This window comes from Spermophilus citellus, assembly GCF_964194105.1.
Source record: "Spermophilus citellus genome assembly, contig: SCAFFOLD_114, whole genome shotgun sequence".
In the NCBI taxonomy this organism is placed as follows: domain Eukaryota; kingdom Metazoa; phylum Chordata; class Mammalia; order Rodentia; family Sciuridae; genus Spermophilus; species Spermophilus citellus.
In genome coordinates, this window is record NW_027672907.1 from 1,277 (window position 1) to 239,364 (window position 238,088).

The 238,088-nt window shown below is 44.9% G+C and overlaps 3 protein-coding genes across 3 annotated transcripts; 1 reads left to right on the forward strand and 2 right to left on the reverse strand.

Annotated features, from left to right (window-relative positions):
- Positions 1–81,351: 81,351 nt before the first annotated feature.
- Positions 81,352–161,378, forward strand: LOC308640375 (signal peptide, CUB and EGF-like domain-containing protein 1; the record flags this gene model as incomplete). The annotated part of the gene is given in 22 exon segments (XM_081312307.1): positions 81,352–81,393; positions 81,395–81,421; positions 81,425–81,599; positions 84,840–84,975; positions 98,156–98,232; positions 113,739–113,873; positions 129,084–129,200; positions 134,864–134,986; positions 137,187–137,303; positions 138,592–138,714; positions 145,869–145,988; positions 146,314–146,418; positions 147,357–147,473; positions 148,151–148,288; positions 149,604–149,807; positions 152,662–152,823; positions 153,993–154,157; positions 155,050–155,211; positions 156,807–157,004; positions 158,021–158,173; positions 158,543–158,622; positions 161,099–161,378. Coding segments are annotated over 22 exon segments (2,829 nt in total). The 3' UTR covers positions 161,252–161,378.
- Positions 161,379–175,004: 13,626 nt separating this feature from the next.
- LOC308640365 (transport and Golgi organization protein 1 homolog) lies at positions 175,005–211,687 on the reverse strand. The gene is made up of 22 exons (XM_081312299.1): positions 211,625–211,687; positions 193,995–194,126; positions 191,733–191,754; positions 190,720–190,808; positions 190,402–190,479; positions 190,203–190,313; positions 188,899–188,970; positions 188,616–188,720; positions 187,861–187,983; positions 187,657–187,762; positions 186,583–186,638; positions 186,404–186,494; positions 186,115–186,232; positions 181,294–181,395; positions 180,386–180,446; positions 180,234–180,269; positions 180,089–180,156; positions 179,867–179,967; positions 179,548–179,685; positions 178,496–178,572; positions 176,724–176,886; positions 175,005–175,705 (listed from the first exon to the last, which is right to left on the reverse strand). The coding sequence occupies exons 1-22, from the start codon at positions 211,625–211,627 to the stop codon at positions 175,425–175,427; spliced, it is 2,133 nt and encodes a 710-aa protein (XP_081168425.1). The 5' UTR covers positions 211,628–211,687; the 3' UTR covers positions 175,005–175,424.
- A 9-nt stretch (positions 211,688–211,696) lies between these two features.
- LOC308640376 (transport and Golgi organization protein 1 homolog) lies at positions 211,697–216,145 on the reverse strand (the record flags this gene model as incomplete). The annotated part of the gene is made up of 3 exons (XM_081312308.1): positions 215,754–216,145; positions 213,937–214,140; positions 211,697–211,767 (listed from the first exon to the last, which is right to left on the reverse strand). Coding segments are annotated over exons 1-3 (387 nt in total), but the record flags the coding sequence as incomplete, so codon positions are not given.
- Between the last annotated feature and the right edge of the window lie 21,943 nt (positions 216,146–238,088).

Sequence of the window (238,088 nt, forward strand, 5' to 3'; positions counted from 1 at the left end):
AAATATGTACAAATATCAAGAGGCCAAATCTAATATAAATTTTGTAAAAGCATGTGTTAACTATATTTTATAAATTAAATACTTGACTGATAAACCTTATATAATATTTTTGAAGACAATGAACTCTAGACTGAAGAGAAAGCATGCAAAGTAAATTAAAAAATGAAGTCCTGCTTTAAACCTGATGCATATATTATAGTTGCTTATCTCTTAAATGTAATTGAAGATAGGAAAACTTTAGAATCACTTTATAGAGAAATTTATTAAGATTTAGATTAAATTGAAGAGAGTAGGGGACACTGATAATAGTGCCATCATACAGCATTAATTCAGTAATATGTTAATGAAATGTTACCTTGCTTTTACCAAACACTGTGATTATATATGCTAAAGGACAAGTATTCTAAAAATGAATTATCTCTTCCAAATTTACTGAGAAAGAATAAATGGGTAGAATATTTTAGAATTGACTTTTATATTTTTTTCATAATTTATTTTCAGTTATTTGCTTTTCGTATAAGATGTATAAGTTAAGTTCAACATAAAATTATTTTCAACTCAAAATTGTACATATTTCATGGTGTTCCACATCAAAGGTATGATTTTCATGTACCTCACTTTCCAAACACATTTAAGTACAACAATGTGTGATTCTTTAATCATCAGAATTTTAAAATTGGTTAATTTCATGGAAATCCTGATAGCATGTTGGTGTTACTCCTCCATTCAATGCTTATTTTCCTAGAGCTTTGATGGGGAAAAGAATACATTTGATACATGCTAACTCTCAAAGTATATTCTATGTGTAGGTCTGTTCAAGCTTCTACTTATTCCATAGCTCAACTAATAAGACTCTGAATCTGATTCACAGTGGTACCAAAGAGAACAATGATCATTTCATTGCTGCAATTTCACCAAATTCTGCTGTCAGAGTCAAGCAAGGAAACATGACCATAGGATGGTATAGAACCAACAGTTTTCTTCAGGACCCATTTCAGCTTTTCAAATAAAGCCTCCCAGGAGGTGATAAAAAGGACAAATGTGTATAAGTCAATGAAATGTTATCAGATGGGGCTTTCTATATGGAGAGCGAGTTTTCAGGATTATTTTGAGTATAATGAGATGTTAAGTATAAATATTTTTAGGTAGAGATGTTTGTAGGATGTCAATGAAAATCCAAAAAAGTAAAATTAGTACTGATGTTTTCCATAAAATCTCAGTGGTTAAAGAGGATTGCTTTCCAAAAACTGCCTCCATGAAAGACAGTTTTTATTATTGATGTTATTTGTGAACATGGAATCCCTTTTTAATAGTTAGAATTATAGGTATATAAGACAGCAGCATGAATATTTTGAATTTGTATTAATTTTAAGTATTTGCCTTGATATCAGAGTGCCAGTATCTGGTTTCTACTGCTTTTTTTTTCTTTTTACCGTGTATTTCTTTTCTCTGACATCTTGACTTCTTTTAGCTGCTGAGTGGTTGTGAACAGAGTATGGCTGTTTCTTTGACCTACAGCCCTGGATTTCTGTAATCCACAGATTCTCAGGTATAATCACAACTGCTGTTCAGCCCTTGGACCGAAAACAAAAAGTGTGTGTGTGTGTGTGTGTGTGTGTGTGTGTGTGTGTGCGCGCGCGCGTGTGTGTGTAAACCTATAAGCAGGCTTTAGATGTCCCACCAATGTGTTAACAAAATTGGTGACAAAACCCAGTGTTCAGTTATACTACGATTTCAAGATCTTGGTCAAACCTTTCTCATTCTTTCACCTCATGCCTCTTTTTTTGCTCACTCTCTTTATCCTACTTATATAACTAGACTGGCCATTGTGCCCCTCCCACTGGTTTACTTTTTTATCATTCTCTTAATCTTTCTTTGTGCCAGGTCTGACACAGCTCTGTTCAGATCTTTTCCCTTTCTCTTTCAGGTTAAGATTTTTAAAATTGTTCCCAGCTCTATAAAATGCTTTACTTTTTCATATGATGTTTGTTACTCTGTCACAAAATTCATTCCATGCTTTGAGTGGCTGACTTCTGTGGACCACATCAACCAAGTCCTTTGCCCTCTGGTTTCTGTTTGGTTTCAACCAATTTGGGAGGCATTGACAAATGATCAGAAAACAGAGAGGAAGAAAGAGTTGGAATAATCCACTCTTCCTCCTGCCTGATTGTGGTTATAGCTTCATTCTACTAAGGCCCATAGCTTTTGCCAGACACCTCTGTCCCATGCCTAAAGACCTTGCAAAGTTCCAGAAACTCCTTCTTCCATTTGTGCCTTCAGGCTTATGGATAGTAATCGTTGGATGCTTTATCATTTCTTCCCTTGAAACCTGCCGATACCTTTGTAAATAGTCTCTTCATTATACTTTCTTCAGTTACTCTTTGAATATGTCATTAGTCTCCTGCCAGGACCCTAAGTAACACGCAAATAGACATTAAAAATTACTTTTAATGCTATTATCAGCCAAGTATTCCACTCCCGTGAAGTTTGAATATAATGTCTTCTAGTCATTCAACATGTATATATGCATTTTCTAATGTATGTGTACATGCAAAATCTAGTAAATACAATTACATAGCAATTGTTCAATAACTTTGTGGAATGAAGACCTCTGTCTTGTTTGACCAAAAATCTGGTGGGGTTTGCTTTATGTTCTTAAAACAATGAGAGAAAAAAATCACAATAGCATAGTATTGTGGTTATAGCTCCATTCTACAACTTCAATACCTAGTTGTCCCCAATATTTTTCCTACTCTTTAATGATAGAGCTGTTACTCTTTATTACATAGCTCCTTGAAATAATGTCTCTATTTCCCTCTCTGCTACTAGGTGCTACTGTGCTACTAGATCTGGCCATGAGATGTAAAAGTGGAAATAGTGTGTGCAACATTGAGGAAGTTCTTCAAAAGAAGATAATTCACCATTCTTTCCTTCTTCCTGCTGGTTGAAATTAGACTTGCTGGCTCAAGATCCTTACGGAAGGCAGAGTAACAAGACTGAAAGAGCTGAGTCCTTGACACTGGAATACCAAAATCACCCTTGAATTTCTACCTCCACCCACTTTCACATGGAGAGAAATAAACTTTTATTTAAGTTACAGTTATCCTAGGTTTTCTGACATATATAGCCAAAATTATCTTGTTCACTATTACTACAAGTTTAATGGATTAAAAAATGTATTGTAATTCTAGAAGTCAGAGTACAAAATGGGTCTCATGAGACTAAAATCAAGGTTTTGGCAAGATGAGTCTACTTCAGAAAACTCTAGGGAGAGTCTGTTACTTTGCGTTTTCCAGCTCCTAGAGGCTGCTCACATTCCTTGGCTCTTTAGCGTCTTCTTCAAAGCCAGCAACATCTGGCAGTCATTCTTATATTGCCAGCTCACTGGTTCTTTTTATACTGCCTCCCTCTTCCACATAAAAAGGACTTTGCTATTCAGTTGAACCCACCCAGATAATCAGGACATCTTCCTACTTTAAGATCAACTGATTAGCAAGCTTATTTCCATCTGCAGTTTTAATTCCCCTTTGTGATATAACCTAACATTCACAGGGTTGGGTGATTAGGACATGAACACCTTTCAGGGCCACTGTTCTGCCTACTATAGTGTACAAATTTTTAAGTTTTGTGATTTGAGAAATACGTTTTTACTTTATGATTTACCTTTAATACATTTGCAACTTATACTATGCTAATTGGTCATTACTCTTTATAGAACATTTAGCATTGTGCCCCATAATTTTTTATTTTATATATGTGAAGGACATGTAGTCTAAAAATGAATTATAATCTTTTCCAAATTCACAGGGAAAGTGTAAATAGGTAGGATTTTTTCAGTATTGAATTTTTTTCATATTTTTAATAATTTACTTGCAGTTATTTACTTCTCATACAAGATTCACATGTAAGTTAAGATAAAGTTCAACATAAAATTATTTTCAAGTGTAAATTGTACATATTTTCTGGTGTTCCTCACTTTCCAAACACATTTGAGTACAGCAGTTTATGATCCTCTAATCATCAAAAATTTAAAATTGGTTAATTTCATGGAAATCCAAATAGTATGTTGGTGTTACTCCTTCATTCAATGCCTATTTTCAATCCTAGAGCTTTAATGGGGTTAGGGTGAGAGAATTAAAAGAAGTCACAGTGTATGCAAATCTTAAGGATGAAACTATAGTGCTTTTGAGGTGAATATCAAATAGAATTAAGCCCCACATAGCTAATAATTCCCCACATACTTTAGTTTGTCCATGCCACTGATGTAGCATTATCCCTATATGTGGTTTTTGTTTTGTTTACATCAGGCCCCTCTCCTAATTATCTTTGTGTTTCTGATACTGAAAGCAGTGCCTGTCCAAAATATTTTTAATATTTATGGAAAAGAGGAAAAGTTTCTTGTCATTGGTAAATCATTGCAGCACAGAAATTTTGTGAAGAGCAAATAGAATAGGGTATGCAGACTATTCCATATGTTATCTGGCACTTGGTAAACAGTACATGAAAGACAACAAAAAATAAGTAAATTCTTAGGCAAAGATTAAAGTCAGATGTAAAGGACATAATCCACTAGAATTCTTACATAGTGTCTTACTCTTCAAGGCAAAAAGGTAATTTTTATCCCTGAAATTGTCATTTAAAGCACAGGTATAACTAAAGAGCAAAAGAAAGAGATGACGTTAACATGTTTTGCTCAGCATTTAGTTGGAATATTGTCTAAAAATGTTAGCTTACCTTAGCTATATTATTTAAGGAACTGTCTCTACAATAAGTACACTTCCTACCCTAGGAAAAATAACACTATTTGCAATGCAATTAGCTAACCTGTGGCACTTGCTACTCTTATACAGATCATTTTTAAAATGCAAGTTAAAAATTATGAAAGAAATATAAAAATTGCCTTAGTTTTGTTTCTTGATTTGCACACACCTATTTGAACTGTAGAATCAAAAGGTAGGAATTCATCATAAAGATATTAGTGATTGTTTTTTCATAGAATCCAAAAGTAAGAGTGAAGTCAGGTCTCCCAAGTGAAGAATCATGAATACCTCTAAATGTACAGGTGGTCCCTCTCCATTTTTTGGCTCTTTGTGTTTCTGTTTCATTTTGTTGAGGGCCCACTGTTGTGCATGAAGGTGGTGTGAGGAGACAGATAAATACCTGCCATAACCATTCCATAGTGCTTAGAGAGAAAAATCCTACTCCTAAAGTGTTATTTAATAAAGATTGTGTTTTTTTCACATGTATAGTTAATGTAGTTACAACTGTCAGTTTTTCCACATACATACAAGAACAACATAATCTAGTATTATGTTGTTTTTGTTTAACATATATCCATTTTCCTACATAGCTACATAACCTTTATATTTGTCCTTTTTTACATGGTTGTAACATTCAAGTTGATAAGTGTAATTTACTAAGCCAGGGAGGGTTCATATTGTTGAAAGTTTCATTATTTTTGCTTTATAAAGAATAAACACTATTATAATAAGGTTTTGTTTTTATTTGATTTTTTTTTATAATTTCCTCAGAGAATACTCTCAAAATTGGAAACACTTATTAGATGGAAATGACCATATTTGTCTTTTTAAATATATTGTCAGCTTACTTTTGAAAAGGATTACACAAACATGATGTCACTCAAGATTTATGAGTTTGACCATGATTTAAAATTTTCCAAAATTGCTAGTTTATTCAGACAGACTGAAAACATTTGAATTCCCTGATATTTTATAAGAAGTATATAGGAAAACACAAGTGCAACAAGAACATATATAAATATGTAATAAGTTCCATACTGGATTAAATCAATGATCACTCCAGCTCTGGATCTTAAGACCTAGTCAGGCTCTTTTATGTTAAATTCACCTTGATCTGGTTTTTAAAAACATTCCTTCCCCCCCCAAAGATTTTTTCAAAGAACTGGCTTTGGGTTTGTAATCAGTTTTGTCTCTGAAATTATCTACCTAGGCTTTATTCAAGTGCAATTGAATTTAATCACATTTTTCTTTTAAGAGTAATTTATAAGGTGTTCTTATAGATCATAAAAATGTCCACAAAGAGCCAAATTGTTTTATTTCCAGCTTTGAACTTTTTGTATTTTATTATAAAGTTTAGGGACTTGCATTGTTTCACTTCAGTAGCCATTTTTTAATTAAAGGTAAAGTCATTCCTAGTTAAAATAGTTCATAAAATGTATACATTTGCAATAAGCATTAGTCAACATATTTTGGTATTACAACTAACAATTTATATTAATGTTGTAAATATTTGTGGAATTGTGTTATTTTCACACCGAATTAATTGCTGTCATTGAATAAGTACCTTCTCTCTTTAGTAGCTCCATTTATTTCCTGAATCTACCCATTGGTACTGCGCTTTTAATTTATAAAATCACCAATAAATATGTGGCTTTTAAAAATGTCCATTTTCCATATAAAATATGGAAAGTCTCCCAGCAGATATTTTCATTTGCTAACTGGTGATATTTTTGGTAAATACCAAAAGGTAATTTATGAATATATAAAACATTAAATGTGTGACAACTATAGCAGAAAGGGTTAGTAGAATAAATTATTAATGTATTGTCTGCTAACAGAAAAAATTAAAAACACTGACATTATGAGAAAATAGAATTTTGAGCTGATCATGTAAATTTATTTCAGTTCTCTTATTTTCTATGTCCATGTAAGACCTAGTAAATTAAGAAAATGTATAGTTTGAATCCTATGTTTCTCTTTTTTTCTTTATTACCTAGTTTACTTATATTTTTGTCTTTTCCTTGAACTCACTCTCTCCAGACTTTGGGTATGTTATGGGCATAAATCAAACTACTAAAACCCACTTTTGAATGTTGATATTGGTTTCAAAGCATGTTCTTGTTCCATCTGCTCCCCTCTGATTGCTACAAAGCTGACCAAAAGGCTATCAACCAGACAAAAGCATTTGATGCAAAGAATTTGACAACCTATTAGCTAGAAAACTCTTCCCTGAATAATTTAAAATTGTTTGAAGCCTTTCTCCTATATATAAAATTGTTCTATAGTTCTATTCATTTTTGCATTCCTCCTTTTTTATAGCCTTGGAAAACACAGATCAGTGTTATGGCAGCAAAGGACATCATGATGCCAAATAGGAAACAAGGACTTGGAAGATGCTTTGGACCTCTTAATTCCAGGCCACTTGATAGCAGATACAGTTCATTACACAAGAAAATTGCTTGATCTTGGGAAAAGAGGGTGCTGTAGGTGAGGGAAAATGAGTTAGTCACCAATACAGTTCACCTTGCAATTCTGTCGTTTAGATCTAACTAGAGAATGATTGCTGCCATGTTCCACACAAAGAACGAAAGCTTCTTTCCACTATAAGATGGTGAACCACACCTCTCCTCTGTTTAGATTCTAGGGGGAAAAAAAGGATCCTTCCCCACTCCTTTCACCCCTCCCAATCTGCCCTATATTCTTCATCACAACAAATCCCATGTTTAAATTCTGTTGAACTTGATAAACAAAATCATACCCAGGAATCTTCGGTACAAGATTGTGAAGCATAAAAATATGTAAATTTTCAAAAAATACAATTGGAAGCATTTCAGTTAGTATTTTGTTTATATTCATATTTCTATAAATGTTCTCATAATATGCAAAAGTTTAAATGACATAAGAGTCTTTCTTTACTCACTCCTCTAGTTGGGCAGTTTTATGAACACACATAAAATTTCCCCCTGCTCTAATGATTCACTTTCTAAGGAGATCCTTCCCCATCTGCCATTTATTTATTCTTGATTGCCCAGGTCTCTCATCACCTACCCCAAGTTTTTAACATATTTATTTTATACTCAAGTGTTTCATGCCATTTGTCTCCTGCTATATTCTAAACACTTTTATGACTAAAAGTTTGGATAACTCCTGTTACAGTTATGAGCATATTTGAGTATAGCTAGACTGTGTATGTCAGATATAGGAAGAGGGTCCTGACTGGAATCTGATATAAAAAGAGATCACAGTTTGTCTCAGGGATTGATTAATAATCTGAACCTAACTTAATAGGAAGCACAAAAACTGAAAAACAGTAACCATTTTTAAGTGAACTACCTGCCACATGTGATTAACCATTACATTTTAGTAGCATTACATATATTATGAGTTCTGTGAACCAAGGAAGAAAAGATTAACTTTTGGAGCAAGAACCTTTAAAATGAATAGGCAAAATCAAAAGTCAAAAAGAAAGAAAAAAGAAAAGTGACAGAAGTTGATAATCTTCATTATCCAAAACAGCTTAAATTCTGAATTAGAATTTAGAAGCTCTAAAATAGAAAGATATCTAGATTATCATTGAACATGAGAACACATGACAATATGTCTTTGGAATTTTGACAAAGAAAACACCAAAAATATGTCTTCTAGAGTAAATGCTTCTAAGAAGGAAAACTAAGAACTGGGAGAAAATTCTAATATTGCATCACTGATAGCATAACAAACATAATAAGATTATTTTGAAACAAAAAAGTCTTATGTTAACATAGTATATGAAGCCAAGAACTAATAACTATTGTCATTCCTATTGGACTAAAGCAAAGTGCCAGCCAGCTACGTAATTAATAGAACTCTGAAAATACTGTTATCTTCAAAATACACAAATAGTTAAATAAAAGAGTTAAGACATGGTAGAAATAGAGATGAGGGAAGAAAAAGTTCTTTAAGATATCACAAGATGATGTTGTGGAAGGAAATCTGAAAAATACAGTAACCTTTCTCAGGAGATGTATCACAGGACTGTCTTTAGTAAAAAATTACTTCTGAGTTGGAAGAAATCTTAGAAGTCCATCAAAAGATAATGCAGGGAAAAAACAAAGAATTATCTTCTACCACCTAAAAAAGTTTTAGGAGACTAGAGAATCAAAACCCAGATTTAGAACCAAGATTGGTTTCTGCAAGAATATGATTTCATACACATATACACAAGATAACAGTGATTGATAATTTTATAAAATATAATGAAATAAATGTGTCCTAATTGAGTAAATGAGAAAATAATGATTATATTAAAACAGTAGGGACCTAGTCAATACTATTAAAGGGTGGGGGAGAACTGGAAAGAATGTATACATACATACAATTAATATTTTCTACAGAGAGAAATGACAACAGAAAAATAATATATTTTAAAAGTCATTCAAGGGGCTGGGGTTGTGGTTCAGTGGCAGAGCACTTACCTAGCATGTGTGAGGCACTAAGTTCTATCTTCATCACCACATACAAAATATAAGCAAATACAACAAAGGCACACTGTCCATCTACAACTATAAATAAACAAATAAATAAATAAATAAATAAATAAATGTCCTTCAAGCGCTGGGAAAATTGGATATCCACATGGAGAAGTATGAAATTAGATATTCATCTCAAACACTACACCAAAATCAACTCAAAATTGATTAAAGATTTGAACATAAATACTAAAACTATGCATGGCATAGCGCACACCTGTAATCCCAGTGTCTTGGGAGGCTGAGACAGGTGGATCACGAGTTGAAAGCCAGCCTCGACAAAATGTGATTCTGCAATCTGTATTTGGGGTAAAAATGCGAGTTCAAAATTTTATTGATTAAATCAGCAGATACAGGCAATCCCGTAGAATTTTGCCTGATATTTCCCAAGGTTAAAAAAAGAGCTGTTTTTAGGCTATTCCTAACCTGTAATAACTAAAGACTATGGACCTATGTTAATATTCTTTTCTTACAGATGCAGACTTTAACACAAATACACCATGCTAGTTAAACACAAATCAAACATATTGACTATAGCAAACAAATAGCTTTATCTAGAGTAAATTTTCAAGTATTCTAAATATTAACCCCTTATTCAATATGAAGATAATTTTTCCTGCCAGTGTTTTTTGCTGTGTGGAAGTGTCCAAGTCTGATGTGGTCCCACTTGTCTATCCTGCTTTGTTGCCTCTGTTTTTGGTGTCAGAAGTTCCTGCCAAATCCAATGTCATGAAGCTTTTCCTCTAGAAAGTTTATAGTTTGGGCCTTACATTTATGTTTTTAATACATTCAAATAATATTAAACTATAAAGAGAATTCTTTTATACATTCTCTGCACCTCCATAATATACTAACTTATCTCTATTCGTAGAGTGAAGTATTGTCAGATCCAATGTCTCATAATCTGTTTCTAAATATATTTTAGCCACTTCTAACCTTAAAGAATCCCTTAAGTTTCTGGCGTGTGGTAGCATACACCTGTAATCCCAGTGGCTCAGGAGGCTGAGGCAAGAGGATTGCATGTTCAAAGCCAGCCTTAGAAACTTAGTGAGGTCCTAAGCAACTTAGGCGACCCTGCCTCAAAATTAAAAATAAAAAAAGACTGGGGACGTGGGTCAGTGTTTGAATACACCTGGGTTCACTTCCCAATACTTTAAAAAAAAGTATCCCTTAGAGAGAAGTATATCTTGTTGTGTCTGTTTTGTATAATGTTTATATAAATTTATTAATTTCTGCATATGGTAAAGAGAATAACATATACTCAAGTTCTATGTTTTTTGAATACTAAATGCTACTTAGTACAGCAAGGTGCTTATTCTATGGGAAGGATCTGGAATTAGAACCATTTGAGGAAACAGATTCAAGTCCCTCACCTTAATTAACTTCTGAATATATATTCTTTATGTGTAGTGCCCAGTCCTCAATACTTAACTGTTATTTGTCAATATTCTATAACTTCACTATATTAATCTTCTAACTCTGAACACACTGCTTTAAATGAGAATAACAAGTGCATAAAAATTTTTTAAAAACTTCATAATGAAACTTTTAGTAAATTATTTGCATAATATTATTCTCTGATGCAAACAACATTCAGTTTTAGGTTGATCTAATCATGTGGTATTCAGTACTTTATGAATATTACATTAATAATGCTTTCCATAAAAATTTTTACTTTTATGCATCTATAGTGTATCAGTTACTCTGAGGATCAGTGAAATTTCTTCCTATATTATTTACTTATATTGTTTGAATACATCAAACCTAAATTCTAGGACTGACAATACGTAGCTAAGATAATAATATGTACTCTGCCATGATGATAATTCCTAATATGCTCATGAAGTTGGATGATCTACCCTAAAGTTAAAAAAAAGGGCAAAGCTAAGCCTCCTTTATTCTTTACATTTTCCATCATTAGTGATGAGTGTATTTTCAATCTCCCTACTTCTATAAAATAGAGGTCAAATATATTCTTCCTTTATCCAAGTCAAATAAAATGAAATGGTATCCAGGGAAATACTTAGATTAAAAATCAACTCTTACTTGTATAAAAAACATTTTTAAACAAAGAAAAAGAAATGAAAGGCACGCAACCAAAATGAGATTAACACCATTCCAGACAATCCTCACAGTGACAGGGCAGATTAGAAGAGATACAGACATTTGCTTACTCAATGAAGTAGATCATCCCCATGTCAGTGTAGGCCATCTCCCAGTTTTTGGGTAGTGGTTCCAGAGTCTCATCTCTCATCATATAATTTCTAAAGTCCACGGAGCTATTTGTTTGGTTATAACTTGTAACAGTCTTCATCCAGTCAGATGACTCAGAATGCCTCTCTCTGTTTTCTGTCATTGTTCAAAACAGAACAGCATGAAAAGTAGGCAAAGTTATACTCTTCTTTAAGTCCCTCTTCATTTCTAACAAAATGCCAAACATTTTTTATATATGTATATATATAAAATATATAAACCCCACGAGAGAGCATTGCCCCTTTGAATTTTCAGGCCTAATCAGCTCGTGCTGGTCCTCTAACAGACCTACTTAACCCAGTGAGGATGAGTGTGCAGCTGCTGTCCCCACTCTAGCGGGTGGGCAGCCATCTCCTTGCTTCCAATAAATCTCTTGGCTGAACCTCTATTTCGGTGTAATAGATCCACTTTCATTTCATATATATAAACACACATACACACACACATATTTGTGCAATTATATATTTCAAATTTATTTATTATGTCCACATTCTGCTATAAATTTTGTGATAACAAATAAACATACCCAATTCTTTTCATTTACTAATTCACATTAACCCCTAGAGTATATTTGATGCTAGTCTGGGAGAGTAGCAACAAAACAACTGTGGATTCAATTCAGTATAAATCATAACAGTAGCATCACCAGTATTTATACATAATTATGCATATGTCAAGCTTTATTCTAAGTGATTAACATTAACTCATAATCCTCACACCAACCCAGTATATATTATTACTAAACTCATTTTATAAATTGAGAAAACTAAAAGACAGAGAGGTTAAGTTAACTTAGTCAAGGTTTCATAGTCATTAAATAGCAAAGCTAGGATTTTTTTTATATACTTCATTTTTATTTATTTATTTTTATGTGGTGCTGAGGATTGAACCCAGTGCCTCACATGTTCTAGGCAAGCGCTCTATCACTGAGCCACAAACCAACCCCAAAGCTAAGATTTGAATCTAAGTGGCCTTTGCTCTTAACTGCTACACTAAGCTGCTCATACATTTAAAAACCACTTTTTTAGTTGTCAATGAACTTTTTATTTTTTAATTAATTTATTTATATGTGGTGCTGAGAATCGAACCCAGTGCCTCACACATGCTAGGCATGCACTCTTGCACTGAGCTACAACCTCAGAACCATGCTCATACACTTTTAAAACAGGTCTTTAAATAAAATTTGTCTTTAAAAATTATACTCAAGGGGCTGGGGTTGTGGCTCAGTGGTAGAGGTCCATTGACAGTTTAAAAAAAGAATTACACTCAAGGGCTGGGGATATAGCTCAGAGGTAGGGCACTTACCTACCAACTAAATAAATAAATAATAAAATTATACTCATTAGACTTCGTTGTTAAATATAATTTTGGGGTAATATTAAAATCCTTTTAGAGTCCCAGATTCTATAATGCAAGCAAGTACACTAAAATTTGGTTATTGTATAGGAAGTCAATAATTCATGCACTCACAATTTGTTTCTAGAATTTAAATGATGTTACACAATAATATCATTGTAAAAACTTCAAACTGCAGGCAATGACTAAGAATCAGAAAATCTGAGAAAGGCCTTAGATATCATTCCCTATAGTATTTCAACTCCAATATCCTTTATCCAACAAAATCATACAATTCATTAATCTTTCTACTTATTAACTTTCACTTTCTCCACCCTCTACCCATTTCCCTATTGCTTTTCTTATCCAACTTAAATTCCAAGATCAACCACTATAATCACTTCCAAGTACTCCTGATTCCTTTGCCTCAACCTGACTTCATCACACTTGCCTGGCTAAACCATAACTCTGCTCTTTCCACCTACTCAATGCTAGCACATGCAGTTGAACATAGACAATGCTAAGGAATTCAGCTTAAATTCATTATCACTAACCTCAGTGGATATTTAATGATACATGACAATCATAGTACATTTCTTTAATTGATTCACTCTGACACGCTCCTAGTTAAATATTTCATAACTTCCTTCTCCTTCAGTCATCTACAGTAGTCCTCCTTTTCTGAGGGTGATATGTCCCAAGACCACCTCCCCCAGTAGATGCCTGAAACTATGAGTAGGAATGAACCCTATATACAGAGTACTTTGTTCCCCCCCCATATACACATACCTATGATAGTTTAATTTATAAATATGTGCAGTAAGAGACTAGCAGTAATCACTGATAATAAAAGTAGAAAAATTGTAACAATATACTGTAATAAAAGTTTTATAAATGTAGTCTCTTTCAAAATATATTATTATACAGTAATATTTTCTTACTGCCGTCAGTGTGGGTAACTGAAACCACGGAAAGTGAAACTGAAGACAAGTGAGGGCTACTGTATGACTTTTCTCTTATCCTTAATTTCATTTGGCGACCCTGTTTCCCATTTCACCAAGAAAATGGAAGCAAGCAGAAGAGAACTCTGCAAATTCCCACCATTCCGTCTATACAGCAACTATACCCATTTACTTCACCATCTGTCACTTCCTGAGAATTGTCCATGTTCCTAGCTATAATCCCCATTTATAAATATAACCTGTCCCCTCTTGCCTACAGCCATTCTCTCATTCTCATTTTCTTCCCTATTTATTAGATCATATCCAGCCACATAAAAACATGTTATTGCCAAATTCCTTAAAAACAAAATAATTCTCCTTCTCTTCTGGCAACCATCTCATGTCAGTCTTTTCATACCAAACTACCTTGACAGAGTTTATAATTGCTACTCCCACTACCACTCTTTCAATTCTCTCAGACCTTCTCATCAAGGCTTTTTAACTTCCAATAAAAACAAACAAACAAACAAAAACCCTGTTACTATCAAGGTCTCCAATATTGTCCACATTGCTAAATCTAATGATCAATTCTCAGTTCACATCTTACTTGTGCTCTCAGCAACATCTGAATGGTGGATCACTTTCTTCCTTTTTTTTATTGTTGGTCGTTCAAAACATTACATAGTTCTTAATATACCATATTTCACAGATTGATTCAAGTGGGTTATGAACTCCCATTTTTACCCCGTATACAGATTGCTGTATCACATCAGTTACATTTCCATTGATTTACATATTGCCTTTCTAGTGACTGATGTATTCTGCTGTCTATCACTTTCTCCACTATCCCCCCTCCCCTCCCCTCCCCTCCCCTCCCCTTCTCTCTCTCCACCCCCTCTACTGTAAATCATTTCTTCCACTTGTATAATTTTTCCTTGTATACTTAGTGACCCACTAACTGGTATCCCTGTTTATACCCTGCCATCCTGTGTCTATTCTCAACACAGTATGCAGAATGAGCCTGTTAAATCTGTTGTGTACTCTTTTACTCAAAACCTTATCATAGTTTCTAATTTCAGTTACAGCCAAATTATTCTAAGTACCTACAAGACCTTGCGTAATATGCATTCCTCCCCACCCCTCATTATTTGACTGACCATACTGGTTTCTATCCTGCTCTTCTGTCTTCCATCTCTCTGCTCCAATCACACATAGTGCATTGTCTATGCTGCACTGAACCACACTGGTTTCCTTGCTGTTGTCTGAATATTGCAGGCATGCTTCCAACTCAGGACATTTCTCTGTCTGGAAAGCTCTTCTCTCAGATATTTAGAGTTTATTTATGTATTTAAAGTCTTTTCTGCCTATTTCCAATTGCAAACCCTGACCTATTTCTTTTCTTTTTCTTCTTTTTTTTTGGTATCAAGAATTGAACCCACTATGCCACATCTCCAGTCCTTTTTATTTTTGAGAGAGGGTATTGCTATGTTGTTTAGGGTGTCCCTAAATTGCTGAGGTTGGCCTCAAATCCATGATCCTCCTGCCTCAACCTCCTGAGTCTCTGGGATTACAGGTGTGTGCCACTATGCCTGGTTTGACTCCACTATTTCTCATCCATTCTCCTCTACTTTACTTTTCTCTTTTGTACCGGCTAACACACCACCTGATATTCATTTATGCAGACCACTTCTGACTCTCTTGACTTTCCCATTATCAGGTAAAGTCCATCAGGACAGGGGTTTCTGTCTGTTTTATTCACTGATTTATTCCCAGTATTTAGTACAAATGGCTAGCTAGCAGTTAGTAGTTTAGAAGGCACTCAACAAATATTTGTTGAGTAAATAAAAAATAAACAAAATGCATGATTTATTTTCTATGCACAAAAATAACAAAAAAAAGACACCTAAAATAGAAATCAATCTGGAAGGGAGTTACATTCTTGGGAAATAAGTATTATGATCTATAATACTTCTAATATAGTTCCAAGTGATTGAGTAAGGGAGTTTGTATAACATCCAATGACTTGGGAAGATGCTGTTTATGTTATACTTATTTTGGAAAAAAAATTTAGCATCACAACATAACATATGTCATCCTATGTGGGCATATTAGCAACCTTTGGGGTTAAATCTTTAGCAAGATATAAAATAAGTATTGATGTATACAAATAAGGCACTACCTACCTTTTCCCTACTTCTACTCCTTAACAATTTTCTGGTTTTTCATTTAAATACTTGGAATATTTTCTCTTACAAAGAAATATATAACCTAATGTAAATATCCTGTGGTACCTAAACACAATAGAGAGTGTACAAACTGACTCCCACACACTCTTGGATGTGCTCTCTTTAAATATTAATATCAGAGTCTGAAACATCTGGTTTAACAACTCTCTTACATGATAGCATAAACTACATGATAGCATAAACTATTGATTTATCTCTTAGGGAATCACAGTGATCACCATAAAGCTCTGCATTTGGATGTTAAAAATAAAAAAGAATCTTCTTTCCTCCTAAGTCAAGAATATATAATACCATATTGGGACAGATTCATGGTCTCTAATCCTAGTGTTCAGCATTTTAAAATATTAACAGAATTAATTTTGTGGGACTGCAAATTTGACATGAATATTAAAAGTCTATCATATCATATTATGATATGATAATTTCCCTTAGTAATCTCTAAAGAATTAGGTATAAATTTCCTTAAACCTTTCCAACCCCAATTTCAGTCTTTACACCCAAATATAATGTAATTCATTTAACATTAAACATGTTATGTGGCACAACTGTGTGAGAAGTTAGAATGATAAAATAGAACTCCCAATCTGGAGAGGGAAATAAACAATGAATATATTAAAACAATAAATATAATGTAAATGGCAATTTTTTTCACAAGTGAAAAATATTCTTTATTAATTTCTCTCATTTCATTACAAAATGTATGTTGGAAATAATTTGAATAACCTACTTGTGGTTTTTTGTTTGTTTCTTTTTGTTTTTAAACCCCTGGCTTCAAGGACTGAGAATCTCCCTATCTTTTACCAAGTATTGGGAAACATTGATTATTGTAGTCAGTACGTTATCATTCTGCTATTTATTTTCTCTTCTCAAGCTCTGAAAAAAATGTCCTCTGTATAAATTAAACAACACCACCAAAACAATATAGAATGCTTCACAAATTTATGTGTCATCCTTGTGCAGGGGCCATAATCTTCTCTGTATCGTTCCAATTTTAGTATATGTGCTGCCAAAAGTGAGCACTAAATGGAAAAATTTAATAACTGATGAAGAAAAGATCAAGGTCCTTTGGGAAAATGATATGGAGATGGGGACATGATATGCAAACTTGGGGACATGAACAATTTTTTTTTAGTTCCTACTTTGTGCCAGGCACTGTTTTTGGTACACTCCCAGTTACAAACTTAAGAATCACAAAATTATTTAGGGATACTGAATAGGATATTTCACCACTAAATTTCTGTTGGTTTTATATGTAATGAAAAAATAAGAGCGTCAAAGCAAAAAAAGAAAATTTTTTGAGTGAATTCAGAATTTAAATAGAAATATTAACAAACCTTTTGGATAATTTTTACTGGCATATATCTAAACTTCCAAGTACTTTTGTTTGAGCTAAAGGTACATTATAAAACATCTATATTTTGCTTTTATCCTATAAAATAGGACATAAGTCAATAAGATTTCCCTATTCCAGAGTCAAAGATGAACCTCAAATATTTTAAGGAATAGAGTAATGGCATATTATTTTATTACTGGTAGTTTTTCATACATTTATTAAAATTGGGACAACCCATTTTAGTTTATAGATGCTCTACAGAAATATACATTACTCTACACACAGCCTTCTCAAAACATTGGAAGCTTTCCATGCTTCAGCAAAAATTTTACTACTTCCAATTAAACGTCAGTACAGCCAACCCATAACATCCATTAGAAGTTGTTCATCTGTTTACTGACCTGTGCTTCCACTGCCATTAATAGCATCCTTGTCTTCATCTTCTTCCTTTTCAGGAAGAGAGCTGTCCATTCTTTCCATCTTGCTGACAGATGTTGTTCGTTTTCTTTGGGATTCTGTGTCAAACTCATTATCAAAGAGGACCTGATCAACTGGATCTGGCTGGAAAGGGCTGGGTTCTGCTGGAGGCTTGGGAGTTCCATAGAAGTTTCCTGAAGTGGACAAAATAATAGCAGCTGAAATCTTCATGCTGAATCGACTCAGAATAATATGGCCTACTGTATATCCCTACTGTTTCTTACACTGACGTTTTGGAATATCTACCATTGTCCAAAAGGTTGACCTAAGCACTCCTTGTGAGAGAAGGAGGTAGAAATAACAGAAAGAACTCATTTCTCAAGAGCCCTTTATCATATATCATCTAACATCTGAATACTACTAAGGCCAGGAAGTTGATTGATCCTTTCTTCCTTCCTCCCTTCCTCCCTCCCCCCCCCTTGATTATTGCTCCTACAAGACTTGCTTTACATGGGCTTTGAATTAGGACCTAACTTGTAAATTTAAAAGCATCAAAGCTGTCATGTAAGACGAACTAGTACAAAAGGTGGGAGGTAAAGACAATAAAAATAACTCAAATAATTTTGTTTTAATATACATAATGTATTACTTTAGTAAGATGAGGAAATATTTGGGCAAAGGATAAAGCTAAGAACTAAGCAGTTTGCAAAGAAATATGGATTGCTGATATAATTTTTACTTTAAAAATTTTTAAATTTTCTGAGCATTCTAATTATATTATCTGACAATCTATTGAACAAATAGTGACATTATTAGTCTAATTCAATATTGGCTTATTCTCATGAAAGCAAGAAATTAATTTTATCTTGAGGATCAGTGGTTTTTTCGGTAAAAATAAACATTCCAGAGTAGAAGGAAAACAACTGAATATCTTCTCAAATTGTCAAGTGGCTTCCTTCCTGGAGGCAGCCCAATACAATAGGAAAGCACAGTTACATTAACAGTGTGTAGCTTCCACTAGGTGTGACCTTATATTAGTTGTTATTCTAATTTTATAAAAAGTAAATATGATTAGAAAGTAAAATACTCATGATATTTTGTTTTAAAAATCCACAACTTTCAATCAAATTCTTTGAAGCTAGGGAGATAATTAAGATGCTCATATATATAAGGTCAATTTATGAGGTAGATGCATTTTTTTCCTGGGTAGAAAAAAATCATAGGTTGCTACCTGTAGCACTAAGACTCATTTATAAATGACACAGTTAACCTTAGGTTGGGAATGTTTGAGGGAGAAAGTGTCAAAATTAATTCCTGAAAGTTTAATTTTGAGTGGTGTCATTAAATAGTCAAGACAAAACAATAAACTCAAACTAAAAAACTTTTCAACTACATCTGCCTCTCTCACTCAACTACTCCCTTGTTTCCAAATCTATGTTTGAAATGGTTGCTTATTTCACAAAGATAGATGCAAAAATTTGTATTAACACACTCCAGACTTTGCAAATTTCCTGGGTCCTAAGTACAAAACCAATGGAAAAGCAGGTTAAGGCTGGGAAGCAGCTCAGTGGCAGAGCACTCTCCCGACTATGTGAGACCCTAGATTCCATACCAACTATAAAAAAAAAGAAAAGAAAAAGAAAAAAACCAACAACATGGGGCTGGGGTTGTGGCTCAGTTGTATAGAGTGTTTACCTGGCATGTGTGAGACACTGGGTTAGATCCTCAGCACCATATAAAAATAAATAAAAAATAAAGGTACTGTGTTCAGCTAAAAAAATTATACACACACACACACACACACACACACACAAGGAAAACCACTACCACCAACAAAAACACAAATACTGGTTACTACTTCTCTGGGCAGAGTACAGAAATAATCCAAATAGAGGGGTGGCCAGGGAATAAAATATTCTAGGATCTCATTTTTCCTTTATTGTGGCCAATAATCATACTCTGAAGGAATAAGGATATATCCTGTGACAGAAATAAAAAGTCTACTTTTCTAAGGATGATGGTAGTCATCCATAGTCACTAAAAATTTAATAATTATTATCTAACTCTAGAAAGTTTAACTTTTTCCTAAGGGGAAAATTGGAAAAATGCAAGATGTTAGAGCTGCTATCCATAATCACTGCAAAGATTTCAAAACTTCAGAATAAATTTTGGCAGTTTCCTTGTTTAGAAAGGTAATCATTGCATATACCTATAATTCCAGTGGCTTGGGAGGCTGAAGCAGGAGGATTGCAAATTCAAAGCCAGCCTTAGCAACTTGGCAAGATCCTAAGCAATTTAATGAGATCCTGTCTCAAAATAAAAAATCAAATCAAAAGGGCTGGGAATATGACTCAGTAGTTAAGCACCCCTGGGTTCAATCCATAGTACAAAAAAAATTAATCATTGGGCTTAGTAATCTTAAACCATTGATAAATATTAACATTCCAGATGGCAAGGTATAAAATTCCAAGGTTTGTAAACCCTGACTGTAATTACTAACAGAAAAAATTTAAAAAAAAATTTTTTTTGGAACTTTTATTTTTCTTCCAAAGGCTGTTGCACTTTTATAATAGAATTACCAACAATTAAATAATTCAAATATACATAAAATTATAGATAACAATATTGGAATCATATTAGAAATATATATTTTATTTATATGTTTACATATATAAATATTTATATATTTATACTTATTTACATACACATTATCCAGATAGTACCACTGCAAGATTTCTTTGAAATTTTCCTTCTTTCTTTCTGAGGATATACATACCTAATTGCAAATACAATTGAAGCCCTAATTTCCTGACCAATCCTTCCCACTGCCTCCCTGAGTTGTCCTGAAGTTGGTACATGTCATTCTTCCTAAATACTGTATACATATAGGGTATATATACATGCATTCATAACAAATAAATATTATTGTTTTCAGCAAAAGTCTGGGTGTTTTCATAATGTTTCATTATTTTCATAAAGAATGTATTGTACATATACTTTTGTAACTTTCTTTTTATTCAATTATATTTCAAGAACATATCCATGTTATACATATAAACATATTTTATTCAACTTCTGTGTAATAAATCCATAAATCATAAATCCATCTTTATGAACAAAAAATGCATTTTATTCATTCCCCATCTACAGAAGAGTTATTTCTATTTCTATTCTGTCACTATTTCAAACAGTGTTATAACGATATTTCTGGCTCCTGTGTACATAAATACATGGAAAACAGTTTCTCTAGGGTACATATCTAGAGAAGGAACTGCTAGGTCAGTTACTGAATTTACCAGTTATTGCCAAAATGTTCTCCAAAGCGACTGTACCATTTTATATTCTTGCCAACAATGTATGGAAAATTCAATTTCTTGCAATTATTAGACTTATTTTTTTTTTGCCAATCTGATAGGTGTGAAATGAGGTATGATTGTTGAGCCATGTGTTGTAGCACACACCTGCAATCCCAGTGACTCAGGAGGCTGAGGCCAGCCTGAGAAACTTAGGGAGACACTGTCTCAAAATAAAAAAGTAAAAAAGGGGCTGGGGATGTAGTACAGTGGGCAAAGCACCTCTGAGTTCAATCCCTAGTAGCCAAAAAATAAAATTAAATATATAATGTTTTAATTTACATTTCCTTTGAACTAAGCACATGGTAGACAATAACTGAAAATATGCAATATGTCACTTTATCATATACCAAGTTCTTATGCTTCATGGATGTAAACCTAAGAAAGTATTTTTGTACTTTTAAGGACAGAAGACTTTGTAAACAAAACTTCAAAAGCACAATTATAAAAAAAAAAAACAGTAATGAACTGATGTTTATTTTTTTAATTTATTTTTTAGTTATAGGTGGATGCAATATCTTTATTTTATTTTTATGTGGTGCTGAGGATTGAACCCAGTGCCTCACACACGGTAGGCGAGTGCTCTCCCTCTGAGCCACAACCCCAGGACCTGATTTTTAAATTTTAAAAATTCTGTTTAATGAAGAAATACAAGACAAGATTAACAGGTGACAGAATGGGAGAAAATATCTACATCTAGTAAAAGAGTAATATCTAAATATCTAAGGAAAAACCTATAAATCAGAATATGACTGAGATCTCAACTTGGGAAAAAATGAACAAAGAAAGTGAGTATAGTGCATAATTTGCAGAAGTTCAAAAGACTAATAGGCACATGGAAAAATGCTCAGACTCTCTTGACTACCAGAGAAACTAAAATTAGAATGAGATACCACTTCTATAACCATTAGATTGGCAAAATTATGTAACTGAATAATGCCAAGTACTGGGAGATGGTGCCATTATTACAGCTGCTACAGAAACCTTTGTGTACTTCTAGGGAGAAAAGAGACTGGAGAGGCACCAAAACTATTTCATCAGACAAGGATACATACAGTCTACAAGTCAATACCTCTGCTCTTGGGTATATATTCCACAGACATTCTCATACATTTGTAAAAAGACATGTGAGAACGTTCATCTTTACTTATAGTAACAGGGAGTTTGAAGGAAGGCCATCACTAGGAGAATAATTAAGTGCAATGGATTACACACAAATACAGTATATCAACATGGGTGTATCTAAAAACAAAGTAATAAATGAAATGATAAAAATCTGAATGATAAATATATATGACACAGTTCAGTTGTAAACAATATATATGCACACAAGACATAATATACATTGTGCAAGAAGACATACAAAAACATACATATTAAACACATCAGAATGATTAATTATAAGAGGGAGGCTATCTGTGTAAAAGTCAAAACAAACAAGCAGCTGTCCTTTCCTCTAAGCCTTCACTGGCAATCTTCTCTGAGGAAGATATTCCTATTCATTTCTTTAAATCCTTTGTTGTTGTTTTCTTCATAACAATTTATAGTTTTTTGTTTTTTTGACTATTTTCCCCCACTAAGAGATAGGATTAAGGCAGTGGCATTTCAGTCTTATTCACCCCAGTACTACTAGGCTCTCTTACAGTGTTTGGCACATAGTAGGTACTTAACAAATGATTGCTGAATGAATGAAATAGGACAAAATGAATGAGTGAATGAATGAATGAATGAGGGAGTCATGGTAGCTAAACCCAGAAAGGATAGTTAGATAAAACTTGTCAGGTAAAAAATGGCTGAAGATTTTAAGTAGGAGAGGGACATGATCAGAAGTGTGCTTAAGGAGGATCAGCATGGTAGCAATGGACAGGTTGGATTGGACAGAGGAAGAAATTGAACATAAGAGACCAACTGCAATAGGCCATACATGAGCTGATCCAGTAGGCTTCAATGAGATAGTGAAGGTGAAAAGAAGGGCATTGTGAAAGTGGGTACAAAGGAAGAAATGACTAGATGTGGTAACTGACTGAAGTGAAGTGCAAGAAAAGGGAGAAAGTAAATGATGACTCCACTGTTTTGAGCTTGGGGTACTGCTACAGAGAGAAATTATGAAGAATTAAAATGCAAATGTGGATACGTTGTATTTAGGGTTAGATGTTATTCATCATCATCTGAGGCCCTAAAGATAATATCAAGTAAGAAAGACATGATCACTACTATCAGAGTTTATGGAATAGGCAATTATAATAGCATGATAAAGCAAAGATGAAAAAGTAAAGGGTGCTATGGAGTGGATAAGCTTGCCAGGAAAAAAGCATGTTAGATAAGGAAAAATAAATAGGCCTAAGAGAATCATTTAAAAATTGAAACTGATCTCAACTGTACTTTCTGGAATCAAGTGGGTAGAGATATTAAAAGAAAACCAATTATTCTGTTTTTATTGCCCACCCCCCAGCAAGTTATATGTTCCCTTCTCCAAGATAGTCAAGGTACATACAGGTTTTTATAAGTATACAGATTTTTATTCCCAACCACAATAGAGAGCAATCAATAAATGCTTGTTGAGTTCTGATGATGACTGTAAATTACTATGAAATATGCATGCTAGTCAGTTTGATTTTTAGTATATTATTTACAATTAAATTTGTAATATGAAGAAATGTTTCTATTTTGGTTTAATCCCATCTTACTTAGCAAATTATAAAATCTCCTCATCAAAGGAAAATTTTCCTAAGAAATTTTTAGAAATAGTATTTTACTGATCAAGTTCCCTCTGAAATAATTCATTATTCAGATAGTTTTCTGAGTGTTGTTAATATTAGGGGACATACCATCATAAGTTCCACTTTCTAACAATGCTCCACTCTCTTCCAGTGCTTTAAACTGTTCAACATAAATGAAATTATAGTCCACCCCTGGAACTTCCCCATCCCTGGGGGGCCCTTGTAGTGCCTAAAGAAAAAAGAAAAAAGAAAAAAAATACGTTGCAAAGTACTTTTAAACTTACAAAATATTCAGAGTATCAGAAAATTCAGTTTATAGAGGCACAGACTATTGGATATATTGCATTTGCTAGAATGAGGATGAGAAAATTTCAGTCAACTTAACATTATTAGGTGAAAGTAGGATAATAAATGTAGAATGAGTAAATATACTTTAATAAAATCTAGAGATAGCCATGAAATTCAGAACAAAAAAAAACACTAAAATAATTTTAGTGCTAAAAAAGGCTTAATCTCTTAAAACACAACATTTTTTTAAAAAAATATTTATTTATTTATTAGTTATTGGCGGACACAACATCTTTGTTGGTATGTGGTGCTGGAGGATCGAACCCGGGCCGCACACATTCCAGGCGAGCGCGCTACCGCTTGAGCCACATCCCCAGCCCCAAAACACAACATTTAATCTCAATTATCATTACTTAACAATAAGTAGAAATAAATCCACCATTAAGAGACTTCATTTTCTCCCTCCAACTTTATTCAAGTAAAAGTTGACAAACAAAAATTGTGTCTACTTGTGTTGTACAATGTGATATTTTGCACATATTGTGTAAGACAGAATTAATTAAGTACTGGGGACTGAACCCAAGGGGCCTTTTACCACTAAGCTACATCCCAAGCCTTTTCTATATTTCATTTTGAGATAGGGTCTCCTTAAATTGATTAGGGCCTCATTAAATTGCTGAGGCTGGCCTTGAACTTGTGATCCTCCTGCTTCAGCCTACTGAGACACTGGGATTACAGGTTTGTATCACCACACCCTGGCAACACACTTCATTTTTAAGTAGTTGTCCTGTGTATGTATCTTATTTTTCTTTCCTAGCATAAATGTAAACTTACATTCTATTTACTAGAGTCATAAAGATAACAAAAAAGAGAAGCAATTTTTATAAGTCTTTTAATGTCCTTTATTTAAAAATTTGCATAAATATTATGAAGTTATTTTAGACTAACCAAAGGTTTAAGATAGGTATTCATATATTTCATCTTAACTGTTATTCTCTTTAAGCAATTTTTAAAAAAAATCACTGTTAAGTAAACTGATTTATAAACTGATTACAGCAACAGATCACTAAACTTCTCTATATTAAGGGATTTATAATAAGGTAAAATCTTTCTTCTGTATAAATTCAGGTTGTGGCAGTATTGCTATATCTGACAAATTTTGCTAAATGAGAATCAATCACTTTTATGAACTGATATTAGCAATGTCATGTTAAATACTACACAAAACAAAAAAAAGACCCAGGCTTTTCTCTGGATATGGTCTGACACAGCCTTCTCAAACCTGTTCCTCCACATAGGTTGAGAGTCATCTCAGGCTCCTCCTTCTACTCCAACATTCAGTCACCAAATGCTGTTGATTTCTCGTCCTAAATACCTCTAGACATTTCTCCTGGTTCCCACAGTCACCTAATTCATATTACTGTCTGCAGCCTGTGTGGTTGGATCCCCCAGATCAACTCTTGCCTATCCTTGGCTATAACTCCCACCAAATTACAGTCAGACTTTTCTTAAAAAAATTGAGCAAAAACAACAACAAAAGATCCTTTAAGCCCTTAAAAGGTTTCCCATCATTCCTGGCATATTTATAAGGTTCTAGCAATCTAAGCCTCCTCTCCAGTTTCTTTCCTGTTTCACTCCTTTCACACTCCAGGCTTTAGCCATAGTAATCCTCTCTCCCACAACACAATTCTTTCATTGACCCTTACACTCACTTACTTCCAAATAAGTGAATCCTTTGTTCCTTCCCTAGAGCAATTCCTATTTCTTTTCCCACTCTCACTTCTGCTAACTCAGTCATCATCCTTCAGGTCTTGGCTTACAAAATTTCTTTAGAGAATCTTCCCTGATTCTCACCTAAGGTATGGCAGCATGCAGAAATTATGTCTGTTTGGTTCGCAATACCCCAAGTCTTGACACAGTGCAAAGATCTTGAAGTGTTCAATGTACATAATTGTCAAATTAAGTGAAAATTCTAAACAAATAATGTAATGCCTAGCAATATGCTATTATTGTTATAGATTAATTAATAGGAAACTTAGTTGCTCTCATATTTTAGTTGCATTACATTTGATTATATTATGTAACATGAAAAAAAATCCACAAAGATAATAATACATTAATTGTAATGACTTGAGAAAATAATGCTTAAGCCAACATTCCATGCAACAAAGACTATATTGAATTCCCGTTCTCATTTTTTAACCCAACTTTTTCTAAAAATAAATATTTTTGTTTTATATAAAAGAGGATACAAGCACTGGAAAACATTTTTTAGCATAATATAATTTTTCATTTAAGTATTTTGTGTTTCTCATATGAGCCAAACTATATTATTAGATTCCCTATGTCAGTAATTTTAGCTTCATATTAAATAAAAATTAACTTTAAGAAGTAAATTCAGTGGGTTAAAATTATTATTTATAATGATCTGTAATAGATGGAACAAGCATAGCACCTCCTTCCCATTAAGAGGTGGGCCCTGTTGCTTCATCCCTTGAGACTCACCTGGATTCATGACTAGCTTTGATTAATTTAATGGAGAGCATGATGTTAAGCAAATTTAGGAGTCTAGACTTCCACCTCCACCCTTTTGGAATGTTCTTGACACCATGCAAGGAAGTTCAGGCTAGACCACTGAATAATTACAGAGTCCCAGCTGACAAACAGCACCAAGGCCTCAGACATGAGTGAGCCATCTTATTAGCCCCTCTATCCATAGTTGAGCTGCCAAAGACTGAAGCTGCGTGAGTGGTCCCAGCCAACTCACGGAATCACAAGAAGTAACACATGACAGTATTTTAAGCCACTGTGGGGCTGTTATGCAGCAAAGACTAATTGAGATATTATCCAAATAAATTCTACTATTAGATATAATGACTATATAAAATCCAATTTAACAGCAAACCAGGTTATGGATAATACTGCAAAAAGAGGACTGACCCAAGGGCCAGGAGGAACTGTTTTAGTCTGAGGTAATTAAAAATGGCACAATTGGAGTAAGACTTTAACCTCTCTGGAATTCATTCTCTTTCTGCAAAGTGGTATTAAACAAAATGATTCATGGTTCTTTCCTTTTATAGGTATGAATGATATATAGGATTACAACATATGTATATTTCTAAAAACGTAGTAGCTTTGATGTTAATTCTCTTTACAATATTATAAAATTTAACTTTCTTCACAAAAGCCCATATATATAAAAAGTTCTCTTCAATCCCCCATCCTTCTACTTTCCACATTACAGAAAATTTACCTTTATATTCTCCTGATACTTATATATTGCAAAGCTTTTCACATCCCCTCCTTCACTTACTACCACAGTTCTCCTTTTTACACTGATATTTTATTCATGTCTAAAATGTTCACTCGTGTCTCCAATCCCTCCCTCTCATTCTTTCCTGAGTGCATTCCAATCAGCTCGTTGTCCCAGCCATTCAGTGACACGGGTGCTCTGTTCAACCACAGTCTTCACTTGGCTGAACTCCATGGTTGAATTCAGTCATCATATTACCTGTCCTATGAACAAGTGCTATAACTGATCATTCTCCTTTTTAAAGTACTGAATTACACAGAAAAGCATATGAATTTTAAAGTTGAAAAACTAAAAGTAATTTCACCCATATGAAGAAATAGGACACTGACAAAACCCTAAGGCCTGCACATCTGATTTTAAACCTTTAAATTTCCATCCCCCAAAGGAGCCACCATCTTGCCATCTGGGATGATTTCCTTTCCCATGGCTGCACTGACTAAGGAATGTGTTTCTAAGCAACATATATTAAGTTTATAATTTCATGTGAGTGGAATTATACAATAACATTCCTCCAATGTCCACACAGGATACTTGTTACTAGGTTTCAAAAATTTTTCAGTGTTGAGTGTGTAAAGGCACCTCGTGGTGTAGTTAATGTGCAAGTGCATTATGAGATTAAACATTCTCTTTTATATATTTACTGGCTGCCATGATTTGAAAATGATTTGTCCCCACCTCAACTCATGTTGAAGGCTGGTCCCAAACTTATGATGTTGAGAAGTGGTAAATTCCTTAAGAGATAATTAGTTCATGGGGCTCCATTCTCATGAAGAGTTTAATGTAGTTCCTAAAGAGTGGGTTAGTTTTCAAGAGAGAGAGTTGTTAAAAAAAATGAGCCTAATTCTTCCATTTACTTTTTTGGCACATGTGCATCTCTTGTGCATGTGCCCACTCTGCCCCTTTGCCATGAGGCCATTATCAGAAGAAGCCAAGCAGATACTAGTGCCATGCTTAAAGACTTCCAGATCCGTGAATAAAAATAAACCTCTTTTCTTTATAAATTATCCAGTCTTGGATATTCTATTATGGCAACAGAAAATGGACTAAGATACTAGGAACATAAATTTCCTGTTAGGAAGTGAATATTCAAATCTTTTCTGCTCTATTGAGTCATCTTTTAAAAATTGATTTATATTTCTTTATACTGTACATACTATAATGCACTGTCAAATCTAACCAGCAGTTTCTGAAATGCAGTATTATTTTATCTCTAAGAGAGAAAAAACTTGCCAATTATGACTGAAAGAGTACATTTATTGTAAGATGTTTTCCAACTGAAGAGATGTTAAAATGTGAAATAATTGTTTTAGTATTGAGTATTGTGGTCTGCTGGCAGATAAGTATGTTGCATATGGAACATTCCTGTGAAATGTGATTTCTTGAAACAGTGCTTATTGCACAATCATACACCCAAAACAACAGAAATTACAGAGAAAATGGGTCAGGGTTTAATTTTCAAAACAACTTTGTAAACAGAACACTAACAAAATAAAATATAATCCTAACTAAAAATATAAATACAGTTTAAAAGACATGTTAAATTCACAATAAAAAATTGTAGAGCAAAAATATTTGTCGTTAAAAAATGAGAAAAAAAAGATAGCTACACAGAAAGGGGTAAAAGGATTGAAACTACTGACAAATGAATATTGTACAATCTACAATTTTAGACAGAGCACAAGGTCAAACAGAAAAGAGTCACACTGAGGGGAATGGCATCACAGATACTAGTATAGTCTTCCTCAGTTACCACATTCTGTTGTGTTCATTTAGTCTATGTTTACTTACTGCTACTTGATGATACAAAACTATAGTCTAAGGGAAATGGCACAAGAACTAATACAACCTCAGTAAAAGTGACATCATTCTCCCATTTACCAATCATATATGAATTTGCATTAGAGAATAAATGTTATAGCAAGACATTATCTTTCCCCCCACTCTGATTTTCTTTTCACCTTTTAAAAACAATTTTTTTTTATAACAGAAGTTCTTAATTTTAATATAGTCAAATATATCAACCCTTTCCCTTATAGCTGGTGGTTTTCATTTCACATGTTAAAATGTGAAATCCTTTCCATGGAGACATTCTACATTCTTGTAAAAAAGAATTACAGCTTTGCCTTTCACCTCTAGAATTTTAATTAACTAAAATAGATTTGGAGGGTGGGGTAGAGACTGAAGGGAAGTAGCTGTCTCACTTTCCTTTTTTCCAAATGACTACTCAACAAGATTTACTGAAAAGTCAGTTTTCCCCCTTCTAATCAGTCATAGCACTTCTGCCACAGAAATATCTGTAACAGTGGGAATATGTTATTAGGCTTGCTACATTATATTACATTATCATATTGTCATAATTATTCTGTATCATGATGAATCTTGAGATAGAGTATACCAAGTTTACCTTAGTTTTTTCCCACTATTCATAGCCTTTCCCTATAAATTCTACAATCAAATAAATAAAAGGCTGGAATTTTTATGGAATAAGATTGAATCTATCAATTTGAGAACTGATACTTTCACCATATTGAGTCTTTAATCCATAAATAAGAAATCTGTCAGTATATCTACATCTTTAGTATGCCTTAATTTACCCTGCAGACGTGTTATACTTATTTAAAGGTTAATTTCTAGTTATTTACCTGCTATTATAAATGTTCTCTTTTGATAAATGTTCATTTTCTCATTGTTGATTGTATAAAATAATTAGGAAGATCTGTTCACTCTTATTGGGGCATAATTTACCTACAAAGAAATTCACTAATTTTTTTATTAATAAATTTTAATTAGGTATGTGTGACAGCAGAATGCATTTTGATTCATTGTACACAACTGCAGCACAACTTTACATTTCTATGGTTGTACATGATGTAGTGTCACACCATATATGCAGTCACACATGTATGTAGGGTAATGGTTTAGCATGTTTATTCTCCAGCTCCACCCATTTACCTGAAAATGCCATAATTTTATTCTCTTTCAATGCTGAGTAATATCCCATTGTGTATATATACCACGGTTTCTTTATCCATTCATCCATTGAAGGGTACTAGGTTGGTTCCACAGTTTAGCTATTGTGAGTTAGCTATTGTGAGTTGAGCTGCTATAAAACATTCATGTGGCTGTGTTACTGTAGTATGCTGATTTTAAGTCCTTTAGGTATAGACCGAGAAGTGGGATAGCTGGGTCAAATGGTAGTTCCATTCCAAGTTTTCTAAGGAATCTCCATATTGCTTTCCATATTAGTTGCATCAATTTGCAGTCCGACCACCAATGTATGAGTGTGCCTTTTCCCCCACATCCTCATCAACACTTATTGTTGTCTATATTCTTAATACCTTTCATTCTGACTGGTGTGAAATGAAATCTTAGAGTAGTTTTGATTTGCAAGAAATGCACATAGTACAATTCTATGAGTTTTGGAAACCATCACCCCCAGAAGTTTCCTTAGGTCCCTCTGCAGTCCTGTCTTTCATAGCAGTCACTACCTACTTTCACTATACTTTTGCCTTTAATTAAATCGTATATAAAGGAAATAGTATATTAATTTGATTCTAGTAGTTCTTTCTGTATAGCATGATGCTTCTGAGAGTCACCCATGTTGTTCAATTTCTTTTTATATTTGAGATCACATCACTTGTGAAAAGAGATTATTCTGGGTGTGTTTATGTTTATAGGAATTTAGTTCTCCAGTTTACCCAATATGTTAGTATATAATTGTTCATAGTGTTGTCATACCTTTTCTTATTTTTGTGACATCTATAAAGTTTCTTCTTTTACTTCTAATTTTAGATATTTCTGTTTTCTCTGTTTATCTTATTCTAGGTAAAGGTTTGTAAATTTTGCTGATCTTTTCAAAAAACCAACTCTTGGTTTTATTGATTTTTTTTCTATTCTCTTTCAATGCTGAGTAATATCTTATTAGCAGCTGTTTCCATGTTATTACTTTGTGTGCATGGTCCTATCCGATAATATGGGTTTTTCTTACAAAAACAACATTAGTAAGATTACATGTGTACTATACTTTATATAAATCCTGTGAGTGGTATTTCAAGAAATAACAGGTTTTGGAAGCTAAATAAGCACTTAAATTGGCAGTTTCAACACATGACTCTGTAATGCTATAAGTTATCTCTGCTTAGTCTTTGTTATTTACTTCCTTTTGCTGACTTTATCTAGCTTATTCTTTTCCTAGTTCTTCAAGGTGTAAGGTTAGGTTATAGATGTAAGATCTCCCTCCCTCCCTCCCTCCCTTCCTTCCTCCCTCCCTCCCTTCCTTCCTTCCTTGGGGGGGGACGGGTGAGTTCTGGGGATTGAACTTAGGGGCACTCAACCACTGAGGCCACATCCCCAGCCCTTGTTTGTATTTTATTTAGAGTTTCACTGAGTTGTTTAGTGCCTTACTTTTGCTGAGGCTGAATTTAAACTCGTGATCATCCTGCCTCAGCCTCCTGAGCTTCTGGAATTATAAGTATGTGCCATTGTGTCCAGCAAGATTTTTCCTTTTTAATGTAAATGTTTCCTGTTATAAAATTCCCTCTTATTACAGTATTCACTATATCCCATAAGTTTTGGTATGTTGTGTGTTCATTTTTATTTGTCTAAAGGTATTTTTTAAATTCCCAGGGTTTCCCTTTTGCCTCACCACATATTTAAGAGTACACTGTCTAATTTCCAAATTTACAGATTTTCCTGATTTCTTTCTGTTATTTAGTTTCATTCCATTAGGTCTAAAAAGATACTTGACCTTTTTGTGTGTGGCCTAACATGTGCTCTTTCTTGGAGAATGTTCTACATATGCTTGGTAAGAATGTATATTCTGCTTGCTGTTCTTAGACAGAATGTCCTATTTATGTCTGTTAGGCCCTTGTGCTCTATACTGTCATTCAAGTCCTCTGTTTCCTCACTGATAATTTGTCTTGTACAATTAAATTTACTTTTATTAGTGAATGATAATACATTATATGGACATACCATTCATTATTGATGAGTATTTGGGCTATTTCCAAATTTTGGCTATTATAAATAAAGCTTCTATGAGCTTATGTCATATTTTAGACATATCTTTAAATTTATGTTGGGTTAATACCTAGGAATGGAATTGCTGGATCATATGATAAATGTGTATCAATTTTATATGAAAATGCCAAAATATTTTCCAAAGCAGATGTACCACTTTTCATTCTCCCTCACCCCCCAATAATACATAAGAGCTGCAGTTGATTTACATTAGTGTTTCCACATAAGAATTCCCTTCTGGAGTTTTCCATGGAAACTTACTTTTTCTAAATCTAAGAAAAACCAATTGTGGGGGAAAATGAGAAAACAGTATTATACTTACCTTGTGAGAATTAAATCTTAATAATTGGCATAGAAATATTATTGCTTTAAAAGAAATCAACTGACATCAATTGAAAGCAAGAGCAACATTGAAAAGTAGAATCAGCTGTTATGCTGACATTTCCAGGCACCAGGACAGAAGCAAAGGGGAGAGTAACAGTCACAATCTACTCAGTCAGTCTTATTAGCAGCTGTTTCCATGTTATTACTTTGTGTGCATGGTCCTATCCGATAATATGGGTTTTTCTTACAAAAACAACATTAGTAAGATTACATGTGTACTATACTTTATATAAATCCTGTGAGTGGTATTTCAAGAAATAACAGGTTTTGGAAGCTAAATAAGCACTTAAATTGGCAGTTTCAACACATGACTCTGTAATGCTATTAACCTTGCTGGGAGATTTGAACGTTGGGTTATTTGAGTACTATTCAATAATATCCTCTAGCATTTTCCATGTTTGAGTACTTGCTATGCACTTTGGTGCTCTGTAAATACTTTTTTAAATAATATTTTTTAGTTGTAGTTGGACACAATATCTTTATTTATTTAATGTGGTGCTGAGGATTGAACCCAGGGCTTCACTTGTGCAAGGCAAGCTTTCCACTACTGAGCTACAACCCCAGCCCTCTGTAAATACTATTTAAAAATTCAGAGAAGAAGTAAATGTTATACACTACAACATTAAATCAGAAACTGATCCAAAATTTGAAGTGAAAGCAATACAGATTTCAAGTCAAAATCAGAAGAAGCAGAACAAATGTTTTCATCATTAAAAATAAAACAAGATTACGCGGTACAACGTGTCCAACATGAAGATACTTTTGGACACAGCTTTAACAATTTGATGTCATTGCAAAATGAAAGAAATTTTTTCTATGTATGGAATATTTGCTACCAAAGATCAAGACCATCAGATAATGCAACTGATGCTTTGTGGGCTTTAGAAGGGAAAAGAATCAAATTTATATGTGTCATTATCTTTCAAAATTTTAAATGATTTTAACTTGGTAATTATTGAGTTAATTTCCCTTTTTTAAGGTTCTTCTATACCAAATGCCTGCACATGTAGAGATAATTTTAGATGTTATTAAAATCTTACTAGTTCATAACAACAATAAACTATCTGATTTAATCTTATCAAATACTCTCTGTAAGCACTTGGTATAATCAAGACATTTATTCCACATCAGTGTTTGCAGCCATCATCAATGCCCTAACAGCCAAGTGCAGCAGTCTTTTGGGCTCTCAGGGTAGTGGGTTCATTTGGCACTTCTTTATAATCAATCACAGGTAACACTCTTATTAAATTGTGTGCTACAGCGTAACATACTACTTATTGGAAGGAACCTGGCAGTGGGCTTAAGCCCAAGAATAACCAAAACTAATCTCAGCCCCGTTTTGAAGTGACTCCTGTGACCACTCTTGGTACCAAATCTGTGTAGGTCAGGATCTCAATTGGAGAGAGAAATCACATGGTGATCTGAACAAGGGCAGTTTGATTTAAAGAATTATTAACTATTTACAGGAAATTAACTATGAATAAAAGAGGACTCCCAAGAACTCCACCCCAGAGCTGAGGGAAAATATCCAAATAAGGAACAAACTTGGAAGTGAGGGACCCTTCCAAAGTCTGGGAGTTACTCATCATTGATGAGGGTATGGCAACACCCATGAATGATGATGAATCTTGCTGGGTTGCCTGGGTATGGGGCTGGTTTACAGTTGATGGATCAAGACTGGCAGGCAGGGAACTAACTAACCCAATGCAATTCACCAACAAGCTGCTTGTGGCTGTGGTAGGTAAAGAAGTGTTTGGTTTGGTTTGATTTGGTTTGGTTTGGTTTGGTTTGGTTTGGTTTGGTTTGGTTGTGGTGCTGTGGAGTGAACCCAGGCCCTCCTGCATGCCAGACAAGCACTCTACCGCTAAGCCACATCCTCAGCCCTAAAAGAATGTTTTGAACTTAACAGAAAACCAGATGGAATACTGGCTGGACTTGCCAGAAACCCACTGGAAAGCTATTTGCAAGAGCTATTTCTGAAATCTGAGGAGACAGCTGGGATCCACAGAATCCACCAGAAGACTGCTAAGGAATCAGCAGGTGAGCTGGTAGAACTCAGGAAGCCACACACAAAAGTATTGCTGACCTCCCTCCTGAGAGGACTCCCACCTTCAGCAAGTATGCATTGAATCTACCACTGGGAAGCAGTCTGCTCTAACTTGCTGAATATCTTCTTGCAGAGCAGGAGCAAAGAGAGGCTGGACCAGGAACACAATCCTCTTTATCCAATATCCTTCCTGCGCCCTCTACTGACAAAGCTTAACATTGTGCCAGAGGACAGTAGAGAAATGTTGCAGTTCTCCAAAGCAGGGAAAAAAGAACAGATTTGAAGCCAAGAAACAATAAGTAACAAATGGTGTATTAGTTTTCTGAAAAATTCTATCATGAATGGAAGTTGAATTTTGTCATATGATTTTTCGGCATCTATTGAGAAGATCATATGGCTCTTCTTCTACAGTCTGTCATAGTATTAATTTTCAAATGATACACCAACCTTACATTCCTGGGACAAACCCTGCTTGGTCAAAAAATGTTATCCCTTTATACAGTGTTACATATTGATTTGTTGAAATATTATTAAACATTTTTTAGTCTATGTTCATAAAAATTTTTGATCTAACATTATTTTAATTTTTTTCTTTGGTCTGGGTTTTGAACTAGAATAATACTCAGATGAAAAAAAAAGTTTTGGGAAATGTTCCCTGATCTATTTCTTAGAAGGGTTTGTGTAAAATAGATATTCTCTCTTTCTCAAATGTCTAGAACAATTTATTAGTACTTATTTGCACAAGGTTAATAAGTTTTATTTATGGGAAAGTACAAACTACAAATTCAATTTCTTTTTGAATAAAGAGTTGTTTGGGTCATCTATTTCTTCTTGAGTGAGCATCGGTAGGTTTTATCTTCCAAGGAATTTGTATATTTCATCTAAGTTGTTGAGTTTGTTAGTATAAACTTATTCAGAATACTCTTTATTACCCACTTAATACTAGGATTTTTAGCAATGCCACCTCTCTCATTCCTGATATTGTTGATTTCTATTTTCTCTTTTTCCTGAGCAGTCAGCTAGAAATTTATCAGTTTTATTGATCTCAAAGAATCAGTTTTGGATTTCATTGACTTACTCTATATTTCATCAATTTCTACTCTTTACTACAAATTTTCTTTCTGCTTAATTTTTCTTTATTTACTTTCCTCTTCTTATTTTAGATACTTAAGGTAGAAAATTATATCACTGATTTGAGAGCTTTATTATTTTCTAATATCATTATTAAATCTAAGTTTCCCTCTAAGAACTGTTCTAGCTATAGTCTAAAAATTGATATATTTGATACATTTTAATATATTGATACAATAATATTTTGTAAATTCCCTGGTAACTCTTTTGTTCTTTTTTTTGGTGCACAGGTTATTTAGAAGTGTTCTATTTAATTTCTAAATATTTGGGGATTTTTCAATTATCATTATGTTAATGATTACTAATTAAATTCTATCTAGCCAGATAGCATATTTTGTATAATTTAAATCGTCTTGTATTTACTGAGTCTTTTTTTGTGACCCAGAAATATTTCAAAAAATATTTGAAAGTGCTTCATTTGTACTAAAAAGGAATGTGTGTTTTCCTGTTGCTGGGTAACATTAAAATACATAGCAATTAGGTGCTGTTGGTGGAAAGTACTGTTCATAATGAGGTGTGGTGGTGTACACCTGTAATTCTAGCTACTTGGGAGGTTGAGGAAGAAAGTTATAAGTTCTAGGTTAGCTTGGGCAATTTAAGTAAGACCCTGTCTCAAAGTAAAAAGGGAGGTAGCTCAGTGGTAGAGGGCCCCTTGTTTCAATCTCCAGTAACCCCTGCTTCCCTTAAAAATGAAAGAAAGTACTACTCTGTTAGTCTTTCTGACTTTTTGTGTAATTTTTAAATTAACTGCTAAGAGAGAATATTGAAATATTCAAGGATGATTATAAAGTTACCCATCTTCCTTTCAGTTTTATTTCTCTGCTATTTGAAGAATGTCTTTTAATATTTCTTATAGTAATATTTCTGCTGCTGAAAATTTTCTTTTATTTGGTATGTGTGTGTGCAGCGGGGAGGAGGAAGGAAACACTGGTGATGGAATCCAGAACCTCACATATGCTAGGAAAGTATTTTAGCAAAGAATCAGTCCCAGCTCTCTCTCAACTTTGTTTTTCTGAAAAATTCTTCATTTCTCTTTTACTTTTGAAGGATATTTTTATTGTACATAGAAATATATGTTGGCTATTTTTCCCCTTTTAGCATATTAAAAATGTCCCCTGGTGGCTGATGGATTCTGGCTTGCACTGTTTTATTTGGTAGGCCTAACGTAGTCCTTTGCTCTCTTGCTAGTAATATATCTTCTCTTTTCTCCATCAGCCATTTACATTCTTTTGATCATTGTTTTTTAGCAATTAGATTATGATGTGCCTTGGTGTGGTTTGCTTTTTTTCCTTCTGCTTGCAGTCTGTTGAGCTTCTTAGATCTGCATATTTATAGTTTTCATAAACTTTGGAAAAATTTCAGCCACTATTTCTTCAAGTGTTTTTTCTGCTTCCCCCACTTTGGCTTAATATTGTGCCATAGGTCAATATGAACGGATCATAGTCCTGCTGTGGCTATATTTCACTATCTGAAAACAGATGCTACTCATATCTTGTTCGAGTGTTGTTTATGGTGAGGGTAAATCCATTGGCAGTCTGTCCTTGGAGGCAGAAATAGAAATCTCTCTTACTTGTTCTCTTGTTGTTTGGTTGCTTCAAAAATAAGTTCACTTTTTTGGTCTCTTTCCTTGGTTTCAGTTGGATTCATTTATACTGCTATGTGTTCACATTCACTGATTTTTTTTCCTCCCTGCAATTTCTAATCTGCTGTTAAACCCCTCCAGTGAAATTTTAAGTGCATTTATTCCATTTTTTATATTTAATTTTCACTTCATTGTTTTCATATTGTGCTTTAAATCCTTCAGCATATTTATAAGTGTAAAATTCCTGGTGTGGTGATGATATTTCATGTGTCATTTCTATTTTTTCTATCAGCTGACTTTAGAAACGTCATATGGAGAGAATCACAGGCTTTGGGAGAGGAGTCCCCATGTTTCTCCTTTGCTAAGAAAGCAATAAAACCTTCTTTTTCCTTTTTCTCAAACCATGTCCTCATTATTGGATCGGCATCGGGAATAAGGACTGAGCTTTCAGCAACAAATTTGGAGACCACGAAGGGACTTGAGAGCCTCCCACGCTCCAACTTTCCTGGACAGGCCTGGCATTCCAAGCAACCCCGCTTCAAAGCTGAGGATACAGGGGAGCTGGTGAGTCTATTGAGGGCCGACTGCTGGAGAAATTGGGAGATGGTGTGAGTTTGCCTTGGACTGAACCAGAGGAGCTATTCCTATGAGTAAAGAGAGGACTGCTTCCAGCAACTGCTGTTGCTCTTTTTGCTTCAGGGGACTTCCACCTTCTCTCCCTGAACTGCACAAGTTGTTCCAACAAATGCTTTACTTTGAAAAAAGGAAACTGAACTCAGGAAAGTCATGACAACTTTGACCATTCAGTAAAGCTCCTCCAGTGTGCACACTGAGACCCTTGCTTCTACACATCTGGTTCCCCTTTGTAGGAATGTTTGGTCCCTCTTCGTGGGGATATCTGTGGCACTGCTGGTGTAGAAGTGACAGTTAAGCAGGAGTTGGGAACTTAGGATTTCCCCCTATCTGGTCTGTTTCAAAGGTTCCCCTCTGTTGACCACGGTTTGGGAATTTCCTCTGGTTGCCTGTTTTGTGTTTATCTGCTATTGCCTCTTTTAAGACATGGCCAGTACTGCACTGATTCTATGGGTAGTGTTGGGAAAGATTGGGCTGGTCAATTTAAAGGTTCTGTTGGCCATGGTTTGGGGGCTCCTCTCAGGTTGTCTCTCTCTGTATTTCTTTTTTGTACAATCTTGCAATTGGAGTTGGCCTGTCAGAGGTAAAGTGAGTTGAACAAAGGACCACCTATAAGTCTGTCTACCATAATGTTTGACTGTAATGATCTGGCTTTTAAATAGATTTCTAGATTATTATATAATCTTGCATTTGGAGTTGGTCTTTCAAAGGTAAAATAAGTGGAAGAAATTTGTATGTGCAGGTCTGTCTGTTTTAAAGGTTCTTGTCTGTCAGCCCTAGTTTTGGTGATCCTCTCTCTCTCTCTCTCTCTCTTTTTCTTTTTTTTTTTTTGTGTGTGTGGGGGTCTGTTACTGTCCCTTTAAGACATGGGCCATGCTGCATTGATCTTACCAGTAGTATCTTGAGCAGAGAGATCTTAGCTGCATGGGTCACCTATGGGTAAAAGCTTGTCTAAGAGAACAAGGATTTACTGTAATACAATCTGGCCTTTAAATGTTTTTTTCTGGATTATTATACAATCTTGATGTTGAAGTTGGTCTGTCAGGGGTGAAGTATATGAAAGAGATTCTGTATGCACAGACATTGATGGAGTTGCATGCTAAGGGGTCTGAACCATCAGGAACCAAGATGAAGGTGCAAAAAGGCACTGCCTCTGGTGTGAAGGATAGCAGGACACCAGAAGAAAGGGTTAAAAAGATTTAAATCTTTTAACCCAGTACTGGCTCCCAGCACTGTTGCTCAGCCTGCAGCTGCATCTCATCTCACTATGGTCAAGGACACTACCCCTAAAATGGGGGACAGGGCAGGGAGATACAGAAAAGCTGCTGGGCTGTAGGACATGGCCAAAGGAAACCTGGCCTCTATGGATAGAGACTGCTGGCCACAAAGGATGTGGCAGTAGGTTCCAGCACTGTCAGTTTATGACTGGGAAATTGGAATAATCTCCCTTTTTAAGACCTGACAGGAGAACCAACTGGACAGGGGAAATTCATCACTGGGGCAAAGCAATTCTTGGTATATTAGTAGCCCATCAAACTAAATGCCCAGGGAGACTGGCAGAACACATAACTGCATCCAGAAAAGAAAAATACAGAAACTAAGGCCAACCTGTGTTTTGTAGGCAGCATCCACAAGGGGGTCTCAAGGAAAACTAAAGAAAAGGATGAAATGGGCCTCCTCCATGGCATATCAATATGCCTAGTATAAGAAAAAGGCCCCAAAGGAGCACCCCTGGTGACCCTTGTGACAGCCTTGTCTCATCAGTCCTTTGAATACAGTCATCTGCCTTTTCACTCTGGGGTTGCACCCTAAGACCCCTGTGATGCTGGAAACTGAGGATTGGACTGAACCCTATATGTGCCTATAGTTTTCTTTTTTTCCCTAACATATGTACCCATGGGAAAAGTTCAATTTAAAAAATATACACAGTAAAGAAATTAATGACAACCACTAATAATAAAACAGAATAATTATAAAAGTTATGTAAGTATGCTCTCAGTCTCAGAGTATCTTTAATTTTTTAATGGTACTGGGAATTGAACCCAGGGTCTTGCACACGCTAGGGAAGCACTCTAGCCCTGAGCTGCACCTCAGCCTTTTATAAAAATATTGAGACAGGGTCGTGCTCAGCTGCCCAGGCTGGCCTTGAACTTGGGATCCTCCTGCCTTAGCCTTGGAGTACCTGGGATTACAGGGGTGCACCCGGCCCAGAACACCTTATTGTACTGTCTTCATCCTTGTTATTACTATGCCTGTGATGAAGTGAATGACGTAGGTGCTGTGATGTAGTGTTAGGCTACTATGTGAAGGTTAGCTGGACACAAGCACTGAGAGACTGTTAATCTGATAACTGAGACCAGTATGTAGTTGGCTACTAATGTATGTAGTGGATGGTATATACAGTGTGGATACCCTGGACAAGATGATTCACATCCTGGACAGGGTGGGGCAGGATGGCACATGATTTCATGACCCTACCCAGAATAGGGTGCAGTTTAAAATTCATGAATTGTTTATTTCTGATATTTTCCATGTAATATTTTTGGACTAAGGTTGACCCTAATGTAACTGAAATCAGAGAAAGCAGAATTGCTAGCAAGGGAGGACTACTGTATATGGATTCAAGGAAATAAGGAAGGATTTTGAGTTTCCTGATTGGTAGCTACACTGGCCCAGATGTACACTGCTCTGCTTCCCTGCTGATTTCAGGTCAGTTCAAAAGACACTAAGTCCCTACTAAAATATTGTTTGCTCACATAGCCAGATTATCAGAATTTTCATCTAAAATTCTCTCAGAAGAATACTGTTAAAACTAGAATCCTTTCAAAGACTCCCACATAAAGGCCTGTTCTCATACTTACTTTATTTTTTATTTATTCAACAAATAACCCTGACTTTTTTTGTTTGTGTATTTGTTTTAACTATCTGGATATGAATTGGAGTACACCTTGCGGAGGAGACAGAAGAAGGGCAGAGGGGGAGGAAGGGACTGATTTAACACAGACTGAGTGAATTCCTAGTGCCATGTCATTTTTTTTCTGATGTTGGATATATTAGATGTTATTTTAAATAGCTCTTCTAAAGTGAACTTTAAAAAACAATGTAGTCGGGCTGGGGTTGTGGCTCAGTGGTAGAGCGCTTGCCTAGCATGTGCAAGGCCCTCGGTACAATCCTCAGCACCATATAAAAATAAATAAAATCAAGGTATTGCATCTAACTAAAAAATAAAATTTAAAAAAAGCTAAAAAAATACAGTGGAGATAACCCTTGAGATTATAAATAGCCACAGGATTTTTTTTAAACACAACTGTTCCAATGTTATGTGAATAGTCCTTATAACTGACAGTCACAGAAGAGGAGAATATGAGACAGAAGCAACATTTTAAGAGATAATGGTCAAGAATTTTCTAAAACTGATGAAAGACATGAGGCCACATATTCAAACCTAAGCAAAATAAAGACAAAACCACACATAGGCCCACCTTTAAAACTCCAGAAAAAAGAAAGACACATTCCTTCCAAAGACAGAAGACTTGGCAAACTCAAGGACAAAAGCCACCTATAACTAAACAGCATCATTAAAATGCTGAATGAGAATAACTGCCAACCTAGAATCTATACTCAGCAAAAACATCTTTTAACAAGGACAGTGAATAATGCATTTTCAGATGAATAAAAACTGAATTGATTCCTTGGCAGCAGATTCACAACTAAACAACTTTTACTGTGTCCTCTCTCTCTGGAAAAGAACGAACAGGAACAACAACAGAAAGAAGAGATGGAGAATTTCAACAGTCATACAAACCTGACCTAACTTGAAAACCCAACAACTTGACAAACAACTCCAAAATGCACACTATTTTCAAGTGCACGTCAAATAGTTCCTAGAACTGATCATATGGTGAACCATAAATGAGTCTCAACAAATTTCAGCAGATAAAAATCTTATAGTTCTCTGACCACAATGGACATGAGCTAAAAAATTGACAACAAAAATATGGCCGGAAAATCCCCCAAATGTGAATAAATTAAGACAGTTCTATATAGCCATAGGCCAAAAAGATGGAAATTAAAACAAGGTTTTTAACTGAATGCTCCAAATCAGACTATGACAATGCAGCCACAACAGTGCGTGGGGTAGGGAGTCGTTTATAGCTTTGAACACCTGACTTAGAAAAGAAAAAAGGCAGAAAGTCAGTGATTTCAATATTCATATCATAATGGCAGGAAGAGAAGAGCAGATTATGCCCAAAAGAAATAAGGAAGTAATAAAGAGCAAAAAAATCAATGAGAGGAAAATGAGTAGGAGATCTATTTGAAAATCTAGACAAACCATTAACAGGAAGGCAGGAAGCAATGTCACTGCAGATCCAGGGTGACCGACAGTCCTGGTTTTGGCACTAAAGACTATGTACTAGGAAACCCTTCATTTCCTGGCAAACAGAACAGTTGGTCACCCAGATCCACCAGACCTGGTGCTAAGAGGGTGCTGAAAACAGTGTTAGGCCAACATGCTTGACAACTGAGATGAAGCGGACAGATTCTCTGGAAAGCACAAGTTATCCAGGGAGACACAAGGAGACACAAACAGAACTTGAATCAATTTTTTGGCACTTCATACAAAGAAGACCCCAGGACCAAATGCCTTTGCCAGTCAAAATTTCTAAACATTTAAAGAAAACAAATTAACACAAATATTATAAAAACTGAGAGAACAAAAAAAAAAAAGAAAGAAAGCACTCCTCAGTGTGCCCTGTGCGGTGAGGATAACCTCAGTGCTAAAACTTGACAAGGACATTACAAAAAGGGAAAATGCTGGTCAGTCTGTCCCATGAGAAAACGTAGGACTCAAACCTCTTCTGTAAAAGGACCTGAGAGTAAAATTTTTGTCCTTGTAGGTCATTCGATCTCTGTGACAACTCAGCTCTGTCACTGTGATGCAGAAGCAGCTATAGGCACAACATGAATGTGTGAGCATGGCTGAGCGTCTAACAAGACTTTGGGACCAATAAACAGACAAATGGCCAAAACAATATTAGCTAATTTAATCCAGTGGTATATAAAATAGTTATTCTAGGAATTCAAAGTCATCTCAATGATAAAAAATTATCACATTAACAGAATGAAGAAGAAAAAACATTGGGTCATTTCAGCAAATGTAGAAAAATTGGTAAAATTCAAACAGTTTTTACAATTTTTTTTGGTACTAGGGATCAAACCCAAAGGCACTTTACCACTGAGCCACATCCAAGCCCTTTTTATTTTTTTATTTTGAGTCAGGGTCTCTCTATGTTGCTGAGGCTGGCCCTAAACTTGCAATACTCCTGCCTCAGGGTCCCAAGTAACTGATATTACAGGTGTGCACCACCATGCCCAGTTATAAATAAAAATTCTAAGTAAACTAAGACTGGAAGGGAACTTTCTGAATTTGATGAGAGATATCTATAAAAACATAAAAAAAACCTCCTATACCCCAAAGGAAACAACATATCATGTGGTGAAATATTTGAAGCAGCTGAGGAGAGAATGGTGTCTGCCCTATCACCTCTCACACTGTGCTGGAGATCTAGTGCAACGAGGCTTTCTAAAAATATAAAGATTATAAATTAAAAAATAAAAGTTATTATTTGCAGATGACAAGACTGGGTAAGTCTGAAAGTACAAAGCTTATTAATTAAAATTAATGAATTTATCAATCATGGGATATAAAATCAGCATACAAAATCAATCACATATCTATATGCTAGCAATGCCTAATTGGAATAGGAATTTTAAAAAATCAATACACTTCATGAACATAAAAACTAGGAGAGGGAGCCAGGTGCAGTGGCACACCTGTAATCCCAGTAGTTCGAGAAACTGAGGCAGGAGGATGGTGAGTTCAAAGCTAGTCTCAGCAGCTTATCAAGGCCTTATGCAACTCAGTGAGACCCTGTCTCTAATACTTAAAAACAGGTTGTGGATGTGGCTCAGTGACTAAGCACCCCTGGGTTCAATCCCTGGGACCAAAAAAAAAAAAAAAAAAAGAAAAGAAAAAAAAATCCACAAAACTGGAGAGTGAAAAGAATGGAAGAAAATGTTTGCAAATTATAGTTGATAAGGATTTAATATCCAGATTATATAAAGAACTCCTTCAACTTAGCAGAAGGACAAACAGCCTCATTTAAAAATGGATAAAAGACTTGAATAGACATTTAAATGACCAATAAGCAAATGAAAAGACAGATGTTCAACATCATTGGTCATTGCCGAATGCAAATCAAACCACACTGAAATACCACTTCATACTAACCAAAACCTCAAAGCCCAAACTGAAAGAAAGTAGAGAAATTGGAACCCTCATTGGTTGCTGGTGGGAATGTGAAGGGATACAGCTGCTGTAGAGAACTGTCTAGTGGGTCCTCAAAGGGGAACGTTTAGGATTACAGGACCCAGCGATTCCACTTAGTCATACAGAACTGCAAAGAGCTCTTACCCTCAGGGCTGCCACTCTCTCTCTAAGGCCAGGTTCCTGCCCCAGTGCTCTAGAGCTCTCTGTAACTAGCCAAGGCTAACCTGCCAGCTTCCTTTCCTGTGGAAACCACAAAAAAGGCTCCTTTCCACATCTCTCCTCACCCCTCTGCCTCCTGACTCGGGTGCTTCCCCAGGTGGCCTTGTGTAGCATGCTATGCCTCCTGTTTCTGGGGACATGCAAGTCTAAATCTCTCCCTTCATATCAGTCATCTCAAATTATTTTAAAATATAGAGAGAAATGTAGAGACGACCCAAGAAAATATTATTCCTATAATAGTAATTAAGACAATATGATATTGGACAATGACAGAAAATCTATAAACAGAATAAATACTTGCTATGAGGAAAACCCACAGATTTTTTATGCTTTTTTAAAATTTGGAAATAATTTCAAACTTTCCAAAAAATTTTTGAATATGATTTGTACACAACACCTGTATGCCCTTAAGGGCTGAATTGTGTCGTCCATCTCCCATTCATACGTTGGAGCCCTAACCCCGTGGTCTCAGCATGCAACCATATTCAGAGACAAAGCCCTAAGGAGGAAATTAACAAGCGGTCACTAGGGTCACCCTAATGCAGCACGACTGGTGTCAGGATAAGAGCAGGTCCTAACACAGGGGCCGTGGACAAGCCAACCAGAGAGGCCTAGGAAGAAACCAGCCCGAGCTGGCCAGCTGGGTGCCTTCAAGCTGGCTCCGTGCTTCGTGGCCACAGCGACCGCGGGAGGACAGCGAGGTTATCAAGAACGGTCCTGGTGGCCGTCCGAGCGTGTCCTAAGACCTCAAAGCGGGACAGCGCGGATGCAGCTGGGGCGCGCGGCCCACGTGGGGCCCCCGCCAGCCCGGAGGCGGGGACGAGGCGGTGGCCGCTGAGGACGCCACTAACAGAAGTGGGGCAGGGCGGGGACGCGGGCGGCTTCACTGTGCGGCGCAGGGGCCCCGGGTGACAGCGGGGTGCTGGAGGGCAACGGCGCTCGGCGGGGGACACGCGTGACCACGAGCAGGAACCGGGCGCTAGGAGCCTCGCCTCTGCCCCACGAGGCTGCGCTTCGGTTGTAGCAGACGAAGACTCCGCAGCTCAGAGACGGGAACTCGCTACCCCAGGCCACACGGCCCTACGCAGTTCGCTGTGACCGGGCCTCACCTGACGAGAAAGCCCACGTAACGGAAACCCGCTGCCAGGATGCCGGTCGCCCGGTTTCCACTTCCCCGGGATGGAACTTCCGGCGGAAGTTCTTTCGGAGGCGGATCCCCCACCCTAGCCCCGCCCCCTTATCCTCGCGCTGCCCTCCATTCGACCAATCGCGGCTCTGTTTCTTATCAGGGCGGAGGCCCACTGCCCAATCGGCGAGGGTGCTCGTCGCTTGGCAACCGCGTCGCGAAGACGCGGGGTGGGCCGGGCCTCTGTTACCAAGGGTCAGCGCACCGGTGTGGGCCCCGCGAGGCGGAGCCGGGAGCAGGGCCGGGGTAAGGCCGCGAGCCATGGCGCACGCTCCCCGCGTGCATTTGGGTGGCGACACGTGAGCCCTGGGGCCGAGGAGGAGCCGGGCGGGCGCCCGAGAGTCTCGGGGCCGAGACTGCCCAGCACCACTGCCCAGCGCCGCTGCCCACTGGGACGCAGGTTGTTGTTCGTGTGCCCAGCACATCTACGGAGCGGCTGCCTGTGCCTGGCACGTCGTAGGCTCTGGGCTGCTGCCCACAGGGCGGTCTCTGCTCCCCTAGAGCTCCGCGACTTTTAGGAAAGAGACAGTGAACAGCGTGGAAGGTGATGGCATCTTCCCGGGATCTCGAGGATCTGACCGGGATCGTGTGCGGAAATGCCTCAGATCGCTCCAGTTTTACAAAACGTTTCGTGCCCCGTGTTCATTCACGCCCCACAGCACGCTTGAATACCATTAACTCCAGCTTATAGATGAGGACTTGGAGTCTGTGGGGTTTGTCCAGATCACACAACTAGAAAACCTCAAAGCCAAAATACAAACGCGTTTCTGTACAGTGTCAAATCTCTGCTCTTTCCCACTCTTCCCCTTGGATCACACATAGCCACACATAGCAATCCCTGCCCAATCTCGCTCATTTTGTCTGGAAGCACTTTGTGAAATGTAGTGTGGTTCTGGTCTTAGTGAAGACAGTTGTCCATATCATCCCTCCCCTCCCTTTCTCTCCTTTCCTGAAAATCTTAGCTTTGAGGACATCTTGATGCATTAAGCAGGCTCCTATATCACTTTGGAGACATTCATAGTGTTTTAAAAATTGCATTAGTAATCCTTAAGGGGTAAGCTTACAGAAATGGCATAAATAGATTCTATTTGTACACTCTATGGTGCCTTTATCCTTATTTTATCCATTACCTTTAATTCAGCAAATGTTTATTCAGCGAAGGTCTGGGGATTGAAAAGTCAGCCAGGCACGAGTGGTCATCTGAATATATTTGCCTCCATCTGTGAATATATTTGCCTCCATCCCAACCTTGTCTTTGAGATCAAGGATTCTGTTTTAGTTATATAATGCTTTCCCTTTCCCCTCCACATTCAGTTTAATATTTGGTTTTTGATAGGTGTTTGTAGATAATATGTCAAGAAATATTTACTTGAGAACTTAAATTTTGTTCTCCAATTTTGTCTGCCTTTTTCCTGCCCCTTTCCAGCCATTCACTGCTTCCCTGTGGACAGCGATTTCTTCAGCACTCATGCTGTGACCTCTGCAGCTGACCAGCACCTAGAGACAGAGCCAGCTCTGTGAGAATGTTCAGTAGAATGGTTCCTGTCCAGCCCAGAACTGTGGTCAGATGCCAGTGGCCACTCACAAGGCCATCGCTTTAGTGAATCTTCTTTACAGGTGTGTATTGAGTGACTGTATGAAGTTGGTACATGCTAAGAGTCAAGAGGGTTTCCTGGATGTCTCCTTCCCCTTCCAGGATTGAAAACTAAGCTGCATAATGAATATGAGAAATGGTGAGAAAAGAAATCAACCATAATTTTCTTTCTTTATATGCTACAAATGGTCTTTTTGTGAAGTGTATCTATCAAAAAAATACTCCTTATCTAGGCTTGCACAATTTTGTTGATTATATTATTTAATATTCTATTTAAATATTAATTCACTTTGATGCCCTCACTATTTGGAAGAGGGGTGTATTTGAGGAAATTGTGGTTACAGAACATGAATATAATATATTTCTGGTACTAAAGGCCTTCTTCTTCCTTTTTTTTTTTGGTACGGAGGATTGAACTCAGGGGTGCTTAACCACTGAGTCATACTCCCAGCCCTTTTTTATATTTATAGATAGGGTCTCACTGAATTGCACTGGAGCTTCTAGGATTACAGGCATGCGCCACTGTGCCTGACACATCCCCACCCCTGTTTATGTTTTATTTTGAGATAGGGTCTCACTAAGTTATGCAGGGCCTCACTAAGTTGCTGAGGCTGGTTTTGAACTAGTGATCCTCCTGCCTCAGCCTTCAGGGATTACAGGTATGTGCCACGGTGCTGGGCAAAAGGCTTCACTTTTAACTTCTCTTTCTCTTGGTTTTGATCTCTGACTTTTATTTTATTTACTTGTTTCAGGTGCCATCTGTTATTTTTCTCTCCAACTATTTGTCTTTAGTTTGTATAATGTTGAGCACTTACAACGTTGTTGGCCTGGGTTGGGGTCCACATGCTTTTTTTTTGGCTTACCTTCATAACCTGCCTGCGTAAAAGGAGTTGCTTTTCCCATTTTCAGGGACACGGGTTAAAGGACTTTATAAATCTGATAAATGCTAGAACATGGCCTTTATTCCAGGCGGCCTGCTAATAGGACCTGTGTTCTTGACTAGTACTCTACCACTCTCCACTGTTTGTATACTCCCCGAATCCTGCCAAGACTTGGACTTGTAAGAATACCTGCAATGTGGTAAAATAGAAACATGGAAATCAGGATCATGAAAAAAGGCACACAGAGTGGGAAAATAACATCAAGAGAGAAGAGAATGCACAGATCGTCAGAGATAAGGAGTAGAGTTGGACTGCAAATTTATCTGCACATTTTGTCAACCCAAGGGAAAAAAAAGAAGGAAGTTGCATCGTTTTGTACAAATAAACAAGACTTTTTGTTTTTGTTTTGGTTTTGATTTTGGTACTGGGGATTGAACTCGGTCACTCGACCACTGAGCCACATCCCCAGCCCTATTTTGTACTTTATTTAGAGACAGGGTCTCATTGAGTTGCTTAGTGTCTTACTTAGTCTGGCTTTGAACTTTCGATCCTCCTAAACAAAATCTTTTAATTCCTCCTGGAAAATAACAGTTCTGTGTTACCTAGATCAAAGAGAACTTTCTCATGGGGCTCATCTCAGAGACTGGGAAGGGCCTGGGTTACAGGTGGGTGAGGTTAAGTGGAGGCTTAGCGTTCCATTATCAGGGAGTGTGTGGGCTACTTGTTGGAACTGAATATTGAAATTAAAGATTCCTGAATAATCGTTTCCAGTAACACCCTCTGATTGCCTCCACTGTCGGACTTTGTGAACAGTGTTATCCTGTCCCCTTGGTTGGTCCTTTACTTGTTCATTTCCTTAGCACTGATTCATTGAGCACTTGCCCACTGCCAGGCCCTGTCTAGGCACTGAGGTGCTGCAGCAGTGGTCACCTCCCTCTCTTGGCACTCGGGACGCCTCTGGCCTGTAGTACCTCTGCCTGTCAGCACCTCCTGCAGGGGTGTTCTGGACTGCTTTGTTTTCTGTGATCATCCTTTAATATCCTGAGATGACACTTAGCATCCTATTTTTTTTTTGTACCAGGGATTGAGCGTTAACCATGAGCCATATCCCCAGCCCTTTTTATTTTTTTTTATTTTGAGACAGGGGTTTGCTAAGTTGCTTAGGACTTCACTAAGTTGCTGGGGCAATATTCCTGCCTCAGCCTCCCAAACCACTGGAATTACAGGCGTGCGCCACTGCGCCGGGCAAAACGTAGTACCTACACAGCAACAGTCTGCCTGACATATGTCCTGTGCTCTGGTTTATCTTTCTGTACATTCCCAGGACCTGAAAAGAGGAATGGCAACCAAACAGTGAAAGCTTACTGTGTGCCAGGCACTTCAGGAATGTGAGCTGGAGTCCTTTCCTGGCTTTTAATAGACATAAACTTTTTTTTTGGGGGGGTCACTTGCTCTGAGTAAAGCAAAGATAGTTAAATCACATACAAGTGTGTATTCAATCTCAGAGTTTATAGATTTACAGATGGACACGTGTGGACATGTGGTCCCTAGATTCCAGGTTAAGAATACCTGTTTTAAGGAGAAATGTTATTTCCATTTTGCAAATGAGGAAACTGGTTCAGGAAGAGGTTATTTAACTTTCAAGTTTGCACAGTAGATAGCAGAGCCAGATTGACCCCAAGTCTGCTTGACTCCAAGTCCTTTGTTTTTCCCACTGTCCCAAAGCACAGACACTCAGTGAATGACCCAGGGATACATGGAAGCGAATAGAAGTCTTAGAGGGAGCTTCATAATATGTGTCCCCAGATATGACAGACCATCCATTTGACAGTGGAATAGATGAGGACAGGTTTTTCTCAAGTATTGGTTTTAACTGCCAAGATCTTTTGTGTTGCTTATAGTTTTTTTTCAATGTAGTCAAGTGCTAATCCCCAACCACCTCCCCCATGCTACCAGTTCCAATAATTTTTGCTTTTGGTGCCATCTCTGTTTGGCTGCACACATTTTTTACTCTTGTGTTGAATTGTGTTTTCTCTGGATGCCAAGGCAGATGGATGGCACTTTTGTTATGATTCTGATATAAATAGCATCTGTTAAAAGCTGGACATCAATACTTCTTTGGCAAATAAACAAATACATCAGGGGAAGAGTCTTCTAATTGTGTTTTGGCCTGTGGTGAAGAAGTGTATCTGAAAATCTGTGACTTTGTGCTTATTTGGAGGGTACTGCTTTGTTGTTGTTTTGTTTTGTTTAGTTTTTTTTTTTTGGTGGTGGTACTGGGGATTGAACCCAGGGGCACTTAACTAGTGAGCCACCCCAGCCCTTTTAATAAATAAATTAATTTTTTTTGGAAGGGTACCAGGGATTGAACCCAAGGGCACTCAGCCACTGAGCCACATCCCCAGCTCTACTTTGTATTTTATTTAGAGACAGGGTCTCATTGAGTTGCTTAGTGCCTCACTGTTACCAAGGCTGGCTTTGAATTCACAATCCTTCTGTCTCAACCTCCTGGGCTGCTGGGATTACAGATGTGTGCCACTTTTCCTGGCTAATAATTTATTTTTTATTTTGAGAAAGGGTCTTGCTAAATTCTTAGGCTTTTGCTAAGTTGCTGAGGCTGGCTTTGAACCTCCAATCCTCCTGTTTCAGCCTCCCAAACTGCTGGGATTATAGGCATGCACCTCTGTACCCAGACGGGTACTGATTTGCTAATCTCTGCCTCACCAGGCTCTGAAGTTATCGCATTCATTAATGTCTCAGAAATCTCCTTACTTAGAAGACCTAATTGGAGGCACTCATCAGTGTCTTGGTCAGACTCAGAACATTGTTCAGCTTTCCCAGTGGAGGGTAGAATTAGCCCAGACTTCCTGCCCTTGCAGCATGAGGAGTTAGTAACTGTGGTCCACCAGGAGAAATGAATGGACTGCCCACTGTCTTCCAGCCCGTGCCAGCTCTAGAAAGTTAGTAGAGCCCCTTCACCGGACGGGCTCCCTGATGAGCAGGGCCAACGGAAAAGCCTGACACAGAGAATCACAGTGAAAGTCCAGGTAGCGTGAGGCGACGGGTGGGGGTAGCAGTGCTTACGCTGCAAACCTTATGTCCAAGTGATGATCTGCAGCACCTTTGATGTTTTACCCCTTTATTAAATAAAACAGCAAACACACCTGGGGCCTTGGCTCTCTGCAGAGGCTTGATAGATTTTTTGAAGGCGGTTGGGGGGGCTTCATGGAGGAAGGGGCTATACCCTCAGTCTTGAAAGATGAATTGAAGTGTGCCATGTGGACAAGGCTGAAGAACATTCTAGCAAAAGCATGAACTGGAACTTTGGAGGGAATAACTTGATGGGCAGGTGGAGCACTGTGTGCAGGGAGTGGCTGGGGCAGTCACCCTGGTCAGGTTGTTAGTCATGTCAGTGGCCCACACACAGGTAAGTGTTGGAGTTTCGGCTTGTAGGCTCTGGAGAAGAATTGCGGTTAAAAAAAAAAAAAAAATATATATATATATATATATATATATATATATATATATATATATATATAACAATTTTAGTTTCATCTACAAGTTACAAAATTAGAGCAGGAGTTGCAGTGCACTCCCAGCTTGAACTCACGATCCCATCCTGCAGAATGACCATGGCCTGGTGATCAAAACGGATTTAACGAGAGTCAGTGCCAATTAAACTGAAGGCTTTGTTCAGATTTTACCAGGTTTTGTGCACAACCTTCTCCAGGTGCAGTCCTAGATGCTTTTGCGTGTGTATAATTTGCATCCTGTATTTTTAAGCAGGGGAATAATGTATTTGTGCATGAGGAAGATGAGCCCTGGTGAAGAGGCGGATGGGACAGAGGAAGAGGGGAGAGCTGGGAGGGATTGGAAAGGCTCTTTCTGTGGGGAAGATGGACAGTGGCATCAGGGACACAGAGGGCAGGGAGTGTTCTCCAGATCAGAGGGAGACTGCCCACTGGCTGACGGAAAAGAGAGCATTTCTGTCTCGGCCGCCAGGCTTCAGGAGGGGAAGCTTCACTGTGTCTCTTGGAACTCTGAATTTGTCACCAGCGTCAGATCTGGGAGGCAGTGATAGCATAGATCAGCTCAGCTCTAGAATTCTTGATGGAATTTCAAGTCCAGCAGGAGCCAGGCCTTGGTCAGTGACTCATCCACAGGTGCATCTTGCAAGCTGGACCAAGGATGTGAGGGGCAACAGTGTGCGCGCGAGAGGCTGGCCCTGGCGGCTGTCCAGGGAGGCTCCTCAAGGAAGTGGCACTGGAAACAGTGTCAGGACCATCTGCCGTGTGTCCCCAGGGAACGTGTCAGCCATACAGATTCTTAGGTGGCACCCCACCCCAGCCAGAAGTGGAGTATAGATGGGCAGCAGGCTGTTTCTACCCAGACCTCAGGTGCCTCTGAGGCCCCCACATAGGATGGGAGGAGTGTGGTGGGGAGGGAGGGGATGGGGGCCCCAGGAGGAGGTTACAATCCCTGGATACTTAAAAAGTCTGCATGGGAAGGAGAAGGAGCTCCTATAGGCCAGTGTGGCAGAGGCCTGGGGACTCCAGGCGGGAGGCAGCAGGAGGAATAGCTGGGCTCCGGCTGCATCTGACAACTGGAATGTTCTAAGCAACAAAGTAACATGAGGCGACCCACATTGGAAGTGATTTTTTTTTCTGGCTGTTTTTGAGGAAGAGAGTTGGCAGGAGCTTGTCGTGTTGAGTGAGTCGGGGTGCTGAGGCTTGGGAGGAGGAGCGTGCTCAGGTGGTGCTCACCTGGGGTCCCTCCAGGTGGGAGTCCTAGGTTGAGTGTGACTTTCTCGCAGAAGGTTCGCCTGAGGTCTCCAGGCGGGTCTCCAGTAGCCTCCAAACCCTGTGAGATCTGACAAACCCAGAGGCCCCATCCCGTGGCTTGATGAGCTAACCCAGGAAGTCCGTCCGTCTGCCAATCTGTGCTAACCCCATTGCTCTTTCATTTTCAGAACTCTCAAATTCAAAAATATTTTAACTTGAAGGAAATGAAAAGGAATGGCAACCATACCAAAGCCATCAAAGCCAATAGCACCCAATCGTGCAGCACCAAAGCCAGGTGAGCTGCTTCTGGTCCCCGCCACGTGCTGCCCAGGGGGCTCACGCAGAGCGCCACCGAAGGGAGAGGTGCCTTCCTGTTGGTAATGCCCTGTTTCCCCTTCCCTCTGGTCTGCCTCAGTCAACACCGTCGCTGAACGATGACTTTTGTGCCAAGACTGTCTGGAACCTTCCTGTCTGTCATCTGGGCTGGCACGAATGGCCTTACCTGGGTTCTCAGTGACCACCAGGATGAGATGACCACAGGAGTTAGAAAGCAGAGTCAGCCTGCCTCATGGGGGTGTGTGGGGGACCCAAGGGCGGCTGGCAGGGGGCTTTCTGTCTCCGAGTTCCCACTTCTCACTATAGGTGGCAGCAGCGGCAAAGGCTTCAGTTCCTCCGGCGGAAGCCTGGAAGCCCTGGAAACTTTCCTCTGCTGGATCTGAGACTCCTGGGGACTTGGCTGGACTATAAATAGGCGTGGGAACCTCCCTGTCTGCGGCAGGGCTGGGGTGCAGGTCTCACATTGCAGAGGACTGCCTGGGGTGCAGCGTTTGCAGCTGGGAGCCGCTGCTTGAGGCTGACCTGGGTCAGTGCCCATGACCACTGGGCTCCCCTCCCGTTGCCGTGTCTGTGTCTGTGGTCATTGTAAATGTGGGGAGACTGGAGGTAGGCATTCGGTGATAGTGGGCTTCTGAGACAGGTCCCCAAATTACATTTTTATGCCCACAGTGGAGGAAGAGTGTCACAAACCAGTCACCGTGAACTGCTTCCTCAGGCGCTGGAGCTGCCGCGGGGCTTCCGCACTAATGTGGCTCACACGGGGCACAACCGCTCCGCTGAGCCCCGGGCAGCACGCGCTGGTCTTTGCAGGACTGAGTCGGTGCCACACACATTCACAGTCCTGGTCCCTGCGCTCATGACATTGAAGGACTAACGGAAAGAGGGACACTGAACAATCGTAAGGTCACAGGTGTCAATTCAGGAGACTTCCGGACACTGGTCCCTGGTGCTCAGGAGAGGGGAGAATGTGAGGTTCGTGCCTGGGGTGGACCCTGCCGTCATGGTTGGGAAGAGAGGGGTGATCTTACGTGAGATCCAGGTGTGGGAGGATGTGAGTGTGCTCTGGGGAGGCTGGGAGCGTGTGCAGCATGTGTGGTGTGCTGAGGTGTGGGTGTGCTCGGTTAGTGTGTTAGGAGTGTGTGGTTTGTGGGGAGTGTTGTCTGTGTGCTGAGCATGGTGAGTGTGCGCGGGTGTGGGTGTGTGTTGGGAGGAAAGTGCTGGCCAAGTGACAGGGTTGTGAAGCCGCCAGTGCTTTGGGGCTCGGGCTTCTGCCGTGTGCCCTGGGGCTGGGGCAGAGCGGCTGTTTTGTGTCATGGAGCTCATAGTCTAGTTTACAGTGTCACTCCAGATGGTGGCAGGTACAGCACAGAGGAAGCCGGTGCAGGCCCATCCCCCCGAGGCCTGAGGGGAGTCCTTGGAGAGGAGTGGGGCAGTGGCACCCACAGGGCTGCGGGAAGCCTGAGGAGAGAGGTGGGCAGGAGCCAGGTTGTGAGACCGTCCCCACTGTCCCAGGGGAGCTGTTTTGCGGTTCCTTCTCCCCACTGTCCACTCGTGAAAGCGCGTTTCCATGATGGCATTCGCGGGAAGTCCCCACGGGGCTGCTTCTCTAGACACTCTGTTTCTCCGCACTCATTATAATGACCACTTCCATCCGGGAACGGCCTCAGCTTGGAGAGGTGTGTCAGGTGGTGAGTTTGCTCGCTGGGTCTGTGGTGTGCCTCGTAGTGTGTGGGTGGACTCAGAGCCTCCCTGCCAGAGGCCTCTGTGAGGATGAGGCTGGGGGAAGGGGGGAGGCTGCGCAGGGTCTGGGGAGACCCTGGTGGAGGACGCTGTGGCTCAGCCTGTGGGGCTGCCGGTGTGGAGGCAGGTCAGTTTGTAACCATGGATGTTTCTGCTAGATTGAATCCAGATGACTGGCTGAATTGTTTTTTATGATACCCTATCATTTGGAATCTATTTGCAAATCAACTTGCATTCTTGCAATTCCTATGTATGGAGCAGGAGACAGGGCTGGCCGGGGCAGCCTGCCTGAGAGGTTAGGCCGTGAGGGACTGGATGCGAGACCACCTTCAGCTGTTGGTGCCAAGAGCCCTGGAATCCTAATATTTGACAAGAAATTTATGTGGATGACTCGTTTTTAATTTTGTTGTATTCTTTTGAGTAAGTTGAAGAGTTATTAGACATTTTGCAACCTCAGGTTATTCTTCCTGTGGATGGATACAGGGATTGTCTTATTTCCCTTCAAATATATATAGACTTCATTGTTCTTATCTCTTCATATTAGGATGCACACAGATCGCTCAGACATGTGTATAAAAATGTGTGTGCATACATGCACAGGCACATGTGTACACACACACACACACACACACACACACACCCTGGTACAATCAGGCAGAAAGCCTAGGATTAAATTCAGGGGAGTGTGGGTCCTGGCCTCACTGTTCTGAGTAAATTGACTTTTCCTTGTTTAATTCCCTTGTTTAAGTTCCCCACCTCTACAAATGTGGATGATGGTATCTAACTCAGGAGACAGTCGCAGGTCAGTGATTAAATAGGATAATACCCGTGACCAGCAAAACACGTGCTCCATTGTGAGTTGAATCTAGCGCTGGCTTCCTGCTTTGCTTCACTGTACAGTGGGGACTGCACACCTGAGCGTCCTTACACAGAGTCCAGAGACACAGAGTCCGTCAGCCTCAGGTGCTTCTCACCCAGTAGCTACATCCACCCCAGAGGTTCGGATCTGATCGTCTGGGAGAGTACATTTCCAAAAGGGACCAGGGGAAGCTACAGAGCTAGCTCAGGGCCCCACTTGGAGAACCGCTGATCCATAACTGTGTGCCTGTGTCAACAGCCTTTTTAAAATTAATTTTAAGTGGAAAGTAACAGCATTTAAAAGACAATGATGTTGATGACAATACAAATTCCACCTGAGGAGTCCACCAATGGAACAGCTGTGTCTTCTCTTTAGACGAGCTGTGGAAAGCATCTCGAGGGGGCCTTTGACTCTTGAGACAGGACGAGGGAGGACACAGCACCACATTAGGGATGCTTTAGAGCAGCGCTGGAGTTCTGTTTAACCTTACAATGTAATTCTTACTTTAACAGACATGGGAATTGCCCGTGTTTACAGGGTACAGTGTGGCGTTTTACTTCCTGTGCGACATGTAAGGATCGGATCAGGGCAGTTGGCATGCATCTCTTTCCTTTGTGTCTGACACTCCAGGTTCTCATGTTAAACATGCAGGTAGTTGTGCCAGCCACGGTTGACCTGCTGTGCTGCGGGACGTTGGAAGTCACCACTCCTGTCCCACCGCTCCCTGTGCCTGCTCACCACCCTTTCCCGTGCGCCTTGCCAGCTCCGCCATCCCTGATTCCACTCTGCTCAGTGAGACCACCTTGTCAGCTCCCGCACAACAGTGGATTCCCTGATCCTCAGTCAGTGCAGTTTGACCAAGGATCAGGACCCAAACTCTCCTGGTTGCTGTGATGTTTTATACCTGAGCCAGCTGGTGAGCGGCTGCAGGGCTGGTGTGTGGCATTTCCCCCTCTGATCTTGGACCTGTCAACGTGTGGCCTGGGGTTTGCTGAAAACAGCGTTCATTGTGGAGAGAATTGTTGCTTGAAAGGTGCTTGGACCCAGACGGAGGGTTAGGGCCAGCCCTGGTGGGCTCCATTCCTACTGTCCAGATCGGCTCCTTAGAGTACCCGCACTGTGACTAAAGTCTCCCTGGCTTTTACCATCCTGCCACTGTGGGAATCGGCACTGGAAGACCCAACAGGTCACCGGGACCATTCTCCCGCTGGAAGAGGGTTACTTCCTGCTGTGCACTCCGTGGCATTAGGAGGAATTACTTTTCATATGATTATGATTTTTTTCACGCTGTCTTCAACTAAGTGTTTCTTGAATTGACTCTCTTTGTATTCAAGTAATAAAGCGCATGCCAGGCAGTGCTCTTCGGGGTGATTATCTCTCTCCTCAGGTGATACAGCAAGGCACAGGCCAGGGCCCTGGCATGCCTTGTGCTCTCAGGGAGGGGTTGATGGCTACAATAAGGAGCACGGTTCTATGCAGCGGCAGTAACCGCAGATTGCAGTCCTGGTAGGTTCACTGTGCATGCCGGGCAGGGGAGGCGAATGGCCAGCAGTAGTGGCCAGACACACAACCCTGGGCACCAGTGACTTCCTGCTGCCTCTCAGGAACTCAACTGGTTTTGTCAAAGGAGAGCCTCAGTTGTTGACGGCCACGGGAACTCCATGTCTGGGAAGGGACTTCTGCCCCACAGGAGAGAGGCCCAGTCCCCAGCTCTGGGCTCAGCACTGGTGTGGCCCAGGGCCAAGTGTCTGCCTCCCCAAGGGCAGTCCACTCGCCTCCCAAGTGGGAAGGGCAGTGACTGGGTGTGGAGGGCTGCAGGGCAGGTTCTAGAAACCCCAAGCTCATTTCCTGGCAGAGACAGACCCCAGCGAATGCTCATGTAAGTCACGTTTTATTTTTTCTTCTTAAAATCCCTCGTGGGGTTGAAGCTGATCTCCTAATTTCTTCAGCTTCGTCCCTTGCTTCAGTTACAGGGAGTTCCCGCTATTGCTGGTGTTCCTTGTGGGGGACCACACGCCCCTTGCTTGTCGAGACCCTGGCCCCGGGGAAACCCAGCTCCCTCCTCCCCATGTGGCCAAGTGTCCAGGCAAAGCCAAGCCCCAGATGGACTCAATGCTCCCTGCCAGTCACTGCTCCCCGCTGCCCCCTCTTCTGCTAGGGATCTTTCACTCCTTGGCCTGCACCTTGAAGTCCTGGTCCCCAGCCTCACTTGCCGCTGGTGACCTGACTTCCTGTTTCAACAAGAAAACAGAATGAGAAGGCAACTGCCACAGGCTCCTGGGTCCTGGGCCCACCTGCTGCAGCTTCTCTGTGGTGAGTGAATGGACCGGCCAGGGTCCTCGGGAGGGCTCATCCCTGATGAGATGGGGGCACGCGGTCCCCTCTTTCCCCTCTACACCTCAATCCCACGGGGACAGCAGTCCCCTCCTTTTCCTCCTGCACGCTGCTCTTGGCCACCGTCATGGTGTCCCAACACGCCACGGAGTGTCCTGTCTTAAGGAAACTTCTCGACCCTCTCCCTCGGCCCACTTCCACACCACCTCTGTTTCCCGTCCTCCCCATTAGAGCGCAGTCCTTCGGGCGGTCGAGTCTCGGTCTCGTCCTCTGAATTGTTTGGAGCCGCCGAGCCAGGCTTTTTCCCCTCGTTCCGGCTGCACTGTTGCCCACCCTGGCTGCCAAAGGTTCCCATGGGGGTCACGCACTGAGGGCCAGTTGGTGGTCCTTTCACGTGACTGTCACTGTAGATTTGGCACAGCTGCCCTCCCCCAGCGTCCTTGGAGTGTGATCTTCAGAACTCACGAGTCTCCGCTTTGCTGTGTCTCCTCTGCTTCCTGCTCATCTGCCCGGACTCCATCTTGCAGCCTGGAAAGGCCCACGCTCAGCTCTGGGACCTTGTTATTATTATTTTTTAAAATTAGTCCTGCATTTTGGTGATGTCCTGCTTTTTTATATATTATATTCTGACAATTCCCAAACTTCTTTCTCCAGCCCCAATCTGCCCCCTGAATTCAGGTGTGGATATCCACGTGCCTACTCAGCACCTCTACTTGGCTATCTGTGGGCATCACAAGGTTGACGTGTCCGGGATGGAATCGCATCCTCCACACTGTTCAGCCCAACGTCTTTCCCACGGCAGCTAATGGTCCAGCCTCTCTTGCCTGCCAAATCAAAGCTACGGGAGAACAGAGCTGGCCCTCCCTCTAGAATGTACTGGAATCAAGCACACTGGCCCAGTCCGCCATCTCTTGCCTGGATTTCTGCACAGACTTCTAATTGTCACCTGGTTTCTTTCTTGCACCTGTAGGACTTCCAGCAGATCATGGCCTCCTTGCACAGAACCCTTCAGGGGCTCCACATACCACTCACTTGTCACAACAGAGTCCCCTAGGTTCTGCTAGTGTGTCTTCATCCTCCTAGCTGTGCTGCCTGCTCCCTGTCTCCTTCAGACCTCGGCTCAGTGTCCCCGGGACCTCCCTGCTGCTTACTCACTGGTCTGTTTGCTTCTTTCCTTTCTTGTCCGTCTTCCATCACTACAGTGTTCCATCATGGAGTCCAGAAGTTTACCTATTTTATTCATTGATCCCCAGAAGGGGGTTTACTAAATGTGCACCGACTGGGTAGACACATACCAACCCCCATTCTTCAGTAGAATCCTGGAAATCAGCTGCACTGTGATCCCCTGGTTTGATTCAGCCCTAATGTGGAACTCTGTTGAGGTTCTGAGGCTCACAGGGTATAAGCCTTGTGCTGCACTTTGGATGTGGCTTAGGGAGTTTGGTTGCCAGCAGTCCCTGCTGCTAATTAGATTCGTGGTGCCCGTCCTTTGACCTTCACCTTGAGGGTGAGCATGTGATTCTGCAGGGCCTCCAGGGTGGGCGTCCTGCTGCTGGGGCTACCTGCATGAGAGCTGCCCGCCTGCCTCGGGGTTAGTGACTTCCCACCGCCATCACGGGGCTGGCTGTAGTTTGCGGAAAGGTGTCTCCTTGGCCCTGAGCTCTTTCTGGTCTGTCTCAGTGCCCTGGTGGCCCTGGCAGCTTCTGTGAACACCCCCCCCCCCCCGGGGTCTTTGCCGTGCGTTGGCCCTGGCTGCACACCTCCTCCCTGCTCAGCCTTCAGGTCCAGCTCCCAGGGCACCTCTGCAGAGCCACAGAGAGAAGGCTGCAGCTCTTCCTTGCCCTGGGGCAGCCCGGGGCCTGGGTCCAAATGGCCAGTTCTGCCTGGCACCAGGCCTGCTCTGGCCCTCTCGTCTTCTCACGGGACCATCTATGGGGAGACTCCCTTGGGGCCCCAAGGATCAATGTCCAAAGCTTGGTCCTGAGTGTGGCAGTGTTAAGAGGTGGTGGGATCTTTATGAGGGGGCTTGGTGCGAGGATCAGGTCACTGGAAGCAACACCTCTGAAAGGGACCCATGTCCTCATGGGACTCTGGTTAGTTCCCAAGAAAGCTGGTGGTTCTAAGAAAGTCAGATTGAACACTGAATTCCACTCTGGCTTCTGGTCTTGCTATGTGATCTTTTTCTCTTACATGTGCTCTTCCCATTATGCCATCTACTTACTATCTTGTGATGCCACCAAGGGGCCCCTCACCAGAGGCCAATAGATGGGGCTTCCTGGTCTTGGACTTTCAGACTTCAAAACTAAGAGCTAAATAAACCTCCGTATAAAGAGGCTTATTTTATTTATTTTCTGTGTAAAGTATCCAGCCTTGTGTGTTTTGTTATAGCAACAGAAAACAGACCTGTACACTATGTTGCACTGCTTACTCACAGGAACCTGCCAACAGAGTATAGCAGATAACAGTAGGTCTCCAGATCATCCAGTGCAAGGCAGTCAGTGCCTGCTAAAAGTCAGGTAAAGAAAGTACTAGCTGGGCTGGGGATGTGGCTTAAGAGGTAGCGCGCTCGCCTGGCATGTGTGCGGCCCGGGTTCTATCCTCAGCACCACATACAAACAAAGATGTCGTGTCTGCCGAAAACTAAAAAATAAATATTAAAAATCTCTCTCTCTCTCTCTCTCTCTCTCTCTCTCTCTCTCTCTCTCTCTCTCTCTTTTAAAAAAGAAAGTACTAGCTAATATGGGTTTCTTATGGATATTCTTATTATTTTGTTTAACCCTGTAAACTTTGGGGGTCTTCAAATTGATGGCTTCAGAGGTATTGTCTAGTCTGATTCTGTGTACTCACAGTGCCATGCATCTGTTCTGAATGCTCATTACGTATTTAACATGTTAAGCACAGTAGGGGAATCTTGTCTTTTGTTTGGTTTTGTTTGCTGAGTCGCTTAGCCAAGTCAGCATCAGACGTTATGCTGTACAACGTCCTTGATTCACTTGAACTAAGGGGGAGATTGCTTCTTAGTTGTGGTTGAGTCAGGCTAAATTTCTCCTGCTTTCTGAAACCCTGATGAGCCACCTTGCTGTTTGCCAGGCTGGCAGAGTCCGAGTCAAACATGGCAAGTGCACGTGATGGTGTGGTGACAGAGCACCGGGCCTGCGGTTGGTGAGGAAATAGCCGGATTAGCTCTGGGAGCCCAGGTGGAGCCCCAGGAAAGAGTTCCCTGTAACCCGGGGCAGCCTTCTCAGGGTGGTGCTTTTGCCTCCTATCTGCAAGGTCATTTAATCAGAGTCTGCAAAACCATCAGGTCAATATGTTACCTCAAAAATTATCAAAAGGACACTGTTGGCTCAATTCACAACAGCTAAAATGTGGAACCACCCTCGGTGCCTTCAACAGATGAGTGGATAGAGAAACTGGTGTAGGTACACCATGGAGTACTCGCCGCCTTAGAGAAGATTGAAATCATGGCATTTGCTGTAAATGGGTGGAACCAGAGAATATTATGCTAAGTGAAATAAGCCAACCCCAAAGAACCCAAGCCCGGATGCTTTCTCTCATATGTGGATGCCAATTCACAATAATGGAGGGGGAAGAGTAGAGGTATTTTGGACTGGAGAGAGGGGAGTGAATGGAGGGGACAGGGCAGGGGGGCTGGAATGGTAGTAGAATGAACAGGATATCATTACCCTGTGTGCACATATGATCACACGACCTGTGTAACTCTACATCATGAACAACCAGACAAGTGAGAAGTCATGCTTCACTCTGTAGGGTGTGTCAGAATGCATCCTACTGTCATGCATGGTAATCAGAACAAATAAAGACACACTTAAGACAGGGCATTGTGGCCTTAGGTGCCCGAGGGCAGCTTTTCCTTTGCCGGTGCTGCTGCTGCTCTTCCTCTCCCTCTCCTTTCCCCTCCTCTTCCTGGTTGCAGGGTGAATTATATACCATAAAATGCATTCTTTTCATGTGTGCAATCTAGTAGCTTTTAGTATTTCACATGGTCATATAACCATTACCACTATCAATTCACCCCAAAAGAAACCCCATTAGGACAACTGCAGAATCATCAACCCTGCTTCAGAAACACCCAAGACATCATCTACTGAAAGAGCAAATTCATCCTTTGAGGTGTCCTTTGAGATCCACTTCTGATGGACACGTAGAACATTTTTCCACATGGGATGAAGAGGGTGACCTCCGCGTACTAAATTACCCATGGGGCACTTGGCATGCTAATGCTGCCAAGAATGACTAACGTCTTCCATGTGTGACACAGTCAGTACAGATCTCCTGCCTAATGCAAGACATTCCTCCCTGTCTGGCCTCTGTTCCCTCAGCTGGGCAGAGGGGCAGTGGGGAGGAGGAGGAGGGGCTGGGTCCAGTGCTGCCGGTTCAGCCAATTACCATTCTCTGACAGGGTGCGTGGTTGTTTGGAACTGTGCTCAGCTGTTGACCCAGTCAGTGGTCCCCAGGACAGCAGCATTGACCGGACATGTTCCGTGCTCTTATTCATTCCCACTTCACATGTGAGGAACTGAAGTTTTGAGGAACTGTGTCACTTTCCCAAGATTCCCCTGCATCATAGGGTGGAGCTGGGCTTCCAGAGCCTCTTTTTGAGCAGCGTGGTCCAGGTCAGGAGCGCAAGGAGTGGTTGGCACAGGGGTTGCCTGAGGGAGGCTGCAGCCACGCATTCTCCTGGGCTTTACAGGGAGGCCAGAGCCTGAGAGGAGGCCTGCACGTCCGTGCCCAGCTGCAGTCTTCAAGGACAGGTGGTCAGCGCTTCCTGTGGTGGCATTTATGATTCTGCCTTCATCTCAATCAATCTTTGGGGAATATCTTAGATTTTGCTCCTGTTGGGTTTTAAAAAGTGATCATCTGTATTTGAGAAGTCACTTGTTTCACTTCTCGCCCGTGTGAAACTGGCCTTTGCTTGCTTTAAGAGTCAGCTGACGGGGCTTTGGTTCACAAAGTACATTCAGAACTTGAAACCCCTCTCCGCTGTGCCAGGCCTGGGTCTCTTTGCCGAAGAACCTGGTGTTTAGGTCTGTCCCTGCTCTGGTCCCTTCTCCAGGTGGCTGGCCTCATCCCTCATTCCCCAGCTGGAGCATCTTCCCAGATCATGGTTCCAAGGGTTGGAGAGGGTCAGATCCTGCAGGGCTTCCAGGGGCTGCGGTGAGGGCTCGGTGGGGAGGGTGGGGTCAGGTTATAGGGAGGATCAGGTGTGGCACAGCGGGGGAAGTGGGGCAAGATCGAGTGCAGTGGGAGACAGGCCAGGGAGCGCCCACTCCAGCCCAGCACTGGCAGGGTCCAGAGAGGGGACTGCTGGGGCGGGGCCAGGAGGGAAAGGCAGGCAGTAGGGAAACGCTGTGGCAGCTTCTTTAGGAAGCTGGCTGATTTCCTGGCTCTGCACATTTAATTCAATGTCACAACTGGTTATCATTGAGGGTTCTCTTTAGATCCTCAGTGCTCTTCCTTGTGTTTGTGCACAGAATCTCCCCGGAAATGTCCCCACCCACTCAGACACCTGTGGGAGGGGGGACGACATGGGCCAGCGAACCTGCTCTAAAGGGCCAGGAGCCAACTGCCTGGTCTCTGCTGCGAGGGTCTGTTCAGCCCCCCACTCTGCCCTGGAAGGGGAAAGCGCCCAGGCAATATGTAAATGAGGGGGTGTGGCTGCATGCCAATAAAATCTATTTACAGATACTGAAATCTGAAATTCCCATAACTTTCACATGTCATGAAATGCTATTCTTTTGTTTTCTTCCAGCCAGTTAAAAATGTCAGACCCATTCTTAGCTTGCAGGTGTACAAAATCAGGTGTGGGCAGTGGTCTATCGCACCTGGATAGGATGGCCAGGTCACCACAGGTGCTGATGCCAGGTGACGGCGTCAGCTCTCTCAGGCTGCCCTCTGGGCAGTCACAGAGTGAGACCCGTTTTCTTCTCTGAGACACACATTGGACTTGGAAGAAACAAGAAACAGTGGCCCTCTGTCAACTGTGCACCAGCCCCTGTGCTGGTTTGGATGTGAGGTGTCCCGAGAGCCCTGTTAATGCAGGAGTGTTCAGAGGTGAAGTGATGGGGTTGTGAGAGCTGCAGCCTAATCATCATCCCTCCTAGTTGGAATGGGCTGACTGGGTGGTCGCTGTGGGCAGGTGGATGTGACTGAAGAAGGGGGGCAGGTGGTGTATATATCAAAAGCATCTTACATATACCCAAGATACAGCAGCTCGAAGTAAACACTCCATCCCCAAAGGGAGGAATGGGGCATAGGAAGAAGGGAGGACCAAAACGAGACTGAGACCCAGCAGGCACACAGGTCCCATAGTCTCTGTGCCGCTTCTAGGACACAGGGCTGCCTGCAAGAGCTCTCCACACAGCTGGGGAGGCCTGCCCCTTGGGCCTTGCTGCTGCTGCTGCGCACAATCCCGTGGCCTCTGTCTTGGGCTGGCTGTCTCCACGGCCAGCAGCTTGCCTGGGTAGACCCTCCATGTTACTGGCATCTTTTGATTTCCAGGTCTCACAGTTTGATGCATCACCATCTCGGGATTTCCGAGAGGGGTCGTGGTCCCTGCAGCCCCTTCCTCCCTTTATCTCTCTGCTTCGAGCACCCATGAGCTGAGCGGTGCTCTTGCCACACCCTTCCCCATGATGTTCTGCCTCACCTTGGACCCAGAGGGGGATGAGCCTCTGAAATTATGAACCCCAAATGAACTTTTCCTCGCTAAAATTTCTGGTCAGGCGTTTGGGTCACAGCAATGAAAAACTAACACGGGCCTCTCTGCCGGTGGATTTGGCCTGTGAACACTCTTCCCCAAAGGTGGCAGACTGAAGGTGGAGACGGGGAAGACAGGAGGGGCAGAGACAGGCAGGGAGGGCGCTGGTCACCAAGGTCAGGACCCAGTAAACCAAGATGTCAAGGTCAAGCAGGGAAGGTAATCAGGGAAGCCAGGAGAGAGGGTACCAAGTCCTGCCCCAGGGTGGCCAGTGGCAGCACCAGGGAAGGGCGGTCCAGGCAGCAGGTAGAGCATGTCCAGCCCCCAGATGTCCCTCTCTCTAGGCAGCTCTAGGCCTGAGGGAGAGCAGCGGACAGGCCCAAGGTCCTGTCTCAATAGCTGAGAAACGTGTGAAAGGTCCAGGTGCAGGTTAGTGCAGGAAGAAAAATGCAGCACCTGGCCCCAAAGTGGTGAAGGAGTGCTTGGCCCCTGTGAGCAGGTGGCCTGTGACGGAGACCTGGTGTGGCAGTAGGACGCTGTGCAGGGAGAAGATCAGAAGTGCCGGTGGGGTGGAGCGGGCCTGGTGCCGGAGGGAGAGTCGGAGCAGAGTGAGGAGGCAGGAGGGAGGCCAGGTGGGGAGAGCCCCGAGCCTGTGAGTTCCCAGGAGTTCACCCTTCCTGGCCGCCAGCCACCTTATTTCTCCTGCCCCGCCCGCCCCGGCGTGGACCTGTCCTGCACTCTACGGCCCTCACTCTCTTGCCTGGGGTGAGCCTCGCCATCTGCAGCCCCTTTCTTCCCGTCCTGCCAAACTTCAGTCTGACAAATGATAAGGCACTTGGAGACGGACCTCTGGTGGGCATGGGCGCCACGCCAGGTCTGCCGCTGTTCGGCTCTCGGCGCTGGAGATCCATATGGGCTGCTTTGGGGTTTTAAATAAGTATCCGTCTCCTGTCCTCCTCCGTCTCCCACAAGACGCAGAGCGGATTTGGCAGTGGACAGGGTGCTGAGATTTTTCTTTGGTGGTGGGAGCAAGTGCTCCCTGTGGCTGAAGCCGCCTGTTAGTCCAAGCAGCTGGGTGGAGGGGAACAAGCAGGGGTGGGCCCTGTCCAGCTGGGGCCTTTCCCCTGTCTGCCTTTGGCAGGGCCAGGTTGATATCCAGGCTGGGCCAGCCGAGGTGCTTGGGTTGTGGGAAGGGCAGAGAGGTGTGTGGGGAATTCAGATGGGCTTTGTGTATGATGGACAGTCACTCAGTGATGGCAGTATTGTCATTATCACACTGATGGTCATCATGATTTCATGCAGGGGGCAGTCGTGGTGGGCAGACCCTGGTCTGGGCGCTTCCTCAGCCTGCAGCTTTTCCTGCAGCAGGTGGGAAGAGGGTGTTCACCCACTCATTGCAGCAGTCATTTCCTGAGTGCCCACAGTGTCGACTCTACTCGGGCACCAACCAGGGAGCAAACTCTGCTCTTCTGGAGCCAACGTTGGAAGGGTTAGACGGACAATGCAGACAGACGAGTGTCCTGCCCACTGTTTTCTCCATAAAGCAAGAAGCAGGCCAGTCAGTGGAGAGGAAGAGGCAGGATGAGAAAGTGGGGGGTTAAGGCCACAGTGAGGAAGGTGTGGGGTGGCTCAGGGGTGGGCCTGCCCAGGAACAGCTGTGTAGCTGGTGTGTGGACTGTGGTGTTGTGGGGCAGGCGCTCAGAAAACACACTGAGTCCCAGTTTTGTGCAAATTGAAGAGTCTTTATTTAGCCAGCCAGCCAGCGACTGCTCCCCACAGGATCCATAACTGTTTCTGCAAGGAACAGCCCTGAGCTTGAGCATTTTAGGATATTTAAATGCATAACCTACATCGGGGTTACGTAGCTGTAAGCAAGCAGGTATGGAAGCTGGGTTGGGCAGTTAGTGAGACAATGCCATGGGTACATTGGTATTTCCCACAGGACTCTCCAGGTTGGCACAGCAGCAAGCAAGCAGAAGGGAAGGGGGTCAAAATGACCCTAGTTCAGTACACGTTAGAGAATGAGAATGGTTACTAACGTCTAGACAATCAGTCTCTGCAAGGTACATTGTCCCAGAAAAATGGAAACCAAAGAGAACAATTTTCCATGGAATAGGAATTGCTGTTTGTATTGCCAAGTGAGCTCTGCTAGGTGACTATTAATGGGCACAGAGGCAGGCTTTCCCACGGGAGAAGCATTTCTAACATGATATGGAGTCTCAGGTAAAATGGAGTCTGTTTGCTCATGGCCCATATAGCCTGGCCCATAACAGTGGTGGTGGAGGATGGTCACCCAGCACTCTGTCCAGGCAGGGCCAGTGGTCTGCATCTAGGGTCAGGGAAGTGCTCGGTGACGTGTTTTCCCTCCAGCCACATCAGCCATCTGGATGGGGCTTAGAAAGCTGGGGAACTGTGTTTACTCAGGGTTGGGGTCTGAGAGTGGGAGGGTGGGGGAGAGGCAAGCATGCAGGGACAGTGCTAATACAGGTTCTGGGGGAAGTGAGGCCGGGGGTGGGGTGGGGGGAGGCAGAGTAGCAGGGGCAGGGCCTGGTGGGGCCCCGTTGGTGGGCTTTGGGTACTTGAAGCAAGCTGGAGAGGAGAGGGTGGTAGCCAAGCCCAGGAGCCATCTTGCAGAATGAAGGTGCCAGGCGGGGAGCTGAGGGGCTGAGAGGCGGCTGTCGGGGTTCACCCTTGTGAATGCCTAGAGTGTGTGGGGGGACAGAGTGACGGTGCAGCGCTAACACTACCTAGGCACAAGGGGACCCGAGGTCTCCAGGACTAGAGCAAGGAGAGGTGCGGTCAGGGTGCAGGCACAGGCTTCCGGGAGGAGGCCACTGTCCCCACCAGCTCATGGTCCCTCATGCTTGAGGTGGGGCTTTCCCAAGGGAGAAGCGGCAGGGGCTTTCTTGCTGGCAGGTTTGGTGAGAGAGACAGCAAGGGAACATTCAGAGGAGGTCTGGGGAGGAAGCGGGGTGTGGGTGAGAAGGGAGCAAAGCTGTCACCCTGAAGCCACTCCCCGCACTCCTCCCTGAGGGCCAGGTGGGATCCAGCAAGGGGACGTGGAATCCGGGATCGGCCTTACCCCTCGATCCTCACTGTGCCCGGCCCTAAGAGCACCCCACATCCACCCCCGCCCTGCCTGCAGGTCCGCAGGTGCTGGTGTGGACTGCCCCTGGCCCCCCTACAGGAGGGCTCCCGGCCGGCTGGAAGCTCTCTCCTCTGAAGGCCAGCAGCCCTTGCTGGCTTTTGCTGTTGGCTCTCCTTCCCACTGCCCCCTAAAGTGTGTGGAGGGTACAAAGCGACCGTTCACGGTTAACACTGCCTAGGCACAAGGGGACCGAGGTCTCTAGGGACTAGAACAAGGGCATGGTCACGTGTGCAGGCTCTCCCTCTGGAGGTCATGGCAGGAACGGCATCGTCCTTCCAGGATGGTGGCTGGGGTGGGTTGTGGCAGGCAGTGGCATAACACTGTGTTTCCATGTCTCTTCTCCCTGGCAGCATCGTGGGGTAAAAGGGAAACTTGAGTTTGCAGCAGCGTCATGCTGCCCAGCCACGGGGTGGGCTCTTCATGGAGCCTCCCTGAACCTCAGTTTCCCTCTTTACAAATGGGCAGGAAAGCAGGGGTGTGGCTCAGTGGAAGAGTGCTGCCTAGCATGAGCAAGGCCCTGGTTTGGACCCCAGCACTGCCCAAAATGAATAAGCAAACAGGTAAAGTGTGAAAAACAGGAAGTGGTGCCTGCCTCACGTGGGCTGGCAGGGTGGCCCGAGAGCTGGAGTTGGCTCTGGTGTACCCGGGTGGAGGCTGCCCTCTGAATAGAGGCCGCTCCTTTCTGCAGCCCCTTAGGCCAGATGCACGGTCACATGCCCAGTGCATATCATTTGCCAGATTTGGGGAAGGGCTCCATAAAACTTTTCTGTAATATCTTAAAAATTTCAGAGGGGTTGAACTATACAGTTATATTTTCTAGGTCCTAGTAAAAACAGTTTGCATATGGCTGTGAAAAATTAAAAATCCTACAAGTCCATCTATGCCAGAACATAGTTTAGAAGCATCAATTAACAAAAAAGATTTTTCCTACTGCCTTAAAAGAGACTGAATTGTGTATGAGACTTACTGCTTTACATCAGAAAAAATTTTTTAAACTAAGACCATTTACTGAGAAAATTGCCTTGAAAACATTCAATAAATGCAAAGTGTCTTTTTTCCATAGACATGTCATTTTCCAATGCCTACCACTGTGAATCTTTGAAAGCATTTTATTTTACAAGAAGTATTTAAAAACGTTCACTTTTTAATTACCATTTTGGTTTTTAACACTGGCTCTGTGGTGCTGGGGACAGGACCCAGGACCTCGCTCAGCTCCATCATTGAGCTACACCCCAACCTGTTGGGGGGGGGATTTCAAATTTCCACCAATGAGCCCTCCATAAAGGCTGCTCCAGTGACCTCCCCGCCAGGGTCCAGGATGGCCGTCTCCCACCGCCCCCAGCACTGGACACTGGACAGCACGGTCTCTGTGGATGTTGACTTAGTTGACCCCTCGGTGGGAGCACTGCTAAACTTCTTTTCCCGTGACACAATTCTGCCTTCTCATGGTTCCCCTTCCTGGAAGTTGCCAGTTCCCGGCCTTTATGTTAGTCCCTTGGGAATTCAGCGCCATGGCCGCCCAGAGGCGTGGCGTGGTCCGAGCCCCTCTTCCCCTCACTGTGCTTTCTCCTCTGCACCACCAAACCTTCACCTCCCTGGTGAAAGAATGTCTGCTTCTGGGTGCCCACCTTCCCGGCACTTTTATCCAGAAGCACCTCAGACGAGTCATGTGACCTTTCTGAACCTCCTCTGTAAGACGGGGGCAGGGAGGGGGTGTCACACCTTGGTGGCAAGGATGTCCAGGGAACGAAGTGAGATTTGAACAGCCAGGCTATTTGAAGAACTTACCCTCCCGGGGGCTTCCCCAGGTGCCACGTGGGGAGCCGCTGGACGGAGACCCCTGTTGCCGAAAGACAAGAAAAGGCTTAGAACTTAGAAGTTCAAGATCCACCGCCAGGAGGCCACCGGTGCTTTCCTTAAAGTAGTTTCTCAAACCCTGGGGTCAGAAGGGCCTAGACTGTTCCTCGGGTAATATTCCAAAGAGTCTTCAATTAAGAATCTTAAAATAAGGGGGTGGGGTGTGCTCACACCAGCAGGGTGCACCAGGCCAAGCAGATGCAGGGTGTGTCTGCTGCAGGGGCTCCCAGAGCCCTTGGTGTCTGACAACTTGGGGGTCGGGTGCACGAGATGGTCACCCCAAATGGATCTGACCCTGATCTTCAGAGCAGCAAGAGGAACGGTTTGGGGGTTACAATGAAAGTGGCCTGCAGAGAACCTGGGACCTGTTCTCAGTATCCACACCCAGGCCACAGGGACCTTTCTAGAACACAAATCTGTCCTGTTGCTCCCTTGCCCAAGCCCTACCCTGCTCCCGCCACTGCCAGGATAAAGCAGAGGCCCTCCTGTTCTACCCAGAGCCTGGCCCCCCGCCCCCCCCACCGGAGTATCTGCACTTTCTTCTGCTTCCCAGCATGCACGGTGCCTCTTCCTCCACTTAGAATGCTTGCAAGCCCAGGTCCCTGTTGAACTCCTATCCATCCTCCAAAGTGCTCCTCGCCTCCCCTCACGCACACGCTCCTCCTAGGCCCTGCCAGGCCTGCTGAGTTCACCTCCCCCTTTACCACAAAGTGCCTCAAATCCAGACTCCTTCTCTCCGAGAGGCCACCATATACTCACCTCTGTCCCCCACTAGACCCTGAGTTCTTGCATCACCCAGAGCAAGGCCTGCCCTGTAGCAGGGGCTCAAGGGAACATTTGTCGAATGACCGGATGAAGGTCGCTCCGACAGGACATCCCAGAAAAAAGTCGTCTGGGTTCTCCCATCCTTCTCACTGAGTTCTGTGGATTCAGTCAGCCAAGACCAGGCACCAAGGAGGGAGTCAAAGGCCAGCCCTTGGTTTGGAGGGGAAAGCCCACCCCAGATGCACTGTTTCAGGTTCAAATGAAGCGACATCCTTCAGCAGGTTCTTCCTGGCCAGGTCATGATGGCAGAGCCTGGCATTCCGGCTCCTATACCCCCGCTTCCGTAATAACATTCTCCATGTCCTCAAGGCCCAGAGCCACTGCCCCCTCCTCTAGGAAGCCCTCCTGGATGCAGCCAGCACTTTCTCAGCAGGGGCTGCCTCTCTCTTCCCTCCCCCCTGGAGCAGTCACCCTTCCTGCCAGGCCAGGCACCAAGCCCTCCTGGCATGGGGGCCCCACCCTGGCCTCACCAGAGCCTTAAGCTTGACCCAGACAAGAGGCTCACCAGAGTCGTCCTGGCCCTGGAGAGCACGGCCCCCATTCCCGAATCCCTCCAGTGTCCGGCCCATCCTTCTGAGGCCCAAGTTTTGGGTTTTCCTTTGTCCAGCGAGGCGTCCGCCTCCCTCTGACACACCTCACACTGCCCAGTCTCACAGGACCGTAGCCAGTGTCCTCCTCATCCTGTGCCTTGTCCCTCTCAAGTTGGACCTTTGTATTTTTCCTGTGACTTGTGTATTTTGGCTCTTCCTGAGCCTGTCTAAACTTGATATCAGTGTTTATTGAGTGCCATCTGTATGCAGCCCCCAGGCAGGAGCCTCACGGGTGTCACCTCATTTCTCCCTCACCGAGTCCCTTTTTAGTCTCACTTTAAATATGAGGAAGCAATGCTGGGAGGAGCTAAGGAGCTTCCTGAGGACACAGCCCTGGCTTAGCCAGTCCACTCGGGTCCACACTGATTCATGGAGTCGGCTGTGGAGACTTACCACACAGCAAAGAGGAACAGGAGCAAAGTCAGGAGCAGGCCCTCTGGCTGGAGTCTTGGCCATCTCCTGCAGAAATCAGTCTTCATCTCCGGCTCTGGGCTGGTCATGGGCAGAGACCAGGTCTGTTTCTGGGGCTCTGGACTGGCATGAAATCATTTCTTGGTGTTTGTTTTGTTTGGGTACCAGGGACTGAACTCAGGGGCACTCGCCCACTGAGCCCCATCCCCAGCCCTATTTTGTATTTTATTTAGAGACAGGGTCTCACTGAGTTGCTTAGCACCTCATTTTTGCTGAGGCTGGCTTTGAACTCTCGATCCTCCTGCCTCAGCCTCCTGAGCCGCTGGGACCACAGGCATGCGCCACCACGCCCAGCTTGGAATAGTTTCTTATTAAAATTCTTTCTAAGTGAAATGAATTCCCCTCCATCTGTGCTGCGCACTGTCACAACAACTGAAGAACTTATTTTCTTAACAGCTGAGCTGGGACCAGCACAGCCAGAGGTTCCGGGAACACTGAACCTTTTTGATCCCAATTTTTCCAGCTGTGAAAAATAGAGAATGTGAAAGTCTCAACCTCAGCCTTTGACTATGAAGATCAGAGAGGAGGGAGTGACTAAGTCTAGTTACAGCAAGGTCTTGCACAAATGCCCATTGTCACCATTGTGGTGACCTGCCTGGCTATATGACAATTGTTAGTCTGGTTATCAAAGGGCACAGCTGACCTTGGGGTCCATGGTCTCCCCGGCCAGTCTCCCGTCCCCAGCAGTCCTTGGAGATATGCTGTCAAGGCAAGAGGCCACAATGGCTCATTGTGTGTGAGGTGCTGTGTGTCTGTGACCTGGCTGGGGCAGTCCTCGAGAGACTTCCCCCAAGGTGACACTCATACCCTCCTCCTTTGGGCTAGAATTGAACTAAGCTAGGCCTGGGCCTGGAGAAGGGCTGAGCCCCCAGAGAATGGAAAAGCTCTGGTCCCTGGACCAAGCGTCTTTAACTTCTTTTTGGATATTGGTGGCCTGCAATGCCACTGGCCAGGGTATGTGTCACTATTTGTGGCATGCACTAAGTAGCCTAGGAAGAAAATGTTTGAAGAGAGTCCACGCAGATGTGTCCCCTGCCATGCCCACTTTCAGTGCCCTTCTGCTAGGCCACTGCCTGGGCGCTGGTGGGAAAGGGGAGGGCAGGCACTAGTGGCCCCTAATTCCCTCCTGCCCCTAGAATCACAGGGCCCCCTTCTGTGCCTGGTCTTAAGGCTCGTGCCTGGTCTGCAGCCCATGCCCTCCGCAGGCCTCCTGGTGTGCCACCTCCACGGAGGACAGGGTCAGTCTTGGGTTTAGAGGTTGCCTGCAGCCCAGGTAGTCATATGGGCCTGCAGGGTCCTGGGAAGAATGCAGGAAGAGTCCCCAAAGACAGATGAAACCAACAGGGAGAGGGCACCACAGATCCAAGGGACACATAGGGGGTGAGATTGACAGGACTTGGTAATCTTTTCCTGATCAGTAATTTGACAATAAATACAAGGAGACTAAAACCCTATTCCCTTACACACCATTGTCCCATCTCTACAAACTCATTTTAAAGAAACAATCAGAAAGTTATACACAACAAAAAGTTAGTCAGCAGGGGCATATCTAATTCCATTTACTTGGGAATCTGAAGCAGGAGGATCCCAAGTTCAAGGTCAGCCTGAGCAACTTAGTGAGACCCCAGAATAAAAAGTAAAAAGGACTGGGAGATGTAGCTCAGCGGCAGGGCACTTGCCTGGCCTGGGTGAGGCCCTGGGTCCCATCCCCCAGTACTGGAAAAAAAAAGAAAAGAAAATGAAAAAGAACACATTAGAACCTGTCTAGACTAGTTAAGTAAATTTTGGTGCATCTTTGCAGTACAGCAGAGTTAAATTTTTTTTTTAAAATCACATTCTAAAAGATTTCATCCTTATGATTCTGAAAGAAATGAGAGAAAATTGGTGACAAGAATGAATATGTTGAATGAAACTCAGAAAGTATGCTGGACCAAGGAGCAGGCAGAGACGGATATGCCGCCCTGCTGACTCCACGCAGAGGAAGGTCTCAGAATGAGAAAATTCATCCAGAGTCAAAGAAGGCGGATGGGTTCTGCCCGGGTGGGCTGGGGGAGGGGGAGATTGGGTGCAAAGGGCAAGGGCAAGTGAAGATTTGGGGAGTACAGAAGTGTTCTCTACCTCGACTGCAGTGGAAATTGCACAGGTGTGTTGTTGGTGAAGCTCATGGAACGCTGCAGCCACAGTGGAAAACAGCACAAAACAGCATCGTCACACACTCAGCGATTCTGCTTCCAGACATACACCCAAAAGAACTGAGAGCAGAGACTCAAACCAATATCTGCATCCAGTGTCCCTAGCAGCATTATTCATTGTGACCCACAGGCAGGAGCCACCAGATCACCAATGGCTGAATAAACGGGATGAGGTGCAGCCATACAGTGAAGTATTATTCAGCCTTTAAAAAGAATAAAATTCTGTTGTGCTACAACAGGGAGCACCCTTCAAATTTGCCAAGTGAGATCAGTCAGATACAAAAGGACCAATTGCAAAATTCCACTTATTTAAGTTCCAAAGGCATAGAGGAGGAGAGCATAACAGTGACCCCCAGGGGCTGGGGAATGTGGAGATGGAATGGGGACCTGGGTCATTTTTTCTTTCTTTTTTTTTTTTTTTTTTGGCCCAGGGACACTTTACCACTGAGCTACCGCCAGCCCTCTTATTTTTATATTTTGAGACAGGGTCTCACTAAGTTGCCCAGGCTAGACTTGAACTTGTGATCCTCCTGCCTCAGCCTCCCCAGGTGGTGGGATTACAGGTGTGTGCCACCACTTCTGGATGCAGTCAGTGTTTAATGGGGACAGAGTTTCAGTTTAGGAAGATAAAAAGTTCTGGGAGTAGATCATAGTGAAGTTGTACTTAATACCACTGAAATGTACAGTTAAATGGTAAATTCTATGTTATGTGTGTTTTATCACAAAAAATTAAAGAAAACCCATTGAACTGTGGACTTAGGATGGTGCCTTTATTTGTATGTAAAATATGTAAAGAAGCATACTTTACATACAAATATATTTAAGTAAAATAAACATAGAAGCCAGAAATATATTCTGTATATGTAGTATAATCTTAATTTTATTTTTAAACATGTATATGCTCATAGGAGAAAAACTGTGGTGAAATACAGCAGAACCTTAATGGTTCTCCTCTTGGTCTTTGCCATATTGAGCAAATATGACTTTTTAGGTATTCCTCACAAAATAGCATCAGCAGGCCTGACAGGAAGTAGCACTTCCCTAATGCTCTTCACAATGCAGGCGACCCGGTGAGAGGACTGAGTACGGGCTCTGCTGCAGCTCAGGGAAGGAAGATTCTAGAAGTCTGAAGATCAAGTCGGCTCCGTGAGCCTGAGGCAGATCCCAGGCTTGCTCCTCCACCCCCTCCCCATCCCCATCACATCAGCCATGGTGGCTCCTTTTGAGATTCAGGTCCTGGCATGAATTTCAGTTCCTGGGACACTTTGGATGACCACCCCCCACCTCTGCCCCCAAACACACACACACTTGCGCACACACACACACACACTCACATGTGCACGCTGCATCTCCACACCCTGCTTCAGTTCTCTGCAAAGCCCTCATCACCACCTTCCGCATCTGTTGTTTGGAACCGTCCCATGATTGTTATATTTGTATAAAGAAAAGATGGAGCAGAAATCATGGGGGTATCTGGGGGGGGCGGTCAGTAAGAGCATTTTAAAAAGACCTCGCTGACCGTGACAGCTGTGCCCGTCCGAGGGGTCAAGCTGGTGGACTCTGGAGCTGCAGTGCTGGGGTTTGATTCCTGGCTCTGCTGTGGACCTCTCTGTGTCACATTGCACACCTGTCAGTGGGGACACTGGCCCCCCTCGTCAGTTGTTATGGGAGTGCATAAGTTAGGTGCAAAGGGTTAGGAAAAGCCACGGCCTGTGTGTGACAAGGCAAGCACGCCACCCAGACGGGAATGACGAGTGGGCAGGACCATTTTGGCTACAAGTGACAGAAACCAGAACTGTCTTAGAGCACAAGGTGACTCAGGCAGGGCCTTAGACTGTCCTTCCCCCTCCTTTCCTCTTCCCTCTTCCCCCTCCCCCTCCCCCTCACCGTGCCCTCTGCCTCTCTCTGACTGGTGGCTCTGTCTCCTCAGGCCACCTGTGCCCACAGCAGCGGAACCGTAGTGACAGGCAGGTGGACACCACCCTTGCTGCTCGCTGCCACCCAGGGAAGAACACAGGCTCCACCAGCTCCACTGAGGGAATCCCAGGCGAGGGTCTGACTGGCTTGTCTGGGTCACCAATTGCACAGCTGTACCAATTACAGAGCTGGGGAGATGGTCACCTGTCCACTCCTGAGGCCTGAGGTCACGAGGTGACCAGGATGTCTAAGTAGCCCATGTCCTGTGCACCCTGGCCTAGTGGGGAGGTAAAGCCACTACGGGGTGATTCTAGGTTTCAAACTGCCCCAGTGTCCATGGGGCAATGGTGAGACAGAGCATGGCTGGGGCCAGTGAGGACAGGGCACCTGCGTTGGGCCTGATTCATGGCTTTCCGGGAACAGGGTGCGGGGAGATTGCAAGAGGGGGGAACAGTGAGCTGTGGCTCCGAGGTGGGAGAAGAAGGGTGGCGCTTTCCAGGCAGAGGGTGGTGGATGTGGAGGCCCATGGGCCCTTCCTCAGAGGATCTCGAGTGGATCCACCCTGGCCCCGGTGGGTTTGAGCCTCTGTGGACTCTAGCAAGAGCTGGTGTCCGCTGACAAAGCCGGAGGCCCGAGGAGAGAGCAGACATGACCCGGGAGGCTTCGGCAGGCGTGCAGAGTGCGGTCAGCAGAGGCAACACATTCCGTCTTGGGTACCAGGGGCTGAGGGCCCACTTGGTGGAGTTGACGGTGCCCACGGGGGCACCAGGTCAAGGTGTCCAGGGGCAGTGGAAACTGAGGGAAGCCTCCATGTCCCCTTCTGTCAAATGAGAAGCTCAGGTTGGGCTGCTGCAGGATTCATTTGCAGATATTCCTGTCCACGTGGCCCTGAGTCAATTCGATTCCACAAGTGCACGGGACCAGGGGACCCGCGCCTGTCACTCAGGAGCCACTGGTCCTCCAGCTCTGTTTGCAGCTTCTTGGTGTCACCCCATCTCATGGCCTCCTTGGTTTGGCAGGTTGGGGGGCAGTCCAGCATTTCCAGTGTTCGGAATGTCAGACAGAGAAAGGACACAAAACTGGGTATGGCCTGGAGCCCCTGGGCGCCCTGTTACAATTCAGCAACTACCTAGAGACAACTTTTCTCAATATGGGAAAAAAAGAGTAAAACCCTGGCAGAGAGGCCAGCCCAACAGCTCCACACCTCTAAGCCCTTGGAGTTTTCAAGTGTGTTTTATTAACAGGTCTGGGTGCAAACCCCACCTCTGCCATTTGCTAGCTCTGTGATCCTGGGCAGGTGACCAGAGTCCCTGTTTTCCTCAGTATCAAGAGGGGATGGAGGTGGCTTGTACCTCACACAGTGCACAGGACGTCCCAGCACAGAATGAGGCACGCAGGGACACTTAACATCTGTGAGAAACCCCAGGAAGAGGCCAGGGTGACAGCTCAGGGGACAGTGTCACAATTCAGGGGGGTCATTTTGGAGTGTGGATCATGAGCTCATGGGAGCTGAGACCCCCATTTGACAGTCCAAGCCAAGGAAAGGGACTGTGTGTGTGGCCTAGGGTCACCTAGGGGTTGGAAAAATACGAACACCATCAAAGGTCTAAAGAACTGTGCAGCCCAGCTGCCAAGGGGTATTTCACAATTTCATTTTTCATTGAAAAAAAAGAGGATGAAAGTCTAAATTCTTCAAGACTGAGGCTTAACATCCACGTGATGAAGTTCTGCACTCACAAGGAACTTCATGTTCTCAAAGAACTTTCATGACTCTGACTGCTCAAGAGGATTCTTCCAGGGGATTTTTTTTTTTTTAAAAACTAAGGCATTCTTAACCAGCTGGGTATTACTATCATCTATCATCAACAGCAATCTTCTATTCAGGATGATCCCAGAGGTCACACGGATGACACGTGTGCCAGGCATGGTTCTGAGGCTCCGGGCTCAGTATCTCATTTAATCCTCCCTACAAGACAGTAGCAGCAGTATGATGAGGAAACTGAGGTTCAGAGAGGTCCCACGCCATTCAGCCTGTGATTAATCTTTCAGATAACTCTCCAGGTTGGTTGTGCAAAGGAGGCAACTGAGCCCCACAGGCGTGATAAGTGATTGAACAGATTGAATATGCACTCACCTTTTGAATGCAACTTCTATGGCTTCCCCACTGCTGGGACTGGGGTCAGTCGCTGGGGTCAGGGTTGCAGAGGGCATCCCTGGAAGGAAGGAAGGAAGAGGTGACAAGCTGATCTCTTCTCTCCTCCCCTCCTCAAACCTGTGCAAGGCGTCACCAGGGGGAGCCAAAGGTCCCCAGGTCGTCGGCTCTGGGCACCCACTGCCTGCAGTCCCGCTGCCTGGCTCAGCTTCCCACAGGCGCAGAGAGCAGAAGTGGCCAGGAGATACTGGGCACCTGGACTCCCTTTACAAGGGCTTATCAAATAGCCACAGAATCTTTCTGCGGAGCAATAAGAATTCCCGCTAACTGACGTGCCCCTCATTTTCTTCCTTCCATTCATTCCCACAGGATGGTTTCTTAAATGCCTGCTGTGGGGAGTGGCCCCTACAGATCAGCCGAGAGCCCTGCCCCTGGAGCACCCCAAGTCTGGGAAGAGACAGATGTGAACCCAGGGTGAGGGGGCTCTAATGAGGGAGTCCAGGGGTCTCCAGGAGCCCCGAGGAGAACCCACATCCAGCTTGGGGGCAGGGACTGGGAAGCAGGCAGCCGGGGCTGAGCCTTGTGAAGAGGGAACAAAAGAGACTCCTGGCAGAGGGGGCCTTCAGGCTCGGTGTGAAGGGCAGGACCTCTGCGGGTCTCTCTTTGTCCGAGATTTACCAAGGCCAAGACTGTGGAGGAGGGGCAGGAGCCTTGTTTGCAAAGAGCTCTTGGTTGCAGAGAGCCCCGGTTCTTTCAGAAGGTGATGGCCGACATGGGTGTTTCCCCTGAAGTCAGTGAGGCTGGTCCTCTGGCCTCCACTCTCCTCGCTCAGCCTCTCAGGCTCTCTGCTCCAGGGGCATGAGCTCCCCAGCTGGGGTCCTGGCATTCCCGTTCTCACCCCACCCCCACCCCACCTCCATCAGGGCACTGTCACCTGCTGCACAGTGCGCTACAGCTTTGGTGCTTCCGGAACATTCGCTTACTCACTTTCTTGCTTGGTCTTCATCTTCTCTCCATCTACCCTTCCTCGTCCATCAGGAACCCCCCCACTGCTTAGTGCCCAGCTCCAGGTCACCAGACCCAGGAGGCCTCTCTGACTGCCTCCTGGGGTAGAAGTGACCTCCTCTCTCTGTGTCCCGTAAGCCACTTCCTAGAGAGTAGGCCCGAGAAACTTAGAGGTGTGTCTTCACACCCCTCAGCCCCAGTCTCCTAACTCTGCCACATGGACCACATCTCCTTCTAGAAGGAACCACTTGTTCTCCATCCACACACCTCAGAGGAGGCTAGCTCACTAGCCCACCTGACCTGAGCAATTACTTGGGGGCAGGCTGGGGATGAGAACTTCGTATGGGTGAGAGGCACCCCTGGGCTGTGGGGTCACAGTCAAAAAGGCCATAACCTGTCACCATCTCTGCTTTGATTTGGGGAGACAGAGCCTGGGAGGTTTCCTTGCTGCTATCAAGCTTGGGGGACCTGTCCCAGGGTGAGAACCCCTGATGAACAGGCACACAAAAGAGCATTATTTCTAGTAAGTCAGTGGTCCCTGAAAGGCCCCTCAAAACACATTCATTGTCCCAAGCACAAGATAATAGGTGGTTCTGGGGGAGAAAGCCAAAGCCATACAAAATAAAACCCTGGAGCAGGGTATCCACAATTAAAGCACCAGTCAGGAGTGACCACACCAAAGGCAAGTGTGAAGTGATTGGGTGGAACTGGGGCTTAGTGGAGACCAGGAGCAGCGCTTCCTGCCTCTCTGGTCCTTTCTGGTCCCCTCACCTGGGATATGACGAGCCTCAGGCACAGGGCCAGTGCCGGAAGTTGGTGCTCAGCCAGGTGGGAGCAAGAGCTGGCAGGACACAGATTTAGATTTCCAGGCTGAGGAGATGCCTAGAGGGTGTGTGTGAGTGTGTGCAGGAGGGTGTGCGCAGAGGCAGGGAGGAGAGCTGGTGTGGGGGGCAACATGGGGTGAAACTGGTGCAGGCCGAGTGGACAAAAAGAGAAGTCTTGTCTTTGAGTCGAGCTGGGAGAGCAGGAGAAGAAAAAAGGAGCTCTTATTGGTGGTTGTCAAGGAGATGGGCCTTGGGGTTTGCTGAACTTTCTTCCCTTTTAGCGTCCTGCCTGGAGCTGAGAGGGGCCATTTTTTTCCAACAGCGCCTCGCGGGCGGTCCGCGCCAGGCTCCAAGGCCGAGGGCGTCAGGTGGAGACCCCAGGGCAGACCCAAGCAGCTAGGATGCCCCTCCCGCCTTGGCTACCGCCCCGCCGAGCTTGTCACTGGGAGGCCCAGGCCTGGCATTGGCCGATAGCAAGCCTCGCTGGCCAGGGCAGCCCTGCACGGTGGCGGTGCCCTGCGGGCTAAATGCAAGCAGCCTGTCAGCCACCGTGTTGTCGCGGGGGTCCTGCGGCTGTCCCATGACAAGCACACTTAAGAATCATTGCCCTTTGGAGAGTGGTAGAAAGTTCATTTGTTTGAAGGTAAATTTGGAAACCATCTTCACGAGTTTTTCCAAGTCCAGCTTGTTCGATGCTGCCTGGGCAGCGCTTGGCACCCAGTAGGTGCTCAGTAAAGGTCGCCAGAATGGCCCCGCGGACAAGGCATGGCTTTCATGGCTAAAGAACGCCGCGGGGCCCTTCGCGACCTGTTCGAAAGCCCCCCCACTCGCTCCGGCGTGCGAGAGCTGGGAGAGGAGGGTGCTGCCCCCAGAGGGGCGGTCACCCTGGACGACGGAGACTAGGGGTAGGAGCCCAAGAGCCTGCAGCCTCCGAACGAGGCTGGGCAGAGAACCCGCACCCACAACCCGCAAGCAGGCTCGGGGGGACTCCCACCCCCCACCTGCCGCCCGCCCCGAGGGGAGGGGCGGCTCCGGACGCCCCCGCCCGCCACGCCCCCGCGGGCCGGCGCCCCACGCCCATTGGCCGTCCTCGCGAGACGCCCCGCCCCCTGGGGCCGCGGGCCAATGAGCGCACGGATGTCAGCTGTCAGCCGCCGGCTCGGTGGCTCGGGAGCCCGAGCGGTGGCCGAACAGCTAGCAGCTAGGAGCGCTAGCGGAGCGGCCGGTCGGTGGGTCCCGCGCCCGGCACGCCCGCACGCCCGGCCCAGCCCGGCCCGCAGCGATCATGGGCGCAGCAGAGGTGCGCTGGCACTTGTGCGTGCTGCTCGCCCTGGGCACCCGCGGGCCGCTGGCGGGGGGCAGCGGGCTCTCAGGTAAACGCCGGGCCGGGGGACGCCGGGCGCCGGGGCGGGGGGCGGGGGGGCGGAGGCGCCGTCCCAGCGGGCCCCCACCCGCGCCGTCGGAGGCCGGAGGCCGCGGCCCGCGCCGCCCTGCGCCCACTGTGCCTCTTTGTAAAATAACTTCTGAGGCCGACCCGGGGCGCCCCCTCCCCGCAGTCGGGCTGGTCCCGGGCTCCTGGAGCCCAGAGGGGGCCGCAGCAGGGGCGGGGTGGGCTGAGGCCCGGGGTGGGGAAGCGTGGGGCGGGAGGAAGAAAGAAAGCGCGGTGGCTGGCCGAGGGGCACCCTGCGTGCGGACCGAAGTGGGGCGGGGACCCTGGAGCTGAGAAGGGGCTCCCCAGGGAAGAGGGGAGCGGGCCGAAGGAAGGCCGGCGAGGAGACGGGAGGAGGTGAATGAGGGGAAAAGAATGGACAGAAAGAGGGAGGGGATAGAGGGACAGACGGACAGTAAAGGAGGTTTAGAGGGAACAGACAAAAGGACACAGGGCGAAGCCCAGAGAAAGACGCAGAAGGGTCGTAGAGGGAACCTAACGTCCCAGGGGAAAGGAGGGAAGCCAAGGGAGGGAGAAGGAGGCAAAGGGACAGATCAAAGGAGCTGACTGTGGAATGGACTACCCGATGGAAAAGGAGGAGAGGTGGAGACAGATGGACACCAGAGAAAGGGACAGGAGGACGGGAAGGGAGGCACACTGGGAAGGACAGGGAAAGAGCAAGGATGGAGATGCCTGGAAAGAGACAGACATGTGGACAGTCAGGAAGGCGAGAAGAGAGGAATGAGAATGCACCCCGAGCAGACCACAGGCACAGGAAGGTGAATGGGACCCAGAGGGAGACTGACATGGATCTCAGTGATGAGGACATCTGTAAAGAGAGGCAGGAGACACAGGAGGGAGTGGCCATGGTCAGGGCGGTCAGGCAGGCAGCGGAGGCGAGGTGGGGTGCCAAGTGGACTTCATAGGGACTCTGCCTCCCTCCCTGTCTTCTGGTCCTCTCTGGTTGCCTGAAAGGGGCTCTCAGGCAAGGCTGGAGTCACATTCTCTCCTTGTGTCTTCAGAGGGGCTTTCTCCCTGGGGAAGGGTCTTGCCTGCCCTGCTTCCTGTGCCTCCTGTGCCATGGAGCTGGGCTCCATGAGAAATGTCTTTGGTGTGGGGCCTCTTCCTGGGAGTGACACCCTGCATGAGGGTGCCAGACATTTACATTCCACGGCTGGAGGGGGCTTTTCCCACGGACCCATCTTCCAGAAGCTGGGCTTTGTTGCCCATGCCCCTGCATGTATGTAGGGGTCTCTCTCAGGTTTTGGAGTCCATTGCCTCTGTGTGACCATTCCCTTGTACCCATCTTTCCCTTCTGGTGTCTCTCTGTCTTCTTCTGTGTCCTGTCTCTGGCCATCTTCTCCCCTCCATGGAAGCCCAGTGACTGAAATCCCAGCAGTTGGTCCCCAGCATAAGAGAACCATAGTCAAAGTGAGCAGCCTGTGCTGGAGGGCAAGTTGCCCTGCACAGGGTTCTGCCACCCAGGTCAGGCAGAGTACATAGCTTTGTGCGCAGAAAGCCCTGACCTGGGCTCTCCTGCTCTCTCCTCATCTCCCACCTAAGGTCATGTTTGTTATGTGGTGTGTTGGCAGACAGCCCCACCCACCCTTTGCCAACATGCATCTGTTCCCATCCTGATGAGGGTGCATGCCCAGGTGGGAGATGGGGGTTAGAGGTGGGCACCAGGCCCAAGAGCCCTGGGCAGTTTCCTGTCCCTCATTCCCATATACTCACCCTTGGGAAGCAGGAAGAGCCATACCTGTGGCCTTATGCCCCTGTTTGACTGCTCCCAGAAGTGGCCCTGGACATTGACCCTGGCCTGTGAGTGCCTGCCAGTTCCCTTCCCTACTTTCCTGGGGCAGCTGTGAAGGGTGGGTTGCCACCTCAGCAGATCCTGCCACCCTCAGAAGCAATGCCTCTGTGTGTGTGTGTGTGTGTGTGTGTGTGCGCGCGTGCGCGCGCGCGCGCGCGCACTCGCACTCACGTGCACGCACATGAGGTCATTCTGTTGTGTTTTGGTTTGATGCCTCTCTTGTCCCAGGGGTGTGCTGGAACCTTGGGGGCTGGGGTTGAAGAAAAGGAGTCCTGTAGGGGGAGGGGGAGTAGCTCAGGGACCCCCTACATGCAGATTTAGAATCCAGATGCCAGCCAGGGAAGTAATTCAAAGTGGGCATTTTGGGAGACCAGAAAATCTAGGGTGAGTCCAGAGGCATGAAGAGGCAGGGATATTCTACGCTTTCTCTGGCTTTCCTGGGTCCTTCTGTCGGTCTGCCTTCCATCTGTATTTTCTCATAGCCAGCTGGGTGAACAAGCCAGGTGAGCTTGTTCTATGTCATAGTCTCTCCCATAAGGAGCAAGTAACCTATAGCACCATGCTGGGTGCTCTGGCCCCTCCCTCGTCTAAACCCAAGAAATTGCTTGTGCCCCGGGGTCCTCTCCCTGTGTGTGTGAGAAAGTGTGTTCAAGTGCATACACCGGAGCTGTTGTGCATCATGTTCCTGACGAGGTGTGTGTGTGCCTTGAGGGCTAAGGTGGGGAGTGCCAGGAGTTCTCTGAACCCAGGCTGAACTTGAATCTGAAATCGGGTTGCAAGAACCAGTTTCCCACCTAGGTTTTTGAGGAAGGGAAGAGGGTATGGGGATCAGAAGCATCTACAAGCCTGGGTTAGCCTAGTTAGATGTCAGTTCTGCCCCAGTCTGGACTCCAGTCTGGGAGTGTGGAAGCCAGCTAAGTAGCCTATATGCTACAGCTGGTGGGATTTGGTGTCACATCCCCTGCAGGAGTTCTTGGGATGGTCTCTGCTCTCTGCTCTCCCATCTTGGTTTCCCCATCTGGGGGATTTGAACTCCCCCAAGGGCCCTTCTGGCTCTAAATTCTAGAATAAGGAGAGTGGAAGAGGATTGGAGTCATGTTAGTGGGGAGAGCAAGACACACAAAGATCCTCGAGTTGTCCCTAATCCTCAATTTCCCCATCTTTTTATCATGAAAATCAGTGATCCCTAATATGTTGGTAGCCATATGCCTGGCCCAGAGCAGCTTCCCAGGATGTTACCAGATTGTCATGTGGCAACTGTAATTGTCAGTTACCTCAGTGATCAGAAGAAGGGCTGGGGCAGGAGCTCCCGCCACCACCAGGGGCTGCTGCTTACCCAACCACACTTACCTGTTGCTCCTCCACCCACAGGGACAGTGGACATAGATGAGTGCTCAGAGGGAACAGATGACCGCCACATCGACGCCATCTGCCAGAACACACCCAAATCCTACAAATGCCTCTGCAAGCCAGGCTACAAGGGGGAAGGCAGGCAGTGTGAAGGTGAGTCTGCCCAGCCCTCCCAGCCAGACCCTATGCCCGCCAGGGACAAAGTAGGTGGCAGATGTCCACCCCCCATAATGCCAGCCAGGACTGAGCCCACAGCCCAGCTGCCATGGGCATGGACACCCAGGCTCCTCTCAGCTTCTCCTCCCTGGACTGCTTCCCAGGGGGATGGGGGTTGGGGTGGAAGTTGGAGACACAGGGTGCCTGGTTCTCACCCGGTTTTAGACTTTTGTTTTTTTGAAAGAAATCAAGGGGAAGCATCTTATATTGATTTAATATCTGTCCCTAACTAGATGTGGGGTGAGAAGAGCCTAGGGTCCCCACTCCTCCTAACTCCAAAATCACCTGCATGGCCTGGAGCTCCCTCAAGGGACCGCAGAGCCCTCCACAGCTGGGAACTGGCTCAGGTCTCCTGGTTCAGGCTGCCGGGCTTGGGCAGAGACTATGGATTGTGCCGCTTGTCTGTCTGTCCAGCCTCTCCACCCTGCCTGGGGGTGCTGGTTTGAATATCTGGCACTAGAAACCAGCTCCCTTGAGCCAGCAGCCTGATCTGGGCACGGTGATGCACGCCTGGAATCCCAGCAGCTGGGGAGGCTAAGGCAGGAGGATGGCAAGTTCAAAGCCAGCACTGGCAACTTGGCAAGGCCGGAGAAACCTGGCAAGACCCTGTCTCAAAAATAAAAAGTAAATAAATGGTGTGGGGTTGTGGCTCATGAGGTACAGCGCTTGCCTAGCACCACATAAAAAAATAAAATAAATAAAGGTATTGTGTCCACCTATAACTGAAATAAATAAATAGACTTTTTAAAAAATAAATAAGTGAATAAAAAGGGCTGGGGATGAGGCTCAGTGATTAAGCGCCTCAGAGTTCAATCCCTAGGACCAAAAAAAAAAAAGAAAAAAAAGCCCAGCCTTGGTAGTGTTGGGAACCAGGGCTCTCTGGGGCAGATGGAACCTTCACCATCACCATGAGGGTCTGTGGGGCCATCCTGACCATGGGTCTAGGGCAGAGCTTGGCCTGGCGGGCAGGTGCTGGAAGCAGCTCTTGCCACACCTGATGTGAAGTCACTGACCCAAATCCTCCCTTTCTGCTGCCGTCGTACAGATGAGGAAAGAGGCATCTTTGACAATGTCCCCAAGTTTCACAGTGACATGGCAAGGACTGAAATCCAGGCCTTCTAATTCCCACTCAGCCAGTCTCTAGTGTCTCATTTTCTTCTCCCCGAACCCTGCCAGCTTGGCCTTTCAAAGTGTGAGGTCTGTGTCAGGCTCACGCTAGTGAAAATGACGGGTGCTACTCTTTCTGTGCCAGACTCTGCAGAGGCCAAAGTTTTAAAGGACATGGCAATGCCACCTTCAGATGCTGAGGTTGTTTATCCATCTCATTTATTGAGCATCTGCTCAAGGCCGAGTGTTGGGCAGATGCGGTTTTCCTGGATCAAGCCTGGTTTGGGCAGATCCCTGGATTACTCAGGGCCCGGAAGCTGAAGAGGGGAAGCTGGTGCCTTCCCGCTGAACTGTGGACAGTGCCAGGCTGACAGCAGGGAAAACAGGTCACAGGCAAGAAGTGAGAGGGTGGGCTGCCCAGCTGCTGGCAGGTCCTGGAGGTTATCTCAGTGGTTCCAATGTGTAGCTTGGTGTGACCACTTTCTGACTCTCTGCTGGGTACCCCAGACCCAGTGCCCTGCAAAAGGAAGGCCATGGTTGGCACCCCCATACCCATGGTCTCTTCCCACCTTACGCCACTGACGGGGCCTCTTCCTCTCCCAGCCTAGACCCTAAGCTGCTGTCCCTCCCTGCTCTGAGGCCCACATTTCTTCCTCTCGCTTATTCCCCTGAAGCCTTTCGGAGTCCAGTTGAGCTCCCCACCCCACCCCCGGCCTGAGCTAGGGGTCTGACTCCAGCTCCGGCTCTTGCTGACTCTGTGGGCCTCGTTCCTCCTGGGGAGGAGGGAGGAGGTCGGGTTGCCCCTCTGGTGTGAGGAGGAGGCTGTGCCTGTGCTGCTGGAGCTACAGTGCCTCTCCAGGGCTCCAGCCTCTGCCCTTCACTTCCCCAAACATTAAAGCCCCAACACTCACGCCCTGGGATGGTCCGTGTTTCCGAGTCCCTGTTTCTCTCCTCCTGCCGAAGCTCCTGTCCTCTCTTTGTGTCCAGGATAAATCCAAAGGTGGATCATTCTTTAATTTACCTCCTCCAGGAAACCTTCCCTGATAACCCCCTCTCTCTGTTACACACATGTGTGCGTTCCTGTGTGCATGCATACACACACACACACACACACACACACACACACACTCACACCATGCAATAAGTACCCATTAGCTTCCCGGAGGCCCCTAGGCTTCCCGTCATTGCTGTTCTGACTCTGGGTTATAATGGTGCGTCTTGCTCCCCAGGGAACCAAGCATGGGCTTGGTATTGGGGATGTCACACGGAAGCTGTCAGACTCAGCTCACGGTGAGCTCCTCAGCTACAGAGAGCCTGGCATGTCTGTCCTGTGCCTCCAGCTCCTGGGGCAGAGCCTGGCACAGCATGGGCATGCTGGATGTGTTGGTCTGAGTTGGCTCTCCATGGCCCAGGCTGGAGCTCTTCCTGGACCAGTCGCCTGTGAGAGCAAGTGTTGGCTGGGAAGCACGGAGCACAGGGTGTCTGGGGGTCTCCTTCCTGCCATGTCGACTTGACCCTGTGTCATGCACAAGAGCTGGGACAGGCCTGGCCTCTGCATGGAGAGATGGCTGCAGCCACCTCTGAAGTGGACATTTAGGGGGTGGCTTGTCCTCCCCCAGCCTGTTTCTCCTTTAGTTTGGGGGGCCTAAAATACTTCCTGCCACAGCTGGTCCTGGAGACTGAGATGCTGTACGGTATACTGGGACCCGCCTGCCTCGCAACCTGGCTCCCCATGGGCATCAGTATACAGTATGTGCTCAATATGCAGATGAAGATGTCACTACCACCACCGCCATCCTCTGTTCCCACTACTTCTCAGAGAGGTCACAGGCCCTGCTGCAGTTAGGAACCAGGAAGACCTTTGAAATCCTGCATGCAGCAGGGGTGACGGTCATGGTCCTGTCTGTCCCTGCCCTGCAGGAGCTTGTCGGCTCATGGTGTTGTACGGACTGAAGTTCTTTATCAGTGGACATTCCTGTTAGCAGGTTTAGGATAATACGAGGGGTGCACCCGTGCCTGTTGATCGGCCTCATCAGTGGTACATAGAATGACTGTTAGGAACAAAGAGCAGGGTGCCATTTGGTCACTTGCTCCCTAAACCCTCAGGAGTGAACCCCACATGCTAGTGTGGGTTCCAGAGTCCTGAGTGGACCCTATCCTACTTACATGAGGTCTTCTCATTCCTGGGGACCACCCAGAGTTCTCAGTTGGTACTGACACATCCTGCTGGAGCCTTCCCCAAGGACCACCAGAACCCTCTCTGGCTTCCCCTGGAGGACTGTGCAGAGACTTCCAGGGCCTTGGAGACCACCTAGATGCGCATCTCCTTGCTTTACAGATGGGAAAATGGAGGCCAGTGAGGGTGGAGGTCTAATGGGGTTGGGACAAGAGCCCAGGTGTGGTGGGCCATTTATCCACACTGTGTCTATATGTGATTATGACCATGTATCCCTTTTTGCTCCAAGAAGAGGAATGCACTGTCCTTATTCAGATAAAACAGAGAAGGTAAAGCATGGACTCAGAGCCAGACTGCATAGGTTCAAATCTGGGCTGGGTAGCCTGGGCAACTTACTTAAGCTCCATTTGTTCATTTGTAAAATGGACATGCTACTAGTTCCTGCTTCCTGAGGGTTAAATGAGCTAATGTGTTAACAATACTTTAACATCACCTGACACATAGGACATCCCATATAAGTACGAGCTGCTGTTACTGTGATCATGATATTGATGGTGATGGTGATGATAAGAGTGATGTTTGCTATTGATAGTGATGATTGTGGTGATATTGTTAATGATGATGGTGATGTTGATGGTGAATGTGGTGGTGAAAGTGGTGGTGATGGTGGTGATAATTGTGATGGTGGTGATGGTGGTGGTGGTGGTGATGGGGATGGTGATGGGGTTGGAGGAGGTAATGGTGGAGGTGGTGATGATAGTGATGATGAAAATAGTGATGGTGATGTTGAAGGTGAAGGTGGTGGTGAAGGTGATGGTGAAGGTGGTGATGTTGATGGTGAAGGTGATGGTGATGGTGATGGTGAAGGTGGTGGTTATGGTGACCATGATGTTGACAGTGATGTTGATGAGGGTGTCTTTGATATTGGTCATCCTTATAGTTTATGTTGATGAGTGTAAGTCAATGATCATAAATGTTGTGATAAAAATCTAAACAGAGATAAAGGTTTTGTCTTTTTCCAACAATCCCCAGGACCTAAAATGGCTGGGAAAAGAGGCTTGTTGGTTCCTTGACTGTTCATATAAATCCATGCATACATCCAATTCCCCGTAGCGATGTGTGGACCTGCAACATCTGCAGATGACCATCTACCTAGAAGATGCAAGTTAAAACACACAGACAGGCTTTCCTACGTGCGCCTGAACCTACTTCAGGAGTAACAAACATGCTTCCACCTTCCTTTACTGCAGACATCAGTAACTGATCCCCACGCCCTCCACGTGGTCATTTCCAGGGTTGAGGAAACCCATTTTCCCTCCCTGGGCTGCAGCATCTGCAGGCCCTGAGCTGGAGGGGGGCCTGCAGAGGTTGGAGTCTTGGGAGGATGAGCCCCCATTCTACACATCCCATAGCTTTGCTGTTTATGGTGATGAACCCAGAGGATGGATTCTCAGTGAAGCGTGCCCTGGGAATGTGGCTTCCACAATCTCCCTGGTTCTTCATGGGAGACAGAGCCAGGTGGTGGGAAGCCCTGCATGGGCTGTGTGAACCTCTTTTGTCCTTGACAGTGTTACCATGGGACTTCTGCTGGTTGTGAAACACTTGTCAGAAAACTCAGTACCAGAGGCAACCCACCCACATTCAGGGAAGAGCTGCACCTTTAAGACCATCTTGCTGTGTGGCTTGTGGCCTCCACATGCAGAGCCACCGTGAAGCTGTGTTCTGGGCTTGCTGTAGCCAGAAAGAGTTACTTACCTTGGCCAGCTAGGTAAGGCTCTGATAGAGGCAGGGGTCATGTGAGTGTTTGCTTGGCAATTTGCATCTTTACAGAATCTGAAGTTAAAAGAAACTTCATAGGGCATCAAAGTGCCCCCCTGTGTTCCACAAGTGACCACTGCTTGTGTTGCCCTCTCGGGACCTGTAAATACCTGTTTTAATCCAGCCATGCTACAGTCATGTTCTCCTGGAATGTGGGTCCCTTGAGGAAGGGCTTTGACCTGTTCTTCCCCCTCCCTGGAACCCAGCAGGTGTGGAGGGCATTTGTTAGAGGAAAGGGCAGGCAGATGTGTCCCCAAGGACACCTCCTCCAGGAAGCCTTCCCTGGTTCTCCAGACAGGTGAGCAATCCTCCAGCGGAGCTTCTGTCCCCCGAGCCCCTGCCATCCTGGTTGTGATGACCAATGTGGCTTCCCTGGAGCGAAGCCCAGGCTGGTGTCAGCACCCAGTGCTGGAGGTACCAGAAAAGGCCTCCCAGAGGCCTCACAAACTCTGAAGACTTTACAGATAAGGAAACTGAGGCCCAACAGGGGAGAGGACTAGGCTAAGGATGGCTGGTGTGTCCAGACAGGTGGCAGAGTTCACTTGGGGACACTGGCCAGTCTCTAGTCAGGTGGGCCAGCTAAGGCAGCAGGGCCTAGGTTCTAGTACCATTCAGCCTTGGGTTCCTAGCGGCAGGCAGGGTCCCCAGGTCTGAAAGCAGTGAGGTGGGGGGTCCTAACAAGGGAGTGACAAGAGGACACTACAGAAACGCTTTCCTTTTCACATGTCCCCTCCCTTGCTGCCGCCAGCTTGTTTGACACAGTGGTGAATGTGAGCATTTGGAATCTCACTGCTGGTCGCAGCAGGGCAGGGGTGCCCTGGCTCAGCCTCAGGCTCAGCACGGCCACTTAGACTCTGGTTTGCTAGTCCTTCCCTTCCCCAGCTTGGCCAGTGCTCAAACTCACCTCAGGGCCTTTGCACATTCTGTCTATCTGTCCCCTTCCTTTTGTTAAGCCTGTGCAACCCCAGCTCACTGGACGCCTTGGGTAGGGGCACTTTGGAAGCTTCCAGGGCCAGCCTTGTGCTGGCCTTCTGGTCTGAATTAGCCAGGCCTGTTTGTGCTCACTCTGCCGGAGGGGCAGGCTGGGGTGAGGAGGGGGCACTTCATCCCCTTAAATGCTTCAACTCATTTAACCTTAATTGCCTTGTTTTCATAGACATTTGCTAAGGAAAAGGACCAAATTATAGCTTGAATTGGGTCTTACTAATCTTAATTAAAAGCTCTCGTTTATAATCAGGACCAGGCCTCAAATGAGGAGCAAACCGCACTCAAATGGCTTGTTTAAATCACTAAGCCCTTTTTGCTAATCACTGTTTAGTCTGAACCAACAGCACACATCACCCCCTCTACATGTACTTAATTTTTTAGACCATTTATTCAAGTGGTTTATTCCATTTTCAAGTTCCAACGCAGGCCTTTCCCAAAATGCTGTAATTAAAACTCTTGGGGGAGATACGTTTTTGTTTTGGCCACAGCATTTTAAATGTATTACTATTTTCCTCTTTTTGTGTGTGAAAAGGAAAAAATGACAACCTTATGGCCATCAGAGATCACAAAATTAGCATGTATGTAATGAATGTAAATAGTCACTTCCTGAATTTTATATCCCTGGGGCCTGCTTGTCAATCACAGCAGTTAGGTAGATTACAGAGCATGTTATTAAAGCGTTTTGACAAAACTCCTAATAACAAACCCAGTGATCCATTTAGTTTAACATCAGAAAAAAAAACTTCAAACCAATTGGCCTTCCAGGGAATAATGTCTGTGACCTTATTAAATCATTTTCATCATTATTGCTGCACACTTTATTGAAACTCCAGACAAAATTCCGCTTTGGGGGCAGCCAGGAAAGGCCTGGGGAAGCAGGCTTTGGGCAGGGATGAGGGGGATTCTCCTTCAAGTCTTAAAGCATGCAATCGCACAAGCTCATGTGAGCTCTGCTAAGATGAAAACTCAAGTCCTGCAGACCAGCAGGCAGGAAGAAGTTGGATGTGACTTAAAGTTCCAAGTTGCTGTCAGCTAGCAATTAGGCCGTGCTGCTTGCAACTGGTCCCAGCTCCACAGCAGAGGTTAGGCCACTTGGAACGTCCTCACAGCCCATGTCCATTTTTAGAAGAATAAATGGGAAATTAAGCTCATGCATATTGGCATTTAAGTGTTGGAGGCAAGTACACCTCTCTGGGCCTTGGTTTGCCCATCTGTAAAATGTATGCCCTGGACTGGATTCAGGGAAACATCAAGAATGTTTGCTGAGCTTCTACTCTGGGCCAAGCTTGGTGCTGGAGCTGAGGCCTGTTTCCTGCCCTTGACCTCACTGATTAGGGGGAAAGACAAAGTGACAGCAGGGTTTGGAAAGCGAAGACTCAGTGGGGGCAAAGGAGAGAGGAAGGGAGGAACTTGGGGAGGGCTCCTTAGAGAAGGTCCCAGGTGAGGAAAGAGAGCAGAAGCAGGTCTCTGTCCTTCCCTCCAGCTCCATTTGTAGCAAGAAGGATTCAGAAGCCTCGATGACTCAGTGAGTCCCCAGAGTGATCATTATCTTGAGCCTGGTGTCCACATCCTCCTACCTAAAGCAGCAGCACCTGCCTTACAGAATGTGCATTTGGCCTGAGTAGAGGCTTGAGGAGGGTGAGGGGCCTCTGCCTCCCACCCCTTAGTATCTCCCAGCTCCCCAGGCAGCAGCCCCTCTCTGCTCCCTTCCGCTGTGCCCTCTCACCTCCTCTTGGCCGTTTCTTATTACAGTGGCTGTATTTGTTTTTCCATCAGAGGAATGCTAACCAGAAAAAAACCATTATTTCTAAAAAAATAAACTGTGGGCTTATTGGCCTTTGAATGCTACTGAAATGGATGTTGGCCTTCTCCAAAGGCCTTGAGACAAAGAGGACCTGGGGCCTTGTGTGAGCAGGCAAGGTCAGGGGGTCTCGGAGGGTGCTCTGAAGGGGTCCTCCAGATGGGCCAAGGCTGCCGCCTCTGAGAGGAGGAAGGGCATGATGTCAACTGCCACGTGGGACTCTGGCCTGAGTCAACAGCTGCTGGGGTTGACCTTGCCCAGCCCTCCAGGATCCCCAGGATGCACCCCTCTCTCCAGAACTCCCAGGCCTCTGTCTGTTCTGCACTTGTGCCAAGGGGTAGAGAGCTGAGAGTGGCCTTGGAGACCTGGCTTCCCGGCCTGAGTGGCCTGAGGCAGGCCTGAGCATGTTGACTGCCAAGTTCAGAGGAGGGCAGGCAATCCTGGCCCCTTGAGCACCCATTGTGAGAAGCTCCTGACTCGGGTGCTTTTCACCTTGGTGGGTCCTAATACTGGCTCAGTCTTTGGGGGTGGCAGGAGGAGTGTGCACATGCACATGCGCTTCAGCTGAGGTTAGCCACCTGACCCTCCCCACGGCCAGTCTGTGGGTGGCCAGAGCCCTCCTGAGGCTGTGTTCATCTGGGTCATTCCTTCCCTCCACCTGAGCTGGTAGTTCCTTGTGGCCAGGGTCCAGGCTGAGGGCGAGGGACCTGGGGAAAGCATTGGCACAGAAGAAAGCAGGCAGGTTACTTGACCCCTGATAAGGATCATGGAGCCCATCCCTGATGGGAAGGTGGAAACTGGAAGCAGCCCGCTTGCATCTGAAGTTTGGCTTCGCCTCTCACTTGTTGGAAAATGCTGGGCAAGGGTCTGAAGCTCAGTTTCTTTCTTTCTTTTTTTTTTTTTTAGATGTAGATGGACATAATACCTTTATTTATTTTTATGTGGTACTGAGGATTGAACCCAGTGCTTTACACGTGCTAGACAGGTGCTCTACATGGAGCTACAGCCCCAGCCCTCGGTTTCTTTTTCTAGGAGATGAGGAGAGTTGAGAGCTTTCTACTTGGGTCACGGTAAGAGTGAAGCCGGTCACCATTAAGATGGTCCTGGTGTGAAGTTGCCACTACTTTTATTTTTATTACTGTTGGAAAGAAAGGGAAAGAAGTCAAACTGCACCAGGCCAGTTAGGCCTGCAGTCTGAAGGCGGAGAGAGGGAGGAAGCCTGAGTCCGAGTCCTGAGTTCAAGCTGTTGTAGGCCCTGACTTGCTGATGAGCTTAGTCCCCAGTTCCTCTCTCCCGGGCCTCAGTTACCCCTTTTTAAAGCCCAGGACAGTGAATAAGAGGATCTCTAGGACCCAGGTCACCAATTCCAAGTAGTGACTGGATTTCCTTGCAACTGCATATTCCTAATTCACGGCTGTTAATTTCAGAGCACCCCTGACGGCCTGCGGTTCGGGTCTGGGGCATCTTCCCTGCCTTTCCCAAAGGGGATGGGAGCATGCCAGGCCTGTTCTTGGTAGGAGGGAGCAGCATGGGGCCTCAGTTTGAGACTGGCAGAGCCCTGGGATTCCTTTCACTCCATCTCAGACAACCAGCAAGTCAGTTTCCCTGGACCAGACTGTGTCCATACCCATTATGACCATGTCTTGATGCCAGGACTCAGGAACAGCCCCCAATGCAGGGTTAGGATGTTGTTGAGAGAGAAAGGAAGTAATTAGTAGGTTCTTATCCTGTTGGTTTTATGGGGAACCCTCTCTGGTCTTTGGGAGCCATGCACCCCACCATGAACCTGGGCCGAGCAGGTAACATTGAGGTCAGTTCAAAGTAAGCATCCAGGCAGATCCCTGATGACCTAGCCAGCCCCGGGGATAAGAGCAATGACAGCATTAATTTGTTTTTTAAAAAATTTAAGCAACTTCATTGAGATATAATCCATTTAAAGTCTACAAGTCAGGACCTTTTAGCAAATTCAGAGTGCTTGTCACCACAGTTAGTTTTACAGTCTTCTTATCACTAGCCAAAGGAAGCCCATACTCTTTAACCATCACCCCGAGCCTCTCCTCCAGGCCTCTAGCCCCTGTGGCCCGAGGAAACCACTAATATGCTTTTGGTCTCCATAGATCAGCTTTTTCTGGTGCCTTCATGTTAATGGAATCATAAAACACTTGGTCCTTTGGACTGAGGCAGCATTACCTTTGAGTTCAGGCAGCCTAATCAATTCCTTGTTCCTCGTGTATTGGCTGTGTGGTCTTGGGATGGGCAGGCAACATCTCTGAGTCTCAGTTTTCTCTGATGCAAAGTGAAGCTGTGAGCACCCAGCTCCCAGGATGGTTGTACACACAGGGCCTACATCTTGCCTCACGTTATAGGACTCAGTCACCAGAGGCTCCAGTCATCTGCTGTTCATTCACTCAATGCCCAGTACACTTTTGCTGAATACCTTCTGCCATGTTTTGAGGCTTAAGCTGAACAGGACATGATTCTTGAACCCATGGGCTTGCAACATCAAAGGACACAAACACAAGCAAATGAGAGTATGAAGATGTCTGTTGGTGGGAGTGTGATGCCCAGAGTGGGCAGAAGGGTCATGTCTACCAGAAGATGAGCAAGAGCTCCAGAGAGGCAGTGACACTGGAGCTCAGGGCACTGGTGGGTAGGTGATGGGATAGGGGTAGGGGCTCCAGGCAGAAGGAACAGCTTGAGCAGAGTGTGGTGGCCCAAAGCCACGTGGCAGACTGGAAGCTGCCAAGTGGCTAGACCCCATGGTTATCTTGGTTCATGAAGTGGGGTGAGGGGAACCTTCCTGCTTTCTGGCTTGAGCCATGCTCATTGTGTGCAGTTAGGAATGGGAAAGTCTATAGATGTGTGTCGGTTTTGCATGACCTTTGACTTTTGCTGTAATTAACTGCTGGGTCCACTTCTGGCATTGTCTCAGCAGAAGGGAAACCTGATCGATGGATGCCAGGGGCCCTCAGAAAGCAGGTCTCCTTACTCAGTCATTACAGACCCAGAGCTTAGCCTTGCACCACTGGAGGAGTGGGACTTAATCCTTCCTGCTAGGCCACTGAGAAGCCCCCTTCCTAGAGTGTAATTAGCCAACAAACCGGATTAAGATTTATCCATCAGTGAAGACTCAACTTCCTAAGCCGCGCATCCCGTCCAGACGGCGTATGATCTTAGGAGTGTGTGGTCTCCCCAAAGCAGACAAAGGGAGCGTGCTGGTGCCAGGCGAGAGGGGCCTTTGTTAGAACATTCGGGCTCACTGCCTTGGAGGAGTGTCTAAGAAAAAGGCCAACTTGAGGGGAAACGAGAAAACATTTTCAGTAATGATCTCTGAGAATGGAGGATGTGGTGCTTTAAAAGTCCACATTTTGAGGTTTCCAGTCCTGATTCTCAAGACCCGAAAATAGTATTGAAATAAAAAGGGGAGGTATTCTGAGTCACTGCAGAACAATCTTTTAGAATCTGGACAACATGGAATGAATATATATTTTATAAGGCAGTGAGAATCAATTTTGAATTAAATGAAAAAAAAAGTCCTATTTGGGTTCCACTCCAGTGATGCTGGCAAGTCACCCAGCTGTGGGATTGTATGTGCGCATGTTGCCATTTTAATATAGGAAAAGTGGAACTGTATGACCTTTTTAAAAATCCCATAATAAGTGGTTCCCTGTGCTGGTTTTCTCTGCTCTGTCGGATGTTGGGAGCTGCCTTCTATTGGGAATAGAGTGTTCATTAAAAAAAAATAGCTGGGGAAGTAGCAGGTGTGGCTGAAAGAAGTTGGTGGGTTTCTCATTTTCAGGGTGAACTTCTGAAAGCTGGTCAGACCTTTTGTCCTTCCCACCTTCTCTGTTCGTATCAAGTCCCCACCAGGACCACCTTCAACCATCACTACCCCTCAAGGGTAGGTGCAGACACTGAAAATAAAAATAACAATACACATGATATCTTTCCCTATCATTTATCTTAATGATTTTTTGGAGCATAGAATATTTTAAAAGCCTTCATCATATGCACCTCAACAGCAGAAAGAGAACATGCATTTGAAAGCAGCCACTGTCTGGGGACCTAGTGACAAGGTCTCCTCTGGGTGTCTGTGTCCAGTCATTAGATTAAGGCCCACCCTTGATTACATCTGCAAAGACCCTATTTCCAAATCAGGTCACATTCTCAGGTGCTACAGGTTGGCTTCAACATATCTCTGGGCAATGCAATGCAATTCGCAGCAGTCCTTTAAGAATGAGCATCCTTGGCCGGGCCCAGTGACACACGACTGTAATCCCAGCAGCTTGAGAGTCTGAGGCAGGAGGATCACTAGTTCAAAGCCAGCCTCAGCAAAAGCAAGTTGCTAAGCAACTCAGTGAGACCCTGTCTCTAAATAAAATACAAAACAGGGCTGGGGGTGTGGCTCAGTGGTTGAGTGCCCCTGAGTTCAATCTCCAGTACCACCCCCGTGCCAAAAAAAAATAAGAATGAGCATCCAGATCTCTGCCCTGTCCCTGACTTCCTTTACCTTCTGTGTACCTGTTCTTTTTCTGATCCTAATGGTTCTTCAACAGATGTCTGAGCCTGATGAGTGTCTTGAAGGCCTGTGGGGCTTCTTCCAGCAGGTGGTAGCTCCTGGATGTGGTTTTTACATAAGTCCATTTGTGTTGACAGAGATTTTCCTTAGTTGGTTTCTCTTATATATTAAAGGAAGAGGCTTGCATGCTTTTAAAAAACAAAACTTCAAGACACAAATGGGAAATCTGGGAAGGTTTGATTTGTGAGCAAATGTCCTCCATCCTGGGTGCTGCAGGGGGGTCAAGCTGGCTGTCCCAGAAGCTTGTGGGAGCACGTGAGTCCTGGGGACAGGAGAGGAACTGATGAAGCTAAGAGATGCTCAGGTCTGGGGGAATTCTCGGTGCAGATGAAGGGAAGAGACATGAGCAGTGAACCTCCCTGCACTCCAGCCCATTGGTGTCTACTGTGGCCTACCCTACGGGAGTCAAAGAAAGGAAAAGTCTAGAAGTTGTTTCACTGACTGTTCAATGATCATATGCTTTATGGCCATGGTGGTCAAATCATTTATCATCCCAATAATGAAAAGAATACAGTTAGAAATGACACCCAGACAATAAGCATAAACTCTATCTATGCCAGGGAAATTGAGGTTCATCATTATTCCTAATCAGGGGAAGAAACACTCCTATTAGGAGGTCTGGGGATTCTCAGATCTCATCACTATTAAAACAGCTGGCTTACTTGCATTTTTTACAGGTGTACCTGCTTTGATGGCTTCATGCTGGCACATGATGGACATAACTGCCTAGGTGAGTAATGCAGCCATGCCATGCTCTCTGGGCATGTCCTGCCTACTTGTTGGCTCCAGCTTATAGAGCTGGGGACTGTGAGAAAGCTTGCCCTCCTTTGGTTCTTGTGTTGGTTTGCTCAGGCTGCCATGAAATACTGCAGACTGAATGGCTTAAAAAATAGAAATTTATTTTCCTCATACTTCTGGGGGCTGGAAGTTCAAGGTCAAGGAATTAGCAGATTTGGTTTCTTGGAAGGGCTCCTCTCCTGGACTTGCAGATGGCCATCTTCTTGCTGTGTCTTCACATGGTCTTCCCCTTGTATATGCATGTATTGGGTGTTTCTCTTTGTCCTGATCTTTTCTTATGAGGACACTGCATCATATTGGAGTAGGACCCTCACTAACAATTCTATTTTTAAAAAATATTATTTATTTATTTATTTATTTTAGGTGTAGATGGACACAACACAATGCCTTTATTTTGTTTTATGTGGTGCTGAGGATTGAACCCGGGTCTTGCCTGTGCTAGGTGAGCGCTCTAGCGCTGAGCTACAATCCCACACCAACAATTCTAGTTTTAATTTACTTACCTCTTTAAAGATCCTGTCACCAGATAGTCACATTTGGAGGTATTAGAGGTTGAATTCCTTCAACATAAGAATTTCAAAGGGACACGGTTCAGTCCACAATGTTGTATATTCCTATGGCTCAAATATATTTTCAAGCTAGTTGTATAAAATGTATAAGCATAGTCTACTTTTGCTGAATAAAATTGGAAAAATATAGAAGATTAGGGAAAGAACTTGGAAAGCATCTTATCTTCACATGGTCTTCCCCTTGTATGTGAATGTGTAGGGTATTCCATCCGTCTTCTCTTGTGTCCAGGTATGCACTACCCACTGTGATGGTTGGATGATCCTAATGTTTTTGTCGCTTGCTTCTCCTTCTAACGTCATATGCACCTCGGGTATTTTCCTGTGGCCCCTGTTGCCACCATCTCCTAGTTGCTCCATGGACTAAGTTGCCAACAACCTAGCTGAGTTTTGTGGGGCCACCGTAACAAAACTGGGTGCCTTAAACAAGAGAGACTTTTCTTTTACACTTCTGGAAGTTAGGAGTCTACAAACAATTGGCAGGGTTGGTTCTGTCTGAGGACTGCAAGTGAGGATCTATTGTAGGCCTTTCTCCTAGCTTGAGGTATTTGTTGGCTTCTCCCTGTGTCTTCACATGTCTTAGCTCTATGTCCAAATTTCTCATGTTTCTAAGGAAACCAGTGGTGTTGGATTAGGGCCCACTATAACTATATCATGTTAACCTGATCATCTGCAAGATTGCATTTCAGAAAAGGTTACATTCACAGTACTGGGGTTTAGGACTTCATCGTGTTTTGAGGGGACAGCATTCAACCCATAATAGGTGTTCACCATCTGTAACAAGAGAAACAGCCTCTCATGGTAGAACATGCATGGCTTTTGGAGCATGCTTGCCTGTCCCCAAGCCTGCTTCTGCCATGGCTGCTGAGTGACTAGAAGCACAGCAGCTAGAGACCAGATTAACGGTCTGGATTTGGCAGGAGCATGACCAGGGATGAGTTATTTACTTGTTGGAGGTCTTGGTTACTGTTCACAGCAGTAATGTCAAGACATCTCAGCAGCAGACTGGCCCAAGTGCCCTCGAGCTTGTGGCTGGTACTGTCATCATGGTCTCTGAGCCTCATCTTCCCATTCTAAAGTAGGATCTCTGTGCCACCCACACCATTAGGCTGTGTGCAAGGATGGAATGACAGTGTGAATGAAGTGACTAGCATTTACTAGGTGCTGTTTTGATAGGCATTATTGTTACTCTGGAGAACTTGGCTACCTTTCTGTTTGCTTCTTTTGTTAGTTCTCACCATCAGAATCCAAAGGTGATTCTCTTTCCTATCTTCCCATGTGTAGAATCCTTCGCATGAGTGGAACTAAGGAACCAAAAAGTCACTTGGATTTTTGATGGACTTTGGTGCAGCACTTTCTAAAAACTCTGAGCAAACCTTCCATTCTGCCACCTAGTTTTTGGGCACATAGTATGGACAGTATGACACCCTGAGCACTTGGGGACTCTGCCTCTTAGTGGCAAGTTAGCCTGAGTTTCCTGCCTGTTTTTGTTTAATTCATGTTGGGTCTCAGATGATGTTATGGGAAACAGATCTGTGAACATGTAATTATACCCAAATCAGTGCCAAAACAGAGGCCTGAACAGCAAGTTCCTGTGAAAAGTTTCTCCTGAATGAAGTGGGAGTGGGGAAGGGAGTGGGGTTAAGGGGTGGGGGGCTTCAAAGAGGAGCTAGTTCGAAGTGAGATCTCCTGAGGCTGAGGAGAAGTTGGCTAGGTGGAGGGCCTAGCCTGCATTGAGGGCTGCATGTCCCATCCGGCAGGACACATCAATGTGGCAGGACACATCAATGTGGCAGGACACATCAACATGGGCAGCGAACCTAGATGGGGAGGAATGAAGGGACAAGAGACACGAAAGGTGACAGCAAGACAAAAGTTCTGATCAAGCTGCTAACTTTTATTGTTCACACAGGGGTATTTATATGCTGGGGATAGGGAAGCTCTCTAATCAGCAATTGCTGGGTGGGTGTTCATATGCTAGGGATGGAGGTCTCCGCAATTGCTGGATGTGGGTGGTAAAACTGCCAGCTGCAAGATGTCTGATGATCCTGATAACCACAGGATGTTCCAGGGAGATAGGTAGCTGCAGGATGTCTTCTGGGCAGGATGTCTCCCAGGGGGCTGTCAGGCTAATCTTTGAAGGAGAATTTCCTTCTAGTTCCCGACAGCAGCAGGCAGTTCATCAAGGCTGGGCTCAGAGTATATGGGAGGAGTGCTGGATAGTGGGACCACAGAGCCAGGCAACTGCATTATGGCACACACCAGTTAAGTATTGTCATTTAATCCTCCAAAAATATAAGTGCTCCACTGTCCCAGTTGTTTGCGTATCCTGTCAGTAACCAGTTAGTCAATTCAGGCAGAGCTTACAGGCTCTGTGGGACAGCCCATTAGAAGCAGGCAGTATCAATCAGTGGCCAAGAGAACAGACCTTGGGAACTGCCAGTTTGGGACTAAATCCTGGCTTTCCAGTTTGAGTAGTATGACCTTCGCCTGCCTTGTGCCTGTCCATATCTGTAAAAAGGAATGCATAAGCCCTATCGTGTTGGGTTCTTGTGAAGTTTCAGTGTGAGCACAGATGTAGAGCAGAGAGCAGAGTGCCTGACACCAGACCCAAAATGTCACAGTCTTTCAAATGACATGTGTTGATGTGAGCCGATTTGACACCCTGTGGACCTCACGGGGCCAGGGCCCTGTCTGCACTCTCTGGATTGTGTCTGACCCACGGGGCTCCCCTGCCAGCCCCAGCACTACGATCTGTGTAACACCACCTGCCCATAAATGCTCTGCTGTTCTCCATGTCAGGAGTACCCCTGCTCTCCAGGCCCAACCCTACAGACCCACTGTGGAGTCTGGTGGATCTTTGTTTCAACAGCATTATTTTCCCAGCAGATTTTTTTTTACACTGATTAATTTAAAAGAACTAGATAAGACTCCCACCTTCCTGCTGCCCCACACTACACCATCACCTTTGAGTGCAGAGTGCAGCTTCATACGCCTCAGATGTACACATGTGGCAACCAAGACAAGCAGCTCCCTGTGGCAGCCCTACCTTCAACTGAGGGAAGACCCTTTCCATAGACTTCTTTTTGTTTTTCTTCTCAAAAAGAAACTCCAGCTAGGAATTAAACCAGAGATACGAAGCTCTAGGGTATATAAAGAACTCAAAAAGCTAAATACCAAAAAAAACAAAAAACAAATAACCCAGTCAATAAATGGGCCAAGGAACTGAACAGACACCTCTCAGAGGATGATATACAATCAGTCAACAAATATATGAAAAATGTTCAACATCTCTAGCAATTAGAGAAATGCAAATCAAAACTACTCTATGATTTCATCTCACTCCAATCAGAATGGCAGCTGTTAAGAATACAAATAATAATAAGTGTTGGCGAGGATGTGGGGAGAAAAGCACACTCATACATTGCTGATGGGACTGAAAATTGGTACAACCAATATGGAAGCAGTATGGAGAGTCCTTGGAAAGCTGGGAATGGAACCACCATTTGACTTAGTTATCCCACTTCTTGGTCTAAACCCAAAGGACTTTAAAAACAGCATACTACAGGGACACAGCCACATCAATGTTTATAGCAGTGCAATTCACAATAACTAAACTGTGGAACCAACCTAGATGCCCCTCAGTAGATTAATGAATAAAGAAAATGTAATATATATATACACAATGGAATATTACTCAGCAATAAAAGAGAATAAAATCCTGGCATTTGCAGCTAAATGGATGGAGTTGGAGAATATAATGCTAAGTGAGGTTAGCCAATCCCCAAAAAACAAATGTTGAAGGTTTTCTCTGATATAAAGAGGCTGACTCATAGTGGGGTTGGGAGGGGGATCATGGGAGGATTAGACGAACTCTAGATAGGGCAAAGGGGAGAGAGGGGAAGGGAAGGGGCATGGGGGTAAAAAAGATGGTAGAATGAGATGTATATCATTACCCTAAGTACATGTATGAAGACACAAATTCTGTGAATATACTTTATATACAACCAGAGATATGAAAAAATTGTGCTCTATATGTGTAGTATGAATTATAATGCATTCTGCTGTCATATATAACAAATTAGAATCAAATTAGTTAATTAATTAATTTTTTTTAAAAAGAAACTCCAGCTCAGGGAACAGACCTCCATTCCATCTGGCTCCAGCCCAGACTGAGCATGTGACCTTATGCTAGTCAGGTGACCTTTTAGAGCCTCAGCCCCCTCATCCATGAAATGCTGTGAGAATTAGATACCTGGTACAGCGTCAGGACATAGGAGCCAAAACAGACACTGCCCACGGTCAGCTTGGCCTGGAGCTGGAAGATTTAGGGTCACACTCTGGCATCACCAGTCATACATCACAGCCTGTATGCCCCGCTCCTCGACCTTCCTAGCCTTTGTACCCCAGCTATGAAACAGGTCAGCGGTGCCAGCCACAGAGGAGTGGGAGGTGATTAAGGAGAAGGAGATGTAGAGAGCTCGGCACACAGATATAAAGCCCTGTTCCAGTGCTGGCTGTTGTCACCGTATCATGGCAGGGGTTTCAGGCTGGCAGCCATAGCCCTCATCTGACCCACAAGCAAGTCTGGTTTATCCATACAGTGGTGGTGTTTGTTATTATAATTATTGAATGACTTGTCAACACCTAAAAATTAAGAGATATCACATAAAAATTGTTATTTCCAGCATCAATCCTGCTTAGCCACAGTCATGCAGCCTGACATTTGTGGGACTTGGGGCATGAGTATAAATGGAGGCCCATACCCACATGGATATATGTCTTATAGTAATAACAAAGCTCCAGACAGAATATCCTCTGTCTCTTCTTTCTGGACAAACATTACTTCCTAATAACTTGCAAGGCTAGACTTGAATTCAGAATTCTAGATCTCCATGCACTTTCATACCATAAAGAAGTAGTGTAGACAGTGCCTGCTCCTCTCCCTGCTCCCCACTCCTGGCTCTATTCCACATCACAGTGACCCTGAGGATACCCTAACGTGAATGTTGGAGCTGTGGCCGTTCACTCCTAAAGCAGCTGCCCTTTTGCTGTGGCATAAACCTTAGTGTCATCTGTCTCTCTGAGAGCTGAATGCATGAGGCCATTTTGGCCAGGGAATTTTAGGGTCCTCAAATACCCAGGATATGGTCTGGAGCAGTGTGTGTTCCAGGTGTCCATGAATCCCACCCCCTCCCCCTGGACTCCTTACTGCATAGGGAGGGCTGCAGCTAGAGTTGGTGCAGAGCAGGGACCTCAGAGTATGAGGTCCAGGACAGGGGCACCTCTTGCCCATGTATCAGTGTGGTGCTGGCAGCAAGTGAAATGGGTTCACTGCCTGTCCCTTGGAGGGGATGTGTGCTCTCCTGATTGCCACAATCCCCGCCACTCCCCAGTGCTCGCCAGTCTGCTTCAGTCACTTGACTACCTGCCTGTAGTTGTGTTTGTGCCACCTGACGAAGCTCAGAGCCAACCCCAGGGCTGCTCGCTGGTGGCGAGAGGCTGGCTGCATTGTTGGAGGTCCTCTGAGGCTGACTCAGCCCACAGCCCATCACGCATTGGGAGAGTGGGTCCGTCTGTTTTGATTCCAGAAGTCTGGGTCAAGTTTGGTCCAGTTGTAACATTCCTCTCTGAACCACCACTGGATTCCTCAGGGCCAATCCCTGTCACCATGTGTCACATGGGTTGCTGAGAGGCCTGGTGAAGCCTCCACCTGACACATACTGACCCCCAGGGGAGGTGAGCTTTGTGTTATTAAGAGATGAGGAGGACAGAGTGTCAGGCCTAGAGCTGTTCATGTGCAGGTTGAAGGCCAATGCCACTGAGATGTGGAGGGGAGGCGGCCACTCACCGCACCTTAGGCCTGGCCCCAATAAAGGTGCCATGGGCACTGGGCCTGCAGAGAGCCATCAGTGCCGCAGTCTTGGCTGGGCACAGAATCACGAGCCACCACACAGCTTTGTCGATTCAAACAGCAATTCTTTATTCTCGAACTCACACTGGCCTCCACACACGTTCTGGGGCAATCCCAGTTCTGCTGCCACCCCAAAATCACCTACTCCACGAGGCTCCTTTTCCCAAAATGCTCTCTGAATCTCACGAGAGCTCAACGGGAGTTCAGGCAGCAGGAACGCCCTAATCCCGGCAGCAATAATCCTCAACAATAGAACTTCCCTAAAACCCAAGGTCTTAAACTGGGAACGCCTTAAACCCAAGGACTGGGATACTTCCTCAAACTGCAGGATACACCCTAATCCTGGATCCACCCTCGTCCTTGGGCAGGGTCACCTAACATGCAATGTCAACAGCGAAATTAACATGGGGTACGCTGGCAAGGAAATTTCCTACTTGGTAATGGCCCTCAGCATCTCCCCCCTTCTGATAAATTAAACAACAAGCAATGTGGCTTAAGGACCGTGCCTGGTAGGTTGTCCAATTCAACATATGGTTCTTACCCGTCATGGGAAAACTGACCTTTAGGCATCAGCCTCCTGTCTTAGGTTGATACCACTGCAATTGGATCATACCCGTCACTGACTACCGGTCCAGCATTCAGCCATGCTTGTGGAAAGGCCTATGCACCAGTGGGGGGGTGAGGTTCTTGCCTCACCTCTGTTGGCCCCCAAATTTAGCCTTGGTGCCAGTGGGGGGGTGAGGTTCTTGCCTCACCTCTGTTGGCCCCCAAATTTTAGACCATCACTAGTAGAAGGGAGGAGGATACAGAAATGCCACGACACCAAGCCAATTGATGGCTCTTTTGGAAAAATTGCGTCACTGGTGACACCATCAGCAAAGATATGCCAGCATTACCACAATTAACATGGGGTGCGTTGGCAAGGAAATTGCATCACTGGTGACACCATCAGCAAAGATATGCCAGCAGTACCATAATTCGCTGCATCAGACGATATTTCACAATGCATGCAACTGATATATAGTCCAGGCAAGTTCTGCAAGCAGTTCAAATCGGAGGAGTCTATCAATATGTCCATTTCCTCCCAAAGTAAATCAAGTCCTTGATTGAGTATTACTTGTTGAGTTATATTCATTGATGCATCAGTTCATACAGTTTACTGTGATAGCTATCGTAGAAGCTGTAGTTTGGTTTTATCTTAGTCTTCAACGGCACTGGGATGGAGATGGGAATTCTGGCAATGATGCTAAAGAGACATTATCCTGAACAGAATTGTTAAATATAATGAAAAGGAAAGGTGAAAGTAAACTAACAGATCTGTTAACCTCCTTTAAAAACAATCCTTAACAGCTGTTTACCTAATTTAAATTAGTAAGCAAACAGATCTGTTAACCACCTTTAAAAACAATCATTAACAGCTGTTTACCTAATTTAAATTAAACCATTTAAATCACGTGAATAAAAAAAAAATTTGGATCCATTCTTTCATGAGCGCTCCTCATATATAAAATATGGACATACACACATACAGACATACAACACAAAACAGAAATGTGCACACAACATACAACACATAAGACAATAGTAAATAAAGGCCTTGTAGTTTTACCTAGGTGAAATCTCCATTGCAATGTTTAAAAACTCTACAGTCAAAAAATAAAACACAGTCAAAAAATAAAACTGATCAGAAAAACATTAACCTAGGTTTGTATGAGCTCAAAAAATAAAATAGAACTTTACGATGTGGGAAAAATGCAATAATAAAATAGATATTGAAAAAAAAACACCTTGGTTAATCACTGTCGCAGATGTAAGAATAGCCAAGCTGGAGCTCTGGATCTCAGCTGTTATGTATTTGAGTCAAATCATCTTCTTTTTGGTCTGTAGAAATTGCTTTAGTTAATCTCTCTGGAATCCAAATCGGCTGCTGTTCTCCCTGCGGAAAAACACACACGGAACCCCGATTCCAGACAATAACTGGATCAGGACCTTTCCATTGTCCTGTTAGAACATCTTTCCAAAGTACCTTAGGCTTATGTACATTTTTCGGATACATATGTCTTTCCGCAGCACTAAGTCCTGATGAATCCAAATTTAAAAAGTTTAGAGTAAAAAGGGTTATTTTAAGTTTATCTTTGGGGGATATATACCCCTTACCAATTCCCTCTTTTTGCTTTAATAGGTACGTTTTAATAGTTTGATGAGCTCTTTCAACTATACCTTGTCCCTGTGGATTGTATGGGATTCCTGTTATATGAGTAATACCGAATGATGAGCAAAATTGTTTAAAAGAGGCAGATGTATAACCAGGACCGTTATCAGTTTTTAACTGTTTAGGAACACCCACAGTGGCAAAATTTTGTAAGCAATGAGCTATAACATCTTTAGTTTTTTCTCCGGCATGAAGGGAGCCCATCAAAAATCCAGAAGAAGTATCAACTGTAACATGTAAATATTTTAATTTTCCAAATTCTGGCAAGTGTGTGACGTCCATCTGCCAAATATGGTTAGGTATCAGTCCTCTAGGATTGACTCCAAGATTAACTTGTGGTAAAAAGGTCACACAATTTTGACATTGTTTTATTATATGCCTGGCTTGTTCCTTAGTTATTTTAAAATGCTTTTGTAAAGTATTAGCATTAACATGAAACCTTTTATGAAAATTTGTAGCTTCTTCTAATGTAGAGAAAATATGTACATCACGTGTAGTTTTATCTGCTAAATCATTGCCCAAACTAAGGGCTCCAGGCAATCCTGTATGTGCCCTAATATGTCCTATAAAGAATGGATCTTTTCTGTCCCATATTAGACTTTGTATAGTGGAAAACAAAGAAAAAACAGTAGAAGAAGGGGAAATCCTACCAGCATCTTCAAGGGAATTAATAGCATTAACTATATATTGACTATCAGAAAATAAATTAAATACAGAATCTTTGAACATCACAAAAGCTTGTAAAACTGCATTAAGCTCTACCTTTTGAGCTGATTGTTTGGGTACTAAAAATGTAAAAGTTTGATCAGGGGTAACTACAGCTGCTGTACCATTATTAGACCCATCAGTGAATATATTTGGAGCATTCATGATAGGTGTTTTCCTTGTCATTTTAGGAAAAACTACAGGATGCTTAGACCAAAAAGACAACAAAGGATTCGATGGCAAATGATTATCAAACGAAACATTAGATTTACACATAATTATTGCCCAAGTATTTAACTCATTAGCTAATTCATCAATTTGATCCATAGTATATGGAGTAATAATTTTATTGGGAGAAATTCCAAACACTCCCTTTGCTGCTCTTATTCCTTTGAGTATTAATTGTCCTACAGCCTCAGGATACCTGGTAAGAATAGTGTTAGGAGAATAAGATAAATGTATCCACAATAATGGACCTTCTTGCCAAAATACTCCTGTTGGAATATTTTTTGTTGGTAGTACAATAAATAATAAAGGCAAACTTATATCAATTCTATCTAAATGCATATTTTCCATATAAGTTTCAATAATTTTTAATGCCTTTCTAGCTTTAGGAGTTAACATTCGGGGTGAATTTGGATCTGATGGACCTTTTAGAATATCAAATAAAGGTCCCAACTCTCCTGTTGGTATGCCTAGATAAGGCCTTATCCAATTTATGTCTCCCAATAACTTTTGAAAATCGTTGAGTGATTTGAGTTGATCTACTCGTATTTGAATTTTCGGCGGACGGACCATGGTTGAGGATAATAGAACTCCTAAATAATTAATTGGAAAATTTAATTGTACTTTATCTATTCCTATCTCTAGATTATATTTTTTTAATAAGTTCGTAAGTGTGGCATAACATTCCAGCAATATGTTTTTATCTTTATGTGCTAATAATACATCATCCATATAGTGAAATATTTTTAGTTCAGGATTTTGATTTCTAAGTGGCTGGATTGCTTTATTTACATAGATTTGACACATAGTTGGACTGTTAGCCATTCCTTGAGGGAGTACTTTCCACTCATATCTCTCGTCAGGACCTTCATGATTTAATGCAGGGATAGTAAATGCAAAACGTGGACTATCCTCGGGATGAATTGGAATCGAAAAAAAACAATCTTTAATATCTATAGATAAAACATGCCACGTTTTTGGTAAAGCAGACAATTGAGGAATCCCTGATTGAGCAGGTCCCATAATAACCATCTCATTATTAATGGCTCTTAAATCTTGCAATAATCTCCATTTACCCGATTTCTTTTTGATGACAAAAATGGGAGTATTATGGGGAGATACGGAAGGTTGTAAATGTCCTTCCGCTAATTGTTGTTTGACCAGATCATGGGCTACTTGTATCTTTTCTTTAGTCAAGGGCCACTGAGGAACCCACACTGGTCTTTCTGATTTCCAAGTAATTTTGATTGTCTCAGTGGCCCTTTCTGAAAATCCGACCCATGTCTGTCTGTTCCTTGATCTAATTGAATTGGTGCTGCTAAACCTTGTTCTTGTTTTCCTAATCTTTTTTCTTTCTTAACACCTTGTCTTGCCCTAGTAGTGGGCGCATTAGAATTGATGTTATTTGTTAACATCAAACCTAGTTGATCCAGGACATCTCGTCCCCATAAATTAATAGGAAGGTGATCCAAAACATATGGCTGTATAGTTCCTTCACATCCTTCAGGATCCTTCCAATCTAATACCATAGAACTTCTATGGGGATTAGTCGCCACTCCTAGGCCTCGAAGCGTTTGAGTGGCTTGTTGTAATGGCCAATGTTTTGGCCATTCTCGACGAGATATAATGCTAAGGTCAGCACCTGTGTCCAGTAGCCCATTAAACTCGTGCCCTTGGATATTTAGTTTTAGCATCGGGCGAGAATCTAAATTTAAAGACAACATAGCCCAATCTACACCTGTGGAGCCTAATCCCTTAGAACCTCTTTCTACATCATGACTAGAGAACTCATTATGTAGGCTGGGTATTATTAACAACTGTGCTATTCTATCTCCAGGTGAAATTACTGATATACCTCCTGGAGAACTAGCTATAATTTTTATTTCACCTACATAATCGGGATCAATTACCCCAGGACTTATCATAAGTCCTTTTAATGTAGATGAACTACGTCCCAATAATAAGCCTACTGTTCCTTGAGGAAGAGGTCCTTTTACTCCTGTGGGAATGATTTGAACTCCCATCTCTGGAGTTAATACTGCTCTGGCAGAGGCGCAGATGTCCAACCCTGCGCTCCCTCGGGTTTGTCTGATGAGGGATTTAATGGACAATGTGTCCTGGGCACCACCCTGATGGTGTTGCCGGGTTCCTCCACTGCCCCGTATATTTGTGGTTTGGGGCCCCGGAGCATTGGGCCCCTCACTCCGTTTTTTGGCAATGAAGCCTGATGCCTTTCTCCATGATATCGTGGGTAAATACCTGATCCTTGTCCGTTTTTTGATAACGGAGTACCTTCTATGGTGGTTTGAGAACGGCATTCATTAGCCCAATGTCTCCCTCTACGGCATCGTGGGCAAATACCCGGTATTTTATTCCTATGATTTCTAGTTTTGTTAAAACCTCCTCTTATAGGGCAACTCCTTTTAAAATGTCCTGTTTGTTCGCAATTATAGCATGTTTCTGGCCTGGCATCTAAAGCCTGTTGTACTGCAGCTGCCAAGACTTGCCCTTGTTCATTAATATCTCTACATAGTTTAATATATGTATTTAAGTCTTCATGTCTCCATGGTCTAATAACCTCTCTGCAGCAACGATTCGCTTGGTCATAAGCAAGTTGTTTTATTAATGGCATTGCTTGATCTGTATCCCCAAAAATTTTGGCGGCTGTTTGAATAAGCCTATCTACAAAGTCAGCGTAAGGCTCATTAGGTCTCTGTATTACCTTAGATAGCTGACCTTGTGAATCTCCATGTCCTTGTAAAGTCTTCCATGCCCTAACTGCGTCTACAGCAATTTGTGCATATACAGCAGGATCATATTCAATTTGTTGCCGTTGACCCTCATAAGGTCCTTTTCCTAAAAGCATTTCTAGATTTCTTTGAGGGTACCCGGCTGCTGCATTTCGCCTAGCTGTCTCCGTGCAAAATTCCTCATTGGCAACTTTCCATAACAAATATTGTCCTCCATTTAGCACAGATTTACACATGCTAGCCCAATCTGCTGGCGTCATGTCCAAGTTAGTAATGGATTCGACCATGCTTACCGTGAAGGGAGCTTGGGGACCGTAGGTTGTTACAGCCTCCTTTAACTGCTTCACTGTTTTAAAATCTAAAGCACGGTGAATTCGCTGCCCTCCTACCTGTTCAAGTACAGGGCATGCTAATCTTTGAGGTCCTGTCTCAGGATCCCACTTATCAACTACGGGGTTTGAGGGCCACTCAGCTGTTTCCATCGGTGGGGCTGTTGGTTGAACTACGCCCTCTGGTAATAAAACGGAGTTAGTAACAGCCTCTTGTTGTGGCCTTTTTCCTAATAACCCCTTTTCCTTTAAATTTTCTTCCTCTGTCTGACTAGCTCGAGAGACCTTCTCTTTTGCTTGATCTAAAATGTCTTTCTCCATGGTCTGAATCTCTAACACTTTGCTTAACACCTTTTCGATTTCTTTTTTACTAATTTCTAATCTTCTATAAGAATAACGCAACCCAATAAGATAACACAAAATAAAACCGCAACTGAATGAAACAAAAACTGAATAAAAATTCGCTGTATCAATTTTCTCTTTCTCTGGGCTGACAAACTTCAAACCTTCAGCCATCCATTTTTCCCAGTTTGCCTGAGAAATTTCTAGGGACAGGCAGCTTGAAACAAAAACGAAATAAATCAAAACAAGAACACATTGTTTTTTAAAATAGTCACCCATTCTCTCGCCTTCCCTCAGGGGCGAGGAATTCACTTACCTCCAATTTTCAGACGCTCCGCGTACGGGCCACCAAATGCCACAGTCTTGGCTGGGCACAGAATCACGAGCCACCACACAGCTTTGTCGATTCAAACAGCAATTCTTTATTCTCGAACTCACACTGGCCTCCACACACGTTCTGGGGCAATCCCAGTTCTGCTGCCACCCCAAAATCACCTACTCCACGAGGCTCCTTTTCCCAAAATGCTCTCTGAATCTCATGAGAGCTCAACGGGAGTTCAGGCAGCAGGAACGCCCTAATCCCGGCAGCAATAATCCTCAACAATAGAACTTCCCTAAAACCCAAGGTCTTAAACTGGGAACGCCTTAAACCCAAGGACTGGGATACTTCCTCAAACTGCAGGATACACCCTAATCCTGGATCCACCCTCGTCCTTGGGCAGGGTCACCTAACATGCAATGTCAACAGCGAAATTAACATGGGGTACGCTGGCAAGGAAATTTCCTACTTGGTAATGGCCCTCAGCACATCAGCAAGACTGTGTGGAGAAAAGTTTTGAAAAAATGAATCTCCATCCCTCCTTCCGGGCTTCCCCCGGTCAGATTGTCAGGCTCAGGGTCTGATCACGCCGCGCCTCTCACAAGAGCTGCCTTTACATTTGAGCCTCAACCCCTGGTGACTTTTAGAGTTCAGAGCTCTGCTTCCCTCCTCTGGCTGCCACACGGCTGACATCTGAGCCTGCCAGAGAATAATGACAAGCCTCGCCTAGGGCCTCAAAGGCAGCCGCGGTCTGCTGGGTGGTAAAGTGCTCTGCTGTCTGAGGGCCTAAATAGGATCCAGCTGACACTGCTCCAGAACTGCGCTGTGCCAGGTTCATGGAAGGTCACTCTGCCGGCCTCTTCCCTTTCTCACATCCTTTTGGTCCCAGGAGTGAACGATGTCAGTGTTAAAACCGTCTGAAATCCTCAGTGCTGAAGTACATGTGCACGCGTGTACTTATATACATGTGTGTGCATGTGTGCATGCGTCTGAGTGTGTGTGTTGGGCATGGGGGACTGGCTAGAAGCAGCCAGTAGCTCACATTGTCATTGTGGTTTTATATATTTGCCTATTAAAATGACAATACAGCCATGGAACATTAAGGTTTAAGAAGCCCTTCTTTCATTAAACAAACTGACAGAGCCGGGCCTGTGGCTCAGGTAATTGAAACATGCTGCTGTCCAGACCAGAGCTCCATAAAGACTCTTTTCAGTCAGTCACACCCTTTGTGCCAGCAGCCTCTGGTCAAAAATGAGTGTCACACTGAGGTTTGTCCTCCCTCCCTCCTGGGGTGGGACAGACCTCTGCAGCCTCCCCAACAGTCCCAGCAGCCAGAGGTCAGAGTCTTTTCAAATCCTCCCCACCTTCTGGGCTTTTAAAATCCATCTGCCAGCCTGGACCTTAGGGTGGTACAGGCCCCCCTGGCCCCAACCTCCCCTTGGCTCCAGGGTCTTGTGCATCTGGTTGTAAACTCGAGGAGGGCTGCAGAGGGGTGATGGCTGTCTGTGGTCGGTGAGGCTCTGTGTTTTGTGGGAGACAATTTGAGCTGCATCGTCTTCCTGGAGAGGGGGGATCCAGTGATGTCAGGGAGAGCCAGGGTTTGGGAGTCAGTCTGCTAGGTTGGAATCCCATGTGGTACCTTGGGCAAGTGACTTTGCCTCTCTCTCCCTCATTTCATCAACTATAAATGGGTTAATATACAAACATGGCTGCAGGGTTGCTGGGAGATTAGAGGGATTGATATGAGGGAGACACAGAGCTGTTCTAGGCACCCAGAAAACCACTAGGGTCCGCCTCCTCACAGCCGTAGTCCCTGACTACTTCTGTGGAGTCACTCTGGAGAGCACCGTTGTTGAGTGTAACTGTGGCACCAGGGAGTGCCTCGGAGATGCCATGGCATGTGTCTGAAGACCCCCCTGTGAGCTCCACCATGCAGCACGCCCAGGGGTGCCCCTCTGGCAGCACCAAAGTCCTCCCTGGGGGGGTCCTTCAGCACAGTCTAGAGAAATCGGCGGCATCAGTGTCCCGCCATCTCAGGTGGTGATCTCTCTCTGCCTTCTCTTCCTCTTCTCACAGACGTGGATGAGTGTCAGGACAACAATGGTGGCTGCCAGCAGATCTGTGTCAATGCCATGGGTAGCTATGAGTGTCAGTGCCACAGTGGCTTTTTCCTCAGTGACAACCAGCACACCTGCATCCACCGCTCCAATGGTGAGTACCGCCTCTTCCGAGCAGGCACACCGCCCACCCCACACAAATAGGCGGCCCCCAGAATCTCCCTCTCCACGTGTGCACTCCAGGGGCCCCAGAGTCAAGGGAGTTTGCACAGGTGGCCTGTCTTGTGCTTCTGGTGTTGGAAACCTTCTGGGCTCCTTTCCTCTGCCACTACCCTAGGTGGTTGGGATTTACACTGTGTGTGTATGGAGACAAGGGGATACAAATGGCAAATATGATCCCCTTCTCCAAAGGGGGCTCGAGGTCTATAGGCTGCGCCACCTTCCTGTCTCTGAGTCTGCATGCTCACTGGGGTACCAGCCTGCTGAACATCCTTGTGATTGGAGCCTGCTGCCCTCTGGAGGCCAGGTGGCCTGGCAGGCCTGCCTGGAGGTGCAGAGGGACCAGGAAAGATTCTGGCCAGAGGGGGAGCAGGCCTAGCCTGGGACAGAGCCTGGCCACAAGCCAAACCCAGCACGTGGAGATACTTGGTGTCAGGGCACTGGTGATCAAATCCTGAAGTTTGGGCCTAGGAAAGTGGGCCTGTAGGACAAGCTCCCAGGGAGAGGGGCCTTATGTGCAAAGACAGGGGATTTTCTCTTGGCTAAGACAGAAGTCAGCGCCAGAGTCCCTGGTAGGGCTGTGGGCTGCAGCAGAGCCAGTCAGGAAGGCAGTGGCCAGAGCCAAGGCTCTGGAGGCCTGGCTGTTCTGAGTGGTCAAGGAAGATGTGAGGAAAAGGACAGGCCAGCCCCACTGCCCCTTCCCCATCACTGATCCTCGAGCAGGAGGCTGGAAGCCCAAGGCCAGGGCGTGGGCTGTCTCTAACACCAGACCCCAAGGAGTGGCTCACACAGAAGGCAGGGGTCAGAGAGGGCCATGTTGGACCAGCCAGAACACAGCCCCTACCCCATCCCTGCCGTTCCTCAGGCAACTCCCTGAACTTCTCTGAGCCTCAGCCTCGTGCACAAAACAGGCCCATGGTGCTGACCAGCAGTGTCGGAGCTGGAAGGAGACCTGCATCCAGTGGAGGGTGCAGAAGGCCTGGGTGCTCTCTGGGAACCTGGGTGTCGTCTTGTTAGGAAAGGTCTTGTCCTGAGAAGGTGAAGGCGAAAGCATCCAGATTGCAGAGCTCAGCGACAGAGCACTCATGCCTCAGGGAGCGTCTTAGAATCTATTTGTTCTGGTATTTCTTCACAGTCAAGTCAGGCATGCTGGTTGCTGACCTGGCAGTGTCCCCAGGAGGACCTAAAAGATGAGCTCCATGGCTCCCAGGTCCTTGCTGCACCGGTATCATGCAGATGCCCACAGCCACCCCGCAGGCCCATGGGCACATCTGGGCTGGCAGCAGTTCATTGGGCACCTTCCAGACCCCAGCTGTGGCACTGTAGGGTGGAGCTGCCCACGATGGAGTCCGACTTGGCATTAGAGACGTGTTGGAAGCATGTCTGCGGAGAAGGAGTGTGGGAGGGAGAGTCCAGCTTTCCTCAGGGAAGGGGCTTCCCCAGGGTGACTGCTTCTGGTAGCTGTGACACTCCTGAGGCCAGGCTCCTGAGCACCTTTTTAGCACACGCAGGTGGTGTGTGCTTGTTCCTCTGAAGAGCACCTTTCTCCCTGGCAGATGCTGGAGGGAACTGAGACCCCTAGTTAAAATAAGATGGGCAGGAAAGACACAAGCAAGAGACCAGAGGGCCTGTTTGTCACAGGGACCTGTTTGGCCAGTTGGCATCACTGGGCTGAGGTGTCGGCAGGGGCAGTCAGGGGAGTTGTTGGTGTGGGGAGCCCATCAGGAGGTGCTCCACTGCTGTGAGGCTGAATGCTCCAGCTTCCCAGCTGCCCTCAAGGGAGGCGGACTCAACCCTGTTGATGGGGAGGAAATGGAAGCCAGTCAGGTTAGGAAGACAGAGTTGGAGGGGAGCCCAGGCACTCTTGCTATGGGGCTCGCTGTCTAGGGCATAAAACTACTGAGGAAAGAAACAGGTAGTGAGACACATTAGCCAGAGCTTCCTTCTTGAGAAGGAGACCACATTTGTGCAGAAATGGAATGTTGAGAAAGCACCACTTGGAAGTTTAGGGGCAGTATATAGGCAGGGCCTGTGCAAAGGCCCTGAGGTGGGAAGTCACCTTGTGCAGAATAAAAGGCATGCATGATGGTGGAGAGCAGTGAGCAACAGGAGAAGAGCCCGGGATGAGGGTGCTAGAGGGGCCTGAGCCCCGGTGTGCTGGTAGGCCATGGGCAGGAGTTTGGTTTTGTGCATAGGGCAGCCATGGGGAGCTTTTGAAGACTATAGAAATTAGGCCATAGGGAGAGTAGAGGGATCTAGGAGGCTCTGGAACTACCAGGGGCTGGGCCTCAGGTGAACTGTGCACTGGCTGAAGTATAGTGTGACCCTGGGCATGTGGATCACTCTACCCAAAGGCCCCTGGGGGACCATATCCTGATTTTTAAGTGAAACCAGAAATCCAGATTTAATCAGAATACAGATGTGGGGGCTTCAACCCCTCTCTGCATTAACTGATGTGTTAGTTTCAAGAAGACATTCCTTTCATTAGGATCTTTGGTGGAAACTCCCATTTGTAAATCTGAGCAACGAAGCAAAAAGAAAAAAAACAAAAAACCCAGAGAACTTTTTTGGTGCCTCCCAAAACATAAGCAGGAGCATTGTGGCAGAGGCTGTGTGGAGGGGCCAGGGCTCAGGACGAGCTCACTGGACACAGACCACCTGCTCATCAATGCCCGGGAAAAGACAGGGACTTGGGTGCCTGGCAGCTTGCCCACCTCTCTGAGCCTGTGCTTTAATCAGCGTTTTTATTGCTGTGACCAAAAGACCTAACAAGAAATAGGAGAAATTTTATTTCATTTATTTTTCAGTTTCAGAGCTTTCAGTCCATAGATGATGACTCCATTGTTCAGGCCTGAGGTGAGACAGAACATCATGGCAGAAAAGTGTATAGAAGAAAAGCAGCCCAGAACCTGGCCACCAGGAAGCAGAAAGATCCCCTCTCACCAGGGACAAAATATAAACCCCAAAGGCACACCCCCAGACCTGCCTCCTCCAGCCATACCCTCCCTGCCTGCCACCATTAACCTCCCAGTTAATCTATATCAGTGGATCAGTTAAGTCTCATAATCTATAATCATTTCACCACTAAGGTTCTTGTGTTGTCTTGCAAATGAGCTTTTGGGAACACCTCACATCCAAACCATAACAGCCTCTCTGTAGTTGTGACAGTTGCTTACTACTAGTGCCAGTCACAATAAAGACTGTTATAGCTCAAGATCAGAGCCTGCCTGGAGGTGCTAGGACTGAGCTTGTTTTGCACTCAAGTGACCTCTGATTCTGTGGCTCCTGAGAGTGATGGATCCAGAGCCTTTTGCAAATTAGATTCCCTTGTGTCACTTGATTCCTCTAATGCCTGTCTAGCTCTCTGGGGCCTCCCAAAAACAAGGTGGGGCGGGGCACACAGGCTGGTTTTGTTTACATGGAGCTAATGCATGAGGGGAGTCAGGCAGGGTCAGTTCAGACTGCTGGCTGAAAAACAAGGTCATGGACTGAGCCTTCCTTGTGGCCCCACTTCCCAGGTGCCAGCACATATTACCTGAGACTCCAGAGCTGTCCCAGGCTCCCAGCTCTATCTCTCTGTGCAGACTCTGCAATCACTCCTGCTTCTTTGGGTCTGTTTACTGTAATAGGGGCCCAGGTACCCCTCTGTGGCCAGAGGGTACCATCAGGGAAGTGCTGGCAGCAAGTACAGCACATGCCCCTAGGGGTAGGACACATGTAGATAGTTTCTCCAGGTCTTTAGAACTCAGGTTTGATTTGGGGACACACGCAGGCTGCTTCCTGCCCTTATTAAGTGAGAGGAGACCCTGAGTTGTTGAGTCCTGGCCGATCCCTCTGCCCAGCCTCTAGCCCAGCAAGGGCTGGCTACCCTTGGTTTGGTCCACAGCCAAGACCATGAGGGCCAGCTCTGGCCTCTGCTGCCCCTGGCGGTGCCTGGTTGCCCAGAAGCTGGTCCCTCCACCTCTCTCCCTCTCTCACACTAGCTCTCTTATCTTTAAAATATGTCGTATTTGTGCTCCAAGAAGACTTTGCTTTGGGGATGAAGGTTCCCAGTGAAGAATTTCTTCTCAGGATCTGCCAGCATCAGTGGGGCTGGAGAGTTCTCTGGAGGCCTAGTGACAGCAGGCTCAGACTTCCTTCTCCGCCCTTGGTGCACTCACTCGCCATCCACCAGATACTCAGCGACCTCCAACCTCAGGCTTGGCTCTGGCGAAGCTCAGTCTAGTAGGGGATGGAGTGCCGAGTAAGGGTCTGGGAGTTAGGATCTAGGAATCAGAGCCAGGAAGGCAAGCCCCAGAGCTTCTGTGGTTTTGTGGCTTCAGTTTTCTCAGAGCCCTCATTGTGAGTGGGGAGGGAGGGAAGAAGAGTATGAGGTGACAGGTAGTATGGAGCATCAGAACAGCATTCCGCTCACCACAGTGCCACTGCTCTCCTGGGCATCTGCCCCGGAACAGGGTGCCTATACCGCACACATGCAGGCTCCTGTTCCTCCGGCCAGGACACTGCACATTGATCTGAGCGTGTTTCATGGTCCGATTAAAGTTCTGCTGAGTTTGTTTAAACACTTGTATAAACTCCGGTAGGAAACTCCGTTGCCCTTTCTCCACAGCACTCCTGTGGGACTCAGGGCCATGTGTCCACAAAGGTCAAGGCTTGGCATCATGAGTGACACTGGCTCTGGCCAGATTCAGGGGGGTCCAGGAGTAGGAGAACCTGGCTTCCAGAACACTTCCCCTGGATGGGCTGGTGGTGGGGAGAAAGCTGCCCAGCAAGAGCAGCCCTGAGCACAGTCCCCGTGTTCCCTTGCCACATCTTCATGGTGCCCCACTTTCCAGAGTAAGTAACTGAGACTCTGAGATGTTGAGCAGTTTACACAAGGTTACCAGAGGCATTGAGGGACAGTGCTCTGCCAGTCTGGCCCCAAGGTCCAGGCTTCTGAGCACCTGCTGTGCAGAGAGCAGACACTGCAAAGGCTCCAGGAACCCCTCTTGGTGCCTGGCCCAGGTATAGTGAGACTCCAGCAAAGCCCTGAGGTACAGTGGAGACACCCCTGTGCCTCTTTAAGCACCAAACGTTCCAAAACCATTTTGTGGTAGAAATTTTCTGGAATGTCTCATATGCTTCCTTTCTCTCTTTGGGCAGCCTGAGTTGGCTTGGCCTCTTTTTTCCTATAATTTGCAATTTTTATTATGAACTTAGAGACAGCCACCCCTCTTAGAGACAGAGAATATTTGTTAATGTTTGTCCCCATGCTGAATGTCCTCAGACCTTTGGGAATCAAGTGAACACTTTTCTTTGGATATTGCCATTGCTGGCTATCTCTTGCCACTGTCCTGTGGTGGATCTCCCTCTGAAGATTGGCAGCCACCTTTTCCATAAACATCCAGATCAAAGACTAAGGAGCTGCCAGCTTGGCCAAAGTGCTGTGAGCTGTGGAGCCAGCCTCACGGATTTCCGAGTATCTAGGTTACAGAGGTCACAGCAAGTGTGGACAGTGCCTGGTCTGCAGGGCCTTGGGTTCCATAGGGACAAGGACCACCAAAGCCTTACCTGTCCATCCCAAGGGCCCTCTTCACTAAGCCTCCCCATTGCTGGACAGACCTGGGACCAAGCCCAGATCCCCTGATTCCCTTGACCAGCAGACTTGCATGAGCCTGGAGCACACATACAGCACTTTGGCCTTGGAGCTGACTGCCCAAGTTCCTGTTCTTCCCACCAGGGAGGCTGTGCTTTCCGGGGCAAATTTCTTAACTTCCCTCTAAGCCTATTTCCTCATCTATAAACGGGGAGCATGTAGCACATACTTCCTAGAGCTGGCATGAGAATGGAATGAGCTGACAATAAGAAGTGCCCAAAGCAAGGCCTGGCTCATAGGCAGCACTCACTGAGTGCCAGCTATTGGCACAGGTGGGGCTAGGCACAAACATGGGGAAGAGAGGCCACCAGGAGCTCATTTTTAGGAGAGTAGGCCACACAGGTCAAGGCTGGGCCACCCCTTGAGCCTTCCCCATCCTTCCCAGACCTGTTTTCCCAGCCTTCTGGCCATCTGTGTGTGTCCAGTCACCACTACCCAAGCCCTTTGGTGTAGGAGGAAGCAACTGGCCTTAGGGCATGTGACTGCTCTGGGGCCCAAGTTCTGCTGGGGGGAAGCCTTCCTGCCCAGCTCAGCCCCTCCCTCTGATCCCTGGGGTTCCTCTCCATCAAGTGGGCATGAGCCACACACATAGGCATGTGCTCAAAGGAAGCAGGGGTGAGAGAGGCTAGGCAGGGCCTAGAAGGCAGGACAGGGCACCATAGGGGCTGCTTCATCAAGAGCTCCAAGAAGAGCAGGGAGAAGCAAGAAAGGGACCAGACTCTACTATGTAAGGGCACAGTTACCCTGAGAGATGTGGACACAGTCACACCCCTGCTTCTCTCTACCAGCTGCCTGCTCCCTGCCAGCTCCTCTCCACTGAAGGACCACTCACCTGCGCTTCCTTTTCCCAACCCCACACATCCACTCACCTCCTAGACCCCCTCCCCTACCTGTCCCTCCTGCCTGCACACTTAACTGTCTGAAGCTTCCTGCTGTGTGGTCACGCTACCCATCCCCTCATTCGGTGCCATCTCCAGTGCGTCGTCCTGGGAAAAGCTGCCCATCCTCAGTGGCCTTCCCTTTCCCCCATCTCCACACCCTCCCCTGCCAACTAAGGGCAGGTGCCAGGTCTGCACCAGAGAGACGCTCCCTTCAGTGTACAGCAACAGCACAGGCCTTGCCCAGAAGGGGCACAGCAGGGCCGGTTGTCTCTGTGGTGTGAAGATCCCTGGAGGACTTCCCAGGATGGGTGAGCTCTGCTGCTTACGCAGCCAGGCTCAGAGAGAAGGGACAGGAGGGTGCCCATATGCACCTGGCAGGGGAAGGCTCAGGCAGATCCAAGTGCACCCAGTTTTCCAGGCCATGCGTCCAGCACAAAAGGCTCACTTGTTCAGGAGCCCCATCATTGGCCTAATCCCAAGTGTGACTGTCTCTGGTCACCTGGGGCCCTTGGCAGGGACTGATAGGGAGGCAGGTCAAAGTGACTCACTTATTGTGGGGTTAAGTGGGTGGACAAAGTGCCCAGCAGGGTTTATTAGTGAAAAGAGGAGTGGTCAGGGCACTGGGTGGCCCCAGAGAGGACTGAGGCATGAAGGGATGTGATCTACCCCAGGCCACCCTGTGATGTGGAGAGGACTTCTGGGACCTGAGTCTTAATGCTTTTGGAGACCCAGCCTGGCTGGAAGGGAGCCTCTGCTGCCTAGTCGCCCTTTACAGCAGCTGATGGTAGAGCTGAGTCCCACAGATACAGGTGATTCTGACCTACCCATCCCAAGGGGGACTGAGAACACTTGACCTTCACACTGTCCTGGGCTTCAGGCCTCTAGTGTCCCAACATCCAGGCCCACTTCTCACTGCCCAGCCTCTGTTCTGTCTCCCAGCTCCACTGGTGATCACATGGTAGCTAGAGCCATCTTTCTTTCTTAGGCCTAAACCTGAATGTGTCCCAGCCCTGCATTAACCTCCTTCCTGGGTTCCTTGGCCTCTCAGACTTTTGTCTAAGTGTCTTCAATGCCCTCTGCCACCTGAGTATCCCACCTCCATTCCCGATTCCTGGTGTGTTGGCTGCTCAAGCCCCAGCTCCAGCACTGCAGCATTCAGGTGGGCTCTGTATGTACCTTCCACCGTAGCCACAGACGGAAGGTGCCAAGGAGCACCACAGTCCATCACCTGCCATCTGACGAGGAGCCCTGTGTAGAAACAGGAAACTGGCCAGGTCTCTTCCACCCTTCCACCTGCCTGGGCAGGGTAGCCTGTTCTCGGCACTGCCACCAGCCCTGCCTGCTTCACCTCCCCACCCCACCACCCAGCTTCTCTCTAGCTAGATTCAGCAGGCCAGGGTGGACAGTCACCTGTTGGCAGGAAGCCAACAGTTCAGAATTTCCTGAGGCCAGACCACTTGGGCTGACCCAGGGAAGCTGACAGTTTATTTGCTTGCCCCGGCCACATCTTGGTTCTGAGGACTGAGCAGGGACACCTGTATTTGGACCAAAACTCCAAGCAGCTGCTCCTCTTTCTGATTTTTCCTCACCCAGGTTCTGGAGTGAGACCTGGGTTTGGTTCTGGCTTCCAGGTCACCAGATAGGTCAGTGACCCAGGGCCAGCTCACATCCCTGAGCTTCAGTTTCTCATTCGCACAAAGTGGCTTATAGCCCCAGAGAATCTTAGAGGAGCCACTTGGTGAGCAGGTACCTGGTCCCATGTTGCACTGAGCAGGTACCTGGTCACAGCCATTCTCTTTGTCATCTTCCCTGGCCATTTTCACTTTGTTGGGGCTCCTGGTGTGCCCATGAGGAATCAAACCTGGCCAGAGTCTGGGTGGTGAGCTAAGAGGCCAGGCCTGCCTGGCCTTGCTCAGATCACACTGGGGGCTGACGGGAAACCTGGAGAACCAGCAGGATTAACAAGCGCCTTCCAGAAGCCAGCCAGGTGTCAGTAATCATGACCTTCCAGGAGGCCCCCAACACCATGGGGCCATGGGGTAGAGGCTATGCTGCTGCTGAAGGCCCACCTGGCAGTACAGAGGTTTGTGCTTAGCACCTCCCTCTGCCCAGGAGTCATTTAATCTGTCCTCAGCCAAATCCCCAGGGCAGCCATTAGAAACCAGGGCCAAGCCTCACCGTCTACTGAGCAGCTTCTGGGATAATGCTAGCTGCACAGTCCACACCACGCCCCTCTGGGGCAGCTAGGTGTGGCCCTGTCTCCCTGCAGGTTGCACAGGGTCTGGCGCAGGCATGCTCATTGAGCATTCACTGCTGTGATGGGGAACTCTAGACAGAGGGGTCTGACGACCCCAGAACTCCCAGGTAGCACATGGCAGGAAGGGTAGCCCAGTATGATGTGCAGCTGGGCCTCTCCCCAGCTCTTCCTCTGAGCCTTCTGTGGAGTAGGCACACTGATCCCATCTGCCTGTCTCCTAAGGGCCAACTCAAGGGAGAGGCTGCTTTTGAGCCTGTGTCTGCCCTTCAGAGTGGAGGTAGGACGCAGAGTGCAGGAAGAGGCCTGTTGCCAGTGGCTACTCCTGCCATGTGCTGTTGTCCTTCAGTGGACAGAGCATTTGAGAGCCCTTAAACCAAATGAGGACACCTGTCCTGAGGTCTGCCTGCCTGGCTCCTGGGTGAGTCACTACTCCTGGCACCTCCCACACTCGGGCCTCCTCCACCTCTTGGCAGGTCCAGGTGGTTTCTGCTTTCTGAGCACTGGCATTGAGGGGATGGCTTTCTGCACTCACAGCATGTCCCTGAAGTCCCTAGGGGACAGTTCCACCGACAGAAATATACCTCACGGAGAACTCCCCTGAGCAGGTGGCGCTTGGGGAGGTAGCACTTTCCATTCATGCAACAGTTTCCTTGACTGTATGCTCTCCAGGCAGGGTGACCCTTGTGCCCAATGTCCTAGGCACAAGCATTTCTTCAATGACAGTATTAATGAGCAGGAACTCTGGAAGCCCCATGAGGATTGACAGAAGACAGGGGGACTTGATGCCTGCCCTGTGTCAGGCTTGGCAGGAGCTAGGGAAGGTGGTACCAGAGAGTGGGACTCCCCTGCTGAGAGGAGGCAGTGCTGCAGGCAGCCCCACCTGGGCCAGGACAGAGGGCTAGGATGCCTGAATTGAGAACCAGCATGGACCCGTTGGCCAGCATGCCAAGGCATGCTGTAGCTTTCTGGAGCACTTGGTTGAGGGACTTGATGGGGGCCTCATGGTCCCCTCTCTAGGCCTTGGGTTTTCTAAGAATTGTCAATAGTGCAGAGCCTGCCCCTCCCTCAGAGGCTCTGATCTGGTGTGACACACATGGGCCCAGTGCTCTACATCTGCCCTGTTCCTTGAAAGCCTGACCCTCATAGGGGAGTGGCCCATGCTAGGACCAGCTAAAGCAGCTGCAAGGCATTGGCCATTGGCTTTCGTGGATTTCTGACCTCTGACCCTCTCCCTTCAGCTGGTTGCTGGCCCTTCCTTGGCTCCTGCCACTTTGGGATAAAAGGCACTATGGCCCTTACCCAGGGGCCCTAGTCTCCTCTTGCCTGTCACCTCATGGCTCTCTGAACTCCAACCTGTCATTAGTATCGTGTGACCATCTGTTCTGGGCACAATGAGCAAGGTCTCATGCCACCTCCTGTTGCTCAGCAGGGACTGGATGACATGGGGTGGCTTGCTCATCTCCTGAGCACTAGCACCCTGGCCTAACCACATGGCACAAACTACCCACCCCAGCCTCTCCCTGCTGCCTGGAGTGCCCTGCTCCGCCTCCAGCCTGCGAGATCTACTCCTGAGCGCCATCTGCTGAGGTGGGGACTGGGTAAGCCCACCTGGGACTGTTCAGGCCTCGACATGGAACCAGGCTGGCGACAGTGAGTGCGTGGAGACAGTGAGGGGAAAGGCCCAGTGCAGCTGAGGCAGGAGGCTGCTGCCCTGATGAGGTGGGGTCCCTGTAGGGGAGGGGAAGAGGCGACCTTGGAAGGCTCCGTCCAGATCCAGCATCAGCTGTGCTCAGGACAGAGGTCAGCAATCCCTCTGCCCACGATGCTCAAGGGGCATCCTGAACCTCGGAGGCAGCCTGAGGTGTGTCCTTAACTCTGCCTTGGAGCACAGAGGGGGACACTGAGGCCTTTTCTGGGTTGACAGTGCCACCCCAGGCATCAGAAGCCCAGGATGGGACTCCGGAGAGCATGGGTAAGCTAAAGTCCATCCCTCAGTGCTTACAAAACACTGATGCAGACTATTGTTTCTGGGCCTTGCAAGAACTACATAGTAAATATTGTCATCTCCACCCACACATGGGGACCTATACCTTATCAGGGCTGCAGTCCTGGCCTCAGCAGCCTCCCTGTCTCAGCTGCCCTGGTCCCTTCTTAACCCTGCGCTCTCACACACACTCTTTCCATCCCCATCAGGAAACAGATTCCCAAAGCAATGAGACTTGGCCTTGTTCACGCAGCCAGATGTTTGTTCAGCTCATAATTGTTCCACTCCACTGTGATTAAGACTGTCCTTCAAGGACTCGCTAGAGACTGTCCTTCAAAGACTTGCTGAACCTGGGCCAGTGGGGTGCCATCAGGCAGTGTGAATTCCAAGGGCTGCTCCCAGGCAGCCTTCTGTCCTCTACTCCTATGTCCTGTCCCTCTGGTAGAGCCCTGGCCTGCTACAGGCAGGGATCCAGTGTTGCAAAGCCAGCCCAGCATAGGGCTTCCCTGAGGAAGGTCCAAAGACTGGGGCTTTCGATTCTTCTGCTCTGCTGCCTCGCTGGGAGCGGCCCTGGGCTCCTCTGCCAAACCCCAGCTCTCTGGCCTGCTCCAGCTCGCTCATCAGCCTGGAGTCCCACAACCCCAGGGCGCATGCTGGATCCTCCCCTGCTCATCCTGGGCAGTCACCAGGGGTCCTTCCCTGGGATGGTCCCCAACTAGCTGAATGCCCTACTGACTCTGTCTTGAAGTTCTAAACAATCATGGAAAAAGGGGGCCTTCATTGATATTTTGCATTGGGTCCCCCAAATCAGGTAACTGGTCTTGCCTGGACAAGTTACTTCTCTGAGCCTCAGGTCCCCACCTGCAAAAGTGCCCCATGGGTGAGGCCTGCTGAGGTGAGTGGCTGACAAGTGCTTTGTCAGGTGCTCAGGGGTGGGCAGGGCAAGGTTTGCTGTCATCATTGCTCCAGGAGGAGCAGGAAGATCTTTAAGGGGAGCCCTGGCAGCTCTCATCTAAAGTCGGGGTGTAGGAGAGATGGGGCTCACAGAGTCTGAAAGGAAATCCTTCCTTCAGATCCTGGGAGAACTCTCTGAGGCTTAGCTTTGCCCTCTTCTCCTTTGCCCCGCTTGCCCGCAGTTCTGGTGACTGGAGGCAAACCTGCAGTGGGGTGTGGCCTCATGAGGCCGTCCTGTAGAACCTCTTTTACCCTCTGGCCCAAGCTCACTCTTAGCCTCTGGGAGGGACAGGAGCTGTGATGCGACCCTGAGAAGGCCCTGAGAAGGAGGTGGAAGGTCCAGAGACCCAGAGAGATGTCCTGCTGCCATCTCCAGCTCACATTTGGGTAGCCTGCAGTTAGATGCCCACTGTAGGAAGGACAGAGCTGTTTTCTGAAGCTCTTAGAGACAGTGGTGATCCAGCACCAGGTTTTGGCAGCCTCTGGTCTTGGGGAACAGAGAGGTAAGGCAGCTTTCCAAAGCCCTCAGAAATGGAAGCTGGGCAGTACCCCAGACTAATGGCCACTGAAGGCAAGGGATCCCCTCAGCAGCACCCAGGAGCCTCTAAGGGAAACCTCCAAGGACAAGATGCTTGGCACCTCCCAGACCAACCTTCCCTAACTGCAGATTTCAGTCCCCCACAAAGGACGTGGGTGGGCTTCAGTCTTGCTCTTTATACATATTGCCTTTGGTAGCAGAACTTCCGTCACCTCAGAACAGCACTGCTAAGGTAGGCAAGGCAGGAACTGCCCCACGCCACCATGTTGTAGCAGAGGCACTAGAGGCCCCAGCACAGGACAACCTGCTCATGGTCCTAGGAAGGCAGAGTGGAAGACAGGCCAGCTGACTCACCTTCCCGCCCAGCACAGGTCTGGTTCAGAAAAGCCCTGGGGAGCATTGAAAGTGAGGCCCTGAGCTAGGGGAAGAGCCTGGGAAGCTGTGGAATCTCAGAGGACTGTGGTGACCTGGTCCCAAATGGCAGCAGCAAGAGCAGGGGCTGGATTCCAGAGATGTTAAGAGTGGGCCCAGGGGTGCCAGCAGGTGAGGGAGTGTTGTGAATGGGGTGGAGCAGGGGCTGCAGGAGGAAGGGAGAGTTGAATGCAGTGGGCAGCAGGTCTAGGCACAGCTGCCTGGGTCCCTGGAGCTGATGGTGGCTGGAGACAGATTGAAGGCCTGCTGGTGGGTCACTGCCCTCCTGGCACTTAGAGTGGGACCAAGCTGATACCTCCAGTGCTGCCGCTCACTCTGCACAACCTTGGCCCCACTCCTGGTGGGGGAAGCATTGGGCCCAGGAGCTCTGAAGGCCAGGGCAGGAGACAAGAGGCAGAGTAGGGCCTGGCATGCAGTGACCACCATGATGGGGCACTGGCAGCAAGAGGGATCTGCATCCAAGAATGGCCCACCAGCCCCCAGATGCTGGGGTACTCAGAGACTCTCACTCAAAGCCTAAAATGTATGCACCAGCCCCTGACTGGGGCTACTCAGAGAAACTGAAATCACCCAGTGGGGGAGAAAGCCCTGGAATGGGGTCCAGAGAAGTGGTGGACATCCATGCTGGCCCAGCCCCCTCCCAGCCTCAGACTGCCCAGTGGGCAGGTCCCCAAGACCCTCTTGGGTCTGAAGGGTCGAGTTACAAGTGCCACCAAGGGGAAGAACATACCAGCTGTCAGGTATGTCCATTTCTCAAGAACATAATCACCAGGGCCCCACCCACTTCCACCAGCACAGAGAGACCAGGCCTGGCCCAGCCCTCAGTGCCTGCTGCTGACGCCTAATGCCCCCTACCTCAGAGCCTTAACTACCTACACCTGCAAAACGGGCAGGTTCTCAGCCCCCCCTCCATCAAGGGGCCATCACACTTGGAAGGCTGAAAGGGCTCTTCGGGGACACTGGCTCTGCTGTGGGCTGGGAGGCAGGATTTCCTGGTCTGGCTTTAAGCCCAGGAGAGGAAACGCATAATGAGCAGCCACTGCCTGGTGCCTTCAAGACTTGATCTTCACCCCAGCCCTGGGAAGGAGGCTTCCCCAGGTGTGGGCCAGCTGTGGCCCCAAGGGAGTCTCCCCATAGATGGTCCCGTGAGAAGACGAGAGGGCCAGAGCAGGCCTGGTGCCAGGCAGAACTGGCCATTTGGACCCAGGCCCCGGGCTGCCCCAGGGCAAGGAAGAGCTGCAGCCTTCTCTCTGTGGCTCTGCAGAGGTGCTCCTGGCAGAGGTGCCCTGGGAGCCAGACCTGAAGGCTGAGCAGGGAGGAGGTGTGCAGCCAGGGCCAACGCACGGCAAAGACCCCGGGGGGGGGGGGTGTTCACAGAAGCTGCCAGGGCCACCAGGGCACTGAGACAGACCAGAAAGAGCTCAGGGCCACCTTTCAGCAAACTACAGCCAGCCCCATGATGGCGGTGGGAAGTCACTAACCCCGAGGCAGGCAGGCAGCTCTCATGCAGGTAGCCCCAGCAGCAGGACGCCCACCCTGGAGGCCCTGCAGAATCACATGCTCACCTTCAAGGTGAAGGTCAAAGGACGGGCACCACGAATCTAATTAGCAGCAGGGACTGCTGGCAACCGTACATTCATTCTCAAACTTCTCCCAGAGGAACACACAGCCGCTTGCAGAACCAAGGAAGGCAGGCCCCCAGGTGAAGCAAGCTGAGGCAGGCCCCCAGGTGAAGCAAGCTCAGGCTGTGCCCTCCAGGCCCTGTACCACAAGATATGAAACCAGGTGGCCAGGACTGAGGTCTGGGAGAACAGCCCCCTGTGGGTGCACTATGGCCTTTCTACAGCCAGTGAGGACCACTCACTGCAAGCTCTGGTATCCCCGTTGTACCTCAGCCACTCCAGACTCTGAACTTTTCAGACGTGAAAAAAAGCACTAGACAGACTTCAAGTGGAAAAAATCCAGACACCTTTGGTGCACTCTGATGAGAACAGTGGTGGGTCAAGCCTCACTAGGCCCGGGCCCCACAGACAGGGCTGCAGCCATTCCCCACTGGGGTGAATTTGGCTGCCTCCAGCCACCACCTGCTGGACTTGGAGTCTAAGAGCAGGTGGGACAAAGGTTCAGGAACCTGGCCGTGGGCAGTTAAGTACCAGCCAGGCCAATCTCAGACCCCAGATCGTGGTCTTCAGCTGTCAGCAGTAACCTCTACCCAGTAGTGCTCTCTGTCAGGTTTGACGAGCCTCACAGCGACCCCATGGGAATGGATCTCATTCTCCCATTTTATAGATGGGGAGCCTGAGGCTCAGAGAGGCAGCACAGGTTCCTTAGAGTCCCTTAGCAGGAGTATCAGCCAGAACTTGAACCCAGCTCTCCTATCTCACAGGAGATCTCCCCATGGCTGGGGAAAACTGGTAGCTTTTGCCCAAGGAGACTGAGCATCTCTGTGTCTTTCCCTCCCCAGAGACATGTGCAGTCAATAACGGAGGCTGTGACCGGACGTGCAAGGACACAGCCACTGGCGTGTGGTGCAGCTGCCCGGTTGGATTCACACTGCAGCCAGACGGGAAGACATGCAAAGGTCAGCACAGGGAGTATGCTGGTGTGTCCCCACCTAGCCTCTGAGCCCCATGTGGCCACAGAATAGGGGCACTCGGCAGTCACTCACCTTGCTGTTTGGGAAGGTCAGGAGAAGGGAGGGTCCCAGCAGGGGCCAGAGGACACAGGTGTATGGCACTTCCATAGATTCCTGGATCAAAAGTGCCTTTACTCTGGAACTCCCTGGGGGCAGAGGTGCTGGCCCAGATGCTGACCTGTAGTGGGGGTGGTTCTCAGAACAGATGGGGACAGCCCAGCTCTGGGCTGTTTGGGAAGTGTGTATGTCATTATGTGTCACTGTAGGAAATTTGTAAGGGGATTTGTGTGAGTTCTGTGCTTCACTGAAGGAAGAAGGATGCAGAGGAACTTTGTCATAGAAAAGGAACAGGTAGCTGAAGATGGAGGAAAGGGCCGGGGGGGGGGGCGCAGTGAGGGAAGGGGAGATGCGGATTCCACGGAGAGAGGCTGGGCTCCAGGACCAGCCTGTGTGGGGACCAGACTCCCACAACAGGGCCAGGCCAGGCAAAGGCCAGGGGGGCCATTACAAAAGCCCAGGCCTGACTGGCAAAGCCGCGCACAGAAGGGGGCAGCAGCCGGGCCGCCCTCAGGCGCCTACCCCAGCCCTGACCAAGGAGGGCCTCGAAGGGAGCAGGATCTGGAGAGTGTGGCCAGCGAATGTTTAAGACAATTTAAAACTGACTGAGGTGGGCTATTTTTAAGTCTGACAAAGTAGCTTCTTCCTTCCTTGCCCCCTTGCTAGGAAGAGCTGCTAATTATGACAGCAGAGGCAGATCTGCCAGCTGTTGATGTGAAGTGAAGCCCTCTGTAGCCGCCGCTTGGCCTGTCAGTAGCCCTGATGTGTTCCTGGCAGGGTTGTGGGCAGACAGGTGACATCTGAGTCCTCGCCATGTGGACTCAATGCCAGGAGTGAGTGGCAAGGGAGCCAGAGGTCCGCGCAGATCTGGGCGTCCTCAAAGCCCAGTAATGTCACCTGTCCAGAGATCCAGGGCCTGGAGAGGTAGAACCAGTCCTCACTGCCTCGCCGGGAGGTGGAGGCTGAACTGGGAAAGGGGGCCCTGGAGGGCTGAAGTCCTGAGAGCAAGGCTGCTGGAAGGAGAGCTGGAGCCAGCTCACCACTGGGGACCAGAAAGGGCCTGGGAGTCCTGTGGCCCCAGAGAGAGCAGCCGGGAGAGGGACTCCTGCTGCTGCTCCCCACCCCTCTCTGGGGTAGCCCAAGGGGGCTGGTGATATTTCCAGCTGTGAGTCCTGGGCAGACCCCAGTCAGTACTGGGTGGGTTTTTATTTTGAAATGGTCCCTGCCACCACCTGGCCAGCAATCTCTGGGCAGCATCTGGAAAAGCAGGGAGGAAACTGCTGCCATCCCCTGGCTCAGGACAACATTTTTGCTTGGGCCAGATGGTGGCAGAGATGGGAAACTGGGTTGAGACTTCCCCACTGATACTAGGAATGGAGGGGCACGGGCTGGCACAGACCTGTAGAGCGAGAACAGAGAACAGCTCAACTAAAGGAGGGAAGCCTGAGAAACCAGATGCCCCCTCCAGACCCCAGGGTTGGTGACCTTGGGTTCTCAGGCTCTTGCTGGAGAGATGCAGGCAGGGCTGGGGACTTGGCTGGGGCAAGCCCAGCAGGGGATTCCCAGTGAACCCAAGACCTTGGCCTCTGGGGTTTTGAGTTTCACTCCTCAATTCAGGGTGCACACCCTGATCTTGGCTCAGGTCCAGGGAAGAATATCAAAGGAGTGATTTCAAAGTTTCAGTGTTTTCTGGAAGCAAAAAAGTCATTGTCAAGCAAGATAGATCACTGGAGGGGAGATAACAGAGGGCGCGGAAAATCCAGAGCTGAGAGCCCAGGCAGGCGGGGTTCACCAGGGCTGGTGGGGATCCCCAGGGTAGGTGGCAGGGGTGGGAAAGTGGGATGCAGATTTTACAGGATCAAGAGGACTTGCCCCCAAGCCCAGGCTTTATTTCAAGGGGGTGGCCTGGGCTGGGTTCAGTCTCAGTTTGGAGCTGGGTCCCCCTGTGCTATTGGGGGGGCAACCTCCTGATGCTGGACTCTCCCCAGAGGGTAGAGTTCTGAGCTGCAGCTGCTTTCCCTCAGGGAGACCCCTCCTCCACACACCTTCAAGAACAATCTAGGAGAATCCCCACCCACTGCTGCTTCCCTGTGCCCTGGGCCAGACAGGCCACCTGCTGGGACTTTTATCTGTGTGGGAGCAGAGGTGCCCTCACCTGCCCTCCACCTGGCCAGCCCACATCCTAACTCTCCCTCTGCCCCTCCCAAAAGCCCTTGTTCATGGGCCCCACAGTGTGCCAGGATGGCAGAAGGGAACAGAAATAGCCATCCTGTGCATTCCGGTGGCACAGTCCTCACCTGGCAGGCACCCCCATACCCACACACCTGTGCTCCACCGTTGGGTGGTACAGTCAAGTGGCTACTTGATGGGCCAAGGTCCCACCCTTCCCGGACCCTCAGGCCCTTTTCTGTTTCTAGATCACCCTGTCTCACCTCCTGGCTCATCTGTTCATTCAGTCGCTCACTCTGGGCCCGGGGTGCCAGACAGGAATAGGTACCCACCTCTGTGGTCTAGTCCCAAGGCTGTCTCCTGCCCCCAGGCAAGCCCTGTGACTAGGGAGAGATGGACTCTGGAGGGAAGGACAGGAAGGCTGGCCAGAGGAAGGTGGAGAGGCCCTGCAGAGGGCCAGCAGGTGAGAGCCAGCTGCAGTGGTGCAGCAGGTGGCCGGAGCCTGGGCTGCGCAGCAGAGGCCAAGCCTGCCCAAGAGAGGAGCTGCGGCGGGCAGGCCAGGCTGCAGAACGAAGGCTGTGACCACCGCCAAGGGCTGGCCTTTACCCAGGAGACCCAGAGGCCCCCACAGACTTGTCAGCAGGTAGGGGCATGGCCAGATTTGCTGTGGAAGGTGGAGGGTGTGTGGACACAGTGGAGGATGGGAAGGGGACAAAGGACCTGAAGTGCCTCCCCAGTGTTGGTTCATCAGAGGTCAAGGGACCTGGGAGCCCAGCACCCCCTTACTAGATCCTGGTAGAGAGGAGGGACACCCCCACATCCCTCCAGGCAGCCAGCTACTCCAGCCTGGGCCCAAGCACACATGCCTCCCTCTGCCTGTCTGGTGGCTGTGACACACCCTGGCTGGACAGATTTGGATGGGGAAGCGGAAGGGGTCAGAAGTCTCAGGAGGCCTGAGGCGTTCTTGAGGAGGCAGGGGTCCTGATAATGACCACAGGACAGCCCCTGTCTACTTAGCGGAGTTGGCTTACTTAATTCCACTAATGGCGCTAGGGGAGGTGCTGGTGGACATCTTAGTCTGTAGATGGGGAACCTGAGGCTCAGAGAGGTGTCTTTCCCTGCCCAAGGTCACACAGCTGGCAAGGCAAAGACAGGCCTCTGCTTTCCTGCCTGAGGCTTTATGCTAGAAACTCCCAATTTTCCTGGAACCTGGGGTGGAGACACCTCAGCTCAGGCCACAGCTGATTTCATGTCTCTCTGGTGGCCACAGGGCCGGCATGGTGTGCTGGAGAAAGCCATCCTTGAGACAGACGGTGCTGGTGGAGGTCGGCTCTCACCTGTAGCCCTGTGACCACATTCTATGAAAACAGGGCTCTGCTCCTCCCACTTGTCGTGGGGCTGGAGGGAGATGCCGCAGGAAGAGCTTGGCTCAGGCACCTCCCCAGGCTCCCAGGGTGACCCCAGGGAGGGCTAAAGAGGGCTGTCCTCTGATATGCAGGAGCCGTGTCCAGAGCTGCTGGGACCACTCCATGGGAATGATGCCTGGGGATGTGGGCAGGTGCCCGTCGCCTGTCTGGTTGAAGGAAGAAGCAGGAAGGTGGTTGCTGAGGCTCGGCTCGGGTGGGAGCTGCTTTGGGAGGAGCGAGGCTCCTGTCCCCCATCTATCAAAGGAGGCAGGCTCACCCTGTCACTGGGTGCCCAGTACACAGGACAGGGCATCCGGCACCAGCCCAGCACCCACGCTCAGGGTGGGCTCCACAGGTGCTGGGCCCCTGCCTGGCAGTTGTGCCAGGGCGTGTCTGACGACCATAGGGGAGGTCATCCATTTCCTGGCTGGGAGGTCTCGGCGCTTCCCTTTTACTCCTCCACACCAGGAGGGAGTGGGACACCTGGACAGGGAGGTCGGCATGGGGGCTGGAGACCATGGGGGCCCTGGAGGAACTTTGAAGTAGCCAGAACATAGCTCCTGGAGAAAAGGACCCTCAGGGACAGGGACAGGGGCCTCTGATTGGCATAGAATGCCAGGCTGAGCTGGAGCCGAGATGAGCAGCTTGAGGGGTGGGGACAAGGGGCTCAAAGGAGTCAGACTGTCTTGGGGCGGGAGGGACAGGCATCCCTGAGGTGTCAGCAGCAGCCCACACTGTGAGAGAGAACTCTGTCATTGAGGTGCATGAACTGAGGCCACCTACTTAGCAGTGTTGCCTGCCACTCATTAACTATTGACAGAGAAACAAACAGGCGGGGAGTGGGGGTCCGTCAAGCGCAGCTCACACCCTGCCCCCCCTTTACCAAAAGGCTCCCGCACCAATACTTGACCCTCTGAGCCTCAGCCTCCTTACTCAAACAGGCCATAAAACCTACTTTTTAAAGTGTCCTCACAGCTGACTGGGCTCCAGCGCTTGGCAGCAGGACTCCAGGTCCCCCTCACTACATCTTGCCGGGTTTCTGTTCTCGCGACTAAAAGGCACAGGGGTCACTCTAGTTAAACTGGGCTAACTGGGCTGCACGAAATAACCACACAAGAGACACAAACACCTTTTTCTTTGGGGTTGCTGTGACGGCTCCTCTGACCTTAAGGGTCTGCAGAAAGAGAGAGAGCGAGAGCACGCGCTGACCCCTTTTATTGAGGAGAAGCTATTCAAATGAGGCCAGGGGTCAGGTTTCAGGGGGCTGAGTCTGTCTTCATGATGTCCACTGTCAGCAGGTTGACTGACACCTGGGTAGGCCACACCCCAGGGCACAGTAAGAAGAGGGGACACACACAAGGCACTTCCATGGAAGATTCTATCCTAAACAGGGCAAGGGGTTAGATTACAAAGGAACAGGTGAGCATAGCTTCACCCATGGGGCTGTAGCAAAACACACCCATTTCTGTGACTGAGCGCCTCGGCACTCAGTCACAGAAGTGTAACTCAGTCACCCGTAAGGTTGGCCTCCCACAACATCTTGCACGAGGGCAGGTGTCGGGGCGCTTCTTACCTGTCTCCCACCAGGAATCCAGGAGCCTGCTCTGGTCACCTGAGGTAGCCCCTGTTCCAGCCTCACTGCCCTCCAGCCACCTCCCTGGAATTGTGGGTTGAAGGACAAGTGGACATGGCCGCCCTGTCTCACCTGGCACAGCAGATATCAGCTCCTCTGCACAGGGCATGATGCCAGGCTCACCAGGTCGTAAGGGGTGAAGCCTCAAAGGCTGGGCCCTCACAGTGTACTCCACGCCCTGTCCCACACTTGTGGGCCAGGCCCCATCCTGTGGTCAGCTGGAATGCAAGCCCTCTGGGCAGGGGCCTCAGGCCAGCCAGGCAGCTAGGGAAGGAGGGTGCTGCCCCTCCCTTAAGAGCAAGAGCCCATTCCCCTTGCCTTGTTCCTCCCCCTCATCCCTGCAGATATCAATGAGTGCCTGGTCAACCATGGAGGCTGTGACCACTTTTGCCGTGACATTGTGGGCAGCTTTGAGTGTGGCTGCCGCAAGGGCTGCAAGCTGCTGACGGACGAGCGGACATGCCAAGGTGAGCCCATGCCAAGCCTGGGCAACCCCTCCCCATCGGGTCCCAGCAGATCAATGTCCCTTCCCTCCTGGGCTCATGCAGGCTCCTAGGCAAGAAGGTGAGGGCGTGGATGTCCACTCTGCCAGCTGGACCTGAGAGAATGGGCGTAGGTCTCCAGCCCTTGGCATGTGCTTCTGTCCACCCTGACTTCCTGTTCTTTGTTTCTTGGGGCATCCAGACCAACCAGTCCCCTTTGTAGATGAGAAACTGAGGGCTGGGGAAAGATCCAGCTGCCCTCCCCTGCCCTCCCTTAGTATGGGGACGGCTTTGACTTTAGAGGTGGGTGCTGCCACCTGCTGGAAGGCATTGCACAGGCACTCTCCCACAGTCACCTGCTAGGGAGAATGATGGACGGCAGGAGAGGGCTGGGCAGAAGCCCAGGACCCCAGTTTATGACAAGTCCAGCCGCCGTCCAGGATGAAGTGGGAGCCCAGAGGGTGGGCAGTGGACAGGGGTGGTTCAGGGAAGGCTTCCTGGGGAGGGGCCTTTGGTAAAGTGCTAGGAGGAGTGGCATTATCACCTACCCAGGAGATGGCACTGTTGGACCACAGGAGCTTGGTGGGGTGTCCTGTGGGACCAGCTTTGGGAGAAAGCGCAGAGGGAGGCCTGCTCTTGGGTTGTGCACTGGTTGTTTTGGCCTTGTAGTGCACGTGAGGACTCTGTCGCCAGGTTGGTTTTGGGGTCTGCAGCTTCTGCCTTATGGGTGCAGCTTGAGGGCCAGCCTGACCTCAAGCTCCCCATGTGGCCAGTTCAGTCACTTCTTCTCCTAGGCTCTGCCTCACTGTCCCTGAATGGGCACCAGGGGCACATCTTCCTCTCAGGGCATGAGGGCCAGTCAGGAGCATGGCTTTCATCCAGGCCCCATTGGTCCTCCTCTGTGCTTTCTTTGTTTCTGGGTCAGCTTTGCCAAGTTCAGTAGAGGGCTGGGGGCCCTTGACCTTGCATGCCCAGCTGCCCCTGAGAGAGGAGGGGAGATGGCACATCTTCTTCTGGGCTCTGGGCTAAGTTCCTGTGCTCACTTGCTCCCCACTCTGCCTGTGTCTCCACCCTCTTCCAGGTCACCTGAGGTCTGGGGCCCTGGACCCCCCAGTTACATCAGAGAGGGGTCCAGTCCCCTGTGGTGCTCAGGGCTCTCAGGACAGGAACCCCGGGCATCTCCCCAGTCCTCCCTTGACCTTACACAACCAGCAGGCACCCTGTACTGCCACCTCAGCCTCTGCCTGGAGCACCCTTCCTCCATTCCAAGTTGGCCCCATCCTTCAAGGTCAGGGGCCACAAATACCAGGAGCTCTTCCCAGATTCCCTGGGAGGGATCGCATCCCCCTTTGAGGGTCCACAGCTCAGTTCCTCCTTGCGTTAGTGCTCTCATGAATGTGCACACATCATGAATATGATGTGCATACATCACGTGAGCAGAGGGACTCAAAGAACAAACTCAATCACTGTGCTCCCAGAGGCTCAGGCTGATATTGCTGTGCCCGCCAAGGCCCATCAGCTGCCCCATAGGAGCCATTTTCCTCAGAATTTATGTCTAGGGTAGACTCACCTCCTGGGAGCATCTGGCTCATTTCATCCCTTCCAGTAGCAAGCCGTTGGTGATGCTCCCTTTTCCTCAGCCACCAGGAAGCTCATGATCAAATGTTACATATGATCAGAGTCTTTTTTTTAGTCTTGTGGGTAGCACATTCCCCTACTTATTTGTGCTATTTTCCTTATTTTCTCAAGAAACTTCTTGGGTCACTTTGGTCAGCAACCAAGAGGCCTGGGTTCATGTCCCATTCAGCTTCTTCCTTGGGGATCTTAGGCAAGGCCCAATCATTTTCCTTCCTGCAGGTGAGATTAAACACTTCTCCTAATCACAGTTGAAACTGAGATGTTAAAATGGCAGAGTCAGAATCTCTTCTATTCAAATAGCCCTGCTGCTCATCTCTGGGAAAGACGCAAGATGGCTGCTAACCCATAAGCAGGGTTAATGGCGGCTCAGTGGAACGTCAAGCAGCAATGAGAGTCTGATATTTGCTGAGGGCTGGCTCTGCACTGAGCCTCAGCACCCAGGGACTGTCCTCACACAGATGCGTGTCATGTGGCTATTTGTGACGCGCCATGCCCACCCACCATGTGCTGAAACACTCTCCCATATTGTCTCCTTGTGGCCACACAGACATCGACGAGTGCTCCTTCGAGCGGACCTGCGACCACATCTGCATCAACTCCCCGGGCAGCTTCCAGTGCCTGTGCCACCACGGCTACACACTCTATGGGACGACCCACTGTGGAGGTCTGCAGCCCACCTGCCAGGGCCACCTGCCCTTTGAGGCATGCACCTGACTGCACAGCTACCTGCACTGTACCCCACACCGTGACCTTGACACTGCTGGGAAAGCGCTTAACCACGGGCAGATCAGGGGAAGCCAGAGGAACAGAGAGGCAGGAAGGCCAGTGGGTATCTGCTGGGTGCCACACTGGTGCCAGCTTAAAGGCAAAAGCCTAGAAACTGCACCTACTGGAGAACCCCAGTCCAGCAGGGGGTGGACCACACAGAAACTCCCACAGTGTGTTCTAGTGGGAGAGAGGCAATGACAGAGAAGAGCAGTGTCAAGACCATGGGGACCCCAAAGGAGAAATGTGTGGGCTGAGAAGAGGTGTCACTGATCCCCAGAGGGATCAGTGTTTTCTGAAGACCCAAGGCTGAGGGGCAGAGGCAGCAATGCGGCTGGAGCCCTGGGGCTGAGGGTGCGAGGTGGGGAGCAGGCAGGGAGGTGCTGGCCTGGACAGCATAGGGCTCTGTGAGCCCAGAGGGGACTTGAGGTCGTGTTCCCCCTGTGATGAGACACCTTCAGAGGGCTTACGCAGGGCAATAACAGGACCAGGTTACGTAACCAGACGCTCTGGCTACCATGTGGAAAGGAGCGTGGACTCCAGAGTGCCTTGGGGAGAGGCCCCAGGCTGGGAGCTTGAGGAGTAAGGCAGGGCACAGGACTGCAGAGAAGGTTCTAGATATATTTAGGGGCCAGAGGTGAACCGAGGGCTTCCTGGGGCTTCCGCTCGCTGGTGTGCAGATAGGCTGAGTGTAACAGAGCAGGTCTACCCCTGCTGCCCAGCACCAGTGGGAGATTTGGTCAGAGGAGGAAGGGCCTTGGCAGTGCTACTTTTGCCCTGGTGCCTACTGTGCAAGTGGGAAACTGAGGCCGGGAAGGGGCTTGTACAGTCCCCTGGTGGGATCAGGCCTCATAATCACTGGGCCAGTGCTGGCTCCCGGCCCCACCAGGCTGGATTGAACCTTTAATTGTGTGCCACCTCCTCAGCCAGGTCCCTGGAGAAGGGGTGCATTTGGATGTCCAGGAGGGATCCATATGTGTGTGTGTGTGTGTGTGTGTGTGTGTGTGAGTGTGATGTTCAGCTACGCGTCTGTGTCAAAAGATGGTGTCAGGCAGGGGTGTGGTCAGTAGCTTCTTAGCCCTCTTGCCCTGACTCCTTGACCCACTTGACCCCCCAGCCCCAAGGATGTGGCCTGAGCTGGCTGATCCAGGCTCCCCTCCTGCCCTTACTCCCATCTGTTCTTCCAGATGTGGACGAGTGCAGCATGAACAACGGCAGCTGTGACCAGGGCTGTGTCAACACCAAGGGCAGCTATGAGTGTGTCTGCCCCCCTGGGAGTCGGCTCCACTGGAACAGGAAGGACTGTGTGGGTGAGTGGTGGCAGGGCTGGGGGAGGGTGGGGAGGGGTCGGGAGGAAGGGAGAGGGCTCTTCCTTTGGGCCCTGGGTTAGGCAGTGGTCCTGTGCCAGGTCAGCGTGGCTGATGGGAGTGAGGCTTACCAAGAGGTGAGAGCCAGGTACAGGGGAAGGGCCAAGCAAGAGATCAGCGACAGCCAGGGGCCGGGGGGTGCCTAGGTGCTGGAAACTTGGGCACAGGGAGTGTTGGCCTACCATCCTGCTGGGAAGCTGAGGGCGCAGGCATGGGTCACACAAGTGCGGCAGCATTGGAGCCTGGACCAGGGAGAGGGCGCCTGCCTGTTTGCCAGCCTCCTCCTGCCCCGCTCCCAGCTCCACTGCAGCTCCTGTGTTCCGCATGGCTGCCCCGGCGCCAGGGTGCCTCTAGGCTGAGCTCTAGATGACCCCAACTAATTTGTTCCACAAATACCTTCTCACTGCCTGCCAGCCAGGGCCTGTATGCACTGTGGCCTGCCCCCCTGGGCTTTGCTCTCTGCCCCTCTGCCCCGCCACACTCTGATGTCCCCAGACAGAGCAAGCCTCATGACTCCAAAGCAGGAGGTCCCTCTATGTTCAGATGCCTCCAGCAACCCCTTCTTCCCTTCACTCAAAACCACAGTTTGTCAAGTCACCTCCCGCTCATTTGCTCCATGCCAGCCTCACCCAGTGGCAGCCAACCCCCATGCTGCTCTCACCCCACCTTGGAAGGAAACCTGTGCTGGTCTCCTGTTGGCCTGGAGGGCTCCCCCAGCCCCTCACTGGCCCTTGCTGTGGTATCTGCTCAGCAGGGCAACCTAACCACCCTCCACAGCAAACAGCCCAGCCGCCTCTGACCCACTCTGGTCCCCTGGCCTTCTGCTCTCCTGTTGTCCCATTACTCTTGGAACCACCAGCCAATGATTATATTGTATAGGCTAGTGTGGGCTTGTGTCCGCCTGTCTGTCCTCACTAGAGCAGAAGTTCTGCACAGTTGAATGGGTTTTTTTCTCTTGTGCTAGTCACTGCTGTATCCCAGGAGCTGGAACAGAGCCTGGCATCCTCAGACACCAAGCAAACATTTGTTGAATGAGTGAATGAGCAAATTAAAGACTAGAGACCATCACTAGATATCAGAAATCAAAAGGCTGGATTTATCACTTACCCTGTTCAGACAGTATCTCACTGAGTTGAGCAAACTGCTGGTTTTGTGTAGAGTTTGGGGAAAGAACTGTTTGGTGGGGGCAGGGAACATTGGCTGCAGGGCAGGGAGAGGTGATGTCAGTCTGAGGAGCATGGTTTGTGCTGTTACAAAGGGAAGAGGGGGTCGACAGCCGCCTTGGCAGCTGCTGACTAGTTTGAGTCTTCCCAGGTGACTGACTGCAAAGCCAAGACTGTCATAGATTGATTGGCCTCAGAGGCTTGTCCTGCCACTCAGTCACAGACCTGCTGGGGCCTCGCGAGTCTTAGTATTTACGAGGAGTCATTGACGCATTGGAGTTGTGCTAGTTCTAGGATTTACTTGTCCTCATCGCTGTAGACTGACCATCTCCCCCCGAGGCTGTGAGGAGGTGTTCTCTGGTCTTATTTCTCTCCATCCCCCTTTTTGTCTTTTTGTCCTCCCTCCCCCAGTCAGAGCACTAGGAGGGACCACCAGGGTGTGTCCAGGTCTCCATGAAGTGTCCCATAGAAGTCTCTTTTTTTTTTAAGAGAGAGTGAGTAAGAGAGAGAGAGAGAGAGAGAGAGAGAGAGAGAGAGAGAGAGAGAGAGAATTTTTTTAATATTTATTTTTTAGTTCTCGGCAGACACAACATCTTTGTTTGTATGTGGTGTTGAGGATCGAACCCGGGCCGCACGCATGCCAGGCGAGCGCGCTACCGCTTGAGCCACATCCCCAGCCCCTATAGAAGTCTCTTTGTCAGGTTATGTCAGTCAGCATGACTTTATTCCACTGTTGTCCCATGTTGCATTAATGTCCTGGAGAGTCAGCACCAGGTGACAAGACAAACTAGTGTAAATGAAGGCATTAGGTGGAAGATACCAGAAGGCTTTCGAGAACCAGGATCTCAGGTTTCCCAGGCCTCACCAAGAAACAAGTGCCACAATGCCCTGAGCCTGCCTTGGGTGTTCAGGTGGCCGTCACTTTGGCCTCTGTGGGGATTGTCCTGCCTCATGCTGCTGCAAGTCTAGGTTCAAAAGGAAGTAGATGCTAGCCATAAGGCGGACGGCCCCCAGTCGGCCACAGGAAATCCAGGGCTGTGCTGCTCTCCACGACTGCCTGGCTGGATTATTTACTATGTCAAAGGGAGGGTCATTTTTTTTCTTTTTTCAGTGATGGGATGGAACCCAGGGCTTCACACGTGCTGGGCAAGTGCTCTACCACTGAGCCACATCCCAGTCTCCATCAAGTTTGTGATAACCACTTTGGGTTGTCCAATATCTTCAGTAGTTCGTTTCTCTCATAGTTTTTTTTTTAATATTTATTTTTTAGTTTTCAGCAGACACAACATCTTTGTCTGTATGTGGTGCTGAGGATCGAACCCGGGCTGCACGCATGCCAGGCGAGCGCTCTACCGCTTGAGCCACATCCCCAGCCCTCTCTCATAGTTCTTCACAGCACTAGGAAAGAGTTTATACCTTCAGATTTCTTGTTAAAAAAGCATAGTTTATACAGGGTATCAGAGTAAAGGGGTCAGACATTGGAATAGTCTTATGGCCCCAAAAGACAGACAGCCTTGGTTCTGGGGTGGCATCAGTGTGCCAAAGTACCCTATAAGAGATGTGACTGAGCTGAGGGTGGTGCTGTGATAAACCCTCAGATGCTGGTCAGGGATTGCTGAATTCACCTCCCCCAGTCTAAGGGCTTTTCCTTCTTTTTAAGTATTGTCTACAGAGAGTTTTGTTTTAGTGAGCTTTTGCATTGCTGTGACCAAAAAACCCAACAATAACAACCTAGAGGAGGAAAGGTTTATTTGGGATTGACAATCTCAGAGGTCTTAGGTCTTAGCCAGCCTGGGCCAAGGTAAGGCAGCACATCTTGGGGGAAGGGCCCACAGAAGAAAGCTGCTTGCCTTGTGGTAGGGTCAGGAAGGAATGGGGGAGGGGCTGAAGTGCAGATGCACCCTTTCAGGGCACTCCCCCAGTGACTCACCTTCTCCAGCCTTGTCCCACCTGCATATAGTTACCACCCAGGCCATTCAAACTAGGACTGACTGATTAGGTTACGGCTCTCACAATCCAATAATTTCACCTGTGAACATTCCTGCATTAACTGGAACTTTTGGGGGACAGTTCATATCCAAACCATATCATTTTCAGAGTCCTCATTTTCCTCTGAAACTTCATGCTCACTGTCTGCATTCCTAAGGCCAATCCTGTTAACTGAGCTCCCATCAGAATCACCCATTAAGCTCCACTTACAACATTCTAAGGCTTTTCAACTTGCATCTCTAACCTTTTCAAAATTCCCCCTGCCAACCAGTCCAAAGTCTTCAAAAATCATGTGTCAGGTTAGTCACAACAATGGCCCCATTTCCAGTATTAATTTCTGTTGTCGTCAATTTTTGTGTTCCTGTGACCAAAATACCCAACAAGTACAACTTGGAGGAGGAAAAGTTTACTTGGGGTTCATGTTTTCAGAGGTCTCAGTCCATAATCAGCTGACTCCTTTGCTTTGGACCCAAGGTGAGGCAGCACATCATAGGGGAAGGGTAGGGCAGAGAAAAGGGGCTCAGCTCGTAGTAGTGTCAGGAAGCAGGAGAGACAGGGTAGGGGCCACAGGTCAGATGCATACTTCCAGGGCACCCCCACACACACCCTTCCTCCTCGAGCCACACCCCACCCGCCTACAGCTACCATGCAGTCATTCCATTCACCTTGGGATGGACTGATTAGGTTACAGCTCTCACAATCCAATCATTTCACCTCTGAACATTTCTGAATGAACAGGAGCTTTTGGGGAACATGTCATATCCAAACCATGACAAATATTATTAACAGGCTTATGGAACATACTTTATATCAGTTTTCAAATTGGCTACACTACAATAGCTTGGGAAGGCTGATTGACAGGATGAGTAGTGATCCCAGTAAAGGCTAGATCTAGGTAGGCTGTTGTCTGTAAGGCCAACAGGCCTTCTTACTTTGAGGTTGAAGCTCTTTTCACTTCCCTCTTGCTTTTCAGCCAACTCCAAACCGTCCTGGAGGGGCTCAGTGCTCTGCAGCACTGCCAAGCGTGGTTGTGGGCGGTGGACTCAGGCCTGGGACCTTGCTGGGTCAGCAGGCTGGCTTCTGTTTCGTGGGTGCCAGCACAGGTCACAGCCTCCTGGGGAAGGCACAAGGACCTCACTACCCACACACAGGAGTGGTGCTCGTTTGCTCCCCTGCCCCGAGTCCTGCAGGAACGACTGGGAGGGGTCCAGGAAAGTGGTGCCACGCGGGGATTTGCATCCCACGGGGGCCTGTGGTACCTCATCCTTCAAAGGCTGCAAACACCAGGCTAAGAAATGGCCCAGGGAAAGGGCATGGAATTTGCAGCCATTGTAAGCCCATCAGAGCATGCAGGATACTTGGGCAGCTTTGTGTGTGGACTGTGCAGCCTGACAGTGCCCACAAGCCAAGATTCCAGGACCCCGTGCTCACATCAGCCACAGGTGCTCTTATCCCCAGGCTCTGGACTCTTTAGGAACAGAGCATTTTGGAAACCAGATGTTTTCATTTGGAGGAACATGAGAGGTTTTGTTTGTTTGTTTCATTATTTACTTTCTCAGACTCCTTGAAAATATTCAGCCATGCCAGGCACAGTGGTGCATGCCTGTAATCACAGCGACTCAGGAGCCTAAGGCAGGAGGCTCAAAGTTCAAGGCCAGCCTCCAAAAGTTAGTGAGGCCCTTTGCAACTTAGCAAGACCCTGTCTGAAAATTTTAAAAATGACTGGAGGTGTGCCTCAGTGGTTAAGCACCTCTGGGTTCAATCCCTGGTACCCAAAAAAACAAAGCAAACAAACATAAAATGTTCAGTCACATGTTGGGGATTATTTAAATTGGCAATTTCCCTTTCCAACTTATTTCCCAACTCACCCCCTTATCTCAGGCACACCCATCTGCAAAAGAAAGGACAAAACTCCCTTTATTTTGCTTTTGAGTCTGCATTGGCAAGTGTAAAGTCTGCATTTCAAGTCACCAGTTGAGTCATATTTACTTTGTTTATAATTTTTTTCTTTATTCAACTTTTTCTTAAGGGAAAGCCTTCCAAAGCAGCCTTGTGTGCAGTAGTCCCTATTTTTCTGCTTCTCTTAAGGCTGTTTTTCTGATTATGCTCACCTAGGCTAGGTGTTTAAATCTTCCCCTTGTCTTTATTGTTTGCTGCTTTTCATCTTTTTTTCCAATCCAAGATACTAATAATTAAATGAATTATTAGTGTCATGGGCACAGATCTGATTACTTAGGCCAATAATTATCCAAAAAAAAAATCCTGCATTCTGAAGCAAACGCTTGCCCATCTCCTGCGGTTCAGAATTTAATTGACCCTCATAGCACTCGGCTCGTGGCCACGCTTGAACTTCAACGTGGTAACTCTGGTTTATGGGTAAACTGTTCTAGTGGAATTCTGTACAGTGTGGTTCTTCCTTTCCTGAGCTAAACCTTAGGGAAGAAGGGCTTGTTGAGAAAAGGTCAGGGTCCGGAGCAGAGGGAGGGAGGGCGGGTTAGCAGAAGTGGAGCTGGAAGAAGGGGGATTCAGAAGATGGGGAGGAAGCTGGGGCCGAGCTGACTATGGAAAGAGGGTGTTGCCTCCTGCCTTTCTGGAGCTTCTGCTACGCACATCAGCTTATCATTCTGAGGTGGCAGAAGCCGCCATCATGACCCGCGTTGCTCCCAGGTGGTGTGGAGGTAGTGCCTGGGTTTTGTGGCAGCCAGCAGAGGGCAGTTTTCCATTTACTGACCAAGCAGAGTTGGGGTTACAGTCTAAATTTGTAAGGATGCTGCTCTTATCAGGAAGGCCCACCTTGTCGACTTTGGTGAATATGCCTCTGACCGTTGGCCTTGGGGGCCACCTTGCACTGGGGTGGAAGAGAGCAGGGCCACGTCTCTGTCTCCTCCCCCAGGAGCACAGGACAGGTGGAATAAAGCAGGGGAACATGGGGCAGCCATGCACTTCAAACCAAAGAGATCTCTTTGAGGGCTGGGGCTGTAGCTCAGTGGGTATCCCCAGCAGTGCAAAAAAATAAATAAATAAACAGAGCTCTATGTGACAACATCAACAAGTGTGAGCACTTAAGGCACAGCAGGCCATCCCTGGTTGAGCTGCACTCCCCCAGAAGCCTCTCTGAAGGGTGGCATCTGCAGGCCCAAGGCTCCACAGGACCCCAGGGGACATCTGAGAGGAGCCTCCATAATTGCCAAAGCAGGAGATCACCATTGGTGCCTTCAACAGGCAGACAGAATTGGCTGCTTAAGCAAGCCAGGGCTGCATTTCCAGCAAGATGCTGAGTGTCCCGAGGGGAAAGCCAGATTTGGCAGTATCAGGATCAGGTCGGTGAGTCTTATGAGTATGGCCTGTGCCAGCTGCAGAGAGCATGTGGCTCCATCTGGTGACTGACTCACTGTGGGACGCTCTTATGATCTGGCTTTCAGGGCCACTTGTCACTCACCATGAGATGTCTGCCAGATCAGTTCTGATGTTGAGGGTGGCTTGGAACTACCAGTCTTTTCCTAGGAATCTGGGGACTTTTTCAAACAAACCCTCAGGAAGTTGTGAAGAGCTGCTGTGGACATCTTTAGAAACCCCAGGGGTGTGTTGGGCTGCCCCATCCTGTGCCTCCAGGCCAGGAAGCCCATGTTCATTTGCAGCTGCCCCTCTCCCCAGACAGGCGCTGTCCTGAGAGCCCATCCCTGTCCCCGGAAACTTCCTCTGGGAATGGGTGTGAGCCACCTCACAGACAGCTGCAACCAGTGTCTGATGCACTAGGTCAGCTCTCTGGGGCTGGCGTCCAACCTGGCCAAATGGAACTGGACACTGCCACCTCTGAGCTCCTTCCCACCAAGACAGTCTGGCCCTGTGAGGAAGGGCTTTGGGAGACCCCTGCTCGGGGCCCTGTCAGCCTTAGGAAGCCTCCACCCTGGCCTCTCAGGCCCTCTCTGTCTTCCTTCTCCTCAGAGACGGGCAGGTGCCTTTCCCGAGCCCAGGCCTCTGCCCAGGCCCATCTGTCCTGCAGCAAGGTGGGCAGTGTGGAGAGCTGCCTTCTTTCCTGCCCAGCCCACACCCTCTTTGTGCCAGGTAACCCAGGTGGTCCCAGGGAAGGGATGTACTGGTGGGGGGCTTCTTCCTTGGGTCGAGGTCCTGATCTCTGCAACTCTCTGGGAAAGAGCCCCACCAGGGATGAGGGGGCCCTGGTCGCAGTGCCCCTGGGCAACTGTTTGGGCCTCCCTAGGTCTAGGCTTCTTCCTGCCTGGCCACTTACCTGTGTGCATGTGGCAGAAATAGACTGACTTAGCGGTCAGTCCTGACCTTCTTGTTCAGCAACCTCTTGGAGGCCTCGAGAATCTGAGGCCCTGGAAGGGAGGTGCAGCCAGGCCCACCTCGCCCACTGGCCTCTCCACAGACTCAGAAAACAGCTACGTCCTGAGCTGTGGTGTTCCGGGTCTCCAGGGCAGGACACTACCGAAACGCAATGGCACCAGCTCTGGCACCGGACCTGGCTGCTCAGGTAGCCCCTGACTGTCCACACTTTGCACACCTAGGTGGCCCCTTGACTCTCTGGTATGTGGAGAGGGACATGGGGAGGGAGGGACACAGCCCCAGGGGAGAGTGTCACACTCTGGGTCCTTCCAGGCCTGGCTCAGGGTACTGGAGACAAGGCAGGCCTGGACCTAGATGCCAGCAGCCTGAAGGTCGAGTTCCAGCCCAGGGGCACTGGCTTTTTGGATCTGAGGTCATAGTAGCAGTAGCTGAGTGACTTCAAAGTGCTTCTGTGTGTACAGATCTCAGGCTCTGATTTCGGGGAGTGTGTGGCCTCTCCTGAATGACTCGGTGGGCAGCCCTGCCTCAAACGCTGCCTGAGGGGTGCCAGGCACAGCGTGCTCCCTCCCTTGGGACCAGCCCTGCCCAGCAGCCTCTGTTCAGCATGGGAGAGGGTCTCCCCAGCACTTTTTTGATCCCTGCTGTCAGAGTGGCAGGGGCGTACTCAGGTGTGCAGAGGGTGTAAAAGGCGTGATTCGGAGCCCGTTGGAGCGCAGGACTGGAGTCCAGAGAGCTGGGATCTGCTCTCTGAAGGACTCTGCAGTTATGGCCTCCATGGTATTTCCTTTTCTTGCTCCCCTCTTCCCTTCTGCCTGCTTTCTAAAATCTCCAGCCACAACTCGGGCCTTGGCCATGAGACAGGCGGAGGCTGAGACTCCTTCCCCTCTACAGAAGACTCTGGCCAGATGCCCCTGGGCTTGAGCTCGACCCACTGTCCCTGAGTTCACCTTTCGGGCCTTGCAGGGAGAGGAGGGAGTGGGGCAGGGGAGGTTCCCCTGCCCTGGGAGGGCCATGGGACAGAGTTGCCCACACCCAGCCCCATCCCAACCCCAGGTAGACTCATGCTGTGGCAGTCCCCGTCCCCACCACTTCCTTGCCATAGGAGAGGATCTTGGCTTTTTCCAGATGTCCCCAGTGCCCCCATCAAGCAGAAGGCCCACTTCAAGATCAGAGATGCCAAATGCCACCTCCGGCCCCGTAGCCGGGAGCGAGCAAAGGAGACCCCACGGCAACCACTACTGGGTAAGTAGGTGACCCAGGGGTGGTGGAGGAACCCCCAAGCCTGGGACTGGGGCCCAGAGTCCAGCAGGCTGAATTTCTAAGCATCCCATCTGTGCCCCTCCACCTTACCGCCCCCACCCCTGACCCCTTACATTGATTGGGAAATGGGTGTCCAGCATCCTGGGGGCCACTGTCTCTGCCACACCAGGGTTAAGTGACACATGCACCCAGCAAGGCCTTTCTACGTAGCCTGGTTGTTCCTAATTGAAGGAGCTGCAGTTTTACTCAGCAGTTCTTTCTCGAGAGAGTGTGACCAAGAAGGACTTCCAGGTTGAGGGCTAGCAGAGAACAAGCTTTCCAAGAAGGGCCCAGCCGGGAGCTTCCAGCTCTGGTCCCACGAGACTCCTTCTGAAACTGGTCTAAATGCTCTGCATTGACAGGCCTGACTGGGGGCACTGGCCAAACCCTCAGCGGCCTGATCAGGTGCAGCAGCTTGGCCAGTGCAGGAAGGGCGCCTCCTCTGGTGGCGCTGTGGTGGCTCGGAGGGCTGGCTCCTGCATGAGGCCCCGGCAGCCTGGCCTGCTGCAGCTCCACTCCCCGTCTGTCCCTGCTATTGGGCATGGAGGGCCCTGCAAGGGGCAATCCAGTGCAGTCTGTGCACAGGGCTGGGATTGCCATAGTGTTCCCATCCTTGTCAGAAAACTGCCACGTGACGTTCCTGACCCTCAAGTGCGACTCCTCCAAGAAGAGACGCCGTGGCCGCAAGTCCCCATCCAAGGAGGTGTCCCATGTCACTGCAGAGTTTGAGGTGGAGATAAAGATGGAAGAGGCCTCAGGTGGGTGAAGAGTTCTCTGATGGCTGCAAGGACCTGAGGAGCAGCTGCAGGGCAGGATGGGGGTCCTCCACCCCCAAGCCAGGACCACAGGTGGTAGAGGCTGGTGAGAGGCTGGCAGGGGGAAGGCCCTGTCCAGCATGGAAGAGGAGGCTCAGAGAGCCCCGGAGACAGACGGCCACACTCCCACCCTCCCGCCCTGGCTGGGGCTGGAAGGGGAAATGTGTGCAGCCCCCAGAATGGTCACGCCACGGACTGACTCCCAGCTTCCTGAGAGGCTGGTGGTGCTGGCTGCTTCACACCAGCATGTTCCTCTTGGTGTTGGTTGGACTGAGGCCAAGGAGGTGAGAGTGGTCAGCAAATGTATTCAGTGTATGCCTGACCTGGGCGTAGACACCATGGAAAAAGAGACCAGCCATGGCCCCTGCCCTGGCAGTGCTCCCAGCTGCAGGGAGGCAGACAGGCCTATTAGCTGCCCAGAGCCAGGTGACACCCTGGGTAGTGGGGGTATGGGAACAAGCAGGGTGTGGAGCTAAGGTGACTCCCAAGTGCAGGGCTCAGGAAGGCTTTCAGGAAAGGTGACATTTAAATTTGAATCAGTTTGAAATCAAAGTTTACATGCATACTTGTAATCCCAGTGACTCAGGAGGCTGAGGTAGGAGGATTACAAGTTTGAGGCCAGCCTCAGCAACTTAGCAAGACCCTTAGCAACTTAATGAGACTGTGTCTCAAAATCCAAAATAAAAAGGACTGGGATGTGGCTCAATAGTAAAGCACCGCTGGGTTCAATCCCCAGTACCAAAAAAAAAAAAAAAAGTTAATGGGGTAGAAGAAGTGGCAAGGAAAGGCATTCAGGCAGAGGGAATAGAATGGACAAAGGCAGAGAGGTCGGAGGGTAGGGTGTGAGAGGAAGGCAGGGCAGCTGGAGGCGGCACTCACAGTGTTGGGCGTTGGGGCTGAGGCTGGCAAGGTGGGCGGAACCAGACCTCGGGGCATCCTGGATTCAAGACAGAGAGTTGGACACTGCTCTGGGCTCAGTCACAGTCCTCAAGAGTGTCTGAGCTCCCACCCAGTGAGTGGTGCCCTGGATGACATGTGGCAGCAGACACAGGCCTGGTCTGTACTCATATCTGCGTCATGGCCTTGGGCAGATCCTCAGTCTCCCCATCTGCCTGTGGGGACTCGCCCCAGGGCTGCTGTGCAGATGGCTGAGGGGTCTGACAGGCCCACCCGGGGCAGGGCCTGGCACAGGGGGCCTTCTGAAGAAGGTGGAGGCTCACCTGGCCACGTTACTCTCTCACGCGGTCTCTCCCACCAGATACCTGCGAAGCCGATTGCGTGCGGAAGCGAGCTGAGCAAAGCCTGCAGGCCGCCATCAAAACCCTGCGCAAGTCCATCAACCGACAGCAGTTCTACGTGCAGATCTCAGGCACTGAGTATGAGGTGGCTCAGCGCTCAGCCAAGGCCCTGGAGGGGCTAGGGACGTGTGGCACTGGCCAGGTGCTCCAGGACAGCAAATGTGGTGAGTCCCTGCCCGTGGCCACTCAGCCACCAACTTCCTTGTCTGTGCAGCCCAAGCGAACCCCAGTGAGCACACAGGAGACAGACTCGTGGGGGGACAGGATGCAGAGGCCTGCCCTGGAGAGCCGTGGCCCTCGAATCATCTCTGTCATTTAAAGTGCACTCCCTGGTGCCTGCCATCCTCACCACAGTCCTGAGGGACAGGGCACGGACGGGGACAGAACATGACGAAAGGCCATGCTGCAGTGACCAGAAAGGCCCCTCCTGTCTGGTGGTCTTAAAGGCTTCCCAGAGAAGGGTGAACTGAGGCCCCGGGATTGACAAGAAGCCAGGAAGCTGAGTCAGGGTCAGGGAGGGTGGAGTGTGATGGCTACAGTGCCCAGCACCACTAAGGGGTGGTCTGCAGGGAATGGGGAGGCCAGCCCCTAGCCCCCGTGGGCTTTGTCGGGGAGCCTGGAGGCCAGCCAGCCAGGGCAGGTGACCACACCTTGGGGATGGCTTGTGACGAGGGGTGAAGTCAGAGACGGCACTGGGGACCAAGCCGTGGCAAGCAGGAGTGGTCCTGTTCTTGTGGGGAAGTAGGCTGTGAGCAAATCAGCCCACCCACAGGCACATGAGGCAGCCATAGACATAGTTCTGGGTTCTGCTGGGATGCCCTAGGGAGGGACATCCGGGTCCACTCTCTGTGACAGGAAGGCTGATTGGAAGGAGGGTGGATGGGGGAAGAGGAGGCCATGTAGGGGTGGGGGTCCTGGAACCAGGGCGGGGCAAATGAAGAGTCAGACAATTCCAGGAGTGCTCTGGCGAGTGGGGTTGGGCAGAGAGACTTCCAGGGTGACTCCAGGGCACGGCCACTCAGGTACTCACTGTAGATTTGGGATACTTACAGAGGGCGGTTGGGGAGGTAGAGAGTTCCCGCTACAGGGTGCCCTTGAGCCTTCCAGAGGCCTGGCCTGTACTCATATCTGCTTCATGGCCTTGGGCAGATCAGGCCTCTCAGATCCTCAGTCTCCCCATCTGCAGGTGGGTACTTGCCCCAGGGTTGAGGGGTCCAATAGGCCCACCTGGGGCAGGGTGAGTAGACAATCGGACCACACATCCGAAGCCCAGAGAACAGGCTGGGCCAGGGTGCAGCTGTCACAGGGACTTTGACCCAGACTGCAGTGGGCAGAACTGCTGTGACACGGGACACAGACCAGGGGCTCGGTGACATCACTCTCTTATTTGGAACAACTTACTTGGAAATCATTGCCAGCTTTCAGAAAGCACAACAGAAACTTCCATTTTCCCTCACCCAAGTCCCCAACTGGGAACATTTTTCAGCATTTGCAGAAGGGTAGGGTGTAGGGTTCCCCATCCAGCTCATGCACCCCATGGCAACTCCGCCATCCTTCCAACAGCATCCCTCTTCTCTCTCTGGTCCTCGCTCCCACCAGGAATGAGTGTCACTCTCCTGTTGCGCTTCTTCAGGCCCCTGAGGTCTGGGGCAGCCCCCTACTGGCCTCTCTGGGCCCAGGCACACCCTTGCTCAGTAGGCCCACCGGCTGTTCCTCACCAGCTGGAGGCCTGTGTCTGCAGGACAACCACAGCCCCGAGGCCAGCTGTCCTGCCTCTCAGCAGGTACAGAGAGGCCTCAGCTCCTCTCTGGTGGCTGAGGAGTGTTTTCTGAGGACAGATGCTGAGTTGATTCCTGATCCTCCTTTGACTCCACCATCCCCAGCTTCCTATGACTCCCAGCAAATCTCCCACCTGGTGGTGGCTGCCGCTGGGCTGTCCTGTCTGCGTTTCAGAGTTAGAGTCTCCTGGAAGGAAGAGCTCTGCCCTGCCCTGTCTGTGTGTCTGTCAGCAGGGGCCCAGAGAGTCCCCTAGTCCACACTGAGTTGTGATTCCTTCCAGCATCACTTAGGTCAGTGCTAATGCTCAGACTGTCCCCATTATGCACTGAGCACCCCTAAACTGGCCCCCATGTCCTTCTGACTGGCCCCCGTCACTCTGTGAGGCCTCCCGTACTTTTAATCGTGTCACAAGATGTGTGGGACTTCATTTGTACCTCCCTGCCTGAGCCTGGAACCAGCCAAATCCCCTGCTCCTGTGAGAGGAGAGGGACATGCAGAGACCAGCCCCTAGAGCGCTCATTGCTGAGGGAGCAGCAAGGCCACAGGCCCTCCCATAAGGGCACTGGAAAGTGTAGGCATGTCGCACCGGCACCTCCACAGGTGTGTGTCTGGGAGAACACCTCACGTTGTGCAGTCCGCCCGTTGAAGCCCCGGGCTCTCTCCGCCCCTCACAGCCTGTGTGGGACATGGCTTCCTTTCCCCTTAACTGACCCGCCTCAGTTTCCTTATTTCCTCACATTTTCCTGCTGGCCCAACACCACCCATCACATAGACTGTCCTTCTCTCTGTGCTCTCCAAATTATCCCTTCAGCCTCTGCCCAGGCCCCTGGCCCATGCCGGTGTGCAGTTTTCAAGGCTCCACACTGCCCATCCTTAGGGCCAGATCCTCCTGCAGCAGGAAAAGGAGAGACCGGGAGCTTGGTTTGGGGTGAAGTGGCTTGGGGTGTCCAGCTGAAGAGCCCCAGGAGGCAGCTGGTGACAGGTTAAGTGGGTGGAGGACAGGACGTGGAGGGGAGAAAGAGCAGGGCTGCAGGGGTCTGTGGAGCACTGTGGAGGGGCCACCTCGGGGAGAGGAGACCAGGGCTTCAAGGGTCCTCATAGATGGCTGCTCCCCAGATCCTGTCCCCAGCTCCTCTGGGATGAGGCTGGGCCCCACTGGGCCATGCCAGTCTGCTAGGGGAGGGCGGCCCCAGCCCTCTGCCGCTGTCCCCCAGCAGCCTCTCCACTCTGCCTCTGCAGTGACCTGTGGGCCTGGCACCTACTTCAGCGGCGAGCAGGGCCAGTGTGTGCTGTGTGTGTCAGGGACCTACCAGGACATGGAAGGCCAGCTCAGCTGCACGCCATGTCCCAGCAGTGACGGGCTCGGTCTGGCTGGTGCCCACAACGTATCTGAATGTGGAGGCAAGTGCAGGCCCATGTGGAAGGGGGGCTGGTGGGGAGGGGCACAGGCAGGGTCCTCCCGCCTCCCGAGGCTCCCAAAGCAAAGGTGGCTGCCATGTGCGGCCACAGAGTCTGGCATTGGCTGCAGTTCATGGCCATCCCAAAGTGGCTCAGTTTCCACACAGGTACCCCCACGAAGGACGTGGGGCTATGCGGGGTCCGCTCCTGGAGGCCCCCAGAGTCCTGAGCTCTGCATGCCACATCACTGCACCGTGTAGCCCACAGAGCACGCCAGTGTGCAGACATGTTGTCCTCACAGACGAGGTGTGGTCATAAAGGGACAACCTAAGTGCTTTATGGTTGACCCAGCACTGGGCCTCCTGGGGACAGTCATCAACAAGTCACCAAGTGAACCACGTACTTTTGTGAGCAGGGACTTTGCACAAAGAGTGCTAAACCTTACCCTAAGCTTATTGAGATGGCACTTTTTACTTAGCCAGTGCCGTTGGTTTGTGGAGATGGTCTCCATTGGCTACCCCCACTTGGCCCCGTTTATGCAACAAGTCAGTCTCCCTGTTGGTCTCTCCGGGGCTCAGCTTGAGGGTATGCAGGAAAAGCATACACATGACAAGGCAGTGCCGTGAGGGTGGGCGAGTGGACACTCAGGGGAGTGGAGACCTCTGCCTTCTCTCAGAGTCAGAACAGCCCAAGTCCTAGCCCAAGGCTCTGCAGGCTGCCAGCTGCTCTGGCCCACTGCCTCTCCAGAAGGGAGGTGCCCCCACCTGGCGGGTAGTGACTCAGAGCACAAGGTGGCCACAGGTGGGAGATACATCACTTGGTTAGGACCTGGGCCAGGAGGACACAAGAGACATGAGGCCTGCCCCCTGGGGAGAGACCTGTGAAAGAAACCCCCTCACCTGGGGTTCCCACTTCCCAGCTCAGCAGGGTCACTGCCCTTTTGCCCCCAGCCCTTCCTGCTGTGGGAGAAGCAAAGGTGGCCTGGCAGGCCACACCAAGAATGCTGCCAGCATCCAGACCAAGCCTCCCGCCACCAGGGCTGTCGTGCTGTCCCCTACCCCAACCCAGGTGCCTTCTCCTGGGGTAAGCGAGATCAAGATCAGGGCCTTGGGCCACTCACGGCCCAGCCCCAGTAGCGCCCTCCCATCTGAGCCTCGACCTCTGACTTCCAGGCCAGTGCTCTCCAGGCTTCTTCTCAGACGGCTTCCAGCCCTGCCAGGCCTGCCCCAGGGGCATGTACCAGCCTGAGCCTGGGTGCACCGGCTGCTTCCCCTGTGGAGGGGGGCTACTCACCAAGCTGGAGGGCGCCACCTCCTTCCAGGACTGCAAGGCCAAAGGTGAGCAGGCCCCACCGCCCCCGCTGCACTGCTCAGGGACGCTTTCCCCAGAAGCCCTCATCTCCTTGGCATGGCCCAGTCAGAGGAGTAGCCTGGAGCCACCAGGCATGGACATGGTGACGAGCGCTGTGCCAGGATTAAGACAGGGTGCGAGCCTGCTGAGCACCAGCACCTCGGGCACAGGGAGGCTTCTGGGAACCTGTGAGCCATGTCTGGAAGGAAGATGGGAGGACCAGGAGGTGGCAGGGACTGGACCAGAGCAGACACCTTCACCAGCCCCTTCAGGGCCACCCTGCTGGGTGTCCGCCACTCCCCTCCTTTGTCCAGCCTGCCTGTCCCCCCAGCAGAGGAGCCTGCTTCCTATTCCTCAAGCCCCCTCATATCTGTCAGGTATCTGTGCTGCCAGCACAGGCCGGTGGCCCGGGGCTCAATCCCAGTCCCACAGAGTCTGCCATATATCCAGATGGTCCCCTCTGGGGCCCTGCTGTTCTGAGGAGCAGCTTCTCCCCTGGGCCCTGCCCTCTGGCCTCCCCTTCCTCCCTGTGCCCGCAACTGTGTAATGACAAGGTACAGCCTTGCTCCCTCCCCTTCCTCTTCTGGCTTCTGCCCTGAACCCCTTCAGTCACACTGTTACCCCACGTCTCCCCAAAAGTTGCTCCCTTCACAATGGCCTACATGTCCCTGTGTTGCTGGAGCCCACGGGTGTCCTCAGTCTGTGTCTGACATGGGCCCCTCCCAAGCCATTCAGTCCTGGCCGTGTCCTCCCACCTGTCCCCTCATGGTAAAGAGGCTGCACTGGGTGGGAGAGGGCCTTGAGCTCTGTCTGAGCCACACCTCAGGAGCAGGGGAGGCCTGGCCTTGCCACTAGCACCCCTGCCACATGTCTCTGCAGTGCACTGCTCCCCTGGCCACCACTACAACACCACCACACACCGGTGTATCCGCTGTCCTGTGGGCACCTACCAGCCTGAGTTTGGCCAGAACCACTGCGTCACCTGTCCAGGCAACACCAGCACGGACTTCGATGGCTCCACCAACGTCACACACTGCAAAAGTAGGTGCCTCTCTTCCCTCTCCAGGGAGCAGGGGTGCTGGGCGGGGCCCGGGAGGTCATGGAGGCAGGGCGACAGCTGATCTCCCCCTGCCTGACTGAGGGTGCTGGTTCCTGTCTACCACCTCTACTGGGAGACAGGGGTGCCTCTGTGAACCCTACGTCCTTCCTGAGCTCAGTGGCAAGGAGAGGAGGCCCTGGCTTAGCCCTCTCTGCAAGCAGTATGGTGGCACCGAAGTTTACCAGTTCCCTCTACTCACCAGCCACAGCCCAAGTCTCGGCCCAAGCCAGGCCCTGCTCTGATTTCTGGGTCCTGGGGAGAAAGAAACCCATGTTAAGGGGCAGCTGCAAGGCGGTTGGGACAGCAGGCAAGTGCCAGCCCTGCAGCCCCAAAGGCTTGTGCCTCTTAGGCCAAGTGGACACCCAGCTGAAGCCTGAGAGCAGCAGGACGCAGGGACCTAGTTGTGGACAGGCATGAAAGGGCTGGAGGTGGGCCATACAGGCTTCGTGGTGCCCAAGAGTCTCAAGTCAGAGAAAAGTGGTCATCTTAGACAGTCCGGGAAAAGAGGGGCTCCTGCCAGCCCCTCGCCCAGTAGGTCTTTGGGGGCAACGAAAAGGACACCATATCATTTTAAGTATTTTCCCCTCTCCTGGTCAGTTTTAGTTCATTGTCCCTCCGGCCATGTTGGGAACTGCCTGAAAGCCTGTGAAGGGGTTAGCTAGAGGTGGCAGTGGCCTCCGTCCAGGCTTCCCAGGCTGAAGAGCAAGTCAGAGGAGGAGCTTTGCAGAGGCAGGGCTTAAACATCCTCATAGGTGAACACGGTGAAGCCAGGAGAGAGGGAAGCTTCTAGAACGCTGGTAGGGAAATGAAATGTTCCCCAGAAGTTTTGAAGTGAGAAAAATTTTTAAATGAGAATGCAGAGGAATTTTATAAACATTTAATATTTATTTTCAGTTCTTTTTACAGAGCTAAGGCCATTTCCTTATTAATTAAAGGCTAGGAACAATTTGGCTCATAAAAATATCAGGTTCAGCTTCTTCAAGGATGTACAGTGTAATTAAAAAGGAAACGAAAGGAACACGTTTCCTTTCCTCCCTGTGTGGACCGCTTGCTCCTCCTGCTCTGTGAGGAGGGAGACCGTGTGGCACTGGCATGCTCAGTGAGGCTCACCAGGTGAATAACCAGAGAGAGGTGCCCGGGGGCCTCCCTTTACATTCACACCTAGACCTGGCTGGGCCAGGCAGGGGGGGCTGCCAGTCTCCAGGGGCACAAAACGGCCCATCTGAGTGGCCAGTGACATGATCAGGCCCAGACACAGAAACAGGATGGGCCTGGCCAGGCAGGTCAGCCCCCTAGGTATCTGCTCGGGCTGGGGCTCAGAGAACCTACAAGAGTAACTGGGGACCTGCCCTCTAGCTGAGGGGATAGCCCAGGCAGGGCTCCCACTAGAGGTCAGCTCAGGGCCTGGCAGCTGACACAGGAGGACTGGGTGGAGGCTGGGCAGAGGAGGGGACAGGAACACTTGCCTGAGGGCCCAGGAGGCCGAGACACCCAGCAGGCCAAGCCTGACCAGGCCCTGTGGCCATGGTACCCACAGACCAGCACTGTGGTGGTGAGCTTGGTGACTACACGGGCTACATAGAGTCCCCCAACTACCCTGGAGACTACCCGGCCAATGCTGAGTGTGTGTGGCACATCGCACTGCCCCCCAAGCGCAGGATCCTCATTGTGGTCCCCGAGATCTTCCTGCCCATCAAGGATGAGTGCGGTGATGTCCTGGTCATGAGGAAGAGTGGTAGGTACTGGCCTCGGGATGGGGATGGCAGGGCCACACAGCCTCAGTCCACGTTCACGCCCACCTTAGTACAGCCTCACCAGGAACAGGAAGCAGGGCCCAGGCTCTGAGAACAGGTCACTTGGGGTTCCGGGAGGCAGGTGGGGACCCACTGGGATCTGGCTGCCAGAGATGGGCTGTGCAGAGCCTGTGAGAAGGCCGTAGGGCCAGGGAGAAAGGCCAGGAACCCACACAGGCACAGAGCACGCCCTCGTCAAGGCCTGACTCTCTCTGGTCATAGAGGCAGGCCACAAGAGGCGAAGGAGGACGGGGAGGGAGCCGAGGAGTTTGCTCAGTGCCACGTTCTGTGTGAGCTTTAGCACCACGCACACACTGCCTGCTCCTGTCACGAGTCTGACCGCCTTAATATGCAAGTGGGGCTGTGCCAGAGAGGGCAAGGGGCCTGCCCAGGGTCCCTGAGCAGGTCAGGGACCTGAGAGCCCAGCCAGGAACCACCTGCCCTACCCATTCCCATCACCAGCCCCAGGGCCCCCACCCACATCCTTCTTTCCCCTGTCCACCCACAGGGCTGAGCTCCAGAGGCAGCCTCTCCTGTATCAGGGGCACCTCAGGAAGAATACCCAGGGAGCAGTGAGGAGGTGGGCACCCCAGGGGATAGCAGGTCCACCCCTCCTTGTTCACTCACAGGAGCCCCGGGCTCCTCTCCCATGGCCTGCCTGAGTGCACCCCCCATCCCTGACTGCTGGGCACAGGCGTGAGCCCTGTCATGGGGGAGCAATTGGCTGGAGGAAGACAGAGCCCCAGCACAGGGGGCTGCACGCAGGGGTCCACCAGAACTCCAGGGACAGAGGGCAGTGAAGGGCAGAGGGAACCAGATGAATCTAGAGGGTGCATTTGGGCAATGGGCACTAGGGCCCTGGCAGCCAGCTGGGTTGGGGAGGTAAGCAACCTATAGCAGGAGGAAGGGTCAGTGAGGAGCATGGCTCGGGGCACCTCAGTGAGGGCGTCTCCCCCAGCCTCGCCCACATCCATCACCACCTACGAGACCTGCCAGACCTATGAGAGGCCCATCGCCTTCACCTCCCGCTCCCGGAAGCTCTGGATCCAGTTCAAGTCCAACGAAGGCAACAGTGGCAAAGGGTTCCAAGTGCCCTACATCACCTACGATGGTAAGGCACCGCTCATCACTGCCCGCTGGGTGCCAGGAGTGGAGACAGCCTCACGCCCCAGCCTCTGGCAGGGCACAGACCCAGGACCAGCATGCCCCAGGGGCCCCGCTGCAGACAGGCCTCAGGGTGTGGGGGTGCAGATGAGGACACTGCTGTCTGCAGGCGGAGGTGGAGGCACTGCCCACGGGAGGACAAGGCTAACCAGGGCAGCCAAGCCGCCATGACAGTACAGGAAGGGACCCGATGCGAAGGCCAGGGGCAGCATCCAGCACTCGCCGACAACCCGAGGCTGGAGCCAGGGAGGGCAGAGGCGGGGATGTGAGGGTCTCAAGTTCCGGCCTTCCCCTCCCTTGCTGACCCGCTTCCCAGAGGACTACCAGCAGCTGATAGAAGACATCGTGCGCGACGGGCGGCTGTATGCCTCGGAGAATCACCAGGAAATTCTGAAAGTGAGTTTATTGGAAGGGAATCCACATGATTCTGGGAGAGTGGCCTGGGCCGTCCCTGCCCCCACCCTGGCCCCTGAAGACATGAGACAGAGGGTGTGGCAGGGGAGGAGGCGGAGGGCCTGGGTCTGGTATGTCTGTCCCCTCAGACCAAGAGGCCTAAACCAAGCTGGCTCCTGAGGAGATGGGGACCGGGACCCGGGGAAGAGGCTTTGGGCAGGTTCCTTGCCTGGCAGCCTCAGCTCTGCCTTCCTTGTCTGGGAGACGAGGGTAGTTGGACAGGGTGGTATCGTAGAATCTGGAACCCACTCTGCTGCTGTCACTCCTATCATTGGGACCGAACCCCTCCATGTCCTCTGTGGCCTCGAGAGGCAGAGCCACGTCCTCACAGAGGGGAGGCTGCAGCTGTCTCAGTAGGCACTGGCCAGAGGCCCAGGGACCCAGTTCTTCCGGAGTAAGGCCAGACCTGGGGATCTGCTTGGGCTGGTGACAAGGACAAGAGTGGGGCTGGGGCCACATCCACCTGGCTGACCCTCGTCAGGTATCACTTGACTGAGATAGAGGGTGGTCTGCATAGTTGGGTAGTCACCTCAAGACTTCCAGGCCCTTGCCTGGTGACCCTCGAGCTCATAGTAGGTGCTTTGTCAGTCATGTAGCTTGCTTTTAGCTGCTCCTCTTCTCAGGCTCCTAATGTCCTCCTCAGGCCACCTCTCTGTCTAGACAGAAACCAGAGAGCCACCCTGGCCCCTCCACAGCCTGTCTGGCCGATAGCACCCTCCTCACCCTGCTGTAGCCCAGCTGCCACCTCAGCACCCCTGCAGCTGGGAGCACCCTTCCAGAACTCAGAGTGTCCCGGCACTGCTCTTAGGACATGGGGGCCCACCCCTCAGGACCACCTGCCTGTTCTTGCTGCACTCTCTGCCCAGGGCTCCCCAAGATGATCTCCCCTGCCTCTCCTCAGTGAATGTCCACCTGTCCCTCTGCTCTGTGCCTGTCCTCTGGGCAGCCTTCCTGGACCTCCCTGATTGGACCACACATGTGTCACAGACCCTCAGAGACCAGCGTGCCACTCCTTCACAGCCCCTGTGAGCACTGCACCTTGGGTCTGTTTCATGACTATGTGGTCCCGGCATCCCTGTGAGAGGGGCTGCAGGGCTTCATGCCCCACAGCTGGTGCCCAGCATGGAGCCCTGAGGCAGAGGAGCAGCGCCAGGGGTGCTGTTCCTCAAGGGCAGCAATGCACGTAGGAAGGACCTGTGGTGCGTGTGTGTGGCAAGTTGTGTGCACGTGTGTACATGTGGTTGTGTGAGAAGGGTTAGAGTGTGTCTGAACAGGTCAAACCCAGCAGCAAGCGTGGCCAGAGGCAGTAAGCTGACGACCTTCCAGGCCCAGAAGCAGGAGGTCACCATTTGTGGAGGCCTTGCAGGAACCAGGCTACAGGCCTCTGCCAAGAGCCCACCGCTGGGCCTGCCCTCCAGAATACCCCAGCCAAGTCTCAGTCCACCCCTCAGTGCTTCCTTCTGAGTGGCCCATGATGGCATCAGGTAGTAGATTGTGCATGCTCCTCCAGAGGCCACTCAGGGAGGAGGAGCCAGGTGCCACCTGCACCCACACTGGAGAGCTGTCCTGAGCCCTTCTGTAGCCAGGCTCTGCTGGGGGCCACACTCTACGTCTTCACTGCAGCCCTCAGAGTGGGGGTCCTGACCCTGCTGTCCAGGGGCCTCCTCGAGATGTAGAGCTGCCGAGGGCTTTCCAGGGTCGAGGAGCTAGTGACCAGGGAGCTGCAAGCTCAAGGTGCGGCTGTGGCTGCGAAGCCTTGCTCGGTCCTCAGCACGCTCTGGTTTTCAGAGTGTTATATTACCAACAGATGCTCTTAATAAAAGCATTCATGCCGGTAGGCTACTAAAAAACCAGCCACATGGGGCTGGGGATGTGGCTCAGAGGTAGAGCACTCGCCTAGCATGCGTTAGGCACTGGGTTTGATCCTCAGCATCACATAAAAATAAATAAATAAATAAAGATATTGTGTCCACCTATAACTAAAAAGCAAAAAAAAAAAAAAAAACAGCTACATGGGGCTGGGGATGTGGCTCAATGACAGAGCACTTGCCCAGTGTGCACTAGGGCCCAGATTCCCTCTCCAGCACCACAAAAAAACTATTAAAAAATGTAAAATGGATGGGCTGAGGTTGTGGCTCAGCAGTACAGCACTTGCTTAGCACGTGCAAGGCCCTGGGTTCTATTCTCAGCACCATATATAAATAAATAAAACAAGGTTATTGTGTCCAACTGTAACTAAATAAATATAAAAACAAATGTTAAAAGGAAAGGAAAAAATACAATTACACTGTTAAAACCAAAGGACTATCTGTAGTAAAGAGATTTGGGGGATCCTGAAACCCTGCTCCCCATCCCTTCCAGGCCCCCAGTGGAATGCCCTGGCCCCACCTCACCCACCTCATCTCACCATGTCTTGCAGGACAAGAAGCTGATCAAGGCGCTCTTCGACGTGCTGGCACACCCGCAGAACTACTTCAAGTACACAGCCCAGGAGTCCAAGGAGATGTTCCCCCGGTCCTTCATCAAACTGCTACGTTCCAAAGTGTCCCGATTCCTGCGGCCCTACAAATAACACTCAGAGCTGTCCTGCTCGGGAATGGCCAGGGAGCCAAGGAAGAAGAGCTCCTTCCCTCTGTCGTGGGGCTGAAAGGCAGCTCTGTGGGCCACCTCGTTGCCTGGGGAAGCCCATGATGCGTGCACTTCAGGAAGGCCACCAGCCAGTGGAGGGCCAAGGCTGAGCTGGGCCCCCATGGGACACTGCTTCTAAAGCCTTCTGCCCTTCGCCTCTCATCCCCAGACACCAGTAGTACTTCCCCTGAGCCGGTTCTGGCGCACGCTGCCTGGCCAGGACACGCGGAGGGCACCAGAGAGCATGCGCTTCTGCCTGATGCTGTGGGAGAGAGGAGAGTGGCACCCTCCTGGAGGCTCTGTGAGCTTGGCCCCTGTCACCCACAGGAAGCCAGCAGAGAAGGAAGGACAGGTGGAGGCACCATCTCTGAGGTGACAAGCCTGTGTCAGCACTTGTAGGGCTACTACTCTGCCAACTCCTCCAGCCAGGATCGCAGGACATGGTGCCATGTCACTGGGGTCTAAGGACTCTGTGACAGATAGAAGAGAGCTGCTGAGGGAGGAGTGGAGGTCTTCGCCAGTCCTGCTAGAACGGCTGATGAAGTGCTATATACATATGTATAAATATAAATACAAATATATATATATATATATATATATATATATATATATATTAAATATAACCTTCAACAATAAGTAAACTGGAGGCTACAAAAGAGATCCTCAGACAGGAATGCCTGATAACTATCAAAAGGAACTGCCAGAGTAGTTTTTAGCTTAAGTCCTTTATTTCTAACCTACACAGGTAGGCTTGGTGTTTGCTAGTATGAGTATCCAGCCCTAGGTAACAGAATTAAAGTTTTCTATTAGACACAAGTCATACTAGTAAAAGGATTTTGCAAGATCAGATGATATTAAATTATTAAACTATATCTTAAGGGAAAGACAACTGTAACCCTAAAAGTTAAATGTTGTGTTTACATCCCTGACATTTCTGGCAATGTGACAAATATCCTTAAAGATTTACATGCTCAGATAGAAGCCATGTCCTCAGCAACTTTGTCATGGAGACAATATCTTAGCTCCTGGTTCTTGGTACTTCCTGGTGGAAAACATTGTTAGTCTTTGTCTTTGCCATCATACTCATTGGCATATTCCTGTGCTATGGGATTTATTGCTGCATCAATCTGGTTCCAGTACTAATGAATTCTTGTTTCTCTTATAGACCACCCATCACTCAGATGGCCTTCCAGTCTATTACTTCTCAATCAGACTTCTATCATGGACCACTCGATAGACCCGATTTTTAAAGGGGGACTCCAAACTGCTTGCCCCAACATCGCCCCTTTTGTCAGCCTGAAGAAGCCAGAAAGATCTTCTTCGCCCCCTTTCCTTACAGCAGTAAGGAGTTCCCAAATTAGAGGGGGGAATGAAGCCAGATTTAAAGTTAGGTAGTCAGTGTAGTTAGGTAAATCGGGTCTAATACCGAGTAAAATCTAAAATGGAGGCCATGCTGGGAATGACTCAGGGAAAACACAGGACAATGGAATGTTGACAAGTCCCGCAAAGGCCCTAGGCCAAAGTCCACCTCAAAGAAGTGTTAATGAACAGCCCCCAGCAAACTTAAAGATAGCCCATCACAAAGAAGTGCCCCACCCCTCAGGCTCTCCAACCTACATTTCATCACCAAACCTATAAAAAGGGGAAACAACTGCACTTCCACGGATTCCACCTCTTGGGTCCCCTTCTTCCTCCGGGAGAAGTCTTTTCTGCTGTCCTCTAATAAACTTCTAATTTGTACTCTGACCTTGCCTCGGCGTGCTTCTTTGGTGTTATTCTTCAACATCGGGAAAGCAAGAACTCGTCACCGGTCAACAGCGGTATCATATATATATATACACACTTCTATTTGTGGGTACTGTAGGGGTGCTCTCTTCAGCAGCTATAAACACTCGGTGCCACTACTGTCCCCCCAGCACTCACCCCCTGTGTGGGAGACAGGAGCTGCCAGGCAGGTGCAGCATGGGCTGGCCCTGGACACCTTGTGAATATGAACTTAGGGAACTGAGCTCCCATGCTGGGTTGGAGGGTTGGCCCTGTCCCAGTCCCTTCACAGTGACATCACTGCCCTCAGGACACAGTGGAAGGCAGCCTCCCTTTGGGCCCCTGAATAAGGGGTGTAAATATCCAGCCATAAACTTAGGAAGGGGCCTGTGGCTATGACCTTGGGGTCTGAAGTGTGCCTGCATGTCACCAAGAAATAAGGCTGTGAGGCCTGAGGCCTACCCAAGAGGACGTGGCCCAGAGGCAGAGGCGGCCTGAGGCAGAGGTGGCCTGGGTCACAAGGCCTGGCTTCAGTGCAGCTTCCCCATGGGCCTGCTGCCTCCCTCTCAGAGTCTCCTCAGGGCTGCCTTCGTCCCACCAGCCAGGAAGCCAGAGCCCAGGACGGAGCCAGCTGAGACTTCACGCACCCAGGGTCTGCGAAGCCTCAGACCGCCTGCTGCCAGCAAGAGGACGAGCAGAGGGAATGTTCTATATTATTCAGGTTAACAAACTTTAAAATTCCCAGGAACATGGGAGCATCTTACAATGAACTCCAACCACCAATGTCAAGTGGCCTCAGGTCTCCTGATCCCCAGCCCAGCCTGGCGGGTGAGAGGTGAGCAGTTTGAGAAACACACGTGAAACATGACTGTGGACACACAGGCCAGCAAGCAGTCTCAAGATCCATGGCTGGTGACAGGAAGCAGGGCACGGCCCCTCCTCCAGGCCATAACAGGGCTTGGGATGCAGGCGTGAGTGGCCCTTACCCTCGCTGCAGAGCTGGGTGCCCAGCTGTACTGACCCTGCTTTCAGTGCCATCTCTCAAGTCCAGCTCGGGTTTTTGGAGAGCAGCAGACAGGTCAGGGTCAACAGCACTGCTGGGGACTGCACCACCCCTGGCTGGCCACCATCCCTGCAGATCATCCTTGGTTTCCAGAAAGAAGCCTCTGTCCCTTTGTCAAGCCATCAGTCACCCCCATAAGTGAGAGACAGATGCCCTAGGAAGGGCACAGAGAAGGGTCTGTCCTCTTTATTGGGGTTCTCTAGGAAAATGGGACCAACAGCGTGTGCACATGGACATTATTATGGGAGATCAGAGATCATGGAGGTGGCCTCAAAGTTCCATGAGGTGCTCTCTGCAAGCCAGAGAGCCAAGAGAGCCCTCAGTGGGATTCAGGGTGAGCACAAAGCCTGAGAAGCTGTGAGCAGGGGCAGTCCTGGAGTCCGAGGCCCAAGAACCAGGAGCACCAATGTTGGGGACCAAAGAAGAAGGACACCCAGCTCCAAGAAAGTAAATGTGCCCTTCCCCCACCTCTTTGGCCTGTTGGAGCCCTGGGACCATCAGAAAATGCCACCCACACTGGACAGGGCCTGACTGGCTCAGCCCTCTGATAACAGGCTGATCTCTTCTGGTTACACCCAACAGTCAGACCACCAAGAGCACTTATGGTTATCTGGAATCAACCTAGCACAGTCAAGTTGCCACATAAAATTAACCACTGCACTTCTTAAAGGGTTTCCTCCTTTAATTCTCTCAAAAACCAGAGAGAACAAGAAAGAGCTCTTCAGATCCCCTGAGTTCTTCCTGCAGATGCAGAGTCACAGAGACAGGCAGCAGGGCACGGCCCCTCCTCCAGGCCACAACAGGGCTTGGGATGCAGGTGTGAGTGGCCCTTGCCCACGCTGCAGAGCTGGGTGCCCAGCTGTACTGACCCTGCTTTCGGTGCCATCTCTCCTCAAGTCCAGCTCGGGTTTGTGGAGAGCAGCAGACAGGTCAGGGTCAACTGACCAGCCCTCCTGGGGACTGCACCACCCCTCCTGGGGACTGCACCACCCCTGGCTGGCCACCGTCCCTGATCAGCCTTGGTTTCCAGAAAGAAGCCTCCCACATGCCCACTAGGCTGCCCCCCACATCCTCTCATGTTCCATGGCTCTCACTGCCACTGTGGCCACATCATGCCCAGTGACCCCAGGGCAGAGCAGGACAGGGGCAATACAGAACCCTCTTTCTTCTCTTATTGTCAAGCCCATTTTTTAGCTCTCATCCCACAAAAGAGGACTTGAGGACCAGGTAGTCGGCAGCCCCAGTTTACTAGCTGCCCTCACAGGCCACCACCCTGGCCTCCTTCTCACTGCCACCCTTCACCATCTGGATGTCTTGAAGTCCAAGTAGGGTCTGCCCTGTCTCTCCACGCCAGCCTCACCCTGGGAAACTCTGGGTCCCAGCTGTTAAACCCAAAGCCAACCCTGGTCCTCAGGGCCTGGTACTCCCAGGGGACCTTCCAGGATGCCAGGACCATCTCCTTGAGTTCACACGTTACAGCCAGAGGCAGATCGGCTACATGGCGACCGCTGCACTTGCTTCATGGTGGAGGTACAGGGGAGACGTGGGCAAGAGGACTGGGCCCAAGCAGGGCAGACGTATGCGCTAAGGCCTGAAGAAGGACGGAAGCCAAGGACAGGGTGCGGATCCTCCCCACTGTCGTGGAGAAGCCAGCACGGCCCATGCCCGGACTCTGGCCTTGAGCAACCTCAGATCCTGCTTCAGTGGCCATTTAGTAAATTCCCAACAGCCACACTGTCCCCTGTGCTTCCAAGGAACAGGACCCACGAACAGCTTCTGGAAGCAAAAGCTCTGCCACTCGGCCAGGAAGTGCAGACTGTTGGAGCCAGAGTACCAGTGGGTGGTCAGTGACACTCGAGGAGACAAGTAGACTCCAGTGTCTCCACCAGCCCAGCACAAACCAGGTATGAGTAAGCTGGGTCCTGTGGCAAGCACTGCCTGTGTGCTGGGCTCCTAGGAAGACAGGGAGCCAGAGCGCTGCCACAGATGCAGGGGCGGCAGCCTGCCTGGACGTCTCTACCCCACGTCACCACTGGCCTCGCCCACACAGTCCTGACCTGCAGAGAGAGGGGACTTTCTTTTCTCCCAGGGGCGCCAGATACCACACCTCCTCCTGGAAAGTTTGATCAGCCTGGCAAACTGCATAGCAAGACCCCTTAGCTTCACCAAAGACACTCATGGTGGCAGCTCAGCCCTTCCAACCAAGGTGACAACACCCAACTGAGGTCATTCAGAGCAAAGGCCAGAGGACTTAGAAAATGCCTGGAACACTTTGAAACCAGCAAGTGGTCTCTTGGAAAGGCAGGTGTGGAGGTCATCCTCAGAGCCTAGCTGACTTGGGTGTGGCCTGCGCCACCTCCCAGCACCCTGCTCAAGCAGCCCCTGTAGAGTGGACCCTGCTTTCCCACAGCCCCCCACACCAGCGTGGCAGCTCCTGCGCGGGTCCTTTGAAATCATCTGTACACCCAGCCTCAACCGGAAGAAATGATGGGGGCACAGTGAACTTTCACTCAGGGGCTCCTACATCCAGATGCTGAGCCCAACACTCTTCCTTCCACAGAGACTATCCCTTCAGCCCTGCAAGGTTGGCAGGGCGCAACCTGTTCCTTGGTGTGGGACATTAGGACTCTGGGAGACCAAGTGACACACCCAAGGTGAAGAGTCAGAGGTTTATGCAGCTGGAAGTCAAACCCAAGCCTATGGAAGCAGTGCAGGAAATGTCTCTGCAAAATGTTGGCTGAGCCGGGTGCAGTGGCGCACGCCTATAATCCCAGCAGCTCAAGAGGCTGAGACAGGAGGATCACGAGTTCAAAGCAAGGCATTAAGCAACTCAGTGAGACCCTGTCTCTAAATAAAATACAAAATAGGGCTGGGGATGTGGCTCAGTGATCGAATGCCCCTGAGTTCGATTCCCAATGTGTGTGTTGGCTGAGCTGAATTTTACAGATTGGAACCTCAGCTGAGTCAGCCAGGCAGCAGCAAGTTGGGGACACAAAGGGTGGAAAGGATAGCACAAGCAGGCAGGGTAGCCTTGACCTCAGTTCCCTCCCTTCTTACCAAGCACTGAGCACTCACTCAGAGAGAGGCCAGACCTCGTCTCCTCTAGGGGAGGGGACAGGCACTCACCATTCAGACACAAGTTGGCACCATGCCCTAACCTGCCACAGGTGCCCATCCTGCTCTCAGGGAGGCAGTGGCAGACCTGGAGGCCCCCAGGTGGCTCAGGAGGGCACCACTGTGCCTCAGCAGAGCCCTGTACAGAGCAGGAGGAGAGAGCGACTGGCCAGGAGGAGGTCGTTTCAGTCTGAAGGCCAAGGACACCTGCAGGGAGGCCCAGGCACTAAGCAGCCAGGTCACAGCGCTCTGCAGACAGGCCACAGATGGCTGCACTCTGCCCATTCCTTCTCCTTGAGCCTGTGAAGGTGCCTTCCAGGACAGGCCCTTGGCAACAATCCACTGTGAGGGTGACAGATACCGTCACAGCCACCGTGTCCTTTTAGTTGCCTCAAGTATTCAAAGCTGTGTTTTCTCCACCGTATTCTCATATGCATGTAATAAATGTTTGTGAAATTCACTTTAATAATAAACAAAAAATAAACCTAAATGTTGCTCTTTTCTCTTATCCACTGGAGGCCACCATAGTGGGGGTGGGGGGAAGCAACTGGAATCAGAAAAATACTAAGAAATTGCATGGCTCTGTTGACAGCTGGAAGTAAAGGGGCTCCAATGTCCTCCCCAGGCAAAGCAAGGGCTGGAGCCTGTGTGTGGGGAAGCAGAGGGCGCCCCACGGCCGTGTTCGTGCTCCTAAATGAACTACCAGGAAGTAAAATGTCCGTCTCAAATCCATTTCCCCTCCTAACTTACATTTTGCTCTCTTATACAGAGGCTTTAATCTAGAAGCCACAATCACCATGAGCCTCGGGGAATCTGAGCTCCCCCAGAATAGATGCCCAATGCTGTGCGTGCACCTCTCTGAGACTATGGCCCATGGCTTTCACTAGAATTTAGAAGAAATCCAGAATCCCATAAAGGCTGGCAATGACCATGCTCCTCAAAAATAGCCCTCCAGGTGTCACACACTCAACAGGAGAAAAACAGCTTCACAATATACCAAGCGATGTTCTAAATAAGTGATAGTTCATTCCTTGGTTTAACAGAATGGTTTAAAGTCTGAGGAGGGTTTGGCTGGGGGGTAGAGCACATGCTCAGCATGTGCAAGACCCTGGGTGCCTCCAACAGGACTACCAAAAACATTCAAGACTTCTCCATATTCTTCTCCTTATTCCCAAAAGAATGGGAAGAAGAGACCTGAACAGGCATTTGCACACCCGTTTTCATTCACACCAGCGTTATTAACAATAGCTAATGGTAGGAACAGCTCAAGTGTCCATTGACAGATGAATAGGTAAACATAATGTGGTCAATCCATACCAAGGAATATTATTCAGCCTTAAAAAGGAATGAAATTCTGACACATACTACAACATGGGTGAACCTTAAGGAATTATGTTTACTAGAATAAGCCTGATGCAAAAGGACAATTACTATATATTCCACTTAGATGCCTAGAGTAGTCAAATTCATAGAGACAGAGTGCAGCCAGGCATGGACGTGCACACCTGTAATCCTGGTGACTCAGGAGGCTGAGGTAGGAGGATGACAAGTTTGAGACCAGACTGGACAACTTAGTGAGACCCTTTCTCAAAATATGTTATGTTAAGTGGTAGAGTGCCCCTGTGTTTAATCACAGTAGCACATAGAATGGTGGTCCCCAGAGGCTGGAGGAGGAGAAAATGGGGAGTTAGTGTTAATGGGTGCAGATTTTCAGTTGGAGAAAGTTCTACACACAGATGGAAGTAACAGCAGTCCGATAATGTATAATGCCACTGAACTGTATTCTTTTTTAATTGCTAAAATGATAAATTTTACATCACTTCTATTTTACCATCATTAAAAGAAAGTTGCAGGAGGGAACATTGATGTCCTTCTCTAACCACACAGCACACCAGACATTTCTACAAAAGACCCCATAAAGACAGGGGCAAAAGGTCAGGCCTATGCAGACTGGACAATGGGGCTGAGACAGCCCAGCCTCGTGTGGACGGACCTGATCCCCCAGGTCCCAAAATACAGTGAACCAGATTCCTTATGAGCAGACGGCTCATATTTCAGCCTTGCTCCATATGCTGTGGCGATTCAAGGCTTCACCTCTGGTCAGTGTGGGACCAACCTGTTACATATTATAGTATTTTTGAACCTCCTCTAAATGCTGAGAGCTTAGTGATCAAATTGAGGTGTTTTGGCAAATAAATTGTGGATGTCAATTATTGCCTTTCTATGCATTTTAGGATTAAGAGATTAAATATAGAACACATTTACACAAATAAAATCCACATTTTAAAGAAGTTTCTGGGAAATTGGGAGAACTATTATGTCAATAGGTCTGACGAGGGCTGAGTGGTGGCTCAATGGCAGAGCGCTTGCCTAACACATGTGAAGCACTGGGTTTGATCCTTAGCACCGCATAAAAATAATAAAATAAAGGTATTCTGTCCATTTACTACTACAAAAAAAAATTTTTAATAGGTCTGAAGATTTAGACTCAACAGAAAAATTCCTAGAAAAACTTAACTTACCAAACAACATAATAAGAAATAGAAATTCAGATCAATCTTAAAGCTAACAATTGAATCTGTCATTTAAAATCTTTCCCTAGGGGCTGGGGATGTGGCTCAAGCGGTAGCGCGCTCACCTGGCATGCGTGCGGCCCGGGTTCGATCCTCAGCACCACATACCAACAAAGATGTTGTGTCCGCCGAGAACTAAAAAATAAATATTAAAAATTCTCTCTCTCTCCTCTCTCACTCTCTCTTTATAAAAAAATAAAATAAAATAAAATAAAATAAAATCTTTCCCTAACTATAAATGGAAAAGCAAATGATTAAGAGTGGCCAAGACCCTTTTAAAGAAGAATTTGGAGAATGACTCCAAGCAGATGTCCTGTGTTACTGAAGTCTAGAGAGATTAAGACTGTTTAGAGTTTGTACAAGTTGAACACATTTGGAACAACAGCTGTGGCACTGCAGGTCACTGAATGGAGATGGGAAAATTCCTTATCCACATATCAAAACAAATACTATTGGGTTTATATCTCATACTTATACACATGCAATACATATCAAATGCATTAAGATTTAAATATTAAAGAAATGCTTAAAAACTTGTACAAAAAGGGCTGGCATTTTGGCTTAGTGGTACAGCGCTTGCCTAGCATGTGTAAGGCACTGGTTCTATTCTCAGCAGTACATAAAAATAAATAAATGAAATAAAGGTATTGCATTCAACTACAACTATTTTTAAAATGTTTAAAAAAAATGGAGGGCTGGGGTTGGAGCTCAGTGGTAGAGTGCTTATCTCACATGTGTGAGGCACTGGGATCCATCTTCAGCACCACATAAAAATAAATAAATAAAATAAAGATATGGTGCCCATCTACAACTAAAAATATTTTAAAAATATAATGGAAATACACATTACAACAACAAAGAAATACCGTGGTGGCACCAGGTTGGCAAAAATTAAGTCTGAGGGTGGGCTGGGGATATAGCTCAGTTGGTAGAGTGCTTGCCTTGCATACACAAGGCCCTGGGTTCAGTCCCCAGCACCAAAAAAAAAAAAAGTCTGATACAAGAATCAGACAGGATTTACTAGACTCAATTTACTAGAGAACCTCCTTTTTTAAAAAATGTACCAAAAGATGTCTGGAATTGTGGCTCAGCAGTAGATCGCTCACATAGCACTGGGTTTGCAAGGCGCTGGGTTTGATCCTCAGCACCACATAAAAATACATAAATAAAATAAAGGTATTGTGTCCAACTACAACTAAAAAAATATTTTTTTAAAAATGTACTGGAGTTGTGGCTCAGTGGTAGAGTGCCTGCCTAGTGTGATCGGGGCACTGGGTTCGATCCTCAGCACCACATAACTGTAACATAAAGATATTGTGTCCACCTAGAACTTGAGAATAAATATTTTTTAAATAATGTACCAGAAAACATACAAGAATAGTCATAGCCTCATGTTTGTAAGAGCAAAAAGCTTCAATAACCTGTCAATGGAGGACTGCAGAACAATCACACAACTAAATGTTATATAGCAATGAAAATTAACTAACTATAGATCATGAACAACAGAGATGGATCTTTAAGCAGGCAAGACCAGGATGTCTGCTCTCACCACTGTCCTGGAAGGCTGAGCCAGGACGATTGGGTGAGAAAAAGAAACAAAAGGTATAGTGGAAAAAAAATAAAACTGTCTCTATTTGTAGGTGGCCTGATCTTGTATACAGAAAATACTAAGGAATCCACAAAAAGGCATTAGAGATAACGAAATCAGCTCTGTTACAAGATCAATGCAGAAAAATCAATTGTATGCCAACAATGAATAATCAGGAAGTAAAGAAAAATATTCCACTTATAATGGTATCAAAAAGAATAAAATACTTATGTAAGTTTAACAGAACAAATATAAAACAAAAACCACAAAACACCTTTGAAAGAAATTAAAGAAGCTTTATGTGTCTGGCTTGGAAGACTAAATATTAGGATGGCAAGAGTCCCCAGAGTGACCTCTGCAGTCAAAGCAATCCCTATTTCTGGCAGAAATTGACATGCAGATCCTAAAGTTCAGATGGAAATATGAGGAACCTAGGAGAATCAGAACAATCTTGAAAACAAATTAACAAAGATGAAGAACTTAGTGGGGTGTGGTGGCGCATGTCTGTGATCCCAGCAACTTGGGAAACTGAGCAGGAAGATTGCAAGTTCAAGGCCAGACTCGGCAACTTAGCGAAGCCCTGTCTCAAAATCAGATTTTATAAAAAAGGGCTGAGGGTGTGGCTCAGTGGTGGAGTGCTGGCCTAAGCATGCGTGACGCCCTGGCACCAGATTCAATCCCCAGTATGACAAAAACGAAACAAAACAAGTAAAAAGGTAATTCACAAAATGGGAGAAAATCTTTGCAAATCATATATCCACCAAGGGTCTAGTATCTTAAATATATAACTGACAATTCAACAATAAGACCAATGACCTAATTCTTAAATGGGCAAAGAATACGGATAGACATTTCTCCAAAGAAGATATGTAACTGGCCAATAAGCACCTGCAGAGATGTTCAGCATCATTAGTCAGGAGGGAAATGCCAATCAAAATCACAATGTTGATAATACCTCACAACCAATAAGAGGACTATAATCAAAATGCCCTAGAATGACAAGTGCCAGCAAGAAATCAGAACGCTCAGAAGCTCCTGGTGGGGTTATTAAACTTCCTTTCCTTTGTCAAGAGATCTAGTCTTTAATTTTTCAGTTGTATATTAGGTCAATTTTGTTTACTAGATGAATGTTAATAAAACTATATGAGCCTGAAAGAATTCTCAACCAAATTTAGTCTTTTCTTTCATCTGGATTGGGTTAATTTCACAAGTGCAAAAATAGTTCAGTCTACAGTAGTTCTAGGAAATGAAGAATTTGCCTTAATAAAATGTTCACTCAACTGAAACTCTGAGTAGTCAAAATTTCCAGACTGTAAACTTCTCAAGAGAAGGGCCTCATCTTCTCCATGTCATGTAAACTTTCCAAGGTGCTTGGCAGCACTCTGTACCCTGTGGAGTACTCAGTACCTTTTTGTTTGATGTTACTGATGTTTGATGTTGCTCCCTTAAAATCTAATATTAAAATGTAGAAAACTGATACATTGTTCTTTCTGTTTTCTCATAGACTATAAAACATGTATATCAAAGTGATAATTTAAAAAAAAACTTTTTTTTGGTTGTAGATGGACACAGTACCTTTATATTTATATGTGGTGCTGAGGATCAAACCCAGTGCCTCACAGGCAACCCCAGCCCCTCAAAGTGATAATTTATATGAAGAAACATTTAGCATCCTTCACATAAGAATGCTTTTTTTAACCTCTATTTATTTATGTGGTGCTGAGGATTAAACCCAGGGCCTTGCCTGTGCTAGGCAAGTACTCTACCACTGAGCCACAACCCCAGCTGCCACCAAATAATGGGGTTATATGAAAAAAAGAGGATGCTTTGTATGAATGTCTTTCATCAGCATTAAACAAACTTAAATTGAACATTGTCATCAGCTTAGCTTTAATTCAGACCTGAATGACCAAACACCCCCCCCCAAAAAAAAAAGGTTGTTTAAATTTACTTTCTAGTGTGGGAGGGGATGAGTCACTGGACAATAATTACAACTATAGCAGTAATACTTTCAGGTTGAAACACTACTGCTTCACAAATGAAATGATTTTAGTAACTAAACTCAAACACAATTTGCTGGAGAGGACTTCTAAAACTTTTGAGATACAAAAGTATAATTGAATCAAGGGACAGTATTCTCTACACAACCTGTATATGGGCAGCTACCTTGGGCTTTGCTACAGAAGTGGTACAATCAGATGGATGTAAGGAGAGGCAACTATGGGTGGGTTCAGAACTGCTCAGATAAACTACATAGAACGCATTATAGCTTACTAATAGAATAGATACAAAAAAGGCTTTAGAGGGAAAACTACTGTTGCTTTGAATAAAAAAATAAATCTTCCTTTCCTTGAAAATCTATCTTCCTAGCTAACATCACCTTTATTTAAATGCTATTTTAAAATTAGAGGTTATAGTAACTTCAGCATTGCCTTATGTCCTGTAGAGGTTGAAAGATACATTCAAAATTGGTATTTGTGACTTAAATTTTATTTTACATGGTTAAAAATGGCATAAGCTATTATATGGTTTTCCTCTTACACACAGCTGCTGCTTCTGATATTAAATGGAGGTTATGTAGATTGAATTCTTCCTAAAGGACTCAAATTCTTTTTTATTCTGAGTTATCTTCAGTAGTTTAGAGATTTTGTTTCACACTTTGCCCCTATTTTCAGAATACTTAGGGGACATAAAAAGAACAATGATATGTTATGTTCTAGGTTTCAACAATCCTATTACTTTCTAGAACTTAAAAGAATGGAAGAATATGGTCTAGCAGTAAACAAAAGTACCAGGCTTTTATAATTTTATTTAAGTCTTAAACCTCTTAAAATGTACTGTTAAAATTGCGGTAATTAAAATTACAACTCTGGAGAGCTAGTTCTTAGAAACATTGTTTTAAAGACAGTAGTTACAGATTCAGGACTTGGCTTTAATTGATTTTTAAATAAAATATATTTGAGTATCTATCAAAAAAAGAATTTAATCCAGCCCATAGTTGCTGATTAAAGACATTATAAGCCTTAGAGTTTCATTCATTCTTTCTCAGAGGATTATACTTTTCTAATTTTTTTATCATATTCCTTGAAAATCAGTGGCAAGGTATGGGAAAGAGAAGAGTGTGTGTGTACATTTTTAAAAAGAAATTTCCTTATTTTTTATAGACACAACATACCACCTTATATTTTACTGTTATAATGCAATAATGGCAAAAGCAGTAGAACTTCAGGTCAAACAACTCTTGCTACTAATGTAAACTCATTCTCAGAAAACCATTCTCACATGGACAGTGGTTAGAAAAAAGTACATGAATGTGCTACAAAAATAGAGCCACAAGACTTCTCACAAGTAAAAGAAATCCTCTGTAGAAGTCCACAGTTGACCAAGGTCCAGCCTCCTTAACAGTGAGCAACAGGGAATATGCTGTCAAGTCACCATCTTCAGTTCTGAGAGTGAGTTGACATGCTTCCCCAATGGCACAAAGTCTCATGACGATCCAATGAATCAACAGACACTTGGGAAATATTAATAAACAATTTTTTATGAACTATTACAACAAAGAACTTCAGCAAGAAGGAAAATGAAGTTTATGATCTTTGAGTAAACATTTTTAGCATTAACAGTCTCTGTGACCAGATATTGGAAGAGAAAAATCAAGCTTATAAAACACCATTTCTCTGTATCAACTGGAATACACTAAAAATAGGATAATGGAAATACATGTTCTTAAAGCATTTCCACAGGAAATGTCCATAATTATGACATTCTAAATCATTTAGCAATTGTATGTGCTACATTAACTAAAACAAAGGTATTCCTTATTGCACATTTTAAAGTTGGAAGGATTCTTCTAGCTTAAGTGGGGGATATTTAGGGGGAAAATATTTTTGGCTCAAAATGTATACTGCACCAAGGCAGCTTCATTCTAGAAACATAAACCATTTAAAATAAACTTTTTAATTTTGAAGCCAATAATCTTTTACCACAATGAATAGGTTGGGCCCTATTTTAAGGCCTATGAACAGCCCTCATGACTCTGAGAGTCAGGTGTAGGTGGAGGTTCATCTTTAAAGCCTGAAGGCATTAAGTCTTTTGCAGCAGGTGGTGGCCCATAGTCTTGGGGACCATGAGTTGGAGGTGGTAATGTGGCACCAGGAATGAAGTACTCTCTTGGGCCAAATGAGCCTAAAGGTCTAAATGGTGTGGGTCCTGGAAAAAAATCATGTGGGTCAAAAGGCAAATCCCGTGGAACACCTGGTGCATATTCTCTGAAGCCTATTGGACGCATACCAGGACCTGGAAAATAAAAAGGAAGTTATGTAAACACCCAGAAATTTCTGAACTAGGGTGATTTCAAGTATGTTAATATAGTCTTTAATTTCTCCCAAGCCTAGAACATCAACTGGTGAACATCCTGACTTGCCAGATGAGGCAAACTGAGATGGAACAAGTTTAGGTTATAGCCTTTGGCCAACCAGCCATGAAGCAACATATTAAGGATTTAAACATGGCTCTACCTAGCTCCAGGCTTGTCTTTTTTCTTTCCCTACTATGTAACTGCAGAATTATTTCTATCTCACAAGAGCTCCATTTATATTTGGAAGTACTATATTACCATGACAAGATGATAGATTATGAAATAAGAACTTTACTACATCAAAGAAATTTTGATAAAAGGAAATCCCACTATTTATTACTGTATCCATTAAAAATTCATGAAGTATTTCAGCATGGACTTTACACATGCCATCAGAATCAAGGTGCATGCCCTCCTGGATGGAAAAGGCCTTCCACAGCCACCTAATTAAATCAGCAACATTTATTAGGTCACTGTTAAATCCTCCTCTTTAACACTTCCCTCTGACGTTTCTCAAGGTAAGGAGGGTTTGACTTCTCCTTTTCTATATTCTATAACCTACTGCTTATGCTTCCATTATGGGTGATTACAAACTTTATGTTATTGGATTTTCATATTTGTGACAAAATTTTAAGTTATGGCATGTGTCTCATCCACCTTTCCATCTATTGCAGTGCGCATCAACAGATTTTCAACAAACATCTGCAGAAGTAATATTTCTGGATTTTCTGTATATAGCCCCTTATCCTTGTCTATGAGAGATAGCTATTGCCTATCTCAGTATAAGATTATGTAGTGTCCCATATATCCCAGAAAACTGGAGGAAAAGTTAAAATGTACTCAGCTTTATCCTTTTATTGTTAAGACCTGAGATAGCAACCAACTGTTTTAGCAAGCAATAGAAATGAAAGATGAATGTGATTTATAAGTCAATCACTACTGTTCAGATCATCATACCAAATGGTGGAGGAATTGGCCGAGGCCCAAAAGGCCCACCGAGCTGAAGTGGCGGTCCATACCGAATGGGAGGTGGTGGAGGTCGTCCCATCGGGGGTCCCATAGGGAGGCCCATGAAGGGTACCCCTGAGAAAGGAGGGGGCCCTTTCATAGCCATATTAGCCTGCGATTTAAGATTTGAAAGCAGTTGAAAGTTTTAAAATTCCTACGTATGAAGACAAAGTACCAACACTGATAAAAGCTAAAACCCAAAACAGGCACCTGTCCAGAGAACACCATCAGTGCAACAAAACTCTACCCACCCCTCCTGTGTATTCCCACTGACAGCTTACAGAAGTTAGAAGGATGCCACAAGAGGGAGCAGTTTGTTACTGATTTAATCTGCACAGGAAAGGGAAAGGCAAGAGGACTGGCAGAGGTTATTAACAGAGGTGATTTCTGACCAGTATGTCATGCTGTATTATTCACTACAATCTATTTCAAAGGGAGTCCCCCCCTCCCCATCACTTCCCTTTCATCACAATAGCTCATTACCTTCCATATTAAGAATGAACAGAATAAAATGAAAAATCCATTCTCTACCCATGTAATAATAGCTGCTATTCAGCGTATCTTCAATAAGTCTTTCATATATTATTCAACCTCTGAGATCTTTAAGTAGACTGTCTTGTTTTAAATAAGAGGGAACAAAAGCAAATGGAATATCATAATTTGTTGAAGGCCACACTGCATATTAAAGGAACTCAATCCTAGGTTTGCCTCCAAGCCATGCTTTTCCCACCTCTACTCCTCTCTAACAACGGGTCTTTGCTCTCTTTTAAATCTTCTACTACAAAGGGGTTTGGGGTCTTATCTAAGCTGCCCTTAGATTTCTCCAGAGATGTATATTCCTGGAATATATATACACTGGAACTTGATAAGTATTTTCCAACACAGTGCTATACACACAAATTAGGAAGACAAGGCTTTAATATTTACTTTCATTTACTGTACACCAGTTGAGATATTGATTTATCATTTCCTATGAGTAATGGGTTTCAAACTAAACAATTAAAAATTTATTTTATTATAGAGCTGCAGAAGACCTACCAGATATAATAGCAACACAGTTACAAGAGAATACACTTATATGAACAAATGAGACCATTGCTTGGGACTGGCTCAAGAGGTCATTTCAGATGATCATTGTTTCACTGAAACAGTATTTCACTTTCAGAAAATCTGATACCAATCTAATTCTAATCACTCAAAATAGGGTCTGCACAAATGGAGGAATTCTTAAATAGCATTCTTCCAAACAAAAATAAAAATGATGAATTATATAACTTATAATGAATTTACTTTGCCTTAGAGCATTCAACACGAAACACCATATAAAGTTAGAGTGATAACTTTTCACATTCTGTAGTTCATTATAGTTGTACACACTTAAGCAACATTCCCAAGTTAAGGAGAAAAGTAAGCTCAATATTGCATGCAGTTTAAAGCAAACAAGATCAGTGTCATGCTCTGAACATCCTTCCCAGAAATGCACAGAATAAAACCCAATTCAGTTCTCAACCTCTAAGTACTTACTCCAACTGGATGCTCAGTCAAAGAAGTAATGGTGGAAACTTAGGGGGTCTCAGGTTCTTGGGGAACAGTTTGCTTTTTAAAAAACAAATGGGATAGTACAAATAGAACACAAAGAAGGATAAAGCAAAGAGCAAGTACTGTAGGAAAGCTACATGTTCCTGCATGACCACATGATTCACAGTAACTACAGAACTTACCTTGCCCTCATTCGTCACCTTAGCTGGAGAAGAACTTCTGGAACTGCTGTTCATGTGAGCTGAACCACATCCTGGGTCTGTTAGAGATCAAAGAATGGATTCAGACTTATTCTAACATGAAAAGAATAAAAATCCTCCATCCACAATTACAGATTCTTTGAAATTACTTGGTCCCTTTACCAGAGGCAACGGGTTTCCCAGATGCCTCAGAAGACCAGTACGAGGTAAAGGTCCATCCATTGATCCTTGGGAAAGAAAGATCAGAGCCCTTGTATGTATTTTTCAGAAGAAATAAACCACTGGTGGACAGGTCAGGGTTCAACAATAACTAGAAAGCAACATTAAAAATGGGTTGCCCAGGGGTTGGGGTTGTAGCTCAGTTATAGAGTGTTTGCCTAGCATGTGTGAGGCACTGGGTTTGATTCTCAGCACCACATTTAAAAAATAAAGATATCATGTCCATCTACAATTAAAAATATTTTTTTTTAAAAAAATGGGTTGCCCAATACGTAAATCACAATTTATGAAGAGACTTAAGTAAAATAAAAAACTGCCTTGGGTTGATAGAACAGCAGATTAATAAGTACTGGTCCTAAACTTTAAGCTATAGACTTGAAGTATGTATAGGCTGGCTTTTCTTTAGTCTGTATAACCTGACTTCCAATCTTACCAAGACTACAGTCCTGTTTAGAATTGGAAATAAGACTCAGTATTTCATGTTGGAAATATGTATGCTACATAAAGTTTCAGACTACTTTTATAATATTTGGGAAAGGAACACCATAGAGATTTAATTTAAAGATAAAGGTTTACACTTCACAGTGTAAAATTTAAAAGAAAAAAAAAAACAATACAGGGACCTCCAGTAAAAAAAAAAAAATGTTTTCTATTCTAGAACAGATTTTACAGAAAACATTCACTAAGATAAAGTACGAAATTATCTTCTATATATTGTTCAGGCCCAAATTCTATGTTTTCATTAGAATATTCAAAAGGGGAAAAAAAACAAAACCTTGAAGCAGTTTACTATAAAGCAACATGTGAATGCTCACCAAATCCGTTTCTAGGCGTATCCTTTCGATTAAGAGTAGCAGAAGGAGGTCTCCCAGCTGGTTCTGTTGTCAGTGGAGGGGAACATTCTCCACCACTCACGGGGGATGGACCAAAAGAGCCATTATGGCTCAGTGGACCTAAAGACAACAATGCCATGTTACTACTTTAAGGCAGCCTTCTCCCTGACACCAACCCTCACCTCCCGCTTTAGCAAATCATTCAGATTATTTCATAACCATTACACACAGAAATAAAAAGTAATTTACATACATTCTGCACCAAGAAATAAAATAGCTCCTTTTACAAAGTGTCCCCTACCTCTCCGAGGAGGATTTTGTAAATTTGGTCTTCCCGGCATAGGTTTTACAATCACGGGTTCATATTGCCGCAGTGCCATCTTTTGGGCCATTTCCAATAGTCTTGAATATTGAGAAATAATGGGCTGAATTATGAAACAGCAATCTATTCCTTCATAGAAAATATCTAGCATAACATTAAAACACTATAAAACATATATAGTAAGATACCAAAATCACATACTTCTGTCTCAAATTAGCAGCTTCCCTTTTCTCTGCAGCTAAAGCTCTTTCTGCAGACCGAGCTTTGAGCTATTAAAGAGAAAATATTCAAATTCAGTTGCGGTAGGCTATGCACAAAATAAAGAAAAGGGGGAAAAAAATCTTACCCAGTTATCATGAGCTTTCTTCTCATTCATAGCAATCTGAAAAGGACAACACATTAAAAAAATATGTTTTTAGGGACTCATTATAATAGCCTATAATTGTCTGTATTAGATATCAAAGAATTCTGCAACTACAGGACAGTATTAATTACTACCTGGTTTTTAAATGAGCGCTCGGTTTTCTGTAATTCTTCTACCATCTCTTCAATTCTCCGCCTAAGAATTACAATTGAATAACATTTGAAACATTCTGACCATTTTCCCTTTATTCCATCAGCTATACTTTTAAAGACTTTATCATACATAAGAAAAACATTTCTATAGTTATATGAATCCAGTGTGATCAAAACTAATACTACAGGCCAGGTGCAATGCCACATGCCAGTAATCCCAATGATTGGGAAGCTGAGGCAGGAGGATCACAAGTTCGAGGTCAGTCTCAGCAATTAAGTGGGAACCTATGCAACTGAGACCCTGTCTCAAAGTAAAAAAAAAAAGGTCTAAGGATGTAGCTTAGTAGTAAAGCACCAAAAATAAATAAATAAATAAAATAAAAACCTAATACTAATAACTTCTTTATCATTTAATTGCTAGAGATTCTGAATGATAAATTATAATTTCCTTAACTGTTTATCAGTGTGTACTCAAGTAATTCTGCTAGAAATATCTTCCTCCTTAAAACTTTTTTTCTTTTTTTCAAATTATATCCATAGAAGATTTCCAAGGTCTATCAAATGCCACACTTTTGTGGGTCTTGATACATCACACAGCAAACTGATTTCTTAATGAATTACTACAACATACAAAACCCTCAGAACTGTTTGCATTGACCAAGTTCCCTATGGTCTTGCCCATTGGGTATAAGTAAATTTTTGTTAACATTTTTCATTTGTAAAGTTGAAATTTATTTTTTCTCCTGTGTGAATTGAATGTATTCATATCCTCTCGTTATTTATACTTCCATGCTATTTTCTTCTATCTACATAATGTAAAAAAAGATTAAAAAAGAAAGCTAACACTAGTTCATTAGACATTGACACCCTCCTTTAGAAACTGAACTCACTTGTAATTTTTAACTTCCTGTACAGCGGAAACCACCTTTTCATCTGCAGCTGACAGCCACTGCTCTTTTTCTAGTCTCTCATATTCTTCCTGGCTTAGTTTCCTAAAATAAAGCCAGTTATCAAATCAAAAGTTTCTCTCTGTGAATATCACTTCCCACAATTCTATAAAATGCTTAAGCACATAAAATAGGAATTCAAACCTGCAATTTTGTAAATCAAACTCTGGCAAATCACTTACATTTTCTAACTTCTCCTCTTAATTCTCTACTTACCAGTAAATAAAATAAATGTGAAAACAACATGTGCCCCAAGGGCAAGTATCCTGTGTGTAAGATAATAAAAACTCACTTTACTTCAATGTGGAAGATCAGGACTGATCAACCTAACATCATTAAACATATTAGGATAAAGCAGGGGATAATTCTTTTCTCGTTTCTGCCATGGGTAGGACACTAAGTATATCTTTGTCATGGAGGAACTCTTTTCTCAATCCAAGACTGGTACCATAATAAAGATATAGTCAGTCAAAGAAAAAATCTTCTAGAATATGTCTTTTAGCTATGTAATTAACCACAGAACATTTTTCACACTTTAGATATCTATTTCAAAAGAATTGCAATTAAGCAAAAAGACAAATCTGAGTTTTGATAATGTCTGTCAACCAGAAAAAGAAGCCAAACTGACCCACGATCAGAGTATTATCTACTGACAAGTTTTAACTCTGATCATGAAACTCAAGATGTTCATCTACTGAGACAAAGGTAGCCACATTTAATGATTTAAAAAATACTATTTTCTGCTATCCTTGTACTACTTTAGCCATAGTTCCAATTCAAAAGATAATTAACTTGAAACTTAATTTTCCATAAATCAGAAGAATTATAGTAAAAACGGATTATTGATACCAAATAGAAAAAGGGGATTATATATTCTTATATAGCTTCTCATTTAATTCTTCAGCAAGTATTTTATGAGTGGCTATAATATACTAGTTACCTTGTAAGATGCTAAAGAATAAAAGAGCTCACTGTTTCAGGTATAAATGACGCCTAAAGGAATATAATAATTTTCCCCACTGGCTTAAGAAGGAATATGGAGAAAACTGAATCTTGAAGGACAGAGAGAATTTTGTTTCCAATTATCAAAGAGTTAGTCTGAGAGCACTAAGAACAATTAAAACATCTTTATAAGAATATAAAATTGTGTTTGAAAGGATCCAAGCTAAAAAGGCAGTGAAGATATATGTATGTGGCCAAGATCCATTAGAAAAAGGAATCTTAGAATTACAAGTAAGGCTGGCACTTTGAGGTACTTTTCTCCTAGGTTTACCCTCATATTGAAGATAACACAAAGATATAATGAGTCTGAACTAAGCCTTCATCAAATTCCTGGGCTTAGAGGAAAAAAGAAGTGTTTGGGGCTACAAATAAAGGGACCCTTAATAAAAGCTCTAGCCTTTGAGTTTAGATTAAAAAGTACTGCACACTTAAGGGATGAACAGGCAAAAAATCCAAAAGGAACAATACTGAAACATTGAAAAGACAAGTCATTTTTGAATTATCTTAATTGCTAAGTTTAAAGTGACAATCTTACTCAAGTAACCTCAACACTTTTCTATAAGAAGATAACTTCATCTTAGTCCTCAAATTTCATCTATAATTATCACAACAATGTTAGCCAATCAAAACTGACCAGGCACTCCATAAGACAAAATTCTGTGAGAAAAAATCCCACAGAAAAGGAAACCACCTAATGGGGTTATCCGCACATGTTTTAAAATCACTGTGCTTTATATAGTCAAAAAAGTAAAGTCAAGATTATGAATTTCAGGGCTGGGAATATAGTTTAGTTGGTAGAGTGCTGCCTTGCATGCACAAGGCTCTGAGTTCAAACCCCAGCACCACAAAAGAGGAAAAAAAAAAGATTATGAATTTTGTCAAAGGATTAGAAACTATAAAACCAAGAAATAGTTGGGTGTGGTGACCTACCTACAGTCGAAGATACTCAGGAGGCAGAGGCAGAATGATGAGATTAAAGATGGCTTGGAAAGCAGTAAGACACTAGTCCCTTATGAGAAAGAGCAAGGAGTCTGGGGAGGTGGCTCAATAGTAGAGCACATGGCTCAAGGTCCTGGGTTTGAGCTGTAGTACTGAAATAGGACTGGGGTTGTGGCTCAGTGGTGAAGCACGTGCGGGGCACTGGGATCAGTCCTCAACACCACATAAAATAAATAAAATATTGTGTCGGGCTGGGGATGTGGCTCAAGCGGTAGCGCGCTCGCCTGGCATGCGTGCAGCCCGGGTTCAATCCTCAGCACCACATACAAAGATGTTGTGTCCGCCAAAAACTAAAAAATAAATATTAAGATTCTCTCTTTCTCTCTCTCTTAAAAAAATCCTATAAAAAATAAAATAAAATATTATGTCCATCTACAACTAAAATAATATTTTAAACCCTGAACTTTTTAAAATCCTAAACTCAATGAATGATTTTAGCAGCAGATTTGGGAAGTAAAATAAATCCTAGCACTTTTAAGACAGGTCAGAAGAAAATATCCAGAAGAAATAAATCCAGAATGTAGGAGGCAGGGGAAATCAAATTCTAATACGCATTATTATAATCAGAAGAGAGAATGAGGCAAAATCAACATTTAGAAAAAGACTCGAAAATTCAAGAAATGTTTAATGGTCCCAAGCAACATAACTGCAAGAGGAAAATGTGGGTGGGGTGGGGAAAACTACACCTAGGCACTTCCCAATACAACTGCTAAAAAAACAGAGAAATGACTACAGGAACTAGGGGAGGGATAAGACCAAACAACAATGATAATGGACTCCTTAAAGAAAAAATTTAAAACAGATGGTAATTAATTGGATATTTTTAAATTGCTAAAACTAAGTAACAGTCAAAATTCAGTAGCCAAAAGAAAGATCCTTCAAAAATGAAAACTGGTTTTAACTCTAATCATGAAGTTCATGTCAACCTAATACAGATTATAAAGGTAGCAATATTTAGTGGATAAAATACTATTCTCTGTTTATCCTTGTACTACCTTTGATACACTAATCAAATCTATCATTAAAGGACAATGTTCAAAGGAATGAAAATAATTTCAAATAAGAAACCAACAGTGTAGAATGCAGAACTACAGAAACTTTAAATATGTGTATAAATTGAATGAACGTCTTGTGGAGTTCACAGTATATGAAGTACTAACATACAATGCCACAACAGTTATCTGATTCAGGAGCTACTTAGAGCCCATAAAAAAAAATAATAAACCTATTAATCTATGTCAGGTTTTTATTAAATCCAGAATATATACCATGGCCTTTAAATTATGAGAAGATGAATAAAATTATAATTATATAATTATAATTCCATTATAATTTATGATTACATCAAGCTTATACAGGGGATGAGGAAAATGATTAAAAATATTTAAACTATTAAAAAGATACAAGGAAGAAAAAAAGAACAGGTCATCAAATAGAAAGCAAATTCTTCATAAATCACAGGCACATATTGACATGGACAGACTTATATTTTAGAAAGTCCACTCAAGCAGCTATAGAGAAAATTACTAAGAATTTGAAATAAATTATATAAAAATATAAATAACGGAGAATGAAGACAGATCACCTAGGTTAGAAACAGAAAAGATGACACAGGCATGAACTAACATAGTACCTGGGGATGAGTAAAAAGAGTACAAACCACAGATGATGACTGAATGAATTTTGGAGGAGTTGAGGAAAATAGTGCTACAATTTAACTGCATTACAAAGAAAATTAATTGCCATTTAGGTCATTCATATTACTAGTAGGGACAGAGAAAACAAGTGTTCTTTTTTAAAAAAAGTGATAAAATGAGAAATGTTTCTTTGAAACAGGCCAGGCATTTAGAACTGGCCTGAACAAAAATTCGAGATTCTAAAAAGGTCGCTTGGAGATCAAAGAATTTTAGAAAAGTTAATGGAAAGGTTTCAATATTTAATGCATTAATTAGGCAACAGAAGTCAAAATACCTAAAAATAGTTAGGTCTGTAAGAAGGTCTGTCTTTGCTTTAACAAGATTATATATAATATGCCGAAGAGTAAAATCAGGTGCAAACAAATAAAATATGACACAAAAAACCTATTTTTAGAGAATTCAAGTATTTTTGTGGATTAAAAACTTCAAATGAACTTTCAAAAAATAACTAGCTCCACACTGAGAAGATTAATATATAAATATATACTACAAACAAGTACTTCTGTAATCATAACTCCTAAGGTCCTTGCCACAGTTCAATTTTTAGTGTGAACATCTGAGATATTCAAGTCCAAAACTTGTACCATCAATAAGTAAATATTATTCCCTTTTGAAGTTTTTATTCTACTAAAACATGTCATTCCAAATCACTCAGTATTTTTAAAGGTCCAGAGTTAGAGATACAAGTTCAAAACATTAGAATTACATAACTGATCACAATGAAAGGTAATTAAAATAAACAGTGGGATCATAGAAAGGGTCTAGATCTTTGAGAGGTATCTCCACATCAGTGACTGTTAATACCAGTTTACCACTTCCTGCCTTCATATGAATTTGACAATTGATTACGATGTCCTCACAGCCTTAGTTTATGGTTCCAACTACCTCAGGACTCTTAAGACTGACGATGGAAAGAAAAATGCAACTTATAGGAAACAAAACACAAAGGAAAAAAGACAAATCTCTACTTATTACAACTAGAAGAAATTGTAAATAATCTTAAGAAAAGATAAAATTATATGTTAGTTCACACAGTGATAACAATAACAAACAATGAAAATCTTACTTTTGTAATGCCATCTCATTTTGCTGGTAGAGTTCATTTAAAATCTCCACTTTCTGCCTAAGAGTTTTGCATTCATCTTCCAGTGAATTGCAGTCACTTTCTAATTTCTTTTTTTGGTCTGTAAAGGATAAAACAGCTTATCTCTATATGTGTACAAGGACTTAAGAACTTGTTTGAGGGAGTAGTGCCAAGAAAAGTAAGAAGCATGAAAGCAAGAAGCCATTCTTTATCTTTCCAATAAAATTTTAAGTCTTTCCAACATGGCAATTTCTTCTCAAGAAGAACCCACCTTCTAGATTATATTTTGTGGGCATCGAGGCTGTTAGCTTAAGTTGTACAAGTTTTAGATCCTCTTCAACTACTGATATTGTAGTTTGTGTCTAAAAATTGCAGAAAAGAGAGGTATTCTTAAAAGTGAGGCACAGGAAGAATTCACAGGCACTATGGGACTCTTACAAAGAACTATACCCGAGAGACATCCATCATCTGCTTAATTTGATCTTTGATCTTCTCCTTCCGATCACCTAAAAAACAAAAGACTTTAGCTTTTTCTTTCCTTACTTTTAACTCTATATTCTCCTAACTTCCCCAAACTAAAGAATGATTGTGTTCAAACACCAAAAGAAAAAAAATCAATTAAATAATTAAACTGATTAGACTAATGACTTTTAAGAGAATTGCAAGCTTAGATTTAAAAAAGAAAAAAAGAGAGAGGTGAATTTCAGACTGGGGTTGTGGCTCAGTGGTAGAGTGCTCACCTAGCATGTGTGAGGCACTGAGTTTGATCCTCAGCATAAAAATAAATAAAAGTACTGTGTCTGTCTCAAAAAAAAGGTGAATTTCTAGTATGCACAACTAAAATGTTATCTATGCTATTCTTGTAAGATAAAAGCTTTTCTTCTCTCTCAGATCTATCTTCACCTGGGCAAGTAAGTGTCTTGTTTAGAAAGATTCAATCCTCTATTTTCTCCCTGAATCTACTACCAGGTGTGGTTTGAAATACTTGCTATGTAAGCAATATCCAACTTGGGAGAAAACATCTGGAAATATTTTCCTCATCAGTAAACACTGTTACACTCCCTCTCTAGCTTTCTGATAGTCTCTAGCCTCTGTTCTCACAGCCTTAGTTTATCGTTCCAACTACCTCCGGACTCTTAAGACTGACTGTGGACCTTAAAACCACAGAGCCATAGAGATGATGAGTATCAAAATCAAGTATCATCTGCATAAGTTAAGAAATAAATTTCTCTTAATGTACAATGTTCAATACTTAGAGGTATAGGATGTGACTATTGTAGCTGCAGTGTACTTACTAGTTTTCAATGGGATAGAAAAAGTCAGTGTTCTTCACATGCCTATTGCTACATTATACCCCAGCAACCCACCTCTGCCAATGCAACAGACATATCTATAGATCCAGTGATATATGTCTACAACCCTGAAGCTTAAGAAGAAATTCATCCAGCTGAAAAGTAGCATCTGTATACTTAATTAAAGACAGGAAAGCAAAAAAGGATTCAACCTCCCTGAGACTGATCTTACCTGCTACCTCTCCATTGGTTAATTCATCTGACTCATCTCTACTTTGATCCTCAGATTCAGATTCACATTGTAACTGATTCAACTGTGTGATGCAATTAGTCAAAGCCTAGAAAAGAAGCAAAAGGTTGGAAGACTCTCGATTTTAATTCAGAAGATTTCAGGAGAATTCATGAGATGAAACATGTATTTGGAGTATAAACTTACATTAATAGTATCATCTTTGTGACTAAGAGCTACTTGTAAATCTTTCTGGGACTTCTCAAATGATTTCATTTGTTCACTGAGCTCAGTGTGTGATATACTCCAGTCTTTGACTTCCTGCTGCAACTGAAAAGTCAAAACACATGAATTCCTATGGGTTAGGGAGGGGTTTCTGCACTGGATATATCAGGACTACAAGACTTAGACAAAGAAATAGAGAGCCATACTCCTCAGTGGCCTGCCTCAATCGAGGGGGTTGAGACCTTGGTTAAGGAAGAGGGCAGAGTGGCCCCAACTCTCACAGCTGCAGTAAGAACATCAGAGCTATCAGGAAGTTGACCCTGTTTATTGCATTCCCCAGAAAATTGCTGCCAATTCAAATAATTTACCTCCAGCAGGAATGGCTGGGCACATATGACTGTCTCCTAAATTTAGATTCCTTATCATGTAATCTTCCCTTGGCCGGTGAATCAGTAACTACTCAAAAGAGAATCATAAAATACTTAATTTTCTGGTTTAAAAAGTTTCTTTGAGGCTATGGAAGTCAATAACTGATTGACATTTGATAAGAAAAGCAATAATCCAAAAATCCAAAACAGATGGAGACCATATATATGCACTCAATTTGGGGAGCATTGCATATCTAGAAAAGGTCCTACATGAATATTCCTTACCTCAGAAACAGATCCAAGAAAGATACAAGATAATGATATTCACTTCTCTAGTTTACATTATGTATGACATCAAATTTTCTTTACCTGTTCATTCTTCTTCTTAAGCATGGTATTTTCTTTCTGAAGCTGACAGCATTCCAACTTCACCTTCTCTTCACGAAGCTTAGCTTCATTAAGGAGAATTTGAAGCTAATGCAAAACACTACAGTTAGTGAATTAATTCCAAAGAAAAAACAAAGTTATACTTTCCCAAACCAGACATCATATAGTTCTCATTTTTTGCACATTTTAGCACACCTCAAATTTTTGGTCTGCAACAAAAATAAATGTAGTATTAATATCCGTTAGCAAGAGTTGGCAGCTTTACCTCTGTAAGTTCAGAAGTATTCACTGAAATGACATCTTTAAGCTTCTCTATAGATTTCTTATTTTCCATTATCTGCCAGGTGAAAACAGAACACAAAATATGCATTATGATTTCAGTAGAAATACTGATATATATGTGTGTGTGTGTGTGTGTACACACACACACACACACACACACATACATATATATACTAAAAAAGATAAACACAACAAAATTTTTGTCAAGCCATTACATTTCAGGTAAATGCAGGGGATCCAGCTTTGGACTAAGCAAAAAATCAAGAACTGAAAGAGATGAGGGAAATGAAGTCATAAATATTTCATGGCATCCACAACCTTACTGTTTATGAGGTAACCAGAAAAAAAGGTCAAAGTATAGAAAATCATAATGCAATAAGTAAATAAAATGTTTTAAAGCATAGAAAATTAACTAATTAATTACTGTTTCAAGTAAACCAGTTCAAATTAGTAATTTTTTTTTCTAGTGATAGAGAAAAAAATTTCCCAAGATCATTTTTAAAATTTTCTTATCTGAAGTAAAAAATGATAAAATTTAAGGAAGAATAGACTAATCTCACATACAGAAGAATTCCAAAAAATTTATAAAGATACTCGCTCCTTAAGGAAGTGGACATAACTCTGCAATCTTTGTTTGCAATGCCTGGGATTGAATCCTGGGCCTCATGCATGCTAGGCAAGTGCTCTACCATGAGCTGCATCCTGAGCTTGTAACTCTTCATACTTTAACTGTGGGCTGTGCATGGTAATTTCCAAAGAATACAATATGAAAAGGATTGGAAAGAATTTTTACAGTGGAGAAATCTTATAAATACTACCTCAGCTAGGTGATCAAGCTTACTTGGGGGTAGGATATTTCAGAACACACTTTCTACTATCTTTTGCAACTTTTATGTAATTACAGAAACTTATAGAAATTGAAAATTAAATATGTAAGTAAAATTTTTTTAAGTACAGAAAATTGATTAATTCATTACTCTTTCAAGTAAAAAGTAAACAAATACCGTTCAACTGGACAATAGTTTTTTAGTTGTTCTGCATGTTTCCAAGGGCAGAGCAAAGCAATATGAAAATTATCCAAGGTTGAGAATAAAAATATTTCCTAGGCCCATAAAAATAATTTGTTGTATCAATACTTAAAAGTTCCACAAAATGGGCAGAAGTGGGTTCAACTTCCTTGACTCCTAATCTTACTTTAGTTAACAGCTGGACTAAGTTCAACTTAACCAATTTTACAAAATATTTCAAAAGCCAAATTGCAGTAACACTTAGCAGCAAAACTCTTACCAAGTCCTGATTCTTAGCTTTCTGTTCTCTCTCAGATTCTAACATAACATGAAGATTTTTAGCTCTCTCATCCAGAAGTTCTTTAGCTTTTTCAAGAAGCTTCATTTTATCCTGGAAAAAAAAAGGTGTCAAGATTACTCACTCATTACATTTACTTTTGAGTTTAGAATGTAATTCCCCCCAAAGAAGAGATTTTTACCTTATATTTATTTGCTTCATCAGAAAGAATCATATTTTGTTTCATGATCTCTTGGACCTGTTTCTTTGATTCCTTTATCTATGTAAATAAAGCATTCAGAATTAAGATACACAAATTATAGTGCTACTATACAAGTTACTTCCAGACAAGTGACCCTTTCTAGAAGAAAGCAGTACTTAATACATATGACTGCTTAGAATTTGGATGATTTGTAGGAAATAATGAAACTAAAATTTTAAAATACGATTTTTAAATTAAAACAGGTAGAAATGATTCAAGCTAGAACCAAGGGAGAAAGAAACAAAAAAATAATTATACCTTTTGTTCATAATTTGACAATTTCTGCATTAGTTCTTCATTTTCTTTCATGAAATTGTTCACCTTTTTGGAAATTTGCTGTTCATTGACTAAAAGGGGGAAATACACAAGATTATTACAATCACTAAATGAAATTCAATTACTCAATCTACTAAAAGCAAAGACATGTTATATGGTACTATGAGGAAATACTTCTTAGCATAACTATTATGCTTTTAAAAAGCAATCTATGCTTATTAGCAATAAGAGTATAAAAATTATTAAAATTTAAGAAAAATATAAGAACAATGATATTTTGCTGGGCGCAGTGGTGCACACCTGTAATCCCAGTGGCTCAGGAGGCTGAGCTAGAAGGATCCCAAGTTCAAAGCCAGCCTCAGCAAGAGCGAGACACTAAGCAACTAAGTGAGACTTGGTCTCTAAATATAGGGGGTTGGGGATGTGGCTCAGTAGAGTGCCCCAGAGTTCAATCCCAGGTACCCCTCCCATCCAAAATGATATTTCAATTTAAGCTTATTTCACAGATGGGAAATACAGTAAAGTGTTGTAGCTTGATATTCCTCCCTTCTCAAAATACTTTCTTTTCAGAAAATGGAATCATTTAATTCTTTGCAAAGAAAAACAGAAATGAAAACATACTGATTCACATTACCGTTCTTTAAATTATCTACTCAATTACTTAATGCATCATTAAATCATTAGCATAGAAATACTCTTCAAATGTAATACATCTGCATTACATCAATATTCAAAAGTTAATCTGCCCCAAATTAAAACTTATCATCATCTCCCTATCCACAATTTGTTCCTCCTCTTTATCTCCTATCTCAGAGCTGGAACCATCATCATCCACTCTATTATCCATGCTAGCAACCTAGGAATAGTAAAATTTTCAGGAGGTAAAAAAGATAATAGACATTAAAAGTCACTGTATCTACTTCTAACATACATAAAACACACATCAAACACCAATACAAAGGGTTATTACAAGTTTAAGAAACCTAAAAATTTACCTTGATATACTCTATCTTTTACCTAGAAAAGAGAAAAAAGATTAAATTTGATGTCAAACATCTGCTCAATAGAAACAGCATTCCTAAAACAACAGTCAGAATCATAACCAAGTGAGAATTTAATAACATTCTGGTTCAGGATAATAATTTATAGGATTAAAAATAAGTAAAGGTTAACAAGCCTTTTAAATTTAATTGGTAGTGATATTTCATAAATAGCCTCTGACATAAAAACACTAAGATATGTACCTTATTTCACAGTAAAGATGTGTGTGTGTGTGTGTGTGTGTGTGTGTACTCAAAATCATTTACTTGACAATTCTAAATAACCAGGATAAAGTCTAGAAACAATGACTATTCAAAAGGAATCTGAGGAAACAATATTAAAGGCATAATCTTTGTACTAAGATATGCCACTTTCACTCACCAGAAAACATCTTAGAACTCCAATTTAAATTTGGCTATTGGCTGAATTTAGAAACTAAGAGGCTACATCAGCTTATTTCTGCAAACCACTAAATATATAGCAAGAAATCTGAAAGGGAAGACTGCTAGAAGAAAATGTACAAGCAACAAGAGAAATGACAATTAACATATTCTGGAAAGGACAAAAACAATCATTTCCAAAAGACAGCAATAAACTGCCTGATAATAAAACCTAAGCAGAAATTTTTTTAAAACATCACTAAATTTCTTTGTAACTTAACATATTACTTTCAAATGTTATAAATGGTGATGGGATACTCAGATGTGTCCATGGATCATCCATGGGATCTTCGTAATAGGAAACTGCATTCAGAAAACTCCAACACAGAAACAAATGAACATTTCTTTAATGTCATAGCCTTGCTAACCTTTTACTCAAAATGACAACAGAGGAAAATGGGAAGTAGCATAAAAGCAGTCATCTAAGGTAGGAACTAAAGTTCCAAAGTCAAATGCTGAAACTGAGGAGCAACAAGCTAGGAACCAGATCCCACATAACCTAGTGAAAAGAGAAACAGGTACCGGGGTTCTTGAAATGAAAGAAAAAAGAGAGAGAAATATAAAACGTTTTCTTGTTTTTCCCTTCTCTTTATCCTTCTATTTCCTTTTTCCTTTTAGCTGAGAAAAAGTTCAATGAGATTAGAAAATTCCTCACAGGAATCCAGGCAAACGATTCTTCTATTTAAGAAGGGAATACTTTTTAAGAGATTTTACACTCAATTGTACAAGGAGAGGAAACTTATCTTAACAATGATATGTCTGAAATAATTAAGAAATCAGAAAAAGAACACTCAGATTTGAAAAGATTTGTATCCAATGCTTTTGGCCTCTTTAACTGTTAGGCTTTTCATATGCAAAGTCCATTTACCTAAAATAATTTTCTTCCAATTATGTTAAATAACTATGAAACAGAATGACCTACAGTACAAACATAAGTATGTATAAGCGCATATATATATATATATACACACACACACACACACACACACACACTTATACATATATGTACACACATACACAGAGATAGACTAATTCTGCTCAGGAAAAAAAAACTTAATGAACAAAACATTTAATGGATTTTTGGACAACACATAATCTATACTTCCAAATAAAAAGGTATTTTCTGAACATATGATCAAATCATAAAATCTGGGAAAAATTTATATAAAAGACTGGAAAAATTATCTCATCTCCTTTTTCTCATTTTACTGTATTTCTTTGCAGCATTTCCCTGTTTATATGTGTTTATATTAACATACAGTTCATCAACATTTAAATCTTAGTTTCTGCTTTTTTTTCCCACTTCACATTTAATTGTGAGCACTTTCTGTACCTCAAAGCTTTGAAATAAATAAATCTGCCTACTATTCCATTAATCGAACATACAATAACCCCTAAATGAATTATGTTGTGCTAAGTCTTCAATCTAATACACTGTTCCATTGAAATACATTACCAAAATCTTCAAAGCATAGTTATTTCTTTAAGATAGATTACTAGACATATATGCTACATAAAAGGATATTTATCTAACCTATCCCACCTTTTATCCCACTTTTAAGACTTCTGATACATATGAAACTACTGGTCAGGATGGCTGTAAGAATTACCAGTTCTACCAAATGCACCCACACTAAATTATTTTATAAGGTTAGTTTGACTTAAACCACTAATTTGTGTTTTAGCAACTGAAAAAGAAAAAGGGGGGGGGGCAGTGACTATATAAAATAATCCTTGTGCTTATGTGCTAAGGTATAAGTAAGTTAATTTACTCACAACAAGAGCAGTTCTCCAAAAGAAAATGACAAAGGATACAATCCCAAAGAAAACAGTGAAAACTACAGGCTTCCATGGTAGTCCATAAAAATCAGTTCCAGGTTGAGTATCATCAGGCAATGTAGTAAACAGCTGAAACAGACAAATTAGAAGAAATGGGAAACCTTAAATTTATAACAAAACAGTCACAAAGAATCATGGCAATTCTAAACCAACCTCCTCATCAGAAATCCACCTCCTCAATATTTTCCAACAGCTTCTTCAAGAGAGAGGATACTGGCAGTCTCATATTTTTTTGTTTGCTTGCAGTGTTTTCAAGTATAATGAATCTAAATACTTTTTAAAAAATATTTATGTATCTTTAGTTTTAGGTGGACACATTATTTTGTTTTTTATATGGTGCTGAGGATCGAACCCAGTGCCTCATGCATGCTAGGCAAGCGCTCTACCACTGAACCACAACCCCAGCCCGAATCTAAATACTTTAAATTGAGCATACATTTCCAGTTTGTAACAGGCCCTATATCATCACATTGTCTAACACCTGGCTAGAATCCCTCTGGATCATTCTTTTCTCTTAGATAACCTGTTTTTTATAATTTAAAAAATTCATTTAAGACAAATACTTAAATATATGAAAGAACTAATTAATTTTATGGCAACAAATAAAAACAATGATGATATATGTATAAGATTTTAAATCTTACTTCCATTCCACTCTTATATAAACAGATAAGTGACATGTAATTTCAGACAACTCTTGAAAACTGGCTTAGATAAACTTCTCTGAATTTAACATGATTCATTGATTTGTAGGGCCTTCTTGCCACATACTAAATTTTTACAAGATACAGATCTGTTCTGGGCTTTTCATTATATTCCACTGATCTACTTAACCAACCTGGCATCAAACCATATTGCTTATAATGATTTTGTAATAAGTTTTGATAACAAATACATACTTTTTAGGATTGTCTTGAGTATTCTTGGCTATTTACTCTTCTATATCAATTTTAGAATCAGTGGTCCACATTCATTAAGAAACCTTATTGTAATTTTGACTAGAACTATTAATTAGGAGAGAACTGATATTTTTCTTTGTATCTTTCCATTATGGATATGATATGTATTAGCACACAGTCAGGTCTTTGTGTCCTTCAATATTTTATAATTTTCTTAACAAAAACTCAAAACATCTTATCTTGGGTTTAAAGTTTTGCCAGATCTGTTCATATTTTTTCTCATTTCCTATTCTTGTCATATTGCAAGAACTGGAGAAGCATTCACTAAGAACTACAAAACCATGTTGCAATAGTAATGTTGACAATGGGTATGTATCCTAGTCCTATGCTTGATTCTAATGGAAATGCTTCTAAATTTCACCATCAGAAATATAATCTGTCAACATTTTGATGAAAATCAGCATCATGACTAGAAAATTTCCCTGCTATTCCTGATTTCCTAAAGCTTTTTTTTTTTAGCTTATAAATGGGTTGTCAAATTTTTTATGAATTTTTTTTCTGATATGTACTAAAATAATCATGGATTTTGTCTTGCTACATAAAAATGTAGAGATTACAGTCACAGATTTTTTTTCAAATGTTTAACTATTTGTCCACTCTTAGTATAACTTGCTAATATTTTATTTGGAATTTCTGCAACCACACTTACAAGTTAGATTACTCTACAATTTTATTTTCTTCACAATTCCTATCAGGACTTCATATTAAGATTGGCCTTCTAAGGTGAACCGGGTGGTTTTTCTTTCTTCAGTTTTTCTTCTTTCCTTTCTTCTTCCATTCTCTCTTTAATCCTATTTTAGTGGACAATTACACTTTTGTTCTTGGAGAGTTAATAAGAATCACTTGTAAAATGGTCTTAAGTCTAGAATTTTGGCTTGAGATGAGGCAAAAGGGAAAACTTCTGACCACTACTTCAAACTCTTTAATGATTCTTGACTTATTCATTTCTATTTAATGGTCATTTGAACTTATTCATTTCTATTTGCATTAGTTCTGGTAATTTATATTCTTCCAGAACACCATCTAGAGTTTGCTTATATTTTCAAATCTATTGGCAGAGATTATTTGTAGCATTATTTATGACTTTTAAAATTTCTTGTGGTACCTGTACTTATATCCTTATTTCATTCTTGATTTTGCTTATGTGTTTTCCCCTTGGTCATATTTTTGGAGATCTAATACCTGTAAATAATCTTTTCAAATAATAAACCTCCAAAATTCTTGAAAAATTTTCCCACTTGTTTATTACAAGTTCCCTTATTTTTGCTCTTTATTTCCTTTGAATGTAGATATTCTTGACACTTTTCTATGCTGTTGAATACTTAACTCATTTCAATATCTCATTTATTAAATTGATAATATTTAAACCTAAAAATTATTTTTCACATATCATGTTACATACATTCTACTTTAAAAAAAAATATTCATGGCTCTACTTGTGCATTTACTCTTCCAGCTGAACTATAAACCAATTAAATCAAATTTCCGTAACTTTTTAAGTTGGATAAATCTAGAGATAACTGACATTCTATAATATAAAAAATTGCCCACTCAAAAATGAGACTTTTCATTTATTCAAATATTTTTCATTAAAGTATTCTAATTTTATTTGTATTGGTCTTACATATTTTTGGCTAATTTTGACATTTATTTCACATTAGGTTTTTTGGTTTATTTGCTTAGATTTTTTTTCTCAATTTCTTAATTACACCTGTGAATTATCTATTTCTATTTATGCCATGTATCTTTTTATCTTTGGAATGGTTAGGGCTTATAGAACAATGCTAAATAGCAAGCGACAAAAGCTATTCTGATTTTCATTCTAACATGAAGGCCTATCCTGATTCACTGCTGATTCTTGATAAAACAGCTTTGTTTATTTCCCCTATTCACCCCTCATCCGTCCATTCGTAAAACATTATTAACTGCTGATCATGCGCAAAACATTATTCTAGGTACTAGGGATATAGCAGCTGTCTATATAGCCTATATAGTAGTGTCTCTTCACTCACAGAACTGATATTATGGTTCCTCTTGAGGTTTCTAAGCTCCAGTATATGTTTCTAAGCTCTAGTATCTCTTCCAATACCAATAATTACCACCAATTTTAAACACACACACTTGAATTTATGGCTTCTCTCAGCATCAATAATTAGCCAGTATCTATAATGTTCCTGCCACTCCTTATTTCTTGCACCCCAATGTTGAAAAGACTCTCTGATAATCTGGAATTATACTCCAAAACTATTCATTTCTTTCTTTTCAGTTAAAAAATTATTTTTTTCTTTTTCTTTTTTGGTACTGGGGATTGAACTCAGGGCACTTGATCACTGAACCACATCTCATCCTTATTTTGTATTTTATTTAGAGAGAGGGTCTCACTGAGTTGCTTACCGCCTCACTGTTGCTGAGGCTGGCTTTGAACTCACTAGCCTCCTGCCTCAGCCTCCCTCAGCTGGGATTACAGGCGTTTGCCACTGCAGCTGGCCAGTTAAAAATTCTTAACAACCACATTTATTTTGGTTACAGTGAGATATATCTGCTCTAATTACTAAGTTTAATACTGAGAGTAGGAGTATTTTGTTGCCTCTGCAGTATTTCAGACAAGTAAACAGTATCACTATGTAAGTCACCACTCAATTTCTTCTGTGAGCTTCCCTCCACCTGCATACATACCTTACTCCCCTCTGTATCAATGATGGGGTTTATTTTAGTAATGATAAATGGGAGCAATTTACAGACTTGCTTTTCTTCACTTTGTTTAGTTAATTTCAAGGAGAGAGTATCTAAATACCATTGCAAGTATCTTCAATACAGAAACAAAATTCCTATTAAGAAAATTTCACCAATTTGACAAATGTGCTTCAAATTCAGGTCTTCTTCGAATAATGCTTTTTAATAAAATTTAAATTATGTCTGACATTTTTTAGGAGTAATCACCACCATTTATAGTTTTAAAAACAATTTGCAATATTTAACATAGCAATAGTAGTTAAGCAATTTGAATTTCTTGGCTCTATTCAAGTTATTAAAAACGTAAAGTATGACCACATTTGATAAGATCATCAACATGAACATGTCATTAGAAATAAAAGCAGAAAACTTTCCGATGACTTCCTATTGTACTTAGGGATAAAAATCTAAACTTACAAAGTCTATAAGGCTCCCTATGATTGAGTTTCTTCCTTCTTCAAACTATTCTCAAACTCAAATACATAGGCCTTCAATTCGGTTCCTCAAACTTACTCATGGTACAACTACTCTAATTTCCATAATGCAGCCTCCTCCCTCTCATTCAAATCTCAGTTCAATGTTAATTCCTCCAAGCTCCAGACCACCACCCACCTCCACCCATCATTCTCAATTTCTTTTGTGAGCTTCCCTGTTTTATTTTATCACAATACCCTATTTTATTTCTTCATAGACTGTAACAATATTTCTGTCTTATTTTCTAATTTATTACCTGTCTTCCTCACTGAAATATATACTCCTTAACTTCTCTGTTTCAACACTAAACTCTTATATCTGCAAAAGATATTTATTACCTAAGTTTTAGAAACACATAAGTTTATTTAGCAGGCTACAGTTGTGGCTCAGTGGTAGAGAGCTTGCCTAGCATGCGTGAAGCACTGGGTTAAATCCTCAGCACCATATTATAAATAAATAAAATAAAGGTAAAATGTCCATCTATAGCTAAAAGATGTTTTTAATTATAAAAAGTTTATTTAGCATTATCATACTGAAGATACACATTAGACTTTTCTGTTATTTCTAATATCAATAGCTGACATAAAAGGAAATAACCTATTATTTTATGTGTTCTATTTCTTTAGCTGTACAGAGAATTAATACTATTTTTTCCTCCTCAGGTATAAGACTCAAAAAACTCTAGGACTTAAGTGTTTTTCTTGCACAAAGGAAAAAGAATTTGTAACTATTGAACAACTGCATAAGGTTCTAAAACACTCAAGAGTTTGTTTACAATTGTGGAACCTTGAAAAAGACCAGTATGAAATAAAAACTCTAAAAGTCTTTGAAATTGCAACAAAATACTAAGTTATAAAATCAATAACTTTTGTAAAGTTGAGATTCTAAACAATATTATTTAAAGTATTGTCTTTACAAAGAAAATATTGCTTTACTTCCTGAGCAGAATATGTAATAGATTAGCTAAAAGAAAAACAGTGTTTAAGAAAAAATAGGAAAATTAAATGATAAATGATAGATCCAAATGAGAATTACATGATTCACTTTCATTCTCTTTTATGAATTTGTTTTAAGAAGGTGAAAACTCTTTTTAGCACGAAATGTACATTTTCACTGTGCTATACCATATGTAAATAAGTAAACATACCTGTTCTGATTTAAGTACATAAAGTTCCTGATGGAGTTTATCGTTTTCACTTGATTGATCTGTCCCAGGTGAGGATTCATTTGTTACTGATGGTGAAAATAACTGTTCTTGCTTTAGGCAAATATACTCCTCCTGTAACTCTTGATAGTTAACTTCAAAATTTTTTTCAGCAAATGAAAATGTACTTCTTTGCTTCTCAATTTCTTCATGTAACTGAATACACTGTTGCTTGAGGGCCTCATTCTCTTTTGTAAGCATTTCCATTTCTTTTTGCCAGCTACAATCTTTGGATATGGACTTGTTGGAGTCAATGAAAATCAATTTTTCTTCTTGTTCAGCAGGAACATAAATTTTCAACATGTCCTCAATAGCTTTTTTCTCATTTTTAAGAATGTTATTTTCTGTTTCCAGTTGTGAAAACTTTTCTTTAAGGTCATCCTCTTTTTCCTTTATTTGTTTCTCCAATAATTCAATTTTAAGTTGTAATTCCTGAACTTCTTGTTCAAGTGTACCTTTTTCTTTTTTTTCTTGTCTTAATATTTCGATTTCCTCTTGGAGTTCATGCATTTGAAGGGTCATTTCTTCTGATTTTGAATCCATGATGGACTTCTGTAAATCTTTCAGTTTTGAAATTTCCAAAACCAACTGATTCTGCTTAGTTATCAAATTATCTTTTTCAAATTGCATCGTTTCTATCTTTAGACTCATTTCATTTTGTAAGTCATCTATCTGCTGTTTATAGTGAATGCCTAAGCTATCTTTAAGTTTTTCAATATTTATTCGATGTTCAACTTCTAAATCTTCTTTTAGTTTCAAAAGTTGTTCTTCATGACTAAATAGGAGCTGTGTTCTCAGCCTCTCTAATTCAGGTTCTTGTGATTCAGCCATTCTGTCTAATACAGCATTTTTTTCTTTTTCCAACATTTCAAGTTTTATCTTGTAATTTGTAATTTCTGCTTCATGTTTTAACTCTAGTTCTTTCCAAGATTCAGATGCCAGAACAATCTCAGCTTTTAAAGCTTCCACTGTACTAAGGGACTTATGTGCTTCATTCAGTTGACTTTCTTTTTCAGCTATTATCATTATAGCTCTCTGAATTTGGTCCCTTAAAAAGTTCAATTCTTCAAAAAGGTCATCACGTTGTCTTTGCAGAGTAGATTTTTCTCCTGAAACTATTCCTAGTTCTTCTTGGAGTTTTTCCTTTTGAGCATTAGTATCTTGTAATTTCATATTCAGTTCATTTATTGCCACGATCATTAACTTTATTTGATCTTCATTAATTGTAATATTTAAATGTGATTTTAAAACACTCTCAATTTCTTCCTTATGTTGTGCTTTAAGTTCCTCTATCTGTGACATGTGTTGCTTTATTAACTCTTGTTTCATCTGTACTATCTGTTGCCCATACATTTCATCCACCTGTGCTCGGAGTTGTTCTAATCTTTTCTGCATTTCTTCTTCCACCATTCTCTGTACCACATCAGATTCAAACTGGCTATCTTCATCTTGTTTCTTTAGAAAGAAAAGAAAATGAAAATATAAGAATGACATTTTTAGCTTCTGGCAACTTCTTATGGGTATCTCCTTTTTATATAATTCTATAAAAAGCAACTGTTGGGCCGGCCCCCCATTTTTCCCAGTACAAGGAGACCTAGGACTTATCTACCTGACAGTACATATGAGCAAACAATATAACAGTTTTACCCTTCTTGGGAAGAAATTTCTCTTATATTGTGCTGTGATTAAATATTTAAATTTAAAAATGCAATCTAATTTGCCAGGCATGTGTAAGGCCTTGGGTTTGATCTCTAGCACCACCAAAAAAGCAAAACAAAACAAAAACCAGTCTGACTAAAATATCTATATAAACCATCACATTTTCATTTTTCTTATTAACTGGTCAACATTCTAAATATTAAGTATTTCTGATGGCTAGTTATAGTACTACATACTCTCTAGACACTCTCAGAAGACACAAAAAAATAAAAACCGGTCCTCCCCTGGATTCTCAGAAGAAACAAAAAATAAATAAATACCGGTCCTCCCCTGGATTCTAATGATTTGAAGGTATTTCATGGACAAGTGCTATAAAATGAGAAAAACAACAAGAACTAAAGTGGATTCCTTTAAGTCTTCCTTAACTTCATTCCTGGGGTTTTAAGTGAATCAGAAATTTAGGGATATGCAATGCTTAAGTGACTAAACATCAAGTGACACCTAAGACCACTACTGTATATTTACGGCATACCAACTTGGGCTTAGACTCACAGTTCAAACAAATATAAAAGACCATCAGATAATTTTCCCCAGTTCCTATCTGGGGACTCAATTTTGGAACTGGAGATTAGGCTAAGACAAGACATATTAACGCATATTCATTAAACAGTTAAGAGCTGTATTCCCAAAGCCAAGGAAATAAGTGAAATCTATATAACTGATGAAAATATGGGTAAGGAAGTAAAGTTATCTTAAGGAGACACGAGTCCTTGCCAAACAGGACTTCTAGGCGCCTTGAATGAATGTACTAAGAAAATGTAGGCATTGATCAATTGAGTATAGTTCTTGGAAGAAGACCAATGCACTGTCAACCTTTGAGAAGTCTGATCCCTCTCGAAAAGCCATACTTAATGCAGAAAACAATGTTGGGAGTTACAGCAAGGAGCATTTAAGAAGTTTAGTCTACAGACATGAACATTACAACTCTGAGATGGATGTAACAGGTTATCTCAACCTCATGCCACTGAAGATCTGATTCCTCCAACACCCTTTCATCTAATACTTGATAAACAACTTTTTAAATTATTACCTGGCTTTTAAAATTCATCTGTCCATAGAAAGAAAATAAAATCCAATGAGCTTAAAATCTGAAGTTTGTGATAATTATTTCTCATTGTAAATTCACAGTCTTATATTTAGACTTAAACATTAACCTCTTGAACTAATTCACCTCTGATATAGCTCAAGAAAAAAAAAAGACTTCTGAGCCTAACAAATAAAGGCCAAATTTTGCACTACATAAACCAAGGTTATCTTGTGCAGCCTCTTGAGTGAGACTATGAGCTGTTGTCTTAGTGTCACATATTCCTTTTCCAATTACCTTACTTTTATTTTTCGTTTTCTGCCAATTGCTGAGGAGAGGATATTGAAATCTCTAAATGTAATCAACAGGATTCATCATTTTCCTCATAATTCTATCAATTTTTATACTTCATGTATTTTGAAGGTCTAATATTAAAAGTACAAGCATTTAGGCTTATTATATAATCTTGATTGATTCGTTTATCATTAGGAAATAACTTTCTTTAGTCCTGATGATATATTTTGCCCCACAACCTCTTTTGGTTTAATGTAGCTACATTTGACTAGTGTTTAACATGAGATACCTTTTTCAATCATTTTAATTTTGACTTCTTTGTGTCTTTCTATTTACAGTGTTATTCCCTTAGACATTTATTTGGGTCTTGCTTCTTTAGGCAATATGACAATCTCTGTTTTTAACTGATGTATTTAGATACTTTCCACTTAATAGGATTACTGCTGTGCATAGGTGTAAGTTTAATATAATCTTCTATTTGTTCTTTCTGTTCTTTGTTCTTTTTCTTTTCTTTCTGTCTTCTTTTGCAGAAATACCACTATCGGTATTTTTAGTGATTCCTCTATTGGCTTATTAAGCTATAACTCTGTTTTCTAATCTTAGTGCTTCATGGTTTAGAATATACATCTTTAATTTGTCACAATCTACCTTCAGATGATACTATATTACTTCACATATTCAATAAGAACGTTACAACAGTTACTACCCTTCCGAGATTTATACTGTTGTCATGTATTTTACTTTACATGTTTTCTAAGTCCCATACTACACTGATATTTGTCTTTAAACAGTCAATGACTTTTTAAAATGTTCAAATAAGAAAAATCATTTTAAATATTTATGCACACAGTCACCATTTTCAGTGTTCTTTACTCCTTTATTCCATTATTTCCATCTGCTGTCTTGGTGCAAGTGTAGGGTGAATTCTTTCAGCTTGTGTGTCAGTACAAGTCTTCATTTTAGAAAGATATTTCACTGGGCATGATATTATCGGCCAACATTATTACTCTTCAAATATATTAAAGGTATCACTCCACTATATTCTCTTATGCCTAATTTCTGACAAGAAATCTGATGTCATCCTTAGTTCTTCTCTACATAAATGTCTTCTCTAACTGCTAAGATTGCTCTTTATCACTGGTTTTGAGCAATTTATTTATGATATAATATACCTTGATATAGCTTTATTCATGCTTTTTGTACTCTAGTTCCATTTAATATCTTGGATCTGCAGATGTACAGTTTTCACAAATTTTTGAAAATTTTTGGCCATCATTTCTTAAAATATTTTTCTGAATACCTCTCATCGCTCAACTTGAAACTGTCCCACAGCTCACTGATGCTCTGGTTCACTTTTCTTTAACAGAAGAAATTTTCCCTGTGTTTCATTTGGGGTACTTCTCCTGCTATGTCCTCAAGTTCACTAACAATTTCATCACAATGCTTATTCTGGCATTAATCCCATCCCCCGTGTTTATCATATATTTTCAACTCTAGAAGTCTGATTTTCTTAAAATATAACTTCTATATCTCTTTTTACCTTTTTAACACACGAAATATAGTAGTAATAACTTTTTAAAAAATGCCATTACCTCATTCTAACATCTCCGCCAGTTCTCAGTTGGCTTTGATTGGATGATTCTTCTCCTCATCATTGTGGATTATATTTTTCTTCCTTCTTTGCATGCCTGGTAAGCTTTGATTCGATGCCATACATTACGAATTACTATTCTTAATATTTCGTATACAATTAAATTACTGGAAACAATTTGATTCTCTTGGGTCTGAATATTTGTTAGGTATGACATAAATTGTAATAGTCAGTCCGAGGTAACACCCTTCTGATTATTCTACCCAACTTCCTTAGATAGTTTTTTTCCAGGTGCTATTCTGGTCCCTGTGTTAGGACCTGTTCCTTCTAATCACTTAAGATTGTTTCTCTGACTTGCTAAGCAGTTTCATCACACTTATGTGCAGATCAATACCCTGCTGAACACTCAGAGAGCCTTTCACAGATTTCCAGAATTGTCTCTCAATGTAGCAACCTTCTTTTGGTACTCCACCCTGTGAATTCTAGTCACTTTGGTTTTCCTGGAATCTCAGCACCATCTCTCAATTCATGGTATCCTCTGGTTCTGCCTGACTTCCCCTTCTTTGTCATGGCTTGGGAATCTCTTAACATAGTAAAAGCTGGGACAACTAAAGAGCTCACAGCATTTGTTCCTTATGTTTCCAGAATCATTCTTTGTTGCTTGATCTTCAATGTTGCTGGATCTTCAAATTTTATCTGTTTGTGGGGTTTTTTCATATTTATTTTAGTTGTTTCAGTTGGGAAGGTGAAGCCAGTACCTATATAAAGCTATCATGGCTAGATGTAAAAATCATTTGCTTTTCTTTTTCTTTTTATGGTGCTGGGGATTGAACACATGGCCTCATGTATGGTAGGCAAGTGCTCTACCACTGAGCTACATATCCCTTTTCTCATTTGCTTATTTTTTTTAATAGCAGAATACATAATGAAATAAATTTTAAAAGTTAACTATAAAAGAGAGTAACATCAGGGTAGACAGAACTGGGACAAAAGCTAGAGTTCTTTCAAAATCAGGCAGGAGAATCACAAGTTCAAAGCTAGCCTCAGCAACTTAGCAAGTCCCTACGCAACTTAGTGAGAACTATCTCTAAATAAAAAATAACGCAACTTAGTGAGAACTATCTCTAAATAAAAAATAAAGAGGCTAGGTATGTGGCTCAGTGGATAGGAGCCCTGGGTTCAATCACCAGTACCAGAAAACAGAAACAACTTATTTTTACAAATTAACTTTGGCTCCTCTAAATATTTAAATAATTGTAAAATAAACAAAAAAATCTTTAAAAAGTAACACCTAAATATTGAAAGCAAAAATGAAACAACCTGTGATATCATGTTGGTGACAAACCACAGAAATGAATTATTTCAAACATACCTTAGTGGGATATAGCTTAAAGACAAGAGAATTTCATTTCATTTCAGGAATACATTCCTGAAAGTATTTTAAATAACATAAATATAGTCGTGTGTTGCTTAATGATGGGAATAAATTCTGAGAAACACATCTTAGGCAATTTTAGTGTGTAAACATCATTGAGTATACTTATACAAACCTAGAAAATATAGCCATTTCCACACGTAGGTATTCATATATGGTATATCATCGCTTTGGGGATAAAAACCTATAAGATATTATTATACTGAATTCTGTAGACAATTGTAACATTGTAAATGTTTATATATCTAAACATATCAAAACACAAAAAAGATATTAAAAATACTAGGTGACAAGAATTTTTTAGCTCCATTATTATGCACTAATGAACAAAATGTCATTAAGTGGCACAAGACTGTAAACAATTATATTGATGTCATTGAAAACTGGAACTCCAACATCAGAGAAAGAAAACACAAATCTAAGATAGATGAAGTGAAGTAAAATCTCTCTAGCATCCTGAATTTTCATGGGAATTATCTAAATGACACGATGAAAAATCCCCATATATTTCTGAGCTTTGTTCACTAAAAAGGCCTACAAATGACAGTCAATTTGAGCAATAAGCAATCTTAGTACTTGGAATGTAGCCTCTAAATATCATTTCCTATTGAAAGGAACCAAAGTTCTTTTAGAGAAATAGTTCCTTCAAGGTCTGGACAGGGAATGTTTAAGATGAACTTGGAACATCTCTCATAGTTCAAAAGCAAGGGAAATAGGTAACAATGACCACTAGGTGGTGGCAAAGGGTCCCAGGAGCCAAGATAAAGAGGCTTCTACAAGGCAAAAGGGGGAGAAATTGAGCATCAGGTAAGAACAATTACTATTCCTAACTAGATTAAACACACCAAATATTTTTAAATGCATGACATCATACTGACTCTTAAATAAAAGTTAAAAAGATTTCAAAAGCCCCTTTGGGTATCATTTGATAATGCTAGAATAATACCTTACTATTCTGAAAAGTGTTTAAATGAAGAAAAGGAATCAAATGTTTATCTCCTGCCTTAACTATACAATCCAAATATCTGTGTAAAGAATAATCAATCATAGCCAGGCGCCGTGGCACACACTTGTAATCCCAGTAGCTTGGGAGGCTGAGGAGGGAAGATAGCAAGTTCAAAGTCAGCCTCAGCAAAAGCGAATTGCTAAGCAACTCAGTGAGACCCTGTATATAAATAAAATACAAAATAGGGCTGGGGATATGGCTCACTAGCCAAGTGCCCCTGAGTTTAATCCCCAGTACCAAAAAAAAAAAAAGAAAGAGAGAATAATCAATCATAAATTTTTATTTGTATAGGCATCCCAGCCTTTAAATGAAGAAAGAAAAATCCCAGCAACTCAGACCATTGCTATTTTGCAACCTGTAATATATTAGCAAATCTCACCAAGGTCACTGTTGACTAGTAGTCAACATCAAAGGAGAGGACATGCAGATGTCAATGCAATATTTCCTATTAAGTTTTCATAAGAAACAGAATTGAACCTAAACCTGACTACCAATTTCCAAGAAATATAAAGCAACAGAGAGAGGCTGAGGTTGTTAGCTCAGCACTTGCCTAGAATGCATGGAGCCCGAGGTTCAATCCCCAGCACCACCAAAAAAAAAGGCAATAGAGAAAACAGGTTAAATTGTTATACCAGGGGGATGTCATTTATTCACCCAAACTACAATATATCCTAGAAGTCCCACAAGCATTTTTTTCAATTATTGCAAAAAGTTACAACAAAAGGAGAAATCAATAGAGAGTAACTTATATGAGACTTGTTCTCCCACTGAAAGCAACCAGAAAGTTGGAATATATATATATATTTTTTTTTGGTACCAGGGATTGAACTCAGGAGCACTTGATCACTGAGCCACATCCCCAGTCTCAGCCCCATTTTGTATTTTATTTAGAGACAGGGTCTCACTGAGTTACTTAGCACCTCACTTTTGGCTTTGAACTCGTGATCCTCCTGTCTCAGCCTCCCGAGCCACTAGGATTAAGGCATGTGCCACCATGACAGTCAAAATATATTTTTAAAAAGCTATTTTTCAGATAGAAAGCCACAAGGGACATGCAACTGTCACCCCTAAGAGCAGGAGAACAAATAGGTGAGCATTCTACCTGGAGGCACCCTCTAGACCTCAGTTTGGCGAAGGGGAACCCAAATGGGGCATAACAGTCTCACTGAGGAGAGAGAGACCAGAGTTCCAGGAGATTAAGCAGCCAAAAATATGTAGAGAAAACTACCAGAAAGATGGGAGCCACAAAGAAAAAGAGTTCCAGAAATCTGCATGGAGGTGGTCTTCAGTTTGGGGCTACATTCTAAGCAGGACCTGCGAGGGCCAAGAACAACTATAAGCTAACCAATCCCACAGTTGGCACTGAGCTGGGAGAAGTCTGGATTCCAGCTAGCCAGAGAGAGTTGACATACAAAAACAGTATGGTCAACAAGCTCATTAAGAAGTATTTGATCCAGGCATCATGGCACATGTCTGTAATCCCAGCAACTCAGAAGGTTGAGGCAGGAGGATCCCAAGTTTGAGGCTGGCAACTTATCAAGGGCCTAAGCAAGTTAGTGAGACCCTATGTCAAAAGAAAAAAAAAGTTCACTCAATATCATTAATTATCAGGAAATAAACTCACAAAGACATACCCACTAGAATGGCCCAAGTGCTAGTGAAGATGAAGTCAAGTGGAAGTCTCCTAAATTGCTGGTGGAAGTATAAAATGATTGTGGTCATTTTTTAGCATGGCTTGACAGTATCACATAAGATAAAAACATACATTAAACGTAGGAGGCAATTGCACTCCCAGATATGAGTCCACTTATAGTGGCATATATATGAAATAGTACTGTAGGAAAAATGAATCTATAGTCTAAAAAAAAAAGTTATCAGTGGTTGCCTGGAACAGGTGGTGAAGGAACTCACTGGGAAGGATCCCAAGGAAACCCCTTTTCTAGTGAAAAAACTGTTCTATATCTTGATTATGGTAGTTTTTACATGGGTATCTACATTTGTTAAAACTCAGAGTGTGCTTGCTTTGGCAGCACATATACTAAAATTGGAACAATACAGAAAAATTAGCATGGTACCTGAGCAAGGATGACACCCACATTTGTAAAGCATTCCATAGTTTTGTGGAACCAACCCTTCAGCAGATGAATGGATAAAGAAACTGTGGTACATATATGAAATGGAATATTACTTATAGCATTAAAAGAGAAAAAAATTATGGCATCTGCGGGTGAATGGGAATATCAGGTTAAGGGAAGTAAGCCAATCCCCAAAACCAAAAGCTGTATGTTCTCTCTGAAAGTGGATGCTGACCCATAATGGGGGTGAGGTGGGTGGTAAGGGGCATGGAAAGAATGGAGGAACTTTGACTGGGCAAAGGGGAGGTAGGACAGGTGAGGGGGCATAGGGATAGGAAAGATGGTGGAATGAGATGAACCTCATTACCCGAGGTACATGTAGGACTACACATGTGTTGTGTACAACTAGGAAAAGTTTTGTTCCATTTATATACAATGAATCGAAATGCATTCTGCTATCATGTATAACTAATTAGAACAAATTTAAAAAAAAAACTCACTGATATTGGCTATCAAGGAATTACTGTTAAGTTGGGTGATGGCCCATGGGTTCATTATACTATTCTCTATGCTTTTCTTTAAAGCTTTAAAATTTATTTTTTAACTAGTACATAGAAACAAACATTATAATTATTGAAGTAGGTAACATGACATTTTGATGCATGTATACACTATGTAACATTTAAATCAGTTAAATATATCTACCTCCTCAAACATCATTTCTCTATGGTAAAACTTTCACACTCTTTTTTTCTAGTATTCTAAAATATACAGTATGTTATGGTTACCTATAGTCCCCTACTATTCTCTCTGCTCTTATTTGAAAGTTTCCATGATAAAAATACTAAAAATAATTTTTAAATTAAGATATAACCTCAAATATTTAAAGGATTTCTATGTAGAAAAGAATTCAATTTTATAGAGGAAATCATGTGGAGAAAAATTTGGAGTCAATACAAGGATGAACTAGACAACAGAAGAACAGATAGTCTTGTAAGAGAGTGACTCATGCTAGGAAATACTGGTGTACAGGCCTCATAACTACTCGTCAGGGCCACAGTAAAGAAAATAACTAGCAATGAGTGAGAAACAGCCTTCCAAGGTTTCTTCTAACACTAAGATTCTACTAAGATTCCATTGATCAATGAATCTGATTGGTGCACATCTCCCAAACACATCAGAGCCTATTACTCTCCAGTCCTATCAGATATCATACTACTTGCTTATAATTTTTGCATATATTTGTTAAGTCCTTTTCTTAAGGCTTTCAAAAATCACAATCATGCCTTACACCTGTTAGACTCTTTTAGTCCTCGAACAATGTCCTGTATATACTGGGCCATCAAAATGCCTTTTTGAAATCTCCTTTCAAATCAGTCTCCTAACATTGTGCCTCCTCTTTGCCACTCACGTCTATGTCTTACCTATCACCGTACAATCACTGACCATACCTGCACCACATTCGTGTCCCCCGACCTAGACCTAGAGGAGGGCTCTGTGCATACCTAAAAATATGAATAAAGAAATCCTTCCCATATCGTGAGGCTGTTAACTTTCCAAGTGATGCTGATTCATTCTGATAATCAAATTATGACTGTGGAAGACTGCTTTAATCACTGGAAATATCATTATTCTAACTGCCTGGCTTGTACATACCCCTTACCCAGGTGGCTGCCACCATCATGAACAAACATGGAGCCAACTGAAAAATGATTTGTTTCTCCCCACCACATCTTTTCCACCCTGGTGGTCTTTCCTCCGCAGGTATTCATTGTCTTTATACCACCTTTTGACTGCCTACATGAGAATTAGGGGGTGCGTGGGGGTAAAACCCTTCAAAATGCCAGACACCTCACCAGACATTTTACCTTGTCAAATCATTTAATTCTTATTATTGGAGAAAGCATTATCTACATTGTTCAGATGAGGAAAACTTTTTTCAAAAGTTTAGTTATTTGCCCAAACTTCTAAATAATAACCTTGGGATTTCAAACCAGATCTACCTGGCTTCAAAATCTATACATTTTACAAGGAAAACAAGAACATCTTTCTTACACAAGCCTTGAAATAACACAACCTACAGACAACAACTTCAGTTGAGGAGGATTACTGTCACAATGGCCCTAGGACCATCTTATCCTACAACCTCTAAAAGCTTTCTCATTACTATAATTAAACTCTAAAAGTCCAATATCAATAAATACCAATGGGGGGGAGGTAAGTCCTAAAATGCTTAGATAAGCTTCTAGACAGATTAAATGTCTTGTTTGGATCATGATTTTCTTTAGAAAGATCAGCCTTAAGGGACTCATTTCTAAGAAACAGATCTAACCTAATTCCTTTCATTCTTAAAACTTTCTAAGGATCCCCACTATTAATGGTCTAATGCTACTTTGGCTCATGACTTCCTTTAAGTTTTGCTGACCTCTCCAACAGGCCCATCCCCCTCCAACTTCACACTTTACAACACCAACTATTCACATTCTCCTGCCCTCCCCAAATATCCTTTTCTTCATGTTTCCATTTCTCTGAACACATTTCTTCTGACTGCCAGCTTCCCCCACCACCCTCCACCCCAGCCTGTCTAATCAACAACAAACCACATGTCAGACTCCTGTTTGCCCTTTGCCTGTGTTTCAAACACATCTCAACTACTTTCTGACCTTATTGATCACCCTTCCAACCATAATAAATGCATTTATGGACAATAATGTTCTACCATCGAATAAATACCTCTCTTTCTGCCATTATCTTACTGTGCTTCAAGTGAATGCTGTTATCTCCCTGCCAGAATGAAAGGTTCTGAGGGGAAGAACCAAGTTTTTACAGGTGTGCAAATGTCCAGCCTTGGTAGACAGCAAATCTTCCTCATGTGCTAAACCAAGTAGCCATTAAAGCCACACCCCTATGGCTTTTGTTTCAGGAGCTATCTACTCAAAGGGTCAGGAGTCATTTTCATAAAGACATTTTAAGTTCTTCACTTCATGACCAGAAGCCACTTAAAAACTAATAAATAATCAACATTCTAATTGAAGAAACTATGTCAAACTTACCATCTTAGACAAATAAAGCAAGAATGAATATAACAAGAAAAGTTTGTTGTCCAAAAGGGTGGCATCTGCTGGCTCTTCCACCTTTATCTCTAGTTGGTTTTCTGTATCAGCATCAACAGGAGTACCTTCTGTTATAAATAGCTCTAAAATTGAAAGGGGAAATGGCTATTTTATTTTATGCTATAGAATAAGAATTGTCTCTCTTCAGTTTCAATATTCATCGAGTGTTTCACTAATATAATATATGAGTCACAGTGCCTGGAATATGTGGCTCTCCTAAAGACAATTAACACAGAGAAGAAAACTTCAAAATCCTAATTAGAGCTTTCAGACCCTTCAATTATAAAATGAACAATCTCCAGTCTACTCTCCACTACTTCCATGGCCATACAACTGCTACCAGAACAATATTTACTCAAGGAAAAATTTTAAAACCAGAGATATATAAACAGGGTCACATTCAACAAACATGGATTTAGTGCCGGTGAAACTTTGTGTTTAAAATTTTAAAGAGAGGGAGTCTTGGTTTGTAGATTTGCAGGTGGAATGAGCCAAGGCTTAACACAGTATCTGGCACCTGGCAGAGATACTCAACAATTATTTATTGAATGGACAGATGACAGCTATTTAAAAAGAACACAGTAATACCAAGAGAGACTAAAGGGAATTGGGTACAGACCTGCATTGAGGCTCTGTGAATGAGGTAGAATTCCAGTTAGACCTGAGAGCTTGTAGGGGTGGAATTTCAGTATGAGTTACATGAGCCTGGGGTATGTTTGATTAAACAGCAGGAGTCCAACATGCAGTTATTAAGAAGTTGGACCAGTTGCCTCTAAGGTCTTTCTCAACCCTGAGATTCCATTCACTACTATTTTTTAAGCTTTTGCCTAATTTTTTTTTTTTTTAGTTTTTGATGGACCTTTATTTTATTTATTTGTATGCAGTGCTGAGAATCAAACCCAGTGCCTCACATGTTAGACAAGCGCTCTACCACTGAGCTACAACCCCAGGCCCTCCATTCACTATTGGTCTATGAATTTGACTGCTGGTGAAGTCTGCCCCATTGGCTCAGCATCTCAGCACCTGAGACACATTAAATGACATTTGGGAAGATTTTACCTATAAAGGTCATTGACATCATTTTGTGGTGGAACCTGAAAGGCCAGGGAAATAATTCATTCTTAATTTTGTAAGCCAAGTTTTCCCTAATCTTGAAAGTTTTGGAGCATGAAAATAACAAATCTTAATGGTGCGTGATTCATTTTCAGAACCTTATGGAGTTAAAGACAGTTCAGAAGTCAGTAGTGTTCATATATGGATGCAATGTCTTCTGGAAAATGGGAGAACTGATATGTTATTCCTTCTCAAATTAACTGAATCCCCCCCCCCCCTTGCTATGAGTTCTCCTACACTCTGTGTGTGCAGATGGTGGGGGGGGGGGGTTCAGATCAGTGCTGCCAAGCCCTTCACTGGTGCAGGATAATGCTATAGCTATGCTTACAGACCAGAACCTTTAAAAACACGAAATACAGTAATTATGGCTTTATAGCACCATACTGGATGGATAAAATAAAACAATTAGTCATCATCTAATTTGCTGATAAAATGAGAGTGAGCAACACAAAAGTAGAATGCTGTTGCTGCCATCATTGGGGATTTTTTTGAAAAATTGTTTCTCATCTCCCACTGGATACTGTGCACTATGATGAAGTATTCATAAGTGTCAGTCTAAAATGGATTGCAGTTCTGTACTGTTTCCTGTAAGTATATAGTATAAAGATCTGGACCATTGACTGCATTTGAAGAAGTTTAATTACCATGTCCAGGAAACAAGTCAAAACAGGACTTGAGCTATATTACATTCCATTTAGAAGAAAAGGGAAAAAACACAGAATTTATGAGACTATGAACAGTGATTATTCAAGCTAACTTGTACCAGGCCAGACTTTCCTGGAAGGCCTGCTAAACACAGATTGTGGGTCCCACCCCCAGAGTTTCTGGTGCTGTTGGTCTGGTTGAAAACTACAGTTTTAGAGCATAAGGCCTTTGAAGAATAATATTTTAGTTGTAAATGGTTTACACAAGCTAGTCATAGCTAAACATTTGCTTTTAGGTGAGTTACAGTCTCTGGCCTATTTTTGATTTCTAGTCATCTTTATTCTTGCTTTTCTCTCACTTAAGAGATTTTTTTTTTAACTCACATGTACCTATATCACTCTCTGCTCTATTTCGTACCTTTGGCAACAGATATCCTTGAAAGCCTTCATTATGATAATGCCTCTACTTTGTAGAGAAAAATTGGCAAGCTTTACCTGGGTCTACTTTCTCAGTATTTGGGATCTGAGACACTTCTGAGACACCCATGTCCTCAGTCACAGGTTGACTCAAGAGGCTGGGCTCTTCAGGATGGTTCACATTAAAATGATGATTCAGGAGGCGAGGCTCTTCATGAAGATTTCTATTAAGATGATTTGTGTTCTCTTTAGGAAAATCATCTTCATGGGGTGGCTGCATCTCTACAAGGGAGAAGAATGCATTGAGCCAGATGGATGATACTATCTACCCCCACTTAAGCCCAATGATCAGCACTCCCCCTCAGCACACAGCTCCAGATACCTCAACACTGCCCTCCATGTCCTGGCATGCGCCCATGAGAACAACTGGGCAAGGATACGGGAGGGTTAATTGTTTTCATCCCATTTAAAGGATGACTGAACTATACAGTCAAATTTATAAAGAAGCCTTTAATCCAAAGTATTTCATAAACAAATACATTTATGATAGAGGCTTCAATAACTTACCTTCCCTTGGCAAACCAACATACACCCACATGAATAAATGTGCAGAAGAGAATTCTGGTCCAGAACAAAAATGTGAAGTGTCTATTCTGCTCAGAAATAACAGGAACTCTGTCATCTAAAAGTGTGCTGGTCTCAACGAGCCAGTATAGAGAAGGGAATTCCATAAGTCTAGCTTGCTTAATGTGCCTTTCAAATATGTTCAAAGTAACCTAGGAGCCAAATGGTGAACCTATCTCCTTCCTGAGCTCAGGACATAGACCAATAGGATCCAGAGCAAAGATTATCTCTTTACAGCTTAATATTCTACCCTGAACATTCACTTGCACTTTGCATTCTTATCCAAAATATATCTGCTCTGATTAAATGTACAACTGTTTTCTTTCCCCAATTATAAGGTAAAATTAGCACTCTTGGGAAGTAAATTTTCCAAAGGCTTTATGTCCTTCTGGAATTCTTATCATATACTCTCAGTTGAAATATTTCATTTTGAAAAACAATGGATAGAGATGATCAAATATGAAACCAGGAAACAGAAAGCTTTTATCAGGATATTGGCTCATTGTCAGTTTGACAAATATTTAATTGAAAGGCTTCTATGTGTCAAGCACTATGTTACAAGGCTTGTCATCCTGGTTCCATCCTTGATTAATATGAATGCAAGGACCTTAGAACCCAGTGGAGTAAATCCAGAATAAGTGACCTCTCCCCCAAGAGACTGGAAATAGCATGGTATCCACAAAAGATAAATGCTGGGGAGGGGAATTCAGGCAAGCTATCCATTAAAAGTTATTCTAGGGCTAGGGTTGAGTGGTAGAGCACTTGCCTAGTGCAGGTGAGGCACTGGGTTTGATCCTCAGCACCACATAAAAAGAGATTAAATTCTAAAAAAAAAAAGGTTATGCTAGTCACTCCACACCCACATGATCTAGTACAGGTATTTTATGATTAAGAAATTATGTTTAATAAAGCCCTTTTATAATTTTAACATAAAATGTGTACTGTTAACAGGTCTACTTTTGTGCATTAGTTTCTCATTTATATCTTTCCCAACCCCGCCTCAGACAGTAGAGAAACATAAAATGCTGGCAACAAGTGGGAGTCGAAGCCCCCCGCAACCCGAGCGGGCTGGCCGGGGCTCCGGCAGAGCCGGAGGGACACATGCAGGGTCCCGAGGCTCTGTCACTCCTGCGCCCCACGCGTCATCCTGCGACCCCCTAGCCCAGCCCGCGGGGCTGGGGACCAGGGGATCGGAGCCCCATATGGCCCCAAAGAGCCACCGCGGAGACCCCGGGCCGCCCGCCCGCCCGCCCGCCCGCCCGCGCACTCACTGCTGCATTCGTCGTCTGCACAGAGTTTGTGCTTCCGGTCCGGTTGGCCCAGCACTCGCCAGGTAGGACAGAGCACGAACAGCCAGAAGAGCAGCCCCCGCGCCGCAGCCATGTTGTGGTCACCTCGGGAGCTGGTGACGCGGTGGAGTAGGCTGCGGTGGAGTAGGCAGGCGGCGCCGGAGGCGGGGCTCAGGGGGCGGGTGGGTAGCAAAGCGCGGAGGGGTGGCGCCCGGGAAGGCTTAAGCCTTTCCCGGGTGACACGTCAGCAGGGATATCTGGGGGTCGATCAACAGACTCTACTGGAGAACGCAAGGAGCCAGAGCTCCATCCTTCTCTAGTGGAGACTTCTCCTCAACTGAAGACCTTCTCCTCTAGTGGCTGCCTTGGCAACTAGGACTCTCCTTCTCGTCCAATCACCTGCCTTTGCTTCTGTGACCTCACAAGCGACCCTCCGTGTGAGTCACCCACCCATCCCCCCCCCCCCACTCCGCCAACCGGTCCCTTTCTGGCTTTCCTCAACATCTCATTTCTGGTCCATCCTGAACTAGCCCACTCCACCATCACTCCCATCCCCCATTCCTGGTCTGGTACCTCCTTTTCTGAACTACCAAATCCCACCCCTGACTTGTCATAGCTAGTCTATGGTTCCAGGCTCCCTCCCCTTCAAACTCCTAAAGGTTCCTTGAAGCCCCACCCCAAGATCCCTCTGATTAGGAAAGGGGAAGGTGAATGGAACTGTGAGTGAGGGTGTAAACTGGAGACAGTGGCCTGCTTTATTTTTTAAGGCGGGGACAGGTGGGGGCAGAGAGATGGACATTAGTCTTTGGGCTAAGATCTTGAGATTCTTATCTTTATCCATAAGGGAAGAAATCATTTAATTCAACAGCATATTTTTAACTTTCATTTTGTGCTACCATTCATGCCAGACGCTGGACAAAGCCCTAGCATGGTGTGGGAGTGGATGAAAATCAAAAGACAAGATATCTGGTCCTGGTCCGAAAAAGTCCACAACTTAGTGGGAACCAACAGACAAAACCTATTGTCAGAGAAGAAAGCTAGTAGCTAACATTTCTTGAACGCTTTCTTTATGTCCAGTTGTTATTCTGAAGGTTTTATACATATCAATTCATTTAATCTTCAGAACAATAGTACCTTACAGTAGTAGTAGGTCCTATTCCAATCCTTATTTTAGAGTAAATCGAGGCAGTCACAGGTCCAGTGAGTAATGGAGCTAAGTTTCAAGCCCAAGGAGTAGACTCCTTTTTATCACAACCTATCAACTAACAAGCAATTGTACTTTCTGACAAGAGGAACAAAATCTGATTTAAATCATAATATAGCTGAATTACTGATATGTACAGTTAAGGGTGGGGGGAAGGCACAAGCTAGCCAACTCAAGGAAGAGTGTCTGCAATGCTCCCATCCTGGGTGGAGCCATTCTCATTTGTCTGTGACCAAGGGCTTGTTACTATAGTCTCTGCTAAGGTTATTCATCAACCTCCAACAATGAACCCATCAGTTGTTTCCCCAAATTAACTGAATCTTTAAAACTTAGAGAAAAGAATGTAATCCATCATGTTCATAATGTTAAATAAAGAAAACGATGGAAAAAAGGTGTGCACAAACATTTGTCTACAGGGGCCATGAGAGGTCCCCGTTGGTCCAGTGTACTTCTGCGCTTTCTGGAGAACCAGTGGATCATACAGAGAAACTGTCTATCTGAGTCACTCTTCATTTCTTTTCTACCATGTATTTATTATGTTATAAAATGTATCTAGTAGGCATCTCTAACAACATGTTGAAAACTGAACTCATTTTTCTCTCAAAATCTGCTCCTTTCAGTCTTCCCTATCTCAGAAATAAGAATGACAATTTAATTCCCATTATCCAGGTGCTCAAAGCCCAAAACTTACAAACCATCTTTGATCTCTTTTCTCTCACATTCCAACTCCAGTCCATTAGACAATATTATGTCTTTATTTTTATAATTTTATTGAGATATAGTTGACCTACAATAAATTGCACGTTTAAGGTGTACGATTTGATAAGTTTTGACATGAATATACCCATGAGACTATCACCAAAATCAAAAGAGTATTTCATCCTTCTTTGTAATCCCTCCCCTCTCCTTTTCTGGGCTGTCTCCAAACATCTCCTGTCATTATACATTGTTTTGCATTTTCTAGAATTTGATATAAATTATACAGCATTTTATTTATTTATTTTTCTGACTTCCTTCTTTCCAAATAAGCATTTGAAACATGCCCAGAATCTGACCACTCCTCTGCATCTGCTAAGCCAATATACAGGCCAAACCCACATCATAAGTCACCTGAATGATTCCCATAGCCTTCTTCTGTCCTTGCTTCTGCCCTCATTTTCCCCAATATCTATTGTCCTGATGGCAACTAGAGTGATATTCTTAAATATAAATTTGATTGTGTCTCTCTGCTCAAAATCTTCCTATAACTTCCCATTTCCAAATAAAAGGCAATGACTTTAGCCAGGCCTGGTGGTACTCATCTGTAATCCCAGCAGCTCAGGAGGCTGTCAGGAGGATCCTGAGTTCAAAGCCAGCCTCAGAAATGTAGTGAGTCCCTAAGCAACTCAGTGAGACCCTATCTCTAAATAAAATATTTTAAAAAGGACTGTGGGTGTTGCTCAGTGTTTAAGTGCCCCTGGGGGTTCAATCTCTGGTATCAGGAAAAAAAGCCATGACTTTATTATGGACTGCCCTGCCTTATTATGGACTGTTCTTATTCAATGTGACTCCCCTCATCCTTTTCTCCCCATTTCCTAACATTCTTCTCTTGTCTGTTAGTTCCATTTAAATACACCAAGCCCACCCCTGCTTCAGAGCATTTACACTTGCAACGTTGCCTCAACCGTAACTCCCCAAATCATCTGACTCGCTAACTGCCCCCTCACTTTATCATGTCTCTGTAACAGTGGCATTTCATGTGATAAAGGCCTTCCCTGGCCATCCTACATAAAATAGAGCCTCTTGCCATGACTATCAAGCCCATTACCCTGCCTTTCTTTCTCTTCAGACTTGCCTTACCACTTGCCTTACATTTGTTTATCTACTTGACTGCTCTGACCCAATCTCAAACACAATTTCCAACACGAGCAGGAAATTAGTTGTTTTGTTCACTACTGTTACATCAGTGACTAGGGAAATGCCTACAATGTATGAGAGAGTTAACAAATGATTTGTTGGATAAACTCATGGTTCCAATAATATTATAAATATACTACACTATTAACCTAAACACATATATTAACTATTAAGCCCCCATATATAAATAGTACTGAGAGGAAATAAGCTATGAGAACAAGGCATTTAAGGTCCACCTCTCAGCAGCATGCATCCTCAACTCCAGGAATGTACCCCTGAATGTGTTTGTTGTTGAATGAAAACATACTTGTGTGGAGAGTAGTTGTTTGGTTACATGATACTGGAATATTTAAGTAGATCTTTTAAAACTAGTTTTAATTTTTTCTTATTTTTCTTATTATAGAATATGGTATGTTGTAGAATTTTTCTTATTGTAGAATAAATTAATGATAATTCATTGGTGGAAAAATCAGAATAGCAAAATGATCTAATTGCATATTACCTTCTTGATATTTACTTTGACTCATAATCAGATATACTTTTATATGCATAGTCAGTGCTTCCAGTTACTGAAGAACTAGCTGCTTAGTTTGTAGAGTTTTCAATATTTTGATTTATCAGTATTAGCTTTTAAACTTATTGCCTTAAAGACATATTAACTAGTCTGGTGGATAATGAGAAGAAAATTTCTCAACTGGCCACAATAAGGTAGTGGTAGTTCTTTCTACCAGGATACATACAATTAGTGGATGAATCGGCATTCACTTTTACTCATAGCATTTAAATATGTGGCATTGATGTTTAACATGATGTTTAATATAAGGTTATATTAAAAACCTTCAGAAAAGGAACAGGATAGAATGTGGTGGTGATTGTTGGCCTGGAGATAAATAATCTCAAGTGCATTATTCTTTAATACCTCAAAGGGAATTCTTACGGGGTAAGGGTTGAGTAATTGTTAAAGGTAAATGTGACCAGTTTGGGTGGCAGGGACATAAAATTCTAAGATATGAAGTGTTCCTAATGTCAGAGTACAATCTAATTGAGACAAGAAAAACATATCTGAAACAAATAATTGGCAGCATAACAACATATACCATTAGAAATTTGTGAAGGCACTTGCCTAGGAGCATTCAGTAGGCCTAATGCTGCTGTTACCAGGAAGAACCTCATCTATTGTAAATGATGTGCCAGAGAATAGTGTTAAACATTTATGGAAGACTAAATCTCTCCAAGAGGGGCAACAGATTTACCCTCGCATATGAAACATTGGAAAAAAAAGTGGACAAAATACAAACAACAGTTCTCAGATATTAGATAATAAGCAGCATAAGAGTGACCTCTAAGATAAAGTTAAGCATGAGAGATGAGTGCTAGGATTATCCCAATTTACTCCCTGGAAAGAATTTTTCAGGCCACATCCAGAGAAGGGAAACTCAAATAGAAAAACTCAAATAGAAACATAGTCAGTAAAAGGGAAAAATTAGCCCAAGATTGAAGGTAACCCCTGTCTAGCAGAATCTTAAAAAGATAAAAATGTTTCCAAGATAGTTCAGAGAAAAAGCTGTACACAGCTCAAGAATATTTAAAAGAATACAAAATATCCAGTATTCAACAAGGTAAATTCACAATGTTTGGAATCCAATAAAAATGTATGAGGCATTCAAAGAGGTAGGAAAATATAACCCATGTTGAAAAGAAAATTAATAGAAATGATCATTAATTGCACTGTGATAGAGTTATTATACAAGGACATTAATACAGTTGTATACCACATGTTCAAGATGCTATGGAAAAGCATAAGCATGTAAAGGAGAAAAAAGAAGATATAAAAATGTCTGAATTAGATGAAACAGATAAAATTAGATAAAATCAGATAAAACAATGGCTAAGGTGAAAATTACACTGAATGAGATTAACAGCAGATTCGACACTGAAGAAGTCAATATCAGCAAACTGAATATGCAGTGATAAAGATGCCAAAATCAAACACGGAGAAAGAGACTTAACTGAACAAAGCATCAGTATGCACAGCTTCAACCAGTCCAATATATATGTTATGGTAGTTCCTAAAAGAGGTGGGAAAAACATATTTGAAGAAATAATAAATAAAAATGTTCTATATCTGATGAACACTCAGATTCAAAAAGCTCAATGAATAAGAAAAATGATAAAGATGACACAAATATACACTGAATGCTTAAAACCAGTGCTAAGAAAAAAATTGAAAAGCATCTACAGAAAAGAGATACCATTATGTACAAAGGAGTGAAAGTAAAATGTCAAAATTCATTCAAGAACCATGCAAACCAGAAAACAGTACATCAACATTTTCAAGTTCTGAAAGAAAAAAACACTGACATCCTAGAATTGCATTCCAAATGAAAATTTATTTCAAAATGATGTAGTCTTTAATGCAAAAGAATTAAGTTAAACCCTACCCCACATAAAAATTACCTCAAAATGGACCACAGACATAAATGTAAGAACTCAAAATGGACAACACATATATATGTAAGAACCAAAACTAAATGTAAGAAAGGTAAATCTTGGAGTAGACAATGACTTTGTAGTTAAGACACCAAAGGCCCAAGCACCAAAAGAAAAAAATAATAAAGTAATGAACATCATAAAATGTGGCGAGCCGCTTCTGCGGACTGTGGTCGCCATTACAAGATGGCGCTGGCCTTGTGGTGGTCTGTGATAAACAACTCCTTCTTTGGGAGAGTTGGCACATGGTTCTTTGACACCCTACGAGAAAGCTCCACGTGGCAGCTTCGCATTGGGTGTTTGGATACTTTATTAAGGCTGGGAGGGGCTTCTGGGAGATTAGAAGAACTCTCGAGAGCTTGAATAAACAGCTGTAAGAAGATTCCCGGTGTTGCGTCTTCCTTGCGGGCAAGGGGGTCGCGACAAGTGGTGCCGAAACCCGGGAAAATCAAAACTTGCAAGTCGTCAGAGGTGGTGCACTGAACAGTCCCGGTAAGTGGGACCCCATAGTCCCCGTGGGTGGGACCCGACAGTCCCGGTGAGTGGGACCCGATAGTCCCGGTGGGCGGGACCTGATAGTCCCGGTTAGTGGGACCCGCAATCAAAGCGGAGTCAGCTCCTCTACAAAGACAGAGAGAGCCTCATATTTTATTGCAGCTGCACTGTGTACTTTTCTTTTGTTTCTGTGTACTTTCGTTTTGTCCTCTGTATCTGTTCTGTTGCTGTGTCATGGGTGTCACATCTTCAAGCCCGCTTCTTCTGGCACTAGACGGCCTGTTACGTTCCAAAGGCCTGAAAGTGAAACATAGTATCTTACAGAGATTTTTGCAGAAAGTAGATGTTGCTGCACCGTGGTTTGCATATTCGGGCAGCCTTACTATGCCTTGTTGGGATAAATTGGGCAAGGATCTTGACTTTGCTTGTGAGCAGGGCATATTGGAGGGTGGGGTGATTCCCCTTTGGAAGATAGTCCGTAGTTGCCTCACAGATGGCAGATGTCATGACGCACTTGCTAAAGGACAGGAGGTTTTAGAAAAGTTACATGAGGAGAAATCGGAGACAGCAGGCAGTGCGATATCTCAGGAGGATGGGAGTGTGCGGAGCGTGAAACAGGGGAGGAGACGATTATCTCTGACAAAAGGTGAGGTATCTCGGGAGGATGGGAGCGTGCGGAGCGAGAAGCAGGGGAGGAAACGCTTGTATCCAGATCTCAGTGCGCTGCGCACACCCCCATGTGGAAGCGGGTCAGAAGAAGAGGAGGATGAGGAGGAGGAGCTTGGGAGGCTGTCTCGCCAGCTAGGGAGTTTAGCTGCTGGAGAAGGGAACGAAGATAGACCGGGGCTCAAGAAATGTGATCCTCCAGACCCACCGCCGTATGGTGGGGGTGTTTCGGGGAGAGCTTTCCATGCTCAAACATGGAAGGCTGTTAACGCTGAGATGGGTCTTGCTTATCCAGTTTTTCAGGATGAGAATAGGGGAAGATTTTCGGAGCCTTTAGATTTCAAAATTGTGAAGACCCTGGCAGAGTCTGTACGCACTTATGGGGTGGATGCCGCCTTCACATTAACTCAGGTGGAGAGTCTGTCTAGATTCTGTATGACTCCCTCTGATTGGGCTAGCCTTGTTCGGGCTTGTGTTTCTCCGGGCAAGTATTTGGACTGGAGAGCATTTATGCTAGAGGGCGCAATAGAGCAGGCCGCCCAAAACCATGCAGCAGGACATCCTCATTGGGATAAGGACATGCTTTTGGGGCAAGGTAGATTTGCTAATCAACAGACAGGATTCCCTCCTGAGGTATATGATCAAATTAATAACATTTGCATTCGGGCATGGAAGTCACTTCCAAATAGAGGAGAAGTGTCTGGTAATTTGACCAAGATTTTACAAGGCCCTACAGAACCCTTTTCAGATTTCGTAGCAAGGATGGTGGATGCTGCTGGAAAGATTTTTGGGGATCCTGATAGAGCCATGCCCCTTGTTAAGCAATTGGTCTTTGAGCAATGCACCAAGGAATGTAAAGCAGCAATCGCTCCTTATAAGAACAAAGGCATAGAAGTATGGATGAAAGTGTGTAGAGAGATTGGAGGGCCTTTAACTAATGCAGGTCTTGCAGCTGCTGTCCTTCGGATTGCAAAAGGGGGCAATCCTGCCGCCAGAACATGCTTCCATTGTGGTCAACCCGGTCATATCAGACGTGAGTGTCCCAAAAATGTCAATTTTACTGGACCTCCTCACGGTGGCCCTTCCACTGGCCTTCGATCACCGGGATTGTGTCCAAGGTGCAAAAGGGGGAAGCATTGGGCAAAAGAGTGTACATCAGTGAGGGACATCCATGGACAGCTTATTTCAGCTGGGCCAAAAAACGGCCGACGGGGCCCCCGACCCCAGGGCCCGCAAATATATGGGGCAGTGGAGAATGTCACACCCGAACCCGAGACATGGCCATCTCTACGCCATCCCATGAAACGCGGAGAGCCACTACAGGTGCCGCGGGATTGGACCTCTGTTCCACCTCCAGACTCGTGTTAACACCTAAGATGGGAGTCCAATTGGTGGAAACTGAGTTCAAAGGGCCTCTACCACCTGGCACTGTAGGTTTGCTAATTGGACGTGCATCTTCCATTTTGCAAGGTCTTCATGTTTTCCCTGGAGTCATAAGTCCTGATACTGTAGGGATAGTAAAGGTTATGGTGGAAGCTCCAAAAGGCATTGTGTCCATCTCCCCAGGAGATCGGATTGCTCAATTACTGGTTTTGCCTAGTTTACATGATCATTTCCCTGCAGACTCAAAGTCACGGACAGGGAATGAGATTGGTACCACCGGAGGGAATTGTGCTTATTTGTCACTAGATATGAGTAATCGCCCTACTTTGGAATTAAGCATAGAAGGTAAATCAATTGTGGGCTTACTTGATACAGGTGCAGATCGTAGCATCATTGCACTTAAGGACTGGTCTAAGGGATGGCCAGTGCAGACTTCTAATCAATCTCTGAGAGGACTTGGATATGCCCAGGCTCCTCAGGTTAGCTGTAGACATCTTTCCTGGAAGGACCCGGAAGGACATCATGGTACTTTTCAGCCTTATGTACTTAATTTACCTATCTCTTTATGGGGCCGTGACCTGATGAAAGACATGGGGTTCACTCTTAGTAATGACTATTCCCCAGTGTCCCAACAAATTATGCACAATATGGGGTATAGGCCAGGTTTAGGACTAGGAAAACATTTACAGGGACGTAAGCATCCTGTACAAGGTCATCAAAAGCTTGACAGATTTGGTCTGGGTTTTTCCTAGGGGCCGCTGAGGCTCAAATACCCATAACATGGCTCACCGAGGAGCCTGTTTGGGTGCCTCAGTGGCCTCTTCCCTCGGTTAAACTGGCAGCAGCCCATGCTCTAGTTAAAGAACAACTTGACTTGGGTCACATCCAACCCTCTACTTCTCCATGGAATACTCCCATATTTGTCATTAGGAAAAAATCAGGGAAGTGGCGCCTACTGCATGATCTACGAGCGGTTAATGCTCAAATGCAACCTATGGGGCCCATTCAGAGAGGGCTGCCTCTGCTCTCTTCTGTTCCTCAAGGCTGGCACATTATTGTTATTGACATTAAAGACTGTTTCTTTTCTATTCCTTTACATCCTAAAGACTCGCAGCGTTTTGCCTTTACCCTTCCCTCGTGTAACCACGAGGAACCAGATCAAAGGTTTGAGTGGATAGTGTTGCCGCAGGGAATGGCTAATAGTCCCACAATGTGTCAGATGTATGTAGGGAAGACACTTGTGCCCCTCAGACAAAAGTACTCCTCCATCAAGATCATTCATTATATGGATGATGTATTATTGGCTGCTAAATCAGAACAAACAGTTCATGAGGCCTATGACGACCTCGTGAAGTTGTTAGCACAATGTGGGCTGCATATAGCACCTGAAAAGGTTCAAACAGGAGATTCTATTAAGTATTTGGGAGCAACAATTGGGTATGACAAATTACAACCACAAAAAATCACCATACGAACTCAGGATCTTCAAACTCTAAATGATTTTCAGAAACTGCTGGGAGATATTAATTGGATACGAGGATATTTACATATTTCTAATGTTGTACTACAGCCTTTGTATGCTACTCTTAAAGGTGATCCAGATCTTACTTCCCCTCGTAGCCTCACCAAAGAGGCTAGAGCGGCCCTTATGACAGTAGAAGAAGCTATACAACATGCCACTTTATGCAGGCTCCAGAGTGATAAACCTTTTCAATTATGTGTGCTTGCCACTATGCGGCAGCCTACTGGAGTACTATGGCAAGATGGACCTTTGCTATGGATACACCCACATGTATCCCCAGGAAAATCCTTAGAATATTATCCTGATGCTGTTGCAGCATTAGCACTTAAAGGGATTCAACAAAGCATTCAATTTTTCGGACAATCACCTTCTTCTCTTATTATACCCTATACTAAAGCTCAACTTAATGTTTTGTGTGCTACTCTAGATAACTGGGCTATTCTATGTTGTTCGTTTCAAGGGGATATTGATAATCATTACCCTTCTCATCCGTTACTCCATTTTGTTAAGGAACATCCTATTATTTTCCCTAAAGTAACTTCATCCAGTCCAATTCCGGGGGCTGTTAATATTTTTACTGATGGTTCCAAGTCTGGAATGGGAGCTTATGTCATTAATGATTCTCCCCCTGTCCAGCATCAATTTGCTCCTGGAAATCCACAATGGGTAGAACTGCAAATTGTTATTGAGGTGTTTAAACAGTGTTCTTTTCCTTTTAGTCTCATTTCGGACTCCATCTATGTGGTGCAAGCACTAAAAATCCTAGAGGCTGTGGGAGCTATTAGTGATGCCCGTAATGTATCTGCTTACTTTAATCAGCTTCGACAGCTTATCTGTAGCCGCACTGCTCCCTTTTATCCAATGCACATCCGGGCTCACACCTCTCTCCCTGGTCCATTATCACAGGGTAATGCCTGTGCGGACTCAGCCACTCGAGGTCAGTTGATCTGTTTGGCTTCCTCCTTAGAAGAGGCTAAATTGTTTCACCAAAATTTCCATGTTAATGCTTTAACACTGCGCAGGCGTTTTTCCATTTCTAGAGCAGATGCTCGGCAGATAGTATTGCACTGTCCCCATTGTGTCACATTTCTTCATCCCCCTACTTATGGAGTGAACCCACGGGGGTTGAAGCCACTGGTTGTCTGGCAAATGGATGTGACACATATACCTGACTTTGGTAACCTCAAGTATGTCCATGTTTCTGTTGATACGTGCTCTGGAGTTATTCATGCTTCTGCGTTATCAGGAGAAAAGGCACGTAATGTCATCACTCATTGCCTGGAAGCCTGGGCGGCGTGGGGTGCGCCCACGTCCCTTAAGACTGACAATGGACCTGCTTATACTGGCAGACAATTCACGTCCTTTTGTTCTACTATGGGAGTGCAACTTACTCATGGTCTGCCTTACAATCCTCAAGGACAAGGCATTGTTGAGCGTGCTCATCGCACCTTAAAGGAAACTTTACAAAAACAAAAAGGGGGAATAGGAGCTGGACATACTCCTAAAGAATGCTTGTCCTTAGCTCTCTTTACTATTAATTTTTTGAATTTGGATATTCATGGTCGCTCTGCGGCCGATAGACATGTGTTCCCTCAGCCCTCTGTGATTGGCTATGTTAAGTGGAAAGATGTTCTTACGGGCCAATGGAACGGCCCCGACCCCGTGCTGACATGGGCACGAGGATCCGTATGTGTTTTTCCCCAGGATCGCACGGAACCATTGTGGGTCCCTGAACGCCTGACAAGAAGAGTCCTGACGCCAGCTACTCAGCAACAAGAATTACCACAGCAATCCCGTGATGAGGATCTTCATTCTGCTGAGTGCTCTGGCTCTGGTGCTGATGCCGATGACACAGACGACACCAATGCAATGGTGGGCGGTGGCACGGGCTTGGCCAATGCCGATGCCGGTTCACGGTAATTCCAGTGTCCTTCCCACTCTTTTCTCTACCTCGTGTGAGATGTCTGCGCCCTGTGCCTCTCCTAGAGGGGACGTGGAACGCATTTACAATCAATCTCAAGTTAATCTCACAGGAGTGTTTTGTTTTAGCCTTGGGAACGCTCATTGTATCCGTCTTAAGACCAAGAATTTGACTAACTGGGACAATCCATTGCAGTCCAGTCAAGTCTCAGGGAGCATTCTCAGTACTGTATTGGGCCAAGTAGTCTCAGGGGAACAATCAGGCTCAGGAACCTCCGTAAATAGCTCTGCTTTAACCATAACTACCTTGGCTAGTATCTCCGAGGTACTAATTCCAATGCCCCCATATTCTAGTGGACTTCCTTATGCCACTCATTTTAAGGCTTCTCCTTACTGTACCCCTAATCTTGGTTTCCCCCCAACATTCACGCCTTGTCAGGATTATTCTTGGGAGAAACGTCAAGTTGCTAAAGGTTTCTCCCTTTCCCCCTCTCTTAAGAGGTATGTTTATGACTTTAGCAACAGTGCCAACTCCTCTACAGGAGTGGGTTGGTCCTGGTTTCAATGGCTGATTTCCAACACAAAGGGGGCTTCAGCTGATATTTCTGCACTGGCTCAATTGCTGGGAGCCAAAAGTTGGTTGGCTAATGTTTCTGGCACTGTTTACGAGAGTGAGCGAGGTAGTAGACTCACATCTGTTTCGTTCAACTCTCTGTTGGATAATGCCACATTGCCCCCTGCAGCGGTTTGTGTTCAATCTCCGTTCTTACTCCTTTTGGCTAATGACACCTCGTCAGAAATGCTGGATTGTTTTAATGTTCATTGTTTCTTATCTGAATGTTGGGATGGTTCTTCGGCTGTAGCAGTGGTTATGAAAATTCCAACCTTTGTTCCAATCCCAGTTATTGCGGACCCTGATAAATTCCCCATTGTTGAGCTACTTAGAGTCCGCAGGGATTTTGGAATCACAGCTGCTATAGTGACAGCCGTGGCGGTATCTGCTGCTGCAGCGGTCGCGGCCGGAGTGGCCATGGCCAATCAAGTGCAGACTGCTGCCTCCGTTAATCAAGTTGTTCAACAAACTTCTATGATACTTGAGTCCCAAAATGCAATTAATCAACATATTTTGTCAGGGATCTTAGCTGCCAACCAAAGAATAGATTTACTCCAAGCTCAGGTAGAAGAATTGGCTGATTTGGTGCTTTTGGGCTGTGTTGATCAACGTGCACATTTATGCATAACCTCTGTCAGATTTAATGATTCCAGGAATGCCTCCCGTATCATCGGAGAATACTTGGCCGGAAATTGGTCCATGGCAGCGGAAGACATGATCCAGTCTCAACTAACCCAGATAGCTGTCTTGAATAGTACCCACGTTGATCCCATAACGTTGGGTCAATTCACTGATTGGATATCTTCTGCCTTTTCCTTTTTTAAAGAGTGGGTGGGGGTAGGCATTTTTGGCGCAATGTGTTGCTTCGGTATGGTTCTCTGCTTGTGGTTTCTCTGCCGCCTTAAGGCCCGCAATGCTCGCGATAAAGCTATGATTATACAAGCACTTGCAGCTTTGGAAACTGGCAACTCACCTCAAGTTTGGCTTGCACAAATTAAACAGTAAACCTTTGACATGGTCGTTGCACCCCAAGTTTTACGGACATTGCACTGGGAACGACATGTCCTTCCTTGTTATTCTCCTAGTGTTGGAAAGCCTTTGCACTCTGCCGGCTTTACTGCCATTGCACACAGATGGGTTTCCACGCTAGTACTTTTCTATCGCTCTATGACCCGTGCCTTTCTTTTAGGGTGTTGCCAACTTGTTTGTCGTTGTATTTCTATACAGCCACAGTTCAGCCTCAGAGACCTAATCATGACTGGCTGAGTAGATACCATTAAACGCCTTGGCAACAACGAGCTGATCTTGTAGTACCCAGAGACGGGCAACTTTCACGCTTGCACTGCAACCTAAGACAGGGGAATGGGGCCTCCCCAAAGACGGGTAAGCAATGTAAGGGCAGTGAACGACCTAAGACAGGGGCTACTTGATTCCCTTTGACGTGCTATAAACAGAAGGAAAAAACTGCTGGCAGTGGATTCCCCCCGGCCCCCAGGGCTTGGATCCAGCCCTGATTTGTATGCACGTCAAGGAGGCCAGCTCACAGGGCCTTAACAGCTTTGTGGTGTCTGTTTTCATATTCAGCCAATAACGGTCATGTGGGAACGTCCTGACCTGCTTGGGTCTGATGAGGTTCCTGGTTGAAGGCTTCGTATGAGTAATGGCGATTCACCTCTACTCTTGCCTGTTTTGTTTTTAGTAAACGAAAGGGGGAACTGTGGCGAGCCGCTTCTGCGGACTGTGGTCGCCATTACAAGATGGCGCTGGCCTTGTGGTGGTCTGTGATAAACAACTCCTTCTTTGGGAGAGTTGGCACATGGTTCTTTGACACCCTACGAGAAAGCTCCACGTGGCAGCTTCGCATTGGGTGTTTGGATACTTTATTAAGGCTGGGAGGGGCTTCTGGGAGATTAGAAGAACTCTCGAGAGCTTGAATAAACAGCTGTAAGAAGATTCCCGGTGTTGCGTCTTCCTTGCGGGCAAGGGGGTCGCGACAATAAAATTTAAAACTTTTAAAGGCTACCATCGAAGAAAGTGAAAACACAATCATAGAAGAAAATATTTACAATTCATGTAGTTAGAATATAACTACCTAGAATATACAAGCAATTCTTATTGTTCAATATGAAAAGACAAATGGCAAGAAATTAGAATAGACATTTCTCCAAAGAAAATATGCAAAAGCAAATAAGCAAATGAAAGGATACCCATGACCATTAGGGAAATGTACAACCTCAGTGAGATACTACTTCACATCTATTAAGATGGTTATAATCAAAAAGATAATAATAAGTTGGCAAGGATGTGGATCAATGGGAGCCCTCATACACTACTGGTAGGAATAGACTACAGACCTAAATGTAGCAGCTAAACCTATACAACTTCTGGAAGAAAATATAAAAAGCTGCTTGGCAGAGACTTTTAAAACTAACTAGCTCTCTCTGCCTCATGCTCTCTTTTTTCTCTCTCTCATCTCAGAAATAAATCAGACTTAAAAACTTTGTCTCATGCTGGGCGTGGTGGTGCATACCTGTAATACCAGTGGCTCAAGAGGCTGAGGCAGGGGGATGGCAAGTTCAAAGCCAGCCTCAGCAAAAGTGAGGCACTAAGCAACTCAGTGAGACCCTGTCTCTAAATAAAATACTAAATAGGTCTGGGGATGTGGCTCAGTGGTGGTATGACCCTGAGTTCAATCCCCAGTACCAAAAACAACAACAACAACAACAACAAACTTTGTCTATTCTATATTCATTGTTACGGAAGTGGAAAGGTAAGCTGACAGACTAGGACAAAGTATTGGCAAAACATATATCTCTCAAGAGAATGATATCTAGGATATACAAATGATTCTTACAACTTATTAATAAGAAAAATCACCCAATTTGAAAAGATGGGCAGAAGATTTTTTTTCTTCACCAAAGTAGATACAAATATGGTGAATGTGCACATGAAAGGATATCCAACGCAAGTTGAAATGTAAATCAAAATTGCAATGTTATTACACATACAGTAGGATGGAAAAAATTTGAGACTCATCATAACAAATGTTGACAAAGATTAAGACTATGGTATCTCTCTTAGAACTGCAGACTATAACATGTAGTATAAACAATGGCACAAACTGTTAGAAAACTGTTTGGCAGTTGCTTTAAAAATTAAATCACATCTGTCGAGATATTTACTCCAGAGAAATAAAAGCATACATCCACACTGAGACTTGTGCACAACTATTCATGGTGGTTTTATTTGTAATGATCAAAAAATCCCCAATGTTGGACTGTGGGAACATGTCTGTCTTACATGCCTCAGAACCCTTATACTCATATTAACCATATAGTAGGCATTTGATTACTAACTATTACATGAATGTAGAGATTGATTTTTTTACTGTTAATAGAGCTTCTCTTTTATTAAATATAACAGACAAAAGAAAATCACGTATAGCACAATGAATTATCACAAAGTAAACATATCCACTGAACACTAACCCAGGTCAAGAAATTGGACATCAAATGCACCTTCATGAGCCCTTTCTCATTGCTCCCCTAATTATTCCCTCCGCTCCCCCAGAGTTAGGCACTATTTTAACTTCTAATAACAAGGATTAGTTTTGTCTCTTTTGTTACTTTATACAGTGTAATCATACACATGTGTTCTTTGGTATGTGGCTTTTTTAGCTCCATATGTATTTTTATAAGATTTATCCAAGTTGTTGAACGTGAATGTACTTCTTATTTTCATTGCTTAATAATTTTCCACTGTATAAATATAACCTGGTTTACTTAAAAAAATCCCCAATGTATATCAATAGGAAAATAGATAATAAATTTTGGAAACATACTTAGCAAGAATAAAGAACTATTGATAATAGCAAAAACAGGGAGATTCTCAATGAAAAACTAGACAAAAAGTAATATGCATTGAAAATTCTTTTTTTTTTGTACTCCCTAGTACAAATATCCAGGGGTGCTCTACTGCTGAGCTACATACATCCCCAGCCCTTTTTTATTTTATTTATTCATTTATTATTAATTTTTTTTTTTGCTATCAGAGATGGAACTCTTGGGAACTCAACCACTGAGCCACATCCCCAGGCCTCTTTTGTATTTTATTTAGAGATAGGTCCCACTGAGTTACTCAGGGCCTCGTTAAGTTGCTAAGGTTGGCTTTGAAATCCCAATTCTCCTGTTTCACCATTCGGAGCCGCTGGGATTACAGGTGTGTGCCAACATGCCCAGTTTAGTTTTTATTTTGAAACAGAGTCTGGCTTAGTTCCCCAAGCTTACCTCAAACTTGCGATCCTCCAGCCTCAGCCTACTGAATATCTGGGATTAAAGATTCTGCCACCACCTTCCAGCAGATTCAGTTATATTTAAAGGTAGAAAGTTATAAACCAGGTGAATCCTAGTAAAGGTCTTAGTAAAAAAAATAATAAAAATAAAAGCACTATGCTTGGTCACAATATGGTAAGTCAGAAAATGACAACAAATTGATCAGAACAGTATCATTTCTCAATGGATTTCAAAGGGTCTCCTTCCTTCTTTCCCTCCCTCCCTCCCTGAGTTTTGGTGTGTGTGTGTGTGTGTGTGTGTGTGTATGTGTGTGTGTGTACATCATCTTCTGTGCCAGTGTAAGAGGTTTAGGCAATGGATCAACCTTTACACCTGTGCCGAAGTACCCCAAGCTTGGATCTATCTCCAAGGGTGGAGGTGACTCTAGATCCTCATTATAATCCCGAGAGTGGGAACTCCTAAAAAATAACAGGTCTTTCTTGGTAACACCAGTTTCCTCCTTGGTAAAAGTTAGTGTAGTGGGAGGGTGGCAAGGGCCCTACCCTGCCACAAAATAAATGCTAAAACGTTATTTTGGTACAAATTGTAAACACTAAAGAGTTAAACGTAAGAGATGAGTCTTGGGATTTGAGCTAGACCTGGATAAGTACATAGGATTCAGATTCTAAAAAGAGAATAAAAGGCAAGTGAATTAAACAGCATAAGAAAGACTCAGCAGAAAGAAGTATGTTTAAAGGACAGTAAAGACATCTCATTTTGCTAAGAGGAAAGGATTCTATAAAGGATGACATATTTGTGTGCTTAGGTCAGATTATGAATTTCCTTGAAAATCAAGCATAAGGATTTAGACTTAATAGAATAAAAATGCATAAAATATTAGACTTTAAGTAAAGGGATCATATAACTTAAGTGGAATTTAAACAAGTATCTTGTCCTTAAATCCAGGGAAGATGGAGGTTTAGGCTGGGCATGACCAGTAGGGCTGAGGCACTCCCCACAATTAAAAAGTCATGTCGAAGTGTACTATACTAATGGAAGTGAGTCATATACAAGGCAAGGTCTTCTGCCAGCATCTACTGTTTGTCTAGCCCTGACAAATATTATTCCACTTTCAACTGTACAAAGAAAGAAACTCAAACATCTGAAATTGCCACTAATATATGGCATGTATATGAGTTCCTGTTTCTGGTTCTGCCTAATTTACCTTGGCATTCTTTTCACGGAGGTCAAACATTTAGTGTGTTGAAATAAACACAGAACAGATATTGGGGACTTGTGGCCTGCACATCTCAATTTCCACAGTGCACTGTTGGGCTTTATCCATTTAGTTTTCAGAAATATAAATTACTTCCTTACCAGAACAGCAGCAGAAGTAAGGAATATAGCCAAAAGGATTGTAGTAAGAGTCAGAAGTCTAATTGTGTGACTATAGGCAAATCATTAACTTTTCTGAGTCTCAGATATTTCATCTATACAAATATGAGTCAAAGTTAAAATTTTATAATTCATTTTTAAAGAAGAAATAGAGATAATATATGAAAGATTGCCCATTTATGTGGTTTAAATAATTAAACAGCAAAATCCTGGCGGTTACAGTCAATATAGACAATTGACAAAGCAACAAAAGTCTTGGCAATAAATGCTTTCATCACTAAGGAGACATTTTTAGATAGTTCCTACTCTGGAAACTGTTCTCTTCTCACTGAAACAAAGTAAGGCTGATAACATCCTCCCAAAGTGTGCTTGGAAGATCACAAGCACCTCTTGGAGGAGACACGGAGAGTGGAGGAGAAAATATGTTCTTCGGGATAACATACAGAGAACTGGAAATCCATATGCAACAAAATGAAATTAAACCCCTATCTCTCACCATGCACAAAACTCAACTCAAAATGGATCAAGGACCTGGGAATAAAACCAGAGACTCTGCGTTTAATAGAGAAAAAGTAGACCCTAATCTCCATCATGTGGGATTAGGCTCCAACTTCCTTAATAAGACTCTTTTGGTGCCAGAATTAAAATCAAGAATCAATAAATGGGATGGACTCAAACTAAAAAGTTTCTTTCTTCTCAGCAAAAGAAACAAATCTGTGAGGTGAATAGAAAGCCTACATCTTGGGAGCAAATCTTTACCCCTCACACATCAGATATAGCACTAATCTCTAGGGTATATAAAGAACCTCAAAAGCTAAACACCAAAAAAACCAAATAACCCAATCAATAAATGGGCCAAGGACCTGAACAGACACTTCTCAGAAGATAATATACAATCAGTCAACAAATACATGAAAAAATGTTCATCATTACTAGCTATTAGAGAAATGCAAATCAAAACCACTCTAAGATTTCATCTCACTCGTCAGAATGGCAGCTATTATGGATACAAACCCCAATAAGTGTTGGCGAGGATGTGGGAGAAAAAGACACACTCATACACTTCTGATAGGTCTGCAAATCGGTGCAGCCAATATGGAAAGCAGTATGGAGATTACTTGGAAAATTGGGAATGGAACCACCATCTGACCCAGCTGTCCCTCTCCTCAATCTATACCCAAAGGACTTAAAAACAGCATACTACAGGACACGGCTGCATCAATGTTTACAGCAGCACAATTCACAATAGCTAAACTGTGGGACCAACCTAGATGCCCTTCAATAAATGAATGGATTAAAAACTGTGGTGTGTGTGTGTGTTTGTGTGTGTATACACATACACACATACAATGGAATATTACTCAGCAATAAAAGAAAATAAAATCATGGCATTTGCAGGTAAATGGATGGAGTTAGAAAAAATAATGCTAAGTTAGCCAATCCCAAAAAACCAAATGCTGAATGTTTTCTTTGATATAAGGAGGCTGATTCATAGTGAGATAGAGAGTGGGAGATGGGAGGAACAACAAGCTCTAGATAGGGCAGAGGGGTTGGAGGGGAAGGGAGGAGGCATGAGGTTATTAATGATGGTGGAATGTGATAATTATTATCCAAAGTACAGGTATGAATACAGGAACTGGGTGTGATTATACTGTGTATACAATCAGAGATATGAAAAATTGTGCTCTATATGTATAATAAGAATTATAATGCATTCTGCTGTCATATATGAATAAAAATTTTTTAAAAAGGTCAGTAAAACCCTCTCACACCAGCCCATATTGACTCCCTCTTGATGATACAGGAGAACAGTCATTTTAAAAATAATCATGAGAAAACAAAACAAAACAAAACCCCTTTCAAGTCTGAAATTCAAATATTTCAGAACAGAAAATGCACAAAAAGATAAATATTGGGGCTAGGGCTGTAGTTCAGTGGCAGAGTGCTTGCTCAGCATGTGTGAGGCACTGGGCTCGATCCTTAGCCACCACATTAAAAAAATAAAATAAGGGCATGCTGTCTATCTACAACTATATATATATATATATATATATATATATATATATATATAGAGAGAGAGAGAGAGAGAGAGAGAGAGAGAGAGACAGAGACCAAATTTGGGAAAAAAGAAAAAGGAAGACAAAATGATCTCCTACACCTCATGGGTCTTTTTAATATGTATTTTTTTAGTTGAAGTTGGACACAATGCCTTTATTTTTACTTCTGTTTTTATGTGGTGCTGAGGATTGAACCCAGGCCCTTGCACGTGCGAGGTGAGTGCTCTACCACTGAGCCACCACCACAGCCCCCCACCTCATGGGTCTTAAACGACCTAAAGCACATGACATAGTCAGTACTGTTGATGAACACAATAAATGTCCATAAATATCAGTTGCAATATAAAAAAAACATTCTACTATTGAGAAGAGGAATCACTGTGCAAAGCACCATCATAAAGATAGGAGGTTTACCAAATAAACTCCAGAGAAGATGTCTGCGTCAAGGGAGAAAAGGTTCAAATTTAATCCTTGAGACTGACAGGACCATAAACATTAATATCATCACTTGGATTCAAAGTCCAGCTTCAAGGGAACAAGGATTACTCTGGCAGTTCTTGGACCAGGAAGCCTTAAGAATGTAATCAGATCACTACAGGGCTGGGTATGAAAGAGAGGTCCCAGAGTAGGACACAGGACTTCCCGTGGGGACGCATCTCACTCACACCCTAGCTTGAGGTGATGGAGTCACTGGCTCACCTAACCCCACAGATAAAGTACTTACTTAAGGATGGTTTTTGCGCTACTGCAGTCTTCAAATCGAATGGAATAACCAACTTCCTGGCCCAACATCACATCCATCTCATCAGCAACTCTCTGAGCCACGCTCATTGCAGCCACTCTCCTGGGTTGGGTACAGGCAACTCCTCTCTTGGGTCCCGGTAATGATCGCATATACTCCACACACCACTGTGGAATCTATCAAATAATTTCACATTTAAATTAATTCTATTCTGCCGCATATCAACTATGTTTAATATAAAGCACTTTTATCTCATTCCAATAATTTAAAATAAAATTCAATTAGGCAAGTGACAGAGAATTATTTATAACAAAAACTTAACATATCATAACTCCTTTAACATATATAATTTAGATAGAAAAATATCCAAAAAGAGGTCATGTGTAACAAGGTTGTGATGTGATTACATTCTGTGCGCTAGGTCCACATAAGCTTTGCTTGGTATGCTCACCAGTGTTTAAGTGGTCCCATCATTAACTATTTGTCTACCCAATGAAAAAAATCCTACTTGAAACAAATTCTACTTAATAACAAAAATGTTAATTTCCAATAAGTACAGCATCAAAATTCATACAATGAGTTACAATATGCAGATACAAGTAGAAAATATTCCCTTGTTGCACAAGTATCTTTTAATTCAATTCAAATTCTGTAAGCCAGCAGAAGCCAAATCCTAGCACCTACTAGTACTCCAATCCATCTTTCAGGAATGTTATGCACAGTGGCAACACTTTAGGTACCATCTTTAAAGTAATTACCAGTCTCAAATTCAATATGGCTTACAGCAATAGCGCTTCGCTGAGTAAGGTCAATCAAGGGAAAAGGGGAAAGAGAAAATCTCAACCACAAGATGGTTGTCAGGATGACAGCATATTTCCTTCCTAATTATCCACACACTCATAGATTCTCTCATTTTATGGTTTCTCGACCGACTTAACTGTAAAAGAACCATGGGAAAAAAGCAAATGACCATCCCATAAAACTGGAATCTACTGCTACAAGGACATGATTTGTCTTCACCAAAGCTTCCAAAAGCCTATCAGGTGCTAATGCTATAGAAAAAACAAGGGGTTTTTGGGTACACCATGTGTACAATGACATCTGATAACTAGTATTGATTATTGAATTATTATTACATTTTAGTTAGGTTACTTTTTAATTTGGAAATAACTTGTAACTGGAGAAACAAATGAAAGATGATTATGTTGCTTCTCAGAGAACATAATATTTTTACATGGTTTTAAATGAACAAAATACTTCACTAAAATAGCAGAGTCTTCCTGGTATTGCAAATCAACAGACCCATGTTAAGTGGTCTTCTTATGAGGTTTTAATTATCTATCCTCATTTTACCAATCCTCAAAAAGTACTGACTTACAAATTAAAAATACTTAAAATTAATTCGTAATTCTTAAGGCAAGATTATTCACATTTTTAAAAATTTCACTCCAGTGAAATTGATAATTTAAAAATATATAGTTTTGGTTAATTTAGCAGTTCTCTTTTAGAACTCCTTATACTGTTAAAATAAATGAGGATACCAAACAATTAATACATTTATTGTATTTGGAAGTTAAAACTGAAAAGCAGCTAAATTGTTTACTAATTACTAGTAACAACCTATCTTCTATTTTTAAAATGTATATTTTTCAAATAAAATAAT

Coding starts and splice junctions, on each gene's coding strand:
- LOC308640365 (XM_081312299.1), bottom strand. Junction 190,480..190,719: donor TGTCAAATTATGAACAAAAG/GTATAATTATTT, acceptor TTATTTACATAG/ATAAAGGAATCAAAGAAACA. Junction 180,270..180,385: donor AGCGCTCATTTAAAAACCAG/GTAGTAATTAAT, acceptor TGTCCTTTTCAG/ATTGCTATGAATGAGAAGAA.